The 288,358-nt window shown below is 45.5% G+C and overlaps 2 protein-coding genes across 7 annotated transcripts; both read right to left on the bottom strand.

Moving 5' to 3' along the window:
• Window positions 1-35,502: 35,502 nt before the first annotated feature.
• Window positions 35,503-36,107, bottom strand: LOC120994899 (60S ribosomal protein L11-like). The gene has a single exon (XM_040423780.1). The coding sequence runs from the start codon at window positions 36,083-36,085 to the stop codon at window positions 35,552-35,554; it is 534 nt and encodes a 177-aa protein (XP_040279714.1). The 5' UTR covers window positions 36,086-36,107; the 3' UTR covers window positions 35,503-35,551.
• A 69,002-nt stretch (window positions 36,108-105,109) lies between these two features.
• BCOR (BCL6 corepressor) lies at window positions 105,110-256,927 on the bottom strand. Of its 6 annotated transcripts, none has more exons than XM_040423773.1 (15): window positions 138,926-139,495; window positions 131,056-131,186; window positions 129,401-129,476; window positions 126,246-128,933; window positions 125,845-125,898; window positions 122,981-123,149; window positions 119,374-119,640; window positions 118,265-118,552; window positions 117,733-118,052; window positions 115,983-116,213; window positions 110,965-111,131; window positions 110,261-110,406; window positions 108,542-108,619; window positions 107,868-108,024; window positions 105,110-106,329 (listed from the first exon to the last, which is right to left on the bottom strand). In XM_040423773.1, the coding sequence occupies exons 2-15, from the start codon at window positions 131,139-131,141 to the stop codon at window positions 106,038-106,040; spliced, it is 5,019 nt and encodes a 1,672-aa protein (XP_040279707.1). In that variant the 5' UTR covers window positions 131,142-131,186; window positions 138,926-139,495; the 3' UTR covers window positions 105,110-106,037. The 6 variants fall into 6 exon arrangements, with proteins under 6 accessions (XP_040279707.1, XP_040279709.1, XP_040279713.1 ...); XM_040423775.1 differs by lacking the exon at window positions 138,926-139,495 and adding an exon at window positions 256,181-256,927 and having other exon boundaries at window positions 106,038-106,329; XM_040423779.1 differs by having other exon boundaries at window positions 106,038-106,329; window positions 123,065-123,149; window positions 138,926-139,497.
• Between the last annotated feature and the right edge of the window lie 31,431 nt (window positions 256,928-288,358).

Here is a 288,358-nt window from a genome sequence, read left to right as displayed (position 1 = left end):
TTCAGAGCAGGACACGTGCTGTCACTTCGTGATAGGTATTTTTCACAATGGTATCATAATCCAAGCCCAGATTCGCAATCTAGAGGTGTTTCAATAGCACTGCACGTCTCCCTGCAATAAATAGTAGTGGATGTCAAAATGGATGGGGAGGTGCGCTACATTTTCCTTAAGCTAAAGATTAATTCAACTTTATCCACAGTGGTAAACTGGTATCTGCCTAACAAGAAACAGCTCTCTTTCTGCAGATCTTAATTGAACCAATTGGCCGATTTCATGGAGGGACAGGTGATAATTGGTGGAGACTACAACTTCACATTGAATCTATCCTTGGATTCCACTGCGAATCTGAACGCTGTTCCCCACAGACAATTAAGATCTCAACTCTCTCATATCCACTCTCTTCAACTTATTGATGTTTGGCGGATTCATTTACCATCCACAAGGTAAAGACTATACATTTTTCTCCCCACCACATCAGTCATATAGTCGTATAGACCTCTTCCTCGTCAGCCATCACACTTTAGCATGTAAACCACAGGCCTCTGTTGGAGATATCTTGTTTTCCGATCACGCACCGATATATTTTGCAGTAGAGGTCCCAGATGCGACAATTAAGTCATGGAACTGGAGATTAAATGACAACCTTTTAAAGATGTGGTATGTACGGCGGACATCCAGAACACAGTTAGGGAATTCCTACAGATACACGCCACTGACAATACTCCCCTCCCAACACAATGGGAGACACCGAAGTGCGATCTTAGGGGAACCTTTATAAAACATGGCACTAGATTGAAAAAAAGAAAAATCACTCAAACTCTCTAACCTCCTCGCACAAGCACATGACTTAGAAATATTGCAAAAACGAACACTTTTCACCACTACCCATGTGGAATTGCTCAAAGTCAGAGACTCTATCAAAACCTTAATAGATCAGCAATACAAAAAATATCGCGACCGAGGAAAACGTTTCTTTTATAAATTCTCAAATAAATGTGGTAGGCCACTAGCTCGCTTACTACACCCTAGAGCGTCACAAACTTTTATTCCCCACATCAAAAAAAGCAATGGCAGGGACACACACAATCCTACAGAGATATTAGAGGTGTCCCAAGAATATTACTCTAAATTATATAATCTCAAAGGCCAATTCTCAGATATGTCATCTACTTCCTTAGTGAAGAGTATAGAGGAGTTTATTTCTGAAACAGTATTACCCACAGTTTCAGAAGCAGATAGAGAAATGTTGGATTCTGACTTTACTGAGGGGGACGTTAAGACTATCATTAGGAACTCACTGTCTGGAAAGTGCCCAGGACCAGACGGTTTTACTTACAGCCTTTTACAAACATTTCAGTGACCTCCTCTCCCCCTTACTTTCAAAGGTCTTCAATAGCATTGGCCCAGGATCCCCATTCACTAAGCAATCCCTTGAGGCCCACATTAGTGTATTACCAAAACCTGGAAAAGACCACTCATTGTCGTCCAATTTCAGACCAATCTCTCTTATCAATATTGACATCAAACTATACTCCAAGACTCTTGCAGATAGATTAGCGCCTATAATTCCAGATATAATACATACGGACCAAGTTGGTTTTATAAGTGGGAGGGAGGCACCAGATAATACGATTAAAACCCTAATCCTCACTAACGTAGCGAGAGACAATTCATCTTCTCTATGCCTGTTATCAGAAGATGCCAAAAAGGCATTTGATAGGGTTCATTGGACTTTCCTAGACTCTACCTTGAAAAAAATTTGGCTAGGACCCAGGTTTTTAAATGGAATCCGTGCTTTATACTTAAATCCCACAGCCAAAGTGAGAGTTAATGGGCTCCTGTCTCCGTCAATACCGATCCAGAATGGGACCAGGCAGGGGTGTTCATTGTCTCCACTGTTATATGTTTTGGTGATGGAACACTTAGCCAACGCACTTCGCAATAACCAATCAATACATGGTCTCACAATTAAAAACTCCCAATACAAAACAGCATTATATGCAGACGATCTTCTGCTATATGTCACTCAACCTCATATATCCCTTCCCTCGATATTAAGTGAATTTGAACGGTTTGGCCATTTAAGTAATTTCAAAGTTAATTACACAAAATCTGAAATACTTAATATAAATATCCCTCAGGCAGAGTTTGCAAGACTTCTTACCTCATTTTAGTTTAGACACCAACCCTCCTCTCTTAAATATTTAGGAATATATATTCCAGCAGATGGAAATCACTTATTTAGCCTAAATTACATGCCCCTATTGGATAGGGGCTTGCAGCCTTCAATAAAAAGGATTTGTCATAGTTTGGGCGAATAAATGCCCTAAAAATGGACATTCTACCCAAACACCTTTATGTTTTTCAAGCAATCCCCCTTACACCGCCATCCTCCTTTTTTTGAAAATTGAAAACAGCATTTGGAATGGCTTTTCCACCTTAATGAGATCTAAAGCTGAAGCCGGGGCAGGCCTTCCAGACCTCAAACTATATCACACAGCAGCGTCCCTGACTAGACAATTGGATTGGCAGCACAATGGAACAACGAAGCAATGGGTGGGACTGGAGCAGAATCTCTACTCTCTTCCACTTAAACACATTCCATGGATTGAACCTGAGGTCCGTCCACAAATAAACAGACAGAACACTTTGTTACGACAAACGCCTAAACTATGGGATTCCTTGACTCAGAAGGGTATTTGCGCTAGAAGACTCAGTCCACTCACCCCAATTTTCCATAATCCACCTTTCCCTGCTGGCATGAATAGGGATTTTTTTTCTTGGTATGTGAGCTACAGACGATCCCCGTTTCCACCATCTCTTGTCGGGAAATCCTTTACCTTCATTTTCCACGATATCCACAAAATTCCAAAATACACAGATATCCTGGTTAGAGTATGAACAATTAAAATCATATGTTTTGTCCAGGGGGAGCAGTGCTCTTTCGGATCCACCTTAACGGAGACCGAAAGGTTATTTACCATGTCCTCTCCACCGACACACCTAATCTTACTGCTGTACCAGAACTTACTGGCAGATTCATACAAAGATACTCCGAGCTTTATCGCTGGATGGGAACAGGAATTAGGAACTAGCTTGGAACACTCTGATCAACAAAAAGCATTTTATTTTCACACAAGCTTTCTATGGCATGTTCTGCTCAGGAAAGATTTTGTCATGTTGGTACAGATATCCAGTTAGACTACATAGAATCTTTCCTACTGTCCCGGACTACTGTTGGCGATGAGGCAAAGAAAAAGGTACAATGCTACATATTTGGTGGGGCTGTGAACTAATTAAGCCTTTCTGGCACAAGATTTTTGGAATTTTTCATAATATCACACAGAAGATAGTTGATAACTTTCCTCAAATAGCGCTCCTCTCCATTCTACCGGGCTCCATTGCATCCCAAAAAAAGAGCTTGCTGAGATTCTGTATCACAGCAGCTAGATCAGTAATACCTAGACACTGGCGCTCGGCACGTGTACCTGCCATGAGAGAATGGTTTCAGGAAATGCAGCATATTGCCAGAATGGAAGAGATTTCCTCGGAAGCAGATCAGTCCTCAAAATACCTAAAGACTTGGGCGAGCTGGATAGACTCTCAGGATTCCCCGGAATGTCTTTCTTTACTAGCTGCTTAACTTATTGATGTTCAATGTATAAATAACTCCCTCTCGTTTAATGGGTAGGACTCACTCTCCCTCCCCTCTCAAATTAATTTTTTTTTCTCTCTCTCCCTTCACTCTTTCCTGTTCCTCTTTCCTCTTCCTTCTTCTTTCATATTCTCCAACCTAAATATCTATATGATATATATGTTTAGTTACTTTCATATAAGATACTGTATATTCGCAAGGTACAATTATGTCTATTGATGAGTATTATAACATCAACTCATTTTGGTATATCAGTTTTGCAAATACCTATTTAAAGCTTGCATTATTGTACCACTTTGTCTTTTTGAAAAACGTTTAATAAAAACTGTTTAAACATAAAATGTGAATGCTTACCTTCACTAGTGGGGTATCACAGGGGTCAGTATTGGGCCCTATTCTCTTCAATATTTTTATTAATGATCTTGTAGAATGCTTGCACAGTAAAATATATATTTTTGTTGATGACACTAAACTGTATAACGTAATTGTAGCGGAGTTGCAATATTAAATCCCAATATCTCCGCTGATAAAGTAAGGTAATCCACACCGAGCGCTGAAAATAGGCAATATTCCCAAACCCCCCCAGTAACCGGACGAAACACAGTTCTGGGAGTCAACTAACTTTATTTTGGCATAGCACACCTACTTTAAACCCCCCAACAGCGTAATTTACATACAATAGGGCACATAGATTACTATGGTACAAGGAAGGGTGGGACCAGACAATAGCAAGGGCTGATGGGAGATTGAGGAGGGACAACACCCTGCTGGGGAAACAATGGGACAGGAAAAAAGGGGGGGGGGAGAGGCACAGAAAAGCAATGCATTTAACATAGTGAACATTACAGTAAGGGCAAGATATATACAAAGACATTCTATAAGTGGCGATGTTTGCCACAATGCTGCCCCAGAACCAAGCCAGCATACAAAGTCTGATCCCAACGGATTGGCTTGGGGATGTCCGGAGGAGCGTTCACAGATCACTTTTCAAGTTCAGTTTGTCTGGATAACCCGTCGGCGTTACCATTTTGTTTCCCAGGGCGGTAGTGAATGGTAAAGTCAAACGGCTGCAGCGCCAAACTCCAGCGCAGTAGCCGGGCATTGTCTCCTGACACCCTGTTCAGTCATACCAACGGGTTGTGATCTGTGAGCAATGAGAATCGTTGTCCGTACAAATAAGGCTGCAGTTTTTTAAGGGCCCACACCACGGCCAGGCATTCTTTCTCAATGGCGGCTTAGCTTACTTCCCTTGGTAATAACTTTCTACTTAAGTAAGCTACGGGATGTTCTCCGCCATCGGTTCCAACTTGGCTCAGTACTGCCCCCAATCCAAACATTGAAGCGTCTGTGTGCACAAGAAATCGTTTAGTTGGATCAGGAGCAGTCAGTACTTTACATTGGTGGCAAGCAGTGGGATGGCGTCCTAGTGAGAGGCAAAGCAGCTCGGAGACACCGTACGTGGATTTACAAAATTGAGAGCAACGCTAGTATCCGTACAGCGCCCCTGGCTACAGAAGGATGGAATCGGCTAGTCTTCAAACAGCGTTCCACTACGAGGAGGAGGATGAACCGGACTGGAGGGGTGCAGTCCGGAAAGGCATCTGGCACGAGGCCCTGTAGGATGTACAGCGTCGGCGGGGCGAGTGTCTTCCCAGTGAAGAGCAGCAGTTGCGGATGCGAGTGGCCTTGCGAATGCCCCTTCTGGGAGAGAAGCCCCTGGATGAGTGGGTGACAGAACTCGAGAGTCTGGTATGGAAGGAGCTTTGGCTAGACGACACCTACCAGGCACTCTGGTGGTATGTGATTCGGCACTCCCCCTGGATGACTGAGCACGACAGACCCGAGGGTGAGGATTATGATGGCCCTGGCCTGTTGTTTGAGGCCTTTGCAGAACCGGAGTTCGGAGATGCTGGAGAGTCCCGGTTCTGGGATATATATGACTACAGGGAGGCTATGCATGATTGGGCTACAGCGAGAGAGGTGAGACAAGACCTGGCATCTCTAGTGACAAAGGAGTGGGAGCTGGAGCAGGATTACCAATACTTCTTCAGCTCAATTCGGCCCCAATATACACTGCCAGAGAGCTGGGTGGCAGTCCCAGACCTACAACCCTACAGCTGGGAAGACCCGACTGAAGTATCCCCTGCTTCAATACCAGCTACAGAGGTAGGGGACCTCATAGACTGGTCCTGGGGGGAACCGCATATGGCAGGTGGAGATGAAACCGAGATCTCTCCACTGGCCCTACACGGATGCTGGCCGGTCGGCCCAGATCTCCAACGGCAGCCGGAGTTTCAGGGAATAGTGACAGTCGGTCCTGCTCCCCAGTGGCAGTATGTTTTGCAGGGAGAGGAGAGCATTGTCTCCATTCCCCAGCGGCAGTGTACCTTCAAGGGAGAGGAGACAATCGGTCTCTCTCCCCAACCACAGGGGGACAGCACCTCTAACTCCGATGGTGCAGATGGGACTGCAGTCTCTGCACCAGGCCTACCGGGATGCTGGACAGCCGGTACGGATCCCCCACCAACCCCGCAGGAATGCCAGGAGGAGGAGGTAAGCGATCCCTCCTCTCCACAGCTGATCCGCAACAAGGTCCTGGGGGCAGGATTCCCTGACCCCACCCCAGCGGAAGAGCTGGCATCTGGGCAGAGCGCAGTCGACCTCTGCCCTCCCTTATCCTCTTGTCCAGAGCCTGACTCCCCACTGGCTACCCCAGCAGAAGAGCTGGCATCTGGGCAGAGCACAGTCGGCCTCTGCCCACCAAGTACCCACAGCTCCAACAACAATGAAGCAAGGAGTAGCAGATGCCCACTCAACAGCTGGGGACATACAGGACAGAACCGGGCCCCAGAGTTCAACAGGACCAGTGTTGGTTTATGGGTGGGCTACTCAACTAAATAAGGCACCGACCCACAGGAGGTCAGGTGCCTGGTTAGTCTACTGTTGGGAGGGGAGAAATGTGACGAACTGAACCGTCACTGGGGCTGCTGGAGAAGCCTGAGGGCCAGCCTCCTTCCTACAGACTATGGACCGAGAACTATGGAGACCCCCTAAGACCTTTTGGGGTTACAAGGAACTATGAACCCTGATTTATGTGTGTAATTTATATGCCACATATTTCCTATTGCCCATTAAAAAGGCATGGTGTGGATTCAGCAACACAAAAAGGGTTAACTCTGCACTGAGACTCCCACTGATTGTGTCTCCTCTTCCCATTCATTCATATGGAGGGGGTGAAGATATCTGTTTGCATGTTCATTGTTGATTGCGTCACAGACAATGCCATTGTGTTTGTTGAATAGGGTTAGTTTTGTGTTTAAACTGTACAGGATTGGCTGCTATGTCATGTCCTCAGTATGTCATGTGTATATAAGTCAATGCTGTGTGTTCAATAAAGAATTCCTGTTTTACCTTTAACATAGAGCCTCGTCTCATGTGTGTGGGGATTGTTATATGCTGTATACTCCCCTGGCTATAACTCCTAGCTCTTGTAAGAGCTGTTCCTGCTCTCTGGATTTAGGAGAGGTTCACCCACTGGAGCCTGCAGCCTTCTCGTAGGTCCAGGGTGGGTAGGAGACGGTGAGACCTCAACCAAGCTTCGGCGGTTCGTGGGGTCTGCAGCGCTTACGGTGTCAAGTCGAGTGCTTGGAGTCCTCGGGAAGCACTAGGAGCATCATTCGATGGAGGTACCCGGTCGGGGTGCCAGGAGATCCATTACAGTAATTAACATGGAAGAGGACAGTATGCTGCTACAGATGGACCTGGATAGATTGGAGGCGTGGGCTGAGAAGTGGCAGATGTGGTTTAACGCTGACAAATGTAAGGTTATGCACATGGGAAGGAATAATACAAGTCACACGTACATACTAAATGGTAAAACACTGGGTAACATATGGAAAAGGACTAAAGCTGGATTTAGAAGGGACGATTCTGCAGCCCATTGTTGAGAAGGAAGCGTTCCTTCCGACAGTTGGCTTCTCGTTCAGTGAAGAGACCGCTGAATTTACATGCAGCAATCTCTTTCACTGTATGAGGACGAGGGATTGCTATTGCGATCCTTTGTAATCATACAGATTCATGGTTTCCGAGCAATTTTAAGACCAAAGATCTGCTGCCCAGAAACTATGATCGGTGGTGCCTGCATGAACAACAGGATTACCCAATGAACGAGCATTTCACTTGTATATCTGGTGATCGTGGCACATTTATATGGGCAGATTGTCGGGAATTAGGAACTTTAGTGAACAGCAAACTAAACTGTAGAAACCAGTGTCAGGCAGCTGCTACCAAGGCCAATAAGATAATAATAAGTACCCAGAAAGATTTCCAAAATTAGAGTTATTCAGTTTAGAAAAAAAGGGGGGGGGGATCTAATTACCATGTATAAATATATCTGGGGGCAGTACCGAGATCTCTCCCATCATCTATTTATACCCAGGACTGTGACAAGGAGACATTCTCCATGACTAGAGGAATAGACGCATAGAAAAGGATTCTTTACGGTAAGAGCAGTGAGACTATGGAACTCTCTGCCTGAGGAGGAGGTGATGGTAAATTCACTAAAAGAGATGCCTGGGATTGCTGCCCAATCCCCTGAAGAAGCCAGTAATCTGGTGAAACATGTCGGGGGGGGGGCAGTTTTTGTTTTTAGGTTCAGCGATCCACTCCACTGTTAATTAATTAGTAGTAGTCCGGCTGGCCTACTTATCATAGCTAGAGCAGTCTAGCAGAGTAACACGGCATCAAAACCGTGAATCTACCGCATGCAGTGTGCACCATTAAAGGGATAGGCACTAATCAGACAGCGCATGGTATAACCTATGCGCGGCATATATAGTGAGATGAAGGATTTCAGCTCTTACAATTTAGCCTAACTGTAGGTGTAAGTACTAGCGGTTATAAGGCAGCAAATTGCCTGCTAGTGACGGGGGTGAGAGTGAGTGCACGTGCTCTCCTTCCTGATCAATGAGCAATATTTGATTGTACAGAGGAGTGGTCACTGTATTTTTTAACCTTAGAATTTTTGGTTTGTTAATTAATATTCAATACAATAAAGGTTCAAAGTACATATTTTAACTCGAATAAAATAAAAGTGGAGTTTTAAATTGTTGCCTGGGGCAAGATAGGTTCAACGCCCGCTTGGGCATCTGTAAATAAAGTATTTGATAAACCTTACCCAGGGTAGGTCCCGGTATTATTAATAAAGTGTAGACTTGGCCTCTATATTCCCCGATGTTCATACATTATAAGCTCTTGTCAGCAGGGCCCTCATTCCTCTTGTATTTATTGACTTGTCTGTTGCTATGTTTAAAGAGGGACACACATCCCTGGGACCACGGGATAGCCTCAGAAATCCAGAACTGTCCTACTGGATCTGAGACGGTTGGGAGGTATGCTAAGTCTGTCTATTAATTGCCTTGTATGGAGAGATTACTCACTCAACAGTACTGGATCTGCTATGACTACTAATTTTATGACAACATGGTTGAGTTGCAATTTCGCAAGTTCTCCCACTTAGAAATCATGGAGGGGTCTGAAATTCACATTGTAGGTGCATTCCCACTCTGAGAGACAAAATTAAAAAAAAAACAAATTCAGGAAATCACATTGATTTCCTGATTTTTATTTATTTTTATTCTGTCTCTCAGAGTGGGAATGCACCTACAATGTGAATTTCAGACCCCTCCATGATTTCTAAGTGGGAGAATTTACAAAATCGCAGGGTGTTCAAATACTTCTGTTCCTCACTGTATGTGCTCTGTAGGAAGGCGCAAGGGTCCGTCATTGACGGAAGGTACGTGTCACCGAGGTTCTTGGCCTCGGTGAGATAAGAACCGGTAATTTTGTGTCAGCGGCAGCTAGTGCTCGCTGACACTGTTTTACTTAGTGTGGCTGTAAAGCCAATCCGGGCCGGTTCTTATTGGGAGCAGCCAAAGAGCAGGGTGGGTGGCTGTTCCCCACGTCCAGGCCAGGTTTTGGGCTGGGAATAAAAACCCAGCCAGCAGTCACAGCTGGGTGTGGATTACCCTGCATTTTCATAGTGGATCTGAGAAGCACTGTGGTTTTTGGGTTCCAACCAGTTGGTAGCGTGCTGGAGAGCTGCCCGCTGAAAATCAGGCGTCCTAAAGCCTGCGGTGGACGTCTGTGGATTGCCCTGGACAAAACAGTCTGCCAGGTGACACATTTGTGCTGTGGACTTTATGTGGTGTAAATTAACACCAGGACTCTGCACAGTGTTATTTTTGCTTTGTTGCTTTTTGTGTGAATAAACACTGTACTTTTGCTTTATTACCGTGTTCTTGCCTCTTTACTGCGTCTGCTTACCCTGCCTACCAGAGCAAATCCCTACAGCTCTCAGACCATTGCTGAAGCCCACAGCATCTGTGAAACCCCATATGTGGGGTGCCAGAATCACAGGGGCGACACGTGAGGTGCATGGTGGGCCGATGAGGGGCCTGTAATAATACAGTTCATCGGTTTACTCACGGTTAGCAGAAAGCCTCCCTGGGCCAGCAGCACAGTAATGAGGAAGACAGCACGAAATCCTCCGGGGCACACTCTATGGTAGGGAAACACCAGCCTAGATGGAAGTTGAGGTGCTCTTGATGGCAGTGGTATTTAGGGTGCTTGTGGCGGCTGGGTCCCTTGGTGGTATTTGTCATGACGCCAGTACTGTTAATGGTGGTACAACGAGTTGTAGTAATATTGAAGAATGAAGTAGACAGTGGTAGGATACAACTCACAACTTTTACTGTAGCTGGTTTTAGTTGCGGCATATACTTCCAGACAGAATACAGTCTTTTGATATTTAGAGGAATTTTGTTGATCCACTGTTAATAGGGTTGGCTAGGTTCTGACCTTGCTTCAAGGTCCCTTTTGAACCAGTGTAATTTGGTGAGGTTGCCTGTGGCTAAAGAATCCTTCACCTGAATTCCCAAAGGTCTTTGATGCCCGGGTAGTGGCTATTATCCTTTGGTCCTAAGTCTTTCTTTTCTTTGTCCCTTCTTGGACTAGACTTTTACCTGAGCAGATGTGCTTGATCTGCACTCTCTCAAAACTAACTACCGACTGACTAACTACAGATAAGACCTGAGCTGGGCTGGATATCCCAGAGTAGTGCTATCCCCATCTAGTGGTGGGATGTATAAAGTGCACCTAACCAGCCTATGAACAGGGATACAACAGGTGATGTAATGCAGTTTGACATGCAACACAGTAATGCAATTTTACAATAATTTTGCAGTTCCCACGTGTCCTGAGTGGGACACTGCACATATAAGTGACTTTATTGCATTTATTTGCTGCTGGAAAGGGTGAATCTGCATCAGTTGCAGCACTGTGGCAAAATAGGGGTTAATCAGCCATCTTGGATTTGTTCTTCACATACTGAGGGAAAGGATTGTTCCACCTAGCAGAGGGGCAGGAAACAAACAGTCCGCCTCCACAGAGGAACCATTCTTGCAGCAGGAGGAACTAAAGTGTTTGAGTGCAAGCTCCCAGGAGTACAAGGAAACCAGCTTTACCCCTACAGGAAGTGAAAGCAGCCCCATTTTGGCAAAGGGAAAATGCAGTTTCTTCTTCCCTGGATCCTGAGAAGTAATGTCCCGGGGTCTGAGTGAGTACTGCTGGGGAAAATAACCTTGCTAAAGACTGTTAGGGGCCATAATCTGCCTGCCAGAGCATCATACTCCCCAAAATTTAGCAGTTGCAGCGACTCTTAAAGGAGCCACGCACCAATTCTGCTGTTGTTGCCCATAGCAACGCAACACAAAAAGAGTGTGAAATTGCATTTGATTTGGATTTTATTGAAGGACTGTCAATGTCATGTCTGAAAAAGGAGATAGTGAGCAGCCTGACCTTAGCAGGTTCCCTGCAACAGCAGCAGCGAGCGCATCACTTGCCGCTGCAGCATCAAGCATAATGCCCTTAGCAATGTCTTATTTTTCAGGAGCACCCTGGTTCCACGATATGCTGGGGAAGCTCATACTTTAACCCCTTAAGGACTCGGCCCTATTTCACCTTAAGGACTTGGCCATTTTTTGCAAATCTGACCAGTGTCACTTTAAGTGCTGATAACTTTAAAACGGCGATTCTGAGATTGTTTTTTCGTCACACATTGTACTTCATGACGCTGATAAAATGAAGTAAAAAAAAATCATTTTTATTTATAAAAAAATACCAAATTTACAAAAAATTTGTAAAAAATTGCAAATTTCCAAGTTTCAATTTCTCTACTTCTGTAATACATAGTAATACCTCCAAAAATAGTTATTACTTTACATTCCCCATATGTCTACTTCATGTTTGGATTATTTTGGGAATGATATTTTATTTTTTGTGGATGTTACAAGGCTTAGAAGTTTAGAAGCAAATCTTGAAATTTTTCAGAAATTTTCAAAAACCACAAAGCAAGGGTTAACAGCCAAACCAAACTCAATATTTATGGCCCTGATTCTGTAATTTACAGAAACACCCCATATGTGGTCGTAAACTACTGTACGGGCACACGGCAGGGCGCAGAAGGAAAGGAATGCCATACGGTTTTTGGAAGGCAGATTTTGCTGGACTGTTTTTTTTGACACCATGTCCTATTTGAAGCCCCCCTGATGCAACTCTAGAGTAGAAACTCCATAAAAGTGACCCCATCTAAGAAACTACACCCCTCAAGGTATTCAAAACAGGTTTTTACAAACGTCGTTAACCATTTAGGTGTTCCACAAGAGTTATTGGCAAATGGAGATGAAATTTCAGAATTTAAATTTTTTAGCAAATTTTCCATTTTAATCCATTTTTCCCAGTAACCAAGCAAGGGTTAACAGCCTAACAAAACTCAATATTTATGGCCCTGATTCTGTAGTTTACATAAACACCCCATATGTGGTCGTAAACAGCTGTACGGACACACGGCAGGGCGCAGAAGGAAAGGAATGCCATACGGTTTTTGGAAGGCAGATTTTGCTGGACTGGTTTTTTTGACACCATGTCCCATTTGAAGCCCCCCTGATGCACCCCTAGAGTAGAAACTCCAAAAAAGTTGCCCCATTTTAGAAACGACGGGATAGGGTGGCAGTATTGTTGGTACTAGTTTAGGGTACATATGATTTTTGGTTGCTCTATATTACACTTTTTGTAAAACAAAATAACAAGAAATAGCTGTTTTGCACCGTTTTTATTTTTTGTTATTTACAACATTCATCTGACAGGTTAGATCATGTGATATTTTTATAGACCAGGTTGTCACGGATGCGGCGATACCTAATATGTATACTTTTTTTTATTTATGTAAGTTTTACACAATGATTTCTTTTTTGAAGAAAAAAAAATCATGTTTTAGTGCTTCCATAGTCTGAGAGCCATAATTTTATTCAGTTTTTGGGCGATTACCTTGGGTAGGGTATGATTTTTGCGGGATGAGATGACGGTTTTATTGGCACTATTTTGGGGTGCTTGTGACTTTTTGATCGCTTGCTATTACACTTTTTGTGATGTAAGGTGACAAAAAATTTCTTTTTTTACACCATTTTTATTTTTATTTTTTACAGTGTTCACCTGAGGGTTTAGCTCATGTTATATTTTTATACAGCAAGTTATTACGGACGCTGTGATACCTAATATGTTTCCTTTCTTTATTTATGTAAGTTTTACACAATGATTTCTTTTTTTTGAAGAAAAAAAAATCATGTTTTAGTGTTTCCATAGTCTGAGAGCCATAATTTTATTCAGTTTTTGGGCGATTACCTTGGGTAGGGTATGATTTTTGCAGGATGAGATGACGGTTTTATTCCCACTTTTTTGGGGTGCGTGTGACTTTTTGATCGCTTGCTATTACACTTTTTGTGATGTAAGGTGACAAAAAATAGTTTATTTAGCACAGTTTTTATTTAAAAATTTTTACGGTGTTCATCTGAGGGGTTAGGTCATGTAATATTTGTATAGAGTCGGTCAATACGGACGCGGCGATACCTAATATGTATACTTTCTTTTTATTTATGTAAGTTTTACACAATAATATCTTTTTTGAAACAAAAAAAAATCATGTTTTAGTGTCTCCATATTCTGAAAGCCATATTTTTTTCAGCTTTTGGGCGATTATCTTAGGTAGGGTCTCATTTTTTGCGGGATGAGATGACGGTTTGATTGGCACTATTTTGGGGTGCATATGACTTTTTGATCGCTTGCTATTACACTTTTTGTGATGTAAGGTGAAAAAAAAGATTTATTTAGCACAGTTTTTATTTTTTACGGTGTTCATCTGAGGGGTTAGGTCATGTGATATTTTTATAGAGCCGGTCGATACGAATGCGGCGATACCAAATATGTATACTTTTTTTTTATTTATGTAAGTTTTACACAATAACAGCTTTTTTAAAACAAAAAAATAATGTTTTAGTGTCTCCATATTCTGAGCCATAGTTTTTTTTTACTTTTTGGGCGATTGTCTCAGGTAGGGGCTCATTTTTTGCGGTATGAGATGACAGTTAGATTGGTACTATTTTGGTGGGCAAACACCTTTTTGATCGCTTGCTGTTGTACTTTTTGTGATGTAAGGTGACAAAAAAATGGTTTATTTAGAACAGTTTTTATTTTTCACGGTGTTCATCTGAGGGGTTAGGTCATGTGATATGTTTATAGAGCCGGTCGATACGGACGCGGCGATACCTAATATGTATACTTTTTTTCCCCTCTACTTTTTACCAATTTTTTTTTACTTTATTTGGGGAAAATTAAGTTTTTGTTTATTTTTACTTGAAACTTAATTTTTTGGTGGGAAAACTTTTTTTTTCAACTTTTTTTTTTAACTTTATTTTTTGTCCCACTTTGGGACTTGAACTTTTGGGTGTCTAATCCTTTACAATGCATTCCAATACTTCTGTATTGGAATGCATTGGCTGTATGAGTAATACTGTGTGTATTACTCATACAGCTTCCGGCCTGTGAGATCCAGGGGGCTGCATCTCACAGGCACGTCACAGGAAGGCAGCGCAGATGCCATCACTCTGCCTTCCATGCCATCGGGTCCCCCCTACAGCCCCATGGGGACCCGATGGCACCACCGCCGCCGCACCAGGTAAAAGCCGCAAGCCGCAGGTCTGGTCTGAATTGACCTGCGGTTTGCAGCGATCGCCAACACGGGGGGGGTCACGAGACCCCCCCGTACATTTAGCCAAGGTGCCTGCTCAATGATTTGATCGGAACTATACATGACATACCGGTACGTCATGGGTCCTTAAGGACTCGGGAACCATGCCGTACCGGTACGTCATGGGTCCCTAAGGGTTTAAGAGAATTTTAATACATTTTTTGTTAGATTGTAGATTGTACTTTATGTAAGCAGAACAACAAATGGAAATCCTCATTGCACAATTGGAAGGTGCTGCCCTCAGAGAAGTGAAATGCTGGCCAAGCTCAGAGAAAAGAAAAGTGGAGCAGATATTTGAACAACTCAGAGACTTTGCATTATCCTTACAGGAAGCCCTGCGAGCTGTTATACAGGTAGACCCCCGTGAAGCAGAGGATCAAGATAACACATTGAGAGAACAATTCATTGAAGGTGCTAGGACAGAAACCTTAAAGATGTTAGCTGCACAGCACCCAAGTTCTACCTTCCTAGACTTCAAAGAGCTAGCTATCAGTAATCTGGGGAAAGACCCACAACCAGAGCCTGAGCTCCGGTTCCTGATGCAGTTGCTGCTCTGACAGATCAAGTTAACTTCCTAACCAAAAGTCTGTAGAAAGTATGCTGAAAACTGGAACAGTAGGAGAAACCTCTATTGCTGGAGGATGAGACACTGTTCCCAAGGAAATATTTCCCTCCTGATGATAAAGAGACTTTTTCCAGAAACCATTGTAGACGCCCCACTGATCACTTTAACGAGCAAAAGCGACCTATTTGTAGATACTGTCACAAGCCAGGCCATACAGAACAGATGTGCTGGCAGTTAAAAGGTCAACCCCCGAGGCCAAGGACCGCCCCCCAGGAAGTAGAGCAGTAGCTCCAGAAGATCCCAGCTGGATGCCCGGTTATGTAGGACCCGTCCAAAAGTGGCTCTCCGAATCAATGGGGTTCCCTTTGTTGCTTTATTGGACACCAGGTCTCAAGTCACAACTATCCGACAGACTGCATTTGAGGAATACTGGGACCACGACCTGCTGACACAGCCACCAGAATCCTGGCTGAGCATTATAGCCAGCAATGGCAAACCTGTGCCAGTACATGGGTACTGGGAGCCGACTGTTCAAGTGAGAGGAACCACACTACCCCAAAAAGGTATTATTGTTGTGCAAGTCAGGGAAGATAACAACCCTCCAGTAGTCCTAGGAATAAATGTCCTTAGGAACTGTGATACTGAAATGCTTGAAGTTTTACACAAGTCCATGCTTACCGCTTCACCTACCTCCAAAAAGGTGATACAACAGACCATCCGTGTATTAAGTGCCGAACAGAAATTTGCTAATCAGAAAAGAGAGATTTGCTGTGCTCGCATCAAAGGTAACCAACCAGTGATCCTGAAACCCAAAACTGAAACACTCCTATGGTGCCGAGCCAAGATCATACTTCAAATACATTATGGTGGAAAGAACTCCATGTGGGATACTCTTCTACACCTGAGGAACAAATTGAAGGAGTCTTAAAAGTTGTGAAGGAACATAATCAAGCCTTCAGTAAATATCCTTCAGATTATGGAGAGGTCAGTGTAATTAAGCACACCATCCCTACTGGTTCACACACTCCAATCAAAGAAAGGTACCGACCTATACCACCAACTATGAAAAAGATGATCCAGGAGGTGAAGGATTCAAAAATCTTCAAAGACAGCCATAGTCCATGTGCTGCACCTCTAGTCCTTGTCCGAAAGAAAGATAGTAACATTCGATTCTGTGCAGACTACAGGAATATTAACAGCATAACCCACAAGGATGCCTATCCATTACCAAGAATCGAGGAGTCCTTGACAGCATTAGAATCCTTAGCTTACTTTTCTACTATGGATTTAACCAGTGGGTACTGGCAGGTACCCATGGCTCATGAAGATCATGAAAAAACAGCATTTACTACCCCTATGACCCTATTTGAATTTAACTACATGCCCTTTGGACTTTGCAATGCCCCTGGAACTTTCCAAAGACTAATAGAACGCTGTTTAGGCCACAAGAACTTTGAAACTGTCTTGTTATACCTTGATGATGTCATCATCTACGCTAAATCCTAGGAAGACCACCTAAAACATCTTGCCAAAGTTTTTCAAGTCCTCATCAAGCTCGAACTCAAGATCAAACCCTCTAAGTGCTACCTACTGAAACCAGAAGTCAAATACCTGTGGCATATTGTCAGTTCTGAAGGTGTCAAGCCAGATCCACAGACGATAGCTGCAGTCCAGAATTGGCCTACTCCTACCACAGTTACAGAGGTGAGAAGTTTTCTTATCATCAAGGTTAGAAGAAAAAAGCGAAGGCGGCACTCACCAAATTTTCAACAAGTCGTAGCTTTATTCAGGCTAAAACATAGCGTGTGTGGGTCACAATTCGCAGAAGAAAAAAAGGGCAACAGCTGTTTCGCGCAGCAATAGCGTTTTGTCAAGTTTTCTTAGTTTTGCAGGATACTACAAACGTTTCATCTCTAACTTCGGCCAGATTGCTGAACCGATACTCCTGAAAGGACTTCCCAAGAAGTACCAGAAAGCCCAGATACCAATCGTATGGAATGAAGACAGAGATATCGCTTTCCATATCCTGAAGAAGAAGTTGACCGAACCATCCGTCTTAGGCTATCCAGATTACCAACAGCTATTCCATCTCTACACCGATGCTAGTAAGAAATGCCTGGGAGCTGTCCTGTCTCAACTGCAAGAAGGTAAGGAGAGAGTAATTGCTTATGGCAAGAGATATCTTAAAGGTGGCGAGAGAAATTACCAGAACTACAGTTCCTTCAAGTTGGAATTCCTCGTACTCGTGTGAGCTATCACTGAAAAATTTAAAGACTACCTCGCAGCAACACCATTTGTGGCCTATACTGATAACAACCCACTGTCGCACCTCAACACAGCCAAGTTAGGAGCCTTAGAACAAAGATGGGCCTCACGTCTTGCCAACTACAACTTTGTGGTCAAGTACAGAACAGGCAAGTCAAATGAAAACGCAGATGCCTTTTCCCCTTCTGCCTACCAGAGAAGACCGTACTGAATAGCAAGACATATGGGAAGAAGTAGAGATGCCAGCTTTCTACAAACAATTTGCCCAACAAGATGTTATCACTTGTGTCAGGCACGAATATTCTAATCGCGAATTTTAATTGCGAATATCGCCACTTCCAGAATTCGCGAAGATTTCGATTATAGTGCTATATATTCGTATTCGGGAATATTCTACATTTTTTTCATCTGAACCCAAGATCCCTCCATGCTTCTTGCTTGTGGGCCAATGAGAGGCTGCAATGTCTTTGTCTGTGCTTAGCAACATCCCTAGCAACCAATAGGAAAGTTGCCTACCCCTTACTATATAAGAAACTCCCCAGCAGCCACTTTCTGCAGTTTTTTTGCAGTTCTGAGAGAGAGAGCAGTGTCATTGCTGTGCTCTGTGCTTTGCTGTGTCATTACATTTGATAGTTAGTTAGCTTATATACAGTACAGACCAAAAGTTTGGACACACCTTCTCATTCAAAGAGTTTTCTTTATTTTCATGACTATGAAGGCATCAAAACTATGAATTAACACATGTGGAATTATATACATAACAAACAAGTGTGAAACAACTGAAAATATGTCATATTCTAGGTTCTTCAAAGTAGCCACCTTTTGCTTTGATTACTGCTTTGCACACTCTTGGCATTCTCTTGAGGAGCTTCAAGAGGTAGTCCCCTGAAATGGTCTTCCAACAGTCTTGAAGGAGTTCCCAGAGATGCTTAGCACTTGTTGGCCCTTTTGCCTTCACTCTGCGGTCCAGCTCACCCGAAACCATCTCGATTGGGTTCAGGTCCAGTGACTGTGGAGGCCAGGTCATCTGGCGCAGCACCCCATCACTCTCCTTCATGGTCAAATAGCCCTTACTTTCAAAGTTTTCCCAATTTTTCGGCTGACTGACTGACCTTCATTTCTTAAAGTAATGATGGCCACTCGTTTTTCTTTACTTAGCTGCTTTTTCTTGCCATAATACAAATTCTAACAGTCTATTCAGTAGGACTATCAGCTGTGTATCCACCTGACTTCTCCTCAACGCAACTGATGGTCCCAACCCCATTTATAAGGCAAGAAATCCCACTTATTAAACCTGACAGGGCACACCTGTGAAGTGAAAACCATTTCAGGGGACTACCTCTTGAAGCTCATCAAGAGAATGCCAAGAGTGTGCAAAGCAGTAATCAAAGCAAAAGGTGGCTACTTTGAAGAACCTAGAATATGACATATTTTCAGTTGTTTCACACTTGTTTGTTATGTATATAATTCAACATGTGTTAATTCATAGTTTTGATGTCTTCAGTGCGAATCTACAATTTTGATAGTCATGAAAATAAAGAAAACTCTTTGAATGAGAAGGTGTGTCCAAACTTTTGGTCTGTACTGTATATATAATACAGATAGTTAGTGGGAGATAGTCAGTGTAGGTTAGAGCGTGATATAGTGTAGCTGATAGGTTCCAGTGCAGGGTGTTAGGTAGTGTGATAGATTCTGCTGTCCATACATACATGCTACAGACATAGTGCCGTGATGTCACAAGTTCACAACAATACTTAGTGCACCAATCAGTAATATGTAGTCAGACCTGCTAAAATGTGAAGTTGCACGTATTGCACCAAAATATGCGCATCAATAATTGCCAATTTGCGCAATCCGAATATATTGGAGCACTCTATCTGCATATAAAGATATTGTAATGTTCTGCAGTGCCAACCATTTTCTCCAGTCTCAGGAAACTTCTAGCAGCTTGAAAAATGTAGCAAAAGTGACCCACGCCTGTATTGCATGCGCAATACGTGCATATTACATTGCTGATTTTCACAATCAAGAAAATAATAGCAAATTAGCGAATTCGCAAATTTATAACTAATATTCGCGGAAAAATCGCGAATTCGAATATTGCCCCTGCCGCTCATCACTAGTTATCACCATCAAAGGCCAAAATAAAGAAGTCCTCAACTTCCAACAGCATAGAAATCCAGAAACGCAAGTTGAGAAGGAAAGATGGATCAAATTGCAAGTCGAGAGTCGAGAATTAAGCAAGCTACTTTTCTTCACTAGTGGAAGAACACCAGAAAGGATCCGCAGAAAGAATACAGATCCAGAGCTACTCAAGCCATGGAGACACAGAAAGCAACTGTTTATGCAGAAAGGATTAATGTTAAGAAGAACCCTAGATCCCATCACCAATGATCGGCTGCATCAAATTATAGTACCACGCCGAGATGCCAGAATTGTCCTCGAAATGTACCACGATAGGTCAGGACACTTTGGTGTACAAAAACAGAAGCTATCATCCGTCGAAGATTTTATTGGGTTGGAATGAGAGAAGATATTGAAAATTGGTGTCGAGAATGTTCTACTGGTGCCATTGGAAGAAATGAGAGACATTAGAGCACCATTACATCCCATTGTAAGCCGAACACCTCTAGAAATAGTGGCCATTGATCACTTAAAGCTAGTACCAAGTTGTTCAGGATATATCTACGCCATGACAATAATTGATCACTACACCAAATTCGTAGTAGCTGTACCTGTTAAAGACTTGACAGCCAAAACCACCACAAATGTTTTCTGGAAGAATTTCCTGTTGCCTTATTGATGGCCTGAAAAGATTCTCCCAGATCAAGGATCCGCTTTTGAATCCCAGCTCTTCCATGAACTATGTTCACTTCACAATTGAAGATGAGAACAACAGCTTACCATCCTCAAGGTAACAGACTTTGTGAGAAAATGAACCAAACCTTGATTGAAATGTTAAGAGCTGTGCCACCCACTAAAAGAACTGATTGGCCAACTCTACTACCTCAACTGATGTATCTTTACAACAATACCATCCATTGTTCTACTGGATACACCCCATATTACCTTATGTTTGGCCATCAAGGCAGATTACCTGCAGATCTCACCTTGGATGTACAAGTTCCATTTTCCATCAATCCTTTACCACAAACAGATTGGGTGAATGAACATCAAAAATGCATAGCTGATGCCCAAGAGATTATCCAGATCCACATGGCGATTGCACGCCAAAAGCAACAGAAAGACTATGATCAGTCTGCAAAAGCAGAACCCTTAAAAATTGGTAACCATGTGTGGCTGTTTCCTTCCACCCTCCAAAAGACATAATGATAGGGACCTTAGATTGTGAGCCCCATTGGGGACAGTTGGATGCTAATGTCTGTAAAACGCTGCAGAATATAGTAGCGCTATATAAGTGCATAAAATAAATAAATAATTAAATGTACACCTTATGGAAGCACTAACTGAGAAGAGTATGTTGGCATTAAATAAGCTCTGAATGCAGCTTTAATTGGCCAGTGCATGCATGGATTGAATGGGGTGTTTATTTCATAATTTAGATTTGTTGAATGTAGATTTGTTGTCTGACAGGGGAAAGTCTGAAAAATGTATAATACATTGATATTACTATTACTATACTATTTAGGGTATTGGAGTATGAAACATCTGCTATGCCACGTGCTACAGGCATAATTTTGGTATATTTTTAAACAATGCTCTAGGATTCCAGCAGTGGTATCCTAGAGCATAAACAAATACCCTAATTAGTAATGAATCAGTATAGTACACAGTTTAACAGTATTGATAGTAAGTCCTCACGACTTTTTGATCCTTCTTTACCCTTCAGTCTGTAGATAAAAAATGGTGTAATCTGTGCTGATACATGGATGGCCAAACACCTGAATGACCATCTTGAAACAATACATCTGCCATGTATCGGCTGATAGCAACTTCCACTTCATCTGTCAAGTAGCCACAGTCCATTTTCCCAGGCTTGGACTGGCCAACAGGGGGAATCACCTGGTTAGACCTTGAGCCAGGGGGGAACCCCTAGTCTACCATCTACTGCACAACTGGCACATGGAACAGTACATTGACTGCACTACATACAGATAGGCAGTGCACTGCATCTTGACAAGTCTATGCATCTATACAAAAAACTGGGTAGATTATTTAACAAACTATTCAGTTTATACACTCATCAGGTGGCTGAGATGACTGCTAGACACAGAGTACTAATACTGCTACTACTGAAAAGAACATGACACCGTTTTAGTGATTTTTAAAGGGGGTCATATAATATTTGCATGTACAGTAGCTGTACAGTGGGCCTCCAGAATGAGTTTACTGGTGGGCCCTTGGAATTCCAGCCCATCTAATAAAAGGTGGAGGCTGAGAAGGAGAGACGGTGCACAGCACTTAAGCCAGTGGAACTTATTTGTGTCAGGTTTTCTCGTTACGTCTCTATGTTAGTGGAAAGAGCAAAAACAATGTTCATTCAACCACATACATAGAAAATGTAGGATGCATGGATGTATCAAACCCCAAATCAGATCCCAATATAAATTCAGACCTCCATACCCTCTAAATACACAGAGACCAGAACAGACCACAAAATAAATACAAACTTCAGAACAGACCCCTAAATTAGTTCAGAACCCAAGACAGACCCTTTTCTAATTCAGCCCTAGGCCAGACCCCACAATTAATTCAGACCTCAATCCAGAGATAAAGACTGTCTAGACCCCAAAATGAATACAGACCACAGACTAGAACCCCTAACCTAATATAGACCTCATACCATACCAAAAAAAAATTATAGACTCCACAGAAGACCCCAAAATTAATTCAGACCAAACCCCCTAAAAAAATCAGACCCCCTAATATAGACTCCAGACAACAGCAAAAAAAATAATCAGACATCATTACATACCTACCATTTAATAACTGCATGGTGCAAAATAAATTCAAAATTAGTCTAAATAATAATAATAATAATAATAATAAAAAAATAATAAGCTTTACATAGCGCCAACAGTCATAAATTATATAGCAACAAACAAGTCAACAATTAATAGAAGAGAAATGAGGGCCCTGCTCGCAAGAGCTTACAATCTAAGATGAGATAGGGGTGACACAGAAGGTAAAAAGTGCTTGTTTTGTAAAACTGTCTAGCCATCTTAACAAAATAGGTGAGTAGACATAAAGCTGCATGAGCCAGTCACCAGCCGATATCTATAGTGCATTTGAATTTATGGGGTTTGGATAGTGTTTGATGATGGATCAGGTTCAGAAGAATGATAATGAAATGACGGGGGGGGGGGGGGGGTGGAGAAGAGGTGGATTAGGGGATGTAATAGGACACACAAAAAAAAATGTTTTTAGGGAGCACCTAAAATTGTGGATGTTATGAATTAACCTAATTGCTTGGGGTAGGGCGTTCCAGAGAACTGTTGCATCTCAGGAGAAATCTTTAATGGGAGAATGGGTCAGGGCAACAATGAGAGTTTTTGTTATTTCCACAGTATGAAAAGGGTGGATTCTAGAGATGTTTTTGAGATGCAGGCAGCATGAGCAGGAACAGGGGCGGACTGACCATTCAGGCACTCGGTCATGGACCGAGGGCCCGCGGCCACTAGGGGGCCGGCGGCGGTGGCAGCGGCAGGGAGAGATGAGTGCTTGTGGAAGCGCTCATGTCTATATTCATCTGTATCGCCACCCTCCGGACCGCGATACAGATGAACGGTGGGGGGCAGGGGAGAGGCGTCTCCCTTGCCCGTTCCTCTGATAGGCTACAGGCACTACGCCTGCAGCCTTTCAGAGGCCGCTGCAGGCGGCTCGATGACGTCTTCGCGCCGCCTGAGCCGTACAAAGTGGGACACAGGACGGAAGAGGCCTGCATCGCATCACTGAGAGTGTCATGGAGGTAAGTATATGTGTTTATTGCTTTCATTATTTTTTGTATAGTATGGCAAGAAGGGGGGTGGGGGCCCTATGGAGAAGGGGGGAGGAGCACTATGGGGACCCCTATATACTGGCACATTATGGGGGGCACTATGGAGAAGGGGGGAAGGAGCACTATGGGGGCCCCTATATACTGGCACATTATGGGGGTACTATGGAGAAGGGGGTAGCACTATGGGGGATCTATTGGGGGCCCCTATATACTGGCACATTATGAGGGGGCACTATGGGGGCATCTATTGGATGCCCCTATATACTGGCACATTATGGGGGCACTATGGAGAAGGGGGGAGCACTATGGGGGCATCTATTGGGGGCCCCTATATAATGGCACATTATTGGGGGGCACAATGGGGGCATCTATTAGGGGCCCCTATATACTGGCACATTATGGGGGTGCACTATGGAGAAGGTAGGAAAGAGCACTATGGGGGCATCTATTGGGGGCCCCTATATACTGGCACATTATGGGGGGCACTATGGAGAAGGAGGGAAGAAGCACTATCGGGGCATCTAATGAGGGCTTTATATACTGGCACATTATAGGGGGCACTATGGAGAAGGGGGAGGAGCAATATCGGGGCATCTACTGGTAGTTCTATATACTTTCACATTAGGGGGGGCACTATGGGGAAGGATCACAATAGGGGCATCTACTGGGGCCCTATATACTGTCAAATATTATGGGGGGCACTATGGGGGCATCTACTGGGGGCCCTATATACTGCCATGCATTATGGGGGGCACTATGGAGAAGTGGGGGAAGAGAGCACTATGGTGGCATTATATAGGGGCATTTAATACTGGCACCCATTTTGGTGCCAATATGGGGAAGGGGGGAGAGAAGCATTATGGGGCATCTATGTGGGGCAGTCTATAGGGACATTTTATACTGGCACATGATGAAGGGCACTATGGGGACAGGGAGGAGCACTATGGGGGCATCTTCGGGGGCACTATATAGGACAGGAAGGAGCACTATAGGGGCATCTTCTGGGCTATTATATAGGAGTATTTTATACTGGCACAAATTATAGGGGCACTATGGGCACCTTAGCTCAACTGGGGGCACTAAGTGTTTTTTTATAGTGGCACACAGTACGAGTCATTTGATCACATGAGGGCACTCTGGGGACATGAGCTCTACCGGGGCACTAAGAGGAGTTTATTTATTTTTTACTACCACACAACAGGGCATTTTTTGTACTGGCGCACATTATAAGGGGGCTTTATTACAACTGGGGCACTATGGGAGCATTATTACTTCTGGGACACAATTACTGTTGGGGGCACTGTTGGAGCACTATTACTACTAAGTGCACTCTGGCAGGGAATTATTACTATTGCTGGGATTTTGGGGAGCACTATTACTGTGGGGGCACCATGGCACAGTATCAGCTTAGCACAGTTATTTTTGAGGGACATTATGGTTACACTATTAGTGTCAGGGGCACTATTTGCTGGGTGTAGCTATTTTTTAGAGCATTGTGTTCCAATAATTATTGAAGGGGGTGCTATCTGTGTGTAACTAGTATTTTCAGGGGGTTTATATGTTTCTACAGTATAGTTTTGGGGGGTACAGCGTCTCAGTATTAGGGGTGCATGATGGGATATTTGAGAAGGTGGGAGGAAAATTAGGAAACTAAGATGTCTGTCTGTCAAACTCTGCAGAGATGAGAGATGGCTGAAAGAAATCATCATGGCGGTCTGGTCTGAATGGAGAAGATGAAGAAAGAGAACATCTACATCAAAGGAGACGTCACTGGATGTAAGAGGTATGTGCGCTGTATTAGGCTGCCTTCACATATGCGTTAGTGATTCTGGCAGGCTGTACCAGCTGAGAACAGCCTGCCGGAATTTACTCCATCTGACACTGCTGGATGCAGACAGAATGCCCGCCGACCATCATTAACTATAATTAACTTTTATTTTGAACATAGTGAAGAGAAATTCTGTACCAAGTGTAGGTGATGTGGGCGGCATGATATGTGGGTGGGGCTGTGTGTGGGTGTGGCTTGATGGTGGGCGGGGACAAAGGGGCCCCCTAATCTCCTATTGCCCGGGGGCCCCATGAGTTGTCAGTCCGCCCCTGCAGGAAAGTGATAGAATATAAGGGGTAAATGCCAGATCAGAGTCAAACGTAAACCGAGACAGCGGGCGTGCTGCCTAGGCGTTATGGTAGTGCCCCACACTGAGAGGGAGATATCAAGTTTAGGTAGGTTAGTAGATGGAAAAAACACAAGTAGTTCAGTTTTGTGAGATTCAGTTTCAGGAGAGGACATGATGTTAGAGACAGCAGATAGACAGTCACAGATTTTCTGTAGTACAGAAGGGGTGAGGTCACGGGATGATACCGAAAAACAAATCTACTGATAGTCTGTCTGATAGGGGCTGTGTAGAGAGAAAAGAGGAGAGGACCTTGGACTGAACCCTGAGGAAACCCAACAGCAAGAGGAAGAAGAGAAGAACCAGAGCCAGCAAATGATACACTAAAAGAGCAGCCAAAGAGACTAAAGAAAAAAAAGAAGAAAATCGAAAGAGCAGTGTCCTTCAGGCCAATAGATTGGAGCATGGTGAGGAGGAGATGGTGGTCTGCAGTGTTAAATACTGCAGTGATAGAAGAGAATTAGTAAAGAGTAGTCACCATTGCATTTAGCTAAAAACACAGCATATAAATCCACAATACTGGTACCACCCACAATCATGACGATCCAATCAACAGTGATGCTATATGACACACCTACCTAACATGAAATCACCATGCTATTAAATCACATTAATCAGCTGTTTCAAATACGTATCCATTGTGACCACATATTCACCGGTGTGGGGTTATTGCGTGTAGACATCCACATGGCGGCTGGCGTCTAGGGGTGGAAAGTGCGCATGCCCATGAGTGTCATCAAAGGGCGGCACATACAAAGCGACGCCGCAACCACCTATGACGTCAACATCAGCGTGGTGGCTGGCGTCCCAATGTTAAAGTGGCGCATGTCCATAGGAGTCATCAGACGGAGGCCGGCTTACGTCACGATGCCGCACCTACTTATGACGTGACAGACTACGCGTAAAAAGGGAGGCAACATAGTTACCAATAGGATACATCCGCACCGCTAGGATACACAAACGGCGTGCAGGACATACGCTAAAGGAAACACTAACACATAATTGATATGTATTGTGTAGCGTAACTCAATTTAACGAAGAAAGAATAGTTTTCTCCCACTATTGAGAGAGACTGGTTTTCTTTAGAGTTAGATTTACAACGTTTCTTTAGAAATTTACGTTTAAAGAGTTTTTTTGCCTCTAAAAAGACCGATAATAAAATGTCTATGATTGGTAAAAACAATGATACTTTGCTAACATGTAATGAATTGCAACTCAAGAAACCCAGTGTTTTTTCACCTCCTCACTCTAATCACGTGGTGGAGTCCTATATACACATAGTACATAGGCAGATTGAATCTTTAAAATCCACCTGCCATGGTAGAGGTAACCTCTCTAAATTAGAGCGACAGGCTATCATGTCATTAGAAGGGGACACTCGCATTACCATTAAACCTGCCGACAAGGGTGGGGCGGTGGTCGTCATGGATACTGCGATGTACATTGGTGAGATAGACAGACAATTATGCGACTTTGAAGTTTATATGCGATTACCTGGGGATCCCAAATGGGATATTATGCGCGACATCGGGGTGATATTAGGGGAAGCACTACAAAACTCAATCATTGATGATGGTTTGTATCAATATCTTACGGTGCTTCACCCTGTCACCCCGATGTTATACATACTCCCCAAAATACACAAGAGATTAAACGACCCACCGGGTCGGCCGATTGTTTCCGGTAGGGGCTTGGTCTTTAATACATTGTCTGTCTTTCTCGACAAGTTATTGCAGATCCGGGCGACCTCCGCCCCATCCTACATCAAGGATACCGGACACTTCTTATCCAAACTGCATGAGTTACAACTGCCCGCCCAATTTTTATTGGTCAGTTTTGATGTTGTGTCTTTATACACATCCATTGACCATGCTTATGGGCTTGGTGTCGTCGATGTGGCCCTGACCGACATGGGACTCTCCCCGGGGGTGTGCCGGTTTGTCCTCCACCTCTTGGAGGTGGTCCTGAGGAGGAGTTATTTCCTTTTCGGGGACACCTTCTATCAGCAGCAGCGGGGTGTGGCCATAGGGTCTAATATGGCCTCAACTTACGCTAACATCTTCATGGCCGAGGTGGAGGACAAGCTGGTTTACCGTTCCCCTTTTTTTGGGAGGGTCCTATGTTGGTGGCGCTACATCGACGACATCTTTATGATCTGGACAGGTACAATGGATGAGTTGGATGATTACCACTCACATCTAAATGCGGGTGTCCAAGGACTGCAATTCACAGTGACTGTTTCAGCTAGTGAGTTGCAGTTCCTTGATGTACGGGTTTATGTGATGGAGGGTCTTTTAGCCACGGACCTCTATCAGAAGCCCACTGATAGAAATACCCTCCTTATGCATGATAGCTATCACCCACGCAAAATGCTTGATTCCATTCCTTGGAGTCAACTTCTAAGGGTTAGAAGAATAGTCTTTGATGAAGAGGTATGTACACAAAGGGTGGATGCCATGTGCAGACGTTTTGTTGAGCGTGGCTACCCCAAGACTCTACTTGATAGAACTAAACATAAAGTTAAGTTGGTGGACAGGGATTCTGCACTTCAGAAATCGACAAAAACCAGATCCGAGGCTAGGGTTCCTTTTGTCTCCATCTTCGGCCGGGACAGTGGCGACATTGCCCATGTCCTTAGAAAGGAATGGCATATACTCCAAAGGGGGTTGCCGGAGATAGAAGAATTCAAGTCCCCCCCTAGCCTACGTGATAGACTAGTTAAAACTGATGTAGGAGATCAGTCAAAGACTGTACAAAAACTGCTTGCCCCGCGCAAAAATGGCACTTACCCATGTTTATCCTGCTGTAATTGTGGCAATGTTCTTAAAGGAGACCACTTTTTTCATCCCTATAGCGGTAAAAAATATAAAATCAATGGCTACTACACTTGCAGGTCGCGGGATGTGATATATGCCATCCAGTGTCCCTGTAGCCTCACCTATGTAGGTGAGACTACTATGGAGGTCAGAGAACGCATTAATAAGCACAAAAGCACTATACGCAAGAAGAACATGGATAAGCCAGTTGCGAAACATTTTGTCGAAGCAGGACACTCAGTAAACCAACTTCGCTTTAGGGTTATAGACAGTGTGGGTTTCCTACGGAGAGGGGGGGATAAGGATGCGATATTGAGAAAAAAGGAACTCAAATGGATCTATACGCTGAGGTCCTTACAACCATTTGGACTCAATCTTGAGTTCAATGTGGCAGGAATCAGCTAGACTCTCATCTGTTACATTGTATTGTTTTTTTATATGCTTGAAAATTATTATAATATACCACATTGAGTAACCATGACAATTGATATATACTTATCTGGCTACCAGTCTTAATTGACTGGTTATTTGACATGATGATTTTTTCACAGATGATGCTATGTGTCATTTTCTACATTTGTGTTTATTTTTATTTTCGTATCCATGTTTACTATTCTATGTGATCACCAGTGTGGGGATCGCGTCTATACATTGACATGATGATCTTTCTTCGTTAAATTGAGTTACGCTACACAATACATATCAATTATGTGTTAGTGTTTCCTTTAGCGTATGTCCTGCACGCCGTTTGTGTATCCTAGCGGTGCGGATGTATCCTATTGGTAACTATGTTGCCTCCCTTGTTACGCGTAGTCTGTCACGTCATAAGTAGGTGCGGCATAGTGACGTAAGCCGGCGCCCTCTGATGACTCCTATGGACATGCACCACTTTAACATTGGGACGCCAGCCACCACGCTGATGTTGACGTCATAGGTGGTTGCGGCGTCGCTTTGTATGTGCCGCCCTTTGATGACACTCATGGGCATGCGCACTTTCCACCCCTAGACGCCAGCCGCCATGTGGATGTCTACACGCAATAACCCCGCACAGGTGAATATGTGGTCACAAATGGATACGTATTTGAAACAGCTGATTAATGTGATTTAATAGCATGGTGATTTCATGTTAGGTAGGTGTGTCATATAGCATCACTGTTGATTGGATCGTCATGATTGTGGGTGGTACCAGTATTGTGGATTTATATGCTGTGTTTTTAGTTGTAAAATATTCTTGACAAAGGCTATTCCTAGCCGAAACGTTGCTGCTGTTTTTATGCCATGTTGTGAAGTGATCGACTTAATAAAGAAGAATTGCTGGACATGCTGCTGTGGCCCTCTACTTTCTCTACATGCCTATGGATCGCGTTGGATCAGTGATCTCCTGCCCAGCTGTTGCATGACTTCCACCATTGCTCTACACAAGCCGCATGTTGTGCTGCTCCTGAACACATTTTCTTCCCATTGCATTTAGCTGTCAGGAGGTCATTTGTCACTTTGGTGAGGGCAGTTTCTATAGAATGTAGATGGCAGAAACTAGATTGTAAGTAGTCAAGAACAGAGTTAACAGAGAGATATTGGATGAGGGGAGAGTAGACCAGGTGCTCTAAGAGTTTGGAGATCAAGGGGAGATTAGAGACATGTCTGTAGTTAGTTGAGCTGGATGGGTCAAGAAGTTTTTTAACCCCTGCAGTACCGTAGCCATACATGTACTGCGGAAGTACGTGTATTAAATATGGTTCTGCTCGCATGAGTGAGCACCTTAGTCAGCGGGTCTCTGCTGTTTTAAACAGCAGACGCTTGGGGCTAATTTCTGCGACCAGCAATAATGGCAATGGCATAAATTTAAACCTTTAGATGCCATGGTCAAGAGTGACTACTGCATCTAAATGGCAAAAAACCAGAAACACTTCCGAGTTAAGATAAGATAAGATAAGATAAGATAAGATGCCTTTATTGTCACTGTACAATACAATAAAATACAATGTACAATACAATGAAATGTTGTTTGGAGCAATCCTAGATGCCATGGACAGAGGAACAAGAACTGACATTTAAACTAAAGCATTACACTAGAAAAAAAAAAAACATTGCACTAGAAAGCATTACTATTCACAGTTCACAGCATATACTGTATATAGCAAGAGCAAAGTAGGAAGTGCTTATGAGTATATATACACACTGATCAGACACCACTGCAGACAAAAGATCATCATGGGTTCATGAATGCACAGTCACTTTCAGTCTGTGGTAGTTTCTATCCTAGGAAGGGGCAATAATCTCCGAGCATTTAGGAGACTGATTGTTTTGGGGTAAAAGCTGTTCTTCAGCCTAGTGGTGCGGGCATGTAGGGCTCTAAGACGCCTACCAGAGGGTAGGGGAATGAAAAGGCTGTGGCCGGGGTGAGTTGGATCCCCGCAGATAATTTTTGCCCTGTTGCTGCAGCGAGCAGTGAAGATGTCATCCAGTGATGGTAACTGAGTACCAGTGATTCTGCCAGCCATTCTGATGATGCGCTTGAGGGTCTTCTTGTCCTCAGAAGAGCAGCCACTGTAATGCAGTATGTGATAACAGATTCTATGGTGCACCTGTAAAAATTGACTAGCAGCTGTTTTGGGAGTTGTGCTTTCTTCAGACTCCTCAGAAAATAAAGCCTCTGAAGGCCTTTTTTGGTAATTTCTGTTGTGTTTTTTATCCATGACAGGTCCTGACTAATATGAACTCCCAAGAATCTGAAACTTTGAACTATCTCCACGTTTCCACCATTAATGCTAATGGGATGGTGTCCATTTCGTTTCTTCTTCCTAAAATCCTGAATTAGCTTGTTTTCTTGGTATTGAGTATGAGGTTGTTGTTCTTACTCCATCTCTCTAGGTTCTCAACCTCTTTCCTATAGGCTGTTTCATCATTGTTGGAGATTAGGCCTATCACGGTCGTGTCATCTGCAAATTTTATAATGGTATTGGTATTGTGAATAGGTTTACAGTCATTTGTGAAGAGGGAGTAAAGTCAACACACAGCCTTGCGGTACCCCAGTGTTTAGTGTTAAGGATGAAGAAAAGTGCTTGCCCATGCGTACGATTTGTGGTCTTTTTGTAAGAAAGAGAGCCAAGTTGTTCAGTTTCGTTGCCAACTTGTTGGGAGGGATGGTGTTAAAGGCCGAGCTGTAATCAATGAACAGCATCCGCACATAGCTGTCTCTCTGCTCCAGGTGTGACAGCGCATCCTCAGTTGACCTATGTGCTCTGTAAGCAAACTGGTATTGGTCCATGGAGGTGCAGATCTTGCTCTTCATGTGCCTGAGGACAAGTTGTTCAAAGCACTTCATAGCAATAGGAGTGAGAGCCACCGGGCGATAATCACTTAAGGTCTTCACCCCTGCCTGTTTTGGAATTGGGACAATTGTGGAGGACTTCAGGCAAGTGGGGACAATGGCTTGCTCTAGTGAGCTGTTAAACATACTGGTAAACACTGTTTTCAGCTGTTTAGCACAGTTTTTTAGGACTTTTCCAGGAACTTCATCAGCGCCAGCTGCTTTGTGGGGATTAATGTGGTTTAAGGCCCATTCTACCTCATGTGCTCTCAGCATCAGGGAACATGATGGAGCCTCTTGCTGGGCTAATTTGATGATAGGCAGCTCATTGTCTTTGTCAAATCGTGCAAAAAAATGATTTAGGTCATCAGGAGAGAAAGAATTTCCAGTGTTGATAGAACAGGTGTTGCTCTTATAATTCGTAATGGACTTGATACCATGCCACATGCGTCGGGAATCAGAGCTTGTAAAATGATGTTGTATTTTTGTTTTGTAGCAGTGCTTTGCCTCCTACATTATCAGCTCCAACGCAGTTATGACCAGCTCCAACGATCATCACATCTCTGAAGTGCTGGGTTTCTCTGAAGGTGGCAGGCCTCATAGGATAACTGAAAATTAAGCTTAGACTACAGTTCTATTGAACTAGTCTAAGCTGAAATATATCACAGTGTTACACATTGATTCCTCCTAGGGAGAGCTAAAAGAAGTTGAAAAAGTTTTAAAAAACATAACAATTTTTTTTTAATCATCCCTCTTTCCCCAGAATTCAAAACAAAATCAATAAAAAATAAAAAACAATGATCATGGGCATCACCGTGTCCCAAATGCCTGTACTATTAAAATTTTTAAAATATTTATCCGATGCAAGGAATAGCGCAATGGAACAAAACATCAAAATGGCCGATTTGCCATTTTTTTAATCACTTCACTTACCCCAAAAATTAAAATGTGATCAAAAAGTCATATACACTCCAAAATGGTATTAATAAAAACTACAGATCGTCCTGCAAAAAATGAGCTCCTACACAGCTCCATAAGTTATGGGGGTCAGAATATGGCGATGAAAATAAAGTAGGAATTAGACCTACAGGTAATTGTTTTTCCAGGAGTCCGACATGACAGCACCACATGGAGAATGTCCCCCCGCCCACTGCTGGGACAGGAAACAGATAAAAGTTAAACGCTCACCCACCAATGTTTTTAAATTATCACACAAGAATGGATGAACTTAGTTAGAAATTTTATTCCACTTCATAAATGAATCAATAACACAACATGAAATATGTAAAGAGAAAAAAGGGGTGGGAAAACAGGGTGCTGTCATGTCGGACTCGTGGAAAAACAATTACCGGTAGGTCTAATTCCTACTTTCTAGGACGTCTTCCATGACAGCACCACATAGAGACATACCAGATGAGTAGCCTAATTAGGGAGGGACTACAGCTTGATCCGCTGATCTTGGCTATTTTCTATATCTAATCTATAATGTCTACAAAAGGTATCCGATCTTGACCAGGTCGCTGCCTTGCATATTTGTTCCATTGATGCCTCTGCATGTTCTGCCCATGAAGCCGCCACTGCTCTAGTGGAATGGACTTTGATATTTTGCGTACATGAAATCCCTTGAAGATTATAAGTCTCTATAATGGCCATCTTTACCCATCTGGCCAATGTCGTTTTGGAAACTTTCTTGCCTTTGTTTCTGCCTGTGAATTGAACGAAAATATTTGTATCTTTCCTAAAAGAGTTAGTCGAATCTAGATAGGTTATAAGGGATCTTTTGACATCAAACATGTGAAATCTCCTTTCTTTGTCGTTTTTTGGTTCCACACAAAAGGATGGCAGTACCATTTCCTCATTTTGGAAGGAAAGTGGGATCTAGTTTTAGTATCAGTCTATCTTTGAGAATTTTTAGGTAGGGCTCCCTAGTAGTTAAAGCATGGATTTCTCCTATTCTGCGTGCCGATGTTATCGCCACAGAGAAGGCTGTTTTTAGGGTAAGATGTTTTATTGAAATATTTTGTATACGGTTCACTAGCTAAATCATTTGGAACATGGGTGGGGAACATACGGCCCCCTGCAAGAACATATAGTGAAAATGCTAATGACCGCTTCCATTGTGGAAGCGGTCATTAGCATGCGGGAGGCAAGGGAGGGGAGAACAGCACTACACTTGCTGTCCTCACCTTCCTTGGTTGTCTTCCGGCCCTGCTGTGTGTCCTGACACATTCAGCATCCGGACATAGTGCACATAGATGTGCACTATGACCTGACACTGTGTGCTGTCAGGTTACAGTACAGCCCTGCGGGAAAAAGACCAGGGAGGGTAAGTGAATCTGCCAAGTGGCAGCGCCGTCCGGAGCTGGAGAGGTAAGTGTATTTATTTTTTTAATCATCTGATTGGATGCTGGGGGGTCTTAAAGGGGCTGATCTGAGGTTAATTGGGGTGGGGAGGGGCTGATCTGAGGCTGGGAGGGGTCTGATCTGAGACTGAGAGGTCTGATGGGCCTGATATGAGGTTGGGGAGGGTAGGGAGGGTCTGATGAGGGTCTGATCTGAGGCTAGGGAGGGTCTGACAAGGGCTGATGTGAGGCTAGGGAGGGTCTGATGGGGGTGTGATCTGAGGCTGGGAGGTCTGATGGGGGTGTGATCTGAGGCTGGGAGGGTCTGATCTGAGGCTGGGGGTCTGATCTGAGGCTAAGGGGTCGGATAGGAGTCTGACCTGAGGCTGGGGGTCTTATGGGGGTCTGATCTAAGGCTGGGAGGGTCTGATCTGAGGCTCGGGGTCTGATCTGAGGCTGGGGGTCTGATCTGAGGCTAAGGGGTCGGATGGGAGTCTGACCTGAGGCTGGGGGTCTGATGGGGGTCTGATCTGAGGCTGGGGGGTCTGGTAGGAGTATGATCTGAGGCTGGGGGTGTCTGATCTGAGGCTGAGAAGTCTGATATGAGGTTGGGGGTCTGATGGAGGCTGATCTGAGTCTAGGAAGGGTCTGACGGGGGTCTGATCTGAAGCTGAGGGGGTCTGATGGGGGTCTGATCTGAGGCTGGGGGGTATGATCTGAGGCTGAGGGGTCTGATGGGGGCTGATCTGAGGCTAGGGAGGGTCTAATATGGGTCTGATCTGAGGCTGAGAGATCTGATGGGAGTCTGATCTGAGGCTGATGTAGGCTGGGGGGTCTGATAGGAGGCTGATGGAGGTGGGGGGCAGATCTGAGACTGAGAAAGAGTCAAAGGCAGGGACAGCTTGGCTGCCATTAATGCTAAATCAAGAACTAAATAAATAACATTCTGAACTTAAAAATTTGACTGCTATGTTTGGTCAAAATGGCGCCTGTACTATATGTAATATATATAGTGCAGGCGCCATTTTGTGGTGCAAAAATACAGCAATCTAGATTTTTTTTAATTGAAGCGCAATTTCTGTAACTTACCCCCAAGTCAGCTATATGTTTGACCAAATATAGCAGTCAAATTTTTAAGTTGAGAATTTTGGATGGCCTGCGAGCGATGTTACTAATATCCAAATGGCCCTCGGCAGCAAAAAGGTTCCCCACCCCTAATTTAGAACAACCGTTAAATCCCAGGGACGCACTGATGTTTTTAGAGTTGGTCTAATTCTTTTTTTTTTCAGAAGATATTTTATTGATTTTATATAAACTGACGGAGCTCATTTTCCAGGAAGGATGATTCCATCGTACTTCTGTTGGAACCAGCGCATTGCTTCCTCTTTACCAATTCTGTGCTTTGCACCAATAGTGCCAGCCTTGCGCTTTTTGTCTGCAATACTGAATCCCGGGCACCCAAGTACCACATAGAAATCCAGCCCATAGATGCCAATGCTTGGGTCGTATTTAATTCCCAGATCAATGTGCTCCTGGATACCAAAACCAAAGTTTCCCGTGTCAGAGAAGTTGTTCTTCCTCAGTTCATATTCTCGAACCTTAAGGTCTTTCTCAAGAATTTCTTCTGCTTTAGCTCCCCGAACTGTACAGTGAACTGTGATCTTTTCATTTCTCCTGATTCCAAAAGATCTCACGGTGTAGCGAGCCTTAGAAAAGACAGGGGTCTGCCCGGTGAGCTGTTCCAGCACTTTAGCTGCTCGGGTCAGTCTGTCACCACTCTCCCCAACACAGATATTGAGGCACAGTTTATGGATCCTCAGCTCACGCATAGGATTCTCCTTCTCGGATTTGTCGGCCATGTTGGGAGATTGGAAGAGCAGAGTTGGTGTAATTCTAATGGTTGCTTTTATGAACCTACTCACCCACCTATTTTCGGCTAGGGAACAATTAGGAACCAACTTAACGCAAACACTTTTACTTTAAGGGTACTGGGTCTGAGACCCATATAAAAACCTTCTTGAAGGATCTCTGCTAGTTTAGGGGATAATGGATCTCTTGCCTTCAAAGATATCCAGTAACAGTTTTCTTTCCATATCTTCTTGTAATTTTGAGAAGTAACCTGTTTATGAACTTTCTGTAAGGCTGATATTACTTTGTCAGATAATTCCTTTAGTTTTAGTAAGTTCCTCTCAGGATCCACGCTGTCAGTTTCAGCTTGTTGACATCCGGGTTCCAAATCGGGCCTTGAGTTAAGAGGTCTGGTCTCTGAGGCAGGGTTATTGGTTGTTCCAAGGACATGGATTTCAGAGTGGGGAACCATGCTTGTTTTGGCCAAAACGGGCCTATGAAAATACCTTTTGCTGAATTCAACCTGATATTTCTGAGAACCGCTGGTATTAGAGGTAACAGAGGAAATGCGTATGCTAGCTCCATGTCCCAGGTCTGGGACAGGGCATCGATAGCTGATGGATGATCTCTGGGATATAGAGAGAAGAAAGAACTTACTTGAGTGTTCTTCTTTGTGGCAAACAGGTCTATCTGGGGATACCCCCATCTCTAGGATAGATCCTGAAATACCTGTTTGTTCAGAGACCACTTGCTTGGGTCTAGCTGATGCCTGCTTAGGAATAGTGATGAGCGGCAGGGGTTATATTCGAATTCACGATATTTCGCGAATATTTTGTAGAATATTCGTCGAATATTCGCAAATTCGAATATTCGTTATATTCTACGTTTTTTTTACTCGAAAAATCGGCAAGGTAATGATCGTGTAAGGCTACTTTCACACTTGCGTTCTGGTGTCTGCACAGACGGATCCGCTCCTATAATGCAAACGCTTGCATCAGTTCAGAACGAATCCGTCTGCATAACTGGTTTTTACAGATCTGATTTTTCACTTTGTGAAACTCAGATCCGACAGTATATTCTAACACAGAGGCGTTCCCATGGTGATGGGGACGCTTCAAGTTAGAATATACTGAGAACTGTGTACATGACTGCCCCCTGCTGCCTGGCAGGTGCTGCCAGGCAGCAGGGGGCAGACCCCCCCTCCCCCCCTGTATTTAACGCATTGGTGGCCAGTGCGGCCCCCCTCCCTCCCCAGTATTAAATGTGACCAGTGCGGCCCCCCTGCCTCTATATTCATTGGTGGCCAGTGCGGCCCCCCCCAGTAGTAAATGTGACCAGTGCGGCCCCTCTCCCTCTATATTCATTGGTGGCCAGTGCGGATTCCCAGTATTAAATGTGACCAGTGCGGCCTCCCCTCTTCCCCCCCCTAATTAAAATCACCCCCCCCCCATCATTGGTGGCAGCGGAGAGTTCCGATCGGAGTCCCAGTTTAATCGCTGGGGCTCCGATCGGTTACCATGGCAGCCAAGACGCTATTGCAGTCTTGGCTGCCATGGTTACTTAGCAATAAATAGAAGCATTATACTTACCTGCGATGTCTGTGCCCGGCCGGGAGCTCCTCCTACTGGTAAGGCCAAACAGTGCCAAACTGATGCATTCTGAGCGGATCCGCATCCACTCAGAATGCATTGGGGCAGTACGGATCCATTCGGGGCCGCTTGTCAGAGCCTTCAAACGGAGCTCCCAAGCGGAACCCCGAACGCAAGTGTGAAAGTAGCCTAATATGCGAATTTTCGTAATGCGAATTTTTATTGCAAATTTTTCAACTTACAACTATTAGACAAAGAAGATTATAGCACTATATTAGCTAAATTGCTCTAGATTCGTTTTTTTCTTTTAGAATATTCGCTATATTGCTATAACTTCGTTTTTTCGGATATTCGTAATATTCTAAAACAAGAATATATAGCAATATAGCGAATATTCAAAAAAAAACTAATATAGAGCAATTTAGCTAATATAGTGCTATAATCTTTTTTTTTTATAGTTGTAATTTTTTTCCAATCTGAACTTCAGATGAGAAAAAAATTACAACTATTAGACAAAGAAGATTATAGCACTATATTAGCTAAATTGATCTATATTCGTTTTTTTTCGAATATTCACTATATTGCTATATATTCTTGTTTTAGAATATTACGAATATTCGAAAAAACAAAGTTATAGCAATATAGCGAATATTCGGGAAAGAAAACTAATATAGAGCAATTTAGCTAATATAGTGCTATAATCTTCTTTGTCTAATAGTTGTAAGTTAAAAAATTCGCAATAAAAATTTGCATTACGAAAATTCGCAAACAACACTACTCCTAAAGTTAAATATACTGCAGCCTTCTCATTGGCCCACAAGCTAGAAGCAGGGAGGGATCATGTGTACTGATTAAAAGAAAAATCGAATATTCGAAATTACGAATATATATCACTATATTCGAAATATTCGCGAATTTTAGAAGTACCTATATTCGCGATAAAAATTTGAAATTCGAATATTCGTGATCAACACTACTTAGGAAGTCCACGACCTGATTTTCGGAAACTTTTAGATGTAATGCCGAGATTGACAACACTTTCTTTTCTGCCCAAGTGAATATTTGGTGAGAAAGATGTTGTAGTAGAGGGTATCTCATCCCCCCTTGGTGTTTGAGAAAGGCAACAGTTGTCATGTTGTCCGATAGGACCCTTATATGTTGACCCAATAAAAGACTTTCTCCTTTTATCAGGGTCTCCCACACTGCACTGAGTTCCCGGTAATTCAAGGATTTTCCTTTTATCTTTTGGTTCCAGCTCCCTTGAAAAGATTGTCCTGAAATATTGGCTCCCCAGCCCTCTATAGGCTGGCATCCATAGTTACCACAATGTATGGATTTAGGTTTCAAGGAACTCCTGTCGTGAGGCTTTCTGATCTTTCCCACCAATCCAAGGACTTCCGGGCTTCTTCCTGAATCCGGATCTTTTGATTCAAGGACCGATGGTCTCCGTCCCATACGGAGAGAATCATCTGTTGTAATGGCCTCGAGTGAAATTGGTTCCAAGGAACTGTCGCAATATAGGCTGTCATCAACCCAAGAACCCTCATGGCTTCTCTTATTGTGCATACAGATTTTTTCTGAAACCGATTTCTTCCCTCAGGTTTTCTTGTTTGTTTTGAGGTAAGAAAGATCTTTGTACTGTGGAATCCAGCAGCGTCCCTAAAAATATTTTTCTGGTGCCTGGTATTAAGTCTGATTTCTCTACATTCAGAATCCATCCAAGATCCTGCAGGAGAGAAATAACCGTCTGTCTTTGGGAGACTAAATCTTGAACTGAATCCGCAATTAAGAGGAAGTCATCCAGATATGGAATTATTTTTAGATCTTTCTGTCTGAGAAAGGCTATAATTTCTACTATTAATTTTGTGAATACCCGGGGGGCAGAGGATATTCCGAACGGCAAACATTGAAACTGATAATGTTTTACTTCTCCCTCTTCCCATATTGCAAAACATAGAAATTTTTGATAATCTGGGTGGATTGGCACATGGTAATATGCTTCCTTTAAGTCTAGGGCACACATTACAGATCCCGCAGAGATTAGAAGTATTGTGGATCTGATGGATTCCATCTTGAAACAACTGTATTTTATCCATATGTTCAGTAACTTTAGATTTATAATGGATCTGAAAGTCCCATCTGGTTTTTTTATTAGAAAAAGTTTTGAATAATACCCTTTGCCTTCCTGAATTTTTGGTACGTGGACTATTACCCCTAATTTATTTTTATTTTGTTACGTTCCTTATTAAGTTTTGTTGGACTGATTGCTCTCCATAGTTCGTTATTGTGTATTTTTCCTGAGGAATTGACATGAACTCTATTCTGTACCCTTCTTGTATTATTTGCTGTGCCCACTGATTCTGTGTTATTTTGCACCACGCCGGAAGGAGTTTTAGTCTTCCCCCCACTGGTCTGGTGTCATTGCCTGTTTTGGAAACTGTTGGGGTTAAGATTTTTGGGCTCTTTCTTCTGGAAAGCCTTTCTTTTTGTCCAAAGCTTTCTCAAGTATTTTGTCCAAGACTGGACCAAAGACATATGCTCCCGAAAACGGAATTGCACAAAGTTTATTTTTGGAAGGGATGTCACCTTACCAGTTTTTTAGCCAGAGAGCCCTTCTAGCCGTGTTTGAGAGGGCTCCATTCTTGGAGGCAAATCTGACCGATTCTGCTGAGGAATCAGCTACGAATGCCGTAGCACTTTTCAATAAGGGGAGGGATTCCAGGATATCCTCCCTGGGAGTTCCCATCTTTAAATGGTTCTCTAATTGTGTTTACTATAATGGCATAGATCTTTCTACAGATGCAGCGGCTATATTCGTACTGATTAAGGCCGAGGAGGTTTCCCAGGTCTTTATCAAAAGTCAGTCAGCTTTCCGATTCATCGGATCCTTGAGCTGAGAGGAATCCTTAAAGGGCATGGACGTTTTCTTTGCCACTCTGGCTACTGGTACATCAGTATTTGGGATCTCATTCCATAATTTTGTTTCCATCTTACCAAAAGCAAGACGATTTTTAAACTCTCTGGGAATAAAGAGTTTCCTCTCCACTTCTTCCCATTCCTCTAACATCATTTCTTTTAGGTTCGCATTTATCGGAAAGATCTTCCTCTTTTTTGCCCTTAGGCCTGCAAACATTTCATCCTGCAGTGATATTTTTTGCTGGATCTCTTCTATATCCATGGTTTCTCTTATGGCCGTAACTAAAGAATCCATATCCGCTGACGAGAAGCAATATTTCCTCTCCTCAACATAGGATGTGGAAGGAAGGAAGTCTTCACTTTCTTCCTCTCCCTCTTCATCTGACTGGGTATACCTAAGCTCCATCTCCTCCGAATCGGATTCCAAGTCCTCCCTGGGTCTTTTGGATCTGGTGGTGTTAACCATTACCGGGGAGGGCATTAGGGATGAAACTGACACTTTCACTTTTTCACGTATAATCGATGTTAAGTCCATCAGCAAAGAAGGTTGCTCTTCCCTCGTTATTTTACTCAAACATTCAGAACACAACTGTTTGTATATGCATCCTGAAGCCTCTTGTTGCAAGTAGCACATCTTTTAGGCTTATTTTTGGGCTCCACCTTATGGGTGCCCTCCTTCACCCCCTAGGAAGATATGACGGACATGTCCTTAACACAAGTAATGCTAGTATACCAAAGGACAGGGATAAGTGAGGTAACATACATGTCCTAGCACAGGAGGCTCTGGGGACCTGCTCTTTGAGGCCAGAGCTAGGGGCATCCATAATGGAGGAACACGGTTTGGTGTAATTGACCATGTTTAAATACCACAGGGTTCACTTACCGTTCCTGTGACCGCATTTCCCCTCCTCTCTTCTTCCGTGACTAATCCTGCATCATGCTACTTCCCTCTGCCCTAACCCCTGAAGACGCCGGTCACGGCGAAACATGTCGGGGGGCAGCGTGAGGCTTCAGTTTTAATACAGTGCAGTGTGCAGCCCCAAACAGCATAAGGGGAATCGCAACACTAGGTCTATAGCATGCTGGCAGCGCGCAGCCAGCTGCATCATTGATGATTAGGAGCGACCTGTACCCCACATTGTGAAAGGGGATGCTGTATAACACTATAGTAACTGTAATAGACAAGTGAGGACTGCGACGCACTGGAATTTTTAACATTTAATCAAGTTACCAGTTTATTTTACTAGCACACCAATAAAAGTTAAGTATTAGGTACTTTGGAATAGGTGCTGAATTAATAGGTGTATATTAGTCCTTTGGACATCAGTAGTTATTATTATTTTTGTGAAAAACACCGCATTCAGCACTAAGGGAAAGCATACTCTTTCCATGCTACTTCATGGGCGCTGCCATCTTGTTTCCGGCCTCAACCGGAAATAACGTCCCACGCAGCACATGCCTGTTGTCGGCATCTCAGCACAGGCCAGGAACTTCCGCTTCATGCAGGTCCGGACCCACTAAAGCTTAATGCGCAGCAAGAGGAATCCGGTGCCCAGAGCCCCCACGGGGATATGGGAACCAGCTCCCCAGACCGCAACAGTGCATTCCTGGAACTGACCCCCATCAGCCACTTGGCCTACAGGTACCTGAGGTCTGGGGGAAATTTTATGCTAAGGGACCTCCTTTGGAGGGGTTTTAGCAGTAACCATTGCCGGGTGGAAGGAGAGGCCCAAACCCCCGATCCAACCCCAGCCACAATCTGTCGACCTCTCTGAACCCATCCGCTGCTGGGACAGGAAAAACACTGGCGGGTGAGAGGGAAAAGGAGCTTTTAACTTCTTTTTGTTTCCTGTCCCTGCAGTGGATGGGGGGACATCCTCCATGTGGTGCTGTCATTTTTTTCAGTATTAAAAAACAAGAAAAACTATATAAATGTGGTATCGTTGTAATCATACTGACCCAGAGAATGATGTGAACAGGTCAGTTTTACTGCATAGGGAACGCCGTAGAGACAAACCCTGTAAAACTGTGGCAGATTTGCGTTTGTTTTTCCAATTCCATCCCATTTTTTCCTGCTTCCAACTACATTATATGCCATATTAAATTGGGGCATTAAAAATTACAACTTGTCCCGCAAAACACAAGCCATCATACGGCTAGGTGAATGGAGAAATAAAAAAGTTATGGCTCCAGAAGGATTGAAGAAAAAGAAAAATACAAAAATGAAAAATCCTCTGGTATTCAAGGGGTTAATAATGGGGTTATGACTGAATGTTTGAAAGAGGAGGGGAAGATACTAGAAGGTATTATAATAATAATAATAATAATAATAATAATAATAATCTTTAGAGTGTATACTCGGGTGGTTTAGTCCACACCCACAAGCTCCCTTCATTAAGGTGTACAACACTGATTTTGAAAGCATTTCTTTATTTTGGTTCATAGTCTTAACAGCAACACATTGGGGGATACTTATCAAAACTGGTGCTAATAGCAACCAATCAGATTCAACCTTTTTCAGAGTTCCTTTGGAAAATGAAAGGTGGAATCTGATTGGCTGCTATGGGCAACTAAGCCAGTTTTACTTTACACCAGGTTTGATAAATCTCTCCCATTGTTTTTATTTTTTAAGTACGTTTGTGACATTCAGTAAGATTGTATAGAACCACGGTTGCCACTGAAAGCATTTGTGACCTAGCAAATTTTAAGAAATAGCTGGCAATACTTAAAGAGTAACTGTCATTTCATAAAAACTGTGCAAAAGGCTTGCTCAAATCTTTCTGTCTCTTCATGTAATCTAATGTTCAGAGAAGACTGGCCAGAAGTGGTCTGCATGGAAGAATTGTGATTAGAAAGCCATACCTTCAAGGTGGAAGCAAAACCATGTAACACAAAAACATCAGAGATGGGGTGCAGAAAAGTGGCATCAGGTGCTCTGGACTAATGAGTCAAAATTTGAAGTAAAAAACTTGGAGAGTGTTATGATAATGAGTGTCTGCAGTCAGCAGTGAAGAATGGCAGAGGTTCCTTCCAAGTTTAGGGCTGCATTTCAGCAAAAGGAGTTGGAAATTTCGGCAGGATTTAAGGTATTCTCAATACTTATACAGGCACATACTTATCCATCATGCAATACCATCAGGGAGGCGTGTGTTAAAGAGAACTTGTCACGTTGACCACAGTGTCTCAGCTGCAGGCAGCGTGCTATAGAGCATTAGGGGCTGAACAGATTGATATATATTTTTAATGGAAAAGATTCGGCATAACTTGTAATTTATTCATTTAAACTCCTGCTTATTCTGAGCTTTGAAGACAAGGAGGCAATCCTATCAGTGATTGACAGCCTTCCCTCTATGACTGTGTATACAGAGACAGCTGTCAATCACTGATAGGACCACCTAAGTGACAACTGTGATTTCGTAGTAAAGAGATCACAGAGAGGCACGGAGCATTATCAGTCATGTTAATGCTCCGTGCCTCTGCAGTCTGCATCGGGTCTTGGCACTCTTTCACGGAGCGAATGCCACGCACGGCATCCGCTCGTGTGAAACAGCCTTAAGTGTTATTTTTTAAAAAAATATATACAATACTTAGTTTTACTGGAACATGATTGGGGGGGCCGGGCCCTGTTATTACTGGCACATAATGGGGGGGGGGCCCTGTTATCACTGGCACATAATGGGGGGGGGGGGCCTGTTATTACTGGCACATAATGGGGGGGGGGCCTGTTATTACTGGCACATAATGGGGGGGGACCCTGTTATTACTGGCACATAATGGGGGGGGGCCCTGTTATTACTGGCACATGATTGGGGGGGGGGCTGTTATTACTGGCACATGATTGGGGGGGCTGTAGCCTGTTATTACTGGCACATGATTGGCGGGCTGTTATTACTGGCACATGATTGGGGGGGCTGTTATTACTGGCACATGATGGGGGGGCTGTTATTACTGGCACATGATTGGGGGGGGCTGTTATTACTGGCACATGATTGGGGGGCTGTTATTACTGGCACATGATTGGTGGGGCTGTTATTACTGGCACATGATGGGGGGGTTGTTATTACTGGCACATGATTGGGGGGCTGTTATTACTGGCACATGATTGGGGGAGCTCTTATTACTGGCACATGTTTGGGGGGCTGTTATTACTGGCACATGATTGGGGGGGCTCTTATTACTGGCTGATGAGAGGCACTGGGGACTGATGAGAGGTACTGGGGGGCAGATGAGAGGCACTGGGGGCTTCTGGAGATGCACGGGGCTGCTGGAGAGGCACTGGGGGCTGCTATGAGGCATGGGGCTCTTATCTGAGGTCTGATTGGGGGTCATTCATATTGGGGTCTGAGCTGAGCTGACTGTGTATACAGACATAGCTGTCAATCACTGATAGGACCACCTCCTTGACTTCTAAGCCCAGAATGAGCAGGAGTTTAAATGTATAAATTACAGGTTTTACTGAATCTTTTCCCACAAAACCATGGGCGTAGGAACCGGGAGGGACGGGGGTGGGGGGGGACGGATCCCCCCCAGGAAATAATGCAGGGGGGACAGGTATGGTGAAATCCCCCCCAGTGGCAGCAGGGCAATGTGTGCGGCAGTGACGGGGCACTGAGATGAGCGCTTCCATTGTGGAAGCGCTTATCTCCATAGTGATCTGTTTGTATCGCCGTCCTCAGGACAGCGATACAAACAGAAGGCTGTGCGGAGGAGCAGGGGAGAGGTGTGTCCCTTTCCTGTTCCTCTGATAGGCTGCCGCCCGGCAGCCTATCAGAGGCCGGCGTAGGCGGCGCGATGACGTCATCGCGCCACCTGAGCCGCACAGCGCGGGACACAGGCCGGAAGAGGCTTGCATCGGCATCGCTCCAAAGAGGTAAGTATAAGTGTTAATTTTTTTTTAAATATATACAATACTTAGTTTTACTGGAACATGATTGGGGGGGCCGGGCCCTGTTATTGCTGGCACATAATGGGGGGGGGCTGTTATTACTGGCACATGATTGGGGGGGCTGTTATTACTGGCACATGATGGGGGTTTGTTATTACTGGCACATGATTGGGGGGGCTGTTATTACTGGCACATGATTGGGGGGGCTGTTATTACTGGCACATGATTGGGGGGGCTGTTATTACTGGCACATGATTGGAACTGTAAGTAAATTATATATAAGGGGAGATTATTGTTTTGCGGGGGGTGCCAGAGAAAGTACCTGGAATAACTGAAATATATGCCAAACGTCTGGTTAATTTCTGTGACCTGATAAACAAAGAACTGTTCCTTTTGCATATTTTTTTGTTGTGAGATTTTTCTCACACACACACACTTAAAATTTAACGATATAAACAACTCGCAGTTTACTGAATAAGAATATACCCGGCGAGCAAAAATGCTGTTTGGGGGTTCCTACACCCATGCACAAAACTATATATCAATCTTCTCAGCATCTCCTTGTCTATAACCTGCTGCCTTCAGCTCAGTCATCATGGCCAACGTGACAAGTTCCCTTTAGGGTCCAGTCACACATCTGCAAACCGCAATTTTGCAGAACAGGTGCGGACCCATTCATTTTCGATGGGGCCGGAATGTGCTGTCCGCATCCGCATTTGCGGATCTGCACTTCCGTAACGCAAAAAAATAGAACATGTCCTATTCTTGTCCGTAATTGCGGACCAGAAAAAGCATTTTCTATGAGAGTGCTGGCGATGTGCAGTCGGCAAAATGCGCACATTGCCGGACGTGTGAATGGACCCTTAAGACCTAAAAAAAAGAATAGATGTCCACATATAAATCATGCTAATAATTTAAAATCTGCATCGCAGTTCAATTTATTCAGTGAATTTAATTCAAAGCATGTGAATGAGATTATTTAAAAACATATCCACTTTGCAGGTATGTAAACTCAGTCGATTTACCTCCACAGATTTCCATGTAGCCATAGAGTGGGCCACCAGAATCAGTTCCTCTGGAGTACCCTAGGAACCCCAGTCTGACGTTGCCCCCACTCCTCTTCAGTAACTTTCAATTCACTGCTCAGATCTGTCTTCTGTGAAGAATCAGAATAAACAGGCGTCTTTGGACAAGGGAGGGGCTATTGGAGAGAGGCAGCGAGACTGATACAGAGAGACTAGTGCTGGTTTTTAGGTGATTTGCTGTCTTAATTAAGGTCCCTTTCACACGAGCGAGTATTCCGCGCGGATGCGATGCGGGAGGTGAACGCATTGCACCCGCACTGAATACTGACCCATTCATTTCTATGGGGCTGTTCACATGAGCGGTGATTTTCACGCATCACTTGTGCGTTGCGTGAAAATCGCAGCATGCTCCTCTTTGTGCGTTTTTCACGTAACGCAGGCCCCATAGAAATGAATGGGGTTGCGTGAAAACCGCAAGCATCCGCAAGCAAGTGCGGTTGCTAGGAGACGATCGGGATGGAGACCCAATCATTATTATTTTCCCTTATAACATGGTTATAAGGGAAAATAATAGCATTCTGAATACAGAATGCATAGTAAAACATCGCTGGAGGGGTTAAAAAAAATAATAATAATAATTTAACTCACCTTAGTCCACTTGATCCGGCCCGGCATCTCCTTCTGGCTTCATCTGATCTCTGTGCAGCAACAGGACCTTTGGTGACGTCATTCCGGTCATCACATGATCCATCACATGATCTTTTACCATGGTGATGGATCATGTGATGACAGGAATGACGTCACCAAAGGTCCTGTTGCTGCACAGAGATCAGATGAAGCCAGAAGGAGATGCCGGCTACGCGATCAAGTGGACTAAGGTGAGTTAAATTTAATTTTTTATTTTTTTTAACCCCTCCAGCGATGTTTTACTATGCATTCTGTATTCAGAATGCTATTATTTTCCCTTATAACCATGTTATAAGGGAAAATAATACAATCTACAGAACACCGATCCCGAGCCCGAACTTCTGTGAAGAAGTTCGGGTTTGGGTACCAAACACGCGCGATTTTTCTCACGCGAGTGCAAAATGCATTACAATGTTTTGCACTCGTGCAGAAAAATCGCGGGTGTTCCCGCAACGCACCCGCACATTTTCCCACAATGCCCGTGTGAAAGGGGCCTAACTTCTGGATTGACATCTAAACAGCTTTGTTCAGTTATGTAATGTCCTCCGATACTGTAGCTGCTTCTTATGGTGTGCTACAAATAGTTAGGAAGCAGGATCCAGTTTCTTCATGTCCTGTGCATAGCAGAGATGATTCCAACCAGTTTCCATCCACTAGCTCAGAAAAAACTGACAAGTACAGAAATAATGTTATTACTCATGCACAGCCATGTCAGCCTATTGTGAAAAATTACCTGAAACAACAGTCAAGCATTAAAGCGAATCTGTCAGCAGTTATATGGTGCTATAACCAAGAGCAACATAAACTAGTGACAGATCATCTTAGCAAAATGCTGGGTCACTTTAATTAACTGACCCAGCCACTTTGCTAAAATCTTGTACTAAACAGCTCCAATCCAGCACATGCCAATGGGTCCTGATATTCATGATCCCCCTTCTCTCCCCACCACTGATGGTAATAAAAGAAAACCTGTCAATCAGCAGCAGAGGTGGGGAGAGCCTGGAGCTCCTGGATATCAGGACTCATTGGCATGTGCTGGAGTTGTTTAGATTTAGGAGTTAGGATAGAATACAATAGGTGATATTTCTTTAGATTTGCTTCCTGCTTTGACTGCTACTAAAAGCCATCCTGATTGACCACTTTCCTGTCTCTAGTTTTTCTTGACTTTGAAAAAGCTGCTAATGATGCTTTTCTCACTTAGTCCCAATTAAATTGTAAACCCCCAGTATCCAAAGCCCTGAGGAAAAATGAATACTATGATCCAAGAAAAAGGGGTCATAAAAGTAATTTGTAAAATATGGTAGGATTCATTGTATGGATTATAGGATTTTTTTGCCTTCCTCTAGATCAACTTTGCAGGATAACAGACTGAACTGGATTAATATATGTCTGTCTTCAGCCTTACATACTATGGGGCTCATTTAATAAGGCATTTTAGGTAACTTTGGCGCATCCAGTGCCAGTTCTAAATGTAAGACAGCTTCCTAGCATCATTTAGACCATTTTCTACACCTAAAACAGGTGTAGAAGATGGTGAATGAGACAGGCCTGCCCACGCCATGCCCACAATTTCAGACCAGTTGTCAGTGGGGCTAAGTCGAAGATAGAGGGGCAACTAACCGTTGCATCGCCATCTGCGCCTGAAATACGCCTAATTTAGGCGTATTTCAGAATAGTAAATGACCCCCTATGGGGCAGATTTATCATAGCCCGGCAGCGTATGCTGAGCTATGATCACCAGGTGCACTACCGGATGCTACACCTGATTTATGATGAGAGGTACGCTTTATCATAAATTAGGTACAGCATTTGGCAGTCTGTGCACCTGAACTGTAATATACGCCAGCCCTTGGCTGTCATAGATTTCACTCTTCCACACCAGAAAACCAACATAGAAGATGATAAATGTAGCGGGGCCACCAGTACCAACCCCCCCTACCCTGATCACTCCCCTTTTTGGGAAAGTGGCAAGGCCAGTAGAGTAACGTCACTTGGGCAGAAAGAATTGCGCAAGTGCTACTGAAAAAGGTTTGATAAATGTGGCCCCATGTTACTATATTAATTGTGGCACAGTTTTAAGATGGGATAACCCCTTTAAGTCTGGATTTTCCGGCTAAGCCCTGCCTCCCTTCTTTAAGTGATTTGAAAAAATTGCTAGATGGGTTCTAGGTGCAGACACATTAGTAAATCTGGTCCATTTACAGATGAATGTTTTTCCAACACTGTCCAAACAAAATACGTTGCATACACAGTTATCACAGACACAGAAGATGTGATCCTCTTTACATGCCATGGTCATATGAGTATATGCAGATCAAGATAGCATTACATCTATGACAAGTTTTATTTCAGGATATTTAGGATTTCCTTGTGGAACAAGATTTAGCTCATATTTAAAGGGGTTCTATACCTTTTTCTTACTGATGATCTAACAGCTGTTTGAGAAGGTAGCGGCACTTGCAGTAGCGCCGCGGTCTTCTCACTGCTTCCCACAGGCCAGTGACGCCATGACTATTTCAATGGCCTGGAAGCAGGTCATCTCCATTCACTTCAATGGGGCTGGGATGTGCCCAGGCCATGTGACATGGTCTTGATGTCACTGACCTGCGGGAAGCAGCGAGAAGTACAGATGCCCATCCAATCACTGGGACTAAAATTCCACTTGCTTGCTCTCTGTTGGTCTAGAGCAATTGGGTGTTTCTTGCAGACCAATCCTGCATCTTTCAAGTCTCCCTAGGTCCCAGGCAGCAGTTGTTATGATTTCCATGGTGGTCGCCTCCGCTGTAGGCAACAGTACTACTTTGTGCATATGTAAAAACTGTATGCAAGGTGCTACTTACCTCTCCGCACATGTGGCTTCTTGCATTATTGCTGTCCAGCAGTGCTCTCGAGCTCACCGTTGGCAGGCTCCTGCTCTAAATGCTCAGCTGTATCTGGTTTCCATGGCATCTGATGCAGCCTGATAATGTCACTACAGGTTGCATATTTAAAGTGATATCATCTTCCATACCTTGTCTAAACCTCAGGTTAGTGTTTACTGTCTGTGTACGGCATGTTGTTGTTAGTGTTGGTTATGATTTATGCTTGGTTCGTGCATTGAAGAACTGATCTAGCTCACCTTGGTCTTCTGACAGTACTTCTGCTTGTGTCTGACTACTTTCCTTGTGCATTCATTGCCACAAATCTGCCTAACATCCTTATCAACACTGACTATCAATCTGTGCTCACCTCATGGACTGCAGTCTGGAGCTCTGACCTGGGAAATCCAGCAAATGCCTCCAAGAGAAGGTTAAAGGTGAATAAATGGAAGCTGGTGGCAACACTAGAGGTTCCAAACACCCCATTGTAATATCCAAACTCATTATCACCTCAGCCCAAGCGTACATCTCTACCGTGGATGACAAAGTCATTTTTGGGTTATATTCCCAGTCTGACTTCCATGGCCTAAAAGAAAGGGTGAAATCTCATTGGAATTTACTGCAATTTGTAGTCTTTAGTTTTGGTCATCATTAGTTGCCTTTTTTTACCTTTATTCATACTGGAGCCACAGGAGGTTTTTATGGAGTACTAACTCACCCGAGTTAAGGATTTCACTGCAGCCACTCTCTTAAATGCTTCTGTTCTCTGCTAGTTGAAGTGTTTCATCTTGAAAAGATTAAGAGGGTCATTTATTAATAGATATACGCCAATTTTTGGCATATATCTGCCTCAGATTTGGTCGCAAAGGAGATTTGAGGCCGAATCTGTGACTTTTCCTGGCTTATGCCAGATCTAAAAAAGGGGGGCGTGGTGTGGGCAGGGAAGGGGTGGGCTGGCCTCCCCATGTCATGTATTCTACGCCTGTTTTAGGAGTAGAAAAGGATCTAAATCTATGCCAGCAAGGAAGCTAGCGTAGATTTAAGACAGCGGTGGATGCGCCTCAGTTATGTAGAGGCCGGCGCCTCTACATAACTTAGGTGCATCATGCACCAGCACAAGGGGTATTAAGACTGACGTCTAAAACGCCGGTCTTAATAAATGACCCCATAAGTTTCTCATCCTGCACCAGTACCATTGCCTCAGAGAACATTCTCCAGTGGTACATTGGTCCTCAGACCATCAGATGGGAGTTATAAATTCTTATTTTCCAGGTTGTCATGCTGTGTTATGCACTCACCTGTTACCAGCCGCTTTTTGCTGGGATTCTCTTTTTTTTCTGGAGAATCCTTTTGTCAAATCAAAAGTGCTCTACATATAGAAGGCGGAATCGTTTCCGTATCATCTTATGTGACGGATACCACACCTCGTGCTTGCTTGACGTCGCCTATGTCGAGCTCACGAGACGCGGTATGGTCACGGGTTACCAAAAATGTGATGTTACACCCTCCAGAGGAGCAGGTAAGGTCAGCTTGGTACAGTTTACACAGACCCCTCCTGTCCACACGGACACAGAGAGGCAACAAGCTGAGAGAGCCTTTTCACTGCCGCAGTGAAAACATCGCTGTCTCAGCCCGGGTATCTGCCACCAGCTTCTCGTTTGATATAAGCCCAGTCCATTAACGGGATTATATAGGGTGAGAAACCAACCCGCGGTACCTTATAACTTGGCCAAAACACGAACGTGGGGATTCGTGATCGAGATACAAGATAGCACAAGATTAAATTATATATTTAATCGCCGTAAGGGCACACTAGATATAACACTGGGTCGTGAGTCCTTCAAACCTGGCACTCACGACCCATGAGCATCCATCAATGCCTGTCTAGTGGAATTACAAAAATGGATGAACACCAGCTGGCTGAGGCTGAACTCGGACAAAAAAGAGGTGTTGGTACTAGGCGGTCCTCACATGGTGGATAAAGTCCAGAAGTTCTCACACTTCAAACTAGCAATTGGGGAGATACCTTGAAATATAAAGACTCTGTGCGAAACCTGGGTGTGATCCTGGAGGGAAAGCTAACACTCAGACAGCAGGCATCAGCGGTCGTCAAATCCTCTTCTTCCATCTGAGAAATATAGCGAGAATTAAACACCTTATACCAGCAGAAGACCTGCCTACACTAATTCATGCATTTGTATCCTCCCGCCTGGACTACTGCAATGCCCTATTCATCGGATCCCCGGATAAAGTTCTGCGCCCATTACAACTAGTACAGAATGCAGAAGCCAGACTCCTAGCCAATGCCCCACGTGGCTCACATATCTCCGCAGTACTGCAAACTCTTCACTGGTTGTCAACAAATTGGAGAATCCATTTTAAGATCTTCCTGATGACATTCAAGGCACTAAACCACAGGGGACCAAAGTACATAGCGGATCTATTGGAACTTTATGCCCCTACACGGCCCCTCCGCTCCGCCAATAAGATGAATTTGGTTATTCCCAGGATCCACTTAAAATCATTTGGGGCACGGGCATTTTCCTATGCAGTCCCTACACTGTGGAACTCACTCCCACAATCAGTGCGAGAGGCCCCTTCTGTGGACAGCTTTAAAATAAGGCTAAAAACCCACCTCTTTTCCCGAACCTTTGAGACTGCAGAATGCAGGGTCACAGCGCTTTGAGTCTCCAGGGAGAAAAGCGCTATAAAACTATCATTGGGGGCGTGGCCTAGCCGTCATGGTGTGAGGACGCAAGTCGTTTCAGCTCCGACATTATCCTGCAGTATCCTGATTGTCTGGGCGTTTGGCCTGGAAGAGACACCCCCACGTGATCCGCAACTCACGGTTTGCCGGTAACCGGAGTTTCTGCTCTGTGTCTGCTGCGGTCACTGTCTGCTGGATCCTTTTGAGTGAGGCCTGTGAGCGGAGCGTTGTCCAGCACTGCGGGCCCCTCGGTGAGAGCGGGAGAGGTGGAGACGCAAGAACATCATACTCACCGGTGGTGGTGGTTGGGTGAGTCCTGGAGCTGCTGATCGGTGTGGTCCCCCCGGTTCTCTCACTGCTGGGCTGCCGGCTTGAAGTCCCCCACGTGTCTGGCGGTGCGGGCGCCATCTTACCTGTGACGCTGTGAGCAGTCGTCTTCATGCCCCAGGATTGAAGCGGGATCTTGGCTCTCCTGTCTGCATCCATCTGGCAACTATACTGGGTGGTGAGTGCGCCTCAACTGAGTAGGGCAAGTACATCCTGGCCCCAGGAAAAGAATCTGCTTGAGAGTGGTGCCATTGCTGTTCCGTTGCCCCTGAGTGAGGGAGCTAATTAAAGGGCCAGTGTTCCTATTACTGGTGAAGGGGAGATCACCTTATGGGCCGGAAAACGGGCACCTCAGGGCCAGCTAATCCACCTAAATTAATGCTGGACAATATGAGCCAGACAGAGGATCGAGAGGTTGCGACCTCCTCTGAGCGCCCAGAAGTGGACCTTGCTAAAGTTATGGCGGCCATCACTAACTGCCAAACGGCGCTTACGGTCAAAATCGACCATGTCCAGGCTGATCTTACTCTTCTCAGACATGATATTGATAAGATTAGAGAGAGAACAACTGAGGTGGAAAGGAGAGTGAGTGATGTGGAGGACAGAGTTCAGCGTGATGACTCCGCAATAAATGCGCTACAGAATCAAGTCAAGACCCTGATGGCGAAGGTAGAGGATGCCGAGAACCGTAACAGACGGAACAACATCCGCATTATGGGTTTACCTGAAAGAGCAGAAGGGCCCTCTCCTGAAGAGTTTGTGGAACGTCTTATAAAACAAATCTTTAATCCTATAAATCTATCAGGGACTTTTGCAGTTGAATGTGCTCACAGGATCCCCACTCGCCCCCTGCCTCCTGGAGCCCCATCTCGTCCTTTCATCTTTAAGGTCCTAAATTACAGAGACCGTGATGCTATTCTGGCTGCAGCTCGCCGACTAAAGGACATTCATTTTGATAATACCCGGATCTCCTTCTACCCGGACTTTTCTACAGAAGTGCAGAAGCAACGTAGACAGTTCACGGCGGTGAGAACCCGGCTAAGAGAGAAGGGACTTGTCTATGCGATGATGTATCCGGCACGGCTCAGAGTCCAGGAGGGTGAGCAGGTGAAGTTCTTTGCCACCCCTGAAGAGGCATCGGACTGGCTAGACCGCAGAGGCTGAGAGCTGCATATCTAATGTTTTGGGTGTCTCACCATGTGTTTCAGATGATCGTAATAATAACGGAGCTGAATGAGTGATGGTTGTGGCAACCTGCTGCATAGGTTCAGTTTTAGGTTTACCTAGAGCAGTGGGGTTGAGAACGGGTTTGCTGTTCCCCTTTTTCTACTACAGAGGCAAATGGGGGGAGGGTTTTTAGGCTTGGATATGTTTTCATCTGGGCAGGGTGGGGGGTGTTGCCATCTGGGCAGGGTGGGGAATATGTCACACGCAAGCTTGAAGCCTGGGAAAATCTCCCCTTGACCTTAATAGGCAGGATCAACTTTTTTAAAATGGTGCTGCTACCGAAACTGTTATATGTATATAGAGCGGCTCCAGTGAGGGTCCCGAAATCCCATTTTGATGTCATAGATAAAGTTATGTCTCGATTCCTATGGTGCCATCGGAGCCCCAGGATAGCAAGGAAAACGTTGAAGGCCTCTTACTTGCAGGGAGGTTTGCAACTTCCTGACTTATATGTCTATTATATAGCGACACGCCTGATGTATGCTTCCTGGTGGATTAGGGCAGATTCTAATAATCCGGCGGTGGTGCTGGAAGCTGCGTTAGTTGGTTCATATGAAGCTCTAACAAACTTGGTTTATAGGGGAGGTGGAACTCTGGTGAGTGGGAGATACACAGAAGCTATGGTGACGGTCATAGAAGCTTGGGCGAGGTTTGTGAATACACATATGGATACTCAAGCAGGGGATATCTGGTCTCCGTATATCCCACTATGGCGTAACAAGCATCTCCCTGAGCTTTTACACTTGCCAGATTTTGAATTTTGGCCTAGGAAGGGGCTTAAATATTTGACGCAGTTATTCCAGGATGGGGTCTTTCGCTCCTTTGAGGGTTTGCGGTCGGATTTCTTGTTGCCCCAGACGAGTTTTTACCGGTTCCTCCAACTGAGACACGCGTGTGAGAAACAGTTCCACTCCTTGACCCTGAGCTTGGAGTGTGGTCCTCTGGAATGGGTAGCTAGGAGGAAACAACCATATAAACCAATTTCTTCCTTTTATGGTGAAATCATTAAGATGCAGGACTCTCCTATCCAGCGATCATTTGTTAAATGGTCGGCGGATATCCCAGAATTGGAGGACTCTCATTTGGAGGAATGGCGTCTGGGGTGGAGGAGGTCTGTCGTGAGCTCTCGAGATCAACTCATTCAGGTCAAATGGATGCATAGGGTATATCTGACTCCGGTGCGTCTATATCAGATGCGGCAAATACCAAATCCTGGATGCGACAGGTTTGGAAGCGATAGAGGATCCTTTTTCCACATGATTTGGTCGTGTCCGTCTTTGCAAATTTATTGGAAGGGGGTGTGCAATTTCATTAGTGTTAAACTGGGTCTACCAGGGATCTGTGATCCTATTGTTTGTGTTATGGGGCTAGTCGCTGATGCGACTCCATCCAAATATTGTAGAATACTGCTACGACTCTTAATGTTCTATGGTAGGAAGAACATACTCTTGAACTGGAAACCTCCCAAGTGTCCCACGGTAAACCAATGGGTACAACTTATTAACAAAGATCTTCAGATGTACAAGTTGACCTATGAAGCGAGAGGGACCCCTGGTCGGTTTGACAAAATCTGGGGTATATGGGTGCAGGCGGAGGGTACAGTTTGAGGCCCATTACTGGTTGGGACTGTGTCACCCAAGTGTGTGTTTGTGTGTGCGGATGTGAGTAAGTGTGTACAGACCTCTATTTCCCTGCCTTTTTTGCGACAACAAGGATGTTCTGTAACTAAATACATTTATGTCTCTTACTGTCGTATGTTATGACATTGATGGAATTGTCTGGTCCTGCTTACATGTGTGACTGTCTTGCAGAATTGTTTTTCTCTATGGGATTGTTGTATTAACTTGAAAATGTTAAATAAACGCTATTAAAAAAAATAAAACTATCATTATTATTATTATTATTATCATCCATATGATGAGTTTACTCTCGTTCTTTAGCTAAAACAGAGGCAATGGAGCACATTTACTAAGCTCGCCTCCGCCTCCGTCATTTTCTGCCCCTTTTTTCCCCATCATGTGGATGCATTTAGGTTTTGAGTTATTATTTGGCGCACAGCTGTTCTTAAATAAGCCATATTTTGTCTGCAGCGCAGATGTTTTACGCTTTATAGTGCTTAGCAATTGTGGTGCGAGACTATTGCACCTAAATTTACTATTGTGGCGCATGATGCAAAGTGTCTATGTGGTCCAGGTTGTTTTTGGCGCATCCCCTACCCATATAAAGGCAGCCTCTGTGTGGGACAATTATCTTGTCCTGTCTTTCCTGCAAGATTTTTGTCTGCAACATATGTAATATGTCCTGGTTACTCGCAAAGCGTGCCGGGGTACAGAAGAAGAGCTAACTGACAGCGGTGGCCACTCTGGTGAGTGAGCAGAAAGAAAGGAAAGAAATTTAATTATATATTAATATACGGTATATTTTATCTACAATAAATGTATTGCATCACCACTATAAGAGGCAGTAGTGAGGGCAGATACCCACCAGCTCCCAGCCCGACTCCCTATCTTCCTAGTCAGTGCAGCACTGCCCTGTTAGGAAGATGGTTGTCCCTTAGCAGCGGCTCTGAAAAAGATTGCTGCTAAAGGACATTTCAGCCCTAGTTTTCTGTTTAATTAATGACCCCCTAAGTTTCTTAGACAAAAAGCTGTTTGGAAAAGGTCAAAGATTACATTGTAGAACACATCTGAAAAATTGTTCCAAAAAGTCTCAATTGCGCTACAAAATCATAAACAAGTTGACAAAAAATACTCCAACCCCAAAGTGTAGTAGTTTTAAGCCACTTTGTATGCCAAAAAATAGGCGCACATGTTAAATGTATCCTTAAAAAAAGCGCACCTTAGTGGAGCAGACACAGTAAATGTGCCCCAATGTCTCTTTATATCGAAGGGGTCTGGTGAAGTTCTCGCCCACTGAGAAAAATTATGTCTTTGGCGGACGAAAGTTACTAATCTAAAAATCTCTTTAGAATGCAAATTTGTGAACCAAAAAAAGTTTAGAATATCTCTGGTCCGCTCACAGATTCAATCTTCAGTATGCCATATGGACATTCTTCGACTTTTTGCTCACTAGTGTTGAGCAAATCGAAGCATTCTAAGTGGAATTGAAGCCGAGGCTTAGGAAAAATTTGATTCGCCATGAATCCGAAATTCCTCACGCTTTGTGGTAATGAATTGTTTTTTTTCTAAAATGGCTGCTGCACATGTTTCAAAGTGAAAGTAGGAAGCCTGGGTTGCGATAAGACCCATAGTGTCATGCAGCCAGCCAATTTTCAGATAGCCATCCCCTGTGATGTCACAGCCCTATAAAACCCTCATCCTGCACGGTCTATGCCATTTAACTGTGAGCTGAGCTTAAAGGGAACCTGTCATGTGGATATTTGATTATAATCTAACTAATTATATACAATCATTAACTACTAAAAAGTACCTTAGATGTATTCACTTACTGGTGTGACAGATGGTTACCTCATAATATACACACAAAGATGCTGCATGCTAATGAGCTGATTTGAGTCCAGCGTGATGTAATTGAGTCCAGCGTATATTTAATTCAGAGCTATAGCCACTCCCCTGCCCACCTGCTGCTGATTCATATGGAAAATAACTGTCATTCAGCAGCAGGTAGACGGGGAGAGTCAGGAGCTCATAAATATTCATGACTCATCATTATCAGCTGGAGCTTTTTAATTCAAGATGTTGGCAGATTGACTGGGTCAATTAAAGAAAGTGACCCAGCATTTTGCTAAGAGAATCAGTCACTTATTTATGTTGCCCTTAGTTAGGACACCATAAAACTGGTGACAGGTTCCCTTTAACTAATGATGTGACAAGCGCTTATCCACAAGGACAGTGTTGCAGAAAGCTATTAATAGAAGAATATTGGATAGGGAGCATGCAGGGACAGTGCAAGTGTAGGGAGATCGTAGGGAAAGTTTTTAGAGACTGTAGGAGAGCATGGGGAGACAACAGGAACAGCGCAGGTTGAATGTAATTCGCATGTGCATCTTGTTGAACTGCTGCCACAATCTCAGTTAATCTGTTAGTTTATACATAGAATTACTGTGCCTTAGTATTAAAGGGCGGTCTAATATATAGCTATGTGCATCTTGCTGAACTGCTGCCACATTCCCCTTTAATCTGTTAGTTTATACATAGAATTACTGTGCCTCAGTATTAAAGGGAGGTCAAATATATTGCTGTGTGTATCTTGTTGAATTGCTGCCACAATCCCTGGTAATCTGTTAGTTTATACATAGAATTACTGTGCCTCAGTATAAAAGGGAGGTCAAATATATCGCCGTATGCATCTTGTTGAACTGCTGCCACATTCCCTGGTAAACTGTTAGTTTATACATAGAATTACTGTGCCTCAGTATTAAAGGGAGGTCAAATATATTGCCGTGTGCATCTTGTTGAACTGCTGCCACATTCCCTGGTAATCTGTTAGTTTATACATACAATTACTGTGCCTCAGTAGTCTAATATATCGTCACGTTAATCTTGTTCAACTGCTTCAACATTATTAGTTAATCCATTACATTACTGATACAGTTACTGTACACTATGGCCAACAGACAGTTGCCTGGGCCCTCCAAATGGACAGGCAGTGGCAAAAATGTTGCTGTAGCCGGCACAAGTAGCAGCAGAAGAAGGGGGGTTGGTAGCAGCTGCAGCAACAGGCCATGGCTGCCACTGTCATCCAGCACTCGTGTTTTGACCAACAATCCAGCTGTACTGGAATGATTGACTTGCTCTTCAACATCATCTCAGGTGACAACAGATACACACAGCCAGGTATCAGTGGGAGCCAGGTGAAGAGGGGGCATCATCATCAGGTGGCAAGGGTGGCAGTGTGCCCGTAAGAAACCAGGGTGGAAGCAGTGGGAGATCTGCATCTAAATGAGGGAGGGGTACACCGTCTGCTACTAAGGAGACTAACTGTGAGGAACACACTAGCAGTGCAGGGGTTCATAAAAGCAACGGCAGGCAGACATCATGCAGGGATGGAGGGAAAATGTCATACTCACCAGTGTGGGAATTTATCACCAAGTCGCTGGGGGAAGTTAGTGTGGCAGTATGCAGGATGTGTGGGCAGAAGGTGAGGCTTGGCCAGGATGCTAATATTGGCACACCGGCCCTGCGTCAATACATGGAGTGTCACCATATGCATGGAGAAACAGTGCCACTTATTTAGCCTTACAGACTGATGCAACAACCTCTGCATCTCCCACCGGCCCGCACAACCTTTCCAGCAGTCAGTACTCAACGACATCATCAGAAGGAAGCTGTCGTTCCTTCCCATCAACTTCAATTTTGTCTATTGCTCCTGATGTTCCTCCTTCTTTTCCTACTCCTTGTTACTTGTTTCAACAGCAAGCGATCACCGAGATGATTACAAAAAGCCAACAGTATTAGTGCACTCATCCAGCTGCGCAGAAGCTGAATGTGCACCTGGCCAAGTTGCTGGTACCACAGTACCTCCCTTTCCATGTAGTTGAATCTGCACATTTTGAAGAACTGATGCCTTGTGCCCAGCCAAAATGGAGAGTCCCAAGCCAACATTACTTTTCCAAAAAAGATGTACCAGCCCTGCGCACGCACATTGAGCAGAAGGTGGGCCAGTTCTTGGGCCTCTCAGTGTCTGGTAGAGTTCACGCCAGCACTGATGTATGAAGTTGTAACTAAGGTCAAGGACAATATATGTCATTCACAGCCCACTGGGTAAATGTTGTTCTGGACCAGGCACACTAGCAACTTGGTGAGGTGATGGCAATGCTGTCTCTGCATTGTAATGCTGGGATTTCTACAGCAATGTCCTCCTCTGCCTCTTCATCCTCCACCTTATCCTCACCCTCCCCTCTAAGCACAGTTCACAGTGGTCCTCCAGCATATCACCTATGCAAAGCTAGGCGTTCGTCAGTCGGCTCTGCACCTGGTCAGCCTTGGTGAACGGAGCCACACCGGGGAGGAACTGCTTAGCATCATTAATAAAGAAAACGTACACTGGCTCTCTCCTTGGAGATAGGTACCATGGTTACTGATAACGGGAAGAACTTTTTGTCTGCACTGCGTCAGGGAGGGCTGACCCATGCGCCCTGCATGGCACACATGTTCAATCTTGTTGTCACCCGCTTCCTCAAGTCCTCCGCTGAACTGCAAGAGCTGTTAAAAATGGCCAGGAAACTGTGCATGCACTTCAGCCACTCTTACTGTGCAAAATACGCCCTCCTTGAGCTGCAAAGGCAAAATGCTCTTCCCCAATATTGCCTGATATGTTACATTTCCACCTATTAGGACTCCACGCTCCATATGTTAGACTGCCTGTACGAGCAAAGGAAGGCTTTCAACGATTTCTTAATGCAGCAGATGGACAGGTCTCTTCCCTGGTGTAACTTCCACATAATCCAGTGGCAGCTCATGCGGGACACATGCCGTTTGCTCAGGCCCTTTTAAGAGGCCACTTTATTTGTCAGTTGGCAGGACTATGGGATGAATGATGTCATTCCACTCCTTCATGTCCTGGAGGGGATGCTGACGAATCTGATTGGCGAGGGGACAGAAGATGTGGCACCTCCATTTAATGGCCACCTAAGCCCTGAGGAGGATGAACTGGCAGAGGAGGAGGACACAAACACCCAGGAAGTCTACAAATAACTAGGTGGTTTATCTGCCCAAGTGACAGGAGAGGAGCAGGAGGAGCAGGATTAGCATGAGGAGCTGGAGGTCAACGAAGACGATGCAAATGACCCAGACAGACCATGGCAGTATGCAATATGGATGGAAGCAGGGAAGCCCTCCAAGTCCCTTGTGCAAATGGCCAGATGCATGCTGTTTGTGTGATGACAGCCGCATTGTCAGGATTCAGCAGAGTAATGACTGTGGCTATCCACATTGTTAGACCGTCGCTACTGGTTAAAATGGGGCATTTTTTAGACCTAAGAGGGATGCAAACATTGACTACTATAGAGACATGCTGTGTAGTCAATTGGTCACTGCCTGTGAGTGCCATCGCCCATCCTTAGGAAAGCCTGATCGAGGGGACCCTCTGCGCTTACGCTCCACTGCCATCACTGGTGGGGGGCGTGGATCAACCAGGATTGACACTGGACACAGACACTGGTGCCTGATGCAACACAATAGATCATTCTGCCACTAATGATCATACTGTAGTGTGCTGCCATACCGGAATATTCTGCAAAATGGGCCGGCCAAGACTGCAGGGATCATCACACATAAATCCTCTGACACAAACCTCCTTTTCTTTTTCCGCTTTTAACTAGACTCTCCACCTTCCATACAAATAACGACTATACACCATCGTTTTGGGTTAAGTGGGATTGGCCACAGCTTTATTAAATTAAACATCCTTATGTCTATGCCCTTTAATCCAACTACCGATGTTCTCTATCTCATCCGAATGCAAGCTGTTGTACAGCAAGCATGAGGACCTCCCTTTCTTTCTTCGGGCACAGACTACCACCACAGCTGTGACGATTACCTTGGCAAACTGAGAACTCAGCCCCGGTGTATAGACCAGCAGCTATAAAAGTAAGTCAATGGACTTAAACGGAAATAAACATTAATTCCATACAATGAAATCTAAACAGAACAGAAATACAATTATCATAAATAGAAAAGGGGTGGGGTGGGCGGGTGTTCCTCACGCTGACTCCCAGCAACAGGTAGGCAGTTACCACATCTCGTCTCTTTTATAAACTTCCCAGCTCCACCCCATCCCCCCCATAATCTAACCGGCGGGAAAAGAGGGGTGCAAATCCTCCAATTACCTTTCTTTCCTTCTCCCCTGCAGTCCCCTCCCTTTCATTAACCATTCCATGGCCTTCCAGACTGCAGGGATTATCACACATAACAAATCCTCTGACACAAACCTCCTTTTCTTTTTCCGCTTTTAACAAAAAAAAAAGCTAAAGTGAAAGCTGCACGAAATAAAGCAAGCTCCCAGGAATCACGGCACACCGCTTCCAAAATTGGAATTAAGCGCAAATATAAGGAAAAGGAAACTGGTCTACGTATATCTACCTTTTTTCCATCCCCTAACAATCTGTATCACCAGAAAGTGCTTCGTGATATCTTGTACTCGATGTAGATGTAAAAAGATGTAGATGTAAAAAGAAAGACACCCCCGATAATCCCTTACGAACCACATTAGCTGAAGATTAAATATTGCGTAATCGCACTAGGAATTGCAGAGTAGCCCGCAGCAACTCGTCAGGCTTCATAGGGACAATCCCCCCAATACCTGACAACCATTGCAACCAGAATTTTAGATGACTCTGCCAAGTGCCTTCTGATACTGAAGACCGGATCAGCGTTACAAGTTCCTCTCTATCAGGTTCCATAAGAATTGCGGGCAGGAAGCCCCTTCCTCGTCCGCCCGTGGGTGCGGCTCCCAAAATTGAGTCACCTGTGAACGGGATAAAGCATCAGCTAAAACATTTTGTCTACCCGGACATGTTTTGCCCTAAACCAAATATTCAAACGAAGGCAACAAAGAATCAAATGTCTGAGAAGCGCTAAGACAGGCAAAGATGAAGAAGATTGTTTGTTGACTACCTGAACCACTGACATATTGTCTGTCCAAAAACAGATACTCTTATTGGACATCTCCCTACCCCATAGGTCCACAGCCACCACTATCGGGAACAATTCTAACAAAGTTAAATTACGAGTCAAACCCAAGGAACTCCAATAAACTGGCCAACTATCCCGACACCAATGAGATTCGAGAATAGCCCCAAAATCATCACCCCCAGCTGCATCCGTATACAGAAACAAATCCACATTAGACACCTCCAATTCTTGACAAATCACCTGTCCATTAAAAGAATGTAAAAAGGATTGCCACACCAACAGATCCTCCTTCAAAGTTCTTGTAATACGTATAAAATGATGGGCGTGTCCCCCACACCGCGGGTGGCCAATGATGAATGCCGACAAAAGGCCCTGCCCATTGGCAAAACCTTACAAGCAAAATTTAGCAAACCCAACAAAACCTGGGTTTGCCGTAAAGTCTCCTTCGTGGCCAACACAAAATGACTGACCATCGCCACTAAACGAGATAATATGTCCTGGGGTAGCCTAAATACCATACTAACAGTGTCAATCTCCACTCCCAGAAATGATAAACATCTTCATTGATCTTCTGTTCTATCCATAGCCAGGGGGACCCCCAGATTAGACATCAAGACTCGGAAAGTCTGTAGTAGATACTGACACTGTCTATAAAAAGGCTGGGCCCACAAACAAAAAATCGTCCAAGTAATGTAGCAAGGCTGCACAACCAGTTTCATATCTTACTGTCCATTCTAAAAAGGAACTAAAGACTTTGAAAAAATAAAAGGAAATGGAACATCCCATGGACAAACATAAATCCACAAAATATTCCCCTTCCAAAAGGCAACCTAGCAAATGAACACAGTCAGGGTGGACTGGCAACAAACGAAAAGCCGACTCTATGTCGGACTTAGCCAGTAATGCCCCCCGTCCCGCTGAACGAACTAATGAAACTGCCCTATCAAAGGATGTATATGACACTGTCGCATCCTCCTTGGCGATACCGTCATTTACCGAAGTCCCAGGGGGAAAAGAAAGATGGTGTATTAACCTAAACTTTCCCACCTCCTTTTTTGGGACTAAACCCAAAGGGGACACTCTCAGATTAGGAAGCGGAGGCTCCAAAAAGGGGCCCGCCATACGCCCTAATGCTACCTCCTTCCTGAGCTTCTCTCTGACAATTGCAATGTTTTTCTTGACTGATTTCAAGTTAGAACATAACAGTAAAGAAGGCGAATGCGCATGTGGGATGAAAAACTCCTGCGTAAATCCATCAAGCAGGAGTTTTGCTTCCTGCTTCCTGGGGTACGCCTCTAACCAAACCTGAAGAACCAGATTTTTCACCGGGGTTCTCTGCTGCATTGGGAGTACCCAGCCTGGCTGGCGTGACCGCCGGAAACAGCGGAGTGCCGAATGACTGCCTCCGCACATGGAGAACTCGTGACGGAACTTGCAGGTGGCATAGAAGCAGCAGTGCCCCTCATTATACAACCAGCAAGCAAGGGCTTGGAGGATGCTGCACCGGTCTGTTGACCGGGTGCAGCAGAACTTCCCTGAAAGGGCCGTTGTGGACGCTGGGCCAATATCAATTGGATCCAAACATCCATTGCTTTTGACGCCCAACCAACCGACGGGCTAACCGCTAAACGCTGACGAAACTCTTCGTCGTAGCGCCACCACGCCGCCCCACCATGAAGATTGTACGCACTAAAAATCGTATCTAAATAAATCAAAAGCTCGGGACCTTTTGACTGATCTGTCTGACATATGACATGTGATAAAACCAAAACCAAAAAGGCCTGCAACCAGTTCCCAAAAGTTTTGGCCACTTTTGGTTTCCTGTCTGAACCCCTTTCAAAGGAACGTTCCTTGTCTACTGTAACCTGATCAGGAGAAACCAATGACCATATGTCTACATAATCTCCACTGGTAATCTGATCTCTAACATCTTTGGACAAATGAGTACCCAATGGCGCTACCCCACAAAAAACAGAATCTCTAAACGTCAGACCAGAAACCTCTAAACCCTTACCCTTCTGTGCACTCTCTGGAGAAACTAAAGACCCTGCCGTAACTGTATGACCCTCAACGTGTCTTAAGACTGTTTGTAAAGCTGAAACTAAATCCTTATTGCCTGCAGATGTAGGTGCTGATAAAGCTGACCAGGCCGGCAAACAAGAGTACTCACCACCTGACGCCATCTGCACGGGAACGAAAGGCGGGAGCGTAGCGGCTGCCGATACCGAAGGCTGTTCAGAGAGGACAACCAAGGTCTGTGGAGAAGCCCTTCGGGAAGGCTCGCCTGCTGATCCTGTGACAGATTCCACGTGAGCCGCTGATCGAGGGCGGGTAGAAGAGTGACGTCTGCTACGCGAGTGCGGTGGTGTAGAGGGGGATGAGTAAGATGATGAAGCAGAGGAACAGCTCCGCGAAGGCGAACGCTGCTGATCCCTTCTGTATCGCTTGGATCTGGAAGTCTGACCTCTGTGTCTCCTGTACCTGGAATGAGATCTTCTGTGTTGCCGAGCTGGAGTACCTGCAATTGTAGCAGCAGAAAAATTATCCCTTGCCCGTGGTGAAGACACCAACGCCTGACCCACCAAGGTCTGGCTCAAACCTATCTGAGAGTCCTGGACCAACTGATTCTGGGACTCAGGCATCCTCATGCAGACAGAGAACTCTGCTGCCACCGGCTGACCAAAATGGGTAACAGCAACAGCATTAGCAGAAGCCTGGAGGGGGAGGAAACTATCAACAGCTCTCTCAGAAGGGGGCGTGACCGATCGCTGCCCGAGCCCAGAGACAAGCAGTGAGCTGCCAGGGGGAGGGGTGGACACCGAAGTACCAGCATCTGAAGCATGGGGTAGGGTAAGACTGTTTAATGGCCACGTTCCCCTCAATCTTACTGTGTCGGCTGAAACATGGTGCTGCCTGCACTTAGCTGTACCATGTACACTGCTCAAAAAAATAAAGGGAACACAAAAATAACACATCCTAGGTCTGAGTTAATTAAATATTCTTCTGAAATACTTTATTCTTTACATAGTTGAATGTGCTGACAACAAAATCACACAAAAATAAAAGAATGGAAATCAAATTTTTCAACCCATGGAGGTCTGGATTTGGAGTCACACTCAAAATTAAAGTGGAAAAACACACTACAGGCTGATCCAACTTTGATTTAATGTCCTTAAAACAAGTCAAAATGAAGCTCAGTAGTGTGTGTGGCCTCTACGTGCCTGTATGACCTCCATACAACGCCTGTGCATGCTCCTGATGAGGTGGCGGACGGTCTCCTGAGGGATCTCCTCCCAGACCTGGACTAAAGCATCTGCCAACTCCTGGACAGTCTGTGGTGCAACGTGACGTTGGTGGATAGAGCGAGACATGATGTCCCAGACAGGGCTGCCATCAGAAATTTTGGGGCCCCTTACACAGCTCAAGGCCTGGGCCCCCCCCTCCTACCCCGCCCCTTTAGAATCCGTCCTGACTCCACCTACTGGCCCCCCTCCACCCCCAATTTCATTATTTTTTTACAACTACAAAGACAGCAAAAAGTGATAATCAGTGCTACCACGACAAGGTAAACTCTTTTAAGCAGGACCCTACACTAACACTAACTACACTACCTGTTCTAAGCTGCCCTAGCAATCTTCCCCTGGCACATTTAAGAAAAAACACCTTAAAAGCACAAGGTTTACTGTTACAGTGTTATGGTGGGGATCTGTGGACGACGCACTGTTATGGGGGGAATCTGTGGACGACGCACTGTTATGGGGGGAATCTGTGGACGACGCACTGTTATGGGGGGAATCTGTGGACGACGCACTGTTATGGGGGGAATCTGTGGACGACGCACTGTTATGGGGGGAATCTGTGGACGACGCACTGTTATGGGGGGAATCTGTGGACGACGCACTGTTATGGGGGGAATCTGTGGACGACGCACTGTTATGGGGGGAATCTGTGGACGACGCACTGTTATGGGGGGAATCTGTGGACGACGCACTGTTATGGGGGGAATCTGTGGACGACGCACTGTTATGGGGGGAATCTGTGGACGACGCACTGTTATGGGGGGAATCTGTGAACGACGCACTGTTATGGGGGGAATCTGTGGACGACGCACTGTTATGGGGGGAATCTGTGGATGACGCACTGTTATGGGGGGAATCTGTGGACGACGCACTGTTATGGGGGGAATCTGTGGACGACACTCAACCACTCTCAAACCCAACTGGTCAAACTTGTTAAATGGATCCCAAACACAATATGCACAATAACACCCCCCACCCCCTGCAACACTTAATTAACCCCTTCATGGCCTAAACATTTTTTTCAAAGCAGAACACACAGCTAAATGGGGCTAGGTGGGCTGGCAAGGGAGGGGTTAATAACAATAAGTGATGGAGGATCATGGCCCTGTGGGATAATATAGAAAACAGCTTTGCATTTTACCCCCGAGCAAAGACTACACAACATAGAGCTGCCTAGCCAAGTAGACAACATAAGGATCAATATGAAAATAAATAATTTGGAGCCTTTGAAATAGCTCAGCTCAGTATGCCACATTTCTGGATTATCCCACAGGGCCATGATCCTCCATCACTTATTGTTATTAACCCTTCCCTTGCCAGCCCACCCAGCCCCAGCCATTTAGCTGTGTGTTCTGCTTTGAAAAAATACTGTATGCCACCATTAACAGTAAAATGATAACATTATTTATGGAAACAAGTAACCTGAATCATTGGGGTCCGTCCAACATGTGATGGAGTGGAGGCTGGAGCATGGAGCTGGCTCTGACTCCTTCCTGGGCTGGCTAAGAGGGGCGAGGACACTAGGGCAGGCTTCCACAAAAGTTCTTTCCAAGTTTCCAGTCCCAGAAGTTCCCACCGCCGCTCCTGGCTGCAAGTCTGCAAACCAGAATTGACTGTCTGGCAGTGGCTGGCAGGCAGGCGGCGGCGGCGTTAGGCAGCGGCCAGCGTCTGACGTCACCTGCGCAGCTGCGTTCCTCTGTGCAGCGGCTCAGAGAGTCAGAGCCTTTTAAAGGGGACTGCAGTCTGAAGGTATACGAGAATCAGCGGGGGGGGGGGGGCGGGGGGAGGGGGAGAATGGGCAAGGAATAATCAATTGCCCCCTTCTAGCGACGCAATGAAGTCACTGACAAATGGCAAACAAATAAAATAAAAAAATTAAATTAAAATTGGAACTGGCCGGGCCCCCCTGGGGTCCGGGCCCCTTACTGGGGTATCGGCTGTACCCCCCTGATGGCGGCCCTGGTCCCAGATGTGCTCAATTGGATTCAGGTCTGGGGAATGGGCGGGCCAGTCCATAGCATCCAGGCCTTCATCTTGCAGGAACTGCTGACACACTCCAGCCACATGAGGTCTAGCATTGTCTTGCATTAGGAGGAACCCAGGGCCAACCGCACCAGCATATGGTCTCACAAGGGGTCTGAGGATCTCATCTCGGTACCTAATGGCAGTCAGGCTACCTCTGGCGAGCACATGGAGGGCTGTGTGGCCCTCCAAAGAAATGCCACCCCACACCATTACAGACCCAATGCCAAACCAGTCATGCTGGAGGATGTTGCAGGCAGCAGAACGTTCTCCACGGCGTCTCCAGACCTTGTCACGTCTGTCACATATGCTCAGTGTGAACCTGCTTTCATCTGTGAAGAGCACAGGGCGCCAGTGGCGAATTTGCCAATCTTGGTGTTCTCTGGCAAATGCCAAACGTCCTGCACGGTGTTGGGCTGTAAGCACAACCCCCACCTGTGGACGTCGGGCCCTCATATCACCCTCATGGAGTCTGTTTCTGACCGTTTGAGCAGACACATGCACATTTGTGGCCTGCTGGAGGTCATTTTGCAGGGCTCTGGCAGTGCTCCTCCTGTTCCTCCTTGCACAAAGGCGGAGGTAGCGGTCCTGCTGCTGGGTTGTTGCCCTCCTACGGCCTCCTTCACGTCTCCTGATGTACTGGCCTGTCTCCTGGTAGCGCCTCCATGCTCTGGACACTACGCTGACAGACACAGGAAACCTTCTTGCCACAGCTCGCATTGATGTGCCATCCTGGATAAGCTGCACTACCTGAGCCACTTGTGTGCGTTGTAGACTCCGTCTCATGCTACCACTAGAGTGAAAGCACCGGCAGCATTCAAAAGTGACCAAAACATCAGCCAGGAAGCATAGGAACTGAGAAGTGGTCTGTGGGCACCACCTGCAGAACCACTCCTTTATTGGGGGTGTCTTGCTAATTGCCTATAATTTCCACCTGTTGTCTATCCCATTTGCACAACAGCATGTGAAATTGATTGTCACTCAGTGTTGCTTCCTAAGTGGACAGTTTGATTTCACAGAAGTGTGATTGACTTGAAGTTACATTGTGTTGTTTAAGTGTTCCCTTTATTTTTTTGAGCAGTGTATTTCACTCCCTGAAAGCAGGACAGGAGCGCTCACTTTCTCCCTACAGAGCGGGTCTGCAACCTCCTTTCCTTGCTGTACAGCCTGAGCAGTACCCTCGGCCAGGCTGCTCAGCTCTGTGAAAGCACGTGCGGCCCTACCTCCCGTGGCCCCACGTTGTGTCCCCCCCGCAGCTGCCCTGCGACCATGAGACCCAAACCTATGCCCCCTGGATGAGGGAGGCTTTTTCTGGGAAGGCATATGAAGGGAACTGGGGCTGAGGCGAGTGGGTGGGCGACTGTGCCTCCGCGGCCTACCTCCTTGACCTGAATAACCAGGCTCAGCAGCCACAGCAAGAGGAGCTTCCCTGCATTTTGCCACAACCTCCTCCAGCCAGCCTGTACCCTCCTGGGACACCTTAGCCAGGATGAGCTGCTGCAGTGCGTCTGCCATGAGGAGAAAGAAACTGGATGACTGCACTCTTGTTCCTCATGCTGACTCTCAGCAACAGGTAGGCAGTTACCACATCTCGTCTCTTTTATAAACTTCCCAGCTCCACCCCCCCCCCCCCCACTTAATCTAACCGGCGGGAAAAGAGGGGTGCAAATCCTCCAATCATCTTTCTTTCCTTCTCCCCTGCCCTTTCATTAACCATTCCATGGCCTTCCAGTCCTGCTACTATCATTCTGATGCTGCCACCCACCTGCTGCTAACCTCCTGCTGCCTGTATTGCCATTTCTACAATGGGGCTTCTTGGCCTACTGATATATACATTTTACATTTTTAAAAGGATATACATGCCACTGGGCCTTGATATAACACTGCTTTTTTTGGGTTCTGCTACTACTGTGATCTGCCACCATCTTGTGCTGTATGCCACTGCTGCAGCCCCCCTCTCCACTCAGTCATGGGGCCACTATTGTCCCTGTTACTGCCACTGCTGTTGTACCCCATCCCCACTATGTTATGGGGGCACTATTGTCTTTGTTACTGTCACTGCTGCTGCCCCCTTCTCCCCACTCTGTCATGGAGCCAGTATTGTCCCTGTTACTGCCACTGCTGTTGGCCCTTATCCCCACTCTATTATGGGGTCACTATTGTCCCCGTTTGTCCGTATTGACATCACCGTTTATTTTTCTGGCTTACAAATATTGATCAAATTCTGATGCAAAATACTAGCCAAATACTGACTGTTTAAAAGAGGCCATTAAAGTCCTGCATGCAGGACCTTTTTTCCTTGTTAAAAAAAACTGATTTTAGATGTAAATTGCCAAAACGGATGCAAAATGAGTAGGGTTGAGCTAAGGCTACTTTCACGCTGGCGTTTTGGTTTCCGTTTGTGAGATCCGTTCAGAGATCTCACAAGCGGTCCAAAACAGATCAGTTTTGCCCTTAATGCATTCTGAATGGATAAGGATCCGCTCAGAATGCATCAGTTTGGCTCAATTTGGCTCCATTACGCCTCCATTCTGCTTTGGAGGCGCACAGCAAAACGCTGCTTGCAGCGTTTTGGTGTCCGTCTGACGAAACTGAACCAAACGGATCCGTCCTGACACACAATGTAAGTCAATGGGGACGGATCCGTTTTAACTGACACAATATAGCACAATAGAAAACGGATCCGTCCCCCATTGACTTTCAATGGTGTTCAAGACGGATCCGTTTTGGCTATGTTAAAGATAATACAAACGGATCCGTTCTGAACGGATGCATGCGGTTGTAATATCTGAATGGGTGCGTTTGTGCAGATACATGACGGATCCACACCAAACACGAGTGTGAAAGGAACCTAAGCAGGCTCTGTTTGAACCCAATTTGTACCAAAACTTTGTTAATTCTATTTGCTTTGTACAGCCTTAAAATGTAAAACAGTGGGTACGGGAACCGCGCTATGTGTCAGTGATGTATGTCAGTAGTTCAAATAGAATCCTTATAAAGATGGGGTACTGAAATCGAATCCAGCTTTCAGAAGCAAAAGTCACAGGTACGTATTTCTCATACAGGGAAGCTGTTATACACCTCCTGCTGGTCCTCAGATCCCGCCATGAGCCACCGACTGCTGATTCCAACACCGGGTCAAAATACCTTCACAAAGGAGCAGAAAAGATGGTGCAATACCCTCGATATCTTAAAGGTAACAGGGTTTTATTATACTCACAAACTCAAAGTTGTTAGCATGCACATAAAAATGCCCAGCTTCCCTGTATGAGAAATATGTACCTGTGACTGTTGCTTCTGAAAGCTGGATGCGATTTCAGTACCCCATCTTTATAAGGATTCTATTTGAACTACTGACATACAGTCGTGTCCAAAAGTTTTAAGAATGACACAAATATTAGTTTTCACAAAGTTTGCTGCTAAACTGCTTTTAGATCTTTGTTTCAGTTGTTTCTGTGATGTAATGAAATATAATTACACGCACTTCATACGTTTCAAAGGCTTTTATCGACAATTACATGACATTTATGCAAAGAGTCAGTATTTGCAGTGTTGGCCCTTCTTTTTCAGGACCTTTGCAATTCGACTGGGCATGCTCTCAATCAACTTCTGGGCCAATTCCTGACTGATAGCAACCCATTATTTCATAATCACTTCTTGGAGTTTGTCAGAAATAGTGGGTTTTTGTTTGTCCACCCGCCTCTTGAGGATTGACCACAAGTTCTCAATGGGATTAAGATCTGGGGAGTTTCCAGGCCATGGACCCAAAATGTCAACGTTTTGGTCCCCGAGCCACTTAGTTATCACTTTTGCCTTATGGCACGGTGCTCCATCGTGCAGGAAAATGCATTGTTCTTCACCAAACTTGTTGGAAGAAGTTGCTGTTGGAGGGTGTTTTGGTACCATTCTTTATTCATGGCTGTGTTTTTGGGCAAAATTGTGAGTGAGCCCACTCCCTTGGATGAGAAGAAACCTCACACATGAATGGTCTCAGGATACTTTACTGTTGGCATGACACAGGACTGATGGTAGCGCTCAACTTTTCTTCTCCGGATAAGCCTTTTTCCAGATGCCCCAAACAATCGGAAAGAGGCTTCATCGGAGAATATGACTTTGCCCCAGTCCTCAGCAGTCCATTCACCATACTTACTGCAGAAGATCAATCTGTCCCTGATGTTTTTTTTGGAGAGAAGTGGCTTCTTTGCTGCCCTTCTTGACACCAGGCCATCTTCCAAAAGTCTTCGCCTCACTGTGCGTGCAGATGCGCTCACACCTGCCTGCTGCCATTCCTGAGCAAGCTCTGCACTGGTGACACTCTAATCCCGCAGCTGAATCCTCTTTAGAAGACTATCCTAGCGCTTGCTGGACTTTCTTGGACGCCCTGAAGCCTTCTTAACAAGAATTGAACCTCTTTCCTTGAAGTTCTTGATGATCCTATAAATTGTTGATTGATGTGCAATCTTAGTAGCCACAATATCCTTGCCTGATGCCTGTGAAGCCATTTTTATGCAACGCAATGATGGCTGCACGCGTTTCTTTGCAGGTCACCATGGTTAACAATGGAAGAACAATGATTTCAAGCATCACCCTCCTTTTAACATGTCAAGTCTGCCATTTTAACCCAAACAGCCTGACATAATGATCTCCAGCCTTGTGCTCGTCAACATTAACACCTGAGTTAACAAGACGATTACTGAAATGATCTCAGCAGGTCCTTTAATGACAGCAATGAAATGCAGTGGAAAGGTTTTTTTGGGATTAAGTTAATTTTCATGGCAAAGAAGGACTATGCAATTCATATGATCACTCTTCATAGCATTCTGGAGTATATGCAAATTGCTATTATAAAAACTTAAGCAGCAATTTTTCCAATTTCCAATATTTATGTAATTCTTAAAACTTTTGGCCACGACTGTACATCACTGACACATAGCGCGGTTCCCGCACCCACTGTTTTACTTTGTCATTGAGGAGATTGAACCTACTCCATTAAGGGCACCGCTGCTTTTGTCCTAATTTTTCACACCAAATACTGTTTATATAAGCCTTATAATTAGGGATGAGCGAACCCGAACTGTATAGTTCGGGTTCGTACCGAATTTTGGGGTGTCCGTGACACGGACCCGAACCCGAACATTTTCGTAAAAGTCCGGGTTCGGTGTTCGGCGCATTCTTGGCGCTTTTTTGAAAGGCTGCAAAGCAGCCAATCAACAAGCATCATACTACTTGCCCCAAGAGGCCGTCACAGACATGCCTACTATTGGCATGGCTGTGATTGGCCAGTGCAGCATGTGACCCAGCCTCTATATAAGCTTGGGTCACGTAGCGCTGCACGTCACTCTGCTGTTACAAGTGTAGGGAGAGGTTGCAGCTGCGACGTTAGGGCGAGATTAGGCAGTGATTAACTCCTCCAAAAGACTTCATTCAGTGATCGATCTACAGCTGTGGATCATTGAACTGCTGCTATTCAATTGCTCACTGTTTTTAGGCTGCCCAGAGCGTTTTTCATTCACTTTTTTCTGGGTTGATCGGCGGCCATTTTGTGTCTTGTGGTGCGCCAGCACAAGCTGCCACCAAGTACATTTAACCATCAATAGTGTGGTTATTTTTTGGCTATATCCTACATCAGGGTCAAGCTGAGCCTGTCACAAAGTGCATTTAACCATCAATAGTGTGGTTATTTTTTGGCCATATACTACATCAGGGGCAAGCTGAGCCTGTCACCAAGTGCATTTAACCATCAATAGTGTGGTTATTTTTTGGCTATATCCTACATCAGGGTCAAGCTGTCATCAAGTGCATTTAACCATCAATAGTGTGGTTATTTTTTGGCCATATACTACATCAGGGGCAAGCTGAGCCTGTCACTAAGTGCATTTAACCATCAATAGTGTGGTTATTTTTTGGCTATATCCTACATCAGGGTCAAGCTGTCATCAAGTGCATTTAACCATCAATAGTGTGGTTATTTTTTGGCCATATACTACATCAGGGGCAAGCTGAGCCTGTCACAAAGTGCATTTAACCATCAATAGTGTGGTTATTTTTTGGCCATATACTACATCAGAAGCAAGCTGAGCCTGTCACCAAGTGCATTTAACCATCAATAGTGTGGTTATTTTTTGGCTATATCCTACATCAGGGTCAAGCTGTCATCAAGTGCATTTAACCATCAATAGTGTGGTTATTTTTTGGCCATATACTACATCAGGGGCAAGCTGAGCCTGTCACCAAGTGCATTTAAACATCAATAGTGTGGTTATTTTTTGCCTATATCCTACATCAGGGTCAAGCTGAGCCTGTCACCAAGTTATTCTCAATAACTTCACACACACGCTACTGTGCAATTCCAAGTCTAATTCTGTGTGTAAACGTATACCTGTCACACAGAGCCTAAAAAATAGGCCTCAAATTTATATTCATCCAAATCTGTCATTATTGCTTTAGCTGGTCGAGTTATTTAGTGTCCGTCAAAGCACAGTTTTTGTTCTGGGTTGAAATACAATTCCCAATTTTGCAATTCTCTAAATTAGTGGTTTCTGCTGTATCAAGCCTACTTTAAATCTATCCCTAAAAGGGTATATAAGATTCAAAGTGCAGATAGGGTAATTCTCAATAACTTCACACACACGCTACTGTGCAGATCCAAGTCTAATTCTGTCCGTAAACGTATACCTGTCACCCAGCGCCTAAAAAATAGGCCTCAAATTTATATTCAGCTAAATCTGTCATTACTGCTGTGCCTGTATTAGTGTAATACGGTACCTAAATAGATAGCCAGATAGTGTTAGGTGTCTGTAAAAAAAGGCCTGAATTTGAATTCAATACATTGGGCCAAATAATATTTTTCTTATTGTGGTGAACGGTAACAATGAGGAAAACATCTAGTAAGGGACGCGGACATGGTCGTGGTGGTGTTAGTGGACCCTCTGGTGCTGGGAGAGGACGTGGCCGTTCTGCCACAGCCACACGTCCTAGTGTACCAACTACCTCAGGTCCCAGTAGCCGCCAGAATTTACAGCCATATTTGGTGGGGCCCAATGCCGTTCTAAGGATGGTAAGGCCTGAGCAGGTACAGGCATTAGTCAATTGGGTGGCCGACAGTGGATCCAGCACGTTCACATTATCTCCCACCCAGTCTTCTGCAGAAAGCGCACAGATGGCGCATGAAAACCAAGCCCATCAGTCTGTCACATCACCCCCATGCATATCAGGGAAACTGTCTGAGCCTCAAGTTATGCAGCAGTCTCTTATGCTGTTTGAAAACTCTGCTGGCAGGGTTTCCCAAGGGCATCCACCTAGACCTTCCCCAGTAGTGGAAGACATAGAATGCACTAACGCACAACCACTTATGTTTCCTGATGATGAGGACATGGGAATACCACCTCAGCACGTCTCTGATGATGACGAAACACAGGTTCCAACTGCTGCGTCTTTCTGCAGTGTGCAGACTGAACAGGAGGTCAGGGATGAAGACGATGCAGGGGACGATGAGGTCCTAGACCCCACATGGAATGAAGGTCGTGCCACTGACTTTCACAGTTCGGAGGAAGAGGCAGTGGTGAGACCGAGCCAACAGCGTAGCAAAAGACAAAGAGGGAGCAGTGGGAAAAAGCAGAACACCCGCCACCAAGAGACTCCGCCTGCTACTGACTGCCGCCATCTGGGACCGAGCACCCCAAAGGCAGCTTCAAGGAGTTCCCTGGCATGGCACTTCTTCAAACAATGTGCTGACGACAAGACCCGAGTGGTTTGCACGCTGTGCCATCAGAGCTTGAAGCGAGGCATTAACGTTCTGAACCTTAGCACAACCTGCATGACCAGGCACCTGCATGCAAAGCATGAACTGCAGTGGAGTAAACACCTTAAAAACAAGGAAGTCACTTAGGCTCCCCCTGCTACCTCTTCTGCTGCTGCCGCCTCGGCCTCTTCTGCTGCTGCCGCCGCCTCGGCCTCTTCCTCCGCCTCTGGAGGAACGTTGGCACCTGCCGCCCAGCAAACATGGGATGTACCACCAACACCACCACCTGCGTCACCAAGCATCTCAACCATGTCACACGGCAGCGTTCAGCTCTCCATCTCACAAACATTTGAGAGAAAGCGTAAATTCTCACCTAGCCACCCTCGATCCCTGGCCCTGAATGCCAGCATTTCTAAACTACTGGCCTATGAAATGCTGTCATTTAGGCTGGTGGACACAGACAGCTTCAAACAGCTCATGTCGCTTGCTGTCCCACAGTATGTTGTTTCCAGCCGGCACTACTTCTCCAAGAGAGCCGTGCCTTCCCTGCACAACCAAGTATCCGATAAAATCAAGTGTGCACTGCGCAACGCCATCTGTGGCAAGGTCCACCTAACCACAGATACGTGGACCAGTAAGCACGGCCAGGGACGCTATATCTCCCTAACTGCACACTGGGTAAATGTAGTGGCAGCTGGGCCCCAGGCGGAGAGCTGTTTGGCGCACGTCCTTCCGCCGCCAAGGATCGCAGGGCAACATTCTTTGCCTCCTGTCTCCTCCTCCTCCTACTCAGCTTCCTCCTCCTCTTCTTCCACCTGCTCATCCAGTCAGCCACACACCTTCACCACCAACTTCAGCACAGCCCGGGGTAAACGTCAGCAGGCCATTCTGAAACTCATATGTTTGGGGGACAGGACCCACACCGCACAGGAGTTGTGGCGGGGTATAGAACAACAGACCGACAAGTGGTTGCTGCCGGTGAGCCTCAGGCCCGGCCTGGTGGTGTGCGATAATGGGCGAAATCTCGTTGCAGCTCTAGGACTAGCCAATTTGACGCACATCCCTTGCCTGGCGCATGTGCTGAATTTGGTGGTGCAGAAGTTCATTCGCAACTACCCCGACATGTCAGAGCTGCTGCATAAAGTGCGGGCCGTCTGTTCGCGCTTAGGCGTTCACATCCTGCCGCTGCTCGCCTGTCTGCGCTACAGCGTAACTTCGGCCTTCCCGCCCACCGCCTCATATGCGACGTGCACACCAGGTGGAACTCCACCTTGCACATGCTGGACAGACTGTGCGAGCAGCAGCAGGCCATAGTGGAGTTTCAGCTGCAGCACGCACGGGTCAGTCGCACTGCGGAACAGCACCACTTCACCACCAATGACTGGGCCTCCATGCGAGACCTGTGTGCCCTGTTGCGCTGTTTCGAGTACTCCACCAACATGGCCAGTGGCGATGACGCCGTTATCAGCGTTACAATACCACTTCTATGTCTCCTTGAGAAAACACTTAGGGCGATGATGGAAGAGGAGGTGGCCCAGGAGGAGGAGGAGGAGGAGGAGGAGGAAGAGGGGTCATTTTTAGCACTTTCAGGCCAGTCTCTTCGAAGTGACTCAGAGGGAGGTTTTTTGCAACAGCAGAGGCCAGGTACAAATGTGGCCAGACAGGGCCCACTACTGGAGGACGAGGAGGACGAGGATCAGGAGGAGGTGGAGGAGGATGAGGATGAAGCATGTTCTAAGCGGGGTGGCATCCAACGCAGCTCGGGCCCATCACTGGTGCGTGGCTGGGGGGAAACGCAGGACGATGACGATACGCCTCCCACAGAGGAAAGCTTGTCCTTACCTCTGGGCAGCCTGGCACACATGAGCGACTACATGCTGCAGTGCCTGCGCAACGACAGCAGAGTTGCCCACATTTTAACGTGTGCGGACTACTGGGTTGCCACCCTGCTGGATCCACGGTACAAAGACAATGTGCCCACCTTACTTCCTGCACTGGAGCGTGATAGGAAGATGCGCGAGTACAAGCGCACGTTGGTAGACGCGCTACTGAGAGCATTCCCAAATGTCACAGGGGAACAAGTGGAAGCCCAAGGCGAAGGCAGAAGAGGAGCAAGAGGTCGCCAACGCAGCTGTGTCACGGCCAGCTCCTCTGAGGGCAGGGTTAGCATGGCAGAGATGTGGAAAAGTTTTGTCACCACGCCACAGCTAACTGCACCACCACCTGATACGGAACGTGTTAGCAGGAGGCAACATTTCACTAACATGGTGGAACAGTACCTGTGCACACCCCTCCACGTATTGACTGATGGTTCGGCCCCATTCAACTTCTGGGTCTCCAAATTGTCCACGTGGCCAGAGCTAGCCTTTTATGCCTTGGAGGTGCTGGCCTGCCCGGCGGCCAGCGTTTTGTCTGAACGTGTATTCAGCACGGCAGGGGGCGCCATTACAGACAAACGCAGCCGCCTATCTACAGCCAATGTGGACAAGCTGACGTTCATAAAAATGAACCAGGCATGGATCCCACAGGACCTGTCTATCCCTTGTGCAGATTAGACATTAACTACCTCCCCTTAACCATATATTATTGTACTCCAGGGCACTTCCTCATTCAATCCTATTTTTATTTTCATTTTACCATCATATTGCGGGGCAACCCAAAGTTGAATGAACCTCTCCTCTGTCTGGGTGCCGGGGCCTAAAAATATCTGACAGAGGCCTGTTCCAGTGGTGGGTGACATGAAGCCTGATTCTCTGCTATGACATGAAGACTGATTCTCTGCTGACATGAAGCCTAAATCTCTGTTATGGGACCTCTCTCCTCTGTCTGGGTGCCGGGGCCTAAAAATATCTGACAGTGGCCTGTTCCAGTGGTGGGTGACATGAAGCCTGATTCTCTGCTATGACATGAAGACTGATTCTCTGCTGCCATGAAGCCTGAATCTCTGTTATGGGACCTCTCTCCTCTGTCTGGGTGCCGGGGCCTAAAAATATCTGACAGTGGCCTGTTCCAGTGGTGGGTGACATGAAGCCTGATTCTCTGCTATGACATGAAGACTGATTCTCTGCTGACATGAAGCCAGATTCTCTGCTATGGGACCTCTCTCCTCTGCCTGGGTGCCTGGGCCTAAATATGTGACAATGGACTGTTCCAGTGGTGGGTGACGTGAAGCCTGATTCTCTGCTATGACATGAAGACTGATTCTCTGCTGACATGAAGCCTGAATCTCTGTTATGGGACCTCTCTCCTCTGTCTGGGTGCCGGGGCCTAAAAATATCTGACAGTGGCCTGTTCCAGTGGTGGGTGACATGAAGCCTGATTCTCTGCTATGACATGAAGACTGATTCTCTACTGACATGAAGCCTGAATCTCTGTTATGGGACCTCTCTCCTCTGTCTGGGTGCCGGGTCCTAAATTATATGACAATGGACTGTTCCAATGTTGGGTGACGTGAAGCATGATTCTCTGCTATGACATGAAGACTGATTCTCTGCTGACATGAAGCCTGAATCTCTGCTATGGGACCTCTCTCCTCTGCCTGGGCCTAAATATCTGACAATGGACTGTTCCAGTGGTGGGTGACGTGAAGCCTGATTCTCTGCTATGACATGAAGACTGATTCTCTGCTGACATGAAGCCAGATTCTCTGCTATGGGACCTCTCTCCTCTGCCTGGGTCTAAATATGTGACAATGGACTGTTCCAGTGGTGGGTGACGTGAAGGCTGATTCTCTGCTATGACATGAAGCCTGATTCTCTGCTATGACATGAAGACTGATTCTCTGCTGACATGAAGCCAGATTCTATGTTATGGGACCTCTTTCCTCCATCTGGGTGCCGGGGCCTAAATATCTGACAATGGACTGTTCCAGTTTTGGGTGACGTGAAGCCTGATTCTCTGCTATGACATGAAGACTGATTCTCTGCTGACATGAAGCCTGATTCTCTGCTATGGGACCTCTCTCCAATTGATATTGGTTAATTTTTATTTATTTTATTTTTATTTTTATTCATTTCCGTATCCACATTTGTTTGCAGGGGATTTAACTACATTTTGCTGCCTTTTGCAGCCCTCTAGCCCTTTCCTGGGCTGTTTTACAGCCTTTTTAGTGCCGAAAAGTTTGGGTCCCCATTGACTTCAATGGGGTTCGGGTTCGGGACGAAGTTCGGGTCGGGTTCGGATCCCGAACTCGAACATTTCCGGGAAGTTCGGCCGAACTTCTCGAACCCGAACATCCAGGTGTTCGCTCAACTCTACTTATAATGTATTGGGTCCGCTGATGTAATCTTCTTATGACCACCAGTAATGCAAGACTTGTTCAGTCTCGTGCCTGGCCCGTTACAGTTAGTTTCTGCGCATACATTAATGTTTCAAAATCTGAATCCGAACTCAGGTTCGTTAATGAGCCACAAACCCAAACCCCTATTCTTGTGATCAGTGTGGGTCCCAGCAGTAGGACCCCCACTGATCTAATAGTTATCCTTTATCCTGTAAATAGGGGATAACTTAATCGAACAGGAATATGTTGATCTATTTGGAAAGAAATGGTAATAATTTATTCTTTCCCTGAAGCACCAGTGTCTGGTTCAAATATTCCAGGCAGACTTCGTAGTCAACAGTTCCTTCCAAACTATGGTCTGTTATTTCTATAAACTTGGTGACTGACCTACCTGAAGATCAAGGATTCCCACAATTTAGTTAAGTGTGATTCATTTCTCTAAAATTGCCTATTTTGTACCACTGTTTGAATGACCTCATGTGTTGCTCAGTTATTCATCAAGGACATCTTCCACACATGGCCAGCCACAGCAGACTGTTTCAGATTGATTAGTACAATTCATTTGCACAACCACCCTCTGTGTATTGTGTCTATATAGACCTTACAATAAATTATACATAATGACTTGCCAATAAACACTGCCTGTCCCAAAAAAAAATCGCCACCAAAAAAAATAGGTCACACACTCTAATATTTAGTTGGACCGCCTTTAGCTTTGATTGTGGCACGCCTTCTGCAATGTTACAAGATTTATTTCCATCCAGTGTTGCATTCATTTTTCACCAAGATCTTGCATTGATGATGGTAGAGACTGACTGCTGCGCAAAGCCTTCTCCAGCACATCTCAAAGATTCTCAATGGGGTTAAGGTCTGGACTCTGTGGTGGCCAATCCATGTATTGAAAATTATGTCTCATTCTCCGTGAACCGCTCTTTCACAATTTGAGCCCGATGAATCCTGGCATTGTCATCTTGGAATATGCCCGTGCCATCAGGGGAAAAAAAAATCCATTGATGGAGTAACCGGGTCATTCAGTATTTTCAGGTAGTCAGCTGACCTCATACTGTTGCTGAACCTAGACCTGACCAACTGCAGCAACCCCAGATCATAGCACTGCCTCCACAGGCTTGTACAGTAGGCACTAGGCATGATGGGTGCATCACTTCATCTGCCTCTCTTCTTACCCTGATGCGCCCATCACTCTGGAACAGGGTAAATCTGGACTCATCAGACCACATGACCTTCGTCCATTGCTCCAGAGTCCAATCTTTATGCTCCCTAGCAAATTGAAGCCTTTTTTTCTGGTTTCCCTCACTGATTAGTGGTTTTCTTACGGCTACACAGCTGTTCAGTCCCAATCGCTTGAGTTCCCTTCGCATTGTGCGTGTGGAAATGCTCTTACTTTCACTATTAAACATAGCCCTGAGTTCTACTGTTGTTTTTCTTCGATTTTATTTCACCAAACATTTAAGTGATCACCGATCGCGATCATTCAGGATTTTTTTCCCGCCACATTTCTTCCTCGAATACGATGGGTCCCCACTATCCTTCCAGTTTTTAATAATGCGTTGGACAGTTCTTAACCCAATTTTAGTAGTTTCTGCAATCTCCTTAGATGTTTTCTCTGCTTGATGCATGCCAATGATTTGACCCTTCTCAAACAGACTAACATCTTTTCCACGACCATGAGATGTATCTTTCAACATGGTTGTTTAAGAAATGAGAAGCAACTCATTGCACCAGTTGGGGTTAAATAACTTGTTGCCAGCTGAAAGATAATCACCCATGCAGTAATTATCCAATAGGAGGCTCATAACTATTTGCTTAGTTAGGGTACTTTCACACTTGCGGCAGGACGGATCCGACATGCTGTTCACCATGTCGGATCCGTCCTGCGGCTATTTCGCTGTGCCCCCGGGCCGCCGCTCTGTCCCCATTGACTATAATGGGGACGGGGGCGGAGCTCCGGCGCAGCACGGCGGTGCACGGAGAAAGCCGCCGGACTAAAAAACCTGACATGCAGTAATTTTAGTCCGGCGGCTTTCACCATGCACCGCCGTGCTGCGCCGGAGCTCCGCCCCGTCGCCATTATAGTCAATGGGGACGGAGCGGCGGCCCGGGGGCACGGCGAAATAGCCGCAGGACGGATCCGACATGGTGAACAGCATGTCGGATCCGTCCTGCCGCAAGTGTGAAACTAGCCTAAGGTAATCCATGGCAACTTTTTTTTGGGACAGGCAGTGTACAATGTCCTTTAAGTTGGTGATTCATTTGGCCACAAAAAGTGAGCCCTGCTACTTACAAATAGCTATCTGCCTTGTTTCTTAGGAATTAGGGCTCCAGGGAAGTGTGCTATGGTATATCTCTGAGCATTTGTATTTTCAAGCTCTCTGATCAGCACTTTTGCAGGTTGTTTAGAGAAATATATCCACTGATTCAGCAATATTAGAGCACCTGACAGATGCAGTAAATGTAAACGGGTCTGTCCTGGTTGACAGATCTCATTTAAACTCCACATGATTAGTATTACTATTCTCCTCAGTGTATACTGAAATGATACATTAGAATAGTAAAGAGCCTGCATCTACTTTGGCTAGAGATTGAGGGTTGGCAGCAATTTGCTCAATGCTCCCCTATATAATATAGTTTTATTATTTGCTCTTGCCCTGAGCTGGTCATAATCATTCTTTGCACTTCTGCCAGATGAGACCCAGATGTTCCTTAGGATCTTTGCAGTTATTATAATGTTCTCTACATCAAGTGATGGACTTTTTTCACCAAATGTTTTAGTAAATATCCTTGGGGCTTTAAATGAGTTGACATTTAGCACTTTTAATATGAGAATTAGTTGTAAGTAAATGCCCTATTGCGCTTACATCTGTACCTACTCTGAAATGTTTTCCTGAGAGAAGGAATTTTCTCTTTGAAAATAATATATACTGTAATATACAGTAAGCCAAGCTGTACTTTAATTATCTTAAGAATATACGGTACTTGAAAATAATTAAATATCTGTGACATGGCAACCATGGGATACACAAGTAACACAACCTGTTGTTTTACATTGTCTGACTATGACATCATATCAGGGGTGGACTGGGAACTAAAAGTGGCCCTGGGAAAAATACTAAAAGTGGCCCCATTTTGTAGTAGGGTCCAAATTGATGGAAGGCAGGGCCAACACAAGTAGGCGGGGCTAGCAATACCATATTGTAGGACATTATACCACCCCAACAGAGACAAATACCACAGTCCATCACAAACTACTGCTGCCAGCAGCACAAAATACATCCCCAAAAACTTCCACTGGCCGGCTGTGAGGAGGGCTCAGGCGGCCCCCTGGGCATCGGCCCACCGGGAAATTTCCCTGTAAGGTCTATGGCCAATCCGCCCCTGTATCATATGTTTGTAGCAAGAATTTGACTAGTATTATATCTCCTATCGTTCTCTGTCTTGTTTCAATTTCTCTTATATCTCATACCCAACTACTCTAATTCACACAAACGTATACCAGATGTTTTATTTGTCCATATTATTCACATGTATCACACCTTGACTGCAGGTTTAGTCAGGGCCGCTGATAGAAATCATGGGGCCCCGTACAGCATACATGACGGGGCCCCCTTCAGCTCCACCCCCTGATCCCTCCTTCAGCCACACCCCTGGCCCCGCCTTTGGCCCCTCCCCAGACGCCGCCTTCTGTAAGCCCTGTAAGGCTTCATTCAGACGTCCGGATGCGTTTTGCGGATCCGATCCATCTATCAGTGGATCCGTAAAAATCATGCGGACGTCTGAATGGAGCTTTACAGGGGGTTGATCAATGACAGGGGGGTAATCAATGACAGGGGGGTGATCAGGGAGTCTATATGGGGTGATCACCACAGTCATTGATCACGCCCCTGTAAGGCTTCATTCAGACGTCCGGATGCGTTTTGCGGATCCGATCCATCTATCAGTGGATCCGTAAAAATCATGCGGACATCTGAATGGAGCTTTACAGGGGGGTGATCAATGACAGGGGGGTAATCAATGACAGGGGGGTGATCAGGGAGTCTATATGGGGTGATCACCACAGTCATTGATCACGCCCCTGTAAGGCTTCATTCAGACGTCCGGATGCGTTTTGCGGATCCGATCCATCTATCAGTGCATCCGTAAAAATCATGCGGACGTCTGAATGGAGCTTTACAGGGGGGTAATCAATGACAGGGGGGTAATCAATGACAGGGGGGTGATCAGGGAGTCTATATGGGGTGATCACCACAGTCATTGATCATGCCCCTGTAAGGCTTCATTCAGACGTCCGGATGCGTTTTGCGGATCCGATCCATCTATCAGTGGATCCGTAAAAATCATGCGGACGTCTGAATGGAGCTTTACAGGGGGGTAATCAATGACAGGGGGGTGATCAGGGAGTCTATATGGGGTGATCACCACAGTCATTGATCACGCCCCTGTAAGGCTTCATTCAGACGTCCGGATGCGTTTTGCGGATCCGATCCATCTATCAGTGGATCCGTAAAAATCATGCGGACATCTGAATGGAGCTTTACAGGGGGGTGATCAATGACAGGGGGGTAATCAATGACAGGGGGGTGATCAGGGAGTCTATATGGGGTGATCAGGGGTGATCAGGGGCTAATAAGGGGTTAATAAGTGACGGGGGGGGTGGTGTAGTGTAGTGTAGTGGTGCTTGGTGCTACTTTACAGAGCTACCTGTGTCCTCTGGTGGTCGATCCAAACAAAGGGGACCACCAGAGGACCAGGTAGCAGGTATATTAGACGCTGTTATCAAAACAGCGTCTAATATACCTGTTAGGGGTTAAAAAAAACACATCTCCAGCCTGCCAGCGAACGATCGCCGCTGGCAGGCTGGAGATCAACTCTCTTACCTTCCGTTCCTGTGAGCGCGCGCGCCTGTGTGCGCGCGTTCACAGGAAATCCCGGCTCACGCGAGATGACGCGTATATGCGTCGCTGAGCGCAGGGCTGCCACCTCCGGAACGCGAATCTGCGTACAGCGGTCCGGAGGTGGTTTGGTTATGTCGAGGCTGCCCGGGCCCCCCTGCCAGCCGGGCCCGGTACAACTGGGCCAGCTGTACTGGCCTATCAGCGGCCCTGGGTTTAGTTGACCCAAACTTGTAACATCATAGATTCAATAATACACTGACAAGCAAAAGGGTAATAATAGTGTAATGATAGATACCCGCGCTGCCAAAGGGAAAAAAATAATAATAAAGAAAAAGGGATAAGGGGAAGTTTAATGTGGTTTGAGCCTCTGCTGGTTCAGAGAAGGTTAATTGCCAAAAACTCCCTCCAAAAGTATAACTTCAGTATACATACAGTAAGGGGGTCCTGAAACCCCGCTGGCCACAAAGTAAAAGCACCACTAATTATCCCTGTGAGTTTGGTAGGGAAGTGGTTAATAGATACTCCTAGTTGGATGATAGAAGCTTGGTCCAAATAGAGATCTATTAGTAAGTAAGAGGATTACACTAACTATCAAATAGCACTGGGGTAGTTGCTTTGAAATAGGAGACCAAGCGACCCAGCTGGACTAAACTACTTGTAAGAGACAATGCTATAATAATATCTGGTGTAGTCTATAGATCGCAATCCTTCAAATGCAGTAAGCCCAGGTACTCACTTTTGCTGCTGGTAGTCAGCGCCGACGGGCCCTGGAACGCAACAGTCAGTGAGGCAGATGATTCAGCAAATAGGAGCGATCTTCTGTTTCCTCTGCCAGCGTGCACGGTCCCGGCCGGTGACGCGCGCGGGGGAAACAAAAGGGTAATAATGTTTTAAACTTTTGACTTTCAGGCTCCATATCTCTCCATCTCATACATAAATGTGACTTGCAACTATTTAGCATATGATTAGCTATGCAGATTCTTGTCATGTAATTGCATGGTTACTGTTTTGCTCCTAAAATTCTAAATTTTTATTTTTATTATTTTGTTAGTATTTTGTAAATCCACCTTTGGCTTTTAACACTGCCTGAATCCTTCTGGGCATGCTCTCGTTCAGATTCAAGCATGTCTCGACCGACCTCTGTTCCCAGGTCTCTTCTACATGTTCCCAATGTTGGTGCATATTGGTCGACCTAGTTGTTGAGGTTGAGGTCTGGGGACTGTGGGGGCCAATCCAGCAGCTCTACTTCATTGTCATTGAACCATTTCTTCACCAATCTCGACTTATGCTTTGGGTAGTTGTCCTGCTGGAACACTATGTCGTCATTTTCATACCCATAGTACTCGAGTGTACAAAGTAACTCTTCTTGTAGGATGGTCACATATAACTCAGCATTGAGACCACCATCAATACTAGTCAAGTATCCAATGCCTTTGGTTGTGAAACCACCCCATATCATCAGGCTTCCTCCGCCAAACTTGACAGTTACTTCAATTTCTCAATCCGTTAGGCCCCAATTTATGTATGAAATAGCCAGGATGATTGTCTATAAAATGATGTAAGTCTCACGCTGTAGTGGATGGTGAGATATGGAGCCTGAAAGTCAAAAGTTCAAAACATTGTTACCCTTTCGCTCATTAGTATATATTCATAGATCTATACTATTGCAAGCAGTTGAAGATGACATTAAGGTCAATAATGAGTAATTATGAGGTGATGTAGACGGAATGTAGATGGAAATTCCTACTTTTCACCTAAAGTGATCTTAATTTTAATATTCATTGTAGAGTCGTTCATGGGATTATGCTAACTTTTCTGTTCATGATAATTTAGAAGTTCAAGTGGTTGACCGAGATAAATAAAAATACTAGTAAAAGATTTTAGTAATGCTCCTGAATGCTGTAAAAATAAAAATATTTCAAATTCTTGCAGTTTTCTTTACCTCCGTGCCTTCGTCTGCTGTTTGTTTACAGACTGCAGCAGTGACATACAGGTATACATCACATGCCTGCTGCAGTAAAATACTGTCATCAGCAGTAAGTTTTTTCCCTTGGCCCCCAATTTATGTATGAGATAGCCAAGATGATTGTTTATAAAATGATGGGAGACTCAGGGTCGAAGCTGTAGTGGATGGTGAGATACGGAGCCTGAAAGTCAAAAGTTCAAAACATTGTTACCCTTTTGCTCATAAGTGTATATTCATATACTGTATAACTTAACGTTTTATAAATACTAGAATAAAAGGATACAAACATTACACAAAGTGCTGAGTGTGTACACACCACAATCGTGTCACAAATAGTGTTGAGCCCGAATATTCGAATATCGAAATTTTTAAGCGAATATCGGCACTTCGCTAATTCGCGAATATTTCGAATATAGTGCTATATATTCGTTATTTTGAATATTCGTTTTTTTATTTTTTTATTGTTACCCTAGCTTTGTCCAAAAGCAGTACTTTTAAGAGAGGATTCCTTGCCCCCTACCCGCTCAAGTCAGTGCCCGTTGCCGCCTCTATCTACTTCCCGTGCGCATGGAGCGTCCCCATCACCATGGGAACACATCCATGCTAGAATGTACTGTCGGATGTGAGAATCAAGTTGCAATCGCAATGCGAATAATATAACTTGAATAAATCGCATAACGATTTTAACTTGTACCTGGTTTACAATGGTTGGCTTTCTTGAATTAACGAAGATGGAGAATATTTTGTTTTGACTAATAAATATATTCATCATCCTCGCTAATTTAAAGTAATTTAGTAAACCAGGTCTAAGTTGAAATCGCAATGTGATTAATTCAAGTTATATTAATCGCATGGCGATTTAAACTTGTAGCTGCTGCTGGGTCTCTAATGAATGGGTCAGCTTGCTAGAATTAACAAAGTTAACGAATATGGAATCTAGCAGTGCTAATTTGTAATCGCAATGCAATAATATTTGCTATTATTATTAACCGCATTGCGAATCTAACTTTTATAATCCACTATTCTTAGATATAGTACTATATTCGTTATATCCGACCGTTAATTCTCCCAATACCACCATTATCAAAATCGCCTAAGTTGTAATCGCAATGCGATAATAACTTAAATTGAGGAAGATGTAGAATACTTCGCTATCTTCGTTGATGTAGAATACTTCGCTATCTTCATTGATGTAGAATACTTCGCTATCTTCGTTGATGTAGAATAAAGAATACTTCACTATCTTGATTCTTTTATTAACAAAGACATAGAATATAGCGCTATATTCATGTTAAATCTAGATCTCCAAAATTAAAGAATAGGAAAGTTGCCTTATTATTAAGTTATAAGGCAATTAGAAGTTATAATTTATAACTTCTAATTCTAAGCTTAAAAATCGCAATATGCGAATGACTAAATCGCATATTATTTGCGATAAATACAATAATGACGAATATTGGATTTCGACGAATATAAGACGAATATTCAAGCAAATATTCGCGAAATATTGCGAAATCGAATATAGCACCTCCCGCTCAACACTAGTCACAAACAAAGTCCACAAAATGCAAATGATATTGCCATGGGGGACCATACATACACGGTTACACCCACACGAGCAAGTAGCACGTTTCCCAAAATCAAGTAAGCATTCCACACAATAAAAGGAACAGTCTTACCAGTGGATGGGGGTCATCTGGATGTCGTCACTGACAGTCGGGGAGGACACACGTGGGGGCGCGGCTTTGGCGATGCGCTGAGAGCGCCATATTACTAGCCGCTTGTCAGCGCATCGCTCCACACTGAGATAGTTACTCCAAGCGGAGTGTCACCATCTACTTGGGCAAAAGGGGACATTTGGGGCCGGCCTATTACTGGGTAGCGGCGAATACTGATAGTGAGGAGTCTAAGTGATATATACAGCCGAGGTATAAAGACAAAAAACAAAACAAAAAGTTACAAGAGATTTAACATAAAGTGTGATTGCAACAATTAGGGCACATCACATTCATGATATTAAAGCAGTGAAGTGGGCCAAATGGGATGTTAATATACTAGCTAAAAAAATCTGTAATAGTGTAGTATACAAAATCATGATGTGATGACCTAATGAGACAATTAGAGACAGGAAAAAATGTGGATCGTATCCTGCAAAGTGTATTAAAGACAGGGGACAAAATGAATGATCATGGCTCTCAAATGAGACAGCCAAAATTCAGTTGTTCATTAAGTCCATTAGGGCATGGGGTATTCAATATATGGATCCACCAGGTCTCCCTCTGCAGGATCCGTTTGTCCCAGTCACCTCCCCTGGGAGACCTGATGACCACTTCAATTCCTTTGAATTTGAGTGCATTCGTCAGACTCTGGTGGCATTCATTGACGTGCCTTGCTACGGACATATCCCTTTTATTGCGCACATCATTGAGATGTTCCCCAATGCGACGGCGAAACTCTCTCTTCATTTTGCCAACGTATTGTATGCCGCATTCGCAAGTGATTAGATAGACAACTCCCGTAGTGTGACAATTGATAAAGCCATTTATGTAGTGGCTGTATCCATTATCACCGTTGACAAAGGATTTGCCCGTCTGCACATAGTCACAGAAACTACAGTTGCCACATCTGTAGAATCCCTTCACCGGGTTACCAAGCCAAGTTCTAGGGCTTGGCACACCGGTGAAGTGGCTATGTACCAGGCGATCCCTCAGGTTCCTACCCCTCCTATAGGTAATAGATGGGTAGGAATCCATTAAAAGTGTCTCCCAGTGTTTTGAGATCGCACTGCGGACCTGGGCGGAGGCAGTGTCAAACGTGCCTATCACTCTAATGATGTTTGCAGTTTCTCTCCTTGGGCGGTTGGATGCATGCAACAGATCAGTGCGTTCCTGATTACGTGCCCTCTGGAATGCCGTGCGCAAGACCCTGTCCGGATATCCACATTCCTGGAATCTCCTACGTAAGTCATCTGCCTGGTTAATGAATTCTCTTTCTTCTGAGCAATTCCATCTTAGGCTACTTTCACACTAGCGTTCGGGGCTCCGCTTGTGAGCTCCGTTTGAAGGGGCTCACAAGCGGCCCCGAACGCATCCGTAATGCCCTAATGCATTCTGAGTGGATGCGGATCCGCTCAGAATGCATCAGTCTGGCAGCGTTCAGCCTCCGCTCCGCTCAGCAAGCGGAGCCCCGAACGCTAGTGTGAAAGTAGCCTAAGATGGAATTGCTCAGAAGAAAGAGAATTCATTAACCAGGCAGATGACTTACGTAGGAGATTCCAGGAACGTGGATATCCGGACAGGGTCTTGCGCACGGCATTCCAGAGGGCACGTAATCAGGAACGCACTGATCTGTTGCATGCATCCAACCGCCGTCTGAACTACTTTCACACCTAGAATTTTTTCTAAGCTATAATGCAGACGGACCAGTTCTGAACGGATCCAAACTTCTTCATTATAGGAGCGGATCCGTCTGTGCAGACAGCAGACGGATCCGCTCTGAACGCAAGTGTGAAAGTAGCCTAAGGCGTAAATATTGCCCCGTGGGAATGCCACGTTTAAGTGGTCCTGGGTGGTTACTTTCCCATCTCAGCAGGGAATTAGTTGAAGTTGGCTTACGGTAAATACAAGTCTCGATCTGTCCTGATGTACCTGTGGAGATCTACCACAAACTCCTTGAATTCTCGCTCGGTACTGTTCCAGATGACAAAAATGTCATCAATGAAGCGTGACCATAACACCACATTGGTGAGATCTAACAAAGGGGGGTCCCCAAACACGATGGTTTCTTCCCACCAGCCCAGGAGCAGATTTGCATACAACGGCGCACAAGAACTGCCCATCGCGGTGCCCCTGAGCTGGTGGAAGTAGCGGCCATCAAAAAGAAAAACAATTCCTAGTCAATACAAACTGTAAAAGTTCAATAATGAAATCGTTGTGACTTAGGAATTGTTGGCCCCTGGCTCTCAGAAAGTGTCTTACGGCCGAGATGCCTCATGGGGTATCGATGAATAAAGGGCCTCCACATTAAATGATGCTAGGAACCAGTTCTCCTCAATTTGTATGCCCTCTAGCTTGGTCAGTAAGTCACCGGTGTCCCTGATGTAGGAGGGAAGACTTTCAACAAAAGGTCTCAACAGTTGGTCAATATAGATCCCACAGTTTTGTAAGAGGCTGCCCACCCCCGACACGATGGGGCGGCCCTTCAGGGGTAGCACCCCCTTGTGTATCTTAGGTAGGCAGTAAAATGTTGCCATAACCAGGTATGAGGGATACAAAAAGTCATGTTCATCCTGGCTAATTAGATGATTCTATCTAGCTTTTAATAGGATCTCACAAAGATCTGACCGATATTGTGTAGTTGGGTCCAAGGGTACTGTCTCGTAACTCTACTTATCTCTCAAAATTGAAAGCCACATTGTGCGGTACTCTGAGGTGTCCATCACTACCACATTGCCCTCTTTATCAGAGGGCTTGATAGTGATGGACATCAACTTCTCCACATCACTAATCGCCCTCCGTTCCTCCTGGCTACAGTTATGTCTGTACCGGAAAAGTTCGATCTTAGTTAGATCAGCGATAATGTGTTTCAGAAACACGTCAATACAGGAGATGTCCCCCTGTGGCGGCATTTTACAACTTTTATTTGTCAACTCAGTGAAAGGGCCTATCCCTCTATTGGACGACGGCTCTGATTCCAAATTATAGAGGGTTTTGACGTCCTTAAGGATCTCCACTGGTATGCCTAGTTCACGGCTTTCTTTCTTTTGTTGAATTTTAAAGTATTTACGCTATCTTAGTCTGCGTTCAAACAAGTGGAGGTCCCTAATCCAGTTGAAAATTTCAAAGTTAGAAGTAGAGAAGAATGACAGCCCACGATAAAGTAAAGTAATTTCGGCGGTGGATAAGGGCCTCAAGGATAGGATAATCACTTGATTGTTTGTTACAGGTGTTATTGTGTCGATGGCCCTTGTGTGTTTCGATTGCGGAGGGGATAGTGGGGTCTCTGTTTCAAAAAACCCTGTTGGGTGGATTGATTGTGTGTAAAGCGTCCTCCTCTTCCTCGGGATCTATAACCACCCCTCCCTCTGCTCTTACTTTTCCCTTGACGTTCCCTTTCACTGTCGGACGCTTCAGTCTCTGTTGAAGACAGATTTGAACCCCTATCTTTCTTGGGGTCAGAGTTGTCTAGGAACAGATACACCCTATTATCTTTGAAATCCTGTAGGTCCCTGGCAAACGTCGGTGCTTACGCTCCTTCAGGTGGAATTGATAGCGCTCAATGGTATTTTGTAACTGTGTTTCCTTATCAGTAAACTCCTGTTCATTGGAGAACTTTTTAGTTACCTCAATTTGTTCTTGTAATTTATTGTCTATTTGTTCAAGGGTAATTTTCTCTTCCTCCAGCAGAAGCTGAATGAACCATAGGGAGCTATTAGTAGCCTCTCTTTCCTATTTTTATATAAGGCCTGGGCTCCTGCAGCGTTTTGCTGGGGTGAAAGTAATGCGGAGTCCTTTTGGTACAATGCCCTGCTTGATGTAATACTCAAGCCAGGCCTTGGACTTCCCACCAAGAGGAAACCTGGTATTTATATAGTTTGGTCAGTTCATTGAATGCCCCCTTGAATGTGGGGGTATATTTATTTTGTATGAACGTATGTTCAGAAAGAAACTCCTTAGCCTCTAAGAGCCATAGATTCTTATCTAGCCCTGCTGTCAGAAAGCCAGCCATGTCCCTAAAACACTGGAGAAAAACAAACAGGATGCCCACCAGGAGAGAAATCTGATGAGAAAATCTCCCCAACTACCACATTAACTAAAGCTTAAAAGAACCAGAGGTAATGCAATATAAAACTTAATGTGTAATAAATACTAGAATAAAAGGATACAAACATTACACAAAGTGCCGAGTGTGTACACACCACAATCGTGTCACAAACAAAGTCCACAAAATGCAAATGATATTGCCATGGGGGCCATACATACACGGTCACACCCACACCTACACTATCACAGATTTTTTTTAGCTAGTATATTAACATCCCATTTGGCCCACTTGACTGCTTTAATATCATGAATGTGATGTGCCTTAATTGTTGCAATCACACTTTATGTTAAATCTCTTAGTTTTTTTTGTTTTTGTTTTTGTCTTTATACCTCAGCTGTATATATCACTTAAATAGCCTCCTCACTATCAGTATTCGCCGCTACCCAGTAATAGGCCGGCCCCAAATGTCCCCTTTTGCCCAAATAGATGGTGACACTCTGCTTGGAGTAACTATCTCAGTGTGGAGCGATGCGCTGACGAGCGGCTAGTAATACGGCGCTCTCAGTGCATCGCCAAGGCCGTGCCCCCACGTGTGTCCTCCCCGGCTGTCAGTGACGTGCGGACGACGTCACTGGCACTCCCGCCGGGGAGGCGGGGCTTGTGCCTCTTCTGCAGGCATTTAAATGCCGGGCGGTGAGACGCCCCGGCCCACACTACACGTACTGAGGACGGGCCACACGCCGTCCTCTCTGCTTATTTTTGGACTACTGGACCTTCTAAATAACCGATCGGGGGTATCTCCTGAGTAGCCATACGCCTTAGTCTACCCCTTCTGGTCTCCATCCCTGTACTTTTAGGTCCATTTCAGCTCGGTATATCATATACTATCTTCTAGATACCTTAATGAGAGAGTGGGGGTGTCTTTTTAGTACACACCAGTCACAGGTGGTCTAACCCCCCGTCCACCTCTTCAAGCTCTTTATCCCCTGATGAGTCTGGGGCTTTGTTTAACTACAGACGAAACGCGTAGGGTTTACTCCTGCCCTAGGGGTCCACATCTAGTCAGTACCCTTAGGCAGGGACGTCCAGGGTCTCTAATATTGTAGGCTTAGGCTCTGGACGGGTCGCCCTGGGTCGGGCCATATGGAATTTTAGGCTTGACAGGGCTTTCCAGGGACAGTGAGTCTCATCTGGACCCTGCCCGCAAGTAACATTGATCTCTGGTAGCACAAGACGACATCCAGATGACCCCCATCCATTGGTAAGACTGTTCCTTTTATTGTGTGGAATACTTACCTGATTTTGGGAAACGTGCTACTTGCTTGTGTGGGTGTAACCGTGTATGTATGGTCACCCATGGCAATATCATTTGCATTTTATGGACTTTGTTTGTGACACGATTGTGGTGTGTACACACTCGGCACTTTGTGTAATGTTTGTATTTTTTTATTCTAGTATTTATTAAACTTTAAGTTTTAGATTGCACTACCTCTGGTTCTTTTAAGCTTTAGTTAATGTGGTAGTTGGGGAGATTTCTCATCGTATTTCTCTCCTGGTGGGCATCCTTTTTGTATATTCATATATCCATACTATTCCAAGCAGATGAAGATGATATTAAAAAGTAATTACAGACATAGTTAATGCAAACAATGTTTCAATCTTTCATCTTACTCTTCCCACTTTTCCAAAAAATCCTGAAATACCGCCAAATCCGTTCACCTAGCAAGGAAATATTAATCTCTCCCTCCATCTTACCTTCTCATCTGACCGCTTGCACAAACCTGTTTGGCAACGTAAAACACTTCCTTCCCAAACACAAACAGATACCTCATGCCCTCTCTTATTCTCACTTACTAACACTTTCTCTGCTTCTCCTTATAGCTGGTGATTTCTCTCCAAATCCAGGCCCCCCTCAGCAAATCCCCAATATCACCTCTACATCCCACTACAAATCTCCTTCTACCAGTTTCTGTAACCCCTTAAACCTAATAACCATTCCTCTGACCCCTGCTCCTTTGGTTCTTCTTGCAGGAGCATTATGGAATGCACGCTCTGTCTGTAACAAACTGTCCTACATTAATGATCTTTTCATCTCTCGAAAACTTTCCTTTCTGGGTCTCACAGAAACATGGCTGACACCCCCTCCCCTGCTGCACTCTCATATAGTGGATTTCATTTCACTCACACACCCCGCCCTGGCTGCAAACATGGTGGAGGAGTTGGTCTTCTCCTATCAGACACCTGCTCCTACAGCCCAACTCCACTGCCATCCTCCATTACGCTCACTTCATTTGAAGTACACTCTGTTCGCATCTACTCTCCCTCCAACCTTCAAGTAGCTGCCATTTACCGCCCCCCAGGCCCAACCACCATCTTTTTTGACCACTTTAACACCTGGCTCCTACACTTTCTTTCTGCCGACATCCCCACTATCATCATGGGTGACTTCAACATCCCTATTGACACCTGCCACTCACCGCCTCTAAACTCCTATCACTCTCTTCCTCCTTCGGCCTCTCACAGTGGTTTTCCGCTCCCACCCACAGAGATGGTCACACTCTGGATCTTATCTTTACCCGCCTCTGCTCCCTATCTAACCTTTCTAATTCGCCTCTCCCCTTATCTGACCACAACCTACTCACCTTCTCTTCATTGGTCTCTTCTGCTGCTCCCCCGCTCCACACACTAGCACCCCCCCTCGACTTTCGCTTGCTTTCTGACTCTCTTCTACCACTCTCTCCTATTTGTTCCCTCCAAGACCCAGATGCCAACACCCTGTATAACACCACAATAAGTACAGCTCTGGACTCAGTTGCCCCCCTCACACACAACAAAACCTGAAAAATCAACAGACAACCCTGGCACACCAACCTGACCAAAAAATTCAGACAAGCTTCCAGGGCTGCTGAGCGGCGATGGAAGAAATCCCATTCTAAAGATCAATTAACCGCATACAAGCAATCTCTCCTCATATTCAAATGCTCACTCGCTGATGCAAAATAGGCCTACTTCTCATCTCTCATATCTTCCCTGGCCCACAGCCCTAAACTACTTTTTAACACTTTTAACTCCCTGCTCCATCCCCCAGCGCCCCCACCCTCTCCTCTCATCTCAGCTGAGGACTTTGCCGAATACTTCAAACAAAAGATAGTCAACATCAGAGAGCTTCAGTACACAGTCCCCACAGACCCTCTACACAACTGCTCAGTCCTGTTCTCCCAAAACCCGCTTCTCCACCATTACAGAAGAAAAACTCTCCACTCTACTCTCCAGATAACATTTCACCACCTGTGCACTTGACCCAATCCCATCCCACCTCATCCGTAACCTCACCACAGTGTTTATCCCAGCCCTAACTCATCTCTTCAACCTATCACTAACCTCTGGTGTCTTCCCCTCTGGTTTTAAACATGCTACCATTACACCCATCCTCAAAAAACCTTAATTTGACCCATCTTCTTTGTCCAGTTATCGCCCCATATCCCTACTTCCGTAGGCCTCAAAGCTACTTGAACAATATGTTCATTTTGAACTGTCCTCTCACCTCTCCTCCTGCTCCCTCTTTGACCGGCTACAATCTGGCTTCCGACCCCACCACTCAACTGAGACTGCCCTTACCAAAGTCAACAATGACCTACTAACAGCCAAAATCAAAAAACATTACTCTGTCCTCCTTCTTCTTGATCTGTCCTCTGCCTTTGACACTGTCGACCACTCCCTTCTGTTGCAAACTCTCTCATCTCTTGGCATCACTGACCTGGCCCTCTCCTGGATCACATCATACCTCACAGACCGGACATTTAGCGTCTCCCACTCTCACACCACCTCCTCGTCTCATTCCCTCTCTGTTGGTGTGCCGCAAGGCTCTGTCCTAGGACCCCTGCTCTTCTCTATCTACACTTTCGGCCTGGGACATCTCATAGAGTCCCATGGCTTTCAGCATCACTTTTATGCTGACGACACACAAATCTACCTCTCTGGTCCAGACATCACCACCTTATTATCCAGAATCCCACAATGCCTATCATCCTTCTTCTCCTCTCGCTTTCTAAAACTTAACATGGATAAAACAGAATTCATCATCTTTCCCCCATCTTGCTCAACCCCCCCAACAGACCTATCTATCACGATCAATGGCTGCACACTCTCCCCGGTCAACCAAGTCCGCTGCCTTGGAGTTAGCTTGGATTCTGCCCTCTCTTTCCGACCGCACATCCAAGCCCTTTACACCACCTGCCGCCTCCAACTCAAAAACATCTCCCGCATCCGCGCTTTCCTCAACTTTGCATCTGCGAAAATGCTTGTACATGCCCTCATCATCTCCTACCTAGACTACTGCACTCTTGCACCCCTCCAATCTATCCTCAACTCTGCTGCCTGACTAATCCACCTCTCACACTGTTACTCCTCAGCCTTCTCCCCTCTGCCAATCCCTTCACTGGCTCCCCATTGCCCAGCGAATTCAGTTCAAACTACTAACAAATACATACAAGGCCGTCCACAACCTGTCCCCTCCCTACATCTCTGAGCTACTTTCCCGATACATCCCCACACGCAATCTTCGATCCTCACAAGACCTCCTTCTCTCCTCCTATCACCTCTTCCCACAATTGCCTCCAAGATTTCTCCTGTGCATCCCCCAGACTCTGGAACTCACTACTCCAACATATCAGACACTCCCCTACAGTGGAATCCTTCAAAAGAAACCTAAAAACCAACCTCTTGAGACAAGCCTACAACCAGTGACCCTGCTGCCTCTATACCGCCATCACCAGCTTCACCCTCACCTACTATATCCTTCTCCCATACCATGTAGATTGTAAGCCCTCACGGGCAGGGCCCTCTCTCTTTCTGTACCAGTTTGTAACTCGTCTTGTTTATGCTTAGTGCAATTGTCTGTATTATGTATGTATACCCCTTTTCATATGTACAGCGCTATGGAATGAATGGCGCTTTAATAATAAGTAATAATAATAGTAATAAATAATTAGGGTTAATACTAAGTAATTATGGGGTGGTATATACAGAACATAGATAGAAATTTCTACTTTGCACCTAAAGTGATCCTAATTTTAATATTCATTTTGATGTAGAGTAGTTCAGAGGATAATGTTAACCCTTCTGTTCATGATGATTTAGAAGTTAAAGGGGTTGACCAAGATAATTAAAAGTAATGCTCCTAAATGCTGTAAAAATAAAAAAGATTGCATATTCTTGTGGTTTTCTTCACCTCCGTGCCTTTGTCTGCTGTTTGTTTACAGAGTGTAGGAGTGACATACAGGTATACATCACATGCCTCCTGCAGCTAATCACTGTCCACTTTCTAGTGGTCTAGGGTAGTGAAACATTCCTGGTAGCCTTTTACATGAAAGTCGCCCCCAAATTGTTTGCTGAGGGTCTGCGTTCGTTGCAGCCAACTAGCAGCATTTAAAATAGGGCAAAAGTATTAATACTTGGACAACCTGAGTCCACCAGACCACTGCATGTGCATGGAAGTGGTATTCTCCTCTCTTGCTAATCATGGTACAGAGTCTGAGTGTGTGTGTGTGTGTGGGGGCATAAAATGCAGTGCAATCTGAATGCAACATGCTATAGAGCAGGAAGAGCTGATCAGATTGATATGTAATTTTGTGGGAAAAGATTCAGTAAAACTTGTAATTTATACATTTAAATCTAAACCTCTGCTCTTTCTGAACTAAGCTGTACACGGGGAAGGAGTAATTAGTGATGGATAACATTTCCTATGTAAAGGTTGTTTTATCTGGGCATATGATCAGGGCAATTATAGGGATGGAACATTCATAGGAGTGCTTCTTCCTGATAATTGGCCTGTATTTATTTTCTTAGCAAATTTGCCCCATTGATGCTGATCACCCCAGATGAAAGAGCAAATGCTTGTTCATCGGGTGACAGTATTGCTGGTGCGGAAACCAAAATCATTGTTTTTAGGCAGCAGTTTGTGCTGTCTAAACAGCGATGTGCTACCTTGAAACAAAGAATTCTCTCGTGATCGCTCATCCCCATAAAGTGGCCATGATTGTTGCATGTAAATGCAGCTCTCACCATATGTAATGAGCAGGCAATTGTCAGGAATAAACAGTTCAATCCTGATAATTGCTTGCTGTGTCTGTGCATAAATAAATAGCTGTCAATCACTGATAGTTGTGTAAAGGAGTCTTTCTTAACATCAGAAAGAGCAGAGGCTTAAATGTAAACATTACTTTTGCAGAATCTTTTCTTATACTACTATGTATCAATCTGCTCAGCTCCTCCTGGTCTATAGCTGCCTGCAAATTGCACTGCATTTCATGGTGACTGGTTCTCTTGAAAAATGCATCTTTTATTAAATCTGGAGGCTCTTGCTCCAATGGAAGTTTGACATATGAAACGCCAGTCGTAGTAAATCTGCCCCATTGATTTCAGCAAAGAGGTCTTCAAATCTTGCATCAAACTACCCTTGTGGTCCCTTCTAGTGTTTATTATAAGGAGTAAACAGCTAAATTATCATTTGTTACTGAATGTACACAATCTTCAAGGATCAATTCAAGGATGACGGATATTGACATTTTATCCGGTTGCAGACTTTTCTATAGAATAAGGCACTCACATTACGCTCCTCATAACTTTATTCTCTCCACAGCTAAATTAAAAACCAATTATGTGTTGAATGCCGAAAAATAAAATTGATGTCAAACAGCTGTAGTGTGGCAGCCTTAGTTCTCTCATTGTCTATATGATAATTTCATCTCGCTCTCATGATGTACCTTTATGTCATCCCTTTATCGGTTGCAGTGTACAATGCAGAATCAATGTGATATAGACCTTTCTCGGCAGGAAAAGGCAGAAAGCTGTTGTACGAGTGCGTCTTCAGAAGGGATTAACGGCGTGTCTGGGCTCTTTCAGATTTCTTTTCTATGACAGGAAGAGGATTAAAGGGAAATGTTTCATGTGCATGTGTCTTTGAAAAACGTGTTAATGTCACTTATGAGAGTTTACCTGGTTGCAGCTACGTTGTTTTATATCATATAATATGCAGCACATATACAGTATATTTATCATTTAGCAAATCTTCTCACTTTATTTGTTAGCTGTTGTAATTGGCATGCATTTATATGCATACGCTCCAACATTTAAAAACTGAAAAGTGATAGAACCACAAGGTACGTCATGGAGCATGTTGTGTCCATTTTTTCTTTTTGCGTCCTTTATTAGCGCCAGACTACCTGAAAGTAGCCAGTTTTTTACATTCTGTGCCAGCCTCAGACCTCCCATGCATGATATGCTCCCCAGCTTGCCCCTAGAGCTGAGCCTGTGCTTACCTCTTGTCAATGAACATGGAACAGAGAAAAACAAAATCCGTGACCAGTGAAGTGGTAGTTACCTCTTGTGCCAGGCTTCGTGTAATCTTATTTACGTGTCAAGGTCAAGGTGCTTTTGTTTTTCCCTCAATTTAGTCTGCTGCTTTGTCTGAATTAAAAGAAATGTGGTAAAGTGGAAGCCAGTGTACACCCAAAAAATCCGTACACTAGGAGGGCAGGTGCATAAGACAGATGCATAGGGAAAAAATCAGGACATCTTTTATCATAACTATGACTAACCATACACATTAGATAACTGTCAGCCAAATGCTGACCCATCTGTTCAAATGCAGGTTTATGTCTTGAGAACAAAAGTATCGGCGATGTTGAAATTCAACAACTCAATCCTTCTTTTCCCTAACATCTGTTAGAGGAGGAGGACCAGGGAAGGTTTACCAAAATCACCAGTTCAGATGCCATACATCTAATATGTATAGCTAGTTTAGGAACTCATATACACGGCAGAGCATGTTCCTCAGAACATAGCAGCAAATATTCTGTCAGACTGTACAAAACGTGTTCTTCTGGGGAGAATTAGGAGTCTGATGGAACATACCTCGATTTTCTTTTTGCCAGATTTGAATGGAACATGATAGAAAAAAAAAAAACATTTCATAAGCTTCTGGATAAAATCAGAGGCATAAGGAGGTAGATCAGAGAGCTCATGCACCTTTAGGAGAACCCAACTACAGCTTTGTACAATGCAGAGCTATGTGAGGTTTGTGTCAATGAGCTCTAACAGAAAAACACATTCTTCTCTATAAGAACCAGAGCCCAGCTTTATTTATTTTTTTAAAACTAAGTGAGATAAGTGTAATTGCACTTACTGGTAATTGGGTTTCCCGGGAGTCTCCGCGATGACACCCGTAGTTTCAGGGGTGCTGTTGTGGAGATGACCAGGGAAAACTAATTGCACTTAACGGTAATTGGGTTTCCTGGGAGTCTCCACGATGACACCTATAATTTCAGGGGTGCTGTCTTGGAGATGAGGGGAAACATATGTTCCCAAATTTAAGTTGGAGAAATTATTTTTAGATACAGTATGTTAGTGGATAACCTAAGCTAAAATATGTTGCACTAAATTTCTGGCGCATTCTTTAATCCATCATTAATTTTCTGACTCCCAAGCTGCTCCAATTTCTATACTTTACTCAGGTGGGCATGTCTTTCCCAGTAATACATGCTGGATGTGGGCTCTGTGTGTCCAGGATGCTGCTTCCATCACAAGCTTTCAAGCATCAACCTACTTTCATTCCTGTATGCATTTCCACTTCTACAGCCTATGTTGGATCTTTTCTCCCTTTCTTCTTTGTGCGGAGTGGCACTGAGGCTGAGTAGTGTGCGATTCCCCCATTTCAGTTCTCTCCTCTCTGTGTGGTATGATTCATAACTTGAGTGATTCACCTGTTACATGCTTCCCTTTCTACCGCCTGTCTGATCTGCCCTCTATGAAAACCTGGAGGTTTTCCTTCTTTTTACACTCTGCACTGTACAACATTCTCTCACTCCCTGGTCCCATCTCTTACCAAGTGAAGTGAACTGGGACAGAATTGTTCTGTCCAATCTATATCAGATTAAGCAGGACAGCTAGCTATGTGAAGGACTTACACACACACACACTTTGCAACAGCAAAATTGCAGGAAATGTTTCATGAAAACTATTTAGACAGTTGCTTAATTTGGCATTTAGGAGACAAATAATAAAAACAGTGCAACTATGTTTGCAGCTTTTAAGCAAAAGTTCTTTCTTTCTAAATTTCATGTTAGAAGCAAAAATGCAACAAGCATTAATATAATAAGTCATGCATTTTTTTATTAAAGGGAATCTGTCACCTGGTTTGAGCATATTAAGGTGTTACTACTGCCATGTACAATAAAATACCTTATTTCTTGCTGTAGTCTTAATTTTTTTTGTTTCATTAGTGATAAAATCCACTTTTTATGAAATGCAAATGAGTGTCCAAGGTGCCCAGAGGGGCGTTATTATCCTAATCTGTAGCCCAGGAACTCCCCAGTACAGTGCCCAGCCCGCCTTCCTTTAGAGCCCAAGCACGCCTCTTCCAGCATAAGTATCTGCCCACACCCGAACTCTTTGCCGCCGCCCCCCTCCACTATATGAAATCTCATGCAGGCGCAGTACCGTGCACTGCCTGCGCCATGTAGAAGCTCCTGAGGGCAACAGCTTCAAATGTGTCACTGGGCATGCGCCGAGCTCAGTGATAAACTTAAAGCTATTGCCGTCAGGAGCTTGGACACTCATTTGCATAACATAAAAAGTGGATTTTATCGCTAATGAAACCATGAAACAAAAAATTAAGACTACAGCAAGAAATAAGGTATTTTATTGTACATGGCAGTAGTAACACCTTAATATGCTCAAACCAGGTGACAGATTCCCTTCAAGTCTTATTGTTCTCTACTAAAACCAATAAAACAACGAGTCCCATTATAAAAATGCTATTAAAATAAGCATTGTTTAAGGAATCCACTGTATTTCTAAACAGTGCTTGGTATCCATGATATGAATCCCAAAAGTGGTTTATGTGAACGGGATCCAACAGTTTGTAATCCAATTTAGCGATAATCTTGCTAAAATATAAAATTGTTAGAGTCACAAACTTTTTAAAAACTTTTGATATGTCATAAAATTTAGATCGGTGGGGGTCTGAGCACTGAGACCCCCACTGATCGCTAGAATGAGGAGAGAGGAGTGCACATATAGCGAGGTCTCCTTGCTGCGCGAGACAAGCTCCATAGAAGTCTTGTAGCCCATCTCAAATCCATCCTCAGTAGCGAGATATGCGCATGCTTCTCTCCCCTCAGTCTGGTGATAGAGGGGGTCGACCCTCATGATCTAAATATTTGATATGTCTCTATGACAGATCACATTAATTTTTTTTAAGTTAATAGTGATCCTTTAATCAGTATGCCACAAAATTATGGCTTGAGGACCAGATCTACACAACTTAATCTCCCAGATGTAGCAACACCTGCAGCTTGCGATGGATCTGCCACCATTTCTGCATTAACTATCATACAGGTACATCATATAGCTGTTTCAGTACTGCATGATTGCTGGAAATGACAAGCGACTATGGATATTTGATGATGCCTAAAGCTGTATATGGACAGTGAGATATTACATTAATACCTTTGATAAACTATTTCCAGCCACAGAAACTGCTGTATTAGAGGTACTACCACAAGGATCCAATCTTTCCCTTCTGTATGATCGTATTCAGTACAATAGCTGCATATACAAGATGGATTTATACAGCTGCTTTTGAACTGTATACTAAGGGTGCCTTCACACGTGGCAGAAAATTCAGTTCTATTCATTTAAATGGGGCAGCAAGCACATGGATTTCTGCAAGCCTAGTTCAAATGAATGGAACTGATGTTCAGTCACAAAACTTTCTGCCATGTGTGAAGGCCCCCTTAATCTATCTGTAATCAGCTCCCTCTAGTGGTGGCTCCAGGCATCCAGAATTTTATAATTTAGGCTATGTTCACCTGTTTGTGATGCCCTTTGAGCTTGTACACCAGGAAAGCTCCTGACTTACATATTAAAGGTTTCCTTAGAGATACATTAGATAGACAGAGACCAAAAAAAGAGTTTTTTTCCCCCTCAAACATATATTATCTACCTTTAGCATCAAGTATACTTCTACTGTATGCATTTTTACTGGATACCATTGCATGGAATAATGTAGTCTACTACAGGAGTCCATACTATAGTTCCCCCCCGCAGTATACTTGCACGTACCAGTCAGAGGCCAAAAGGATCCTTTTTAAGGCTCTATACACACTTCTAGTATCATGGCTTTAGATTTTCCAGGATCCTTGGCAAATCTGTTATGATCCATTATAAAGAGCCCATAAACCATCCATTGTTATCTTCCCGATTACTACCCTATTTTGAGTGTCATAAGCCCACAGAAATCCGACATGAAAGAACTAACGCAAGTGCACAGAGCAAAAAACTTTATGACTGTGTGAAGTAAGCTACAGATTTGAAGATCCGCAGCATTTACAAAAGCAGTGACATTTCTGAAATATAATCCACATGCTGCTCAAAACCTGCAGTATAAATTGACTTGTGCTGTGGGTTTTCAATCGAGAGTGTGTACGCTTATGTACTGCAAGATCTAAAAGCAGTGGAAGGGCCACTGAGTCCTGCAGCAATGGCACTGCAAAAACCAGTGTTTTTGTTACTCAGGATTTCAGCCAGAAGATCTTCTGCTGTGGAAAATCCACAGCTGACCTGCCACGTGTGGCTGTAACCTAAAGATTCAATCAACACAGAATTTTGGACCTATTTAGATAAAAAAGATCAAAGATAGGAAGGTGCGGACAGGCCACAGACCCTAGAGAGAAATTTCCTGAAGGGGAGCCCGATCCCTCCTCATGGCCATCAGCCAGATACATAATGATCTGGCTCACAGTATTACTTAATGTAGGCGCATCAAGTACTTACGCACCTAACCAACGGCCGCAGGTGCCCTTTTGAATTCAACTGTATTGCTATCCTCAAGATGGAGATACAGTTGAGTACTGTGGCAATGGCGACAGTATTTTCTACCTCTCTGTGGTATTTGGTTATGCTGGGGCGGTATTTTGTGTTGTACAGCGTTATTGCGGCCCCATCTACTTATGCTGGCCCTATCTACTTGTGTTGCCCCACCTTCTGTCAATTTTGACCCTCCTTTATCATGGGGACAATTTTTTGGTTCCAGGACCACTTTAAGTTCCCAGTCCATCCCTGACGATAGGTACGCGAATATGTAGCTGAAGTATAGAGAGAAATAGGACCAATCCCTCCTGAAGTAGTGAGGCAGCTGCAATTTCGTAAACAGAACGCAAGCAGCACAAGTTCACAATATCCATTTACTGAACGGTTTTATTGCCTTTTTAAGAAAAAATCTTGTAAAATATAAATACAAAGGCAGGTCGTTTACTTACAAAGTTTAAACACAGATCTGAAAACATTGCACACACATCTCAGGAAATTTGAGTTTATATACAATTTATCTGGAACTGCGACACTATTTTACAGCTTTACTATTTTACAAGCAAAAAAAATAGCTCAAAGTCTTTATCTTTAAATTAGAGCATTAAACGTCTGAATTTATGTATATATTTATATATGTATACAGGCGTGTGCGCACACATAAATGCACATGTATATATATACACACACACGCATATGCACACACTCAATTTAAGTGTGAAAAGTAAAATTTCAGAGATTTTAAATTACATTACAAAATTTCAATCAACTCTCCATGGATATTTATATATCTATGTGCATAATTTCTTTTATATTACAAAAGTTGGATCATATCCAACATTATCTACCAAAAACAGGTAGATTTTTTTTTTGTAAACATAAAAATGTCATGAAGTGCCACTTGGTTTTCTCCGCATGACTTTTTTAAAATACAAATTATAAAGTATTTCTCGTGCCTTCAGTGCTTTGCCATAACGTCAAAGTCTTAATTAAGAAAAATATATAATAAAGTGTTATAATTAAAGAAAAATATTATATCTCCCAAAGCAGATGTGCACTGAATTTTTCAGGACCATATAAATCTATTTAGGTTTTCTGGAGGGAAGGGGGGAAAAAAAAAGAAAAAACAACTGATCCCATATATGGAGATATATTTTTTATATATATATATATATTTATATGTATATTTATAGACATTATATATTTTTTTTACAATGGTATTTATACAATAGTGTTCTCTCTATATCACATATTCACAAAATAGAAATTAATTTACAGAATCGAGTAAGGACTTGGCTTTTTAACAACTGGCATAAGACGAGTCTCCTTTAGGATCCAACCACTCAATGGAGGATCCAAGTAATGTCTGCAGTTCACTTGTAAATTCCACAAGTTCGAGTATTTCTTTACTGTCTGAACTGAAGCGTTCAAGATCTTCAGGTGAAGAAAAGAGCTGGCTTAGAGATACTTGCTTGTAGAATTCGGATTCTGTAATACTGACTATTTCAAGGTGAGGATACTCGCTGCTGAAAGAATGGGAGGACGTATTCAGCTGCTTGGTGACATCTGACAGAAGCAACCAGTTCCTGGGTCTGAAATTGAAAAAACAAACAAAAAAAAAACAATTTAGTATTGTTGTACTACCCTTATCTATACATTACAAATTGTAATCATTAAGTTGGATATATGAATACTCTCCGCTTGTGCCGCAGTGGATTTGTGGTTGCAGCAAAATGGATGAGAATTGAAAGTGGCACTATACTTTGTGAAAATGTTTGATAGCTCATCGTGCCATGTCAAAAGTTTTGATGGGTGGAGGTCCAAGCACCGAGACTAGGAGTTTTAATCGGTGGGGGTCTGGTCACTGGAACAAGGCGAGAAAAGAGTTCACATAGTGTGCTCTCTCTCCTCACTGCAGGAGATGATATGGGCCCATAGACTTTCTATTGAGTCGGTCTCACTTCTGTCTCCTACAGTAAATAGTGTACTATGTGGCCTTTTCTCCTTCCTCGTTCCAGTGATTGACGGGGGGGTCAGATTTGCATGGCGGGGGGCCCAAGCACTATGACATGTCAAAGATCTTCCCAAAATTCAGGCACACTGCTGCCGAAAAACAACTGCAGCATACATTGACCTGTGGTGCAGACTTCACCCTTTTCAATGCAAAGGGTGAAAATTCACAACATCTCTATCTATCAACCACAAATTACATCCCATGTGGAGATAAGGTGACTATGCACCTTCAATAACTGTTGGCCAAATGATGGCTCGGGCGACAGCTATTCCTCCTGACTCCCCCATACACATGCATGCCCACTGGTGGAGATAAAAGATCTGGCACATTAGAATTAGGAAAGGGCCGTCCCTTCTGTAATAGTTTACTGGCCCTGCTGAAATTAATGGACAATTTTGCTCTTGTATGGACTCCTTAAAGTATTCTAATGGCCCTTCACAGCAGAATAAGCAAAAGATATGAACTTTTCATTTGGATAGTCAGTTTTTATACAATTCCAGGGTCTGAATAAGTTATATCACTAGTGGCCAACAGCTGCTATGACTCTGGACGTCCATCCACATATATATTACTAGATGACTGAACCACGTAGCAAATGGCAGAGGTAGGCAGAGTCATGGATGTCAATCACCTGAGTCCACCTGTGTACCCCTATCTACAGTACAGGGGGAAATAGGCACAAATAGGTCACAAAGATGGTATGCACCAAATGTGGTATACTTGGTTCACACTATTACACTCCACTTAATGTATTATGTAGTGGGTCTGGCACCTGACATAGGCCTCATGTCATGAAGAGATGTCAATGAGAGGGATATAATAAGGCTGGGTTCACATCACGTTTCTGCCCTACGTTTAAAAAAAAAAAAAAAAAAAAAGTATACTTTATGGAATTCTATGGCGACAGATACCACTGTATAATATCTGTCAGAGTCATCAGTTTAATATATACTGTATGTTTTTTGTATATGTTAAACGTAAGACAAAAACGTGCCGTGAACCCAGCCCAAGTCACCCCTGCTCCCTATTACTGTCTGACAAGTGAGAACTGTTTCAAGAATGAAATATACAGGGGCCAAAAAGTAGAAATAAAGATCAGTTATCGTGAAAACTTACCCCTGAGAGAGAGACACCTGGACATTGTAGCAAGGTAGGAGAGGACTATCTGAGAATTCAAACTCAAAGGCATCCACGCAGCCATCTTCTTCATCGTCATCATCATCAGGACCTGGCGGATTTGCCAAAATGTCAAATCCACTTTCATCCTTTGAATCTGGAGAAAGACAAACATTAAAACAATCAAATATTTCATTAATACTCTTCTCCTTATGGGTTAAAACTGAAAACTATTCTACATTACTATCAATTCCTTTATTACACATGCACTACAGGTCTCTATAATAGCTAATGGACTTCCGGCTTGACAAGCTCAAGTGCCATGTCTAAAAATATACATTTCTAAGTGGCAATTTTCATGAAGCGATCGCTAATAAGCAATTTTCCAAACCGATTTTGTTCTGTTTCTCAAGGCTTCCGTTTACATCCACAGACCACTCACTCATAGGGTATTCAGATAATTATGTGTCATCCATTCTCTGGATACGAGTGATAATCACTACAGGTACACAGGCCTATGTGTTCAGATTCCCTTGATCCCCACTTTGGAAAATCATTGCGTATTACACAAGTGCAACCACCTTTCAAGCCACCCATCTCATGCTATCACCATCACTACATGACAACTCCACAATTTTTTTTCCCAATTAGCAAGACATAATAAGGATTCTCACCACAGACAGAACTGCCATAGAAATCCCAAGAGAGCCCCGGGTCATCTCCATTCCGACCTTGTAAATCTGTTAGGTACTCTAGAAGAAGGAGGAAGGGAGACGTTACCTACATATAATACTAGGCGACACGTCATGTTATGTGACAATACATATTATAAAACCTTAGTCGCAATTAGTATTTACACAAGTCCGGTCCCCATTAGCTAGGCAACTTCCTCTTTAGATGCTCCACCAAAACAAGGACAGAAAGAGTTAACAGACAAAATGACTGCCTCCTGCCTGTCAGTTTTTGGGTCCCACTGGTCTCAACTTCCTGGTCCTAGATTGACACATAGGAAATAGCTTGGGCTACCTGCTCAGCCAATCACTGGCTGAGGTGGGTCATGGCTGCGACCAGCGATTGGCTGGGCGGGCAATCCTGGCCATTTCCTCTGTGTCGAGCCGGAAACAGGAAGTGGAGGGCAGTAGGGGCTAGGGCAGTCTCAGAATGGCAGTCGTGGGGAATCAGTCAGTTAAGTAGTGCACACTGTATTACAGAGGTATTCTCACCTAGAAGCATTGGTGCCATTAGTGTAAGGACTCATTCACACATCAGTGTTTCGGTCAGTGATTTCCATCAGTGATTTTGAGCCAAAACCAGGTGGGGGTCTAAAACACAGAACAGGAGCAGATCTTTCCTTTATACCTCATGTCTGTGGAGGCTCCAATCCTGGTTTTGGCTCAATCACTGACGTGTGAATGAGGCATTATTCTGGTACATGTTTTTCGTGATCACTGAATTAATAATTTTTTCAGGTAGAAAAAAACCCACCAAAACCATGAATGTAAAACCGCATCAGTTATAGGAAACGGTCGTGCAAACACTGTAACAACACTAGTGGGGGAAAAAAAACAGACAATATTTTCCCTACATCTCTATAGTGCTAAAAATCAGAAAATTAATCTGGTTTAAAATTGCTCTGACTTTATGAAGCATTTTCTGTGTCAAATAAAAGTGGTAGAAACCAGCATCTCAAGCAATTCAGTCTAAACAGTCGCAATTCTGACAGCGGGGGCAGAGCAGACATCATGTGGCAGCACGGGAGCGATTAAATCTGCGGGTTAAACCAGGTTTCAATCCAGTCGCTGGGATTTCTCATTACGCGACAGCTAAGATCATACTCTCGCTGCCTAATTTAGCTGTCTCTGGTACAGTGGAAGGAGGGGGAAGGAAACAGCTATCACATCTGCGCAGCGAGGCTGCCAGTAACTGTACCCTGCTGTCTTATGATGGTAAAATGGCCTTGATAAGAAATCTGCATATACTTGCACTGAAAAGGAGGATCCCCAACCATTAACAGTTAATAGAATTAAAACCGTAGACCCCGACAATCTGCCGTATACAGGATATCATTTGTGATCTTTCATGGCGCTAGTCTGGACAACCACAGGAATGCATCTGTATAAGTCTAAAACAGGGATCAGAAACCTTTGGCACTCCAGCTGTTGTGAAACTACAACTCCCAGCATGCTCCAATCTTTTCTAGGGGAATTCTGAGAACAGGCAAGCAAACGTGCAGGCTGGGAGTTGGAGTTTCACAGCAGCTAGACTGGCTGCCGTCCAAAACCTTCCACGTAGTTTCTGAATGCTGCCAATGTACTGGAATCAGATTTGGATATTCCAATGAAAACGACCACCTTGGAGGCTGAAAAAGTGTGATGTAGTACAATGACGCTCACCAGTCAGGAAGGTTTCCATCATTTCGCTATGTGTCATTTTGGCAATTGTCCTCCCAGAGTAGGTTGCTAAAGTGGGATCAGCTCCATAGGACAGTAATAAACGCACAATTTCTAAGTGATCGTTCTCCACTGCGTCATGGATGGGCCTGAGAAAAGACAAAAACAACCCATGAACTTCTGGTTGGTTTCTCATTCGACAAGATAAGAGGCGCTGGGGGAGGAGAGTGCCACTCCTGTCCATGGGCTGTGTCGTGTACTGCAGCTCAGCGTCACTCAAGTGCGATGGCTGAGATGTAGTATCAGGTACAGCCTGTGGCAGTGTGTCGCCTGCTTAGATTTAAGCCTCATGCACACGTCCGTGGAACACGGACTGCGAGATACCAGCCTGGATTCCTGCTGAGTGCAGGAGCGCACGGCGTCATTGGTTGCTATGACGCCGTGCGCTTTGTGACGCCGCCGTTTTACAGTAATACACTCGTATAAACAATACGAGTGTATTACTGTACAGCAGCGGGCGCACGGCATCATAGCAACCAATGACGCCGTGCGCTCCTGCACTCGGCAGGAATCCAGGCCGGTATCTCACGGACGTGTGCATGAGGCTTTACTGTGCTTTTCGGGTCTCCTCATTACAGCAACCGATACACTGATGGCTAGACGAATGTCAGAAAAATTCCTCTGCAATCTTGCCAACAGTTACCCACCTTGTGCCATCCTGCGCGCTGCAATTGACATCTGCCCCGTGCTCCAGAAGATGCCGAACAATAGTCAGCCAGCCTCTCGCACAAGCCTCATGGAGCGCACAATAGCCTGCGTTGTCTCGGTGGTTAACATCACAAGATTTGCTTTCCAGGCAATAAAGAACCACTTCCTGCAGGAGAAGAGAATGGAGATGGTCTTCAGGATTACCAGCCACACACTACATTTAACATACACATTCAAAATTTGCAACTCTGCCCCAAAACAATGCAAAAAAACCAAAAATGTAAAAAAGATCATTAAAGCAGGAACGGAGCTGCATGAATGTAAGCCTAAGATGATACCACTTGCCAATGCCTGGTACCTGAAATCATTTAATATTCAGTTGACATTGTCTTAAGTTCACACAATGCTAATATAGTCATAATTAATGCAAGGCTATAAGCACTAGGTAGGACCTGAATTACTGCAAAATTATAGCAATTTGTATCGATATGAAAGGTTACAGCACGATGTCAAGTTTAATCAATGCAATAATCCTTAATGTCCTCAGATAATTGAAAGATGAGTAAAAAGGCAAAAGCAAAACTTAAGGGATTTCTGGCCGAGCCATTACATTAAAGGGGCTCTGCACCTTTTAGCCGACCACTTAAACGGATGCTGCTTCGTAATCTCGGAGCGGAGATCTTGGGGACGAAGTGTAAGTTTATAGGCCAAGTAAAGTATGGCTCCCAACTGGGAGTTCTCATTTAAAGAGCACGTATGAGACTGGTTATACAAGCTCAGTATGAACTGGCAATGGTGGCGACACCGGGCCACCCCTTTATCCCCTGTCAACTGCTGAGACCCTTATTGACCACTATCTATGAGATAGGAATGGTGGTGCGAAGTGGTAAAATCCTTTAAACAAGCACTGACCGCTGTATTATTGACCAGGACTCGTTTAAAGCAATGTATGCCTGCACCCACATTTCCTGTCACCTCTCCTGACATGTCTGTTTTAGTAACTACATGCATCCCCCATGTAATACCAATGCTGGAGCATCTAATCTTATAACTATTTTGTGGCATTTATGGTATTCCTACTACAAGTTTATAAATGAATTTTCAGCAGTCTGCAACAAAGGTCCAGCTGGGTGTTACCAGTTTGGATAGTGTCCGGATAGTTACCCTATCAGCGCTGCCAGGGGCAAATCCCTAACCAGTAACACCCATCTGGACCTTCATTGCAAATGGCAAGGAACAGCACAACATTTAATCTTACAACTAGATGCTCCAAAATTGAAAGTGATTACTAGACATGTTACAGATATGTCAGGAGAGGTGACAGATCCTCTTGAACCAATCTTGTCGGCAGGCCACCGAGTACAGAGTGTTATATGTGTCCTGTAGACAGTAAATGGCAGGGGCATTGGTGGAGGGTGTCATTACTGAAAACCTGTTGCTAAATGAAAGAAGTGTATTAGGAAATAGCTAAGTAAATTATTCTGTGAACACTAACTAGCTGCACTAGTAAGTAAAAAAACTAATGGGGTCATTTATAAAACTGGTGTAAAGTAAAACTGGCTTAGTTGCCCATAGCAACCAATCAGATTCCACCTTTCATTTTCCAAAGGAGCTGTGAAAAATGAAGGGTGGAATCGGATTGGTTGCCATGGGCAACTAAGCCAGTTCTACTTTACACCAGTTTGATAAATGACCCCATAAATACTCATAAGTAAAGCCATTCCTTTTTTTACACATAGGATGTTGTTTTTTGTACGCGTATTGAGGCGCCTTTCTCGGTTCACAGGTCTTTCCTACCAATATATCCTCCTAGCACAGTCCCTTGAGGTAGTATGGTAACCAGTATAAACTGCTGGAAGTCCAACTACATAGACAGGGGCCCATTTTATACTGCTACTATAGGAAGACATCAGAACAAACATGGATCCCACGTGCGATTCCAATTACATATCGGCTGCTTTCAACCATTTCGAGAAAAAAAAGAAAAATTCTTCACAGCAACGAAGGAGAAAGCAAGCGAGGCATAAAAAATAAAAAAAACACAGCGGCAGCTGCATGATTTGCATGCAAGGCAAAGCAGCATCCAAGCTGCACGTAAAGCATATTGCCATTTCTCAGAAGACGTAGGATCCAGGAAACCTGCTCTGCCGATCTATAAAGGTTAAGGAGACTGCTCAGAGACGCCGCGCATGTTGATTCACTGCCTGGCGTTCAAGCTTGTTATTAGTCAGCAGGCGGAGGGAGGGGTAGAGAATAGCTCAAGAGCGTTTTATTCATTCTGATTCAAACCAAGCAGGGAGACAGCATGCTAATCTGTGCTCTGGGCGCGCCTGACCCGAGGAGACGGTCGCTAGGATACAGCATGAAGCCTTTAGTCGGGGCTGCACATTAGACTAAAGGGAGAAGCAGCAAGCTAATCAGATGTTCGTCCGAGTGAGGGAAAGATACCCTTGCGTCACGTGTCAGGATCACGTACGGGCAAGTGCGTGCTACCGGCTCAGGGATCGGTTTTCTGACACACAGGAGGCCAAGCAAGCATGCTTCAGTAACTCCACAACCTGGTCTATATAATGTTACAGCCTGGCTCAAGTGCAGACGTGCCAGCCAGAACGCCGCCGAGACCATGAAATAACAGCTTACATTTCATCACTTTTTCTGCCCATCCTAAAATATGGTAACATGGTTGGTTGGTACAGCTCCTTAGGCTGTTCCCACACAGTGGATGATCAATGGAAGCAAGTAGAGAAAAAAGGGCAAATACAAAAAAATACCAGCACCCTCATCCACAGTACTTCATAACCACCATATAACGCATGTATATGGGACGAGTATTCGTGCAGTGTCAGTACACACGTGACGTGCCCTAGGAACACGGGTGGCATGAGAAGCTAACATGACTATGTGTGGGCTTCATATACAACTGGTTTGATGCGCATGCAAAATATATCAAAGACGCCCTAGCTATCCTGTGCCATTTAAAGTACTGGGCACCTTCAGGTACTAAGCTCCAAGTGCCAATGCAACCCTTGCATATGAAAGGGTTAATGTGGCCACATTCCAGATGATCAGGATGATGCCACCATGTACTTCATCGTGTACGAAACCAGGCTGAATTGGGGTGGTTTGACTAAACAACGGAAAGATCCGAGGCTGGCATTAAAGGGTTTTCCCGGGATCTTTTTTTACTGATCTTGACACCTGGGAACCCAGCTGATCAGCTCTTTGAGAAGGCACTGGCGCTCGCAGCTTTCACTAGGGCACGTGACGTCATGTTCATTGGTCACATGGCCTAGGTACAGCCCCATTGAAGTGAATGGGGCTGAGCTGCGATACCAAGCCCAGCCGCTATACAATGTACGACGCTGTGCTTGGTGAGCATGGAGAAGGCTGCGGCGCTACTGCAAACGTTGGTGCCTTCTCAAACAGCTGATCGGTGGGGGTCCTGGGTGTTGGACCCCCACCGATCAGATACCGATGACCTATCCACTGGATAGGTCATCAGTAAAAAGATCTGGGGAAAACCCCTTTAAGTAGCATCAAACAGCCGATGCCAGGATGTGAACCTAGTTTTACTTTCTTCTAACCTAAAAACAAGAGGACGTGAATAAAGCCGTACAGTGACAGTGCCGTCTGGAAAGCACCCCTCTGAGTATTCTTGGTAATGAAGAAAATGTAGACAACTGACACATTTCTCTGAAAACGAAAACCACTATAGGGTTTCACAATTAGGTTTCAGGATGATAAAGTGCAGAATCTGTTCTACCAAATGTAAAACACATCCTACATGTTACTGTGACTTAAAGGGAATGTACTAATATATATATACATACACACACATGATGCATGATTAAACTTGAAAGCTGAAGGGTTTTAGGATTTTTTTTTTTGTAAGTATATACACAATGATAGGGGGGGGGGGGGGGGGGGGGGGACAGGTAATTTTCTAATGGCATGTTTCCTTTAAATGAAAGAACAACATTTTATTCCCGTCTAAGCGCCCGTCACTTATTTAACCTAAAATTATCTGAAACTGATGCAAATCAACTTCACGGATTATGTTGCGTCCCAAACGGCAAGCAAATAAAAAAAAAAACTATCAGAACACATCTCCCTGTGTCACAGGAGGCAGTCATGTCTGTCTCTACTTAAGGCCTCCTGCACATAGAGATATGTGTTCAGTTTCCGTATGGCGGACTGCATATCTGGATCCGCAATAAACAGACACCGTTCCGTGTGCATTCCGCATCACGGATGAGGACCCATTCACTTGAATAGGTCCGCAAATCCGGAACGTAACCCTACTGAAGCACTACGGAGTCTGTGGGGTTCCGTTCCGCAAAAAGATAGAACTTGCTCTATCTTTTTGCGGAACGGGCGGATCACGGATGCCGCACAAATGTTCTCCGTCCATTAGGGACCGCAAATTGCGGTTCCCAATGCACGGAACACATATGTTCATGTGCAGGAGGCCTAACTCAGATCAATTCAGTCCGTCAACCACTACTTCTGAAAATAGGCAAGCTAGGATCTGCCCCTCCAAATGCTGCCCACGGGGAAATGGAAAGCATTATAGGGAGATGGAACAAGGTTTTTCTGTCTTATTTTTTCCAGACTTTCCCAAAAGAACAAAACACAGTAATTACCCCTGTGAGGGTTTTTTAACTCATCCCTTTTTTGATATTGTGTCCCTTTAAGATTGTGCCTGGACCAAAGTGCACTTAAGTAAGACTGCCAAGCTCTTTGGATTTTGATCGGCTGGGTAATGTTGGCAGGAGATGCCCGTACTATGCTCATTGAGGTGTGCAAGGTCATCAAGAAATATGTGACGGCGGACCATGACTAATATATACAGTTTGTAAAAAAAATATATATATATATATATATTTTTATATATGGTAATGTAACACTAGTAGGAAGAAAAGTCACAGTGACGCACGGCATATGGTGCATGCGTGGGCCGGGTGTCATACAGGCATACGAAAATATACAATTTGCTATTACTACAACAAGCTCTTACCTCATACCCCAACCGGGCTGCTCTTTGCAAGAGAGTTTCTCCAGCGTTTTTGTTAACAATGAGGCGTCGTGCTTCAGGTGGCATCGGGCGACTGGGTGTAATGTCTTGAATATGGTTAAGCAAAGGTGACATCTGGGATGGGGTGTGCATTATAGACATCTGATCTGGCACTTTTATTGGGGAGTTATCTGGTGAAAACTCAATCTGTTTCCTAAACCCCTTTATATTGACCTGTAAAACAAAACCAAGATTACGAAAATTAGCAGAAGACCCAGCATGAATGGTGACCTTTAAAAGGGGTTTTCCGGCGACGTTGATTTTTAAGCAACAGCCCGCAGCCTTCCCTTTAAATAGAAGATTGATATTCAGCTGCGCCACGCCGCTCCGGTCCTTTGCTTTCTCCATCTTCTTGTCCCCGCACTTTTCAAATCCGCCAGTGCATGGCCACAAAACACTGCTGAAGCCAGTCATTGGCTGGAGCGATGCAAGTGACTATGCTCATGCACTGCCAGATGTAAACTGCGCAGGGACCGGAAGGTGGAGACAGTGGAAGCAGCGCGGAGGACCGGCGAGGCGTGCAGCAAGTAAGTATGAATCTTCTATTGCATATATCTTGATCCAGTCTTGAAGGACTTTGTCATTAACTAGCAGACTGAATTTTGAACTCCAGCAGAAGGTGAGAATTATGTACTTATCACAGCGATGACACCATTACAGGGATGCAAAGCCATGAAATTTACAGCTGAGCAGTTTGCCGAAGTCAGAGGCCACATGCTTAAGCAAAGGGAGAGAGGGGTCTGTATATTACACATGGTAAATGACCTCTTAGAGTAATGACCTGCCCAGTAAAGTTAGGAAAGACAAGCTGATCATATGATCTGCTGAATAAAAAATAAATAAACCCGGTCCGTAAAAAATAAACACTTTGCACAAAAATCATCACCACATATAATAAAAATAAAAAATAAAAATAAAATACAAAAAGGGACATAGCAAGCGGGAAAATGGATGCACAAGCCCAGTAGACATAACATAATGTAACACAATGAATGACTTCAAGATGTCTATGGAGAAGCAGAAAATATTAGAAATCTATAAGCGGGTGACCTTTCAGTTGCACTGCAATGTAGTTAGCACAGAACCAGCTATTAATCCTTTCAGTTGTGAAATGCTGCCTGTCGCAAAAAATTGTATGGTGCGGACCTCTCAGAAATAATTCTCCAGGCGTACCATTTCAGGCAATTAAAGATGGCAGAAAATAAAAAATATAGTGCAGATTACTCAGCATGCATGTCACCGGTATCTGAACGCACAGCACGATGAATTGGTATAAAGACACCTTCAAGGGGTTGTCCGGCCGATCATTTTTTTTGTTTTGTTTTAAAAGGCTAAGAGTGAGCCAAAAAACAAACAAAAGAAGTCACGCCTCCGTTAATCCCTCACTGCTCCTTGGGTCCCCGCTGGTCTCTGCTTCCTGGTCCCACAAGAAATGCCCGCTTAGAAAATCACTGGCACAGCAGCGCCCCCTGTGTCAAGAGTGACAAAAAAGCAAAGACCGGCAGGGACGAGTGTGGTGGACGATTGGCAGAGGTATGCCTTTTTATGTTGTTTATGCCACTCCGAGCTTTTGTAAATACTGGGTTATTCAAATCTGATACTGCCTTTAAACATGGGCCTAATGGGGTAGCCTTATGGGACATCCATATTCATACATCAATCATCAAACAAGGAGAAAACGGAGCTGCAGTACCTTGTCGTCTGCGCTTCCATTATCCATGCTGTCATCCCCGACTAGCAGTCTTTTCCGCTTTCTCTCCAGCAGAGTCATGTGCTTTGTCTTGAATTGCCGTTTTCCAGGGGGCTTCTCGTACTCTGTGTAATCCTCAGGCAATGACGCTATTTGGAGACTCCCCTCTTCATCTGTACATGGCACGTACGCCTTGCGGCCCTCTCTAATCCTCTGCTGCTTGGCTGCTAACCTAGGGGCTGGGGTAGGGTTTGTCTGACTCTGCCGTTTGCTGCTTGGGCAGCCGAGTGGAAAGCCTTTCGTATGCGTAGACACAGTGATGTCTGAAGATGGGAGAAGGGAGAAGAAAGGAGAGAATTCAAGATGTTAAGCGCCGCACAGCTGGAGCACAGAAATAAATACGGATCCTTACTGAATAAGCCTTCTTAACCCTGCAATTCCCATCACATTAATAATTAAACAGCAATTATCTCCCTTCTATGGCATAAATAAATATATATCAGATTGTCTGCGTTCCCACCAGACAACACTGTACCTCCATTAAGATCCTCCAAGTCACTGGTGCTTTTGATTTCAGGTTTTGCTTTGAATGGCTTTTCCTCTAGACTTCTGTGCTTGCTTTCATTGTCTGTGATCTCCCGACTTTCAGGAGCCTCCTTTCTGCCAAGCTGTCCCAGCTCCCGTAGGTGCTGCAAGTGCCTTTGTTTTTTGGGGTGCAGTCCAGTGAGTTCAATACACACTTTCAGGTTCGTGACCTCATTGCAGTGAGACTCTTCAAGGGATTTTTTAGAAATGTCCAATAACTCCCTGTCTGGCCAGTCATCTTTAAAATAAATCAATATATTAGCAGTCTCTCTACAAATGCCTTTAAAGCAACCCTGCAGTCGGGAGCCCAAAAAATGATGATACGCAAGTCAGTACCTACACTCTTTATTTTTCTCCGATCTTACTCCTTGGCTGCTTTTTAGCTTAGCTCCATTAGGACAAACCTGCGATCTGTGACTCCAGTTGAGCTATATAGTGCCTAGTCTGAGGGAGTCTGAGACACCCCCCTGTTTGCTTACCGGTTTAGGCTGCAGCTGCCTGAACCAATGATGAGACAGGAGGCGTGTCTTAGACTACCTCAAACTCCTTGTAGGCACTGTCACTAAGCTGTAGTCACCGATCACAGCTATGTCCTACTGGAGCTGAGCTAAAAGGCAGCTAAGGAGCAAGATCTGAGAAAAGCTTAGATTATCTGCTAATCACCTTTGCAGGTACTGACTTACATATCATCTTGGGCTCCACAGAAAGACATACATCACAGTACAGTTCATTATTTTGCGAGAAGAGCATCATGTCAAGGCTATGCTGTTCCCAAATTGCCATACAGTCTATGTGAATGAGTGACCTCTAAAAAAAAAAAAAAAAAAAAAAAAAAAAAAAAAAAAAAAAGGCATATTGTGCGACTATCAATTTTTTGGGATCTACCAACAAACAGCCATGACAGCGGACTGTGGAGTCGTAATACAGTACAAAAACAAGAAGTGGTATACTATGTCCGTCATGTATTCAAATCTCAGTGTGCCTCCAACGTCAGTATCTTTTTGTGTTAAGATTACAACTGGAATTGACCTGTAAGTAACACCAAGGAGGTCTACTCACCAGTCCTCTTCCTTTTTGCAACCACATCTTCATGAGCCACTTGACAGGCTGAATATTGATCATAATCATCAGGTAATGGCTCACAAGGTTGCTTCCGTTTCAAGCCCATACATTGGCCTTGCAGGTTCACATCTGCCGTCAGCTCTGGTTTCCGATTTGCTACATGGCAGGAGATTAGTGTCTCTGAATGACTATCTTCACTGGTGACGGCCTTTACTATATGATGTGATGGCTCAGTCAGATTTCCACTAGTGGTCTTCAGATCATCTGAAAGGCATAGGAGCAAGGATTAAATTGTACCCTTCAAATCAATGCAGTATTCAGAAGACAACTATACTTCACATCCCGTTTTTTTTTTTTTTTAACATTGGAGCCCCCATACAGCCAGAGTATGCTTAAATAGTGTCTTTCAGGTGTACACTGGGCTGCATGCAATGGCACGTCTTTTTTCCACACTGTGTAGGAAAGTGTTGTCTACTACGGTACTCTTTCCAATGCAGAGAGACACATTATAAAAAAAATGATACTGTGCGGTAGATTATATATATATATATATATATTTTTAACAATGTGTGCCCATGAGCGATATATTCCACTGTGTACCAGTCTCTTTTGGAGGCTCTCACAATGTATACCTTCAACGTGGGCTCACATGTGAAAAGCATAAAAAAAAAAAGTCTAGTATTTACACGGCTTTCTCTTTTCCAATATACGAAAGGACGGTGACGTCCACAGAGTAACACGAACATTTTACGATTCCGAGTGGTGAGGAAAGGATTACCTCCACCACAGGAGACCATACAGTTTAAAATGTAAGGACTATTGTAAAGCAGAAGGATTTGTAGGACTGGATTTAAGAGCTTTTTGAAGTCCAACTCACCCCAAATTTATGGAGGACTTGTTAAAACACAAGTCCCTTACAAAGCAGCCCTGTCTGCTCAGTATTACTACATGACCGGCAAAGAATGAACCCATACTTTCCACTTGTAGCCTCACATCAAATATCAGAAATGTCAAATATGCCATTTCCACACGGAAATAAAATCCTGCGTTGGAACTCAAACGCATACTCGAAAACGTAAAAAAATATCTGCAACGTCTTACGACCAGGTCAGTTCCTATAAGGAATGTGCTTCGAAGGTCTGGGTTAAAGACGCGACGAGCTCAGAGAGGGAGTCAGTTTTGTAACACAGCTTGCTGGAGAGAATGCAGAAATGAGATCACAGACTCCTCCGCGAGTCTAAGTCATTCACTGGCATCTCAGGATTTCAAATTTGCCTGTTGCTTCATTAGCCTCAAGTAGCGAGCGTTCACGTGACCCGCGCAGATGTGATGCTTGCACGCCAGTTGCTTAGATCATCCGATCATTTGATCTGAGAACACTCATATGACTCACGCGGCACATGCATCCCATAATCTCTCATTCGTAGAGAGAGATGCGGCTCCGCAGATGAATCACCATAGCAACATTTACTAGTCTCCTGGGCAACTAGGATAGCTTCTCTACCGCTCGCACAAGGGCCCCCCCACCCCCGATTCCCAAACTGGATAAAAGAATGTGAAACCACTTCAAGACAATGATCCGGGCTCATTTGTTTTTTTCCCGTCTGTTTGGGCAGCTGGACAGCTTGTGGCACGAGCTCAGCAGGACAGAAGCACAATATCAGCTCCATGTAATTGGAGTAATGTGCTACAGGAACTGCGGCAATGGTAGAGAAAAGATCTCATGGCTCAAGAAGATATGCGAAAGAGATCAAGGGTCAGAAAGGAGCAGATCTTCTAGATGTTTTATGTGTATGAAGAAAAAGATGTAGTACTAGTGATATGGAGTGATGGTTAAACTAAAGGTATCAGATCTGCAGTACAACAAGCTGTCCTTAAAGGGATACTGCAACTAGTAATGAAAAAAAAAGACATAGGAAGTAGTTGGGAAGTTTCCGGATGAAGCAGGGTGACTTCCAACCAGAAACTGAACTGATCTTAGGGTTGTGAGAGGAGGCAATATGGAGGATTAGTGTTGAGTGAACTTGTGTTTTAAGTTTGGGTTATCGAAGAATCGAGTTATGGATTCTAAATTCCGTTATGGTCCGTGGTAGCGGAATCCATAACGCGATTCTTCGATAACCCGAACTTTAGACCCAAACTTAAAACACAGGTTCACTCAACACTAATCCTCCATATTGCCTCCTCTCACAACCCTAAGATCAGTTCAGTTTCTGGTTGGAAGTCGCCCTGCTTCATCCGGAAACTTCCCAACTACTTCCTATGTCTTTTTTTTCATTACTAGCTGTAGTATCCCTTTAAGGACAGCTTGTTGTACTGCATATCTGATACCATTAGGTTAACCATCACTCCATATCACTGGTACTACATCTTTTTCACGTATAAGATCATTGCAGACGGTGCCAGAAAAGGGTTAAAAGCTAGGGAAAAGAAATGACTTGGAAACAGATGTTTCGCACCGCAGAGCAGCGAGGCTGTAATGGAACAGAAAATATTCTCATCTCGCCGTCGCCACCAGTACAGGTTGCGATGATTTCAGCTGCATTAGCAGCGGAGCGCGCTGACTTCTGAACAGGGCACGCAGTGGGGATTTACGAAGCTCTGCGATCCAGACTTGAGTGGCAATTAACACAGATGGAGCTCCAATACCCATTAACCAGGCATTGTACAGTAACCCTAACCCCCATTGTGCCACTAATGTGATGTGCGGCATTCAGAGACACAGAGGAAATTGTGCAGACACGGTGGGGCAACAGTGATTATAATCAGGGTTATAGCTCTGGAAGGTTTTAACCGTACATAGAAGGACATCAGGGAAGTCACTGACTGCCACGCTGTCTGTCAGGTCAAGGGTCAGTACCAATGCAGTTGGAAATATACCAGCCAAGGGCTACCATCTCCTGACCACATGACTTTCTTCCGTATCATTATCGCTCACTGCGGTTACTATGGGACCACACACTCTGCGATCTCAGGCCGTCTGCCAGCACTGCTAGCAACATCTGGATGCTGTTCTTTTCAGAACTGTAGGATTTTTGTGGTCTCATGGAAAATATGCCACTGTTATGGCTCCCCCAAGGTAAACTATTCCAAGAAAATAAATGTTTTTTTTTTTGTTTTTTTTTAAGCATTTTAATGGTCGTAGGCTCCAGACTGAATACAGCTGCAGCCCAAGTCTTAATCATTCTAGGTAAGCGCGGGCCGTAGCCAAGCTTTGTCTCCTCACCAAATAGATTTATATTCCAATCCACATTATACTGCCATAAACACTGGAGATTTATCTATAAAAAAAATTAAAATAAACTTCCAGCACTTCCAGTAAGCTCCCAAACAGCAGGACAAAGCTAACCAGAGTATAAAGCTTTGGTGAACACTACTAAGGTCTTAAAGAAAACCCACAAGACACCGATGTCTGGCTACTGGCACAATGCCAATCCTCTCGATATCACCTAATCCTTTCGCTCTTGTATCTTTATTGTACCAGTGCCTGGAAAATGTCAAAGCTAATGAAACACATGCTGCACTTCAGACTAGTGCCCAATATCTCAGACGATATTTTGAGGCCTAGATCTAAGGAAGACCGTTTTCTGACCAGCTCCCTCACCTTGACTTTGGCTGATGACAGACTCTCCCAAGGTTAAGTCTGCTGGTTTAACACTTTCAGTGGAAAGCTTCATGTCGGACTTACTGAGTTTGCAAGTCTCCGAGTCTTTGGTAGGTGTGTGATCTTCCCGTTCCTTCATTTCAAGTTCCGAGAAGCGCATCATAGCACGCTAAAAAGAAAGGCGGAGTGAACAAAACATTCAGCTGCAATACACGTGAAACAACTAAAAGAAACCTACATACAGTGACATGCACAATGAATCTCCACAGACAAGTTTCCATTTTTAGAGAAACCAATTGGTGAAAGATTAAAATACTGATGCATTTGAGGTTCGGGGTGCATGCACCGACGTTATACTTTCAACGTAACCTTTATGAATGCAAGACAATTTCCATTCAGTAATTCCTGTAGATCACCGATGGGTCAATGCTGGCCATGCATGCTTGGGTATGATTATCCGTGCACAGCAGAAACAGAATAGCAATATATACGACCCATTCCCCCAACTCTTGAATAATTAAGCAAATATTACATTTAGGAATCTGGGAGAGCTGGGTGACAAACCTCGTTGGAGACAGCATGGAGACCATAAATGGTTGTCACCAATCTTTCCCAGAAAAAGATCTCATAGCGGAATACAATGGATGGCAACTTAAGGGCTGAGATTATTCTGAGGTTTCAGAATTTGTATTCCCTTTTTGTATATTTAATAGATTCAGCAAAGCCTAGCTTTGAAATGTCTAAATGCGCCATCTCCTAAGCTGGGACCAAGGTACAGTCAGTCTCCTTTAAAAAAGGACAGCGGTTATGAATTTGTGATGTGACTCTTGACATTGGAGAATTAATACTGCAGTCAACTCCAATGCTCTGCCCGGTCATTCTCTGGAAATTATTCATGAAAAGCACACTTCTGCCCTTCTCACTTCACGCTGCCAGCGCTCCGCAAAGAAGGAGGGGCTCAACTTTAACTGTTCGCAGGCACGGTGGAGCAGGGAAGCAGAAACACAAGCCATCGGAGAAATTACTTTGCCGGGAAAGCAGTTCCAACAACGGCAGATGTTCAACATTAGTCAAAATGGGGATTTTATCAGAATTGTGGGACTAGAGCAAAATTCCACTGCTCTCTGGATGTAGAAAACTGGGAGGCAGTAGGTAACACGTCTATCTCTCTATGACAGAGGTAGATCAGTCACTAGACCCAAGGTCAGGAGGCCCCATGGGGGCTTGAGAGCGAACGGGTCATGTTAAAATGGAGAAGACACTTGCTCCATGTGTAAAAAAACAAAATAAAAATGGGTTTGCAGCATTTTATATGCTGTTCTACTAATGCTTCAAATAAAATCTCTTACATTCCCATTGATTTAAAGGGAACCTATCACTAGATTTTAGGGCGCTAAACAGAAAGTTGTTATACAGCTAGGGTTTAGTGTTCTAAACAGGACACTCTAAAAAATGGCCGTTTTAGAATTTAAACCAAAAAGTAATTATAGTACAGAGTGCGCTGCATGTAAATTACTGGAAGAGAGTCATTAGAAGAGGCTAAGGGCTCATGCACACGAGCGTAAGGGCTCCGTGCCGCAATGCACGGGCACCGACCGCGGGGCAGCCACATGCGGATCGCAGACCCATTCACTTGAATGGGGTCAGCGATTCGTCCGTTCCACAAAAAGATAGAACAAGTTCTATCTTTTTGCGGAACAGAACACCACAGAAGCACTCCCGTAGTGCTTCCGTTCTGTACCGCATCTCTATAGTTACAGACCCATTCAAGTGAATGGGTCCGCATCCGTGATGCGGAATGCATACAGCTGGTGACCCGTGTATGCGGCCTGCAGCACGGGCACGGAGCCCTTACGTTCGTGTGCATGAGCCCTAAGGACTAGTGTCACATCTCCAGCATGCAGCAGTTTGTGTTTGGCCGGTTCTCCGCTGGAATGAATACAGAACTCCGCCGGACCCCTATTATACTTAATGGGTCCGTCAAACATTCCGTCCGCATACGCCAGTGCCGGATCCGGTGAATTCCAGCAGAGGTGTAAACGTAGCCTAGCAATACTCGTGCAGGCGAGTACACCAGCTTCACTGCACCTGCATCAGAAACTCATGACTTTCCTCCAGTAATTTACACACAGCTCATGCTTTATTATAATGTCCTTTTGGACAAAATGTTAAAATGGACAGTTTTAAGAGGGGCATGTTCAGTACCCTAAACCCCAGCTGGTGGTTTAATCACAAAAAGTCGCCATGAATGCTCTTACACCACGTATTCCTATATATATTTATATGTAGAAAAGCGTCTCGTACACTGAAACAGTTGAGGCACTTTCACATTTATAAATAATAGTGCATGATTTTTATTATGCGATTATTACAGGAGCGGGGAAACTTGATTAACATTAGCTCGCATTGTTCAAGAAGCCTATGGTGTTGTGACTTCTACATGAGGCCTGCTTGCATCCACGTCCATAAATGACAAGGACATTATTAACAGCACAAGCCTTCATGACAGGCTGACCCCTTTTTGCACCAGACACAACTTCATAGAGCAGCTCTTTAAAATGCATAAGCATGCCTAAATACACAAGCGACATCGATCGCACAACGGAGCGGTGAATTAAACAAATGCGGCTGCCGTTCTTCCTCTTCGTAATGAGCAAACTCGGATTGTTGAAAAGGTTAAGGATGAGGAAATTACAGGAGAAAGAAACATATTTCGGAGGCTCGGCGACATGCAAGGTAAACATCAAATTAGCAAACGCACATTTACAGCGGGATGTCAGACACAAAAACCACGTCCTGTCACAGACTTGGAAATGAAGAAAATAATGCAGTAGAGTCTAATAAGAAAAACTTTAAGGACTGACCTCACAGTAAGCAGCAGGTGGACTTAAAATACTGTCCTCTTGTATGCCTTCCATCTAAGTAATTAAAATGGGCACTTAATACATTATCTGGATAATCATCCAATACATTTTGACATGAAAATTTTTACACTATTGGCTCACATTCACCTACCTGCTACAATACAAGAGCATAACACTACATATACAGCTCTGCTGTGACCTCACTATTCATTAGACAACATCAGAAGAATTACTTAACGTTTCAGTAAGTGCAGTTAGGAAACTTAGTTTATTATTCACAGATAATAGTGCAGGAAGGAAGTTACAAGGGTTGGGCTGTGCATGCACCAAATGGCTAGGTGTTTGTCTATGTCAGGTAGGTACTCTATAAAAGGTGGGAGAAAAGTGGAGGAGCAACTCACCTGTAAGGCTCTCTGCTCTCGACTCAATTGGCTTGAATCCGCGTACAATTCCGTTGTCACACACTTAAACCGGTCGCCCACGTAGCCAGAAGAGTTTGCTATCCTTTTCGTTAGTTTTGAAGATTTGGATCTCATAAGTTCATCTGAACAGTCTCTTATTGTCCCCTCAGCCGTTTCCGTATCCGAATGTCCATTTGCCATAAAAAAGGGCTGCGATCTTTCCTGCAGTTGGCTATAAAATCCAGTTGGCGCATCTTGATTTTGACTAGACATCAGGAATTGAGCACCCAGCTCTGCAACAGAGACCTCCATGGTCTGGTTTATGGGCAGGTTTTCCTCTCTGGCCTGGAAAATGGGTGAATTCTGAGACTGTTTGGGAATGTGAAATGAATCGTGAAAATCATTCTTTCTTGGATTCTCCTCCCTAGATACTATAAAATCCCTGCTCTGTGCCCCCAGTTCTGGTTTCTGTAGATCATTCATGATATGTTTTTCATGTGCAAAACCATTAATAGCAAAGTTAGACTCGCATTTTGGATCTCTTTCTCCATTGGAACATAGCATTCCTGTCTTAGAAAGTTGCTTCATGGTTAGAGCAGATGACTGTTGGGACTTCAAGCTCTTTTCTGAGGCTTCCAAATTGAGCTTTGGTGTGGAATCGGATATATCCAACAGTCTCCGGCCAGCAGTTTCCTCATACCGTGGTCTTTCATGTGACCTAGACCTTCTCTCTGCCTTGTCATCTTTGTTTATTTCCATTGCAGAAGGTGGTAGCAAGATTGGATGCACCATACCCAGTGACTCTTGATAAGCCATGTAATCTCTGTTGGTTGGTATACTGTAAGAAATCCCAGGCCTTGGTGCCATTGGACCAGGAAAAAGGCTTCCATTGGGCAATAAAACTGGGTGAGGGTAGACAGGAGCTTTTCCGTGTAAATGAGACATCGCAAGGCTTTCCGAAACTTGATATGGGAGAAAACTGCTTGGATAAGCCAAAGGTGTAGAGCAAAAGGACTCATTCTGAGGCAAGAACATAGGTGCTGGGGGCAGCCCATTCTCGCTCGTTTTCATGGTTGGTTCCATTATGGAAGAAGGCTTTGCTACTTTGTTGCTTTTACTAAGTGAGCTAGCGGGTGGAAGTTGTGGTTGCATAGCAGACTTACTGCTGTCTTCAGGAGTTTTTCTCTCCCCATTGGCATTTGGTGCAGGTGAGGCAGATGCTGGGCGTCCTGCACCTGTGATGCAGCCCGGACTGCTTGGAATTACTACTTCAGAGCTTCCCATACGGGGACACGAAGAACTCCTCTGTTGTGGCATAACCCTCTCCAAAGCTTTGTTTTTAAGTGGCATAATGATGCCATTCATGTCTTCGGCGCTGCTCATACCAGGCACTACCCATGATGAGGAAGCAGTACTGATCATTTCAGGTCTAAACACAGCACTGACACCAGCAGAAGGAGACATGGCTTCTTTCTGAATGTCTCTGGTGCACATTGCTATGGCATTTCCAGATCGCCCTGAAAGCATCATGGCTGACATTTCAGCATCACTAAGCTTTGATGACAAATCCAGTGGTTTTTCAGTCCCTTCTTTGTGAAGTGTTTGCTTTTCTAACAGGTTAGGAGACTTGTTGTCCTTTCTATCTTTTGTATACCTTTTGGAGGGTGCTTGCATCTGTGTATTTTCTCCGTCAAGAATTTTGCTACTTTTGGTGCTAGATGGCCTTAAAGGTGTGAGGTCACTGTTCATACTAGTGTGGGGTTTTGTGTAAGAGACAGATGTAGGCGGTGTTGAGATTTTAACAAATGACTGATAATCAGAGTAGCCATCTCCAACTGGTTGAGTCGAATGATGAAGCCTAGGCGATGGTCTCCGAGAAGGTGCCAACAATAGTGAGGCTTCGGGTGACATACTGCTAGCCATAGACTTTGTGCATGGCATCCTAGGCTGCTTAGCCGTTTGCAGGTGGGAATATGCATGAGGATCCACGGTGGACCCTGGATTAATCCCCATTTTCCATGGTAAGCTCTTTTCTAAACAGTGAACAGGAGCTGCAGAAGGTGCAGGGATCCTCATAGGTGGTGCCAGGGTTGTTGGAATGTGGGAGGTTACATACGGGGAAGGTGGAAGATATACAAAGCGTTCACCATTCGGGCAAACCGGTGAGTAGGTTAAATGCTGTGGCAAACTGTAAGCCGACTGCTGAGGTAGAAACGCCTTATACATATTTAAAGAATACTTATTTGGTGAATCAATGAATGGATACATAGCTGGTGAGGCACTGTCCATATAGGAGTGCACCCAAGGAATCCTTAAATAATTAGCACCATTAACGCCAAGTGGACTCTGTTTGTCATTTACTGTTCTGTCCAAAACCAGTGCTTCACTTGTAGGTGTCTTTTGCAGTCCTGGGGGGTTTTTAAACAAAGAGTTAAAACCATTGGGCTGTTTTCCCGTCATTTGAGCAGTCTCCATTGTTTCAGCAGCATTTGGCTTGAACTGAAGTTCAGTATTTCGGTCAGGTGCATATCCAAGCCCTGGGATTGAACTGGATGGATCTCTAACTTTTTCTGTGCCAAGGCCACAAAGACTAGAGTAGACCATGCCCCCTGGGACTCTCAATCCTTCCTGCATCAGACCTGCACGGTCCATGCCGAGAGCGGTTAGGCCATCCATTCGATGGTCCACCTATCCAAGAAAAAGAAAGTTAAAGAAAAAAAAATCATCAATATTATAAATATAGAGTAACAGAATATTTCATACACATTTTGTCAAACTACGCTTCATGCTACTGCCTTTCGTGAGATTTTATACAGCCAATAAAAAGAAATTTTCACTTGGCGTTCCCTGGTGGTCATATCTTCCTTCATTCTAACCTCTTGGCTTCCTCTTAGTCTATCTGCCTCCCATTAGGAAATGACACAGGTTTGGGTTTAGAACAAAGGCACGGCCGTTGGATTTCCCATATTAGAAAATGAACTTTAAGCCTTTCACAGTATTTACGCTAAGTGGTTGGTTGTCCTGATTTATATGGACATTTAAGACATTAATCTTCTATCTATCTGAAAAAGAGAAGAACATCTGTCTACACAATACACAAAATCCTCAAAAAACATGAAATATGGCCTTGCTGTATGGATAATAAGGAATCTTACCAAAGTGTGACCGAGATGATCCTCTCTCAGCTCGAGTCTGGCTTTCTGAAGGTCACCATCATTGATAAGAATTTTCCTGAGAAGAGATTAAGACATTTTATGGATTATGGTCAACTTCAAGTCTAAACCCTATTACAAGAGGAATATTTCTTTATTAAATATGAGCCAACAAATCTGATCATCTGATACATTGTTATTATTGAGGATGTGACTTGTGGAATCCTTCTGAGAACACTCCGTTCTGGCAAGCTTTACATAATACTAAGATATAATATCTATAAATGCATTTTTCATGGTCATTCGTGTAAGGATTGTGTTTAGAGAGAGGCTAAAATGTATATTTTGTTTAGTCACAATGTGGTCCCTATCCACTAATCCTGAGCTGAAGTTTCAGTGGATATGACAGATACTGGCAGGTCTATGGGCAGGATAGAAGCAACACTTCAAAAACCTACAAGAAGCCTAACATTTAACATAGGTCACTATTGCATGGTGGTATTTTAGTCATCTATTTGACATATATAAAAAGGCCTCCTTTAATTCCCTACAATAGACGATATGACACTGACTTCATCTATCACTTATTTTGCAGTTTAGCTTTCTCTTCTTCACGATCTTTGAAAATTAAGCAGTTCCACATGTGGCCTGCAGATGTCGCTATTGCCTCCTGCGAAGCAGCTATAAACCTCCCTAATCAGTACCGCGACAGTGGAATAGAAGTGCTACACCGGGGGTCGGGGGGACCATTGGAGGGGCCTTCACATTGTCAGTACACTAGTGGGATCGCTGGATTCTCCACGGCAGGGCTGGAGGGATCGCTGGATTACTTATTATTAGATCCCGCTCTTTACATCAGGGCTGGGAGAATGGTTGACTTCCTTCTTAGATCGTGTTCCACAAATTTGGGTGGAGGGGGTTCATTATTATTACATCCTGCACTTTACATTGGGGTTGGGGAGATCGGTGGATTACTTATAACATCGTGCTCCTCACATCGGATCTCTGGATTACTTATTACATCGTGTTCTTTTACATGGCAGGGGGATGTCTGGTAGATCTGGTTCTTCAGATTAGGGTTGAGGGGATCGCTGGATTATTTATTGTGTAGTGTCCCTCAAATAGGTGCTTTGGGGGGGGGGGGGGGGGGGGGGCGCTGGATTATATAGTATTCTTCACATTGGATCGGTGAATTACTTATTACTAGATCCTGTCCTTGAGATCAGGGCTGGAGGGATCGCTGGATTATTTATTAGATACTGTTCTTGAGATCAGGGGCTGGGGGGGGGGGGGGGGTCGCTGGATTACTTATTATATAGTATTCCTCACATCGGATCGCTGGATTACTTATTAGTAGATCCGGTTCTTCAGATGGGGCTGGGGGAAATCGCTGGATTACTTATTAGTAGATCCCGTTCTTGAGATACTTATTTTATGGTATTCCTCACATGGGATCGCTGGATTACGTATTAGTAGATCCAGTTCTGCAGATCGGGCTGGGGGGTGTCGCTGGATTACTTATTACTAGATCCTGTCCTTGAGATCAGGGGCTGGGGGGATCGCTGGATTATTTATTAGATCCTGTTCTTGAGATCAGGGCTGGGGGGTGTCGCTGGATTACTTATTAGTAGACGGTGTAGATGGATTCGGGCCATTACCTGTCCTCATTGATGCCGCACATGCGGACCCGCTCATTGCTCATCCAGCTATGCACGTTCCCATAGAGGGGGGTCGCGGACAGCATGTCGCCCCCTTAGCAGTGCAGCCTTCCTGGTGGCGGTGTGTCCCCCTGTGCGGAAACAGGAGAGAAGGAGGTGAGAGGCTGCGGGCCGGTCCCAGCAATAAAGGGGCTATGCAAATGGGGGTCGTTCATAGGTCAGGCGAAAAGCAACTTACGAGCTGATCTCATTAACCCGCTCCACGCTGGAGCCATTTGTCACCCGCAATCACATTCCCGGCTCCGCTCCCAGCAGACTGCAGGCGGCCGATAGCAGTTAATTGCTGTCATTATCAGACGTCTGCTGTGCGGGGTTAACCCTTGCGGCGCGCCCCGGGACCACACAGGCACAATAGAAGCCCCTTCCCCCCCGAGAACAATGGCCATTAGGTGCGGAGTGAGCTCGGAGTGCGTGGGTTTTATAGATGAGCCCCGCGCTCCCCGCACGTCTATAAATCACGGGCTGCGCCTGATAGATGACATGTCAGCGCGGCGGTGATCGTGCGGCTCCGGCGCGGCTGGGAGGAGATGACACGGCTCTCCGCAGCCCGCTGTGAGCAGAGAGCACGTAGTGTGCGGGGGGAGGGGGCGCCCAGCGCGGCTGCCTAATCCCAAAAGCAGTTGTTCTTCCAGATCAAGACAGGCGCGCACATCCCCGGGGATTATCAGCCTCGCCGCCGAGAAATCCCCGCGTCCGGCGCTCTCTGCAGTGTGAATGGGGCGAGCGCGGCATTAGCGCTCCGTGTACACAGCTGTCTCCGCTCTAATCAATCTGCTGCGGGGGAGATGAGCGGCGCCATACAGAGCTCTGCGCGGGGAGATAAAGCGTGTCTGAGCCGCCGGGATAAGCGCTTACTTCCTGACAGCCGGCCCGCCGGGGCCACCCGGAGAACAGCCGAGGAGTGCGACACAGGAAAGTGCCCCACAGCAGCCATACACAGGGGCAGCCTCTACATGCCCTAGGCACCGTATACAGGGGCAGCCTCTACGTGTCCTAGGCACCGTATACAGGGGCAGCCTCTACGTGTCCTAGGCACCGTATACAGGGGCAGCCTCTACGTGTCCTAGGCACCGTATACAGGGGCAGCCTCTACGTGTCCTAGGCACCATACACAGGGGCAGCCTCTACATGTCCTAGGCACCATACACAGGGGCAGCCTCTACATGTCCTAGGCACCATACACAGGGGCAGCCTCTACATGTCCTAGGCACCGTACACAGGGGCAGCCTCTACATGTCCTAGGCACCGTACACAGGGGCAGCCTCTACATGTCCTAGGCACCGTACACAGGGGCAGCCTCTACATGTCCTAGGCACCGTATACAGGGGCAGCCTCTACGTGTCCTAGGCACCATACACAGGGGCAGCCTCTACATGTCCTAGGCACCGTATACAGGGGCAGCCTCTACATGTCCTAGGCACCATACACAGGGGCAGCCTCTACATGCCCTAGGCACCGTATACAGGGGCAGCCTCTACGTGTCCTAGGCACCGTATACAGGGGCAGCCTCTACGTGTCCTAGGCACCGTATACAGGGGCAGCCTCTACGTGTCCTAGGCACCGTATACAGGGGCAGCCTCTACGTGTCCTAGGCACCATACACAGGGGCAGCCTCTACATGTCCTAGGCACCATACACAGGGGCAGCCTCTACATGTCCTAGGCACCATACACAGGGGCAGCCTCTACATGTCCTAGGCACCGTACACAGGGGCAGCCTCTACATGTCCTAGGCACCGTACACAGGGGCAGCCTCTACATGTCCTAGGCACCGTACACAGGGGCAGCCTCTACATGTCCTAGGCACCGTATACAGGGGCAGCCTCTACGTGTCCTAGGCACCATACACAGGGGCAGCCTCTACATGTCCTAGGCACCGTATACAGGGGCAGCCTCTACATGTCCTAGGCACCATACACAGGGGCAGCCTCTACATGTCCTAGGCACCGTATACAGGGGCAGCCTCTACATGTCCTAGGCACCATACACAGGGGCAGCCTCTACATGTCCTAGGCACCATACACAGGGGCAGCCTCTACATGTCCTAGGCACCATACACAGGGGCAGCCTCTACATGTCCTAGGCACCATACACAGGGGCAGCCTCTACATGTCCTAGGCACCATACACAGGGGCAGCCTCCACATGTCCTAGGCACCATACACAGGGGCAGCCGCTGTCACAGCTCACATACATCGATTCACACTGGCGGGTTTAGTATCAGCCCGTTTTGCCCCATTTCTCGGTCTTTGGTCGGCAGTCCTAGACTGGGCTATTCCTCCACCTGCAGTCAGTCAGAAATACGCCTAATATCAGTCCATCCCCGACAGTAAATGACCCCTCTGCGGGCAGGGCTCAGACTATATAATCTGCACCAAATAGCTCCATGTGAATACGGACATAGACCTTGAGCTACGTAGTCCATAAGACATGTCCCTGCGCAGACACAGAGTAACTATGTACAGTGTACACCACACCCGCCATGTATACGGAGCTAGCCCTGCACAGCAGAGCCGGCATGTGCCGGAGCAGCAGAGGTGTGAGCCCGGGAGGAAAGTGTCAGGAACAAGCTGCGTTTTATTAACAGGATTATCGCGGCGCATGATTTATTCCAGGGCTGGAGTGTAATTGCTCCGGGGGGAGGGCGCGCTGCTAAATGCCGGGTTAATAGGAGGAGGAGGGGGCTGGCGGCCGCGCACAGCGAATACCCCCGGCTCCCTGAGGCTCCGTCCGCCGGACTACAGCCCTGTCCTCAGCCGCCATTGTGCCCTCTATGCGGTCCTGGAGGCTCGGCCGAGCACACAGGTCATTGCTCCATCCGTGGCCATCCCGAGCAGCAGTACACAGAGGTCACCAGTAACCGCATGGGAACTTTCCTATGAATCCTACACAAAAACAAATGTCCTCCTCAGTACATATGGCAGGGGAGAAAACCGCCACTTACAAGGAGTTAGTGTGTATTCAGACTATCAAAACTGGATGCGTTTCTGCTGTGTTTTTTTTTTATATGGCTCTTTTTTTTGTACCAGTAAAAGAGACATTTTTAGCAAGATGTACATATAACAACATAAACCGCACTGAAAACCGCAGGAAGAAAGCATGCAGGTTTTCATGATGCTGTGGATTTTTGTCTGGCAAAACCGCACGACATCTACATCCACATGCAGTGTAAGATGAGTTGCGATGCGGATTGGATTCTGTGGATTTCCTTCTTTGCAACTGAGAGGGTGAAATCCACAGGCAGAGCTGTAATACATGTGCTTTTTGCAGCGGAGGAGGTTTTGGCGCAGGGACTTTTCCGCGGTATTTTACCTCACGTGTGGACGTACCCCACTATAGCCGATACTGTACAACCTGTGTGACTGGACACAGGCTCGGGGGTTCTAATGGCTCCGCGGTATTTTACCTCACGTGTGGACGTACCCCACTATGGCCGATACTGTACAACCTGTGTGACTGGACACAGGCTCGGGGGTTCTAATGGCTCCGCGGTATTTTACCTCACGTGTGGACGTACCCCACTATAGCCGATACTGTACAACCTGTGTGACTGGACACAGGCTCGGGGGTTCTAATGGCTACGCTGAGACGGGAGAATACCTCGGCCATTCAGCATCTAGTGAAGAAGCATGGCCGTTTCTTCACCGATTCTCTAATCCGGTACAGTGTGAATGAGATATATATACATACACAGGCCGGTTGTGTAATGCGAGGAGGCTTTACTGCGCCTTATTAGAAATAATGGGCCGCTGTCTAATCAGCTCGGATTCGGTCTCCATTGCCAGGACAGTGGGGCACACACATGGCGGCACACAGCCTCCTGCTTTCCCCCTGCTGTGCCGAGAATTAAACAGGCTCCTATTATTATTTTACAGCCTCCACTGTGACTCTCCTCGCAGCTGTAGGCGAGCCGGAACGCTGGCTTCACCCTTTACGCTCCGGCAGTATACGAGGCTGCCCTGAGGAGGCACGGGGTCCCAGCGCCTGGCTCTAGGGAAAGCCTCAGAACGTGTAGTGTACTAGTCGGTGCTGGAATCAGGAGGGTAGTGAAGAGTTAATGGCTGGAGGACACATGACAGGAGACGGTTATCTCGCCGTGCTAGGCGCAGTGTAGGGGGAAACAGCTGCTTCCACACAATGATCGCATTTCTTACGAGCGCGAGGCACTTGAGCCAAACTATGCGCTGACTTGCTCCAGCAGGTTTAGTGTTTATGTGTCTCACTACATCACACGGGCCGACAGAGCGCTAATCTCTGCCAGAACAACGGAACCGGCTCGTCCTTTATAGCACGTTACATCATGCGCTCCTGGGGAAAGGGCGCCAAATGACGGAGCTGCGCCGCACACTGCGTGCCGCTGCCGGACTCCAGAGGGGAGAGGCGGGGGGCATGTGTGTGATCCTCCTGGCAGGAGAAATGAAGTGTGGCTACACCTGGAAGTCCTCATTAGTCACTGCCCGCATAAGAGCTGAGAATAGACGGAACATCCCGGACTGGGAGCCGGGCACTATCCTGCCAGTTCAATAGTCCGACATGAACGTGGCCTCCTCCGTTTTCTGGTAGATTTTTCACAGTTAGTTTTTCTTACTACATCAAAGCCATTTTTGCACGGCACCGGTATGAGGGAATTCAATCCGATTCAGTCAAATCGACCGTCCAATTTCGATTCAGGTCTGAATAATTTCTACCCAAATCAAGAGCACTTTGCCTAAAAAAGGTCTCTCCCATCACACAAAATTTGGGTTCGGTAGAATCAGAACTTTTAGAAAAAATTTGCAGTGAATTTGCGAATCGGCTTCATCCTCCAGTATTAAACAGACGCCTCATGCAGACGAACGTATTTAGTTACCGTTCAGTTGTTTTTTTTACGGATAGGATGCGGACCCCGTTCATTTCAATGGGTTCGCAAAAAATGCGGACAGCACACCGTGTGATATCCGTATATCTGTTCTGTAGAAAAAAAATAGAACATGTCCTATTCTTGTCCGTTTTAGGCAGTGTTACAATGGATCCGCAAAAAAAAAACAAAAAAACGGATGGCACACTTTTTATTTGCAGATCCGCAATTTGTGGACCACAGAACTCATACGGTCACGTGTATGTAGCCATATTTCTGCAAAAGGTCACACAAAACTTCAAGAATTGTGCCATGTTTTCCTGTCCAACAGGCGAATGCTGTGTAACTGGAAAACTACTGCAATATAAAAAGAAACCGCAGCTATATCGGCATGTGCGGTAATAGTACATATAGCGGCATGTGCGGTAATAGTACATATAGCGGCATGTGCGGTAATAGTCCATATAGCGGCATGTGCGGTAATAGTACATATAGCGGCATGTGCTGTAATAGTACATATAGCGGCATGTGCGGTAATAGTACATTATAGCGGCATGTGCGGTAATAGTACATATAGCGGCATGTGCGGTAATAGTACATATAGCGGCATGTGCGGTAATAGTACATATAGCGGCATGTGCGGTAATAGTACATATAGCGGCATGTGCGGTAATAGTACATATAGCGGCATGTGCGGTAATAGTACATATAGCGGCATGTGCGGTAATAGTACATATAGCGGCATGTGCGGTAATAGTACATATAGCGGCATGTGCGGTAATAGTACATATAGCGGCATGTGCGGTAATAGTACATATAGCGGCATGTGCGGTAATAGTACATATAGCGGCATGTGCGGTAATAGTACATATAGCGGCATGTGCGGTAATAGTACATATAGCGGCATGTGCGGTAATAGTACATATAGCGGCATGTGCTGTAATAGTACATATAGCGGCATGTGCTGTAATAGTACATATAGCGGCATGTGCGGTAATAGTACATATAGCGGCATGTGCGGTAATAGTCCATATAGCGGCATGTGCGGTAATAGTCCATATAGCGGCATGTGCGGTAATAGTACATATAGCCCAGCGCTCTGTTAATCCCGCTTCATCTTCCGGGGCCCCGCACGTAGGACACGTTCTTACATTGCGGTGATATGCGTCTCGTAGTGAAGTTTACCTCACGGGCACCGCTTCATAAGTCTGCCAGCTCTAGTTTACTGCCGTCTGTGCCACATAAATCATAGACCCGAGAGGACGCGCCATTCCTGTGCCACCGAGAGCCAGCGCAGGAACTGATGGTGGGCGCCCGAGGACGAGTCAGGAATCCTGGCAGACAGAGGCGGTTACTGGGCGCTAATAACACCGCGTGACGTGACTTTCTAAGGGCACGGCGGATCTCCGAGGAGCGGCGGCGGAGCGCTTGTGCTCCGGGATTCCAGCCCGAGCCGGCTGTAATTGACAAGTGCCTGAGTCAACTCCTGTCTTTGTAGCGCCCCCTCCCCTCGGGCTAACTCATTATCACGAATCCCTATCCAACTGATCAGTGTTTGTTTAGTGCCGGGCCGCTTCCTGTGACTGAATGGGAGGGAGGGAAGACGGAATGTGCCATCCACATAGGATGTATGGAGGCGAGACCTGTGCCAGGACGGGCGCCCCGTGTACAGTGTCAGGTCCGCGGAAGGGTTAAGTGCGCAGTGAGACGCGGAGCCCTCTAGCTGCGCATTAGAGCTGTCACTTCCCGGCCCGCAGTGCTTTATTGCGCTTATGAAATGGCCCATCTCGCCTAATTGCTTCCATATTCATATCTTCAGTCAGACGGGTCGTGCGGCTCCCGTCTAGTCTGCGCACTGTTCCGGGAAATGACAGGACCGCGGGCGCAACCGGGACTTTCCTCGCCTGCCAGAGGGCTCCGGCGATAGGCGCCGCCGTGTCCCCAGAAGGAAGGTCGCGTCCAGCCCGTCATAAAACGCAGCAATTAGTGGTTTACGACCGCGCACGGCAACACGCTATTCACTCTCCAAACCAAACCCGCAGCGACTTCTGGACAGGAGTCGCCTCGTGTGTCCCCGGTCCAGGAGTTCAAAAGTGCAACAAACGCGTCGGGGAAAATACAAATAAACAGTGCCGCAAGGGAGCTAGCGCTCGTTAACCCCATCATCACCTGCCGGCGCCCCAGAGCTTCGTGACGGAAGAGAAGTCGGCAGCCAGAAGGCGGCTGAACAAACAAGCGGCTGCCAGGAGTCCTTAGGTGATCGCAAGAGAGCGAGACTTAACTCCTTCTAATCCCGACACATCCCGCTCCCCGGGAGACGCGATTGATACGGCGTGCTTTCCCGGGAGCAGACGCTTAACCCCTCATCTCCCGCACTGCGAATCAGCGGTAACGCAACCATTACTCCTGGTTAATAATTCAGCTCTGCCCGCACACAAGATTAATCATCTGCGCTGCGGGAGGCTCGGGTCACCGCACCACCGATCCAGGGGGGTCACAGCACCACCGATCCGGGGGGTCACAGCACCACCGATCCGGGGGGTCACAGCACCACCGATCCGGGGGGTCACAGCACCACCCGGGCTGATGTATCAGCGGGGACTGCGCTGTCCTCGGCCGGACAAAGTGACTCTGCGCCAAGCGCAAATACCTAACCACAGCAGCGGATCCCGGACGTAACTAGTACCAGCTCACCAAACCAGAACGATCGCACTCTTCCACATCATGGCACACAAGGTGAAGTAGTTAGACGCATCCATGCCGCACACACAGGGTCAGACACTCCGGGACTTTCCCCGATGTCCCCCTCCAGATCCCAAGTCAGTGACAACCTGCACACAGCGCAGTCATTCAGATCGCTGACACAAAAGGCAACTTCCTAGAGACGACCGATCCCCATCTAGAGACACCCCGCGGACCGTCCGGTGCTGAGAGCCCGTACAGACATGTCTGGTTCCTACCTGCGGCGCTGGGGCTCGTTCTCCTTCCAGCGAAGCTTCAGGCAGCAGAGGTCCGTGTCCCGCACTGGTCCTCCTTGTAGTTCCCGGTGTAAATAAGGCAGTCCAGCCGCAGCATCCTTCCCCAGAAATGCGAGTACTGCTAGATCCCGCGTGTGTCCGGAGCGCCGATCCCCGCGCTGCTCTCTCTAGACGCGCAGCGGACGTACTAAAGTTTATTATTGTTATTTGCAGGCTGGTGCGCACAGCGGAGCCGAGGAGAATGATCCGTCCCTCCCCGGGAGGAGGAGGCGCCGGCTGCCTGGCTGGGTGGGGGGTGGGTTAGCGAGGTCAATCTCCGAAGCCCCCAGGAAAGAAGAAAGATGAGCGGTGGGAGGCGGCAGCAGGAGCCGCGCCAGCCCCCCTCCCCCTCTCGCTTCCTCCCTCTCCTCCCCCGGTGTTAGCTGGGGAGCGACGGCGGCTGCGGGGCTGGGGAAGCGGCTCGCTGAGGGGAAGCCCGGCGCTCGGAGGGCGCAGCACACGACGAGAATGTGACACCGCCTGACAACCTCCGTGCCCAGGCTGTTTATTCCGTCTGTAATCCGCTGACACTCCCTAGACAGGCGGCAATTACCTTCCACCCATCCCCCTCGTTCTTCCTGCCCGTCTCCCCATCATGTCCTCATTACACACGCGGAGGGCTGCGCTAATTCTTTCCATCTCTTCCTCCGTGTAATCTCTTCCTGTGGAGCGGTCTCTTTCCTCTCTTGCCTTCCTGCCTGTGCTTCATGGGTTCTGTGCCGGGAAGCCCCGGACACCTGCACACCACCTATGACCTCCACAGCCCTATAAGGGGGACTATAAAACACATAGTGCCCAAGTACCAATCCCAACCAGCTGGAATTTCCTAAGGTCTCCCCCATACTAGAGATGAGTGCGATTACTAGCGTTCTCTGATGTGACAGCCCTGATACATGGCTCTGGGTACCTAGAACCACACTTATGGGACCACCATATGATGGAGCTTCTGCAGTACATGCATTCACACAGGAGTGGTGGTGACATCTGGGACTGAGTAATGTCCTTCATTGGTGAAAGGGTTAATCTAATCACCAAAAGCAATGGTGTATCCTGCCGATCCACTCTACGGGGCTGTCGGAGATGACAAGCGTTTGGCTATCTCGTGTAGTCTCATGAAGCTGCGCATCTGTGCCCGGTGATTAGCGGAGGCACCAGCAGTCACGCATCCCCTTTAATACCACACATACAGTATCTCACAAAAGTGAGTACACCACTTGCATTTTTGTAAATATTTTATATCTTTTTATGGCACAACACTGAAGATCTGACACCATGGAACGTAGTCGGTGTACAGCTTGTATATCAGATGTGCCCTCAAATAAGTCAACACACAGCCATTAATGTCTAAACCGATGGCAACAAAAGTGATTGCACCCCTAAGTGAAAATGGCCAAATTGTGCCCAAATAGCCATGTTCCCTCCTCAGTGTCATGTGACTTGTTAGTGTTACAAGGTCTCAGGTGTAAATGGAGAGCAGGTGTGTTAAATTTGGTGTTATCACTCATACTGGTCACTGGAAGTTCAACATGGCACCTCATGGCAAAGAACTCTCTGAGGATCTTAAAAAAAGAATTGTTGCTGATCATAAAGATGGACTAGACTACAAGAAGATTGCCAACACCCTGAAACTGAGCTGCAGCACGGTGGCCAAGACCATACAGCGGTTTAACAGGCCTCGTGCACGTGCTCAGCGTCATATCCAGAGGTTGTCTTTTCAAAATAGTCATATGAGTGCTGCCAGCATTGCTGAAGAGGTTAAAGGGGTGGGGGTCAGCCTGTCAGTGCTCAGACCATATGCCACACACTGCGTAGCTGTCGTCCAAGAAGGAAGCCTCTTCTAAAGATGATGCACAAGAAAGCCCACTAACAGTTTGCTGAAGACAAGCAGACCAAGGACATGGATTACTGGAACCATGTCCCGTGGGCTGATGAGACCAAGGTAAACTTATTTGGTTCAGATGGTGTCAAGCATGTGTGGTGGCAACTAGGTGAGGAGTACAAAGACAAGTATGTCTTGCCTAAAGTCAAGCATGGTGGTGGGAGTGTCATGGTTTGATGCTGTCAGCTGTGGGCAGCTACAGTTCATTGAGGGAACCATGAATGCCCACATGTACTGTGACATACTGAAGCAGAGCATGATCCCCTCACTTCGGAAACTGGGCTGCAGGGCAGTATTCCAACATGATAACGACCCCAAACACACGTCCGAGACAACCACAAGAAACTGAGGGTAACGAAGCATGTCTCCAGACCTAAACCCTATTGAGCATCTGTGGGACACCCTCAAACGGAAGGTGGAGGAGCGCAAGGTCTCTAACATCCACCAGCTCCGTGATGTTGTCATGGAGGATGGAAGAGGATTCCAGTGGCAACCTGTGAAGTACTAGTGAACTCCATAACCAAGGCAGTGCTGGAAAATAATGGTGGCCACACAAAATAGTGACACTTTGGGCACAATGTGGCCATTTTCAGTTAGGGGTGTACTCACTTTTGTTTCTAGTGGTTTAGACATTAATGGCTCTGTGTTGAGTTATTTTGAGGGCGCACCCCATTTACACTGTTACACAAGCTGTACACTGACTACTTTACATTGTATCAAAGTATCACATCTTCAGTGTTGTCCCATCAAAAGTTATAATAAAATATTTACAAAAATGTGAGGGGCGGACTCCTTTTTTTGAGATACTGTACATCAATCTACGGCTGGGACCCTTCACGACTGCAGAAAGGAGCGGTGGGTGTGCGATGGCGTTTGCCAGGCCCTGTACTCAGCTGTCTCTGTCAGTCCCATAGACTTTGAGTGGAGAGACACGCTGCATGACTGCAGGGGGGCTCAGGACTCCTGTACTAATGATCGGCGGGGGCCCTCTGAGACATTTATCACCTGGATCCTACAATGGCGTCTATCAGGCTCTGCAAAGTCGTCCAACGTTTTGATGGGAAAAATAGTGCTGCATGCAACGTCATTTCTCCTGGCAAATATGGTGGAATCTGCTATGGAAATTCTGTCTCTGATGTGAACATGGTTGTAACAGGGCACCGCTATGCTCTATTCCCAGCCATAGTTTAGATCAGGCCAGAATGGTCACTGGGCAACTAAGGATACTTCCACATTAGTGTCTTGGCATTCCGGTTTTGAGATCCGTCAGAGGATCTCTCAAAATCAGGCTAAAACGGTTCCATTTAGGGCCAATGTATTGTGAATGGGATATCCTCCATTCAGGATGCATGCCATTCCGGTTTATTCCGTTTTGTGACCAGACACAAAACCACTGATCGAAAAGGATCAAACCGGATTTGTCACTAAAGGCAATGTAAGCTAAAGGTGCCGGATCCGTTTTTTATCTGGTTTGTTCCATTTCGATTTAACACAACCGCATCCTAACGGAACAGATGCATCCTGATGAGTTGAATCAAACTGAACCGTTTTGAGATCCTCTGCCGGATCTCAAAACCGGAAACCAAAGCACAGATGTGAAAGTAGCCCGAGGCTAGTTTTACACTAGTGTTTTTAGATCCGGCCCCTATAATGGAGGCTGGCGGCGATGCGGTTTCTTCAGGCAATTCCGGAAGGCAGAGAGATCCGGCAGGCTGCTCCTTATCAAAGATGCCTAGGCTACTTTCACACAGCGTTTTTGCTGGATCCGGCAGGGTTCAGCAAAAACGCTTCCGTTACAGATAATACAACCGTCTGCATCCGTCATGAACGAATCCATTGTATTATGTTTAACCTAGCCAAGACGCATCCGTCATGAACTCTATTGAAAGTCAATGGGGGACGGATCCGTTTTCTTTTGTGTCAGAGAAAACGGATCCATCCCAATTGACTTGCATTGTGGATCATGCCGTCTTGCTCCGCATCCCAGGACGGAAAGTAAACCGCAGCATGCTGCATATTGCTCTCCGCTATGAGAACAGAACGGAATGCATTTTGGAGCACTCCGTTCTAATCAGTTACGTTTTGTCCCTATTGACAATGAATGGGGACCAAATGGAAGCGTTTTTTTCCGGTATTGAGACCCTATGACGGATCTCAATACCGGAAAACATTAACCTAGTGTGAAAGTAGCCTTTAAAGGGGGTTTTCCATCCCAGACATGGCCAGGGGTTATTAATGTCTGATTGCTGGGGGCAAACAATGAATAAACTATATGACGGCAATATGAAGGACCCCGCCAGCCCCTCCAGCCCCCGTCTGCCGCGGTCCAGGCTCATTCTCAGCAGAAGAATTTGCATTCACACGAGCCTTGAACTTCCTCGCTGGCTCCGAGATTCGTTTCAATGTGAACGCGGAGAAGGCCGTATTTACCGGACTAGAAGCGCAGCGCCGGGAACACTGGAGAAGAAAGGAGATCCTGCCCCGGCTGCGCGATCTGCCGCTGTTCCCTTCCCCAAACATGGGGACATCACCTGCTATCCCCAACTGTGGCTGTAAAATGTTACCAGTACGTGGATGGAAGTCTTTGTGCCGGCCCTCTGCCCGTGGGCACTGCAGCCGGGCTATATTGTCAGGGGCCTCACATATAAGGGCTCTTGTGTAATGGCGGCTATAGCCGTCACCCAGCTTTCCCAGGTGACGGAGCACTTTGTCTATGGCAGCCATGACTGTCATCGGAGCGCAGTTGCGGAATGCGCCTTTTATGTATTGATTCGGCGCCTGATAATGACAGTCAGGGCTTGCACTTTGTACCCGAGGCTCCGTCAGTGTGTGGCCTTTGTGTGAGCCCCGCACCCGGCAGACAAGTGCTCGGCGCACGCCTCTCTCGCTCTCCGCTGCCTGCGCCCTCCTTTGCCGCCCTCCTCCCTCTCCAGCTTGGCGGGCCGCCAGTTTCCACTGTCTATGGCCTCCGAGTCCTCACAAGAGCTGCAGGCAGCTAAGCTTCCAACACCTCTCCCTGTTCTGTACATGAGCGCTTCACTCCCGTTAACCCTCTCACACTGAGCTCGCAGCCTGAGGCTCATAACCACCTCGGAACTCGGCTCCGACACCGTCAAGTGGCTGCTGCCTCCAAAAAGCCGCAATGGATTTCTGCAAAATGTGACCGAGGCACGAGCTTATTATAGCCCGGACCTAAAGTCCTCCTGAGCTATAGGAGCTCTCCGTGCCCACAGATTCCCAGTGGCTGATCACTATTCACAGTACCTCTGGCTAATGGGGGAACCCCAATATCATCTGTATTATGATGGCTGACATCCCCAGTGACCGCTACGAACGGCTGACAGATACTAATGGTCACCTAGGACGCCATTAACTTTAATAGGGTCTGATGTGATTCTGGCATTATTGATGGCTATAGAAAGTATGACTGGAGTTCATGACCTAAGTGTGAACACAGTCTTATCTGTCAGCTCTATCCTCCACCTCCCCTAGAGAGAAGCAATGGGATCAGTGAAAGGCTCCTTTACTTCTGCTCCCCCACAGAGGTTCATTGTCTGCCAGCAGCAGACCCCATTTACACCGATGTGCTGCTATCCTGACAGATGAGTCTTTTGCACACTTAAATGGACAATTATAGGGAACAATTGTTTCTACGAATGTGCCCTGATCCTTGGCTGGTGGAGAAGGGCCCTTAAGTGTGCATAGGTATTGCCCGAGGGAGAAGAGGAGCTCCTGGGGGGGATTGGCGGGAAATGATGACACTTTAGAATTCAACTTGGCCCATTCTTGTTTTCCCCCAAACCTGGGATGTTGGGGTCCAGTTAGGCTGATCCAATACCCAATAAGGTGTTAACAGAATTCCCTGACTATTATCTAATCTTTAGCATTTGTATTCAGTGGCACCTGCTGTGTAACAGTGGGGCAGTGCATATCAATCACTGGCCAGGAATGTGGTGGTTAATGGTGGCTAACCACTGTCCTGGCTCTGGACCAAATAAAAGGAGGACGTTTATAGGGGTTTTCTCATGTCCATATCTGCCCTGTCAGGACATGTAGAAGTCCATCACTTGGGACTGCCTTCTGTGAGCCAGACCAGAAACCGGATTGTGGCTCCAAATGTTTGGTCACCCCCCCCCCCCCCGAATCTCTGTCTTGGTGGCGGTACCTGCTGCATTTAACTGCAATGTCTCTGATGGGACAATCCAGTTAAATAGGTTTTCTCATCAACATTTATCTTCCATCCACAGATATAATCGCTAGCGGTCTGAACGCCGGAGTGCATGGAGTAAGGCACTGGGCAATGTCTGACAGCCCCATAGAAGTGAACAGTGGGGATCACACACGTGTACTGCTATTCCATTCCCACAGGGGATCGGTGAGGGTACATACACTTTGTTAAAAGGAAGAGTAACCACACACGTTCATTTTTGATATGTCAGAGTGACAATCAGCAGGGGTCTGAGTGATTAGACCCTCACCAATCGGGACTTTCTATTGAGGCAGGCTTCATGTCCATCTTCAGCAGCCCTCAATCAACACTTCTAACTCCTTGTTTTAGTGATCGGCGAGGGTCGCAGCATTAAACCCCCACCGCTCAAAACCTTTGGTATGTCACTCTGGCATATCAAAAGGTTATGTAAAGTGCACTTTCCCTTTTATAAAGTTCCTGATGCTTCCAATCCCTGCAGGAGGCGGCTTGGTCCCGTGATCGCTGCGGTCAATCACAGGCCTCAGCGGTCACAGTGACTTGAATGCTATATCACAGCAGTGATGTACTGTTCAAGCAGGGTTTTGGTGTCCGTCTCCAAAGCGGAATGGAGACTGAACTGATGCATTCTGAGCGGATCCTTTTCCATTCAGAATGGATTAGGGCTAAACTGATCCGTTTTGGACCGCTTGTGAGAGCCCAGAACGAATCTCAAAAACGGAAAGCCAAAACGCGAGAGTGAAAGTAGACTAAGTCATCTGACATTGGATCTAATAATTGTCTATGGTGTCACAGTGCGAGAAGCGACTGCAAAATCACAGCTCCAAAATAGTCCTACAACAGCTAGTGGCAGTCAGTCATGCACATTTTCAGTGACTTGCTGTAGACCTAGCCTAATGTCTGGAGGCCCCTGGATTTATTAGAACGGAGTATAAGTTCAAAGTGCAGGAGAAGACCTAAACTCATGCAGTGATACATGTCCATGTAGCTGACCACATATAATATCACACGGTTTTCATATTTTACTTGTATCTCTCATGGTGTACGATATAGCACATAAAGTAGCCTTAAGAGGCAGTCAAAGTTTTCTCTTATAAACTGGATAATGCGGAAAGTAATTCCAATGACTTGTGGCGGGTTTGTTCCTTGAATGACCTCGAATTGCTCGCATGGATATTGACATCTAGAGCAGCACTTGTTGGAAGAGGAGGGGGAGCGAGGGGTGGGGCTGTTTTTAGAAACGTCGGTGTAGACGGCTGTTGACCTGCTTTATGCCGCTGCCTGTTTGGAGAGGAGGAGGTTTCAAGGTTCCCTTCTGCCTAGCTCATTCTGCTCGGGAGAGGTGACGAATCCAGGTTTCCTACTGAGCAATAGCTTTTCCCTTGGATTATTGTAGGCTTGTCCAAGCAACCCCTGAGTTTTCTATAAGGCCTCTTTCACACTTGCGTTGTTGGGATCCGGCATGCACTTCCGTTGCCGGAGGTGCCTGCCGGATCCGTAACAACGCAAGTGTACTGAAAGCATTTGAAGACGGAACCGTCTTCCAAATGCGTTCAGTGTTACTATGGCACCCAGGACGCTATTAAAGTCCTGGTTGCCATAGTAGGAGCGGGGAGCGGGGGAGCGGTATACTTACAGTCCGTGCGGCTCCCCGGGCGCTCCAGAATGACGTCAGAGCGCCCCATGCGCATGGATGACGTGATCCATGTGATCACATGATCCATGCGCTTGGGGCGCCCTGACGTCACTCTGGAGCGCCCGGGGAGCCGCACGGACGGTAAGTATGCTGCTCCCCTGCTCCCCGCTACACTTACCATGGCTGTCAGGACTTTAGCGTCCCGGCAGCCATGGTAACTATTCAGAAAAAGCTAAACGTCGGGTCCGGCAATGCGCCGAAACGACGTTTAGCTTAAGGCCGGATCCGGATCAATGCCTTTCAATGGGCATTGATCCCGGATCCGGCCTTGCGGCAAGTCTTCAGGATTTTTGGCCGGAGCAAAAAGCGCAGCATGCTGCGGTATTTTCTCCGGCCAAAAAACGTTCCGTACCGGAACTGAAGACATCCTGATGCATCCTGAACGGATTACTCTCCATTCAGAATGCATTAGGATAATCCTGATCAGTATTCTTCCGGCATAGAGTCCCGACGACGGAACTCTATGCCGGAAGACAATAACGCAAGTGTGAAAGAGCCCTTAGAAGGCGGGTTGACTCACAAAGTTAGTAATTTGTAATACAAATGTCTCGTGTATCCAAACTTTGCAACCCCGGTGTTACGAACAGTAACCAGAAAACCTTTGTGAATCCACCTATGAAATACAGAGAATAGGACATGTTCTATTTTTGCGGAGCCGCGGAATGGATATACCGATGCGGACAGTCTCCCTTAGGCTACTTTCACACTAGCGTTTTGGCTTTCCGTTTGTGAGATTCGTTCAGGGTTTTAAAAAGCGGTCCAAAACGGATCAGTTTTGCCATACTGCATTCTGAATGGAAAAGGATCCGCTCAGAATGCATCAGTTTGCCTCCGTTCAGTCACCATCCGGTCACCACCCTCCCCTTATAGGTTCAATTTGGCTGAACATTCACATTTTCTCAGTTGCTGCCAGACACCTCTGGTGGTGGCTTATCTCCCTTGAGAAGAAATGATGAACATGTTGAAATTCAACATGCCTGATCCTCCTGACATCTACAAAACAAACCTTGGTGAAACATGTAATATACATTAGACAGTAGTCCTCTTCTGATGAAATTGGCAAGTTGGCCGACCTTAGTGTAATATGTATAGCCATCTTTAGGGAATGTGCATGATATTTTACTTAGAGAGAAACAGCTACCAGACACCTCCGCTGCCTCTTAGGCCTCATGCAAACAGCCGTTGTTTTGGTCCGCATCCGAGCCGCAGTTTTGGCGGCTTGGATGCAGACTTATTCACTTCAATTGCGGACAAGAATAGGCAGTTATATTAAAGGCTGTCCGTGCCGTTCCGCAAATTGCGGAACGCACATGGACGCCATCCGTGTTTTGCGGACCGCAAAAAAACGGAACAGTCGTGTGCATGAAGCCTTAAGCTGGCCATTACACATTAGATGTATGTCAGCAGAATCTGCAGATTTCTACAAGGTAGGCTGATCTTCTAATGTGTATTGGGGACCTTCCGAATGGTCAGATTGGGTTGGATTTCAACATAACTGACCCTGTTGTTCTCAAAGGAGATAAGTCGCCTGCCAAAGGTGACCGATACAGTTTTTCACCCTGTCAAAACATATACATGCTCTGCCAGTGGGGGGATGGGGATCGATAGCTGGCCAGCAATTATGTCCTCTGTATGGCTGACTTGATATTTTAAGAAAAAAACAGGATCGAAAGGTGTAAATCCAACTGGAGATAGTGGGGGAGAGGTATCTGTCAGGCAGTCTTTATAAACCTGAATTTCACAGTTTATCCTATCAAAATAGTCATGCTACACCAGGAAAAAAAGTAAAGGGAAACTGCAGACAGATGAAATGATGACTATCTCACACTGCAGTATTTTCTCCATCCAAAATTCTGGAACACTTGCCGGAATGCCGGATCCAGCATTATTTTCCATTGAACTGCATTAATGCCCAAGTGTTCCGGAAAAAGGGATCCGGTTTTGCGGCCTGCGCAGACCTTCAAAAATGTGAAAAAGGTACATACCGAATCAGTTTTTCCGGATGACAATCGGAGAGACGGATCCGGTATTGCAATGCATTTGTGAGACGGATCCGCATCTGGATCTGTCTACAAATGGTATCCGTTTGCATACAGATTGACGGAACTGCCTGCCGGAATCCAACGACGCAAGTGTGAAAGTACCCTTACCTAGCATTTGCTTTTTATGAGAGAACAATGCAACTTCTGTCTGCATCTCAATAGTAGAAATCAATGACTGCAGGTCTGGTATCGACATTGGTGCCTTGCCCAGGCATTACAATGAGGTGTGGCCAGACCACCTCTGTCATAAGCTATAGTTCTATAAATCATTCCAAATTGTGAAGAGCCACGGATGCAGGTCAAATGCTGGCCATGCATTAGGGACTTCTGAATGACTTGTTCATGGTTGGTTTGTGAAGGCTGTCATCTCGACAACAGTGCCATAAGTTAAAACAACAAATAGCTCATCAATCTCTGATCTCTACCTGCTTGATGGGGTCATTCGAAATGAATGACTTTTCACCTGCAGCACCTGCCAATGTCCCAAAAAAGTCTAACATTTCGACAGATATCTGCACTTGTCACGATGTCAGCAATGCTATAAATTAGACTTTTCGCTCTTCCAAAGTCTCCAGCGCATGGCCAGCTTCAGGCACAAGAAAACAGACTGCAGACTGTACAACAGCTGACATGTCACAGACAGGCTGCACACTACACCCGACTGCCTGGAGGGCGAGAGATGAAAGGCAGCGGCATCACACCATTCAGCCTGGAGGAGATTCTGGGACAACAGCACAATGCACAGGTCTGAGGGGATATCTTGTTGTCACCCACTGCATTCTTAGATTGTTGCTATGCGACATCCAAGAATATTCTGCCTAATATTTTACTATTCAGAAACCTACAAGGCAGCGCCATCACACATCACTATTGCATTCACGTCAAATGACGGTTTTCACTAAAGTTCCCTTTCATTTCTATGGCAGATTATGATGGAATATATATCATTCATTACCTATATACATAACACAATGTATTCCACATGACTGAGAAGCCATTCACTTCTGCTCCTGTGTCCAGAGGGGCTAACAATCTACAAACCGGATTCCAAAAAAGTTGGGACACTATACAAATCGTGAATAAAAACTGAATGCAATGACGTGGAGGTGCCAACTTCTAATATATTATTCAGAATAGAACATAAATCACGGAACAAAAGTTTAAACTGAGAAAATGTACCATTTTAAGGGAAAAATATGTTGAATCAGAATTTCATGGTGTCAACAAATCCCCAAAAAGTTGGGACAAGGCCATTTTCACCACTGTGTGGCATCTCCCCTTCTTCTTACAACACTCGACAGACGTCTGGGGACCGAGGAGACCAGTTTCTCAAGTTTAGAAATAGGAATGCTCTCCCATTCTTGTCTAATACAGGCCTCTAACTGTTCAATCGTCTTGGGCCTTCTTTGTTGCACCTTCCTCTTTATGATGCGCCAAATGTTCTCTATAGGTGAAAGATCTGGACTGCAGACTGGCCATTTCAGTACCCGGATCCTTCTCCTACGCAGCCATGATGTTGTGATTGATGCAGAATGTGGTCTGGCATTATCTTGTTGAAAAATGCAGGGTCTTCCCTGAAAGAGATGACGTCTGGATGGGAGCATATGTTGTTCTAGAACCTGAATATATTTTTCTGCATTGATGGTGCCTTTCCAGACATGCAAGCTGCCCATGCCACACGCACTCATGCAACCCCATACCATCAGAGATGCAGGCTTCTGAACTGAGCGTTGATAACAACTTGGGTTGTCCTTGTCCTCTTTGGTCCGGATGACATGGCGTCCCAGATTTCCAAAAAGAACTTTGAATCGTGACTCGTCTGACCACAGAACAGTCTTCCATTTTGCCACACTCCATTTTAAATGATCCCTGGCCCAGTGAAAACGCCTGAGCTTGTGGATCTTGCTTAGAAATGGCTTCTTCTTTGCACTGTAGAGTTTCAGCTGGCAATGGCGGATGGCACGGTGGATTGTGGTCACTGACAATGGTTTCTGGAAGTATTCCTGAGCCCATTCTGTGATTTCCTTTACAGTAGCATTCCTGTTTGTGGTGCAGTGTCGTTTAAGGGCCCGGAGATCACGGGCATCCAGTATGGTTTTACGGCCTTGACCCTTACGCACAGAGATTGTTCCAGATTCTCTGAATCTTCGGATGATGTTATGCACAGTTGATGATGATAGATGCAAAGTCTTTGCAATTTTTCGCTGGGTAACACCTTTCTGATATTGCTCCACTATCTTTCTGCGCAACATTGTGGGAATTGGTGATCCTCTACCCATCTTGGCTTCTGAGAGACACTGCCACTCTGAGAAGCTCTTTTTATACCCAATCATGTTGCCAATTGACCTAATTAGTGTTAATTGGTCTTCCAGCTCTTCGTTATGCTCAAATTTACTTTTTCCAGCCTCTTATTGCTACTTGTCCCAACTTTTTGGGGATTTGTTGACACCGTGAAAATAAGAATCAACGTATTTTTCCTTTAAAATGATACATTTACTCGGATTAAACGTTTGATCTGTCATCTACGTTCTATTACAAATAAAATATTGACATTTGCCATCTCCACATCATTGCATTCAGTTTTTATTCACAATTTGTTTAGTGTCCCAACTTTTTTGGAATCCGGTTTGTAGTTACCATATCTCAATTAGGTCTCATACACACAGCCATATTATGGCTCCCCTCTAAGGCCTCCTGCACACGACCGTATATATTTTGCGATCCACAAAATACGGATACCATCCGTCTTGCATCTGCTTTTTTGGGGACCCATCGACTTCAATCGGTCCCTGGTCTGCATTTAGCAGCCAAGTATAGGACATGTTCTTTTTGAAGAAGAGACATATGGTTGCAGAAAGCAAATGGATCATCCGTGTGCTTTCCACATCCATATGTCCACTCCTCCAAAATATAGAATACGTGTGCAAAATGCGGACCACAGACGCATTGAAGTCATCCGTATCGGTCGAATGCATGAGGCCTTAGAAAGGGTCTTCCCTATATAACAGTGAGGTTCAATCCCATCATTGGTTCTAAATAGAGGACTCCTGAACTAAGCGAGGCATTTAAAAGGGGTTGTCTCACAAACACAAGCACCATTTTAATAGAGGCCAGATGATCGCCTTGGACCCAACTTCTGTAACCCTCAGTGATCAGCTCTTATTACTGCAGGGGAAGCAGCCTATAGACAGGGGCTCCTTTAATGTACTCATATTTTTTCGGAATGAATGAGGAACACAAGGACAAACAATGTGCAAACTCCGAAGAGGTTTGAATGCTTATCTCCAAGATAGCACTGGTATGCTCAGGATCCCTGTTCTAATGATTGGGCAACATCCCAGCAGTGGGGCGCCCAGCAGCCAGACAATTATCACCTATTCTGTGGAGAGATGATAATTGTCCATTGTGGGAAAGCCCTACATAGTCATGCTAATGCTTTCCTCTAATACTGGAGAGGCCTGCGACCATGTTCCCTATTCTACAATACTAGAGAGCGGGGGGCACACCAATAATAATCAAGCGGAGTGCTGGCCTGGTATATAAAAAGCAAACATAAATGAAACTAAACTAGTATAGTACCCAGATCTTTGCAGGGATTTTGAATTGTCTACCTGTTTTTGGATTGTCTACTCTGTGGTATTCTTTATCACGTTATACCCGATTTGTCCCATCCATGGGGTTTGCTCCATGTAAACGCTGGTTTTAACTCATATGTTTCAATAAATTGTGTTTTATTTTGGAGGTGCAGCCATTGTATGGTATTTCTTTGTCTAGTTTCATTCATGTTCCCTATTCTAGTTCCGTACAAAATGGGCATATTGATGTCTCATACAACAGCTTACCCTGCAGAGACAAGTGGATAACTAACCAGACACAGGACTATCTGGTTTATGTTCTACTCCCTATTAGTTACCCTTGCTTCCCGGCATCCACCTTCCTGCATGCCCTGGACATTGCTCTCTCCGTGGAGGACGAGGTTCCATAGGAGCTCCAATTTTTGCTTTGTATACTGGGAGAACAAAATAAAGTAGGGACCCTGCTGACCAGTCCCTTTTACGACCAGATTTTATTTGCCTCGCTTGTACCTGACTGCTAAATGACAAAAGCATGAAAGACAAATAACTTGGCCTCCTCACTATATGAAGGGTATAGTGACTGACAGGGTCACTGAAGTAGAAGCAGAGATATTTCTAATGCTGTCTTTGTGCTTCTTCAATGATTGCAGGCGGAGGTTTGGGTGATTGGTGTGCCAGTCAGCACAACCCTGCAAGCAATTAGTCTACATCAACATGATTGGAGTTACTGGGCAGATGCACGATGGGGCCAGAAGTATGGACATTTACTTGCCAGGACTGTGTCCTCTCTGCAAGGAAAAGGTGGTTTTAATACAAGATCTTGTTTCACTTTCAAAAATGTAAAACTTCAGATGAATATGCACCATTTAAAGGGAACTCTTTGAAGGACCCCTCTGAGGGAGAGTTCACATCACCGTTACTTTTCCATTCTTCTGATTCTGTCTAAAAAAATCTCAGGCGGAAATGGCTCAAACGGATGCCAAATGTGCATAACTGATGCATATGATCCGTTTTTTTGTTACAAGATCCTGTTTTTTTTTGTTTTTTTTCTGTTCTGACGACTCAGAAGATCGGAAAAATAACAGTGATGTGAACTCTCCTTTACTATGCCCTATTATGGAATTGAATGAGTTGTCAAGAAAATAAACCCAGATTTTATACTAAAACCATTTAATTGATGCAGTTTTTATTCCGATTTTTATTCCTTAGCACATACCCTATTCATAGCGAGCAATGCTGTTTTCAAAGTTGGGGTATGTTTCAGCTTGATGCTGAAAACGACATTTCCCAGCATGCAACATGTGATAGGCTCGGAAGGGTTGTTCATGCACAGACGATTCTTTTAGCGCTAAGGGTCCGAACCGCACGGTCAGGTTTCCTGATGCAGTTTTAGGAAGCCAAATTCAAGAACAGATCATAAAAGGAGAGAAAGGCCTCATGCACACAACCGTATTTTTGGTCCAGGTCAGATCCACTTTTTTTGCAGATCGTACACGGACCCATTTATTTATATGGGTCTGCAAAAAAAATCACGGATGCCATCTATGTGCTGACCGCATTCGTACAGATGGTCTGCAAATTGTAGAACCTGTCCTATACTTGTCCTTTTGTGGACAAGAATAGGCTTTTTATACAGTGGGTCAAGCAAAAACTGCGGGATGCACACGGACCGCATCTGTATTTTGCAGGAGGCCTAAAGGACTGATGAGATTTTTCTTTTTTGAATTCACTCCTGGCTTGGCTTCTAAAACTACATCATGAAACCTGCCCGTATGGCTGTACCATAAGGAGGTTGCAAGTATACTCAGGTTCACGTCCAAAATCACAAAGGTGGATTATTCTCCCCCCTGTAAAGCACGTCAGTGATGACGTTACATATACTGGGCAAGTGGAGAACCATGGGACCAATGTACAGGACATCATCAGAAGGGGAAGTGAACATTCAAGCACTAACTACATTGCGGCAGGTTTCCAAGCACAAGTCCTTTCTATAGAACATATTAGTGTCGGAAAACCCCTTTAACAAAGTATGGGAGGGAAAGGGATTAGCCATGGCAGAGGGCTGCTGTAAAGAGTGTCCCCCTGAGGAGGAGCACAGCATCCATTTCACACAGCGGATTTTTCTGTCAGAAATCCAAGGTCGACTTTAGGATTTCAGCCACAGGTTTGCAGTTGGACATGCTGCAGATACACACACCTGGATTTAGGCCATTCAATGGGTCTAATCCACATGTGACCCCCCGCCCCCCACCTCAATTTCTAAATTGCGTGTGGAAAAAGAACAACAGGGAGGCGGATTTTGAGTGGATTTAGCTGCAGATTATGCACTGAAATCTGAGTGGAAAATCCGCACTGTGAACATGCCCTAAAGGTTTCCCCAGGGGGATTACACCCCCCAGAAGTTAAAGGGGTTGTCTAAGATAATTAAAAATCTTGGAGAACCCTTGAAATGTCTTAAGATAAAAAGAAAAACATATGACATATTCACTAGTTTCTCCAGCGCCATTCTCTGCGGCGCTGCTCCTGTACTGCTTTTTTCTGCCGCAATCACAGCGAGTCTTCTGCTATATTCAACATTTGCATTGCAATGGTTGAAAGCCAAAAGTAAAGCCCACAGCATAAACTGCTACGCTGTAGATAGAATGTTACACTGCAGGCTTTTTCCCAAAGTGGGGGTCATTTACTAACATCCCTACACCAGTTTTTTGGTGTAAAAAAATAATAAATTTTAAGTGCCCATGCAACCCTATTTTTGACACACAGGCGTTTTTACACTGTCCTCACCACTTGGGAGTGGCGAGGGTGGAAACATCGGCCCGGTCAAATTCACTAACATTTACGTCTGGAAATAGGAGTAAATGTTGGTGAAAAACAACGCTTCCCAGGGAGTGGACTCGTTTTTTACTCCAGGTGCACGGACTGCTGGAGGATGCTCCTAAGGGCCCATGCACACGAACAGAAGTGAATGGGGCTTCAGTGAAAAACGCATTGCATCCGCAAGCAAGTGCGGATGCAATGCGTTTTTCACTGATGGTTGCTTCTAAACCTTCAGTTTTTTATCACGCGCGTGAAAAACATATCAAAACGCATTGTACCTGCGCGGAAAAAACTGAACCGAACGCAATCACAGACAAAACTGACTGAACTTGCTTGCAAAATTGTACGAGTTTCCTTGAATGCACCCGGAACGCATCCGGACCTAATCAGTCACACTCGTGTGAAAGAGGCCTTAGGGTACTTTCACACTTGCGTTAGAGGATTCCGGCAGGCAGTTTTGTTGCCGGAACTGCCTGCCGGATCTGGAAATCCGTATGCAAACGGATAGCATTTGTTTCTGGATCCGTCTGACACATAAATTGAAATATTGGATCAGTCTCTCTGGTGTCATCCAGAAAAACGGATCCGGTTTTTATTTTTTTCGCATTTTTAAAGGTCTGCACATGCGCAGACCGGCAAACCAGATCCGTTTTTCCAGAACACTTCGTACCGGATCCGGCATTAATACATTTCAATGGAAATTAATGCCGCATCCGGCATTCCGGCATGTGTTCTCCGGCCAAATACCATAAGAGGGACTGAACTGAAGACATTCTGATGCACACTGAACGGATTGCTCTCCATTCAGAATGCATTAGGATAAAACTGAAGCGGTTTTTTTCCGGTATTGAGCCCCTGTGACGGAACTCAATACCGGAAAACTTTAACGCTAGTGTAAAAGTACCCCTAGAGATGAAATCTTTAACATGTCCTTAAATGGTCAGGCATTTTTTACAAAACTGGACATTCGGCTGGATGGCGCAGCATAAAAAGAGCCTCGGAGAATCAACTCCGACATAAAGCATAGCGGTGAGAAGTGTCTGCTGTAAAATAACAGTCCATGTGTGACCGCACTCTGTGTTTGGAAGAGTAATGATTTCAGGGTATATTTGATGACCTGCCCTGGGGTTATTTAAAACCTTGGGACATGGGGCTTTGTCTGTTGGGGACAGAGCCAGTCTGTAGCTTAGGCATAAAGATTTACTCCAAATTCGACAAAGGTCCTAATATATTTCATCCTGTTGTCAGATATCTGCAACAACCGGAATGATTTCCTATGTGGAAAATCGATCCCAGTGTTGGAAATATTGTTAGGCCTCGCGCACATGAAGCCTGTACGTCAGCACAAGGAGTCTGGCCCAGTACTGCACACTCCTCCATAATACGGCATCCGATGGAGCACGTCGGTGTAATTGATAACCTGACAAAATGTGAACATTTACCGGTTATTGCTTATTAAGTAGCCATCAAACTACACACGGAACATCGTCTTTTCTTCCACATCCCTTCATTTTCCACATTCACGTCATACTGCACATATTGTGGGCACAAAGCCCACCCAGCGGCACAGTCGTCTGAATCTGTAAGCTGCAGCTTCTAGAGGATGCGGGATTATGAGCACACGCCGCTGCTCCCGGATACAATGACTGACTACACTTGAAAGCCATATAAATATTTCATTTTTTTCAATAAATCAGGTATGAGTCCGCTACTGGTTTAGTCTCAATCGTGCCTCGGGGAGAATCCGAAATTTGGCTAGCTTGTTTGCTCACCCTGCCACGTATTTTAAGATAATGAAGCACAGAAAGCAGGGCAAGAAAATCCCGAGTGAAATGTGCGGCTCTCAGCCATGTGAGATATACACGTACTGCTGCTCATCAAATATCATGAACATATGGATCGGAGATTTCACGGCAGGCTAGTCTCGTCATTTACATATAGCTTGATACACTGCTATAGCCGGAGTTTAGTAGGCCGAATACCACGGCGAACTGCGCTATTCCACCAGTCCCGGGCAATGTGACACCAGTCTGAGACTACCTGAAAACGGAGCAGATTTGTATACAGAAAAGCTGCATGAAATCCGCACAAACAAAACACACATAAAAGCACACTATTTGTTACGTGCGTTTTTTGAGTGGTCTTTGGTGACGATTTTCATGTAGATTTTCTGTTTATGTTGACAACCCCCTTGAAGTCTATGGGGGAAACACTCTGGATAAGGGCTCATTCACACGGGTGTTGTTCGGCCATTCTGTGCCTTGGGGGCCACAATTTGCGGTCCCCAATGCAGGGCAACATCTGTGCGGCTGTCACGATGGATCCAGACCCATTCAACTTGAATGGGTCCGCGATCCGTGCACATCGCAAAAAAACTGAATGTGTTCTATTTTTTTGCGGTGCGGAGGCACGGACAGAGTCCATATATTGCGGACTGCAAACAGCGGGTCCACAATATACGGACACCGGCCGTGTGCACTCCCTATCACGGATCCTCAAGGGATGGAGCGGAAGCCTACGAACGTGTTCTACTTTATTGCAGTGCGGAGCGTATCTTGTGGAATGATTCAAGTGAATGGGTCAACAACCGCACATGACGTGCTCTCTGACGGTGCCCATGCGTTGGAGACTGCAAACCCAGCGCAGAGCCCTTATGCGGCAGTTTTTCTGCATAAAAATCTGTGTGGAAAAATTGCTACGAATTTGTAACCACATGGTGTGCAAGGTACCTGTACACGTTGAGGATTACGTGCGGTTCTTCCTCACAGATTTTCACGGGGATACCTTGTTAGAGTATGACCCCATGTCGCGGTCATGAGCCGAGTACCTCATGGCCAATTAGTCCGTGGCTGCCTCTTATTTAACGAATGAATACCGCACTGTATAGTCGGCCTGCACTGTTAATGGCCGTGCAGTACAGGAGGTGCCACATGGACAATGAAGACTGACTATACTGTGTGGTCTTCATTTGTTAAATAAGAGGCGGCTGCGGCCTAATTGGCCACGAGGTACTTGACTGCGCCAAATGAGTTCCCCTTTAAGAAAAAGCAAAAAGATTTCATAAGAAAAGAATGAATCCTGTCCCATCCATGGTTGGCTGGGCATCGGGGGCACACAGCAGCCATCCTGGTGATTTCACATGGCCTATTCTGCACAGCTTCTCAGTCATGGTTGGCCTGTGAAGGTTATTGTTTTGGAGGCCAATGCCATAAGATAAAACGATGAATCCCCTCTAGAGCCCTGTGGCCTGAGCTTCTCTGTTGGGTTTCATAAACTACTAAAAGAAACTGACATGGCAAACTCATTTTTCCAGGTATCTGTTTTCAGTTGACTTCTGTCGTCAAAATGTGCCAACACGGTCTGTGGCAAGCCTTTCAGTACTTTTCCTTCACTGGAAACCTACTCAGCACCTGGCTGCGCTATCTCCTACACGGCTGACTGGTAGTACGTATCTCATTCCCGGCACCGAGGGGGTTAACGCTGGGAAAGCAAGTGCCAGCCACAGCAGCAGCTGCAGCGCGGCCCGCCCACCGCTCCTTATCAGGTCAATCAATCGCGGGACACGGAGCGCCGGCTGCGTCCACAGAGAGGGCAGGGAGCCCAGACGTGCGTGCACTCACCTCACACAGACCGCGTCCGGGCGCGTCACTCCATGAATCACTCACTGCCTGGCCGGCCTCACACGGGTGTCAGGTGGATGGCAGCGAGCGAGAGGACGACAGCAAAATACACAAGTGGTCAGATAGCCGTCCAAGAAATAGATCACACGCTTCCGCGGCCATGACAGATGAGCCAGAGATTTGTGGTGTGCGCTGACGGGCAAATGCTGAGTCACGTCTGACCAGTGTGTCCTATAGGCAGCCCGCTGTGATCCTGCCGGGAAGGGCACATGGTAGAAAATGGACACGTTCTATCTTTTCTGCGGAACCACGGATGCGGACAGCACATGTCCGCATCTTTTGCGGCCCCGTTGAAACGAATGGGTCCGCACCTGTTCCGCAAAATTGTGGAACTGATGCGGACTCATTCATACAGCCGTCTGAATGATCCCTAAGGCTGGGTTCAGACCTGAGCGTTTTACAGCGCGTTCCTACGCGCTTTAAAATGCTCAACAGGCAAGAACCAATGCTTCCCTATGGGCATGGTTCTCACCTGAGCGTTTTACAGCGCGTACGATCGCGCTGTAAAACGCCCGACGCCCCAAGAAGTACGCGCGTTCCCGTACATAGTCTTCAGCGGGAACGCACGACAATGGGCGTTCGCTTGTTCCGGAGCCGCGTCTGTAAACGGACATACAATCGCGCATACAGAGCGCTCCATCCCGTACGCTCAGGTCTGAACGCAGCGTAATAGAGCCAGTGGAGTACATAGAGAAGTAAGGGCCCCATAGCAAGGATCAAACCAGGCCCCCCACACAGGACAGGAGGGTTTCAATGACCCTTGGGCCATTTTTCCACTGCCTCATTTGCAGTTGTTCCTTTAGAGCATGGTCCCCAACCACCGGGCCATGGAAGATTGTTTGCCGGGCCGCAGAGGAGAGAGGAGTGGAGACGCCAGGCGCACATCAGACTGCCCAGAGTCGGTGGAGAAGGAGGGAGGGAATCTCTTCCTCCCATGACGCGGCCGCCGCAGAGCCCAATAAAATGAGCGGGCTCTGGCGCTGCCCGCACCACTGCCACCAATGAATGTGTGTCTAATATTAAAGTAGGGGGAGGGTTTACCGCCGCGCCGTCTCAGCTAGTGTGCTCGCGAGCGGCAGCCGCCTCCTCCTGAGTTTTGTGTTCTCCAGTCCCCAGCCATTCGTGCTCTGAAAAGCAGCCGGCGCAGGTACTTGGCCCACACACTGCAAGATCATTAGCCTGGGTATTGCGGATGTGCTAGCGGCCATCTAGCAACCCATGTCCTCAGCTCCATACACAAAATCCCGGTGACAGGTTCCCTTTAAATTATGACGAGACGCATCCTCTGCCAATCTGTGTGCCAAGCATGAAATCCAGTCCCTGGCTGGAGTAGATTTCAATCTTCATTTATGCCAGGAACTTGGCGTAAATTATAGCCGATGGCCCTGCCCATACCACGCTCCCACCCTGCCACTCCCCTGTGGCAGGGTTGGAGTAGAAACGCCACATACGCCTAGATTTAAACACAGACGTTCAAAGAGTGAAAAAAATGAGGACGTGCAGCTTTATAATACCAGTTTCTGGCATAGGGAGTCATAATAAATGTGCCATGCTGTATTGTACAGTACCCGATGGATGGCAGGACACTGAGGCTGTGCAGCCTACATCTCGCCGCCATACACTGCTTTCCTATTGCATTGTTACTTCCATATGACGTAAACCCCCATGACCTAGGCTCCTTTGCTCTTGCTGCCAATACCAGTCCTGGTCCAGAAAATATAGAACGGGTCCTCACCACCTTTGCTCCACCTCATTTTCCAGCAGCTTTTAGCGCTCATAGTTGACCGGCGCCAATTATATACAAACAAAATTCCGGCACTCCCGTAAAATCACTTCATCAAAGCGGTATCAAGTAGTCTGTTTTTGGCTAATTTTGAACTCCTCTTCACTGCTTTTATGAGGATGAAGTGATTTTACGGGAGCGCTGGAGTTCTGTTTGCCTGGTCCAGAGAGCTTGACCACCAGCCACTGTATGGCGGCACGCTGTCCTTATGAATTAAAGGGAACTCCCCTAAAACTGCTCAGCCTCCTGCTGCCTGCACATTACACTGCATGTTAAGGTTTGACAGGTTCCCTTTTAATAACCTTCTATCGGAGAACCCCCTCCCCCATCTTGTGGTTTCTTCACAGCAGGAACAGTATGTGCACCACATAATATGGTCTTGGTTTTCGCTGCCTATGACATATGAGAAGTTTTGTCATCCGTTCTCAACCGTCTTGTGCCAGTTTTTTAAAATGGGCCACGGACACTGAGCTGCGCACGAGTATCCAAATATAGTAGTCCCTGTCTGCAGGACAACCCACTGGACTGGTATGCAGCTTCCACATGGAAATTGTTTCCATTCACTAACCGGAAGCAGAGATCTTGTAAATGGTGGCGGCTGGATGCAAAGTATTGCATGCAGCTTCATAGCATTTCATTCTATACAGTGAGAAAGCTATCCAGAAACCCTCTTTATTGTAAGCCTTTTTGGCATGGGGAAGGAGACCTCCATTACGCTGATTTATATTTTTCAGTAATGTCTGAGGAAAGAGGCAGCCAGCAGCTCTAGGGTTAAGCCGGCGTCGTCAGAGGGAGTTTGAGAACATTACCCCAGGATACACTGCAGGCCTCTCTGGCAGAAAAAAGGGTTGTAGGACAGATGAACAATCACAGAGAATATTCAGCATTCTAGCTGAGTAGATGCAGCGTAACAGGCTATGATTGAACGGAAATAGTCTGCCATCTGTCCTGAAAGAGGCGTTTTCGTAGCTTGTTGTTGCAAAGCTGTTCCCAGCCGGGGGAATGCGCGTTGTTAAAAGCCTGGATGAGTTCCGAGACGTGTGCGGGAAAAGGCTGAGATCCCACAATAAGGGCTGTGGAGATTCACTTTCAGCACTCAATTTATAATCCTGAAAGTTTTATAATTCTGCACAACAAGGCGGCATGAACTGGTGTATAATACAAGTACAACCTCTACTGCAAAATATATACAGTGGGGGAAATAATTATTTGACCCCTCACTGATTTTGTAAGTTTGTCCAATGACAAAGAAATGAAAAGTCTCAGAACAGTATCATTTCAATGGTAGGTTTATTGTAACAGTGGCAGATAGCACATCAAAAGGAAAATCGAAAAAATAACTTTAAATAAAAGATAGCAACTGATTTGCATTTCATTGAGTGAAATAAGTATTTGAACCCCTACCAACCATTAAGAGTTCTGGCTCCCACAGAGTGGTTAGACACTTCTACTCAATTAGTCACCCTCATTAAGGACACCTGTCTTAACTTGTCACCTGTATAAAAGACACCTGTCCACAGAATCAATCAATCAAGCAGACTCCAAACTCTCCAACATGGGAAAGACCAAAGAGCTGTCCAAGGATGTCAGAGACAAAATTGTAGACCTGCACAAGGCTGGAATGGGCTACAAAACCATTAGCAAGAAGCTGGGAGAGAAGGTGACAACTGTTGGTGCGATTGTTCGAAAATGGAAGGAGCACAAAATGACCATCAATCGACCTCGCTCTGGGACTCCAAGCAAGATCTCACCTCGTGGGGTGTCAATGGTTCTGAGAAAGGTGAAAAAGCATCCTAGAACTACACGGGAGGAGTTAGTTAATGACCTCAAATTAGCAGGGACCACAGTCACCAAGAAAACCATTGGAAACACATTACACCGCAATGGATTAAAATCCTGCAGGGCTCGCAAGGTCCCCCTGCTCAGGAAGGCACATGTGCAGGCCCGTCTGAAGTTTGCCAATGAACACCTGAATGATTCAGAGAGTGACTGGGAGAAGGTGCTGTGGTCTGATGAGACCAAAATAGAGCTCTTTGGCATTAACTCAACTCGCTGTGTTTGGAGGAAGAAAAATGCTGCCTATGACCCCCAAAACACCGTCCCCACCGTCAAGCATGGGGGTGGAAACATTTTGCTTTGGGGGTGTTTTTCTGCTAAGGGCACAGGACAACTTATTCGCATAAACGGGAAAATGGACGGAGCCATGTATCGTGAAATCCTGAGCGACAACCTCCTTCCCTCTGCCAGGAAACTGAAAATGGGTCGTGGATGGGTGTTCCAGCACGACAATGACCCAAAACATACAGCAAAGGCAACAAAGGAGTGGCTCAAGAAGAAGCACATTAAGGTCATGGAGTGGCCTAGTCAGTCTCCGGACCTTAATCCAATCGAAAACCTATGGAGGGAGCTCAAGCTCAGAGTTGCACAGAGACAGCCTCGAAACCTTAGGGATTTAGAGATGATCTGCAAAGAGGAGTGGACCAACATTCCTCCTAAAATGTGCGCAAACTTGGTCATCAATTACAAGAAACGTTTGACCTCTGTGCTTGCAAACAAGGGTTTTTCCACCAAGTATTAAGTCTTTTTTTGTTATAGGGTTCAAATACTTATTTCACTCAATGAAATGCAAATCAGTTGCTATCTTTTATTTAAAGTTATTTTTTCGATTTTCCTTTTGATGTGCTATCTGCCACTGTTACAATAAACCTACCATTGAAATGATACTGTTCTGAGACTTTTCATTTCTTTGTCATTGGACAAACTTACAAAATCAGTGAGGGGTCAAATAATTATTTCCCCCACTGTATATACACCAAAAAAACGCCATATAGCTTCCGGAATAGGAAGATACAGTAGTAGACGGTATTTGGGAAACTGCTATCCCGGTATCCTCTCACAATCCAAAAATATGTTGCTTCCTTTTAAAATTGGCCCTGGTATGTAAGTGTCTGATAAGAAGCACTGGGCTTTATAGCCTGGAGAGGAAAGCTACTGCACCACTGCCTCAGGTCAGGAATGGGAGGGCTGGCCTGGCAAGGAATCGAGCCTTCCAAAAAGTAGATGGCGAGCATTGTGCCACCAGACCAGGTCATTCCACCGCCAGGATGGGTGGACTGTGCAACTCTGATCTTAGGTGGCAGCGGGGTCGTTGGGCAGTGCAAGAAACACTGGCTGGCCCTTGCCATTTGATATGTCTTTTCACTCAATGGGCATGGGATGGAGTGGTGGGATGAGGGCAAGTTTTCATTTTGCTTTGTTGCCCTCTCTACATAGTATGCCTTTGAGGGGAATTAAAAGAGTATCCACATGGCGCCAGTTACCCAGAGCCAGTAGAGTGTGATACGTACATCAATCTGCATATTCTCTTAAATTTACTAAAATGCAGACGTCTGACCCATAGGAGGTAACCTAGTAGGACCTTGATGCCGGGTCACCTGGGAAAGCTTCCTGTTTCGATGTCTGTCACCATGTTTTCTATTATAAGGCTCACTAGGCACATTTTGCTGGTGCGGGGCTTGGCTAGCATAGAGCAGGGCAGAGGTGTGGAGCAAGACCATTATCTATGTATTGAAGGCATGGCTGGGTAAGTGCTGCTACCATCTGGAAAAGAAGCAGCAGCTTCCCCCATGCTTGCCTGGGACAAGGGGTACACAGAGAGGGGTGCCTCGGGGATGGAGCCAGCAGAGCTGCTGAAAGACCTAGTAGACCATAGATATAGTGGCAAATCCTGCACTGAAAACTACCAAAATAGGGACGAGGTGAAGATTATGGGGGGCTCACAGGCTAGTAAGGCTACTTTCACACTCGCGTTTGGTGCGGATCCATCATGGATCTGCACAGACGGATCAGTTCAGAATGGATCCGTTTGTATTATCTTTAACATAGCCAAGGCGGATCCGTCTTGAACACCATTGGAAGTCAATGGAGGACGGATCCGTTTTCTATTGTGCCAGTGAAAACGGATCCGTCCCCATTGACTTACATTGTGTTTGGCTCAGTTTAATCAGACGGAGACCAAAACGCTGCAATCAGAGTTGTGGTGTCCGCCTCCAAAGCGGAATGGAGACTGAACGGATGCAAACTGAGCGGATCCTTTTCCATCCAGAATGCAAACTGATCCGTTTTGGACCGCTTGTGAGAGCCCTGAACGGATCCCATACACGGAAAGCCAAAACGCCAGTGTGAAAGTAGTTGTCCCTCCAACAATTGATATTTTGCTGCTCTAGGCTTTTCATGGCCCACCCCTGGTCCTCTGGTAGACCACCTTACTTAGCCTCCATATAAAGTGTCTACTTCTTGTGTAATCCATAGGGAAAGCTGCCGTTTTCAGCCCGATGCTTTTGTTCTCCCAGGAGGGAAGCTGCCGCCAGAGGTGGATGACAGCGGCTTTCTCGTCTCTCCCCATTGTACACATACAGAGGTAGTGCATATGGACCAACAGCTACAGAAGGTGCCTGGCACTGTAACAGTGGAGTAGAACAAGACACACAAAATGCACGCTATATGCTACTGAAAACAGGCTCACAATTCACTAGACAAGACAGTAGCTTTCCTGAATGGGGGAGGGGGTAAACCTGCCGTCGTTCTCTCTCTGCTGTGCTGCACCTATTATACAGAAGGTCATCAAGTATTTCAGAATGCAAAGTGGGAAAAAGGCAAGAAGCGGTGTGTGGGGGAGGGGGCTGTATGTAGGGCGCACTGGGTGCTTGATCTGAGACCGAGAGAACATTACGTGCTGAGGAGAAGCGATGGCAGCTGAGGGATAACCGCGTGCCCCCGCCCGGGAGGTCTGCCTGTCCTGGGACATGATGCCAGTGCCTAGCTGGAGCCTGGGACTGTACAGCACATGTCATTACATCGGGGAGACTGCGAGCCGCTCTTATCGGGCACTGCAGGTGTTAACACGAGCCGTCTGCTACTTTACTTATCTGGGACTCTAATCCCCAGCACAACAAGCAGGAAGCTGATCAGCCATTTCCATTCTCTTAGCAGGATGTGCACTAAGGGTTAAATCCCGGCTAGCCAGTGGAGGATCTCACAAGGACTACTCTGTAGGCACGCACGCTTTCTAGACTGCGGACAGGAAGGCCCTGTTTCCCCAATCCTAGGCAATTCTGGAGTATCTTTTCTGATAACTCTGGGCCAGATTTATCATTACTCTGACCGCTCACTCCACTTTCACATATGGCTAAAGTCAGTTTTAGCCAAGTCAGATTTATGATTGGCCCTTTAAGACTGTAATAAATGTGGTTTGACGGTAGCAGTTTATCCGTCAGTAAGCAGCTTTACAAAAGTCGCACATCTTTACGAAAAAGTCGCACGTTTTTATGAAAAAGTCGCATGTTCTATTAAAAAGTCTCATAAGATAAGCATGGTCCTCACTGGAGTGAATTTGGGACTTTTTTAAATAGTCCCAATAGTAAATCTGTCTAGAGATTCATTTACATAAGAAAACACGCCCACTTTCAGAAAACTGGCGAGCATAGTGCAGAGCAGAAAAAAGTCGCAAATTTGTGCGCAGTTTTAGCGTTTGGGACTTTTTCACTCCATTATTCTGACCTGAGCTAATAATAAATCTGGCCCTCTGTGTTGTGCTGTTCCTCTGTTCCTCCTCCTACAAACCTAGGGGGGCAACTGGGTGCTGCCATTTCCCTTGCGAAAGGGGTGTGTGTCGCTACACGTTCTGACAAGGGCAGTACTGACTGGACAGTGTGAAAGTGCACATTAACACCTCCCCAACTGGTTACACCCATCGGGCTATTCATGTATACATTTCTAACAGTTATAACAGAGGAACAACACAGAGTTCTAAGAGAACAGTTATTTTAAGGGGAATATGCTTATTTTCTACAACTGACATGTCTGGAGTGGTGACGGGTTCTCTTTAAGCCAGGCCTGGACAACTCATGCAATTCCCTCTAATGGCAGATTGCTGGAAAACTGGCATAATGGCATTTATCAGATTGCCCCATCATGGCTCATATGTACCGATGCTATATTATACATTGGAGTCCACGTTACATTTTTTTGCCCTGGATTTATAGATGTCAGCTCATGCATCTCCCAGTCTAAAGGTGGCCATACACATAAGAGCAATGTCTTGAGTGTATGGGAGTGTGGCAACTCTCCCCCGAGGATGTCAAAGCAAGGAAGCATGTTGGAATTGAACATGCCCTATCCTTTGTTCTAGCAGGAGAAAAGCCGCCACCAAAGGTGTCAGGTAGCAGCTAAAACTGGCCATAAACTTCAGATGAACAGCTATTCTTCCTCTCACCCCCCCATGCATGTGTTTTTATTTGGTAGAGAGGAATAAGCCGCTGCCAGACCCTTGTCAATGACTTATCTCCACTGAGAGCAAAAGGATCGGGCATGCTGAAAAACCAACCATATTAGATGGTCAGCCAGCCGATCCTGCTTAAATCAGCATATTCGGCCACCATCGAGCAGACTTAGGCCTCCGATTTTGCTTCAGTTGTGTTTCCTTGTGTCTTCCTTTTTTTGGAAAAAAAGTAAGGTTAATGAAAAGTGTAATTTTATTGCACCAACGTCTTGTAGAAAAAAACGGACGCGGATGACATACCAGTTGTGCATCCGTTTTTTTTGACGGACCCATTGACTTGAATGGGTCAGCCCTCCGTTTTCCACTGACAAGAATAGGGCAGGTTATTTTTTTTGACGGACTGAAATCACGGACGCGGAGAAAAAAACTGAGGACTATCAGTTTTTTTTCACAGCTCCATAGAAATGAATGGGACCTCCGCTAAACTGTGAAAAATGACCGAACGGACGCGGATGCACACAACGGTCGTGTGCATGAGGCCTTAGGCTGCGTTGCAACGGTACCTGGCATTTATTCCGGAAAGCGGCCAGCTCACCACCAAATTCCATTGTAGTCAATATGGATCTGGCAGTGATCTGTTGAATCCAGCAGTGCTGCATCCGGTGGATGCTGGCAGGCTGTTCTCTGCTGGAGCAGCCTGTTCTCTGCTGGAGCAGCCTGTGGAAACCGTTCACTGGAGATGAACGTGGTGATGGTGAATGTAGCATTAGGCCTCTTGCACACGAACGTTGTGCATCCGTTCCATGCATTGGGGACCGCAATTTACGGTCCCCAACGCACGGGCAATGTCCGTGAGGCGGCCGGGACGGATTGAGACCCATTTAACTTGAATGGGTCCGTGATCTGTCCGCACCGCAAAAATATAGAACAAGTTTTTTTTGCGGTGCGGAGGCACGGACATAAACACCATGGAAGCACTCCGTAGTGCTTCCGTGGGGTTCCGATCTCTGCTTCCGTTCCACATTTCCGTGATGTGGAGTGCACATGGGCTGGTGCCCGTGTATTGCGGACCTGCCGTATGCCAGTGTGCAAGAGGTCTTACTCTCATTTCTTTGGCAGAAGCGAGCATGCATGTGCACGGGAAGTGAGCAGGAGAAACGATTCAGTCGAGAGCTATTGAAGGTGTATGGCTAGTTAAAGGGTCACAAACTTTTCAAAAAACGTTTGGTATGTCATAGAGGCATATCAAAAGTTTAGATCACTGTGAACGCTGAGACCTCCCACGATCCCTAGAATGAGGGAAGAGAAGTGTGCACGTAGCGGTCTTCCCTCCACTGCACTGCACAGGATCCATAGAAGTCTATGGGCTTGTCTCAATTCCATCGTCAGCAACGAGGAGAGATAGTGCCATTTGTGCGACTCTCCCCTCGTTCTAGGGATCGGTGGGGTCTTACCACTCAGACCTCCACCAATTTAAACTTTTGATATGTCTCTATGACATATCAAAACTTTTTTTTTAAAGTTAGTGACCTTTTGAGAGATAACATGAAAGGGCCACCAAATAGGATAGGCCACGAGTCCGTGACAGGTGGGATCCAACCCTTGGCACACCCAGTGTATGGGCTGCAGCAAGCTCTAGACTGCCATTACCCAGGCACAGTGGCACCTCCATACAGCTCAGCCCAAGACCAGTTCAGATAAATTACTATGCCATGTCTGACACCCTCTTATTGTGTCAGTTGGGGGAACGCTCATTCAGCCAACAGCTCTCTCGAATTCCCCGTACACACGTGCGATGTATGCACGCGCTGTCAATAAGGAGAGAGGAAAAAGTCACTGCCAGACACTTCTCGCAGAGGCTTATCTCCTGGGAGAACAAAAGGATTGGGTGAAAAAATTCAGTTCACCTGATCCTTCTCTCCCCATCTGTTGTGGGGGAAGGGGGTCTAGAGCACCCTGGCGTATTAGATTGCCTTTCGGACTGACCATTCTTAATGGCTTCAGCTGATAACACACTAATGTGTATGGGGTAAGTAAGCAGAGGTCAAACATTAAAAGGCTTGTCTAATGAAGGCAACGTTACCCCTATCCGACTACTGGGGCCCACTTTGATCATAAGAACGGGGGGCTCGTTCTCTCCTGTTTGCCGCCTCATTCAGCTTCATGGGGCTGCGGGAGATAGCCGTGCGCTTGTACACAGTCCCATATAATTAAACGGAGCCGTGTGTGTTCCTTTACAACCCGTCACGTAATAAATCTCTCAAAACACTGATTTCTAGAACGTCATAAGGCCACAGTGTCGATAACCTGCAAACTTTGATCCTCTGCAGTAAAAGGTAAGATATGATAGGAGTCTGGACAGGAGAGCGTATCGGCCTGTGTAGTCACCACCTAGCTCGTAGAGAACTTTTCTATCTTCTCACTGTGGCTTAAAGAATCCCCCCACAACCCCCTTTATTATCGATAGATTAATGTCTGTAAATGTTCCCAGATCTAAGGCGTCTGCGCCATTTTATAGAGCGTGTTGGAGAAGGGGGTGGAGGGATTTCAGCTGCTGGAGACAGCTAGGGGAAGAATTATATGCAGTGGGGGGCAGGTCTGGCAGTAATGTGCATTTCAGGTAATTATGCAAGCAATTCAGGCCTGGAGCAAAGTCTCTAAAGAGTTGCATTAACTAGGTTTAACGCTTTCTCGCCTAGGCGGTGTTAGCCAGCCACTGCTAGAGACTTCCACTCTTTCAGGAGGAGACAAAGGGAAAGGAGACGGCAGTAATGATGGGATTTTAATGATATATCGAAGTATGCGCTGTACATGCAGCAGCCGGGTACGTCAGTCTGTTGCAACAGTGACAGAAAACAGCAGTGCCGATACATCAGTCTCATTGACATATAATTACACAGAGAAAGAGGGATGCAGAGATGTAATATACCGTGCATGGTGTGTGGAAGCCTGCAATACATGAATCACCAGACGGAGGATGAATTGGGGGAATATAAATCAGGGGTGCGGGCAAACAAGGAATTTACATTCTACTAAAAGAAATGGAAATATCTAATAATTTTATGTGTTCTAAGATATGAATTGCAGCTGGGTGAGCAACTACACGGATAGCGCACACACAAAAGGACTGAATGTGGAGATCTAGCCGATGCTGCAAACTGCACGCGTGCTCCACAGAATATCTCAGAACCTCTTGTCAAAGCTGCTTCTCCTTGTCTTCATCTATAATACAATCCATTTCCACAACACTGCACAGATAGCAACATCTTAGCATATGCAATGGGGCACGGCCACTGGACCCAAGTGCAGCCTCTCAGCCTTCAATGCAGAGGTTCATTCACACTTCAGTGACTCATGGACGTGTGCTGTCCGTGTTCTCCACCTTCAGCAGTCCATGGTAATCCCATACACCTTAGATGTTCAGGTTATGGTGCAGAAGGCCAAACTGGACAATCGCACATCAAGTGACATAAGATAACTATGGCTTTCAACTACCTACTGACCCAGGACATTGTGTTTTCGACTCACTGTATCTAGTTGGTTTGTTGAACACCAGTTAATGGCCCAACATCTGGTAAAGAAGGTCTCAGTCATACATATTGGCTTACCATCACCTCATTTCTATAGACAGCTTGAGCTAGAAGTTGTCTAAGGCAAGCGTTTTGTGCGGATCCGTCATGGATCTGCAAAAACACTTCCATTACAATAATAATACAACCGCATGCATCCGTCATGAACGGATCTGGTTGTATTAGGTCTTCTATAGCCAAGACTGATCCGTCTTGAACACCAGTAAAAGTCAATGGGCGACGGATCTGTTTTCTATTGTGTCAGAGAAAACGGATCTGTCCCCATTGACTTACATTGTGTGCCTGGACCGTTTGGCTCCGCTTCGTCAGGCAAGCAGCGTTTTGGTGTCCACCTCCAGAGCGGAATGGAGACTGAACGGAGCCAAACTGATGCGTTCTGAGCGGATCCGCATCCATTCAGAATGCATTAGGGCAAAACGGATCCGTTTTGGACCGCTTGTGAGAGCCCTGAACGGATCGCCAAAACGCGAGTGTGAAAGTAGCCTTATTTCCGAGTGATGAATGTCCTTTCCAACTTGAAAAGAGTGATTTTCCAGGTTCACAGCTCACACGGACGAATAAACTCTACTGAAGATCTTCTGTTGGTAAATATTTTCCAGCATTTCTTTAGAAGTGATAAAGCAGAGGAATGAAGTGATTCGGGAGCTCCTTCGCTCACTGAGGGTGCAGGCGGATATCTGAAGATTTAAATCTCTGGACCTTTACTGTTACTCTATACAAGTGGCTGATATTTTGAGAGGTTTTTACGATTTGTGAGCAGAAGCAATAAAGCACCTGACCACCCAGCTCATTATAGAGGGTCAGTCATTAGCATAGAGCTCAGGTCCAATTTTCCAGACTCTGGTTTTTACATGTTGTGGGTGTTGGAGCTCCTGAGTCACAGAACAGAATGCTTCATTATAAAAGGAGGGTTGCTTTATGACAGCTTAACTTTAAAGTGTACCTCCGGTGCCAAACAACTTCTGACATGTCATGGTAGCATGTAACCTATGGTGACGGCCATTTACAGCGGAAACAGATTCTTTGTATGTCTACAGCTGTAAACGTGGTCAACCATTTTAAATTTGACCAAAACAGTTTATTTTAACCAAAACAAACGTTCATGTTAAATTTAACAACAAACGATGGAGACAGTAATCTTCTGAAAAGAGGTCGGCCATGATTGAAATTTTGGCCAGTAGTTGGTCAAAAGATCTTTGGTCCATCGCCCGGTCTCATTGAACATATATGGGCAGTCTGAACATCTGTAACGGCCAATATGGAGTAAAATGTGTATGGCCGTGTGTGCGAAACGATGGTCCACCCGACGATTGTTTGTTCAACTGCTCATCAACCATCTAATGTGTACGGCCAGCTTTAGTAGACTTTTTTTGGTACACCTGTCCCAGTCATGTGACTTCTCATCCAAGGGCCATGTTGTCAGAATCAATATGTTGGATAGGTATTGGTTCCACCTCCAGGACTCTCACCTATCAGAAGAATGGGGGTCCCCATTGTAATGCCGAAAGTGACTCTCCATTTTTAGTTTAGATGAGTTGTTGAAACAGCTGTTTCACTATTCCCAAAAACTACAAGGAGTGGCCTTCATGTACTCCTTACTGGAGTGCCACACAGGGATCAAAAGACCTCCATTCTGCCACTATAGGTGGGTCGCAGAGATGGCTACACAGGGCATCATTAGTACTTACCTGCCCCTGCTCTACAGGCAACTCCTCTGTGACATAGAAACTGTATGTTAGCAGCCACTAGACCAGGGATCCGCAACCTCTGGCACTCCAGTAGTTTAGAAACTACAACTCCCAGAATGCTTCATTCACTTTCATGGTAGATAGAAGAACAGCCAAGCATGTTTGCACGCTGGGAGTTGTAGTTTCACAGCAGCTGGAGTGCCAAAGGTTGCTGATCCCTGCACTAGACATAGACAAGCATGTATGTGACCAGTGGCGGCCGCACAGAATGGCATCGCAGGCCGCAGATTGTGGCCGTTGTGTTACTACAAGGCAGAGTACGTATGATCACAGTTCATTCACATCAACAGCTTGTTTTCCAAAAGAAGAAAAAGTAAAGACAATAAAAAACACTCCTAATAGAACATCTATATGTTTACTCCTAGCAAAAAGTAGTGTTTTTTCCACCACAACATCCACATGCTACCTGTAAGTGAATGGGATCCTGGAGCAACTGCAGCATACTTGTGGTTCTCACTCCGCCATTGGTACGGTTCTGATCCACGTTACAGTATTATGGGGGTCATTTATAATAGTGTTTTGCATTTGCTTTAGTCTATTTTTTTCTATATTATAGACTATTTTTTTAGGCGGATTTGCAACAATTTTCAGTTTTAGACTAATTCTGGTGTCATTGTTTTTGTTTCGCCCTTTTTTTCCGGCCTATTTATTTAGATAAGCCTTTTTTACACATAAATGAGGCGCAAAAACAGGCTAATTTCTACTCCACTCCACGGGCGGCTTATTTTTATTCAACAGCTATGAGTGGTAATGTGTGACAATTTATGGCTGTAAATCTCTTATATTTTCACGGCACATATGCTCTTTTTTTTATATGCAAAAATGCACACGACAGTATGGCTTTTTCAGTGTTTTGTGGTCCGTTTTTTACGGATCCGTTTTTCCGTATGGCATATACAGTAATTACATAGAAAAAATTGGGCTGGGCATAACATTTTCAATAGATGGTTCCGCAAACACAGAACGGATACGGAAGACATACGGATGCATTTCCGTATGTGTTCCGTTTTTTTTTTGCGGACCCATTGACTTGAATGGAGCCAAGTACCGTGATTTGCGGACAAGAATAGGACATGTTCTATCTTTTCACGGTAGGGAAATACGGAAATACTGAAACGGAATGCACACAGAGACACCAGTTTTTTTTTTGCTGAACCTTTGAAATGAATGGTTCAGTATATGTACCGCATACTGAACTCAAAAAACGGCCAGTATACTGAACGCAAAATACTGTTGTGTGCATGAGCCCTAAATGAACAATGAAAATCAGTCTAAGGGCCCTTGCAGACAAGCGTGAGCGGAATAGGTCCGGATGCGTTCAGTGAAAAATGCATGATTTCGCAAGCAAGTTCATTCAGTTTTGCCTGTTATCGCGTTGTTTTTATCGCTCGGGTGCAATGCGATTTAATGCGTTTTGCACGCGTGTGATAAAAAACTGAAGGTATACAAACAACATCTCTTAGCAACCATCTGTTAAAAAAAAAAAAAAAAAGCATCGTATCCGCACTTACTTGCGGATGCGATTTTCACGCAGCCCCATTCACTTCTATGGGGCCAGCGTTGAAATCGCAGAATATAGAACATGCTGCGATTTTCACGCAACGCACAAGTGATGTGTGAAAACCAACGCTCATGTACACAGACCCATTGAAATAAATGCGTCTGGATTCCGTGCGGGCGCAATGTGTTCACAGCACGCATTGCACCCACACGGAATACTCGCTTGTGTGAAAGGGGCCTAAAGTCTCATTCCCACAAATGTAAGGGCTCCGTGTTGATGCTGCGGGCTGCAAATAGGGTCCGCAATGCACAGGCACTGTGAATCCCGTATTGCGGTACGGACCTATTGACTTGAACGGGTCTGTGATCTGCAAGATACGGCAAAAAGATGTCCCATCTTTTGTGGTGCGAAGCTACAGACCCGAAAGAGCTTCTGATCCATGCCTCTACTCCGCAAAAGATAGGACATGTCCTATTTTTTGCTGTATCTTGCTCAAGTCAATGGGTTGCATCTAAAGCAGGGAGAGCACACAACCCGCAATACGGGCACGGAACCATTACGTTTGTGTGAATGAGCCCTAAGTGAAAGCTGTGCGAGAACATTTGGCCGGCTTAACGCAATGTTCAGCAGTCGTGGCCAGGACAGCAACCCAGGCAAATAAACGATATACGCTGGAAACAGATATGAATGTTGACGAAAAGCTACACCAGGCAGTGCAAGAACTGCCATGGATGTGCCTAATGCCCACGCCTTGTCATAAAAAATAGATGTAACGTACGGCAGCACGAGGGGGAATGTAAGACTGGCGGAAAAAAGTTGGTGTTAGTAAATGTGCCCCTGCGTGTAGAGATTCTCCGCTGGGTACGTAGAGGGCTCATGCGGCAAATCTGCAGCAGAAATGTCTGTGACTGGAATCTGTTCCGCACCTCTGAATAGGTTTGTTTTAGTGGCAAGCACATGGATTTCTGTAAGCCCCATTCAGATTAACAGGCATGTGAATTATACACAGCAGAGCCATAACGTGGCCGTGTGCACGGGCTGAGCCAGCACAGCACATGTAGAGTTAATATTCGGGCTGTGCGAGCGCAGCTGCTGGGGGAGGTTATTTATTAACATGCCAGTCATCGTGCGCGCAGCGATACGGACGTGTCCCGTGTATCCGGCCGTGGTAATAAAGGGCCCGAGAGCTTCTTCGTGGCTCCTCACACACGTCTAGATCTCTAATCACGGCACGCTTCTATTCATTTCTAACCGTGTAAAATCTCTGATAGAGGGCGGAGGACGAGCGCGGGAAGTGCGGCGTGTGAGGAGCGCAGGACGTGGGAGACGGCGCTTCAGCGAGACGCGGCGCTTCCCGGCACTTGTCGGCTCGCGAAGCCTTGAATTCACAGCGCTCCCTCCCCCACAGCCTCCTCCGTCTCCCTTCTCATTTCAGCCGACAGGAAACTTGAAGTTAAAAGGAAAAACCCACACACAAACACATGCACGGAATTAGACACACACTGGCTGCGAGAGAACTGGTAACGGGGAGCTTCCTCCTCATGTCTGCTGCTGACCGTATATGCAGCTGTACACAGTGTGTATATATATATATAGCACATTTGTATTGGGGCATGCCACCCATTTCTTGCTCGGGGTCAGGTGGATGTTAGGTGTCCAGTGGGAGACATTCTGCCCCTGAGGACCCTCACTGCTGAAATAACGTCCATGTGACGCATGAACGATGGTTGGGCTCGTGGCTGAAGGGGTTGTTATTTATCACCTATTCACAGGACAGGAGATAAATGTCTGGTCGATAGGGCCCTGCCGATCACCAGGACTCATTACACCGTGACATTGACTGGTAGTTGAGCATGTGCACTGCTGTGGCCGTCATTTTGTACACCGGTCTTCGAAACCTCCTACGCTGCCGTAAGATTTGGCTAATTTTTATGACAAGGCGTGTGTCTTATTATCATAAATCTGATGACTCTACAGCAGTCCGTGTGCCTGCCAACATTTATGACTGTTTCTAGGCGTAAAGTAAATTAGCCAGGGCCCCCACCATATATTCTGTTCGTGTGGCAGTTAGGCCTTATGCACATGGCCGTCATACAGCGGGTCCGCAATACACTCCCTGCATCATGGATGTAGACCCATTCACTTGAATGGGTCCGCAATCCAGGAGGTGCGATCTGTGCCTCCACAACGCAATTTTTTATTTTTTTTTACAGTGCAGACAGATCACAGACCTATTCAAGTTGAATGGGTCTCGATCCGTCCCGGCCGCCGCACGGATGTTGCCCGTGCATTGAGGACCATAAATTGAATGCATGGAATGGCCGTGTGCATGAGGCCTTACAGGGAAAGAGCTGCAGCAGAAAGGACACACCCCTGCTAGGTTGAAGACAATCTAGCTGAGTAAATGGAGAAGCTAAAATCCATCCATGCTTCACCTATGAAGATGTCCATGAAGAATGTGAGTGTCATTCGTATTCCACGGACACTGCTAGGTTGAAAATGAATTTCCAGAGCACCTCCTAACAGTGGTCTGTGATACGCACGGGTGCCATACGTGTTGTGGATCCATAGACTGCTAGGGAAGGGTTTGGACCACAATAGTGCATGTCTCTGTGAAAAACTACGGATGTGTGAACGAACACATTAAAGGGATTCTGTCACCTCGTTTTAGGTTATAGAGCTGCGGACATGCACGGCTAGATCGCCGCTAGCATGTCCGCAATATACCGATCCTATAGGGCTGTGTGCTTTTATTTAAAAAAAAAATGATTTTAGAGATATGTAAATGAGTCTTGTAAGGTGCCCAAGGGGCTGTATGAACCTTCCGCGAGATTATGGCAATCTAACTGTGTCGAAAGGAGGAGATTCGGAGGACATAGGCGGTGCTGGGCACCAGGAAGGTTCGTACAGCCCCTTGGGCACCTCACAACACTCATTTACATATCTCTAAAATCATTTTTTAAACAAAATAAAAGCACACAGCCCTATAGGATCGGTATATTGCGGCGATCTAGCCGTGCATGTCCGCAGCTCTATAACCGAAATCGAGGTGACAGAATCCCTTTAAAATCAACGGCTACATGTGCTGTCTGTGGAAAATGCAGGTAGCACATGTCGGTGAAAAACGGAAATGTGAATGAAGTCTAAGGTAACATTTCATCGGCTGGATTCCGCAGATGTTTTCAAGTGTTTGGGGCACTACAATTTACAAGATGTCAGAGAGGCTAAAGGTTAGGGCCAGCTTGGTATTGGCTTTCAGCTGTGTTAGGAAACACAGGAGACTGGTGAAGCACGCTGATCCTATTACCCTTGTGTGCGCTATGTTCATCCTGTAACCTTGTACCCTGCTCCCCTTATCCTATTACCCACTTCCCTACAACTCGAGGCCTGTAGAACTGCTACATTTCCTCGGTGCCAGTATACCTAGCACTCCTTAGGGTAACTTGGCAGCTGGTGCCAGTGACCTTGAACTGAAATCACCTTATTTGCTGCGCACTTCAGAGACTTCCGTATGTGCATGTTTGTTAGTAACCACAGACAGCAATACAACTCAGTAAATCAAATGGAACATTAGAACTGTGCCCTCTTTTATAAAGGGTCGCCCTGTAACATGACAAACTGCACCAAATGCAACATGCACATGGATAAATGAACAGACGTGGAGCGTGCAGTGTGAGCGCTGGCATTCCTTCACAGGGCACCGTTGTGAGCGGACGGACTGTGCAAGTGGAGATGTTTTCTCTCTTCCACATAGTGACTATTTCTATTGGTCAACATGTCCGTCTCCTCCGATAGCAGATGTCAGGGAGAGAAAGATCTGCAGTTGTATTTCTTCATGTCCTGATCCTTTTCTTCTCAAGGAGATAAGGGAGGTGTCTGGCGGCGGCTTACTCCCCTCTACCCATTCAGAACACATGCATGCGCGACTAAGCGTGCAAATGTATAGAAGGATCACTGTCAGCTGAACAAGTGTTGTATGTATATACGTGTACTCTGCCACCAGTATGCGGCATAGTTCCATTGATTTACCATCAGCCTAAGGCCTCTTTAACACGACCATAGTGCTCCCATGACCGTATTACGAGCCGCATACGGCGGTTCCGCAATACTCGGGTTACCAGCAGTGTGCACTTCGCATCACGGATGCGGACCCATTCACTTGAATGGGTCCGCAAATCCGGAGATGCGGTGTGGAACGTAACCCCACGGAAGCACTACTGCGTGCTTCCGTTGCGCAAAAATATAGAACTTGTTCTATCTTTTTGCAAAACAGACGGATCGCGGACTCCATTCAAGTGAATGGGTACGCGATCCGCATGGGGCTGCCCCGCGGTAGGTGACCGGCCAGCACACGGCCGTGTGAAAGAGGCCTAAAGTCAGTATAACTACTTGGTATAACCAGTGGTGCAGCGGGTGCTGTATGCATGAACTGGCTGTGGGCAAAAAACGATGTCCGACCAGACCCGCCATTGTTTTCCGAATCCTGATCAGAAAAAATGATGGAAGAAAAAAAAAACATTGATAAATCAGCTCCAATGTTGTGATGTCCATGTACAAAGATGGTCAGTTATAGATTCTTATGCCACTGCTGTCCAACTTGGGGTTTGCAGACGTCATAGTCTTGGATTTGCCCTCTTCTGAGCCCCTGTGATATGGGTGTATCAGAGTCATGGGTGTTGTTCTCTGGATGTCTCTGTTAGGCCTCATGCACACAAACGTATTTTATTTCTGTGTCTGTTCCGGGTTTTTTGCGTATGCAGAACCATTCACTTCAATGGGTCCGCAAAAAAACAAAACAAAGTTACTCTGTGTGCATTCCTTTTCTGTATTTCCTTCCGCAAAAAAAATAGAACATGTCCTATTATTGTCCGCATTACGGACAAGGATAGTACAGTTCTATTAGGGGCCAGCTGTTCCGTTCCGCAAAATACGGAATGCACACGGATGTCATCTGTATTTTTTGAGTATCTATTTTTTGCAGACCGCAAAATACATATGGTTGTGTGCATGAGCCCTTAGGCTTTGTTCACAGTTGTGTTGGTAATGCAGTAGTGTTATCCGATGGAGAATCAGGCTACCGAAGCTCAATGTATCTGGCATTTCTGGACATGACCGTGTACCGCCGGATCCCCATTAACAATAATGGGGTCTGGCGGTGATCACTGCGCATGTAGCAGTTTTTTGTCCTGCCAACAGCCTGAAAACATACAGAGGTATTTTGTGACGTTTTTATGCATTTTTTTCTGTGTTTTTTTTTTTTGCAACAAACATTCGCTTTAAAAAAAAACACCATAAAACAGAATGTAGTATGGAAAAACACAAGAAGGCGTTTTTTCAGGTGAGGAGCCCCTGAAACAGGTCAGAACCCATAGTTCCCCTAGGAGATAAATAATGACATAGATATCTCCAGAGACTTCTACCCATTACAATAAACAAGCATACTCAGCCAGTGTGGAGTCAGGGGAGATAGCGTTAGCGGAGCCCTAGTGTTCTCCACTGGTGTGTCCTAGAAGATACAAAAGCGATGGCGTCTTTGCGCGACTACAGTCCTCATAGGGAAATACTATATGGGAGATTGTCCGGACTCCAGAAATTGATCAGCTAATCCTTAGAATAAGTCATCATATCAGATTGGTGGGATCCGACGCCCCCACCGGAAATAACAGTGGAGAGAGCCGCGGCTCAGCACTAATGCATCAGTTTATCGTCCAGCTCGAGTCACTTTGATACATTTGATGCATCTGTAGACTGTCTAGTCTAAATTTATGCTAAAAATCAGACAGGATTGGGCTTTGTGCACATCACTGCGACCGCTGGATCTGGCACATAACTGAAATCAATGGCGTCTGACAACCCCATTGACCAAACCTCTGGCGTTTTAGCAGATAAAATAGTACAGCATGCTGCGCTGTTTGGTCTAGAGATGTTCCTACCAGAGCTTCGGACATTTATGTGACCCTAGCCTTATTAAAGGGGTTGCCTGAGTGTTCATAGGTCATCCAATATCTGATCAGTGGGGATCCGACTCCTGGCACCCCTGTATAATGGCTGTTTGAAGAGACCAGCGACATCACGTTCATCGGTCACAAGGCCTAGGCAGCGCGAAGGCTACTTTCACACTGGCGTTTTGGCTTTCTGTTTGAGAGATCCGTTCAGGGCTCTCACAAGCGGTCCAAAACAGATCACTTTAGCTCTAATCCATTCTGAATGGAAAAGGATCCGCTCAGAATGCATCAGTTCAGTCTCCATTCCGCTCTGGAGGCGGACACCAAAACCCTGCTTGCTGCGTTTTGGTGTCAGTCTGACGAAACAGCCAAACGGATCTGTCCTGACACACAGTGTAAGTCAATGGTGAGGGATCCGTTATCTATGACACAATCGAAAACGGATCCGTCCTCCATTGACTTTCAATAGTGTTCAAGACGGATCCGTCTTGGCCATGTTAAAGATAATACAAACAGATCAGTTCTGAACGGATCTGTCTGTGCAGATCCATGGCGGATCCGCACCAAACAAGAGTGTGAAAGTAGCCTTAGTCCCATTCAAGTGACTAGGGCTGAGCTGCAATACCAAGCACAGCCACTATCCAACAGACAGCACTGTGCTTGGTAAGAGCACCTGAGCCTCTTCAAACAGCTGACTGGTGGGGGTCCTGGGGGTCCGAGCCCAGTATGTACATAGGAAGGCGAGTGACCGCATGGTATTGGTGTGGAATCCGTTTTAGCAGACCTCTGGAGGCTGAACGGTTACACCCAGAAGAGGAGCGCAGTGTGTGAAGCGGTTAAACGCGGTCTCCCGGGGCCATGTGAAGCCCTCGTCACGTCACTTGACCCTCTTGTGGAGGAGCGGCGTTCTGCTCAGGGATTACATTAATAAAACATTAAACCTGGATTCCCTGCAGCAATATTCCAGGACTGAGCTCTGGGATACAGCGCTGATCGCACGGACCTCTGCTCCTGGGGTTAACCCTTCACTGCCGATAGCAACAAGAACTCCAAGCTGGGACCGCAGAGCCAGGGTTAAATGTGCATTAGCCCCGGCCGGCTGCGGGAAGAAAGGGGCTTTTATGAGGAAGATGTGCCCAGATAGTGTAACCACGAGGGTTAAACAAGGCGGCCATTCATCGTGCGGCGTTTGATCTCGCATGATCGTGCCTGACAGAAGCTGTGTTTCCCTCGTTTAGCAAGAAGCAGCCTGAAGAGCGGCTGATTGATTAGGAGTCCCTCCCCCTCCCCAGGATGGAGATCCCCCCGGGGGAGAGGAAGCAGCACATCTCATTATACGGCAATGCTGGGCCGCGGACATGTTACACGGCTGTCTCCTCACACACTGAGGCTCCGGGCCGGTCTCTCCCTGCGATACGTAATTGCATGCAAATCCCATGCAAAGGCTTACAAATATTTCCCCTCAGCTCCCAGGCCCGTGCTTCTACCCTGTAATTAGCCGCAGTCAGGATTTGTGGCTTCCATTGTATGTCCGTGCAGTGTTCTCTCCAGGCCTTTATCCGGAGGGAACAATAGGGAGGCTTTTCTTTATTCAGGGGAAACGCTGCCGTAAGATTGTGTAGGATGTCGGACGATATCCACCAGAAACCTCTCCCCCGTCCATCCCAAGCTCCTAGATCCTATTTAGGGCTCATGCACACGATTTTTATATTTTTTTTGTCCGTTCTGTTGTGTTCTTTTGCGGCCCGTGTGCTGAACCATTCACGTCAATGGGGCAGCGAAAAATGGAAATGACTCCGTGTGCATTCCGTGTCCATAAGGCCATAAATAATGTTCTGTTATTGTCCGCATTACGGACAAGGATAGGGCTGTTCTATTAGCAAAATGAGAAATGCACACGGCCGATGTCCGTGTTTTGCAGACCACAAAACATCCAACGGTCGCGTGCATGAGCCCTTAGAGATGGATCTTTAACATGGATTTATAGAGGGGCAATATTACATTGGGATCCGTTTTTATCTTATCTGCGTTTGCTGCTTAGTGTACTTGGAACCAGAATACCGTATTCATATGGAGACTTTAATATGCTTTGTTGGACGCTATAAGGGTCCATTCACACGTCCGTAGTGTATTGGGGATCTGTAATACACCCGGCCGGCAACCCCCCAAAGAACTGCCTATACTTGTCCGCAATTGCGGACAAGAATAGAACATGTTCTATTTATTTGCGGGGCCGCGCTCCGGAAATGCGGATGCGCAAAGCACATAGTGTGCTCTCCACACCTCTTCAGGCCCCATAGAGAATGAATGGGTCCGCACCCCTTCCCGATAGTGCGGACCCATTTGCGGACGTGTGAATGGACCCTTATGAAGTTATTCTCCTCTAGAAGCATAGCTATCAGTCATACTACCAAGGGCCCATGACATATATCTGGCGAACTGGTTCAGTTTCCCTGACAGAAAACCGGAGGGAATGTGAATTCCCAGTTTTCTATGGCCGTGTTTATATCATCCGGCTCATCCGTTTTGACGCCGGATGTAAAACCGCACGCAGCGCTTTTCTGTCCAGTTTATAAATGCTGGATTGGTGCACACACACATTTATCAGTTGTGTCCAGCTCACGGCATAAAACAACTGATCTGATACATGTGAGACCAGCCTCAGGCAGTTTTGGCTGAAAAAGAGCCCGACTATGTTCAACCTGTATTTTTTTTCTATTTTTTTCAAGCCCTTTTCGGCAGCTTGTTAGCACATGCTCAAACCTGATGGTAAAGATCAGATTTGTATGATCACACATTTGATCTATATAAGAGCATGTTCAGACAACAGATTTTTTTACACTGAAAATCTGGGGAATAAGCGTGCATTTACACGACCGTAATTATGGGCCCGCATCCATTAATTTCAAAGGGGCCACAAAAGATGCGGACAGCACACAGTGTGCTGTCTCCACCCGCAAAAAATATAGCGCATGTCCCATTCTTGTCCACAAGAATAGGCATTTTCTATATAGCGCCGGTCATGTGTGGTCCGCAAAATGCGGAACGCCCATGGCCAGTATCTGTGTTTTGCAGATCAGTAATTTGCGGACAGCAAAACACTTACGGTCGTGTGGATGCACCCTAAATCTGAGGCTGACCTTTGGAATTCTGCTGCAGATTTGTGATACCACAGACTCACATGTAGATTAGCCCCATGCACTGGCTAATGCAATTTCTGTATGGAAGTGATATCACAATTTACGGGATATGGATGTCAAATCCACAGCCAAAATAACTGCAACCGTGGAAACTGCTGGAATCAATGGAAGGCAATTTGTTGGTAGATTTCTGCTTTGTGAACATGGCCTAATAGACGGGGAGACATATCTGACGCTCATCTCCAGGGAAAATAAGAATTGAACAGGAAGAATCCATGCTGCCGGGACCTTGGTTTCCTAGATGGCAGCCCTATACATGTGATCTAGGGATCAACCGACAAAACTGTAATGTCTACGGCCAGCGGTGTAACATGATGAGCCGGGCTGATGTAGGCACAGCATGATGAAGCTTTTGCCAGCAATCATCATTCACAGCAAATTAAATAGTCAGTGATCACAATTTTATGTGGAAATCACGCAAAGTCCCATGCTATAATTTAGTTGCTGTGATTAAATCACCGAGACAAAAATCTCATTAAAGAAGACCTATCACGGGGCAGGACTTCATTTATTAATGAAGTATGTCCCCTGTGACTTGACGCGCCAACTCCTGCTGTCAATAGCAGCCCTGGTGTGAAGATTCAGACCTCTGGACGTCCTCGCAGCCTGGGTTTCAGTAACTAACACCTTGCGTCATTGCTGTAAGATGTCACAGTTTTGCACTGGCGAGCCTGTATGTCAGGCATGGCCAAAGCATTGTCTGGAGACCTTCACCGTACAAGACTGATGTGAAGTCATTTACATAGACCCTCTCAGAGGTCCAGACCAGGGGCAATACTGGTGAAGGAGTTCATCTGTCTCATCCTTCATACTGAACTTCCAGAGTAGTTTGACATAAGGGTCAGTACTGTACAAAGGGTCGTATTACCATATCAAGGGAATACACAGTTCAGTCTGCAAAAACGACCAATTTTTACAGGTTTAGGTGGTGGTTGTATAAAAATATGCAAACAGTGGAAAAATACCGGCTATCAGCAAGGGTACTGGTATGTTATTTTAAGTAAAACAATCGTCCAGCTTTGTATTATTTCTTGAAAAGGCATAGTAATACTTTCTTTGGATAAGTGGGGGTAGCAGAGTTAGGCCCCTTTCACACGGGCGAGTATTCCGTGCGGATGCGATGCGTGAGTTGAACACATTGCACCCGCACTGAATCCCGACCCATTCATTTCTATGGGGCTGTTCACATGAGCGGTGATTTTCACGCATCACTTGTGCGTTGCCTGAAAATCGCAGCATGCTCTATTTTGTGCGTTTTTCACGTAACGCAGGCCCCATAGAAATGAATAGGGTTGCGTGAAAATCGCAAGCATCCGGAAGCAAGTGCGGATGCGGTGCGATTTTCACGCACGGTTGCTAGGAGACGATTGGGATGGAGACCCGTTCATTATTATTTTCCCTTATAACATGGTTATAAGGGAAAATAATACAACCTACAGAACACCGATCCCAAGCCCGGGTTTGGGTACCAAACATGCGCGATTTTTCTCACGCGCGTGCAAAACGCATTACAATGTTTTGCACTCGCGGGGAAAAATCGTGCATGTTCCCACAACGTGATTCACCATGGTAAAAGATCATGTGACGTACCATGTGATGACCGGAGTGACGTCATCCCAGGTCCCTAAACTATAGTTAATGCTCTCCACAGGTCCTATACAGTAAAAGAGTCAGACGGAGATGCCGGGCATCGCGAGCAAGTGGATTAAGGTGAGTTAAATGATTTTTTATTTTTTTTTAACCCCTCCAGCCCTGTTTTACTTAGCATTCTGTATTCAGAATGCTATTATTTTCCCTTATAACCATGTTATAAGGGAAAATAATAAGGTTCGGGTCTCCATCCCGATCGTCTCCTAGCAACCGTGCGTGAAAATCGCACCGCATCCGCACTTGCTTGCGGATGCTTGCGATTTTCACGCAACCCCATTCATTTCTATGGGGCCTGCGTTACGTGAAAAACGCACAAAGAGGAGCATGCTGTGATTTTCACGCAACGCAAAAGTGATGCGTGAAAATCACCGCTCGTGTGCACAGCCCCATAGAAATGAATGGGTCAGTATTCAGTGCGGGTGCAATGCGTTCACCTCCCGCATCGCATCCGCGCGGAATACTCGCTCGTGTGAAAGGGGCCTTACACTGCAAGATGATCGCTAACGAGTGTTCATGCGGATGCTTGTTAGCGATTATAGTCCCAAAAATCAGCCAGTGTAATACTAGAGATCCAGCATATGGCCTTAGGCTACTTGCACATGTTGTGGATTACAGATGGTTTTTACACTCGGATTCTCGGGTGGAAAAACCGCAATGTAAGGCCTTTTGCACAAGAACGTTGTGTGCCCATGGCCGCATTGCGGCCGGTCCACAATACACGGACACCGGGCCGTGTGCACTCCACATCACGATGCGGACCCATTCACTTGAATGGGTCCGCAATCACGGAGATGCGGAATAAAAGCACGGATCGGAAGCACTACAGAGTGCTTCCGTGGTGTCTCTGTCCGTGCCTCTGCACTGCAAAAAAAAATAGAACTTGTTCTATTTATTTGCGGTGCGAACGGATCACAGACCCATTCAAGTTGAATGGGTCTCGATCCCGCCGCCGCACGGACGTTGCATTGGGGACTGCAATGCCCAATCCCCAATGCACGGAACGGATACACAACATTCGTGTGCAAGAGGCCTAATACAGTGCCAGCAAAGTGCTTTTTGCTTCTGTGCCAATATTGACCTGCCGTGCAGATTTTAAAATCCACAGCATGTCAATTTTTTGTGCTGATTTTTTTATATGGATTTCCCCCTTTGCAATGCATAGGTGAGATCTGAGGCCATATAGCATCAAATCCACAACTAAAAACACACTTGTGGTTTTTGGTGCAGAGTCCACACGGAAATCTGTGCGGATTTTCAGTTTGTCAACCTGCACCCATGTGCAGGTATCCTTAGGGTAAATTTGGACGGAACGACTAGAAGCCAATTGTTGGGGAGGAAGTCTTCTTTCTCGACAGTCGGCTTCTCGTTCAGTGGGGGTGAAGAGCTGCATTTACATGCAGTGATCACCTCCACAGTACTCCACAGCTATTGCCATCGCTCATCCTCATACATCTGCAATGTTTGTAGGCAGCAGATCGCTGCTTAGACAGCACAATCTGCTGCCCAGAAACAATAATTTACTTACAAGCACTAAGGACAGTTTTACCCGATGAATGAGCGTTTCGCCCGTTCATCGGGTGATCAGCTGCACCTTTAGACGGGAAGATTGTCAGAAATGAGCATTCACAGGAACATTCGTCCTGATAATCTGCCTGAATACCGCCCCATCTAAATCCACCTTTAGGTTCCTTTTATACTGTCAGCTATTGTGCCCGGTAGTGAGCACAAATCAGTGATAACTGCATGTTGATCGGCACTCGTTATCTGCATTGATATGCAGCAATTATCGTTAGTGTGGGGACTATGATCGCCCGTCCCGGTACAGTTTTAATGCGTGTGTCACGTAATCAGCAGCATGTTTACATGGGGCTATGATTTGATGAACATTGCTTACGAATCATTGGCCCCATGTAAGGTTAGGGCTACATGCCTCACGCAACAAAAAGAGAACAACTATACTGCCACGTGTCGTGCGGATCCGCAATACACGGGCGCCGTTCCGTGGGCATTCCACATCAATGATGCGGACCCATTCACTTCAAGGGGTCCGCAAATCTGGAAAAGCGGAACGGAAGCACGGAAAGGAACCCTACGGAAGCACCACACGTACTACGTACTTCCGTTCCGCAAAAAGGTAGAACATGTCCTATCTTTTGGCGGATCGCAGACCCATTAAAGTGAATGGGTCCGTGATCCGCTGCGGCTGCCCCACGGTCGGTGTTCGTCCATTGCAGCCGGCAAGATGCAGGCCGCAGCACGGCCACGTGTGCAGGAGGCCTTATAATGATAGTCATTGGTGTTGCACTGCGACATACTGCGCATACAGTCGCACAAAAATCCAACTTGCACGTTGCAGTGCGACACTATTGACTAGCATCATAAGAAATGTCGTGCGACTTTGAGCCCTAGCCTTATATACCAGATAACAATATAAAGCACCAATCCAGATAAATAAAACGGTGACCCAAGGCAATAAGATACTTGGAAACCTTCACTTCCAGAATAGGTGCGCTTTGTGCTTCCTTGGTCACTCCTACGCGTTGTGGCCCTGGATACCTAATTCATCCCAGTCCTTGCACCTTGACATCTATGTTTTCTACAGCTCACTGCAATTTTCCCTGAAGGAAGCCGGTTGATATGGGACATAAAAAACCCGCACTGACAGCCTGTCCTTGGCGATCTGAAGTCAGCTGATCAGACCACATTATACGCAGATGACCACCATGTGCAGATGGCCACAGGTAGATGCAGGCAACTTCACCTTACCAGAATGTCATCTATCGTCAATCCTGTTTAGTGTTATGGATACCAACCTTGCCAACCAGCGCGATCTAGCTAAATCACATCAGCCTCCACTGAGCAGGAGACGGCTGTGCAGCCAGGAGCTTTCTGCTGGATTATTTGTGGCTTTAAAATCGATAGCCTCCGCTGTCTGCGCTGTCAGCTACGTATACAGATAAATAATATGTTATTAGTTGAGCTGCTCTCACGATGAACGGCCCTATTAAAAATGAAAATGTAGCGTGATCACCGCGCTTCAGTGTACGGCACGTAGGACCAGCAATTCAGTTTCTTTTTTTCTTGCAGCTTACGCTCCTGGGGGCAGACTGGAACAAGAGCTGGCTGCACTGGTCTTACTGATGGCTGGAAGCCAGGTGGTCTCAGTATTAGCGTAAGTGTAACTCAGGGCTGGCGTTCTGTGTTTCCCCCAAGGAAGTGCCCTGGGGACAGAAATCTAAAACCTAGGATTGTCTGAGCCCATACCGTATAACTAGAGCCATCTGGTGATCTTATTAATTATACTGTGCTTTGAGACTGTCATTGGCACGGAGAGACGGGAGTGTAGTTCATGTTCTTTCTGCCTCAAAAGGGTTAATACAACGAAGTCCGCTTCAAGTACCATTAACTAATCTGACTAAGCTGCAAATAATGGTGCTTAATGGAAGTAGCCTGTGTCACTTTCCGTGAGTGCCTCATTGTGTGAGCAAATGTTCGCTTTATAATATTCTGTGTACATACATATAGAGTACTGTATCTTTTCCTGTTTTTCCTTTGCTTTTTTAGAATAAAATGGACATTGGGCCACAGGTTGTAATAAGAACTGCACTGATGTGGATGATGTCTTGACATAGGGCTCTCACACCCTCATATGATCCATACTTTTTTTTTGGGGGGGGGTTGTCATTAAAAAGATGTTGCCAGTACATTTAAATGTTTTTTTATGGTGCTTTTACTGTTTACTGTTTATTTTTTGGGGGCAGCCATATGATTTGAACTCTTAGGCAGTCGCTGGCCAGTGAGTGACAGAGTAGTCGACCAAGAGGGACTAGAAAGCAGAGACCAGCCGGAAACACGGCCGAAACGGGAGTGGTGAGGGATCGACAAGGTGAGTAGGACTTATTTTAGTATTTTACATTGTTCTAGACCAGTGGTGGCGAACCTATGGCACGGGTGCTAGAGGCGGCACTCAGAGTCCTCTCTCTGGGCACCCGCACCCTGGATAAAGTCTATGGTGTACCAATATGCCTTAGACTTTTCCTGCCATTCATCAGCGCATGGTGCACTATGAACAGCACAAGCAGCGCACTGAATGTAGGCAGGCTATTATAGCTAAATGATAAAGTACATGGAAGATGCACTATATTAAACTGTAGTATTCAGGTTAAATTGCCGTTTTGGCACTTTGCGATAAATAAGTCGGTTTTGGGTTGCAGTTTCAGCACTCGGTCTCTAAGGGTACTTTCACACTTGTGGCAGAGGATTCCGGCAGGCAGTTCCATTGCCGGAACTGCCTGCCGGATCTAGCAATCCTGACGCAAACGGATGGCATTTGTCTGACGAATCCGTCTGACAAATGCATTGAAATACCGAATCTGTCTCTCCGGTGTCATCCGGAAAAATGGATCCGGAATTTTAATTTTTTTTTTAATTTTTAAAAGGTCCGTGCATGCGCAGACCGGAAAACCAGATCCGTTTTTCCGGAACACTTAATGCTGGATCTGGCATTAATACATTTCAATGGAAATTAATGCCGGATCCGGCATTTCGGCAAGTGTTCAGTATTTTTGGCCGGAGAGAAAGCTGCAGCATGCTGCGGTATTTTCTACGGCCAAAAAACGTAAGAGGGACTGAACTGATGCATCCTGAACGGAATGCTCTCCATTCAGAATGCATTAGGATAAAACTCCTGTGACGGAACTCAACAACGGAAAAGAAAAACACTAGTGTGAAAGTACCCTAAAAGGTTCACCATCACTGTTCTAGACCTTTATTTTTTGTTTGTTTTAACCCCCTTTAAGATGTTCTTATTCTGATAACACATTGGGGCACACTTACTAAGGGATTTGCGACTATTTTAGTACAATAAAAAGCCACAAGTCAGTTTTTATTAATGGCCATGCAACAATATTTAGTTGCACAGCTGGTTTTCAATAGTTTGGCAGGGTGGGAGTGAAGAGGGGGTACGTCAAGGGCCATGCCACAGGAAATTAACCAATTTTATGCCTGGAAACAGTTGCTGCCATAGTTTTTCTTTGGCAGGCACATATTCTGCCATAGATTCACCTAATTTTCGTGCCCCACTGGGTGTGCGTTTTAACATTTCTATGGCCATACCTACCCGCAGATATAACAAATATACTAATGAAATAGTTTTGAATGCATGGGCATCTTCTGAGCAAACATGAGCTTATTACAAGTCATCAGGAGATTTACTGCATCTATACTGGCAGACAACAGTGTCCAAGCAGATGTGTACCCGGGATAACCTCAGTCCCAGTACACAGCAGGTGAAGTGCCAGGGACCAGAAAATGTCAGCATGCAAGCTGCAGGGGACTTCCTAAGGCATTAGGCTGATGGCAACCAACATCGCACGACCAAAGATTGCTGTGTAGCAGAGCGACAAACAAATTGCCGCAACCCCAGAATAAAAATAAAAACAAATACTGCTGGACTCCATACACTTTAATGGCTGCAATGCAACACTGCGACAGGTGTAGTGGCCAAGATCACCAGCATTGCTCCAAACATTTAGAACCACCCCACAGAGCATTTGTCTTCACACATCCATAAAGGAATTTCTCTGTGATCAAAATCATTTTGCCGACTGTCAGTAGCTATGATATGAACACCTGCAATACCCACATAGGAAATTATCTATTCTCCATATTTAAACGTTGGAAGCCACGCTCCAACAATAATGACCATCTGCATTGGAAAACTATCCAACATGTCTGACACTTTATTCTTTTTTTACAAACAATCTGAAAGACCAGCTAAAAGGGCGTTTTAGGGTGTCTTCGTATGCAGCAGATTTTGTGGCAGAAAACTCTGACTGAAAATCCGTTTTATTCACCTTAAGCCTCATGCACACGGACGTTTTTTTTTTGGCAATCCGCAAAACGGATTTCCATTGTTCCGTGATCCGTGACCGTTTTTTCGTCCGTGGGTCTTCCTTGATTTTTGGAGGATCCACGGACATGAAAAAAAAGTAGTTTTGGTGTCCGCCTGGCCGTGCGGAGCCAAACGGATCTGTCCAGACTTACAATGCAAGTCAATGGGGACGGATCCGTTTGACGTTGACACAATATGGTGCAATTGCAAACGGATCCGTCTCCTATTGACTCAATGTAAAGTTAGGAGTCCCTATTATACCATCGGATCTGAGTTTTCTCCAATCCAATGGTATATTTTAACTTGAAGCGTCCCCATCACCATGGGAACGCCTCTATGTTAGAATATACCATCGGATTTGAGTTACATCGTGAAACTCAGATCCGACAGTATATTCTAACACAGAGGCGTTCCCATAGTGATGGGGACGCTTCAAGTTAGAATATACTGAGAACTGTGTAATAACTGCCCCCTGCTGCCTGGCAGCACCTGATCTCTTACAGGGGGCTGTGATCCGCACAATTAACCCCTCAGGTGCCGCACCTGAGGGATTAATTGTGCGTATCATAGCCCCCTGTAAGAGATCAGGTGCTGCCAGGCAGCAGGGGGCACACCCCCCCTCCCTCCCCAGTTTTAAATTCATTGGTGGCCAGTGCGGCCTCCCCTCCCCTGTATTACAGTACATTCATTGGTGGCCAGTGGGCCCCCCTCCCTGCCCTGTATTACAGTACATTCATTGGTGGCCAGTGCGGCCCCCCTCCCTCCCCCTCCTAATTAAAATCCCCCCTTATCATTGGTGGCAGCGGAGAGTTCCGATCGGAGTCCCAGTTCAATCGCTGGGACTCCGATCGGTAACCATGGCAACCAGGACGCTACTGCAGTCCTGGTTGCCATGGTTACTTAGCAATTTGTAGAAGCATTATACTTACCTGCGAGCTGCGATGTCTGTGACCGGCCGGGCGCTCCTCCTACTGGTAAGTGAAAGGTCTGTGCGGCGCATTGCTTATAGCACAGACCTGTCACTTACCAGTAGGAGGAGCGCCCGGCCGGTCACAGACATCGCAGCTCGCAGGTAAGTATAATGCTTCTAAAACTTGGTAAGTAACCATGGCAACCAGGACTGCAGTAGCGTCATGGTTACCGATCGGAGTCCCAGAGATTAAACTGGGACTCCGATCGGAACTCTCCACTGCCAATGATGGGGTGGGGGGGATTTTAATTAGGGGGAGGGATTGGGGCCGCACTGGCCACCAATGAATGTACTGTAATACAGGGGAGGGAAGGGGGGCCCACTGGCCACCAATGAATGTAGTGTAATACAGGGGAGGGAGGGGGGGGGGTGTCCCCTCCTGCCTGGCAGAACCTGATCTCTTACAGGGGGCTATGATACGCACAATTAACCCCTCAGGTACGGCACCTGAGGGGTTAATTGTGCGGATCACAGCCCCCTGTAAGAGATCGGGTGCTGCCAGGCAGCAGTCATGTACACAGTTCGTAGTATATTCTAACTTGAAGCGTCCCCATCACTATGGGGACGCCAATGTGTTAGAATATACTGTCGGATCTGAGTGTCTGAAAAAGCTTTTATGCAGACGGATCTGCGGATCCGTCTGTGTGAAAGTAGCCTACGGACGCGGATGCCAATCTTGTGTGCATCCGTGTTTTTTCACGGACCCATTGACTTGAATGGGTCCGTGAACCGTTTTCCGTCAAAAAAATAAGACAGGTCATATTTTTTGGACAGACAGGAAACACGGATCACGGCCGCGGATGAACAACGGTGCATTTTCCGAGTTTTCAACGGACCTATTGAAAGTCAATGGGTCCTCAGAAAATCAAGGAAAACGGAACAACGGCCACGGATGCACACAACGGTCGTGTGCATGAGGCCTTAGGGTTCTTTCACACGGGCGTCACGTTTTGGCTCAGGATGCGTCCCGGGTGCATTTCGGCAAACCCGCGCGAGTAGGTACGCAATTTTAGTCAGTTTTGACTGTGATGGCGTTCCGTTCAGTTTTTATTGTGCGGGTGCAATGCGTTTTGCACGCGCGTGATAAAAAACTGAATGTGGTACCCAGACCCGAACTTCTTCACTGAAGTTCAGGTTTGGGTTCAAGGTTGTGTAGATGTAATCATTTTCCCTTATAACATGGTTATAAGGGAAAATAATAGCATTCTTAATACAGAATGCTTACTAAAATAGGGCTGGAGGGGTTAAAAAAAATTAATAAATGATTTAACTCACCTTAATCCACTTGTTCGCGCAGCCCGGCTTCTCTTCTTTCTTCAGGACCTGGGTAAAGGACCTTTGATGACATCACTGCGTTCATCACATGGTCCATCACATGATCCATCACCATGGTGATGGATCATGTGACGGACCATGTGATGAACGCAGTGACGTCACCACAGGTCCTTTTCCTCAAAGAAGAAGACAGAAGAGAAGCCGGGCTGCACGAACAAGTGGATGAGGCGAGTTAAATTATTTTTTTTATTTTTTTTAACCCCTCCAGCCCTATTTTACAAAGCATTCTGTATTAAGAATGCTATTATTTTCCCTTATAACCATGTTATAAGGGAAAATAATAATGATCGGGTCCCCATCCCTATCGTCTCCTAGCAACTGTGAAAATTGCACCGCATCCACACTTGCTTGCGGATGCTTGCGATTTTCACGCAGCCCCATTCACTTCTATGCGGCCTGCTTTGCGTGAAAAACGCACAAAGTAGAGCATGCTGCCATTTTCACGCAACGCACAAGTGATGCGTGAAAAACACTGCTCATGTGCACAGCCCCATAGAAATGAATAGGTCCGGATTCAGTGCGGGTGCAATGCGTTCATCTCACGCATTGCACCCGCGCGGAAATCTCGCTCGTGTGAAAGAGGCCTTAATGGAGCTTCCAGAAATCCATGCAATTGCTGTCCCATTCAAATGAATGGAACCGATTTTCAGTTGCAGAATTTTTTTCCTGCGTGTGAAGACCACCCATACACAGATGATTGGGTGCACAATCGCAAATTAGACTGCTCGTTCCAAAACATCGCCAAGTGTAAAAGTGCCTGGCGACCAGCCAACAAATGAACAAATTATTGTTTTTCAGCTGATCACATCTTCTAGGTGCACAAACTGCACATAAAACTACCCTTTATTAGTTGCGGGACGAGCAAACCGAAACTGCAAAGTCCGGGTTCGTACAGAACTTTGTGAGTTCGGGCACTGAAGTCTGGGTTCAGTGTTGGGGTGATTTTATTATTTTCTGTTATAATATGGTTATATCGGAAAATAATAGCATTCTTAAAACAGAATGCAATACAATATCACCATTAAGGGGTTAAAAAAACAACAGCAACTCACCCCATCCATTTGATCGCGCTGCAGCTGCTTCTTCTATCTTCACTGAACAGGACCTGCCAAAGGACCTGTGATACGCGTGATGACGTCACGTGGGAGAGCCTAAATGGCCATACTGTTTTGCATTCTTTCTTAAGGATGCTATTATTTTCCGATATAACCACGTTATAAAAGAAAATAATAAAGTGACGTTCGGGTCCCCATTGACTACAATGGGGTTTGTGTTCAGGGTCAAGTTCGGGTCCCGAACTTGAACTTTGACCTGAAGTTCAGGCGAACCCGAACTTCTACGGGTTCGCTCATTCCTAATCATAAGTAGTGAAGAATTACCTATGTGGCCGTTTGTTTGGACAATTGTCTACTCATGTACCAGTCTGTGAGCACCCATCAACTTGCTATATCTCAAATTGCGCTGATTATGTGCTGAAATGTGGCCTTGAGTGTTAAGGCCTCTTTAAACTGTCAGATATTTGGGCAGATTATTGCATTTGTATGTACGCTCCTTAGCGATAAACTGCCTGTGTAAAGGTGCTGCCGATTAATAGATCGTTTGTGCGGTCACCTAAATAATCGTTTGCTGGCAGTAGATTGTTCCGTCTAAACAATCTCTGCTGCTGGCAGCAAACAATGATTTTGTATGGGGAGGAGTGATGGCGTTAGAGATCACTCCTCCGCATACTGTGGAGGTGATCACTGCATGTAAATACAGTGGGCTCCTTCACTAATGAGCAAGAATAAAGTAGAGACAGGTGAGTTGGTTTCAGCGGTCTGTCATTTATAAGTTAAAAGTAAGTGGTTGCCAAGAACCAACATCACAATCATTGCAGACTGGGCCTGGAAAGAGTCACGGCCACCTGAGAAGAGTCCTGGTTATTCATGAATTCCTGCTCTCCCTGCCACCTGCTGATGACTGACAGTCTTCTACCTAGTTTTCTCCCTTTCTCTCTAGGAGAGAACTGCCAATCATCAGCAGACGGGCGGGGAGAGCAGGAGATTATAATAACCAGGACTCTTCTCAGGTAGATTTGACTCTTTTCCAGGCCTGTGCTGCAATGATTATGATGCTGGTTCTCAGCAACCACTTACTATTAGCTCATAAGTGACACCCCGCTGACATCAGCATTTCAGTCACTGTTTTATGCTGCCCTCAGTGAGGTCAGCATGAAGTTGATGACAGGTTCCCTTTAAATGGTTATTCCTGTTTAGGCATCATTTTACTTTTGGGCGGTACTGTGCATCTACTAAAGAAATCAACGTATCTGTTCGCCGCTGTTCAGTTCCAGCGCAGAAGCTCCTGTTAGTGATGTTTCTAGTCCAAGATGTACTCATCTAAACAGGGCCAGGTGTCACAGGACCAAAAAGTGACATGCCGTTTGGGGACACTCCACCACTGAGGCTAGTGATTGGCTGCAGCAACATACGTGACCCTGTCCAGATGTGTACATGCACTGGAACCAAGCAGCACGGAGCAGGTATGTCGAACTCTTTCTTTAGGTACAGCGCAGTACAGGCCAAAAGTGATAAGTTACCTAAACCTGAAATACCCATTGACCTGCCTGATATGTAAAAACAAATGTGTTCACTATAAATGGCCTGTCCCTTATCAAGGTATATAAGCACATAATGTACCTGAACCACAGCACAACCACATGCAAATACTGCGCGAGTTGCTAGAACTTTATAGTATTAAATTGGGAAAATTCCAGTTGTGGTAATGCCACTGCAAAAACACCATTTGAAAGCAGTTTTGCCACAGCCCACTCACCACCCCTTTTTTTTACTGAATGAAACATGAAAAATAAAAAAGTCTTAAATAAAAATCTACTATATAGTTTGTGTCTACAACTCCTACGAAAAACCATGTGGGGGATTTATCATGATGGTAATACTTCGAGTCAGTTTTGCTTTTTTTTGTGTTGTGTTCCTTGCGCCAAATTTATCAAATTTCACATGTTAAATTTGGAGCATCTTTTTATCTGGCAATGCTACTCCAGGTTTTGTACACCACCCCAGCAACTGGAGTGAGTGTGCAACTTTTTTTTACAATTTTGTAGTTACAGTGATACACGTGGAGTAAAATTAAGTAGCATAGCTAACCACACTAACTTTTCCAAGCTGGAGTGGTGTATAACATTTGTGCAAATAAGCCCAAAAAGGTCACAATTTTGAGATTAGGGCTTAATAAATTCCTTGGGACACATTTACTAATGGAGAAAGACACTCGGATGACTAGCGAAACTTCTGAAGAAAATACAAAAAGTCCAGTCGCCCCCTTTACCTCTGTTCCTGAGGTACCGTATTGATTGGCTTGATAAAGGCCATGTTTTGGCCAGAATATTGTTTGAACAGATTTGGATTCTCATTTTCTAAGCAGAACATATGTTGAACCTGTTTGCCGTTATTCATTATACAATATACACAAAGAAAATTATATCCTTTTGTTGCATCACATTAGGTATGCAGTGGTTTTTCGACATAGTCTGATTCTGCAATCATATTCCCATCCATCTGTCCACTACTTATTGCTAAACCACCAAATAAATATTAATTAGAAGTAGGGAGCAGAGGGAAAGGAGTATGACTGCAAGATCAGACTACACAGAGTTTGTTTGTAGTCAGTTACCATGGAGACGCAAAGGTCTGTATAAGAGCTGTAGATACAAAGCGATATGGGAAGTTTAATTAAGACTATATGCTATGGTGTTCCATTTTCAAGTTATAGATGCATTGAATAAGGGTACTTTCACACAAGCGTTTCTCTTTTCCGGTATTGAGTTCCGTCCTAGGGGCTCAATACCGGAAAAAACTGATCAGTTTTATCCTAATGCATTCTGAATGGAGAGCAATCCGTTCAGGATGCATCAGGATGTCTTCAGTTCAGTCACTGTACGGTTTTTGGACAGAGAAAATACCGCAGCATGCTGCAGTATTTTCTAAGTCTAAAATACCGGAACACTTGCCGGAATTATTTTCCATTGAAATGCATTAATGCCGGATCCGGCCCTAAGTGTTCCGGAAAAACGGATCCGGTTTTGCGGTCTGCGCATGCACAGACCTTTAAAAATGTGAAAAAGATAAATGCTGAATCAGTTTTTTCCAGATGACAACCGGAGAGACGCATCCGGTATTGCAATACATTTGTGAGACGGATCGGTCTACAAATGGTATCCGTTTGCATACAGATTGCCGGATTTGGCAGGCAGTTCCAGCGATGGAGCTGCCTGCCGGAATCCAGCGACGCTAGTGTGAAAGTGCCCTAAGAATGAGAGAGATTTATCAAGCCCCCTGCTCACAAATTGTGGCCCCAAGCCTAGTTTTGCAGAACATGTGTTACTTTTTGCCATTTTATGCCATGCTTGCCACTTTTGTTAAATGTGGTCAGGGTATAGGTGGGTGGGGTGTGACCTAAGCAGTCCAACACATGTACCATTACTTAAGCCAGTCTTCTGGCACACGTGATGCCAGCAACTAGCTTACGTAGATTTCAAATTGTGGCACGCGTACCTTCTGACACTCGCCCAAATTATTAAGAGGCGTGCACCTCTTAATAATATTGGCACGTCACATGCCATCGCAAACTACATCAAGGCCAATAAGATAATGGGTTGCATCAAAAGGGGCAGTGATGCCCGTGATGACAACATAGTCCTACCACTTTACAAATCACATATGTCAGACCACACATGGAGTACTGTGTACAGTTTTGGGCTCCTGTGAACAAGGCAGACATAGCAGAGCTGGAGAGGGTTCAGAGGAGGGCAACTAAAGTAATAACTGGAATGGGGCAACTACAGTACCCTGAAAGATTATCTTTAGAAAAAAGACGACTGAGGGGAGATCTAATTACTATGTATAAAAATATCAGGGGTCAGTACAGAGATCTCTCCCATCATCTATTTATCCCCAGGACTGTGACGAGGGGACATCCACTGTGTCTGGAGGAAAGAAGGTTTGTACACAAACATAGAAGAGGATTCTTTACGGTAAGAGCAGTGAGACTATGGAACTCTCTGCCTGAGGAGGTGGTGATGGTGAGTACAATAAAGGAATTCAAGAGGGGCCTGGATGTGTTTCTGGAGTGTAATAATATTACAGGCTATAGCTACTAGAGAGGGGTCGTCGATCCAGGGAGTTATTCTGATTGCCTGATTGGAGTCGGGAAGGATTTTTTTTCCCCCTAAAGAGAGAAAAATTGGCTTCTACCTCACAGGGTTTTTTTTCTGCCTTCCTCTGGATACACGTGCAGGATAACCTGGCTTTATTCCCCATAAGACTTGCATAAACAGAAAAATCCTCCAAAAATGTCTCAATCTGAACTGTTTCCTAAAGAGAGCAAAAATAGCGCAGAAATACTAGAAAAGCCATGATATTGACCTGTGTGTTCAATAATAAAACTGTCAATAATTGACTTATTCAGGAAACAATGCCTCTGGTCAAAAGCAGCGCGAGCAACTGTATATTGTAAAGAAACAGAAATGGAATGGACGGTCTCATCCAGAAGGTCGGGTTCATTACTAGCTGATCTTTCATTTGCAGTGGAATATACATAAACTGTTATTGGCTGCATGGAGACGAAGTTTTAAATTAGGATATTCCTATTCATTTGGTGTCTTTTTGCCCAGGAGAGATATATTTATAGGGTCTGGCTATCTTTGACCTTCAGCAACCACAATTTCCTGAGCTGAATTCTTTTTTAATGTGATGATGTGTGACACCAGAAAGACCACGCACGGCCATGGAATCAATGACAAGCTGCGGTGACATCATGTCCTAATGATGTTACAGCTCTATTAACTGCTGGAATGAAGCAGAATGCACCCGCTGTGTGCTCTGGGCGAGCTTCTTCTGCCAAGGTTGTTCTAGGCAATTCAGCATACACCCCCAGGGAAAAGACTTAAAATGGGAGAGCGCTCCCATGGATTAAACCTCTGAATTGGTAATTCGCTAACCTAAAATCAATTCCATTCCTGAATGAACCATTGTTATTTATTCAGCCAGAGGTTTGACTGCAGGACACAGAAGATCAATGGAATGAGAAGGCAACAATTTTTGCAGTACAAATACTCATCAAGACCAAAAGTGTCAAACTTAGAGAACCTCCTAGATATCTCATTTAGGCTACGTCTACACTGCAACATTTGTTCATAGGGCACAACTACACTGCAACATTTGTAGCGCAAAATTTTATTGCACTAATGTCGTGCGACAATTTTTATAATGGCCGTCTATGGTGTCGCACTGCAACATGCAACATCTCGAATAGATTTTCTGCGACTGTTGCGTCGCAGTCGCAGCATGTTGCAGTGCGACACCATAGGCTGCCATTATAAAAATTGTCGCGCGACATTAGTGCAACAAAATGGCCTTATACTATAAATATTTAATGCTGTGGGCTTTATTCTTGAGGACAACATCTATACAGATATCCTGGGTTCTGATTTATCATGAGAGGAATATTTAAAGTCAGTTTTGCTTGAGTCTGCATTGTCTTACCTTCTGCCACATTTATCAAATGTTGCAGTCTGTTTGATACATTTGTTTTATCCTTAAACCTGACACTTGTCTAGAGAAGATACTCCAGTTCTCCTACTCCACCCTCCTAGTGCCGTGAGATTGCAGGTTTCAATTATAAATCTGGAGTGAAACTCATTAGGATAGCTCACCACAACCACTTTTCCACCCACATTACAAAACTCTAGCGAGTAGTGTAAAAATACAAAAAGTTGCAAAATTTTGTGCAAACGAGTGCAAAAAGCCGCAAAAGCCCAATTTTGAAGCCAGAATTCTGGAGTGAAGGTATGATAAATCGGGGCCTAGGTGTCTGAAGTTCAGCTTGGAAAAGCTTCATTGGGGATGAAAAGTAGTGTGTATCATATGGACGTTCCAAATCATTAAAGAAACTAGTTCTAAATTATATAGAAGTTCTATATCATTAAAAAACTCTAGATATTATGAAATTTCATATGATTATGAAAGTTCCTAACTGGTTCTCTCTGCATAGTCTACCGTTTCTGGTCAGTAAGGCCATTGTTGGTTTCTTCAATGGTCACGATAGACATTGTTTTCTTTATAGGTATTGTTCTACTAATGACCTCCCAACAGTGCAGCTATAACAGTTCAAAATGTGGTAGCCTGCATTATGTTGGGCATGCATGAGTTAAAAGTTGGCTGGAATGGACTATTTCATCTGACTGTCGGTTCAAAAACTAGCATGAAGGACTGTTCGAAATGATGAAAAATTTTGTCCATTGTTGGGCAAAACTGCATATTTATGGTCCGCATTCAGCCGATCATTGGCCTTTGTACTCAATGATATTGTCGGCAGAGTGAAATCTGCTGTTGATCATTTAACATGATGGTTTGCATTACATTTTAAAATACAGGTATGTCTATGGGCAGCTTAGTGTAATCATGGCTGAGATCACATCGCGTTTGGCCGCCCCAGTGGGCTTTCTGGATTGAATAGTATGGTAGACTACTCTATTGTATGTGGCAAAAAAGTTGGAAATTAATCGCTAGCAGGTTCTCCTCTATTTAAACATTACCCAGCCTGAGAAACTAGTTAAGGGCTAAACACAGTGTGGACCCAACCTAAAAAAGTTTAAAAGAAGATTTACTTAAATAGGTTATCCAAGACTTAAAAAGAGAGACCTCGAAGAGAGGCCCAACCAATGACCAATGTGGCGCGCCGCATGGGTGACAGGTCACCGCAGCAGCCAGGGATTGCCTTTAGTTGTCACATGGCGCCAGTCAACAGGATGGGCTGGGAAGCAATGAAGCCAGAACCTAGCAGCAGGGATCAAGTAGGTATGAACCCCACCGGAGGTCGGGCACTCTGAGGTCCTGGATAACGCCTCTAAGCTCTTAAAGTTGTCTTACAGACACATATTTTCAGATTGGAGCTGCTGCAGCAACTGGCTGATTACCATGGATCCAGCTGCTGGGACCCCCTGCAAACAACAGATTTTGCAAACGGAAACTGCCCTTCTGTAGCCGCTGAAGTGTAGTAATTAAATGGCAGCCAATCCGATGTAATACATGGATGGCTAGATCAAACAGAGTGGCAGCTGCTTTGGCTCACAAATGAGTGGTCCTGAGCTTTGGATTCACTGCTTTGACATTCATATGCCTTTATAGAGCCTATGAAAGGGGTTGCCTACATGAGACAACCCTTTAAGACTGAGGAAATATAGGATTTCTCAATGTGTTGTTCTCAATCCAAAACGCATTGGGCGAGTACGTAAACAGATACTGTATATGCACCATAGTGCTTCTCTCCCTTGTACTGGGGGTCCTACAAAGATAGCAACAGGATCCTCAAACTAAGGGCTCGTTCACACGACCGTTGCCCCTCCGGTCCGCAATGCACGGGAACCGACCGTGGGCCAGCCGCATGCAGATCGGGGCCCCGTTCGCTTGAATGGGTCCGCGATCAGTCCGTGCAGAGGCATGGAACGGAACCCCAGGAAGCACTCCGTAGGTTTCCGTTACGCACCGCATCTCCGGATTTGCGGACCCATTCAAGTGAATGGGTCCGCATCTGTGATGCGGAAGGCACACGGCCGTTGCCCCGTGTATTGCGGACCCGCCGTATGTAAGTCGCAATACGGCAACGGAGGGTCAGCGGTCATGTGAAGGAGCCCTAAGGCCTCTTTCACACAAACTTTTTTTTAAACGTTTTTGCGGATTCTGTTTGCAGTCTGTATGCGTTCCATTCAAAGATAGAACATGTCCTATTATTGCTCGCAAATCACGTTCCATGGCTAGATTCAAGTAAATGGTCCCGCAAAAAAAACGGAATGCATACGGAATGCATCCGTATGTCTTCCGTATCCGTTCCCTTTTTGGGGTACCATGTATTGAAAATGTTATGCCCATTGTATGCTTCAGTTTCCGATCTGCAAAAAACGGATCATAATCGGAAACCAAACGGAAAAACTGAACGGAAGTGGAAATACTACTGAAACAAAAAAACGGATCTGTTTAAAACAAATCTGTTTAAAACGGACTGCAAAACCATACGGTCGTGTGCAAGAGGCCTAAGGCCTCTTGCACAGGAACATTTTTATTTTCCGTTTACGTTCCCTTTTTTTGAATTTCCGTATACGGACCGTATACAGGACTATTCATTTAAATGGATCTGCAAAAAAAAAAAAAGGAAGGTACTCCGTATGCCTTCCGTTTCCGTATTTCCGTTTCGTTCAAAGATAGAACATGTCCTATTATTGTCTGCTTAACGGACAAGGATAGTACTGTTCTATCAGGGGCCAGCTGTTCCGTTCAGCAAATAATGGAATGCACACGGACGTCATCCGTATTTTTTGCGGACCGCAAAATACTGAAAAAGCCATACGGTCGTGTGCAAGAGGCCTAAGGCTTGAGCTGAGGCTCCTTTTACACAGGCAGATCAATGAGTTTTGACTGATGATATAGGAAGTCAAACAACGCATGTTGTACTTTCATTTTGCCTGGCAATTATCAGAAGGGGATTTGAGCGAACAATCCTTTTTTTACGATCATTCGTTCAATCCTCTCCTCATGGAATTACACTGTTCATATCCCCTGTTCACACGCTTTTATTTAAAAGATAAAAGATGTGAGCAGCGACAAAGGAGCATTTGCTGTTGTCAGGTGATCATTGGGGTTATTTACACAGGGTAATGACCAGGAAGGAAGATACGTTCAGCTGATCATCAGCCCATTTAAAAGAGTGCCGGGATCTCATTTTCTTGATGATGTCTATGTTCCTGAATCTACCATAACAAAAATACTTAAAAAAATTGAATTCACAAGAGGTTGTCAACCGAGAGAACCACTACACTGCTGTCTGCCGAAAGTTTGTTTCAGCACGACTGGAATCTTGTTCTGTGAACAGCCAAGATCAAACATTTACAAAGAGCAACTTTTCACGCCGGTCTTTTTTCCCTTTTTGTGCCGGGTTTGCTGGAGGAAGAGGAGCCTAATTTATGACAAGATGTGCGCCTCGTCATAAATCATGTGCACCTTCAGCATCCGTGCACCTGGTGGAAAAACTAGACAAGTCCCTGACTGGAGTAGTTTTTCGCCAACATTTACGAATGTTTCAAGGCATAAATGTTGGTAAATTTGTCAGGGCCGAAGTCCTGGCCAGGAGCTCCTGGCACACCCCCTCTACACTGCTATGTGGAGCAAAAACGCCCGTGCAACAAAACATTGTTGCACAGGCATTCAAAAAGTCACAAAACAGGGGTTGTGCAAAATGGAACTAAAAATGTTCGTAAATGACCCTCACTGAGTGCAAACATGAAGATCTCATTCCAGCAGAGGAGACTGATATGGGGCTGCAATGCTTCCTCAGCTCCTGGACGACTCACAGGGACCAATGAATTTCAGTTTGTATCAGTAATGACTGTACGACACATTGGGGCACATTTATTAAGACCGGCGTTCTAGATGCCAGTCTTAATAAAGCCCCATGGCTGGCGGTGGATCACCGAAGTTATGAAGAGACGCCAGCTTCTTCAGAACTTTGGCGTATCCGGCGCCGCTTCTAAATATAAGACAGCTTCCTAGCGGTCTTACACTTAGGCCTTTTCTACGACTGAAACAAGCGTAGAAAATGATAAATGACACAGGCCTACTGGCCTGTCCCCTTCCCTGCCTACTGTTTTAGACCTGGTGTGAGCGGGGTAAAGTCGCAGATTGCGGCGCAACGGTTATACGCCTGAAATACACCTAACTTAGTCATATTTCAGCTTGATAAATGACCCCCATTGTTGTTATCTGCCAAGCAAGATACTATCATGACAGAGCTGTATTAAGGCCTCATGCACACGACCGTTGTTGTGTTCTGTTCCGCAAAATGGGGTTCAGTTGTTCAGTGATCCGTTTCCGCGTGTCTTCCTTTATTTTTGGAGGACCACCAGACGTAAAGGAATGTAAAAAAAAGTCTAAGACAGATTTGCCATGCAAATGATAGGAAAAAAACGGACGCGGACAACAATCTTGTGTGCCTCCGTGTTTTTTAGCGGTCCCATTGACTTGAATAGGGCCGCAAACCGCTTTCCGCGAAAATAATAGGACAGGTTATATTTTTTTGACGGACTGGAACCACGGATCACGGACGCGGATGGCAAACTGTGCATTAGCCGAGTTTTCAACGGCCCCGTTGAAAATCAATAAGTCTGCAGAAAATCACGAAAGACGGCGCAACGGACACGGAATAAAACAACGGTCGTGTGCATGAGGCCTAAGGCTGTATTACACCTGCAGATGATTGTTAACAAGCTCATTAGTGTTCATCTTGCAGTGTATTCCTGCCGCCAACTGCACGATGAACTTCCAAAGCTTTTTAAAGTTTAAAGGTTAAAAAAAAATCATTGTTTGCTGGGGGCAGATGCAATTAGACACCATGATCTTCCGCCTGCAAACCATTAGACAGCATGAGGACAGGTGATGGCATACCGATCTCTCCTCCCCATGTTGCGGAGGAGATCGCTGCATGTAATAGCTAGCAAGCGATTACCTGGGAGGGAACGCTTCCCTCCCGACAATCGCTTGCTCAATTGGCTTGTGTAATACAGGCTTTGGACCTGCAGAGGGTCAACCAGATCATCGCTAACAAGCGTTCATAGGAAAGCTCACTAGCAATGATCTGCCTGTGTAAAAGTACCACCAATTACCCGATGAACGAGCAAACGCGTGCTGTCTAATCACGGTCTGCTGACGGCAAAAAAAAGATTCTGTATGGGGATGAGCGATGGCATTAGCGATCACTCCTTCCCTACTGTGGAGGAGATCGCTGCATGTAATAATGAGGAACAGGAGGAGCAGGCCATTGCCAGGAAGGAACACTTCCTTCCCGACAATTGATATGCTGATCTGCAGGTGTAATACAAGTCGCATTGTAAGAGCCCTCCATGCAGTAATCTTCTTCACAAACCTTCTCACAACTGCAAGGTGCTTCTATGTGTGTCCGAGTACTTGTGTTCCATACTGAGTATGCAGATTGCTGTATTGTAAAAGGGGATGTCTCACTTCAGCAAATGGCAGTTAACATGTAAACAAAGTTAATACAAGGCACTTACTAATGTATTGTTATTATTCATATTGCCTCCTTTGTTAGCTTCATTAATTTTTCCATCACATTATACATGGCTTATTTCCAGGGGTTACGACCACCGCAGCGCAGATACTAGGTGGCCAGGACGGAAGCTGCTGTGCATGCGCACTCCTACAGTTCTGGTCCCCAGAAAGGCCAGTGCTCGAGCACTGTATAATGAGATGGAAAAATGAATCCAGACAGCAAAGGAGGCATTGTGGACAATCACCCTTGTATTAGCTTTCTCTACATGATAAAGGCCATTTGCTGAAGTGAGACAACCCCTTTAAGCTACCCATACACGTTACATTTATGTTGATGGGGCGCAACAACAATTGAACATGTATGGGGGCCTTCTCACTGGTAAATGAGGATTATGTGTGTGGATTTTCAGTTTGCTATGGTGGCAAATAAGCAGCTGTCAATGGTGTCTGGCAGTGGCTTGTCTGCCTGTACCCTAGTGAATCACATACATACACTGCCGAGTGCACGTCTGTGGGGAGATCAGAGGAGATAGCTTTTGGCCTATAGCTATTTTATGTTTATGGCCAGCTGCTACATCCATATATTTCTCGCCAAATAGGCATCAGATGCCACTGCAAAGGATTTTCCCTTTAGTTAAAAAGCAGCGGAATCAGAGACCTAGAATTTGATTTCCCCACTCATGGTTCAGCATCGCTTTAATATATTTCCATACAAAATGATCTGCCGGGTATTTTTAAGCCATCAGTAGATGTGACAAGCGCACCCATCGCTTTCCTTCTTTCGAGTCCTTTGTTAAACGGCACACATACACAATTTGATTGTAGAAATTCTTCAATCATGACTGACGAAGAATGGCTGGTGCGTGCCCTTCATCGCTAAGAGTTTTGAGGGCATTTCCAGGCAAGTAAGCCAGAAAACATCTTGGAAAGGAAACAGATTGCATTTTAGGTATGTCAATTAATTTTGCAAAAACACATGTAAGAAATGTATTTAGATCTGATTCCTATATGCCGTTTGGTTATTTTTAGCTTCTGGTGTTGTTAGGACTTCATGAGCATCTGTTGGGGAAGCACCAAGATACAAGACGATACTATAGCGCGAGGGACGGAACAGGGTGGATTTCTGCTTTTAGATTAACTCTGTAATGCTGCATAAAGATAAAACCTCTTGTTCTGTAGGCCCCTTTTAACCGAAATATTCACTACATATATATCTGTATACACCTTAGACAAATACACATGTGCAAGTGCACGTACGGCGAGGTTACCAAGCGCAGTAGCAGAGCAGATGCAAAGAAGCTGGCAGGTGTACAAATGAGGTCTGCCTTGGAGCTGGAGAACAAGTGACTAATACGCATTTCTAAAATAATCAGTTTCCTCTTCATTTACATTCTCTTCCCCCTCAATTCCCCACTCACACAGGCCCACATAGATATGCACCTTCCAGCTAACTATATTTTTCCTCGAACAGCAAACTCGTTGTTTTATTCCCCTCTCCCAGGCTCATGAAACACACCATTGCTTTAAGAGACACTGAAGATGCATCGCGGAATAACACACATCCTTCAGCCTTTATAAATCTTCCCTCTGTGCATCCCAAACATCTCCGTCTGGTCCTGTCTGAGCAACTGTAATGGGAAGGTGGGCAGATTTATTATGTATGACCATGGTAGTCAAATGGAGGAGCAGGACACCCATTTAGGTCCAAGAATGAGGGTCCTCTGACTGGATGCCACCCCCCACGGATCCATTGATACTTGGAGCCAGAGCTATTTTAAATGTTTTAGACCCTAATCTACAGGATGAGTTATAGCTGGTTTCATCGACCAATCTTCAGCTTGGGAAGAGATTGCTGGACCCATAATGTCATGAAGCTACCATGTCTGGCAGAAATGTCTCTGTCATACAAGTAGATATGGACAATACTATTTCATATGTCCCAACTGATTCTATTGTAGCCACTCTTTGGGTCCCAGAGGGATGTCTTGTTGGCAATTTGGAGTTTAATGAGCCTATGACGCAGTTTTATTATAATTAATCCTGCTAGAAGTATTCATTAAGGGACTCTCCATTATTATAATTATTTTGCACTTGCTAAAAGTTGGAGGAAGGGGATGGAGCTGCAGCATCGCTCCCTCAGTTTATGTATGAGACTGCATGCTGTGAGGGAGACATCTGATTGGCTTAGAGAACACAGCATGGCTTCTACATCATACCAGGATAAGGCTCTGTTCACACCACGTTTGGAGGTATACGTCGGGGGTCCCCAATGGTAGGCTATGACATACTTCACTGTACAAGCTTATGGTGGGATACATCACCCATAGGCTCCTGTTTTTTTAAATAAAGTATACCGTGGTGGCTGTTGGTACTGCACTCCGAGTGGTGGGTGAGATCCCGGCGTGCCTCTTATTATTGAGATGCTAATTAATCGATCTGAGATTGCTGAATATCAATGCAGCCAATCCCCAGGACTGAAAGGGGCCCCAAAGAATAGCCATGAATCCAGCGAGTTAAATGTTCATCTACATCACTGGAGCTTCTCTGACATACACACTTAATGGAGACCTGTGGCGGATGCCACCCATAGGCTATTATGATACCCGTCAAACATATACATTTTTAACTAAACTCTGCAGGATGGATTAGTGTAGTCTACTACACTGTTCCATGCCCTTTTTATTTTGAGGTATACTGATAGGCAAAAGAGTGCCTATTTGGCCTTTCTCTGGCAATCAAAGGCGTCTGGAAAGATGTGAACACAGCCTAAGAAAGTTAATCTTCCATAAAGTCTTCATAGGTAATAACATATGACCAAACAATCCCCTTATATTCAGCTTTTACTCCAATCACCCCCTTTATATAATATGGAACAACCCTAGGAACATCAAAGGCTCCAGAGCCGCGCTCCCAAGCACGTTTAGCAGCTGCATTATGCTGACGGTGACAGACCGCTGACAGTATACAGACACCGTCAACAGGAGCCGATATCTCCTCCAGCCTCTCTCTTCTACCACCCGAATGACTCCTCATTAGTCTTGAGCAAATCGAGATTTGGATCATAGATCCAGTCGATTCGTTCAAAAACCTTGATTTTAATGCTGTCTCCGTACATCATTAAAATGTATGGGCTGCGTGTAGGCAAAATTCGTATTGCCTGAAGTCGCGTGATACTTCGGTGAATTCATTTGGTATTCCTATCTGCGTTTTTAAAAACATTTTGAATTCGGAATCCAAAGTTGGGTTTGGTACCGGGGTACCAGCCGGTACCAAATCCGACTTCAGACTCCTATTTTAAAATGTTTTTAAAGCCCATACATTGTAATGCTGTACGGTGACACCATTAAAATCAAAGTTCGATTTGCTCAAGACTACGCCTCATAGTAAATGGAACAATCTGCGGAAAAGAAGACTATAAGAGAATGGATGAGAAAGCAGATAATGTAATTCACTAATATACACGGTGACCCTTTGCCTAAAGCCACTTCAAAGATTTTGTATAGGGTCAAGGTCTGTTCTTCAAGGGACTCATCCAGCATTTGACTGAAGTTCCTTGGGCCCACCACAAGAAATGATTCTGAGGGCCCACCTCTCAGGACATACGCACATTCACCTTTAAGGATAGGTCTACACGACGACATTTGTCGCACAACAATTTTTATAATGGTAGTCTATGGTGTCGCACTGCGACAGATGGATTTTTCTGCGACTGTCGCGTCGCAGCATGTTGCAGTGCGACACCATAGACTACCATTATAGAAATTGTCTTTCACATCTGTGCTTTCCCTTTCCGCTATTGAGATCCGTCATCGGGTCTTAATAGCGGATGGAAATGCTTCATTTTTGTCCCCATTCATTGTCAATAGGGACAAAATTGAACTGAAGGGAACGGAGTGCACCAGAAAGCATTCTGTTCTGTTTTATTGCGCTCCCATGATGCACACGAAAGGGCTACAAGCAGCATTTTTGAGTGCGTCCTAGGATGCGGAGCAAGACGGATCCGTCCTGACACACAATGTAAGTTGATGGTGACGGATCCGTTTTCTCTGACACAAAAGAAAACGGATCCGTCACCCATTGACTTACAATAGTTTTAGTTCATAACAGATGCAGACGGTTGTATTATCATGACGGAAGCGTTTTTGCTGATCCATGACGGATCCAGCAAAAAGGCAGATGTGTAAGTAGCCTTAGTCATTTTTGTTATTACTGCATATTATATTATCTGGTAGTTATCAGTTCCAAATTATCCTCTGTTAGGCCCTGTATTATAAGGAGCTCCTTGCTGTGTCTCAGCTAAGGCCTCCTGAGGATCCTCTGGTGAACCAGTCCAAGCCTGGACCATCAAAACATAATGTCATGGTAGAAAAAAAAGGGTAATATTTTAGGGTGAGAATTTATATTCCGCCACGTTCACCCAGCGATGTAATTTTCGGTCTAAGCCACGAGTGCTACAGTATTTGGTCAGCATTAATAGAGAGCCTTGCCGCTAGCAATTACAGTATACCAACTGCTGCCAACTGCTAAAAGACCAATTAAAAGCTATTTCAGTTTGGTCTACAGGACCCTGGGTTCTCAGTATGTGCAATTAGCAGTACACGAACACAAATATGACCACAATGAAACAAAATAATTTAAGGGTCCTGAAAAAAAAGGCACCTGTGATTCAAAAATCATACAGGCAATGTGAAATGAATCAAGCTGAAAAGAAAGCTCAAAGGCAAGGAAGGAAAGTTATAACCCAGAGGCTTCCGGCGGGAGCGCACATAGATTAGCTATTCCGAGATCTGTTCAGTGGGAGGATTAAAGAGAGGCTTTAAAAAAAATAATAATATGGATTGCGTGTTTAACTCTACTGTTGCCATCTGAAAATACTTCACAATTCTAGTCTAAATGTGAAGGCAATGTATTGTAAAATGACTACAGGAGATGACACAGCATAGATTCCCAGAGTATATATAAAGGAAATATAAAACAGAACAGAGTGGGATATTTTACATTGACTCATTATACACATACAGGTGAAACTCGAAAAATCTGAATATCGTGCAAAAGTCCATTTATTTTAGTAATGCAACCTAAAAGGAATTGCATTAATGCAGCTTAAAATTAGATTTTTTTAAAAAAATGTTCAATATTCTAGGCTCAAAGTGTCGCACTCTAGACAGCTAATTAATCCCTATCCGCTGAGCAAAGGGTACCTCAAAATTGTGACTTTGGGGTTTCATAAGCTGTAAGCCATAATCATCCAAATTATACCAAATAAAGGCGTGAAAGATCTCGCTTTGCATGTAATGAGTCTATCTCCTATGTTAGTTTCACCTTTTAAGTTGCATTACTGAAATAAATGAACTTTGCACGAAATTCTAATTTTTCGAGTTTCACCTGTACTTGTTATTATGTACTCCGCATCTGACCTCACTTAGTTCATCCCACATTGATCTTTAAGTAATCACAAGTTTTGAACCCACATTGACCACACATCAAAGTGCAAGAGCACAGCAGATCACACATGTCCTCTAATTGTCAGCAAAGGATCCCTGGCTGACAACGCTGACAACTTCCCCATTGACAAGTGCCTGGTTTGATCTAACATGCATGTCGAGGCCTACAGAGACCCAGAGGGGTGAGAAGCTGCCAGATACCTCCATCTCCAGAGAAAACAATCCCTCTCAGCCGATCTATTTTCTTCCCACTGAGAACGGACGCCTGAAGATGTTTGACAGCACTGAGAGTCATTAGACTGACAGCAGATCCCAGTGAAAATGGTGGAATATAACAGAATCCATCTAATGTCTTGTGACACGGATCACGCTGTTTCATGTAAACAAGACATTCATGTCCCAATAGGAGAAGGCTATCTTGTCATGCTCGTGTGTTGCACCTTACCTCCAAACAGCTAGCATCTATTTTTCCACATTGACAACGCAGTCCTTGTGCTGGCCAACGCATGAACCCCAGAAGAATCACTGGTTGCAAGACGCATCTTCACGTGGGACTTTAGATAAAACAAACAGAAAGTGACCATGTAAGTGATCACTGATGTTAATGGCTCCATGCTGGAACCAGAAACCCATTCCAGTGCCAAATGGACTGCTCTTTCAGAGTCAGCCATTCACATGAGGCTGTATGCCTTGGAAGCATGAGATAGACCTCACTATAGGCCCTGGAAGACTGAGCATCTGATGTCAGTGTCCCAGGTGACCTCTAGGGTCATTGGGTGACAACAGCAAGTCTTCTTAGCCCCGTGTAGTCTGATGTAGTCACTGAATCTCCTTAAGGGGGTTGTGTAGTGCTACGATATTGATGACCCATCGCCAGGATAGGTCATCAATATCAGATCGGCAGTGGGTCCGACTCCCAGCACCCTCGTCAACCAGCTGTTTCAAGAGGTAGCGCCGCTGGTGCGAGCGCCACTTCAGCTTTAGAATTACTTGCACGTCATCGCCTTTGTAGAGGCAGTGAAGTGTAATTAAAACAGCTTGTTCCATTCAAGAGTTCACCATATCCATCCTAGCCGGACTAAAATGGGGTCCGGTGGGGATTCTGCTGGTTTCCTGCATTAGCACTGGGTTTCAGTTGGACAAAAACCAGTGCATGCTCTACCCAATCAGTGCTGCTGGTGTAAGACTGTGCAGGGACACGCCTTCATTTGGTAACACCCATCTGAACCCTCATTGCAGACTGCTAACAATTCATTCATAACTTCTAGCAGGAATGATAAAGGAATGGCACAACACAGAGCCATAAGAATAGATGCTCCAGAATTGGTATTACACGGGGGATGCAAATAGATACTAAAACAGACATGTCAGGAGAGGTTACAGGTCCTCTGTCAAGCAACATGAGAAAAAGAGTCTTATATGGGTCTCATGTTTTCTGGAGTTGAAGACTTTTAATGGATGTTATTTTTTGTATTACTTTTTAGGTGAAATTCTAATTTCATTTTCACTGTCAGCAAAACTGCCATTAACAATTGTTAACCCCAGCATTTCATTTTCACCTTACACTACCCAGAATGGCCTGCGTGTAGGCAGCCAGAGGATGCACACACAGGGTTAAGTGCGCTCCTGCTTCCCATTTGAATGGGTGTGCCTGTCTCCTGATGTTCTGCTGATGGTTTGAAAGGGAATGGCTCTCTCCAGGTCTTCTTACACTTTCCGTACACACAGGCACGCGAATATATTATGTGCAGACAGCTCAGCTGTTACACACCTCTCCCTGGGGAGCTAGATATAAATAGGCTCCCATGGCGCTCTCTACAGAACCACCGTCAGGGACTGGACCGTGCGCCATGCATAACCCCTTCCAAACCAAATAGGTTTTGTGGCAATGCAATGATTGATGGCAGCTATGAGTCATTTTAATTGTTGGTCACTTACTGCAAATATTAATGCAGATTATTAGGATTTTTCTGCGTTACTTGTGGATTCACCTCAAATCTCACCCTTTGTATTAGGGCACATGTACACGACCGTTGTTTTGGTCCGTATCCAAGCCGCAGTTTTTTGCGGCTTGGATGCGGACCCATTCACTTCATTGGGGTCGCGAAAGATGCGGACAGCACTCCGTGTGCTGTCCGCATCCGTTGCTCCGTAAAAAAAATATATATAATCTGTCCTATTCTTGTCCATTTTGTGGACAATAGGCAGTTATATTAATGGTTGACCGTGCCGTTCGGCAAATTGCGCAAAGCACACGGATGCCATCTGTGTTTTGCGGATCCGCACTTTGCGGACTGCAAAACACACAACGTTCATGTGCATGTAGCCTTAGAGGGTAAAAATATCTGCGGATTTCATAACCCGTACCACAGGTCAATTTCCGCGAAGATAATTTTTTCACTTTAGATTATCCAAGCTCTGTGTGCATACACCCTTAGGCCTCCTGCACACGAAGGTGTGCACCCCGTGGCCGCAATGCACGAGCACCATCCGTGGGGCAGCTGCAGCGGATCGCGGACCCATTCACTTTAATGGGTCCGCGATCTGGCCGTTCCGCAAAAAGATAGGACATGTTCTATCTTTTTGCAGAACAGACGTAGGGGACGAAACCCCACGGAAGCACTCCGTATTGCTTCCGTAGGGTTCTGTTCCGTGCTTCCGTCCCGCACCATTCTGCATCTCCGGATTTGCGGACCCATTGAAGTGAATGGGTCCGCATCAGTGATGTGGAATGCACACGGAACGGTGCCCGTGTATTGCGGATCCGCAAATGCGGCCCTCAATACGGCAACGGGAAGCACACGTTCGTGTGCAGGAGACCTTATGGTTACGTCCTCATGTGGCTAGGACCAAACGAGTACTAATGATCTAACAAGGAACTACACGTTGGATATGTAAAGTCAGCACAGCTAGGTCAGATTCCCATGTACTGTTTTTTTTTTTATTGTGGGTGGTGGGAAGGAACTACGGGGAACACTTACTAAGACGGTGTTCAGTTTTACACAGGCTTTAACTGTGGAATTCTGTCTGAATCCTGTATGTATAGGCCTATTCCCTATAGGAGAATAATTCTGTATTATGGTACCATATGGAACACCATAAGATGGCCTACAGCTCTGTAGTACATAGCAGCAGTGCCGCCGTACAGCCTGCTTCACACACCACTGTAGTATTCATCACACAGCTCATATTGTTTCATGAACATAGTGTAGGTCACAAGTCACTTAACCAAGTTGATACGTTTTCAAAAGACAAAAAACTGGGTCTTGATAATTACAGTTTTCAGGCAGAACACTAAAGGCCCCTTTAGTGCCCAATGTTCGAGCATGTTGACTTGTTGAGTGTAAATCGGCCTTAGTTTTTTCAGTGCAATTTCAGCTGAAAAATAGCACAATTTACCTGATAACTATGCAATCTGTGAATATAGCCTACAGACTGTCAGGTTTCATGAGGCTGCTGCAGTGTTCCTCAACTCCAGCCCTCAAGTTTCCAAGCAGGTCAAGGCTTGAGCATTTTCTTTAGAGGGAACACCTATGATGATTACAGATGCAGCACATCTAACTAGATCTCCTGGCCAAACTTCAGGAAATCCTTAACAGGCTAGAGAACTCTACTTCTGTCTATGGTAGGCCCACTTTGAACAATAAAGATAGGGGCACACAGCAGAGACATGTATGTACAGTAGTGCATGGCCGTAATGCAATCCAACAAAAGAAAACCATGTATGACATCAGTAAAGTCCTCATCTACTTCTATGGCAGCCCTATTACAGCTCGGTAATTAATTGAACCACCATATGGCTGTGTGCTCGAGCCCTTAGGCTCGGTTTGAAGACTTGGCATGGCTGGTACAGAAGTCTTAAGCATGCCTACTGTGGCACAGCCTCTGTGGCACCTGCTTGCTTTTCTTCTTTCTTCATGTTGAACCTGTGGTCATAGTCCAGCATATTTATTGCCACGGAGGGAGCGTAGGATAACAGAGCTTTGATTCAGTCTTGCAGATCCACAATCCTAGCTCCATCGATCTTTTGCCAGGCTCTTGTAAGTCCCGCTTGTGTGTCTCCCATAATCAGAGCTTTGTGTAAGCGCAGGAGAGTGGCGAGGGCTGCCCACAATCTAACAGCTGTCACATTATTTGCACTAGCTGTAAACAGCCTTCACATTCTCTCCTTACCGCATAGTTAAATCCAAGCTAACAATTCACAGCGAGAGCTCAGCAACAGCACCAGCCTTGTGTCTGCTCTTGGTGCTTGAGTTGCAGCTGGCGACCTCCCTTACAAGGGATCTCCTTTTGCCCACCTGCCACAGCATCCAGGCTGTGCCAACTTCTCTTTAATCAACCGCGTTTCCGCGTGTCAATGTGAAATTTTCGCTGTTCCTACGTGACCGTTTGCTGTATAAAAAAAAAATCTAAAAATAGACACCAGGCCTGCCGTCGTTGCAAGAAAAGCCTCGTCAGTTAACGATACCATATTACTTCCCCTTACTGCCCCTCACCACTTCCAGCCGAGTGGTACAGTTAAGCTATATTTGTCCTACAGAGCTACAAAATAGCAATTCACCAATGCCACCGGGGGTAAAGCAGAACAATTATGTCGTTACTTGTTCCGAAAGCACAGACCCAGGTAGAATAATGGACTGTTAAAACCCCCCGGTGTGTTTGGAATAAAAAAAATGACCCAATTTCACCGTCCAAGACTTCCTTTACCAGGGACAGTAATGCAGGGTTCCTGGCAGAATAGGCATGTCTTCGAAGATCCATCGCCCTTGTTGTTTCCATCAAACCCTTGAACTTGATAGCCCCACTTGTCCTACAGTCAGGAATGGCAGCTTTTTATGAATTTGTGTCAGGTTGAACATTTCCATAATCGTCAGTATTAGGGCAAATTACACGGCTAATCAGTCCTTAAATGGATTTTAATTAAAGAGCCATTCCAGGCTCACTTCTGTGGATTTAAGGAAATACCTTTCCTTTCCCCTCAGAGCAACAACACAGAGAGGGGGTGGGGGCACTATTCAAGAACCTAAGAGCAGGTTAACTGTTTGTGCTGGATGGCTGGGCAGGTAGAAATATTAGTCTGTACAGGTGAAACCGGTTAAAGTGAGCCCGAAGAATATTTTAGATATACACTTGACACCCATTGGACCTCCATTGGCCTTTAGAATGGCAGCTATTCCTCGTGGCATAGATTCCACTAGGTGTTATAATCATTGTGCAGGTATATTTTCCCATGCAGACAGGATAACTAGATAGAGGTACTGACATGCTGTCAACAGCCCGGTCAGCCTCATCCCAGATATGCTCTGTTAAGATCTAGGAATGGCAAAAGCCAGGGAAGCAAGGAAAGCTCGCTGTCAAGTTCCTGGAAATAATTCATGGATGAACGTCCCTTGTAGTATGGTGCATTGTCCTGCTGAATGTGTCCTTCTGCCATAGGGTAAACCGCTGCCAGGAAGTGATGAACTTGGTCCGCCAATCCTTAGGTAAGTCCTATTGTCCAAACTTCCATCCACAGGTATCAGAGGATCCAGGGTGTGCCAAGAAAACTTTCCCCACTCCAATACTCCAGCTTTAACTGTTCACACCTGACAGGAAGGATTGACAGCTTCAGCTGCTTGCGTCGGACTCGGACCCTCCCATCAGTATGACCAGGCAATGTATGTCCACTGCTCAGTCATCCAATTTTTGAGCTTCAAAATTTTGATTTTCTGTTCCCCTTAGACAGAAATGGCACTCAAAGTTGTCTGCTGTTATTGCCCTTCCATACTGCGGAACGAGTTTTGCATTCAGATACTACTGTCGTATTGTGCTTTCATTTGCTTGACTGTGCACCACCTGTTTATTGGAAGCCGTCTTGACATCCTCCTCTGACCCCTTTCCTCAACGAGCTGTCTACTTCCACAGCATCCCCTTTTGCTGGATGGTTTTCCTTGATCATACCATTCTTGGAATACGGGACTTGCTAAATGGAAAAATAATAATCACACACATGCCTCCTCAGCTCGGCCGAGTAGGCATATATTCTCAGTATCAAGAAGGGAAAGAAGTTGCTGCACGACTCTTCTGGTGGCGGCTTATTTCCCTAAGAACAAAAGGAGTGGGGCAGTTGAAATCCAACATGTCCAATCCTTATCGTCCCTGACGTCTGCCGCCAGGGCCACCATACACATTAGGGCTCATGAACATGAATGTGTACTCCCCGTGCTGCGGATGGCACCGGCCGTGTGCCCGGCGTTTGCAGATGCCCCTGCTGTCAGCGATCAAAGCTGCACTGAAATACATCGTTCCGGACTGCCGAGCTCACTTTGAAGGATCGTCTCCATTTTATACACAAACTCACAAGTCCAGAATGTGTATTTGAGCGCTGACAGCAGGGGAGGGGAGGAGCAGTTTGACAATAAAACATAACCTACTGATACCTCAAGAACGGAGCCCCACCTTGCATCATGCATGTCTCTCTCTTTTATGCTCTGTATCTTGTGGGTATGCTATAAATGTCCAGATGGGAGTACATTTAATAACTTTTTTTTTTCAGCCACCTCCTCCACGCGTGTTTAAAGGGAACCTGTCACCGGGATTTTGTGTATAGAGCTGAGGACATGGGCTGCTAGATGGCCACTAGCACATCCGCAATACCTAGTCCCCATAGCTCTGTGTGCTTTTATTGTGTAAAAAAAACGATTTTATCCATATGCAAATTAACCTGAAATGATTTCTGTCAGATTACATATGAATCCAAAAAAGGAAACACGTGGCATGCTCCAGTGGACTCCATATGTAAGCATAGCTCTATACCAGTGATGGCTAACCTCCGGCACTTCAGCTGTGGTGAAACTACGGCTCCTAGCATGCTCTATTCATTTCTATGGAGTTCTGTGAACAGCCAAGCAAGTGTGCATCTTGGGAGTTGTAGGTTTACCACAGCTGGAGTGCCGGAGGTTAGCCATCACAGACCTATACTGAGGTTCCATAGTATCGGCAGAATGCATATTATTATTTATTTGAAAGCACCATTAATTTCATGGTGCTGTACATCTAAGGGGGCACACACAGATAATGAAAAACACAAGTACAATGAGAGCATGAATTTGGTAACAGACTGGTACAAAGGGGGGGACCCTGCCCATGAGAACTTACAATCTAAAAGGACACAGTGGGTCAGGGTAGAAGCTACTCATCTGGCTGTGTGGTGGCAGCAAGCTTAATGTAGGTGGTATGCTCTCCTGAAGAGGTGGATTTTCAGGTTGCTTTTGAAGGTTTGGATGTTCGGAGAGTGTCTGATGTGCTGGGGTAGCGAGTTCCAGAGTATGGGGTACACGCGTGAGAAATCATATGACGATTGTGTGAAGAACAGATGAGAAGAGAACAAAGAAGTAGGTCCTGTGATGATCGGAGATTACGTGTAGGAATGTATCTGGAAAGCAGGTCAGAGATGTAAAGAGGGGACAGATTGTCGACAGCCTTATATGTTAGTATCTCAAACTGAATTCACTGGGCAATGAGGAGCCAGGGAAGGGACTGGCAGAAGAGAAGCATGGGGATAGGTGGATTAACCTGGCAGCGGAGTTGAGGATATATAGGAGGGGTGCAAGAGTGCTAGATGGGAGGCCACAGAGGAGGATGTTGCAGTAATCCGCACAGGAGATGATGAGTGCATGCACTAGCATTTTAGTTGACTCAAGGATGAGGAAAGAGTGAATAGGAGAAATATTCTTGAATTGATAGTGAGAGGTGGAGGTACAAGTTTATACGCGTGTTTTGAAATATAGGGCAGAATCAAATGTTATTCCAAGGCAGCGGACCTGTGAGACTGGAGAAAGCGTAATGGATAGGTCAGGTAGGGGGATTGAGTGACATGGGACAAAGATGACAAATTCTGTTTTATCTATGATCAGTTTTAAGAAGCAGGAGAAGAAGAATAAAGATATAGTTCATAGACACAGTAGGATTCTAGATAGAAGGGAAGCAACATTTGGGCCCGAGAGGTAGATTTCAGTGCCATCAGCATAAAGGTGGTTTTGGAGGCCATGGGACTCTATGAGCTGTCTCAGGCCGAATGTATAAATGGAAAAAAGTAGCGGACAAAGGACAGAGCTGTGAGGGACACCAACAGAGAGAGGACGCAATGAGGAGGTGGTGTGTGAATGGTAAATGCTGAAAGTATAACGAGATCCAAGAGAGGGCCAGTCTCTGATACGGAGGGCAGAAATGGTTTGTAATAGGAGGGAGAGCTCAACAGTGTCAAAGGCAGAGAGAGGACAAGTCAAGAAGGGGGAGTACAGAATAATGATGTTTAGGTTTTGAAGCTAGTAGATCATGGTGACTTTAGGTATATAGGTTAAAGAGGTAGGTTAAGGCAGAGATAACTATACTGGTTAGGTTAGGAAAGTGGTGGGATGGGATTGGGTCAAGGGCAGAGGTGGTGAAGTGTGATCTGGAGATTAAGGTGGAAAGTGTTTCTTCAGTGATGGTGGTAAATTGGGTTATGTGGGAACAGCACTAAGTGCTTGTGTAGAGGGGTTGCGGGGATTGTTGGTTGAAGATTTCTTGGATTTCGTCAATTTTATATTTGAAATATGAAGCTATGTCTTCGGCGATGAGGGGTGTGGGAGAGGAAACCGGAGGACGGAGTAGAGAACTAAAGGTATTAAACAATTGTTTGTCATTCTGGGAAAGAGACGATATGCGAGTAGTGAAGAAGTCTTGTTTAGAAGAGTGAATGCAAACTTGAAGTTGAAAACAGCTTGTTTGCATGTGATGAAGTCGTTCTTGGATTGTTTTTTCTTCCAATGTCATTCTGCAACTCTGCAAGCTTTTCTTAGTTTTTTTTTCTCTGGTGAGTGTGCCAGGGTTGTCAATTGATCTGACAGGTTCTGCTGTGTGTGAGGAGGGCAACTGAGTTGACAGCTGAAGTAATTTTGGTGTTGTAGAAAGCAGCAGCTGTGTCAGCATCGTGAAGGGATGATATAGTGGACAGTAGTGAAACAGAGTCAAAGAGTGTGTGAGTGGAGATATGTTTGAGGTTCCTAAAAAGTTGTTCTAGTTCATGAAGACATAGTCGTTGAGAATGCAAGAAGGTTGTGGTCACAGAGGGGAAGGGGAGAGTTTGAGAGATTAGGTAGGTAGCAGAGAGGGGTCTAGTGTGTGTCTGTCTCTGTGGGTGGCTATGTAGGACCACTGTGTGAGGCCAAAGGAGGAAGTAAAAGATAGGAGTTTGGAGGCAGTTGATTGGCATATGTCAATAAGGATGTTGAAATCGGCCATGAAGATAATGTGGATGTCAGCTGAGGGGAAGTGTCAAAGCCAGGTATTGAAGTGATAAAAAAAAAGCAGAAGAGGGCCTAGTGGATGGGAGGATCGGAGGGAGAGTAGATGTGGACAAAGTGAATATTGAGAGGTTGAGGAATTGTGGAGATGGGTTGAAGGAGCAGTTACGTGATAGGAGGAGGCCAACACCTCCACCATATCTGGCAGGACGGGGAGTGTGGGTAAATTTGAGTTTTCCATAGGAGGGTGTGTTGGAGAGTGTCAGACATATTTCTACGAGACAGATAAAGGTAAGGTTTTGGGAAATTAAGAGGTCATGGATGTAGAAAAGATTATTGCAAATGGAATGTGAGTTCCGTAATGCTCTAAATAGAGACTGAAGGAGCATGGGTCAGGTGAATGAGCTTTCAGGGGTGAAAGCCGTTAGTGGAAGGGGCTCGGCGGCAGAAAGGATAGTAGGGATAGAGGTGGGGCACAGGATTAGGAGATATGTCTTCAGCAGTCAGAAGTAGAGAAAAAGGGATAGCAGGTGTCAGTAGGATAGGGCATGTGGTGGCTGTGTTTAGAGAAGAAGGTTTTAGGCTGGACACACCTGAGAGAGAGAGTTCAATGCTAGAAACTTGCAGCGTGTGGCAGTGTGAGTTCCCGTTCTCCTCTGAGAGGATCGCACAGCATTATAATGATTTATAAAGCAGTGTGTCCCTGTGAGACATAATGCTGCCAGTGTAATACAAAAGATTCCGGGTCTCACAGGGACACACAGCTTTATTTGTGGTCATGGCTACGGCCAAGAGATATCCGAAGAACCCTACGGGAACAACCTAACCCAGCTAGGCGTGTCTTAGCTAACCTGACTAAATGGCTTGTTGTGTGCCCTAAGCCATGATCGTGGGTAGGCCTATAAGTGGGCATACCCTGTGGAAATGAGAAGATAAGGGAGAGAGGGTGGGGCACCTGAGAACACACGCCTCGTATATGAAGAGCCTCTGCCCCTCCCACAAATGCAGGCTGACTAATCAGCCTTACCAACAAATCATTATAATGCTGTGAGATACGGTCAGAGGAGCAGAGTTCAAAATGGGAACTTCCACTGCCACATGCTGCAAGTTTCTTGCATTGAACTCGCTCATGTGTGTCTGGCCTTAGTGTTTAGAGAGAGGCCAGTGGAAACAGCCAGGTGACAGGATAGAAGGGATGGCGAGATATAAAGTTCATTGCTGGGTGTGGTGATGGTGGGATAATGAACTATTTTGAGGATATGAAGGCAACAATGGTGATTACAAAAGGACATAAGTTTTAGAGGGAAGAGATAATGGAATGTGTATAGGTTAGGGTAGTAGCTTGTGTTCCCTTCTGCTTTAATTCCTGATAGAATTCTTTCTGTGCACTTATTCGTTGCACTTAAGATACCGCATAGAAATTATACTTACATGTATTCACTTCTCTGTATACTGTTTCACTGGATCCGTTTCACATCTGTGTTTTGCAGATCCAGCAGGCTGTTCCGGCTGGGAACAGCCTGCCAGATCCGTCATTGTCGGGCACTGCCGTCCATTCACTATAATGGGGACTTGCGGAGATCCGGCCGCAACTTGGCAAATATGCAGAGAATCTGCCAGACCAAAACTGCTGCATGCAGACATCTCCATCTGGCTTCTCCCTGCCGTAACAGCCTGCCGGAGATGCCTATCTCAGCATGGGAAATGGAGCGTTGTAACCGGTATTGTAGCTGTTGCAACAAACTCAGTATCCAGCAGACAGAAAGCCTTCCTGGGCAAGAGATCCCAGCTAACCAGCCATATATACAGCATATGCACTTCATGTATATATTTTATGGTTTCAAACTGAGGTGGCTCAGCACATTGATGTCCAGTCTGAAACAATAAAATACCTTATAACCACTGAGTCCTCCAAGCAGCAATGCTTCCGAGTACTTCTTCTTGAAGTAATGCTGTTATAACACACCCCTCCCCCTTCGCATGAATATGTGTGAGGCCATCCATCACATCTCTAGAGAGGATCGTGGTGACACTGTCTGGATGTCACCATCACTTTGTCACAGGGTGAGGTGGCAGAAGACATGATACATAGGAAGTGATTGAGATGCAGTGAGCGCTCCCATTATAGCAGTGACAAGGCTGGATCTGGTCTTATCAGCATTTCGCTGGGTTTTTATCCCATCCAGCCTGAGCTCTGGGGCTTCTAGACCTAGCAAAGTGTTCAGTCCTTGCCCTTCAACTTCATTATAATTACAATAGGAAGTGAAGCAAGTGGATGGATTTGCATAGGCTGATGTTAACACATTCACTTCCAGAAGCCGTGCGCTTTCCTGTCTTCACCTTCATTTCTTCCCTCTGCCTACTGAATAGGAAATGAATTGATGAATTCCTAAGCACAGTAGCAGTGGATGGGGTTAAAACGGAGATGCAATTACTAGCAAGGGCCCCTATAAATAAATATGGACCCAGCAGTATTGCAGAATTATAGGAAAATTCATTCCACAAGTACAGCACAAGCCACAATGCTGACACAGGACACATTCATTAGAACTAAAGTGGAGAAATATAAAGAGGAAACAGTGGAATGAAAGCTATTGGGGGTCATTTACTAACAGCAGTTTGGGGTGTTAGGGGGCCATGAGTCCCGGCAAATTCACTATCTTTTACAGCAGGAAACTGGCATAAATGACACCTGAAATCTACAGTGAGGGGTCGGAGTAGATTTCATGGCAGGCGCACTGACGGGCTGAGGATGCACATAATTTATGACGAAGCAGCACAGGGGGTATCAAAGACCAGCGTTTTACGCCCATTGACCCCCATTGTTTCCGGTTATCAGCCATTTCAGATTAAGGTCCCTCTACACAGCCTGACTGTGCAGGCATTTATCGGGAACAAACCGTTCTTTCATGATAATGGCTTAGGCCCCATTCACACGTCCGCAATTTCGTTCTGCATTTTGCGGAATGGAATTGCAGACCCATTCATTTCTATGGGGCCGCACGATGTGCAGCCCGGCTCCGGAAATGCGGGTCCGCATTTCCGTTCCCGAAAAAAAATAGAACAGGTCCTATTCTTGTCCGCAATTGCGGATAAGAATAGGCATATTCTATTAGTGCCGGCGATGTGCGATCTGCAAAATGCGGAACGCACATTGCCGTGTCCGTGTTTTGCGGATCCGCAAATCACGCTACGGACGTGTGAATGGAGCCTTAACAGGAGAGGCGAGAGCTGCATTTACATTACATCTCCTCTGTATGGGGATGAATGATCGCAGTAGAGAATCATGGTTTAGACAGTATGATCTGCTGCCCAAAAATGATGATTCTAAGTGCCCATATCAACTATGCTTTCACCTGATGAAGAAGTGTTCACTCCTTCTTTGGGTGTTCGGAAGCACCTTTACATAAGGAATGAGCGTACGTACGAATGTTAAAGGGGTTCTGCAGTTTGTTTAAACTCCTGATCCATCCTCTGGATATATCATCAGCATCTGATCGGCGGGGGTCCGACACCCGGGAGGATAGATCATCAGTTTAAACAAACTGCAGAACCCCTTTAATTTCCAACAATTGACCCATGTGAAGGGGTCTTTAGAGATGCTAGCTGCAGTGTCCTTTAATAGGATAAAGAGGTTTCTAGTAGATATTGATTGCCTAGCCTCAGCTCCCACTAGGATTTTCACCCAACTTTTCTAAGATTCAGCAGTGGTGTACCCTCTGCTCCAGAATCTCTGCAGAATTGCCCTTCAGGAGACTGTGTAAGTTGTGATATATTTTCGGCTTCCTAGAATACTCGCCTCCCATTGTCTGCAAACCTGTCATCTCCACCAGCTCTTTGGCTCTGACTTGCTGCAATGATTAGTAATTTTCGATCCTGGCCTTTATTTTGTCACATCTAAGGAGTGGAGACGCTTATCTGGGAGCTCCCTGTTCAAACACGGACAAGGGTGGCATGGCCTTGCATGACTGACAGTTCCGGCCTGAACTCTGGCATGCATATTTCTGATAAGAAGGTCCGGCAGCCGCAGGCAATCTATCAGAGTGGAAGGTGGTGTGCGGGGAAGCCGGTTACTGGAACATTTGTGAAGAGACGCTGCTTGCATGCACTTTACATGTGTAACTGTAGTGCCTCAAGGACACATTAGGTGACAGATCTCATGCTAGGATCTTACGAGCCGAGTGTCCAGTTACAAAGTAACATGGAATCCCTACCCTAATTGGGTATTTTTGGGAACCACGATAGTCCAGATATTTCATATAATTCTTAGGGAATCGTATATATTGCAGCTCAGCCCTTTGCTACCACCAAGCTTCTTGGAAGCCAAGATCCTTCACCACTTAAATGTATAATGTTGTAAGACATTTTATGTTCCTCACATAAATTATCTGCCATTAGTTAAAGTCATTTACCACTATTCTCTATAATGCCATATTTACGCCATTTTCTGTACGACGTGCCATTCATCGTTAGTTTGTGGATTTTGTCATACATTAAAATAAGAAATTGCTGGTTCTTCTCTCCCGTGGTCTGTAGTCCAGGCTTCCAACGATGGGATGCAGATCTGTTGTTCGCATGAATGACTTTTTAACTACATCACCTGAGAATAACTGAAGAAATCAAACCATTTCAACTGATATCTGGCATAGGTTGGCATTTGTCACGCTTGTTAGTCACAAAAAGGTGCAGATGGTCGGCAGAAAGCAGTCTAAATCGGCCTTTTCAAGGGGTTGTCCTGTTCACCAAGAAACTGAACACTGGGGAATAGCCTAAAACAAAGAACTGAGCAGTACTTACCAAGCAGGTCTGACAACAACACTATGGGTCTCCTGATTGGACTCTGTTTACCTGGCTACATTGGTGATGTCATATTGACAACATGGGACCACTGCAGCCAATCACTGGCCTCTCCATCACTGATTGGCTGCAGCAGTCACATGTTGTTGATGTGATATCACCGATGAAGCCTGGCCAGAAGAACCAGAGCAGCACTGCTGGTTCTACTAAGTAACTACTGCTCAATTCTTTTTTCTAGGTTACTCCAAAGCGATGTCCAGCTTCTTGACTGGACAACCCCTTTAATTTTGTCCATATACATTATATTAATGTCAGTGGATTACGAACACTCTTAGGCTGGGTTCACATCACGTTTTTGCCATCCGATTAACATATACAAAAAAACGTATAAGTTAATAGACGCCTCAGACGGATGTCATACAGTGACATCCGTCACCATACGTTTTTTTTTACTGGACTCTTGCAGGATAGAAAACCGTGGTGTGCTACGTTCTTGCATCCTTTTTTTTTTAACCAACCCTTATGTGTATGGAGGCCTCCTGACTATCTCTGATATCAGATCTTTTGTCAGAAGGTGACATGCAAGGTAAATTTTGGCCAATCCAGGTGGTTTTAGTAGGCTGAGATGACACTATTGTCTGCCTTAAGGGGAAGGAAGGAAGGATGCCCCTTCTCGTGAGATCAGTCTTATCCCTCTTGATATATGCAAATTAACACTTATCATTACTTCTGCGCCAGAAACGTGGTGCCAAAAAGTCGCAAAGTTTGGTGCACGCTGCTGTTGTGCAAAATTTACCTGCTGCTCAACATTTTTCAAAGTGGAGAGTGGTGATGGGCCGGAGTAAGCAGCCTGTCACATGTATTGTAATCTACACCAGGAAACTGGCCTAGATTATAGCTGCCTTGCTGATCCAGATCTCCGCTTTGTCACATGGACATGCACAGATGCGGCACAAATATTACGAGGCATACACCTCCTAATAGCGGTGCACCTAAAGAAAGCAGGGGAGAGATTAGGACCGGTGTGTTAAACGCCAATCTTGATAACTGTCCCTGTCCAAGCATGCATGTTTATGGAGAACCAGGCCGATTCAGCATGGGACATAACCCACTCCTGTGGTGCCATTTATGTACTGGAGGAACATGGTGTGGGTGGTTCTCGTACAATTCCTTGCATGCTAGACCAGAGAGAGAGACCACAATAGATCACTAGATCTAATCAGCTTTTTACCCTCTGTTATTACTGGATTGCCTATTTTTTGTGTCTAAAATCCATTTCTAATCTAATGTTTCCAAAATGTCCAATCTCTCTAAGGTCGACCCTGCCTTCTCCTGAGCTTTCATATCTGTTGCTTGTGAGTAAGAGGAGAAGAATTATGGATAAGCCAGATATGTGGTTTCACACACTGCTCCTACCATACTTCCCCCTCTGAGAACCAGTTCTAGTGTTCCCTAAAAAGCCACCAGGCAATTGTTGTCTAGGTTCCCGGCCAAAGTCTCCCACTCATCGATCATGGTGACACCTGTTCATAACCTGAGCTGCCCAACACCTCCATTTCCTCATTGTTGTCACGTGGACGGACACACAGTACACGCTAACTGGCGGCAGAAAAAAAAAAGAAGCCATCTCATTATTGTGAATACCCCTTTATCTTCGTGGCACCATTTGGCATGTTCAGCGGTGACATTGCTAATCCTGGCTCTGGCGGCATTGTGCATTACTCTGCACATAACATTATGCAGGAGTCCTAGATAAAGGGAGAGATGTACTCTCGCAGACCATCATTACTGGGATGCTATCTAGGCCAGGCATTTACACACTGGAATATTTTGCTTGGATGAGAACAGTTTTCTGGTAAAAATGACTCCCAGCAATTCTCCTGTTGGTCACCATTGTCATGGCGTGATTATATCTATAATGGCTCCTTTATACATAATGCTTTAGGCCGTGTTCACACATTGCAGTTTTAATGTTTTTTCTTTTTTTTTTAGTCCATTTGTATGCTTGGAAATCACAAATAAGAAAATTCTATATCATTTTATTGATTTTAGCAAAAGCAGTCGAAATGTTACATTTTTTTATTTTATTTAGGTTTTCATTTATAATGCGGGTGGTTTGTGGAGAAAAACGCAAGTATAGCGCAAACCACACTGTATTTAAAGGTTTGCGATTCCTCAAACATGAATACTTATGTACAATGATGTTTTACTAATTAAAACCGCTACGTGAAACCCCAGCATTCCGCTAGGATTTTTTAAAGGGATTGTCCCACGAAAAATATTTTACAGTTTTCTATGGATCTGAATATTTTTGTAACGGCATGTAATTAAAAAATGTATTATAGCTACTGAGTTTTCACTGAAATCTATCTGTATAGCGCCACCTGCTGTTTGCTCTTTTCCTAACTTCCCTGTCCTGCTCACCGAGACAAAAGCACATGCTTAGTTCCATCCTTCAACTGCCACCAGATGTAGCAGAAAGGACACACCCGCTGAGAAAGGACACATCTCCTTAGGGTCCATTCGCATGTCAGTAGTACATTGCGGATCCACAATACACCCGGCCGGCACCCCTATAGAAATGCCTATTCTTGTCCGCAATTGCGGACAAGAATAGGACATGCTCTATTTTTTTTATTGAGCTGCAGACCGGAAGATCGAGGCCGAGCTATGGAAATGCGGATGCGGAGAGCACATAGTGTGCTCTCCGCATCCATTCAGTCCCCATAGAGAATGAATGGGTCCGCACCCGTTTCGTACAATTGCAGATCGGGTGCGGACAACACTTGCGGATGTGTGAATGGAGCCTAAGCTGGCAGCTTGAAATAAATCTAGCAGAACAATTGGAGTTATGAATGGGGAGATATCGGGATCCATGTGAGGTACAGGGCTGGTTCTAACATTGCTAGAAAAGGAGGTTGTCACGTACTAGATAATTATTCATAGGATAACCCCTTTAATGCGGTTTTCTTCTGCCATGTGTGAACATACCATGTGGAAGAGTAGTATAAAGTGCTTCTTCGGATCACTGGGACATGTTTTCTGCGATTCTGTTGATTTTATGAAGTGACGGGTGCAGTTAATTTGCCTGTATATAGATAACTACCCTCTCTATGACAGATCGCTTTTAGTCGGACCGTGGCGATAATCGATACGTGTAAAGGCAAAATGCAGGGTGAGATTGTAATTCGTGGGCTACGCTTTCGTCAGCTAAAGAGTTATGTTGTGCTGTTGTGAAGGAGCTATAATTCCACTAGCCTGGGGAAAGCTAACACAACCCTGTCAGCAGAGACAGCAGCACATTCTTGTGAGGGTTCAGCGATCCGTGCCTCATACTGCACAAAGGCTTTTAGGAGAGAGAGGGAGACAGGCGGAGGGAGGAGGGCGGGCTGGAGACAGCTCTAGTGTTTCCAGGCGACTGTCCCCAGGGAGCTCACAACCAAGTGTAACTTCAATCAAATGCTGACTTCTCCTGCGGGTGCTCAGCGGGAAACCTGATCTCACAAGCTTAGTGCCTCAATCCCCACCAGTCATCTCCGGGCAGGGGAGACAGACATGGGGGCCAAAAGCCCCAAAACAAGGGCAGCAGCCCGACCAATGGTGCCCATGACGGGAATAAGATTCTAGAACATGGAGACACATGTATAAATATAAAGTCCAAGCTCTAAAAATACATGGGCAAATGTATAAAAGTGGCAAAAAGTCATAAAGGGCATAGGTGAACATGTCCTGACTTGTCGTAAAGTGTGCCACGCCTGTGGGCAGATGCAGATGGCATTTCATAAATATGGGTATATTCACACTTGAGATCCAATTAAGGCATGTCTAAGTAACATGATGTATGTGGTAAGTGGTAGTGGGATTTTTCCAGGTCAGACGTAAAATACACGTGTTTTATCTGTAAACAAAAACGCACATCCAATGTGGTTTTAACTGCACCTCAACTGCTCCAACAGGTACTTGCCACGGAACCCGCAATAGAAATTTGTGGCTGAGCCTCAGATTTCCGGTGCAGGTTTATAGTTTGAGTGCTATAGGAAGAGCCTCCGCCCCTCCCACAAATGCAGGCTGACTAATCAGCCTTACCAACATGGACACGAGCAACGGTTTCTGCGTGAAAACCATACCAAGAAAAAACGTGACCTTTCTTGATGCAGTTTGGAAATCCACATGGAAAAAATATTGTGACCGTTGTGGGGTTTGGCTCTAGTAGATAGGGTAAGCGGGTGCAGTATAGAGGCAAAATACAAGTTTCTAACTAAATACAAGTTACAACTAAAAACATCAGTGTTTATTCACACTTGAGGCAATTGCACAAAACAGCATGTAGCTTTACAGTCTTGGTGTTAATTCACACACAATGGTAAGTTCATATAATACAAGTCACCTTGCTGGCAGTTCTGCCTCCAGTAGTCCACAGCAGGCTTTAGGGGGCCTGTTTCCCAAGCATGCGGCTCTCAGCCCTCTAGCATGGCACAAAGCCTCAGATCCCCAAAACAGAGACATCTCTGCTGAGCCCAGCTGCCTATTTAAGGACAGCCAGGTGCTGCCAAAACCCGGAACGGCACTTAAACTCCGGTCCAGTATTTGACCTCACCTGGCTGGAAACCAGCCCAGCCGCACATGATGGGAAGAAAATACCTGCCTTGCCAGACACAACCCCTCACTGTGTCACACCATATAAACAGCTATGCAGATTCCCACGGAAAACAGAAAGAGGGAGATTTCAGCACTATATACGTGCTGAAATCCATATGGAAAATCCACCGTGTGAACATGTCTTTCAGACTTTACAACTGAGGTGCAGTTAAAATTGTATCTAAATCACATTTCATGCAGCTGTGGTTGTTACAGGTGAAGCATATTTTACCTATAAAAACTAGGGCTGAAACGATTACTTGAATTAACCACGCTGCACTAGATCCTGACGTACACACATCGCCAGGACATAGTGCACGTAAGTGCTCACTATGACCTGACACTGTGTGACGTCAGGTCCCAGTGCAGCGCTTTAACATCTCTGGAGTGTCGGCGGCGCCCCTACAGGAAAGGTAAGTATTTTAATTCACTGGCGCTGCAGCTGGGAACTGATGGCATGGGGGAATTCATGGCAGTGGGGGCAGCTGGTGGCACAGGGGGGGAGCTGATGGCACTTGGGGGGAGCAACTGATGGCATGGGAGAGATGTGGCATTGGAGGGGGAACTGATGGCACTGAGGGGAGTGGGTGGCACTGGGGGAGCTGGTGGCATTGGAGGGGGAACAGGTGGCAGTGGGGGGAGCTGATCACACTGCTGGAGGAACTATTGGCATTAAAGGGGGAACTGATGCCACTGGGGGGGGAGCACCTGATGGCATAGGGGAGCTGGTGGCACTGGGGGTAGCTGGTGGCATTGGAGGGGGAGCTGATGGCACTGGGGGAGATGTTGTCACTGCTGGAGGAACTAATGTCTTTGGAGGGGGAAGTGATGGCACTGGGGGGGAGCAACTGATGGCACTGGAGGAGGAACTGATGGCGCAAGGGAGAGGGAGCTGATGGTACTAGGGGAGTTCATGGCACTGGGGGGAGCTGATGGCAGGAGTGCTAATGAGTTTTTATAGAAAACGTTCTTTTAATTCGTTTTGTCTTATTAGAGTACTCGATTAAGCGTTGGATTAATTGGTAGAATACTTGATTACTAAAATTATGAAAATTATTGATAGCTGCAGCCCTAGTAAAAACCAAAACCGCATCCACATGTAAGTATTTTCCATGTGTTTTTAACTGCATCTTAACTGCTAAGTGTAAATACACCCTATATTACCACACGTTCTGTTTTTTTTAGGCAGTTTTTGAAGCTAAAATCAGGTGTGGACCATAAAAGGAGAGAACGTATTAGGTATTCACACGTCCATACCTGTGACAGATGGTCAATGGTTCATTCATGAAGCTGTCCATGAAGCATGTTTGGTCCATGTATCCATCTTTTGCCCTCAGTGTGTCGTCTGTATTTCGTGGACACTGCTACGCTGACAATTAAGTTCCAAATCAGCGCCTATCAATGGTTCGTGAAACTCACTGACAGAACATGGATGCTATCTGTGTTGCATCAGTGGTTTTCATGGACCCATAGACCCTAATAGGCGTGTTTAGTCTGCATCATGGACCATAGTGCATGTCTCCGAACTTTTTGAAATTTGTTGCAGACAATTTTGACATCCTGCAACCTTGCAACACCTCGCTCACACGACACCTTTATACATGTGCCTCATTGTGTTAACATTATCTCAGATATGCCATGTGTTGTATACGAACGGAGAACGCAGGAAGACTGATTAACCGTGCGGGTCATGTATAATGCAGACAGGGACATCTAAACCACAGAAATTCTAAGGGGACATTCTGCTTCTGAAGATCAGTTCTATACATCTGGGGTTATTATACATGGGTTTATTTTTGCACCATGTGCCTGCTTTCTGTAAACCTCGTTCAGATGTATTTCACAGAAATGTGTGATTTCACCTTTAGGCCTTATTCACACGTCCGTTGATTATTTCCTGATCTGTTCCGTTTTTTGCTGAACAGATCTGGACCCATTCATTTTCAATCGGTCCTGAAAAAAAACGGACAGCTCAATGTCTGATTTTTTTTTCAGGACCCATTGAAAATGAATGGGTCCAGATCTGGTCCTGATCTGTTCAGCAAAAAATGGAACAGATCAGGAAAGAAACAACGGACGTGTGAATGGACCCTAAAGGGCATCTGTCAGCAGATTTGTACCTATGAAACTGGCTGACCTGTTCATGCGCTTGGCAGCTGCAGGCATCTGTGTTTGTCCCATGTTCATATGTGCCCGTATTGTTGAGAAAAGTTTTAATATATGCAAATTAGCCTCTAGGAGCAACGGGGGCGTTACCATTACACCTAGAGGCTCAGCTCTCTCTGCACCTGCTGCGTCCTCAGCACTTTGATTAAGGCCTCTTTCACACTTGCGTTGTCCGGATCCGGCGTGTACTCCACTTGCCGGAATTACACGCCGGATCCGGAAAAACGCAAGTGTACTGAAAGCATTTGAAGACGGAACCGTCTTCCAAATGCGTTCAGTGTTACTATGGCACCCAGGACGCTATTAAAGTCCTGGTTGCCATAGTAGTAGTGGGGAGCGGGGGAGCGGTATACTTACAGTCCGTGCGGCTCCCGGGGCGCTCCAGAGTGACGTCAGAGCGCCCCATGCGCATGGATGACGTGATCCATGTGATCACATGATCCATGCGCTTGGGGCGCCCTGACGTCACTCTGGAGCGCCCGGGGAGCCGCACGGACGGTAAGTATACTGCTCCCCCGCTCCCCGCTACACTTTACCATGGCTGCCAGGACTTTAGCGTCCCGGCAGCCATGGTAACCACTCTGAAAAAGCTAAATGTCGGCTCCGGCAATGCGCCGAAACGACGTTTAGCTTAAGGCCGGATCCGGATCAATGCCTTTCAATGGGCATTAATTCCGGATCCGGCCTTGCGGCAAGTGTTCCGGATTTTTGGCCGGAGCAAAAAGCGCAGCATGCTGCGGTATTTTCTCCGGCCAAAAAACGTTCCGTTCCGGAACTGAAGACATCCTGATGCATCCTGAACGGATTTCTCTCCATTCAGAATGCATTAGGATAATCCTGATCAGGATTCTTCCGGCATAGAGCCCCGACGACGGAACTCTATGCCGGAAGACAAGAACGCAAGTGTGAAAGAGCCCTAACAGCGCCAAGTGTACTGACGTTTACACTGCCTGGCCCTGTCAAAGTGAAGAGGGTGCAGCAGTTGCAGAGCCTCTAGGTGTAATGGCAACACCCCCGTTGCTCCTAGAGGCTCATTTGCATATATTAAAACGGGCACATATGACCATGGGACCAACACAGATGTCTACAGCTGCCAAGCGCACATGTAACAGGTCAGCCAGTTTCATAGGTACAAATCTGCTGACAGATCCCCTTTAAAGGCAACTTGTCATCATGAAAATACAGTGCAATAGGACTGCAGGGTATATTCACAGGTACCAGTTTAGGTGTTGGTAAAACTGCATCAGAAAAATTGCACACGGTCGCATGCAGTTGCCCTTTTTTACATGTTATATAAATGTTTCACTTGTAAAAAAAAAAACTATTATCTTTTTCCAGTGCAATTTTACCTACAGCTCAGCTGCTATACGTATCTATACCTTTATGCTGTCTGTTAGAGCCTCGTGCTTTCCCAGTACCTTTCACACTGCAGTCACTTATGAGGACGGGGGATCCTGTGCTTCCTTGATTGCATTCTGCTGGACCATTCAACTTTATGGGACTGTCGAAGGTAGCCGAGTGCATGCACTCTGCTATCTCCAGCAGTCACACAGCAGCATCACGCATACTTGACCACCACTCCGCTCAAGCAGCTAAACACAGTACTCTCATCTTTGTGACTGGTAGGGAGTGGGACTCCACCAGTTGGACCACCACCAATCAAACACTTATCCCAATCTTGTGGATAGAGGTTAAGGGTCATGTGAAAACCCTTTTAAAGGGGTATTTTGCCTAGAAGCATTTATTACCTATCAATTGGATAGGTGACAAATGCTTCTGAATGGAAAAGTACTTTAATTGTTTCTATAATTGACATAAGATGACACAGTAACAAGCAGGAATGCAGAAAAATAGTACTTCTTAAAGGGGTATTCCCATCTCAGACAATGGGGACATATTGCTAGGATATGCCCCTATTGTCTGATAGGTGCGGGTTCCTGCGGGCCTCTGGGACCCGCACCCACATCGAGAACGGATCCCTGAAAGTGGTGGAGGGCACACTGCGCATGCGTGGCCGCCCTCCATAATTTTTTTTGCGGCCACTGAAAATAGCCAAGAGCTGGTTAGAATATTGGAGCCTTATGGTGATAGATCCTTATTCATTATCTTCATTGCTCTGCTCTCATAACATAGCAGAATAATGGAATTATAAGCACTTTTGTGAACACAGCATTACCTTTATTTCTCTTGCTTATATAGCACCAACATGTTCCACAGCGCTGTACAGACATTATCATCACTCGCTGTCCCCAATGGGGCTCACAAACTAATTTCCTTAGGGTGAATTCACACGACCGTATCTGTTTTGCGGTCCGCAAATTGCAGATTCGCATAACAGGGATACTGGCTGTGTGCCTTCTGCAGCATTTTGGTGTCCGTCTGATGAAACTGAGCCAAACGGATCCGTTCTGACACACAATGTAAGTCAATGGGGGCGGATCCGTTTTCACTGACATCTGGCACAATAGAACACGGATCCGTCCTCCATTGACTTTCAATGGTGTTTTAAGACGAATCCGTCTTGGCTATGTTACAGATAATACAAACGGATCCGTTCTGAACAAATGCAGATGGTTGTATTATCTGAATAGATCCGTCCATGACGGATCCGCACAAAACTCGAGTATGAAAGTAGCCTTGTCTGTATGTCTTTGTAGTGTGGAAGGAAACCCATGCAAACTCCATGCAGATGCTTCCTTGGTCAGATTCAAACCCAAGACCCCAGTTCTGTGGGGCAACATTACTAACCACTGTGCCACCTAATACTGCCATGGCAGTGCCAGCCACATAATGACACACGTCCCATCTTCCGCCAGCATTAATAGAGACACTGAACAGACAAAGCTCTTATGTGCCCTCTCTTTCTGACGTCCGGCTCGCTGCTCTGTCTGCTCGCAGTGAAAACTATACACGAGCTGGAATCACACACAGATGGACGGCTGCATCCTAGGAGGCCACATTAAATCCTGTTTTGTGCCAGAACTAAGTGTTACTCCCCGTGCTATTGAAAATTTTCTAAACATACATTAGAAAGCTTCAAATGTGCCAGACCAGAGCAGCAGAACATCTAGTCATCTGCTGTATGACAAAATATGAAAATAAGCAACTTGTAGGTCAGAAGCGCTTGTGGAACTACAAATCCCAACATGCTGGAGCTAGCTTTGGGTTAGATTCATACATGCAGTTTTTAAAAGGAAATTGGAATACAAAGGAAGGACCGGCACATCTCTTTCCTGCTTGATCCACTTCGGCTTTGGCTCAAAGAACTGCATCAAAAGCTGCCTGTGTGTTTCCAGCCTTACAGGGGATTTACTGGCTGGGTCAGCGACCTTGACATTGCAGAGCCAGCTCCCCAGAGTGACCACTCAAGGACATTAGTAATAAGAAGAAGAAGCCGGAGTCGCCAGAGTAGAAGGCGCTCCTGCCTCTGTACGGCGGTGATTTATGTCATGAGAACGCCAATAAGAGCTCGTATAACAAAGGATTCATCTTTCTCCGCGAGCGACAGTGGAGCGCGAGGCCGCATATTACTCATCTCTGGACCATGAAAGCCGTGTTTCCCAGCGCGACACCTTGGACACAGACGCCAGATAATTAACAGGCTCCTAATGGCAATTATTGACGCTGCTGATATTCCATACACATGGTACATAGAGCAGCCAACTACGTGACAAGCTGACCATCCGTTTTTTTTTGTTTTTTTTTAATCTGGAGTGTATTCAGCTTCGCGTTTGATAAAAATGTGTTCCATTGTGGAGACCGATTTTCTTGATTTAAAATGTGTTCAGCAAATCACAAGAATAAGATCTGAGACTGCAAATAGAAGATTAGGTCTTTGTTGAAATATCTGTGTACAGGTGAAACTCGAAAAATCTGAATATCGTACAAAACTCCATTTTTTTTAGTAATGCAAATGAATTGCATTAATGCAGCTTAAAATTTGTTTTTGTTTTTTTAAATGTTCAATATTCTAGGCTCAAAGTATCACACTCTAGTCAGCTAATTAATCTATACCCCCTGAGCAAAGGGTACCTCAAAATTGTGACTTTGGGGTTTTATAAGCTGTAAGCCATAATCATCCAAATTATAACAAATAAAGGCTTGAAATATCTCGCTTTACATGTAATGAGTCTATCCCCTATGTTAGTTTAGCCTTTTAAGTTGCATTACTGAAATAAATTAACTTTGCACGATACTCAAATTTTTCGAGTTTCACCTGTAAGTATGTCACTTCCCGAAGAGTGGATCCGATTATTTTGGGGCCGTAGAAAGGTTACATGAGTTTGAATGCATTGAAAGGCACATTTGTAAGGATTTCTAAGGTTTCAAATAATCTTAAAAAAAGCATTCTGATGCAGTCGGTCACATCACAATGAAAGGTGTAATGGCCTAAAACATGTCGGATCTTTTATGCAAGCATACGAATGTTCCTGTGCAAAGGGTATGAAGGGTGAATGATTGTAGTAACTATTGCTCTTACCCCCATAAAATATCCACTGCCTGTTGTAAAGGCTCTTTAAAAGAGCGCCGATCGACGCTCGTTACGGCCTCGCATCAGGTCGTCTTAGTGTGTAAATCCACCCTAGGGCTCAGAAGCTGAATATTTAGTGTCAAGGACAAGCTTGGATCGCGTCCTGTGAAATAAGGAAAGCCTTTGTCAAATCCTTAAACGCTGTCTCATCACAGAGCTGTAATATGGCCACATTCATGGCGCTGGTTTCAGACAAACACCCTAAGGCCTCTTTCACACGGGCGCCCCGGATTTTCTCCAGATACGTCGCATGTGCATTGCGGGAAAGCTGCGCGAGTGCGCACGCAATTTCAGTCAGTTTTGACTGCGATTGCGTTGCTTTGTTCAGTTTTTATCGCGTGGGTGCAATGCGTTTTGCACGCGCGTGATAAAAAAACTGAATGTGGTACCCAGACCTGTACCCGTACTTCTTCACTGAAGTTCGGGTTTGGGGTTCTGTAGATTTTATCATTTTCCCTTCTAACATGGCTATAAGGGAAATAATAGCATTCTTAAGACAGAATGCTTACCAAATGCTTGTCGATTGAGGGGTAAAAAAAAACAAAAAAAACTCACCTCATCCATTTGTTCGCGCAGCTGGCATCGTCTTCTTTCTTCTTCTTTCAGGACCTGCAAAAGGACCTTTGATGACGTAATCGCGCTCACCACGGTGAAGTCAGCGCAGGTCCTGATGAATGAAGATAGAAGATCTTTTTATCTTCATTCATCAGGACTTGCGCTGACGTCACCGCGCTCACCACGTGGTGAGTGTGATTACGTCATTAAAGGTCCTTTTGCAGGTTCTGAAAGAAGATGATTCCGGCTGCACGAACAAGTGGATGAGGCGAGTAAATAATAAAAAAAATTTAACCCCTCAATCGATATTTTAGTTAACATTCTGTATTAAGAATGCTATTATTTTCCTTTATAACCATGTTATGAGGGAAAATAATACAGTGAATTTACTTTAATGGGGTCCAGGGTTGCTCATCCCTATCATCTCCTAGCAACCATGCGTGAAAATCGCACCGCATCCGCACTTGCTTGTGGATGATTGCAATTTTCACGCAGCCCCATTCATTTCTATGGGGCCTGCGTTGCGTAAAAAGCGCAGAATATAGAACATGCTGCGATTTTCACGCAACGCACAAGTGATGCGTGAAAATCACAGCTCATCTGCACAGCCCCATTGAAGTGAATGGGTCCGGATTCAGTGTGGGTGCAATGCGTTCACCTCACGCATTGCACCCGCGCGGAAAACTCGCCTGTGTGAAAGGGGCCTAAAGTTCTAGCAAACTGAGGTCAGCATGGGGCTTGAAAATAAGGCCATGTGGATCTGCAACATATAAAAGATGTGTGGAATGACGCACAGAATATAATCTCAAGCCTAAGGCCTCATGCACACGACCGTATTTTGTTTCCGTGTCTGTTCCGTTTTTTTTGCGGATATGATGCGGACCCATTCATTTCAATGGGTCCGCAAAAAATGCGGACAGCACATCGTGTGCTGTCCGCATCAGTATGTCCGTTCCGTTCCTTTGCAAAAAAAATAGTGCATGTCCTATTTTTTTCTAGTTTGCGGACAAGGATAGGCATTATTACAATGGATCCGCAAAAAAAAAAAACGGATGCCATACGGAACGTTATACAGTCGTGTGCATGTAGCCTTAGCTTCACACCTTCACAGTACATTTCATTTTGTTTGGCTTCCGCCTTTAATTTTAACCCCCCCCCCTTTCTTTTGCAATGCAAATCAATGTGGCAATTACCATCTAAAAGCTCTGCCGGCCCTAGGTCAATGTAAATTGATCATTGTCCGCCTTCTACAGAATAACACCGGGAGTCTGTGGAGCGTAATGAGATTATCCTGGAAACTGTCTTCTAGATCACAAATTATATTTCATGCTGTCAGGATCTTCTCCTAGCGGACTCCCGTGCATGTCTAATCACAAGGCTCCAAAGCTCATTAGTTTATAGGATGGTGGGGGACATAATCCTTCATCTGCCACTGAGGCCGGCAACCAGTCCAGTGGTGGCTCGTCTCCACGCTGCTGGGCTTATTATATGAGGTGACCTCCTTAGAACGTCATAATCCATAGGTTGTAATATTTATCTATAGTGTTCCATGCACTGTAACCTATATATACATTTCTAACACTCACACGTAGAAAGACACACACAAGCTATGTGTGCATATCATTCCTAATCGCTTCACATGTCCTCTGCCCTGCATCGTGTTTTACCACAAAGGCCAACTGCAAAAGCCACATTTATAAACTGCTACCATCACCTGAGCTAAAGTACTGAGATACATCCACCAGCCAAAACGTGGTCTTCCTCCTGCCATCAAACCAGCTCTGATCCATTTAGGCCTCATGCACACGACCTTTGTGTGCATCCGCGTCCGTTCCGTCATTTTTCGCAGTTTAGCGGAGGTCCCATTCATTTCTATGGAGCTGTGAAAAAAAAACGGATGCACAACTGGTATGTCATCCATGTCCACGTCCATTTTTTTGTACAAGATCTTGGTGCAATAAAATTACACTTTTCATTAACCTTCCTTTTTTTCCCCCTGTCAGACAAAAAAAAAGGAAGACACAAGGAAACACAACTGAAGCAAAATCGGACACGGACCACTGAAGCCAAATCACTGTCGGACCAGTGAAAAAACACTGTCGTGTGCTTGAGGCCTTAGGCATAGACTCCATAAGACCTCTGAAGGTGTCCCAAGGTATCCGGATGTTAGGGGTTACCAGTTCGGGCCTCCATCTCACAGATGCTCAAAGAGATAGAAGTCTGGGTCATTTATTAAAAATATTTGTCCTCAAAGCATTCTTGAATTTGTTTTATTTTTAAATATGCCACGGCCATTACAGAATACCGCCGACATGTCGGTGGGGGGGGGGGGTCTGCAACAATGTTTATTTAGGTTCCTTCGCCAGCTTGGCTTCTTGATGCCATCTCTTCCAAAGGTAAGCAACACATACTCACCTAGCAATCCATGATGTAAAAGAGGTGTGATTCCTCAGACCAGGCCACCTTCTGCCACTGCTCCATGGTCCAGTTCTGATATGTGGGGGACAGGGGTCAGCAAGATAGGACACAGTGTAGCTATGCAGCTCCACACACAACAAGCAGTGATGCACTATTTTCTGACCCAGTTTTATCATTATCTGCAGTAACGTTTTAGCAATTTGTGCTACAATATTTGTTCTGCAGGATCAGACCAGACAGATTAAGCCTTTGGTCCCTACATGCATCAATAAGCTTTGGGTGCACATGACCGTGCCACTCCTTCAACCACTTTCGGTAGTCATTAAGCGCTGCATAATGGGAACAACCCACGAGACCTGCCACCTATCCGTCATGATTTGGCCCTTGTCAAAGTTGCTCAGATTCTAAGGCCTCTTTCACACGGCCTCTTTCACACACGCGATTTTTCAGCGCGAGTGCTAAACATTGTAATGCGTTTTGCAAGCGCGTGAGAAAAATCGGCATGTTTGGTACCCAAACCCGAACTTCTTCACAGAAGTTCGGGTTTGGGTTAGGTGTTCTGTAGATTGTATTATTTTCCCTTATAACATGGTTATAAGGAAAAAATAATAGCATACTTAATACAGAATGCATAGTACAATAAGGCTGGAGGGGTTAAAAAAAAATTATAATAATTTAACTCACCTTAATCCACTTGATCGCGCAGCCAGCATCTCTTCTGTCTTCTTCTTTGCTGTGCACAGGAATAGGACCTTTGATGACGTCACTGTGCTCATCACATGGTCCAATCACATGGTTCATCACCATGGTGAGGGACCATGTGATGTGACGTCACCACAGGTCCTTAGCCGGCAGCTCAACATTACAGAAGAAGACAGAGATCCGCAACTACGCGATCAAGTGGACTCGGTGAGTTAATTTTTTTTAATTTTTAACCCCTCCATACGGGCGAGTATTCCGCGCGGGTGCAATGCGTGAGTTGAACGCATTGCGCGAGTTGAACGCATTGCGCGAGTTGAACGCATTGCGCGAGTTGAACGCATTGCGCCTGCACTGAATCCTGACCCATTCATTTCTATGGGGCTGTGCACACGAGCGGTGATTTTCACGCATCACTTGCGCGTTGCGTGAAAATCGCAGCATGCTCTATATTCTGCGTTTTTCACGCAACGCAGGCCCCATAGAAGTGAATAGTGAAAAGTAAAATAGTGATGGAGGGGTCAAAAATAAAAAATAAATTAACTCACCGAGTCCACTTGATCGCTTAGTTGCGGATCTCTGTCTTCTTCTGTAATGTTGAGCTGCCGGCTAAGGACCTGTGGTGACGTCACATCACATGATCCAATCACATGGTCCCTCACCATGGTGATGAACCATGTGATTGGACCATGTGATGAGCACAGTGATGTCATCAAAGGTCCTATTCCTGTGCACAGCAAAGAAGAAGACATAAGAGATGACGGCTGCGCGATCAAGTGGATTAAGGCGAGTTAAATTTATTGTACTATGCATTCTGTATTCAGAATACTATTATTTTCCCTTATAACCATGTTATAAGGGAAAATAATACAATCTACAGAACACCTAACCCAAACCCGAACTTCTGTGAAGAAGTTCGGGTCTGGGTACCAAACATGCCGATTTTTCTCACGCACGTGCAAAACGCATTACAATATTTAGCACTCGCACAGAAAAATCGTGCATTTTCCCGCAACGCACCAGCATCTTATCCGGGCAAAAAACATGACGCCCGTGTGAAAGAGGCCTTAGGCTTGCCCATATTTCCTGCTTCCAATACACCAACTTGAAGAACTGTTTACTTGATGCCATTGCCACGAGATAAGGAATATTATTTGAGGCACCTGCCAATGGTTTTGCTGTTATGGTTGATGGCTCTGTACCTGGACAGCTCCTAATGTGGAGCTTCACTAGGAATGCACCATTATTTCCTTCTATGAACCTTACAAAGAAAAAGATCAGGTAATTTCTGCACTGCTGCTACTGAGATTGCACAATACTTTGAATGGATGCTGGTGCAGCAATCATTTATTCATGTCAATAGGTGATAAATATTACCTTCAGGGGGTTGACCACTACTAGAAATACATGGCTGCTTCCAAAAAACAGTCCCACCCCATCCAAGGGTTGTGTTTGCGCAGCTCCACTGGAGTTATGGGTGAACTGCAATACTGGACACAACCTGTGGACAGGAGTGGTGTTTTTTGGGGATAAATCCCTTTAAGAGGAAGTGCCAGGACATGTTGTGTCCGTTTATAATATGTAAAAAGGGAAACCTTAGCATTGTACAGAAGAACTGCCCAGATAAAGGGGTTGGCCCACAAACATTTCCCACCTATTCCCAGCCTAGGAGATAAATGTATGACCACGGGAGATCCAACCACCAGGACCCCTGCAGATCACAAGTACTGCTCCGTTCACGGTCTATGTGACTGTCAACTACGGCACTGGGCTATGTCTGGCAGTCGCATAGTGTTATCCATAGTATACTGTGTATGATACAAATCCATATACTGGATACCCTGTAAATAAGGGGGGGGGGGGGGGGTCATGTCCTGCAGTTAATGTTACTTAAAATGCTAAAGATTTGCAAATTATAAATATAATGCTAAATATATGCAAAGCTACTTCATTGTAGATGGGGAAAAAAACAGCAAATAAAGATACACACATAATATAAATCTGTGCTCTGGCGCTTAGATTGTATGGAAAGGGCATGCAGTGATGTGCTCTGTAATATTTTCATGGCTGCTACACGTTTAAGACATAATTATGGAATGCAGTCTTTTTTTTTCCCCTGGCCTGATAAAAATTGCACGCAAACACGAAGGCTTCTAATACGGCTCCACAAATCATTCCGTGCAGGCTCCACATAATTGCTCGGGAATCAGTCTGCACGGCTCTGATTGTCAGGAAGAGCCGGCCTTGCACTGCAGAGAAGAGAGGCCTATTTGTGCCACGTAATGCACTAATCCCATCACTCATCCGGGGAAGGAAACGGCTATGAGAACAGCACTTACTAGAATACGGGAAGAAAAATAAATTATATATATATACACATACATACAGATATATAAACAGAATACATATATATATATATATATTTTTTTTTTTTTATTCATTCATATAGATTTAGAGAAAAATCCCTCCATGCTGGCCTAGCAGGACCATCCATTTCTATAGGATTTCTTCCGGATGCATGCAGAAAGTCTAGTAGACCGAAATACACTATAAAAGGTTTTTTCCCTTTTTTTTGGCTTACTTTAACCGGAAATGTACATGTCCTATGGCGGTTTCTCTTCCACATTTGCAGCATAGCTCTTAGTCCAATCATGCACAGGCTACAACTCACAATATTGTCTCAGGATGCAAAAATGGTGACTTTCGCTGGGTGTTGGTCAAATTTGGTCTTGTCACCTAGTAGTGCTCATGCAAAATGTATACAGCTCAGTGTATATACACACTTTACACCAGTTACAACCTGAAAATCTGGTGCGGAGCATGGAGCATTTACCATAACTGTAAAATGATTCATTAGAATTGTATAGATTTTATAAGACCCAATAAAAAGGATGTCCATCTCAACAATGCGGAAAACAAGTTAAAGGGAACCTGTCACCGGGATTTTGTGCATAGAGCTGAGGACATGGGTTGCTAGATGGCCGCCAGCACATCCGCAATACTCAGTCCCCATAGCTCTGTGTGCTTTTATTGTGTAAAAAAAATGATTTGATACATATATAAATTAACCTGAGATGAGTCCTGTCCCTGACTCATCTCACGTACAGGACTCATCTCAGGGTAATTTGCATATGTATCTAATCGGTTTTTTTACACAATAAAAGCACACAGAGCTATGGGGACTGGATATTGCGGATGTGCTAGCGGCCATCTAGCAACCCATGTCCTCAGCTCTATACACAAAATCCCGGTGACCGGTTCCCTTTAAGGGCTCATGCACACGACCGTATGTATTTTGCAGTCCGCAAAAAAAACAGATCCGCAAAAAACGGATAACATTCGTGTGCATTCCGTATTTTGTGGAATGGAACAGCCGGCCCCTAATAGAACAGTCCAATCCTTGTCCGTAATTTGGACAATAATAGGACATGTTCTATTTTTTTGTGGAACAGGAATACGGACATACAGAAACAGAATGCAGACGGAGTACCTTCCGTTTTTTTTGTAGACCCATTGAAATGAATGGTTCCGTATACGGTCCGCAAAAAAAACAAAAAACGGAACGGACACGGAAAGAAAATATGTTTGTGTGCATGAGCCCCAAGGGGGCTGCAAAAGATGCGGAAAGCACCCCGCAAAAATTATGAATCATGTCCTATTCTTGTCCGTTTTGCAGACAAGAATAGGCATCTCTATGCCGTTCATTGCGAAAGGCACACGGGCGGTATCCGTGTTTTGCGGATCCCCAATTTGCGGACCGCAAAACATGGCACGGTCGTGTGAATAAGCGCTATGGGCTCGGTAACTCGAACGTTTTTGGCATTCCGCATACAGGCCGTTTATTGCGTTCCGTATACGGTCCGGATACAGAACCATTCATTTCAATGGGTCCGCAAAAAAAACGGAATGTACTCAGTGAGCATTCCGTTTCCGTATGTCCGCATTTCCGTTCCGCTACATCCGTATGTCTTCCGTATCCGTTCTGTTTTTGCGGAACCATCTATTGAAAATTTTATGCCCAGTCCAATTTTTTCTATGTAATTACTGTATACTGTATATGCCATACGGAAAAACGGAATGGAAAAACGGAACGGAAACAAAAAACGGGTCAGTGAAAAACGGACCGCAAAACTGAGGTCTAAGGCTGAGTTCGCACTTCAGTTATTGATCGCCAAAACCTGTAGTGAAGCCTACGCAGAGATAAGGTATAATGGAAACATTTGCACCTGTTCTGTGTTTTTGATCCGCACCTAGTTTTGGATCACAATAACTGATGGAAATAACTGACGTGTGAACACAGCCTAAGCAGTAGCTGAAGCTCATAATAAAATAGAGGCTGAAGACAAAGAGACTACAGAGCACTGTACAATACAAACGTGTGGCCATAATCAGCCCAGGAAACACAGTCCGTGTGTCTGCACGTCCCCTTGGCCGACCACGGTTCCCCTGACCCGAACTGACTACATTATAGTAATTTATGATAAGTCAGTCTCTATCTGATCATGGGTCCACTGTACTCTACTACATCATCATGTGCGTACACTGCAATAGCCCTGCGATTAGCTACGATCTGACTGTATCATAAATTACTATCATACAGTCAGTTCAGATGAGAGGAGCTGCGGTCGGTGCAGGAGATGCGGCCAACACATGGACCATGTTTTCTGGACCGATCAGTCTTGTGAATCAGCCCTAAGAGCAATTCCATACAAACAAGTGTCTAGAACAACGAGACCGAGAAAATTATTCATGCTTCATGCACACAGTCATGTCTGTATTTCATTCGCAAACAACAGATCCGCAAAATACCGAAACCTCCTTTGTGCACTTGCTTAGAAATGAATGGATCCGTGTGCTGTCCGAGAATAAATGCGGATGGCACACTGATAAAACTACAGATGTGTTCATAATAAAAACTGAAGTAATAGGAATTGAGAAAATCGTAGTGGCGTCTGTACGACTGCAGAGTTTCTGCAGACCCATAGGCACCCTGTCTGCCACCATACGTTTGTAATGTGTTAGAACTGCATACATAAAGGCACGGAGGTGCGGTATGGGATCCGTATTATGGATCAGTTATACCGCCATGTGCACGAACCTTTGGGGAAATTAAATTCACTGCAGCATCTCCCTCCAGGGGCATCGCTGGAATTGATGAAGGTCAGCACGCGGTAACGGTATATTTACAGGAGATTTTTTTGCCAATTCTTGTAATTGCAGAAATACCGCTCTTTTTTTTATAAGATATGTGTGTGCCGCTTACAGCGCCTATACTTTATAGATCAGAAGTGCAGAATTTCTCTATACCTGCTGGTAAAGAGACTGATTCATTTGATTTGCTGGCAATATAAGGTGCCTGTTATTGTATATAAGGATGCTGGAGCGATTCTAAAGAATAGCGGAGCTGCTTTTGTATTGCAGATCTTTTATAAGCGACAAAGCTCCCGAAGGCTGTTTAGAAGGATCTCTGCACAAAAAAATAGCTTAGTTTATAATGAGTCGTCGGAAACAAACCTACGATATACTGCGACGCAGCACAAGCTGGGCATCGGTGCCATAAATATCACACGCGTCTCTGCACAAAGCCTTTGCTTCAAGGTAGGGAGAGGGTTAAAGCAGTATCCAGGCGCTCACTTCCCTGCCCTGACCCCATGTGCCTCTGGCTTGTGGTGAGCTGGAGATTAGGAAGTGCTCTGCTACTTTCCTCCCGTCTGTAAACACTCCGCTTCCCAGAAATGGTTACCAAATGTTCTGCGCTCGCAGAGCCCTCCTGCTGTTTAAGGCTACATGCACACGACCGTATGTGTTTTGCGGCCCGCAAATTGCGGACCTGCAAGAAAAACGGATGACATCCTTAGGCTACATGCAAACGAACGTTGTTTGTTTCAGTGTTCGTTCCGTATTAATTGCGGATAGGATGCAGAACCATTCATTTCAATGGGTCCGCAAAAAATGCGGACTGTGCTGTCCGCATCAGTATGTCTGTTCTGTAGCCGCGCAAAAAAAATAGAACCTGTCCTATTCTTGCCCGTTTTAGGATCCACAAAAAAAAAAAAAAAAAAGGATGGATGGCATGTGGATGTCATCCGTTGAAAATACTGAAAACACAGACTGTCGTGTGCATGTAGCCTAAGGGATCATGCACATGACCGTTGCTGTTTTGCGGTCCGTTTTTCACTGATCCGTTGTTCCGTATCCGAGTTTTTTTTCCCTCTGATTTAAGTCATCTTCCGTTCCATTATTGCACAAAACATATCCGTATTTGATCCGTTTTTTGCAGATCGTATACAGAAACAGTAACTTATTAATCACCAAACACATGCACAATATGAGCTGGGCATAGCATTTCCACAGTATGGATCCGCAAAATACGGATGACATCCGGATGTGTTCTGTGTGCGTTCCGTATTTTTTGCGGACCCATTGACTTGAATGGGACCTCGGACCGTGATTTGCGGACAATATGACATGCACTACTTTTTTGAGGAACGGCCATGCGGCCATTCCGGAAATGGAATGCACACGGTCTGCAAAAAAAACAGAACGGAAGCGGAAAGAAAATACATTTGTGTGCATGAGCCCTTAGGATGAGAAAACCTTGTCTCCCCTATCAGACGCCTGCTATGCCAGGCATCATTGGGAATCTCAATCATCCGCCTGGATCACTGCCGTATGGAGATGTGCAGGCGGATTGCGAATGTTGCAGGATGCAGAGGCCGGAGCGGGGTGTCGTACAGTGTGACAGAGAGGGTGTGCGAGCGGGAACGTGTGCACTGGTACAAAATGAGAAACCCTCACAATGGGGCACATTTATCCATGTAATTACGCCATTTTTCTGGATGCAAGAGTGGCAACTAGTTAAGCTTATTTCACAGGAGCAATATGGAATAAATCAGGGTCTGTTCAGGCAAAAACGGATGGTTTTGCACGCAGGTTTAATCAGTTTTGTCTGTGGCTGCATACCCTGCTTGTTTTTTTCAGTGCAGATGCAATTAGTTTTTATGTTTTTCATGCATGCGAAGAAAAAATAATGCTCAACATCTCCTAGCAACCAGGAGTGAAAAACGCATTGCATCCGGATGCCTTCCGTTTTTAGATAAGCCCCATTCACTTCTATGGGACAAGGGCTGCGTGAAAAACGCACAATATAGAACATGCTGTGATTTTTTTCTGAATGCAGGGATGATCAGTGAAAAACAATGCTCATGTGCACGGACTTACTGAAATGAATGGATCCGTGATGCTATCCATTGTAAAAATGGATCGCATCCAGACAGAAAACTCGCTTGTGTGAAAGAGGCCTTAAGCGCCACATCATGGTGTGCACACATAGATTTACGCCCTCAGTTGTCAGATCTTGACAGTCTAGCGATCCATGCCCATCACATATCTGTGGGGGATGACAGATGCTTAATGAGGGAAAAACATGGATGCTACAAGATGACATTTTTGGTCTGAGCCTACATGCAAATAGACTCGTGTTTTCATGACAATAAGAGTATCCCCCTAGCCTGTAGTTTATAAGCAGCGATCAAAGAGAATTGTTCAATTTATTTGTGAGGAGAAAAGATTTTCCAGTCAAGTCTGGCCTAACCTTGAAATATCAGTGGGTGAACAGGCTCAGTCCAACCATACATACTGCTCTGCCTGGAAGCCACCAGCCATGCACAGAAGGATTCGGCCACATGGCGACATGTGTTACAGAAAAGTCACGCGAAACAAAAAATATATGCGACTTGTCTGTCACTTGCGATCAATGGAGGAAAAGTTGCACATGTCTGGATTTTTTTGTATCACAGTTGCGCATGCCGCGTGTTGCATTATATGAAATGTTGCATGTCCTTCTTCTCATGTGACACCGCCGAACCTAACAGATGCCTTTGACTTTCTAAAGCTAAAATGTGGCCATATAAATGAAATAAATGTCCGCTGAACCTTTTCTTCTGCGGGAGATAATTAGTTGCCAGAGGCAGGGGCTTTCTCCCGTCTCCCTGTTCAAGACATGGCCGAGCCGAGAATGCATGTGTATGGAGGGGTTGGGTGAGATACCAGCCTTATTGTTTGTGCTGGTATCAGCGCACACACTGCTTAGACACGAGCCTGGAGAGATCACATTCGTAGATGACTGGAGATGCAGCGTTTAGCATTTTTGTCTTGGCTCAGAATAAAAGCTAAATGAAATTGTGTTGATGATGGGGATCAGATGTCTCGTAATCAGGCAGCGGCTCTGCTGCGATACATCTTGAGGCGAGGACCTGTCAGTCACTCCTCCAGCACCACTGACAGTACGTGCAGACGAGAGCGGACCTGCTGCCTCCGGTTAATAGACGCTGCCACCTCCCCCTTCCATTGATGTTGCATCGACTCTTTATGGACTGTGCTTACAGAGGCATCAGGCATACGTTACGAGACAACAATATATAAGGTTGCCGGCTCTTGCCTGTCATTGTGCGACAGTAGAGAAGGTCAGTCCTGGGGCAAGCGTGTAAATAACGTGTCCCTGGATTACACGGGACATATAGGCTCCTACAACAGTGACTGATTTAAGCTGCCTTCACTCTCTCGTCAAAAACTAGGACGGTACTAGTACAAAGAAAGGAGACAACGCTTGAGAATGCTTCCCTTCTCGTTTGCACTAGTATTCCTATTTTAGAGAATAAAAAAAGACGTATGAGCCACCGCATCTTCAAGACTGCACACGGCACTGTAGTTTATGTGGATTTTCTGCACTTGTATCCACGTTTTTACTTGTGGATTTTGACCCAGATTTGCCCTCGTCTGAACCTTTGTGTTGCAAAGAGCGAGTTCTGCACTAAAAATCCGCACAATTGGCATGCTGCAGGTTTGAAAATCCACATCGCAGGTTAATTCCCACCTGGAAAATATCCGCACCGTGTACATGAGATCTTCTTAGCCGGTACTGCCGTGTGCATACACCCTAAGGCCTCCTGCACACGACCGTATGGCTTTTTCAGTGTTTTGCACGGATCCGTTGTTCCGTTTTTTGTTTCAGTTTCTGTTTTTCCGTATGGCATATACAGTAATTACATAGATAAAATTGGGCTGGGCATAACATTTTCAATAGATGGTTCCGCAAAAAACGGAACGGAAACGGAAGACATACGGATGCATTTCCGTATGTGTTCCGTTTTTTTGCGGACCCATTGACTTGAATAGAGCCACGGAACGTGATTTGCGGGCAATAATAGGACATGTTCTATCTTTAAACAGAACGGAAAAACGGAAACGGAATGCATACGGAGTACATTCAGTTTTTTTTGCGGAACCATTGAAATGAATGGTTCCGTATACGGAACGCGAGCGGTCCGTGGTATGCCGGGCTGGATTCCTGTTCAGAGCAGGAGCGCACGGCGTCATTGGTTGCTATGACGCTGTGTGCTTCATGCCGCTGCTGCACTACAGTAATACACTCGTATGATCTATACAAGTGTATTACTGTATCACCGTGGTATTGGACCATGTGATCTGATGTCACCACAGGTCCTTTAGCCGGCAGCTCATGATTAAAGAAGTAAGAAGAGACCGGCAGCTACGCGATCAAGAGGAGAAGGCGAGTTAATTATTTTTTAACCCTCAATTGACCACCTACCAAGCATTCTGTATTAAAGAATGCTATTATTTTCCCTTATAACCATGTTATAAGGGAAATTAATAACATCTACACAACACCGAACCCAAACCTGAACTTCTGTGAAGAAGTTCGGGTCTGGGTACCACAGTCAGTTTTTTATCACGCGCGTGCAAAACGCATTGCACCCGCGCGATAAAAACTGAACAATGGAACGCAATTGCAGTCAAAATTGAATGCAATTGGGTACCTACTCGCGAATGGTTTGCCACAACGCATCCGGACACGCTCGTGTGAACTCAGCCTAAGGCTCTGTTCACGCTATTGTTGTGACTTCTGTTCTTAACGGAGCCAAGACAAGTATGACAGATGTACTGTCAAACAGGTGCCACCGACTTATGACGCGGTATGTCAGGTTTCGGTTGGGGTTCTAAGACTAGTGCTGCAGAAGGAAGGCAATGCTGACGTGAACAGAGCTTATAATGCCAAAGCGGATGCCATACTTGATAGCTGAACATCTTTTACAATATTATACAACTCAGACCCCTTATGGTTCCTCATACGGCCGCAAAAAAAAACCTGAACGGACATAAACAAAAAACCGCAATGTGGACAAGAAAAGGATATATGTTTTACATTTTGTGGAATGGACATCTGTGTGCCGTCCGTTTCCTTTGCAGACCCATAGAAATAAATTGGGTCTGTGCATTAGCTGCAAAAAAGCAGATTGGACAAGCATGCAAAATATGGTCGTGTGCATGAGGCCGCTCAACATCTCCTAGAAGCCATCAGTGAAAAACAATTGCATCCGGATTCTGGCAAGCCCCATTCATTTCTATGGGACCAGGGCTGCGTGAAAATATAGAACATGTTGCAATTTTTCCTGAAACACAGCGATGATCAGTGAGAAACGACGTTCATGTGCCTACTGAAAGAAATCAGTCTGGATGCTGTCCGTTCACAGCGCGCATCACATCCGGACGGAAAGGGGCCTAAGTAACACATCTCTAAAGACCATAGACGCGAGGGCCAGACGACACCAATATCTCACTGTTTCTACTGAAAACCACATGTAAAAATTGCACTCAAGATCTGGGATCCGTTCCCGTTTTTGGTCAGAAATATGCGGATGAAGCACAGACTTTAGACAACCGGGGGAACACGTATTTATGGAAATTGCTTATTAATCTATGATTTGTTTAGGAAAGGGCGGGCTAATTCCCCCAACCATCGCATAAGACGTGGATATACAGGGCGGCCGGGAAATAGACAGATGAAAACAGTGAGAGGAATGTGAGATCACCATGTGACGGGAGCCAGGCTGCAAGCCTCGTCTGCCCCCACCTCCACCGAGGACCTCTTATGACAAGAGGGGGCAGGGACAGGCACTTGTTATCTCAGGCTTCTGCAATCTTTCCTGACGATTGACAGACAAAACAAACCCTCCGTCCCCTCCAACTCCCAATACTGCCAGTGTAAGCCCTTGGTACTGCAGTCCAATGTGACATAATAGCTGATCGCAATAACTGGCCTATTAAAGGGGCAGCGCAAGGAAATCTGCTGCTAATGTCCTGGACGGTTTCTACATTACGTATACTCCCCATTCAACAGAGAAAGTGAAAAGCGGAACAGGACTGGCATACGTTTGGACGTGCAGTGAACGTGGCGTATCCTAAATATGCCATCCACAACCAGCAGGATCTCCCATTAAAAAAAATTCAGGAAGTGTAAGGGTGGGTTCACACAGAGGATTCTGGGCACAGGTTTCAGAGCAGATTTGGTGCTGAATCTGCGCAGAAACCGCCTCCCATTGTTTTCGATGGGAGGCCGCGCTGCAGGTCATACGGCCGTGGGATTTTGCCACACAGTTTTCAAGACAGCGCCAAGAATGTGTGCAGTTACTGGGCGGACCCCTCGCAAAGCAGCAGCGGGGGCCTGCTCATGGTTTTGATGTTTTCAATGACGCGCCGCATGAAAACCCATGGCATAAACTGCGGTGATATCTGCCGTGGGATACGTAGAAGATTTTGTCTGCGTGTGAACCTACCCTAGGGCTTCAAAAGAGGCAGACAGCACACCGTGTGTTGTCCGCATCCGTTGTTCCGTTCCGCGGCCCCGCAAAAAATATAGAGCGTGTCCTATTCTTGTCCGCAATTGCAGTGGGCCTCCCGTTCCGTTCAACAAATTACAGAACGCACACGGGAGGCATCCGTGTTTTGCAGATCCACAATTTGCGGCCCACAAAACACATGCGGTCGTGTGGCTGTAGCCTGATACAGTACCAGCAAGGTGACTGAGATTAGACTCCGCTTTGTGTTCCGTGCGGAAATCCATAGCACGTCAGATGTTTGTGCGGATTTCACTATATCAATGCGAGGGCGAGATCTGCGGAAAATTCACATGTAATACTTGAATTTTTTCTGTATTGAAACGCACAAACAAAAACAGCATTCACACAGATGAGGTTGGCCGCTGCGCTGTGGTATCTGCCGTGAGTTTTCATACAGACCTAAACAGAGAGAACGCTCCGCGGCAGCTTAGCCGGGGTCCCCGCGTGTAAAAAAAATGGACCTGTACACTCTTGAAAACCGTACAACAAAATTTGCTAAGCCCCATTACCTTTTTGAAGAGACGTCGAAAAAACACCTGTGCAAATAACATTTTGTCGTATGGGTGTGAAAAGATAAGTCACAAAATGGGGTCTTACGACTTTTTTAGGTAGGCTTCTTAATAAATGACGCTGAATGGGTCGTGTTTATTGGAGAAGCCCAATCTGACTGAAGAGGGCAGCACATGGGGTGTCTATGAGGTAAACACTGGAAAGAAGTGGCAGTCCTCACAGCCGGCTGGGTGTAGTAGTCCTCGCAGCCGGCTGGGTGTAGTAGTCCTCGCGGTGCCTCCCGTCCTTTGTGTACTTTGGACTCGGGAGCGTCGTGCGCGCCAGAGGACATCGTGGTTTCCTGAAGTACGGCTCCCTAGAAACCAAGTGCAAGGCAGGGGCTGAAGAACTACACCTCCCAGCACGCCATGCCATCGACGCGGCTCCGTGTGGCCCCAGTAGAGGCAGCCAGTGAGGGGTTAAACGCCGCCTAATCCCCAGCTGCTGCGGAGAGATCGCTGATTGCAGGGATACGGGCTGGAGATAGCAGCGCAATCCTGCAATTAGGCAGCAGAATAGCTAATGGGCTGTGCGAGTCATTGATCCGGAGAATACTTCCTAATTAACTCCTAGTCACCTACGTGTGACAGCGGCCGTGCACCGGGGCTCCGCACCGGAGATTAACCCCATTAGCTCCCTCGGCTTTTCATTATCCCCAGGCCGGCTATGCTGGTATACGGGATGGAGGAGAGGACGTGACGGGCATGCATGTACGAAATGCCTCCCCGAAATAAAGTCTGTCAGCGTGGTCGATACTCGCCATGACTGGCATTTGCCGCCATTTTATCACCGAGCCGCTGATTACAAGGCTCCCGTATCGCAGAAGGAGGCAGGCACACCGGAATACTAATGCGCGGAGCCTGGAAACCGCCGCAGGGGTTAAAAAAAAAAAAGCAGCGGGCGCGCTAATCGGTAGGTGGGAAGGCGATAATTTGAGCAGCGCGTGAGGACGAGTGCGATTCGCAGTGATTACCGCTCGGCTATTACACGGCTCCTTCACAGCGCTCTAATCCCACACGAGGGGCGCCGCTCTGATGTCCTTGAGAGCCGCGGGCTCGGGGCAGCGAAGGGTTAATGGCTGGCGTCTCCAGATAGACGCGGCAGCTTCTCCAGGACGGAACACATTGTAAACAGATCGCGGCTGAGCCCGCAGCAAAGCTGGCCACCGCACGTCTAGTCCGCTCCCGGGTTTTAGGACCCTGTGCAGACCATGCCATTCTCTTCAGCAGCTAAAGCTGAGATCGCATTGCTATACCGCCATAGTGTGACCACCACATGCAGGGCACACCACCGGATTCTCTTTCTGTGTCCGCTCCGTTTATTTTCCAGTTTGTATGCAGAACCAGTCACGTAAATGGGTCCGCAAAAAAACGGAAACGTCCTTCTGTCCACAAGTCCTTGCCTCAAAAAAAAAAAAAAAAAATATAGAATTCTTGTCCGTTTTGCAGACAAGGACAGGCATTGTTAGGCCTCATGCACACGACCGTTGTGTTTTGCAGTCCGCAAAACACAAATGGCATCCGTGTGCGTTTGGCAATTTGCGGAACGGCGCAGACAGACAATAATATAACGCAAAACGGACAAGAATAGGACAGGTTATATTTTTTTTGCGGACCATGGAATGGAGCAACGGAGTGCTGTCCCCAACTTTTGAAGTGAATGGGTCCGCATCCAAGCTGCAAATACTGTGGCTACGATGCGGACCAAAACAACGGTCGTGTGCATGAGGCCTTACAATGGGTATGCAAAAAAATAGATGCAACATGGATGTTATATATATATATTTTTTTTTTTTGCGGATCCGTCTGAGCCCTTAGGCTGCGGCTACACAGGGACACTGGCCCATGACAGATCTCATCCTGACCTGCGTTCTGGTCCAAAGTCACAGCGTAGCCCTAAAGGCTCATGCACTTGGGCGTGTTTTACGGTCCGCAAACCTGCAAGATACCGGCCGAGTGCATGCCACCATTTTTTTTTACTCCTGCAGAAATGTCCTATCCGTGTGTGCAAAACGGACAAGAATGGGACATGTTCTGTATTTCTGTGAGGCCACGGAACGGACTTACAGATGCGGATAGCACAAGGGTGTGCTGTCCGCATCCGATTCGCAAAAAACGCAGATCAAATCCACGTGTGCATGAGCCCTAATTCAAACACGCCAGATTTCTGGCGACCACACACTACTGGATGTAGCATCATGATACCGCTATCTCAGGTGGCCCGATGTGTAGCCCATGGCCCCAGAATGATAGTCAAACGCTCGTCAGCCTGATAACCTGCCCGTTTCAAGGTGCCGAAGATAAACAAGTGAAACGCACACCTACCCATTGATTTTCATATTTTTGCTCACACATCAGTGGTTTTCCACCGACTGTGGGTCTCTGGAAAAATCATGGGAGCATGCACTACGGGTCCGTGAGAAACCAAACGCAAGATAGATGGCAGCCGTGTTCTGTCAGCATATCACAGACCACTGGTAGGGGGCGCTCTGGAAATGAATCTTCAGCTGAGCAGCGGCCATGCAATACGGATGACACATGGATTTTTCACAGATTTTCCATGAACGTCAAAAAGCACACGGAAATGTGAATGAGGCCTTAGCTACTTTCACACTAGCGTTTTTACTGGATCCGTCAGGGTTCAGAAAAAAACACTTCCGTTACTGATATCACAACCGTCGGCATCCGTTATGAACGGATCCGGTTGTATTATCTTTAACATACCCAAGACGGATCCGGCATTAACTCCATTGAAAGTCAATAGGGGACGGATCCGGCATTAACTCCATTGAAAGTCAATAGGGGACGTTTTCTATTGTGGCAGATTGACTTGCATTGGGGGTCATGCTGGACCCGTCTTGCTCCGCATCCCAAGACGGAAAGCAAACTACATGTTGCGGTGTGCTCTCCGGTATGGGAACGCAACTAAACGGAACGGAATGCATTTTGGAGCATTCCTTCTAATCAGTTCAGTTTTGTCCCCATTGACAATGAATGGGGACAAAACGGAAGCGTTTTTTTCCGGTATAGAGCCCCTATGACGGATCTCAATACCAGAAAACTAAAACGCTAGTGTGAAAGTAGCCTTAGAGTCCTTTTACACGGACCATTGTGTCAAGCAATTATCAGTAATGAACCAGATGTTCCTGATAAATGCCTGCTCGTCAGTGAAGATGAGGCCCGCACGTACGTGCAGCAGACGCCTCCGCTGTATGGGGAGGAGCGTTTACTACCGCGATCGCCTGTCCCCATAGAAAATCTTTCTTCCTTGGCACTGGTCACAAGAATTCCAGCAATGTTGCTGCGCAGTCCTAGCCTAAGGGTCCATTCAGACGACCGTAAGGGCTTCGTGCCCGTATTGCGGGTCTGCAGTATATGGGCACTGGTGCGGATGCAGACTCACTGACTTGAATGGGCCGGGATCCGCAAGATATGGAAACAGATAGGACATATCCTGTCTTTTGCGGAACTGAGGCACAGATCGGAAGCGCTCCCATGGGCTTTCGGGTCCGTGCCTCCGCACCGCAACATAGGACATGGCCTATTTTTTGCCATATCTTGTGGAACCCGACCCATTCAAGTTAATAGGTGCACACTGCAGTCCGCAGCACGGAGCACTTACGTTCGTCTGAATGGACCCTTAGGGCTCTTTCACACGAGCGGATGCCGTGCGTGGAATCTGCTGCGTGAAAGAGAGCCAAGCCCCGTTCCGGACAGCAGAGACACGGAGCAATAACATGATTAATAATGCTCCGTGACTCTCTGTGATCTTTTTACTACAAAATCACAGTGAGATAAAGTTGTCACCGTGATTTTCAGAGAGGCACGGAGCGTTATCAATCATGTTACTGCTCCGTGTCTCTGCTGTCCGGAACGGGGCTTGGCTCTCTTTCACGCAGCGGATTCCACGCACGGCATCCGCTCGTGTGAAAGAGCCCTTAGGGTCCCCACCTGAAAGAGCTGGGCTCTCTAGGAACCCAAATACTTGACCGTTCTTTCCCCCCACATCTGCTGTCCGGGGAGAGTCGAGAGGCCCCCCATAGCCAGTAGCTGGTCATCCTCAGCCAAGCAGAATGTGCCTATTAATGGGGGGGGCCTTGTGCGACACGAGTAGCAGGGGGCTAGCAGGCATATCATCTGGCCTTTTTGTGGCTTATGCCTATTTTAAAACAGTGCCATTGCCTTTAATGGGAGTACCAACATCTTTCGACGGGCATGGCAAATGGAAGATCTGACACGGCAATCCCCACTGTTTCTGCCACTTTTGTGATGGACGCCCTCTTCTGGAGAGTTCACACACTGCGCTACTGCTTCCTACTGCGCCATCCCCCACCACTGACGGCTCTCTTTCCCTTTCATAGGAGGGCGCGGTTGAGAAGCGCTAATATTGCGACATTCGGCATTATCTCATCCCACCAGCCATGTGCTATATAAACAGAGGACACGTACGCCTGGTTAGACGTGTCATTGACGTGCGCTCACATACAGCAATGAACGATCACACTGCAGGACAAACGAACACAACGTGGAGCGCGGGGATCGTCTGACCTGTGTCGTCGTCCTCCTTGCCGGAGAGTCGGGCTGCAGGTAGCCGGATTACTGGAGGCGGAGAGCACGGGACGGTCCGGCACTCTTCACCACGTGCGCTGTCGGGTGCCCACTGTGGAGGAGTCACTTTGGCACCTCATGTGAGGGGTCAGACATGCTGCCACTCCCGGTCACGCCACAGACGTGTTCCTGTTATTGTTTAATGCGAGGGGAAAGAAGCTGAAGCCCGGCGGCCGTGTGTGCGCTGCCCTCCTCCACTGCGGGAAGGTGCCCTCCTTTGCCGCGCTCCCTCTCTCCACCACAGCGGCGCCTGCCGGCACACAGGCTTGTCACACGCTCCGGAGCCGCTGAGCGCGCCGAGTAATGGGCATCAGTTGTCTGTGGCTGGGGCACAACTTTATAATAAGACGGTCAGTGAGCAGCACCCCCGTCCGTACATCTGCCACCAGCCTCCGGCGCTGCCCTGCTTGACGTGTGCTGCGAGCGTTCCCTGCCTGCAGACCGGGGGAAGTTCTCTCAGCAGCCCGCCTGTCATCAAGGCCGAGAGCAGCGCAATTACCATCCGGCTTCTGTTCCGTCTCCCTGCTGTCACCTCGGTAATGATAGCGGCGCTCCCTCCTGCGCCCTTCATAGACATAACATCGCCGAGCAGCGGGCACTGACGGCAGATTTCTATCACAGCCGCCGACATTTAGGCGTTTGGCACACAAGGAGCGGCCACATTTCTGTACCAGCTGTGACCTGGTGCCACTTGTGAGGAAAGAAATCTCTGGCAGATGTGTGAAAACGCGCTAAAGACGCCTGAAACGGAGAGCGGCTCCCGATGCCCTTCTAGAAATAAGAAGGCTCTGAAAAGGCACTTTTTTTATGACAGCCGGTTCAGACCTGAGCGTTTTACAGCTCGTTCCTACGCTCAACAAGGAGAAACCAATGCCTCCCTATCGGCATGGTTCTCACCTGGGCGTTTTACAGCGCGTACGATCGCGCTGTAAAACGCCCGACGCCCCAAGAAGTTCGGGAGCTTCTTTGGGGCATAGTGTCGCGCGTTCCCGTACATAGACTTCCGGGAACGCACGACAATGGGTGTTCGCTTGTCTCCGCGGCGCGATTGTAAACGCCCGTACAATCGCGCATACAGAGCGTACGTTCAGTATGCTCTGGTGTGAACCCAGCGTAAATCACCATTTTGTGTAAAAGACTGAATCGGGCTCGGTGTGAACACTGCGCCAGCCACGCATTGTGTCAAATTTCCTCGCCGTGTACGAGCTATTAATAATACTGTATTAGGGCTCATGCACACAAACTAATCCGATCCAGATTTTTTGCGGGTCACATGCGGACGCCTTCACTTCAGTGGGGCTGCAAAAGATGCGGACAGCACACCTAGGACTGTTCTATAGATGGCAAGACGTTCCGGAACACACTCAGCCGGTAACCGTGTTTTGCGGACTGTGTGCATGAGCCCTTAGGCCACTTTGACATGGGCGTGTGCGCCCCGTTGCCGTATTGCGGATCACACTACTTTGTACGCAGATTTTAAATCCTCAGCGTGCTGTTTGGCATTGGTTTTAGGCCAAGCGTATACTGCGCCATAGTCATACATTAGATATGTCGCGATTTTGCATCAGATTGTTTCTATTATGCCCCCTTGCCCGATGAGCACTTCCATCTCAAAATGGCGCCTGTATTGATGGGGAAGTGTCTGTGGCCGCCAGCACCATGTCTGCAAGCTCCATGCAGGTCAGTCCTAAAAAGGATACAGACAAACAGCAAGGCCTGCATGACTCTCAGATTATTTTTCTTTCGTTGCATTCCATACGGAAAGGAATTTAAGAAAACTCGGCTTGCCGTCAGGTTCTCTGCCAAACAGGCTTCCTCCGGCTCGCAGAGCAGGACAGCTGTGATGTATACAGGAAGCCGGCGCGGAGCAGAGTGCTGTCTGATGGCAGGAATCAGAGCGCTGACTGCCGGGAGGAAAACACAGAGCGAAGCAGGCGCCCGCTCCCATGTCTCAGGGCTTTACACCACACCATTTTTCACTGAACATACTGGGGTGGGGTGATTAACCCCCCTTTCACTCTCTTCATATAATTAAGGCTCGTTCGTGCGTGCAGCATTTTCAGGCATTTCAGCCTGACTCGCAGTTTCCGCCACCCCTCATCTGAGTCGTATGCACACTAGGAATGACAGTCTTGCTTCCTGTCAAATGCTTCTTCGCAAATAGCAAGGGGTGTAAAGTACGTGACCGTGCGGATGTATTAGATTATTAATACCTGCACCACCCCCGAGGAAAATACAATTCCAACCGAAATGTATCTTAAAATCCTATAGCGGGGTATTTGCCCATTATTTTTATATCTTATTGGATCATATGAAAATGTCTCTTCAAAAGGTGGCCCGAGTGTCATTATATCTGCTCAGTGGGGGTCGGACTCCTACGCCAATCAGAGACCACAGTGCTCCATGAGCTCAGCGGCCTCTTAGGCCAATGACGTCACAATCAGGGGTCACATGACCTAGGCTCAGCTCAGTCCCATTCAAGTGAAGTACGGCGCTGTGCTTGGTAAGCTACAAGGAGGACCGCCTCAATGTTAAAGGACATCTGTCAGCAGATTTGTACCTGTGAGACTGGTTACATGTGTGCCTGCCAGCTGAAGGCATCTGTGTTGGTCCCATGTGCATATGTGCCCGCACTGCTGAGAACAATGATGTTTTATTATATGCAAATGAGCCTCTAGGAGCAACGGGGGCGTTGCTGTTACACCTAGAAGCTCAGCTCTCTGTGCAACTGATGCGCCCTCGGCACTTTGACAGGGCCCAGTGTGATCACATTTTCACTGCCTGGTTCTGTCAAAGTCCAGAGGGCATGGTAGTAGCAGAGAGAGCTGAGCCTGTAGGTGTAATGGCAATGCCCCATTGTTCTTAGAGGCTCATTTGCATATATTAAATCATCATTTTTCTCAGTAATCGGGCACATATGAACATGGGACCAACACAGATGTCTGCAGATGTAGCAGGTCAGACAGCTTCATAGGTACAAATCTGCTGACAGATGCCCTTTAAACACCCAGAAAGCCCCCTTAAGTGGACTCTAGTGCTCGGTAGTGATTTTGGTAAAATGACTGGATCAGTAAAGTAAGGCTACTTTCACACTAGCGTTCGGAGCGGATCCGTCTGATGTTTCATCAGACGGATCCGCTCCGATAATGCAGACGTTCGCATCCGTTCAGAACGGATGCGTCTGCATTAAAACTTAGAAAATTTTCTAAGTGTGAAAGTTGTCTGAGCGGATCCGTTCAGACTTTACATTGAAAGTCAATGGGGAACGGATCCGCTTGAAGATTGAGCCATATTGTGTCATCTTCAAGCGGATCCGTCCCCATTGACTTACATTGTAAGTCTGGACGGATCCGCACGGCCAGGCGGACACCCGAACGCTGCAAGCAGCGTTCAGCTGGCCGTGCGGAGGCGAGCGGAGGCTGAACGCCGCCAGACTGATGCAGTCTGAGCGGATCCGCATCCATTCAGACTGCATCAGGGCTGGACGGAAGCGTTCTGCTCCGCTCGTGAGCCCCTTCAAACGGAGCTCACGAGCGGACAGCAGAACGCTAGTGTGAAAGTAGCCTAAGTCACCCAGCATTTTGCTCAGGGTCTGTCACCAGTTGATGCTGCTGTCAGATAGTGCACCATAAAACTGCTGATAGATTCCCCAGGCCATCCTTTAGATCACTCATGACAGATGAGTTTTAAGTACGGTATATACGGTAACCATGAGCTGAAGGGAAGGAATAATAACGGGAGTCAGGGGGATTTTTGCGTTCTTATTATGGAACAGAAGCGCAGCTGAAGAATGCAAGAAAAAGAATTATTATACCTGGAAGAGCCCATCCGCACTGATGATCTCCCTTGCCTATTACAGGTAATGGAGATGGATCGTGATATGCTCAGTTCTTTCAGTTTTTTTTTACTTTTTTATTGATAGAAATTTGGGGGTTTCCATTTTTTTCACATTTTTGAAGGAAATTCTACTGTCACTACTCAAATCAATGTTGTTTTTTTTGTTGTTTTTTTTACATATTGTCAAAACTTGTCCCAGCGTTGATAGGTGAGCTCCTGGGTTCCCACTTGCCCCTTGGCTGTGGCGCTTTGGCTCACATTTCTCTGTACGATTGCTGGCATTCTTACTAGAACTGATGTCTTTGTGGAAATATCAGCTGGCAGGGGGCATTGGAAGGCAGCAATGTGTGCAGGATACTGGAAGACCCTGCTATGCGTTGCGTGCGGTCTGAGAAAATGAGCAGGTAATGTACGATATTATACTAGATCCTGGGTGAAATGGCTCTAGCTGGGAGGTATCGCTCATTACAGGGCTGGAGTGACCCTGACACACACTTAACTTTCCTCGATAATGTTTTTACGGCTTTGGGAAGGACTACTGTCCAGGCTGGAAGACTGTAAACAGGAGGTGGGGGAGGGGGAGTCAGGCAAACACAATGCAATGTCAAGTGGAAGTGCAGGAATGTGCTGTTTTGTTACTCTGGTCACTTTCTTTAATCTTTTACAAGTGCTGCGGCCAGAGCAGCGTCAGACAGGGATGGAGTCTGTGGCCATGGAAAAAACATCTGCAGTTTGAAAAAACTTGCAGTGACTTGCGTCAGTACTAAAGACCTGCAGAATATGGGCCATACCACAGGAACTTACTCGCGGTACTTTGCCAGATCATTGGTTCTGAAAAGACCAAGACGCCAAGATATTTTACGGAGGGCTGAATGATCCGCTCATTAACAAATTGTTCTCATCACGGCACAAATCAGCGTGATTGGAAGCTTGCGATGCCTCACACTGTAAATTCTCAATCATTGTTGTTAAATGCTAGCGGAATAATTAGCAAGCGAAAAAAGTGCTGGGTATTGACCGACGTTATGAATGATTCAACAGATTTCAATTGATTGGAGCAGATAGTTTTGGCACCGGTTATTGGTCCAAGTGCTAATTGTCAGTTCTGTCTGCCGCATTATCAGCCTATGCCCAGCTTTACTCAGCCTGTCATGACATACCAAATGTCCACATCATATGACTGCGGCCCATACCAAGCCTGGGCCTCCTTGGGTTTCTTTCTTCATTCTTCCCTATTAATAGTTGCTCTACGGAACTGGGTAGCATCTGCTTGGATGGCATCATTCCATGACATTGATGGCATGCCCTGTGGCATACCATGGCTCTAATATTTCCTTTCGTTACATCCTTTGCTAATTACTCATACCAATCTTCCTAGGGTTTCTAACGCCAAATCCATGAGCAATTTGTACAGCTTTAATTCCCTCACAGATTCCGAAGGTCGCTTTAACCAGCTGGCCTGTAGACCCTTCATCAGATCTTTCTCTCGAAGGCATGTCTCATAATTCTATCGCTATGGACATCTCTTGATTTCTCAGCAGCATAGAGCTCTGGAGGATGCTCGTATGGCAATCTATACTGACGATAGAGCACAGATGAGTCTCTGGAAAGGTGGTCATACAGCTTAAGCTAGTTTCACATCTGCGGCACAGCTCTCCGGCAGGCTTTTCCAACAGAGAAATGCCCGCTGGAATTCTTCAGATCTGGTATTGTCAGATGGTGCCACCTGCCTGCTGGACTCCATTGACAATAATGGGATCTGATGGAGATCCAGCCACTTCCCGACATATATGCGGAGATTCGTCTGGAGTAAAACCACTGCATGCAGCAGTTTTTGTCTGGCAGATTCTCTGCTGGAACAGCCTGGCAAAGAGCTGTGCCACAGAAGTGAAACTAGCTTTAGATAGCTGTCCACCAGAAGCTGTTCCTCCAGACCCCATATACATGCATGCTTGGCTGAGCATACATGTATTCTCAATAGGAAGAGGGGAATAATCTGCTATTGTGGGACAGTCAGGTCACCTCCATGCACATGAGATGGTCATCTGGTCCTGCTGTCAGTGGGTTTGGCCATCAATCATCTAATGTGTATTCTTTGTGGGGAGGACACGTGTCCCTGGCCGTTACATGGCATTTTGGATGAAATGATTTGGGATAAATGAGGGGTCCTTCTAGCCAGAGAGGGCTTGCTGGAGATCTGTGCACTTTTATTTATGGAAAAGTAAGATTAAGCAGACAAGCCTTTCTGATCCCTCTTGGCACTGCAGATTAGTCAAGAGGAATCAGAAAGGCTCGACTGCATATAGTCCACACGTTATTTCCAGCCCAGAGCTATTAGGTATTTTAGCTGTCCTAATTTTACATAGGTCTGTCTGTTGTGGGGATTCGCTCTGGTAGGCAGGTTAGCGGACGCAGTATAGAGACAACAACAAAGTCTTTGAATGAAACAGTTCAGTGTTTATTCACAGATTAAGTAAATGACAAAACAAAAAGTCTGCTTCAAGGAAAACAGTCACCTTTGTGATTCTGGTGTTTGTTCACACCATGCAGCAAAGAAGTCCTTGGACAAAGCCGAATCCACCTGCTTTCACACCAACAAGGTAGCAGGCTTTAATCCAGGCCCAAACTCCCAGGTCCCAACACAGAGACTGACAGAGCTCCACTGTCAGAGAAGAGTAATCCACTCACAGCTGACGCTGCTGGCTAGGTTTTTTATAGGCCAGTCAAGACCTGGACCGGAACGTGGGTAGTAGTCACCCACCCATCACTTTGGCTACTCCCAGTAATAGCCATCCCGGATCAGCTATACAGCCATACTAAGATAGCAAACTGTCAATTAGCATTAGCTTCCGCTGACACCTGAAAATGCCGGTTCTTACTTCTCAGAGGACAGGAACCTCGGTGACACATACCTTTCGTCAGCGACAGACCCTTGTGTCTTCCTACACTGTCTGTACTTTCACCCCCATCATTCTGTTCTACACTTACACTCAATGGTTTTGACTGGGGATGTATAAGAGTCTATGCACACAGCAGTGTAGTCTATGCAGATTTTCTGCATGGATTTTTGTGCAGTTTTTGCTACGTTTTTGCATGAAATCCGCACCAAAATTTACATGTGCTACTTGCAGTGTTTGTGTAGATTTTGATGCAGATTAGTCCCAGGTCTCCCCCTTTGCGAGATATGCACATAGTTGGGGTCATTTATAAAACTGGTGTAAAGTTGAACTGGATTAGTTGCCCATGGCAACCGATCAGATTCCACCTTTCATTTTCCAAAGGAGCTGTGAAAGGTGGAATCTGCTATGGGCAACTAAGCCAGTTCTACTTTACACCAGATTTATAAATGTCCCCAAGTGTGTATAATGTATGGATTTTCTATGCGGAAAACCCGTAGCATTATACAGTACCAGGTAAGTAGATGAGATTTTCAAAAACTCATGTACACACTGCGGAAATTGTTCACACTGATTTAGAAATTTTGCAAAGATTTTGTGCGAAAAAGCTACAGCGTAATACAGTACCAACAAAGTGAATGAGAGTTGACAAATCTCATGTAAACTTTGCTGCTGTGTGGTCATGTCATGGTGTAACACCCCAGAGTTGTGTTACTAAACTCTCTTACCCGCTACAATCTCCTAAGAGCATTAACTTTGTCATCTGATGTAATTTTACATTATACTTTCACAACTGTGCATTATAAGCCTTGTTAAATGTATATTGTTGTCATTATTCATGTTCACCAGCAGGTGGCAGCAATGTTCTGGCAAGGACTTAAGTGCAGTTTAGTGTTCCTAGGCTGGCATAGTTAATTCCAGTTTAGCTCCCCCCTCTGTGAGCAGAGTGGGTTGCGCCCACATCCTGCCTCATGGGTGGAGAAGGAAGTTAGAGTCAGTGTGCCAGCCACCTCTGCTAGGGGAAGGCTGTGCGTGTAGGAGCTTCCAGATCTAGGGAATCAAGCCAGGATCTTGTCTCGGCTGAGACATTGATCATCATCCCCAGCCTGAGCTCTGCAGCCTCAGCTGGTAGAAGCAAGCAGACAATTCCAGGAAGAAGCCTACCCTGTGAAGATAACTGTGAGTCAAGTTCCAGAGACCCAGGAGAAGCCATATTCCTCCTCAGCTAGTCAGTCCCCATACAGCAGAAGATAGAAAGCGCAGAAGCCAAATTCCTGCCACAGTTTAGAGCTAAAAAGAAGACGTCCTTTCCTGCAAGCTCCAGGTACATGAGGGAGCAGAACATAAATTCCTGCCAACACATGCTGGGACTTCAGACTAAGGCTACATGCACACGACCGTGAGGTTTTTTGCAGTCCGCGGATCTGCAAAAAACGGAAGCAGCCCGTGTGCCTTCCGCAATTTACGGAACGGGCGGCCATTGATATAACTGCCTATTCTTGTCCGTTTTGCGGACAAGAATAGGACATGTTATATTTTATTTGCGGGGCTGCGGAACGGAGCAACGGATGCGGACAGCACACCGAGTGCTGTCCGCATCTTTTGCGGCCCCATTGAAGTGAACAACGGCCGTGTGCATGATGCCTTAAGCTGTATGTTTCTTGGATGAAAGCTACCATCAGTAAAGACAAGTTTGATCTTTACCAAGGGTCTGGATCTCAATTACTGCTGCAAATTCCTCTATTACTCTTGCTAGCACCACACTCAATTTATTGCAAGTGATCCAGGAGTCCAGCCGTACCCAGGTAGGAGACACCGTTGACACTATTACCACTACTATACAGAGACATTACACCACTCTGGCATTCCTAACCTGGGGCGTGAGTTACACCTGAGCAGTACACCTGAGAGAGGTGTCTTTGCACCTTCTCTCTCCAGGGACCACCCTCATTCTTTTCTACTTTGTCACTTATAGGGACATGGCAGGTTTCCTGTCCACAGGTCTGGATAGGGACGCATGGCTCACCGAAGCCAAGACTATCTTTTCTGAGCAAAGTTTTACCCAAAAAAAAATTTCTCCGACGTTGAATGGGGCATTTGCGGATCTCACCCGCATATACAAAGAGCACATCAGTTCCTGGTGGGAGGTCCTGGGCCTTGAGAACTACATAAAACAGGGGATTGTACCACGCGGTTTACGTATATCCCTCACTCCAGCCAGCCGCATCAGGAACCCCGAACTTCTAAAGAAGTGGGAACAGGAGGCCACCAACAGCTCACTTAGGTTTATGCAGTTGCTGCTAGAGGAGGAGAGAGGGCTACTTGCTAAACTAGACAGCAGCCTCTCAGATCAAATAGAGATAACCAAAAAGTTCCATCTAGAGGCAGAGTTTGGAGTCAAAGAGAATCAGTTACAAAACACCATTGAGAAGTATCAGTACTACTTGAAAGAACGCAAACATAGACAGTTTGCCAGGGACAGCCAGGATTTCAAAGAAAACAAGGCCTACCTGTTCTTGACTAACCCTGAGACTTCTCATAGAACTGACTTCTCTTCTTCAGAAACGGACGTGTCAGACAGTGAGAGGGACAAATATCCCAGGAACAGGGGGCGAGGACGTGGTGGCTATAGATCCAGACGCCGTGGTGGCCGGTATAATCCAAACCAGCCACACTATCAGCCACAATGTGCACCCCCGGCTCCTCAACCATCTGCCTCGCAGCCATCCTCTGCACCGCTTTTTTTAGAACAGACAATGCACTATCCACTACGGAGCAGGAACATTGTACCGCCATCCAACTGACCGATCCTGTAGATGATAAGCTGGTTATCAACTTGTCGTCACGCTCCCTTACTGAATTTGAGATTAGGGCATTGAGACGCGGTTTATCTTTCGTTCCTACCACCAATTTTGATCTGTTCCGGTGGACCAAGGATCTCCACCTGTTCGCCCGTAAGCTGAAGTGGCACAAACACTTCAAGCTGAGGGACAAGAAAGAAAGCCGCGAGCTGGGCGTTCCGGTGGAGATCCTGGGCGATGTACGCTTCCTATTTAATCTGGACATCATGCCGGATAACCCTGACGGCAGAGGTCCTTTTACTGACCTCAGGAACAAAAGTAATAAAATGCCACCTGTAGGAGACATCTCATGTGTTGACGTCTTTCTGAAACAGACTACCACGGAATTAGCTAGGATCAGTCCCACTGTCACTAGGTATAACTGTGGCTGGAAAGAAAGACAGGTGATTAAATCACTCTCCTCTGATACTAATATCATGATCAAGCCCTCGGACAAAGGGGGAAACGTGGTCATTCTCGATACCGCCACCTATAGAGACATGTGTCTCACGTTACTCAGTGACAGGGACAGCTATGAAATACTACCATCTGACCCCACCTTTGGCTTCCAACAGGAATTACGTGACATTCTAACGGCAGCCAAGATGGATGGTCTCATTAATAGCAATGAGTTTGAATTCCTGTTCCCGGCACACCCCATCATGGCTACCTTTTACTGCCTACCCAAGGTACATAAGGGTACATCACCCCTTAAGGGTCGCCCAATCGTATCGGGGGTAGGCAGCTTGCCACAGAATAGCGGAATATACGTGGACCGCATTCTAAGCCCATTTGTGCAGTCCCTGCCATCTTACGTTAAAGACACTGGAGATTTACTCTCAAAGTTAGAAGACCTTAATCTTGAACCACATTGGTTCATGGCATCGATTGACGTCGAGGCTCTGTATTCCTCAATCCCCCACGAGAAGGGTCTCTCAGCTACAGCATACTTTCTGAGAGCTAGAGGAATGCAGTTCTCTGCACACAATGAACTGACACTCAAACTCCTGAACTTTGTTTTGACAAGCAATTGTTTCCTCTTTGATGGACGGTTATACCACCAGCTCAGGGGCACCGCGATGGGTAGCTCTTGTGCACCATCCTATGCTAACTTGCTCCTGGGCTGGTGGGAGGAGACCACGGTGTTTGGTGATACACCAGGATGGTACACCGAGCACATCGTCCTCTGGGCCCGCTTCATAGATGACATTTTTATCCTGTGGAGCGGACCAGAGGACGAGTTCGGGAGGCTGGTGGATGAACTCAATCATAATTCCATTAACCTCAGGTTTACATCTGTAATTGTACGTGACAATCTGCCATTTCTTGACATTTGCATATCCAGAGACAGGGTGGGAGGTCTCCAGACAACCATATTTCGTAAGGAAACATCAACAAATTCTCTGCTTCGATGGGACAGCTGTCATCCTGTCCCATTGAAACGGGGTATCCCCGTTGGCCAATACCTTAGACTCAGGCGGAATTGCTCAGAACCGCATGAATTCAAACGCCAAGCAAAGGAGTTAAGAGAGCGTTTTCGGGCACGGGGATACCCTGATAATGTATTAAGAAAAGCATACCAGAGAGCACAACAGGAGGCACGCACCACACTCCTACACCCAGTGAAAGGAGCCAAAACTGAACCACAAAAGTCCCTACGAATCATCGGCACATACGACTCAGCGGCCAGGGAAATCAAGGAGATTTTGGCCCGTAACTGGGACACTCTCCGGATGGACCCAGATCTAGTAGATGTAATCAGTACTCATCCATCAATTACTTTTAGGAGGGGTACCAACCTTAGAGATTTATTTGTTCATAGCCATTTTAACCCCCCCAAGAAAAGAACGTGGTTAGACAAACCAGTACACGGATGTTTCCAGTGCGGCCGCTGCAGTGTCTGCAAATTCGTCACCCAGATTAAAACGGTGACCTTTGACCCCATAGGTTTCACTCACCAAATACGTGGCTTCATCAACTGCCGCACGATAGGAGTTATCTACCTGCTCACCTGTGAGTGTGGTATCAGATACGTAGGTAAGACCCGTAGGGAGCTACGGATACGTATAGGCGAGCACATGGGTGACATCCGTAATAAGAGAGATACCCCGGTAGCGAGACATATGCACTCAGCCCACGGTGGACGTGCATCAGGGGTTAAATTCATAGGTTTGGAGGTGATTAAGAAGCCACTGCGGGGAGGTGATTGGGACAAAAAAATTCTCCAGAGGGAGTGTTGGTGGATATTCAAGCTGAGGACCACCAACCCGCTTGGCTTGAACGACCAACTGCACTTTGGCTGCTTCCTGTAACCTCCATGACATCCTTGTTCCATGCAACCCAACTGTATATTTTGATCGTCCACGGTCTGGACAGGAGGCGCATCCTCTTTAAAATAACCGTCACCTGTCCTTGGGACCTGATCTGACACGACCCGTATATCCCTATACCTGTCCCAGGCTTATATCACCACGGGTTTGCTCACTTCCACTCTCCTGCTAATCATGCGGATCCCAGTCACAATTGCACTGCCAGATGTGAGTGGTGTATTTAATCAAATCCACTTACAAGCTGTAAATAGTCTCGTCCATTTATAGTGTCATGTCACTCCGTCCGGACCTTATAGTTAACCTGCCATAAATGCCCCCCTTAGGTCCCAAACAGGGGTTGATGTATATTTCCATCCCCAAACATCAGCGCAGGGTTGGTAGTGGGTGTTACCTTGTTTTACCAGTGACTCCTCCCACCCTCGCTGCTTCCATCAGACGGCCGGCATGGCATTCCGCTCTGACCACGCCCCCTGATTTCGTGACGCGGCGGTAGCTGAGCGTCACAAACGGCCGCCTCCTCCTGCCAGTGCGCATGTGCAATGGGAGGTGGCCGACCGCGTCATGCAATACACAAGCCTTAGCATGCGCGGCGGCCACGCCCCCTAAACAGACGCACGGCTAGCCCCTTCTGCCCATTTAAACCCCAGAGCGCATACCATTTGCGCCAACAGACGCCGGCAGACAGGCAGCATATCTAGCTGCCCTGCAATTTTCCATGGTATAGGCCATACGCGTTCCATGTGAGACACAGTAAGTAACATGTATCTAATATGCCAGTTGCCTGAAATATGGTTATACTTTGTACCTGAGTGGGTTTCTCTTCATGTTTTCCCACCCACAGGTACTCGTGCTGTCTTGGACTACACACGTCCACTCAAGCTGGTATTATCTCTGTTCCCTTCCCCTCCCCTCTGTCCGCTAATGTCATACAGCCGACACAGGAGTGGGGTACTTTTCCTCTCTCCATGACCCCTGTCCCCTGATGAATTAGGGGGTCGTGTAGAAGCAGATGAATTGTATCTTTCATAGGTTGTCATATATTCATTAATGAAACGCGTAGGGACCATGAATATATCCCCATACATGCCCTTGGGACTATGAATACATCCTCATATTAGTCCTAAGGACTTTATACACCGTACCGTCCTGATAATCATAGCCCCTCTTTGGCCTTTTTTTCCCCATTTTCACAGGGCCATCTAGGGTACATGTTGCAGGGTCAGGTTCCGGACGGGGCCACCCCTTGCGGGGCCAGGACCTCGTGTTAGGTGGTTAGGGTTCAACAGGCCAAGTAGGGCAATAACAGGGCTAGCCTTTTCCCTGTTGCCCTCAGCCATCAATACCTAACCAACTGACGGTCGCAACCAGGTTCAAAGACACCTGTTTTGAACAGTGGAGCACACGACCCGGGCATCCTTACCGGTAAGACCCACCCTGTTTTTTCTGCCTATTGGCATACCAGTAGACCTTGGGTACACCACCCAGGGCCTCTAAATGTATATGTATCTTGGTCACTTCCACTTTGGGTCCCTTTTATGGGCCTAAATGAACCTGACCTAAAGTGAACTCACTATTGTTCGTCATTGTTTATGTGGTTTGTCTAGTAGGGGCTCTCCATCATATTTCTTAATCGTCATAATAAAATATAGATTTTAATTTGTTACTGCCCCTTTTTCTCACAGGCGTGAGTTACAACACCTTAAAGGGCCCTGTTACAGTACCCTGCGCACGCTGCAATTGGCGTCACAAAAACTATAGACTATTAAACCCATATCCTGACCCACTGCATAATTTAGCGTCCGTGTAACCGTACCACGGTCCGGCTCATTGCAATGGAACTTGACCTGCCGTGTCAGTTGGTGCGATTCTGCACCTTCTGTAGAGTGGTTTCCCCATAGACTTCAATGGGGTTGTTTACATAAACAGAAAAATAGCTTGAAAATACTCGCCAAAAAAAGCACCAAAACTGTGATAAATACTGCAGATTTATGTGTGTTTTTTCAGCTGAGCAGTGTCCGGGGAATACACATGACAAAGGGCTCATGTACACGGCCGTTGCCCAGCCGTGGCCGTATTGCGGCCTGCAAACAGTAGGTCCACAATATGCGGGCACCAGCCGTGTGCTCCCCGCATCACGGATGCGGACCCGTTGACTTGAATGGGTCCGCAATCTGGAGCTGCAGTGCGGAACGGAGGCATGGAAGAACTATGTGCTTACGTGGTGTTTCTGTCCGTGCCACCGCACCACAATAAAATAGAACATGTTCTATTTTTTTGCGGTGTTAACGGATCACGGACCCATTCAAGTTGAATAGGTCTCGATACGTCCCAGCCGCAAATTGCGGTCCCTAATGCACGGAACGGCCGTGTGGATGAGGCCAAAGGAAGGGTAAAATACGGACAAATGGACCAAACATGGATGCTTCACGAACACAAACTGACTTTTTTCACGGATGTGAAACAGACACGGAAATGTGAGGCCTTAATTTGTGGATTTTCTGCACAAAAAGTACTTGCCATTCACATATATACCCTAATGGTGACAAATACAAACCTGCTCAGTGGAACTGAGTTGTTGTTTTTTTCTGCCTTTCAATTAGTATTGCCCATGCCAGGCTCTGGCTTTTTGCTTAGTTACATATAAATAACTCTTAGGTAGAAATCTTAGTGTTAGCGAAACATTTTTAAACAGGTCAGATGGTTTCTCCTCTAATGAGCACCATCATTTTGTCCATTTACACGCAGCAATTACGGCTATGATCAGTCATTTGATGCTATAATTGCACACACGCATTGTGCTTCGCATCTTTGCATTGCTGAGACTCGTCACTGTACTATTCTTGACAAATCAAAGCAGGGTTAAACATCAAAGTGGTTTACAGCATCAACCTGCAAGGGCGGGGGCACAGAAAAACAGGTATTCCATATGTGCTGGGGGTTGTTATTCACTTTTTGTAACTATTGTGCAAGTGCAATACACTACCTCGATGTACAGGTCAAAAAGGCAGCTTTCTACATGAATCCTTAAGAGCCCCTACACACACAACTGGCATGTTTTTTTGTTGGCTTTAGGCTACTTTCACACTGGCGTTTTGGTTTCCGTTTGTGAGATCTGTTCAGGGCTCTCACAAGCGGTCCAAAACGGATCAGTTTTGCCCTCAAAGCATTCTGAATGGATAAGGATCTGTTCAGAATGCATCAGTTTGCCTCCGTTCCGCTTTTAAGGTGGACACCAAATCCGTCTGACGAAACTGAGCCAAACGGATCCGTCCCCATTGACTTACATTGTGTTTCAGAACGGATCCGTTTTCACTGACACAATCTGGCACAATAGAAAATGGATCCGTCCTCCATTGACTTTCAATGGTGTTCAAGACGGATCAGTCTTGGCTATGTTATAGATAATACAAACTGATCCGTTCTGAACGGATGCATGCGGTTGTATTATCTGAACGGATGCGTTTGTGCAGATCCATGACGGATCCGCACCAAACACGAGTGTGAAAGTAGCCTTAAAAGACCAGAATAAGGACTTCCTTTTTTGCCAACTGTGTTTTTGTACAGTTTTTTTTGGCTTTTTGCAAAACACCATTAAAGAATAATATACAAATTAGGCCTCATGCACACGAACGTATTTTGTTTCTGTGTCCTTTCCGTTTTTTTTGCGGATAGGATGCGGACCCATTCATTTCAATGGGTCCGCAAAAAACACGGACAGCACACCGTGTGCTGTCTGCATCATTATGTCCGTTCCGTTGCCCTGCAAAAAAAAATTGTGCATGTCCTATTTTTTTCTAGTTTGTGGAGAAGGATAGGCATTATTACAATGGATCCGCAAAAAAAAACGGATGCCATATGGAACGTCATCCGTTTTTTTGCGGTTCCGCAATTTTCTGATCGTAAAACACATACGGTCGTGTGCATGTAGCCTTATACTGAATCCTTTTCCGAAAAAACTATATATCAATCTGCTCTGCTCTGTCACAGATTCAATGCCATTTTCAAAGTGACTGGTTCTCCTTGATTAAAAAAAATGTCAGTCATCATATAATACACAACAGTCACTTTCTAACAAAGCTAGATGCAGTCCTGAACCTCACCTGTTTCCAGACTAGAGCTCTCCCCATTAATTTCTTCAGTTGCTCTGGTATATTTATTTCAAGCTAGTCGCTCAGAGGACATGTCCTTTCTGCTGCAGCTCAGGGGGAGTGTCCGTTCTGCTGCAGCTCACTCCTTGTAAGGGTGCATTCACATCCCCGTTAAGCTTTCCGTTCTTCTGATCCGTCAGAAAAAGAGAGAGAGGAAAAATAAAACAGGTTCCTGTAAAAAAACCGGATCTTGTTGCATCAGTTGCCATCCGTTTGAGCCATTTCCGTCTGAGATCCGTTTTTTTAGACGGAAACAAAAGTACTACATGCAGGATCCATTTTTTTTTTTCTCTCCTGACGGATCAGAAGAACGGAAAGCTAAACAGTGATGTGAACTCAGCCTAACTCTCACAGCTTCTAACAGAAGATAGGGTTGGTGGCAGGAGAAGTATGGAACTGAGCATGTGCGACCACTTCTGCAAGGGGGGCAGAGAAATACGGAAAAGAACAACAGCAGGTGGCACTATACAGACATGTTTATTGAATAATTCCACAAACATAGAAGAGGATTCTTTACGGTAAGAGCAGTGAGACTATGGAACTCTCTGCCTGAGGAGGTGGTGATGGTGAGTACAATAAAGGAATTCAAGAGGGGCCTGGATGTATTTCTGGAGCTTAATAATATTACAGGCTATAGCTACTAGAGAGGGGTCGTTGATCCAGGGAGTTATTCTGATTGCATGATTGGAGTCGGGAAGGAATTTTTTATTCCCCTAAAGTGGAGAAAATTGGCTTCTACCTCACAGGGTTTTTTGCCTTCCTCTGGATCAACTTGCAGGATAACAGGCCGAACTGGATTGACAAATGTCTTTTTTCGGCCTTATGTACTATGTTACTATGAATAACTCAGTCGCTATACTAAATCTTAAATTATTTAAAGTATTCAGATCCAGGAGCTGCTTTGAAAAATTTAGAATGTGTTTCATGGTGCAACCCCTTTAAGGGTCCATTCACACGTCCGTAAGTGTTTTGCGGATCTGCAAACTGCAGATCTGCAAACCATGGACACCTGCAATATGCGGAACGCACATCACAGACACTATAATAGAAAATGACTTTTCTGGTCCGCAATTGCGGACAAAAATAGGACATGTTCTATTTTTTCAGGAACAGAATTGCGGATCCCGAAAAAACTGATCCGAATCTCGAAAATGCGGATTCGCATCCGTTCCAGCCCCATTGAAAGTGAATGGGTCCGCAAATTGCGGAACGTATGCGGCCCCAAATTACGGACGTGTGAATGGACCCTAAGGATGTGGCGACGTGAACATTCGCCAAGGCCAATACACAGTGTTTATTGTTATAGGTCAACCTGATTTGCTCTTCGCCACAAGGAAGGAATCATTCTTGAGTCATACGCATTACTACAGTATTACTTCCATACAAGTATCGTCTGTTACAGCAACCTGATCAGTCACTTCAATAATGAAACCTATAGGTGGCTAGAGAAAATCAATAATCCTGGTGAAACCACTGCATATCAAGCCCAGCAGTTTTCAATAATGTCACTAATGTGATGACGTACGTACTCTATGGAAACCAGTTCTGCCTAGCAGTGACCTGCAATTGTGTTGATCCAGAAAGATTGTTCGCCCACAGCAAGTAAAAGATTACATGACAGGTCTAGCAAGTGTTAACCGCAAGATACCACGCTTGATGGAGTAGCCTACACCACAGCATTACAGTGCTGTAGGTCCCGGACCTCGTTCTCTTATTTCATCCGTCCCCACCTAAATGCTTTCAGCTGTGATAAACTAGAAAAATGAAAAACATGTCTGATGTACAGCAGGAATTTGCTCAGAAAACCGTGTTTATTTGCTAAATCCTGTAGTTTTTACAGTATAGATACGTGGACATGTTGAGAGATATGAGCAAGCAGATTTATCCACCGGATGTGTTAGAATCCAGGGCTAAGATTCTGATCTTATTCAGTGTGTTTCCCCCAAACGTCTACTCTTTCAAAGCAGAAGTGAAACGTGTGTACAATTTGAAACTTGAAACTCGAGACCAAGAAAAGCTCACTGATGAGGTTAATTTTCCTTGCGTGGGAGTTGCTAAAAGGCAACTGCGCCAACTTCAAAGGAGATCAATTAGATCTTAAGACAATAGCTAGAAATGAGATAACTGCAGCTACATGTGTACATGCATGGTGGGGAGAAACCAATGCTTTCCTGTTAACTGTAGGCATTTTAGAGAAAAGCTGAACTTCTGATATAGAGGAAATCCCCACTCCCCATCTTATGTTGACATTAAGATGGTCATAGACACAAATCTTTACACCTAAGCAAATAAAATAAATAGACTCGGACGGTTCACCAAATTTCCCAAAAAGATTTGATACGATCCAAATTTATTCGTGATGAATCGCGTTAAAAAAAACTGCTATTTCCTGGCTGCAGAGAGTCTGTATATTGGTGTTAAACACTGCATTGCAGAAACACACATAGGGATTTTGCTGTGCTAGTGAAACAGTACTGTGAGTCAGTATGACATGCAGGCGACAGGCATCACTCTTAGAATCAGTTCACACTTGACTTCTTTGGGCAGTTACGGTGCCAAAACGGACTAAATAACTCAAGTGTGAACTCAGCCTTACAGGTCAATGTTAGTGCTAGGTATAAAGAGCCGTGCAGTGGCCCAAGATTCTACTATAGAGTGGAAAAGCGCACTCCTTTTACACCGTCGTCAGCTGATTCCACATAGATTTTTACAGAACCTGTTCTGTTACACGCTGATACAAGTAGTGTCCCCCTGATAGAGTGGAGAGGGTGTCAGCAGTAAGTTTGTGTTGAAGTCACTGTTTATTTTGCACTTCTTCTGATCCGTCATAAGAACAACCCCCAAAAAACGGATCCTGTCTTTTGAGCATCCGCCTTCACATAGTCAGCATTTGCTCAGTATTGCTAAGGCAAAAAAAAGTGGGACAATAGCGGCCCGGTCATAGAGTGGTGAGGTGGCAACCACATGAGGAGTCAACACAATGGCCCAGTGACAGAGTGGTGAGGTGGGGGGCAAAAGCAGTGGCAGTAACAGCATAAGATGATGGGTGGCAGTAGGAGCACATGGCAACAGGTATATGGAATCAGGTGGGTGGCAACATCCGAATAGCGGCTGAAGCAGGTGGTCAGAAGAAACGGTTCTCTGTTCACAAAGTTTGGGTGTGGCACACAGAATAATCTAGTCTGATGCATCAGGCACTGGCGTTTGGAAATCCTAGCTGATCCACGTCGGATTCACCTTCACAAAGATCAGTCTCTCCACATTTTGGGTGAAAAGGTGAGTTCTCCTTGGGGTAACTATTCCACCTCGCTGCACTAAACACCCGCTCTGATGCCACACTACTGACCAGACAGGAAAGCTTGTCCAGGGCAAACTCGGACAGTTGCGGCCACAAATCAAGTTTGGCTGCCCAGTAGTCCAGGGGATCTTGAATGTGGGATGGCAGGGTGCAGTCCAAGTATGCCACCACCTGCTGGTTCAGGTTCTGCTCCGTGTCTTGATGCTGGTGGTGGTGGGTGGTTTCTTCACTAGGCGGGTGAAGAAAAGTGCTCATCAGAGACTCTAGACTTAAGTTGCTGCTGATGGAGCTGGTAATGCTCCTGCACCCCCACCCCCTTCCAGCAGCGATGGTAGTGAAACATGACCGCAGAGGCCCCCCCCTCCCCGTTCAGACCTTTGTGAGGTTGGGTGATAGCGCACATAGGTTGCGGCCAACTGACTACATAGTCTTAATAGTAGTTCAGTAATATCCTCCCTCTCAGCAGGTGGAAAAATGGCCCTCATTTTGGACCCATAGCAAGGGTATAACATGGTGCAGAGCCAGTAGTCATCGCTCTGCCGAATTCTGACAATTCGGCTGTGACTACGCAAGCAGCTGAGCATGCATCGGGCCATTTGCACAAAGGACTCGGAGGGACTCCCTGCCTCCATCTCCACTGCATATTGCCACAGTGTGTCTGGGTCATCTGCCTGGTCTTCCTCATCGCCCTCTAGCTCCTCCTGTTCCTACTGTCCTGTCACGTGCAGAAAAACCACCGATTTCTGTATACATTGCTTATGTCTGAATGTCCTCCTCCTCCAGTTCAACCCCCACAGTGCTCATGTGGACGTGAGATGTAGGGGCCACATCTCCTGTCCCCTGGCCAGCCAGATTTCCGGCCTTCCTCTGCTCATATTGTCGGTCCAAAATGTGAAGAGTAGAAACATCGCCATTCTGCCTTTGCAGCTCAAGAAGGGTGTGCTTTGCAGTGTAAGAGTGCCTGAAGTGCATGCAGAGTTTCCTGGCCATTTCCAGGATGTCATGGGTGAAAGACTTCAGAAGCCACTTTACAACCAGAATAAACACGTGCGCCATGCAGGGCGCATGGCTCAGCCCTCCTTGACTCAGCGCCTACACAATGTTGTCCCCATTGTCGATGACCTTGGTTCGGATTTTCAGTTGGCGAGGAGACAGCCAGGATTTAATTTCTTGATAGAGGATGTGGAGCAGTTCCTCCCCTGTATGACTCCATTCGTCCAGGCAAACTAGGTGCAGAACAATGTGACACTGCCATGCCCTGCACATGTGGTATGCTGGAGAAGCACTCCGAATTGTGCCTGCAGTGGAGCCTGAAGATCAGAAGAACATTGGCGCAGGACCCACAGCTTGAGAACGTGGAAGCGGCAGTGCCATCACCTGGCCAAGTTGTAGGTGTGGCTGGGCAAGAATCACATTTACCCAGTGGGCCATAAAGGACATATATTGTCCTTGACCGTAGTTATAGCTCCATACGTCGGCACTGCCGTGAACTTTAGCAGACACCGACACCCTCAAGGACTTGCTCACCCTTTGCTTAACATACGTGTCAAGGACTGGTACTGCTTTTTTCAAGAAGTAATGACAGCTTGGGATTCTCCACCTTGGCTTGGCACAAGCCATCAGTTCTCGGAAACGTGCAAAGTCCACCACATGGAAAGGAAGAGACTGTAGTACCAGCAACTTGGCCATTAGCACGTTCAGCTTCTGCGCAGTTGGATGAGTGCACGCATACTATTGTCTTTTTGCAATCGCCTCCATGATCGATTGCTGACAAAATGAGTGACAAAGAGCAGGAGCATCAGGATCAGTAGATGATGGGAAGGAAATACAGCTCCCTTCTGCTGAGGTGGTGGAGCCTTGCCTGCAGGAAAAGGGGTGCGGGCCGCTGGGTGATGCAGCGGTTGCTGCCTCAGAATGTACTACTACATTAGCACCACAGTTTTCCCAGGCCACTTTATGGTGACGCTGCATGTGTTGATGTTGCTACGTGGTGCCAACATTGGCATCCTGGCCATGCTTCACTTTCTGCCCACAGATTCTGCAAATAGCCATGCTGATGTACTCCGGCGACTTGATAAAAAATTGCCACACCGCCTAATATGGCATTTTCCCCTCACCACTAGGTGCTGACCACCTGCTACCGCTGCCTCCGTGAAACTCTGTACCACTACTTCCTTCAAGACAGGCAGGTTCCTCCGTAGCAGGTGGTCTACCCCAGGCACTCCCGACCTCCCACTGCTGCCACCCTGCTAACTCACGGCCACGCTACCACCCTGCTGGCTCAGCTGCTGGCTCATGCACAAGCTGCCACCCTCTCTCCATGATGATGATGATGATGCCCCATCTTCACCTGGCTCCCACGTGTGATCGGCTACATCATCATCCACTACTGTATGCACGTCACTGATGTCACACTCACCAGTCTCAGGGCCTCATGCCTGACTGCTTGCAACACCAGCTCCCACGCGACTCTCATCGTCACTACTTGCCCGCCTACCGGAGGAGCAGCGGATCTCTCCTTCACATCTTGGCTGAGCAGGAGCTGCTAACTGTCCTCAAGAAGCTCATCCTTGCTGAAAAGCGGAGCCAAGCCGACAGCATACTGTACTTCTCGAGCTGAAGGAACAGAAAATGATAGAGGCAGTTTGAGGACAGGTGGGGGCACAGAGCTTTTTCCCAGGCCATGCCAACTAAACATCGTGTCAGAAGAACCCACCGACTCCTGGCTATGGGTGTCTGATGTCACTTGCAATTAAGTAGAAGGCCTAGTCAACCATTCAAGGACAGCTGGGTTGTTGGTCAAAACATAACTGCTAGATGACACTGGCAGCTCTGGCCTGTTGCTGCGGATGCTGCTACCACCCCCCTTCTTCTGCTGCTACTTCTGCCAGCTCCAGAAACATTTTGGCCACTGCCCGTTCCTTTTGAAGGGCCTGCCACCTGTCTGTCCGACATACTGTAAATTAAAATAAACTGCAATAGTAAAAGAGCAATAATATCAGGCCGCAATTTCACCCCAGAAGCAAGGATGAATGGAAGCACTTATAGATAAACTAAATACACCCCAAAACTGGCTGTATCAGACCACACTTTCACTACAAAGGCAAGGGTGAATGGAAGTACTTATATATCAACTAAATACACTCCAAATCTGGTTGTATCGGACCACACTTTCACTACAGAAGCAAGGGTGAATGGAAGTACTAATATTTAAAATAAATACACCCCAAAACTGTTTATATCAGACTGCAATTTCACCCCAGAAGCAAGGATGAATGGAAGTACTTATAGATAAACTAAATACACCCCGAAACTGAAGCAAGGGTGAATGGAAGTACTTATTTATCAATTAAATACACACCAAAACAGGTTGTATCAGACTTCAATCTCACCCCAGAAGCAAGGATGAATGGAAGTCCTTATATATAAAATAAATACACCCCAAAACTGGTTGTATCAGACTGCAATTTCACCCCAGAAGCAAGGATGAATAGAAGTACTTATATATCAATTAACTACACCCCAAAACTGGTTGAATCAGACCACACTTCCACTACAGAAGTAAGGGTGAATGGACGTACTTATATATCAACTACATACACCCCAAAAATGGTTGTATCAGACCACACTTTCACTACAGAAGCAAGGATAAATTGAAGTAGTTATATATCAACTAAATACACCCCTAAACTGTTTGTATCAGAGCGCAATTTCACCCCCAAAGCAAGGATTAATGGATGTACACCCAAAACTGGGTGTATTAGACCGCAATTTTACCTCAATAACAGAAGCAAGGATTACTGGAATTACTGATGTGTCAAAGAATGCAAACAACCGAAAATCTGTAGTATTAGAGCACTTTGGATCCCCAATTAGTGTAGCAAGGTGTAATAGAATAGATCCTATTACCCAGGCTTTACACTCCCCTATTGATCCCTGCTCTCTCCCTATAGTGTGGATAATCCCTCCCTACTATATCCCTACACTGTGAATAATCTATCCCTGAACTGCTCAATAGTAATTTTTTGTGAATAAATTGTTTCCTAAACACTGTCTCTAGTGCCTGTCACGTCTCTCCCTGCAGTTTGTTCACTGGGAAATGGCAGAGACCGAGCAGGCTGAGGCTTTTTATAGGGCTTTGACATCACAATGGCTGGCTGTCTGCATTGCATTATGGGTGCTCCCTCGTTCCCGGGCTTCTTCCTTGTTCTAACATGTGCAGCAGCCATTTTAGAAAAAATGTGATTCGTTACCACAAAGCGCAAGGAAATTCGACTTCAGGACGAATCAAATTTTTCCTGAAATCCAGATCAAATTCCACTTCATAAACTTCGATTCGCTCATCTATATTTACACCCACTGATATAATAAACATTCATATTCATGTTCCAAACATAGAAATAATCGGCACGATTGAACGTTAGCATCATCAGCTGCTATAGCCTCCCTTGAATTCTTGTTCTGCCACTGGTTAGAATTCCTCCATATAGAAATTTCTCGAAAAGTCGTTAAACACTGTAAAATGTTTTCCATTTCAAGAGTAAGGCGACTTTACACGGTCAGTATTTAGTTACTAATTTTCATCGGTATATGTAAGCCAAAACCCAGAATCTGTTCAAAACACAGAAGAGGCTTTCATCTTCCCATCATATTGTGAAAGTGGCCTAGGTTCACGTCGCAGATTCCATAAAAAGAAAAAAGAGACCAAAATACTGCTCCATGCCACAGTATATTGTTTTGCAGAATGCCAATATTCATGACGGAAACCCAGCAGACCACATTATAATGATTATCTTTCTGAGATTGTTTATGGGTTATTTGCAGATTTCTTGTATTAACTTCAAGGCAGATTAGATCTGGTGCAGAGATAGGCTTGAAATTTCTGGGGCCTCAGGCTAAGATATCTGAGGGCCCTAATCTGGACAACCAGCAAGGAAGAGGTGTACTGTCTGTCCAAAACCATATGAAAGATCTTAGGATGCAGATATAGTTGAAACCTGTGGCCAGGGTAATTCTACCTCTTCTGCTGCCTGAGGTGAAAATTAAAATGGCCCCCCACCCTCGTGCCAAATTCTCAATCCATCCTCTCCCCCTCAGCCCTACTTCTTGAATTGGACATTACATACAGCACCACATACATATAACATCCAGTGAAGTCTACTGTAATATAGACGTTCTCTTTCCTTATCTTCTCATTTTGAAAAGGCCGCCATGACAAATTATTTCAGCCATGTTTCACCTCTGCAGAATTTACTACACAGAAAAATTACTTTTCCATCACCCCTTACTCTCCTGGTGCCCCAAAAATGTTATCCTGATACTGCCTACAATACTATGCACACTGTGTCCCCTAGAAGTGCTCCTGTATTTATAATTCATCCTCTGTAGTGCCCCCTGTATTATTATAATGTCCCCCAGCAGTTCCCGCTGTAATCATAATGCCCCTTCTCTGTACTTCTCCAGTATTGCCCCCTGTATTATTATGTCCCTAGACCCCTTCAGCCTACAGTCCCATGTAAAAAACATCACTTCACTGCCTTAAGCCCCTCCAAGTACAGTCCCATGTAAAAAAAAAAAGCATCAATCCCATCCCTTCAGCCCCATCCAGCTTACAGTCCCATATAAAAAAAACACATTCCTCTCACTTTAGTCCCTCTAACACACAGTCCCATGTAAAAAGATTGGTGCCCTCTCTTCAACCCTCTCCAACATGCAATCCTATGTAAAAACATCACTGCCCCCCCCCCCCCCTCAGCCCCTCAACATACAGTCTCATGTAAATAAAATCACTGCCCTCCTTCAGCCTACTCCAATATTCAGTCCCATTTAAATAACACCACTCACCTCCCTTTAGTATTCACCAACATACAGTCCAATGTATTTAACATCAGTCTCTTCCCTATAACCCCCTCCTACATACAATTCCATGTAAATAGCATCCCATTACTGCATTCAGCCCCCTGTAACATACAGTCCCATGTAAAAACATCACTCTCCTCCCTTCAACCCCTACAACATAAAGTCCCATGTAAATAACATCCCTCCTCTCAGCCCCCTGTAACATACTGTCTCATGTAAAAACATCAATCTCCTCCCTTCAGCCACCTACAAAAAGGGCCCCAAGTAAAACATCATTGTTCCCATCACACACCAACTTCCAGCAACCGGATCCTCTCTTCACCACATGTTCTGTCTCTTGTAATCTGGAAGCCCTGCCCACTAGTTGATGAGACTCTGTCTCTTTCTTCAACTTCATACCAGCCAGGACCAACTCCATTCTAGTGATTAGGCAGCCGAAGACCTGGCGCAGGGAGTCACGATACACAATGGCCTGTGCCAGTATACTACCTCATAGGCTTCAACCCAAGCAGCACAAGGCTATGAGAGTGAACAGCACTTGGCACTATTTAACTTGTTGTCAACTGGCACTGTTTGACTCGCCTTTCAAGAGACCCAAAGACGCCCCCTGACACCGAGGTCCCCATGCAATTGTGTGGTGGTCAAGACCTCCACAGATCTGGGGTATTAGGAGAGCAGAAGTGTCTTGCATTTAAACATGACAGTTAGACATGGCAGAAGGCAGGTACAGTCAGGTCCATAAATATTGGGACATCAACACAATTCTAACATTTTTGGCTCTATACACCACCACAATGGATTTGAAATGAAACGAACAAGATGTGCTTTAACTGCCGACTGTCAGCTTTAATTTGAGGGTATTTACATCCAAATCAGGTGAACGGTGTAGGAATTACAACAGTTTGCATATGTGCCTCCCACTTGTTAAGGAACCAAAAGTAATGGGACAGAATAATAATCATAAATCAAACTTTCACTTTTTAATACTTGGTTGCAAATCCTTTGCAGTCAATTACAGCCTGAAGTCTGGAACGCATAGACATCACCAGACGCTGGGTTTCATCCCTGGTGATGCTCTGCCAGGCCTCTACTGCAACTGTCTTCAGTTCCTGCTTGTTCTTGGGGCATTTTCCCTTCAGTTTTGTCTTCAGCAGGTGAAATGCATGCTCAATCGGATTCAGGTCCGGTGATTGACTTGGCCATTGCAAAACATTCCACTTCTTTCCCTTAAAAAACTCTTTGGTTGCTTTTGCAGCATGCTTTGGGTCATTGTCCATCTGCACTGTGAAGCGCCGTCCAATGAGTTCTGAAGCATTTGGCTGAATATGAGCAGATAATATAGCCCGAAACACTTCAGAATTCATCCTGCTGCTTTTGTCAGCAGTCACATCATCAATAAATACAAGAGAACCAGTTCCATTGGAAGCCATACATGCTTACGCCATGACACTACCACCACCATGCTTCACTGATGAGGTGGTATGCTTAGGATCATGATCAGTTCCTTTCCTTCTCCATACTCTTCTCTTCCCATCACTCTGGTACAAGTTGATCTTGGTCTCATCTGTCCATAGGATGTTGTTCCAGAACTGTGAAGGCTTTTTAGATGTCGTTTGGTAAACTCTAATCTGGCCTTCCTGTTTTTGAGGCTCACCAATGGTTTACATCTTGTGGTGAACCCTCTGTATTCACTCTGGTGAAGTCTTCTCTTGATTGTTGACTTTGACACACATACACCTACCTCCTGGAGAGTGTTCTTGATCTGGCCAACTGTTGTGAAGGGTGTTTTCTTCACCAGGGAAAGAATTCTTCGGTCATCAACCACAGTTGTTTTCCGTGGTCTTGTCATGGTCTTACCTTCTTGCTGTTCTCCTTCGTTTGACATGTGCTGGCGGCCATCTTGGTTTCTGGGTTTCTTGTAGCCTTCCACCCTGCGGCTCCTCCTTCCCACTGGGAGGAGCTGGATGCCTAGCTCATATATATAGGAGGTCTGTGGCTTCAGTTCCTTGCTTGGTCCTCCTGTGTTCACATGCTTCTAGACTGCTGCTGCTTCTGGTTCCTGATCCTGGTTTCGTCCGACTACCCTGCTGGTTCCTGATCCTGGTTTCGTCCGACTACCCTGCTGGTTCCTGATCCTGGCTTCGTCTGACTACCCTGCTGGTTCCTGATCCTGGCTTCGTCTGACTACCCTTCTGGTTCCTGACCTCTGGCTTCGCAAAGACTCTGCTTCGGTTTCGCCATCCGTTTGGACTTTTGCTTTACAGCTTTATTTTTAATAAAGCCTTCTTATTTTCACTTATCCCCTGTTGTACGTCTGGTTCATGGTTCCGTGACATGTCTTCCGGGTCTTTTGGTGTTGCTGAGCTCACCGGTGCGTTCCTTCTTTTTAAGAATGTTCTAAACAGTTGTTTTGGCCACGCCTAATGTTTTTGCTATCTCTCTGATGGGTTTGTTGTGTTTTTTCAGCCTAATGATGGCTTGCTTCACTGATAGTGACAGCTCTTTGGATCTCATCTTGAGAGTTGACAGCAACAGATTCCAAATGCAAATAGCACACTTGAAATGAACTCTGGACCTTTTATCTGCTCATTGCAATTGGGATAATGAGGGAATAACACACACCTGGCCATGGAACAGCTGAGAAGCCAATTGTCCCATTACTTTTGGTCCCTTAACAAGTGGGAGGCACAAATGCAAACTGCTGTAATTCCTACACCGTTCACCTGATTTGGATGTAAATACCCTCAAATAAAATCTGACAGTCTGCAGGTAAAGCACATCTTGTTCGTTTAATTTCAAATCCATTGTGGTGGTGTATAGAGCCAAAAATGTTAGAATTGTGTTGATGTCCCAATATTTATGGACCTGACTGTATGCTATGAGAGAATTAATTGTATTTACAAACACTTCATTAACTACATTCATTGTATCTATGTCCATTTTATTATTTGATGTTTTCCTCCACACTCAAACATTCATTGTGTGTCTTCCTGCTTTTAACTGTGTGCTCTAATTGGAAGGATGATTTCTCAAAAGAACTTCACTCTCAGAAAATATGAGATGGAGTGGGTGGCCTGACCCTCTGTACCCAACTGCGTCCATACCCCCTACATCAGCCACGAGACAGAGAACCTGTGACACCGGTCAATATCCCAGGTCAATTACCCAGGCTTAGTTTAAACACCTATGAATATGCAGATGGTACTACTCTACCTACTGCTTGTTTTTACCTTTATGTTTTTTACCTTCATGCTTTCTTGATGTGTTGATACCACACAACTCAACCACCATCAGAGGTAGTAGCACATACTATCTTTGTTTGCTCTGTGGTATCTGTTATGATAGTCTTGATTGTTGTATTTGATATTATAACAAAGTACTTAATAAAAACTAATTGAACATTAACTGTGCCCTCTGTGCGCTCTGATATCAAGGGCAGTGTGCAACAAACTCCTCAATATTCATGACTTCCTTCTTTTAACTTGCTGGCCCTCACTAAAACTTGGATTCAGCAATCTGACACTGCTTCCCCTGCTGCTCTATCTTATGGTGGCTTACATTTTTCTCATACCCCCAGACTTGAGAAATAGGCATGGTGGAGTCAGCATACTTCTTTCCCAACAATGCACCTTCCAGATCATTCCCCCAGTCCCATCACTCTCATTCCAATCTTTTGAGGTCCACATCCTCAGAGTCTTCCATCATCTGTCCCTGAGAGTAGCGGTTGTCTATCAACACTCTAGCTCACCCACCCAATTCCCGGTATACTGGATGAGTGAAACTCAAACACTGAAGAATTTCCTCCTTACGCTTTTATGCTGAGAACCTATAACTGTGCACTCAACCTTGCCAAAAAGATCTATTTCACGACTCTGATCTCCTCACTATCCAATAATTCAAAAAACTCTTTGACACTTTTCACTCCCTCCTCAGTCCAAAAGTGTATCTATTACAGGCCTCTGTGCTAAAGATAAGCCCACCTACTTCAAAGAGAAAATTGAAAACATCTGGCAGAAAATTAGCTCCCAGCCACTTAAAGTAAGCTATCCTCTTCCCTACTGCATCTCTACTGGTTCACTTTCCACTTTCGACCCAGTCACAGAAGAATTCCCCAGGATCCTATCTTTTTCTCGCCCTGCCATATGCATTTCTGACCTTAATCTGTCAGATCTCCACCAGTCTCTGTCCCCAGCTGTCACTACCCACCTAACCAAAATGTTCACCCTCTCGCTCTCTTCTGGCATCTTCCCCTCCTCTTTCAAACATGCAGTCATAGCCACATAAATTTTTTTTATAAAATTCTGTTGACCCAATCTGTGCTGCTTACTACAGACCTGTCTCAAATCTACCCTTCATGTCTAAACTCCTGGAGTACTTGGTCTATTCTTGCCTCATCCACTCTCTATCTGTAAACTGTCTTCTACTTTTTCTCCTCTCCCTCTTGCTGATGGGGTTTCACAGAGTTCAGTCCTAGGTCCTTTCTTCTCTTTACACAGCCCCTATCGGAAACACTATCAGTAGATTTGTTTTTCAGTACCATCTCTATGCTCATGACACCCATCTATAAACTTAATCTCATGACCTCACCCCGCTGTACTACAGAACACCAGTGTCTGTCTGCTTTCTCTAACATCATGTCTTTTCTGAAACTGAATCTTCAAAAATTGAAATTTCCCCCATCTACTAACCTACCTAAAGCTGATATCCTCCTCTCACTGTGTCGTACTACCATAACACCTAGGCCTGTGATGCCGCCAAAACATTTCTGGAATCCTCTCTTTTTTTTTTTTTTTACTGTGGAAGCAACAAAAAATCTAATTGTTGCCCTGATCCATTCTTGTATCGATTACTGTAACTCATTATTATCTTTCCCTCACTAGACTCTTCAAGCTATCCTGAATGCAGCAGCCAGGGTCATCCTTCAGTCTAAGCCTCCCCCTGGCTAGAGAAAGGCTTGTGTGAAGCCGAAACGTTGCCTGTCTGCTGTGTTGGTTGGAAATAAGTCTTGCACAAAGGAAGACGCTGGTCAGGTTTCATCTGTTTTCTTATCCCCCTGAACTAGTCACTTCATTAGCTGCCTATACAATATAGTATTCAATTTAAACCGCTCATTCTCACCTACAAAATTATCCACAGTCCTACACCCCCTATGTGTCCTCCCACATTTCTTTCTACCACCCTACCCGTGCTCTATGCTCTGCAAATGATTTATGACTAACATCCACCATAATCTGAACCTCTCACTCTTGTTTTTAGGATTTCTCCTGAGCTGCACCAGTTCTCTGGAACGTGCTACCCCAAGCAATTGGGTTAAGTCACAATAACCATAGTTTTAAGCGGTCCCCCAAAACATATCTTTTTAGGGTCGCCAATCACATACCCTAATCCAACTCTTCTCCATTCACCCCCCTCAACCTCATTCTTCTGAACCTGATCCATCATTAACCCCTATACACCACACCTCGTGCACCCAAAAGCACTACAGATATCGGCTGATGACTGGCTCATGCAGCTTTATATCTACTCCCCTATTTTTGTTAAGATGGATGGACAATTTTACAAAATAAGCAATTTTTACCTCTATCTCCTCATAGGTTGTAAGCTGTTGTGAGCGGGTCTCTCATTCCTTCAGAACCATTTCACTCTTTCAGGACTATTTGTTCTGTTGTGCTAAGGCTGGTTTAGACAACAGGGCTCACATTACTAATGTAAGTGCAACTAGATTCTGGTGTACATTTTGCCAAAATGTGGCAACATTTTTATGTATCTACAGTAAGTTCAGAGTAATTATCTGCATCTATTCTGACAAGGGGGTACTGGAAAGGTGGGGGCATGGCATATGATGCTACATTTTGTGCCAAAACTGCACCACAATTATGGTAAAAAAAAACAGACGTGTCTATCCCTGCACCAAATTTGTCAGCATGAGGCACTATGATAAATTTGGTGCAGGTCTAGACTGTGTGTCTAAATGTATGTCATATATAGGATTAGTAAATCTGACCTAGTGTTATTGTGAAAAATATCAAGTTTTCTTGACCGAAAACATTGCATCCAGTTGTTACAATATAAAATGCTCTACATACCATACATTTTGGTTTGAGAGTTTTTTGAGTCAGTGACATTTTATTGTAAAAAAAAAAACACAGCATGCTCTGGGTATGATATTATTTCTGGAATTCTTCTCATGTTCCTCTAGAAGAGAACTTGAAAAACACCAAAAAATGCATGTACAGTATGGTGATAAATAAAAAAAATGCTGTTACATAAAGGAAATTAATCACTAGTATTTAAAAATGTATTTTTTTACCACATTTTAAATGTGGAAAATAACACTGTGTGAAAAGCCATAAATTAACCATGTTCATGCATTGAATCACCTTGTCATGGCGGCTTTCTTTGCCCACTGCCGTCTCACTATGCGGGGCGAGCATGAGCGCTGCATCATTCACCTTTCCCGGCAACTCGTCTCCAATGGGTATCCTCTGCCATTCAGCAGAGGGGACAGTAATGTGTATCTCGCTGGAAACTGCAGCCTGTGCCAGGCTGCAAGGCCTCTTCCTGTCCCCCATAGGATGTGTGCACACTTACTGGCTCTTAAAGGGCCGGAGCACAATTGCTTCAATCTCTGCCAGCCAATGACTGTACACCTGTGGGTATTTAAGGCACCTTTCCCAAGGAGAGGTGCCTGAGCTTTAGGTTCCTACCTTGCTAGTTTACCAGTGAAGATGTGTTTTCTGCCCGTTTACCATATTGATTCATTGCTGCTTGCCCTAACCTCGGACTTGTTTTACAGATTTGACAGACTCTGCCTGCTCTGACCTTTGCCTGTTTCCTGATCATGAGTACTGCCTGATCCCTTGGTACTTTGCACCAGTGTTTCTGACCCCTGTGGGTCAGCTGCCAACT

This window comes from Bufo bufo, chromosome 3 (genome assembly GCF_905171765.1).
Source record: "Bufo bufo chromosome 3, aBufBuf1.1, whole genome shotgun sequence".
Taxonomy (NCBI): Eukaryota; Metazoa; Chordata; class Amphibia; order Anura; family Bufonidae; genus Bufo; species Bufo bufo.
This window is presented reverse-complemented; position numbering and strand designations above follow the sequence as displayed.

Excerpts from the sequence above, each read along its gene's own strand:
- LOC120994899 (XM_040423780.1), bottom strand. The coding sequence starts at position 36,085 with ATGGCCGACAAATCCGAGAAGGAGAATCCTATGCGTGAGCTGAGGATC.
- BCOR (XM_040423775.1), bottom strand. The coding sequence starts at position 131,141 with ATGCTGTCCGCGACCCCCCTCTATGGGAACGTGCATAGCTGGATGAGC. Across the intron at positions 128,934-129,400 it reads ATCATCTCGGTCACACTTTG|GTGGACCATCGAATGGATGG; the intron begins GTAAGATTCCTT and ends TTTCTTGGATAG. Across the intron at positions 111,132-115,982 it reads CAGCCCGGTTGGGGTATGAG|GAAGTGGTTCTTTATTGCCT; the intron begins GTAAGAGCTTGT and ends CTTCTCCTGCAG.